The sequence below is a fragment of the Phyllobates terribilis genome, unplaced genomic scaffold (genome assembly GCF_046119375.1).
Source record: "Phyllobates terribilis strain yellow unplaced genomic scaffold, ASM4611937v1 Scaffold_2__4_contigs__length_985480577, whole genome shotgun sequence".
Lineage (NCBI taxonomy): Eukaryota > Metazoa > Chordata > Amphibia > Anura > Dendrobatidae > Phyllobates > Phyllobates terribilis.
In genome coordinates, this window is record NW_027362762.1 from 479340885 (window position 1) to 479611915 (window position 271031).

At 43.4% G+C, this 271031-nt stretch overlaps 2 protein-coding genes across 9 annotated transcripts; one reads left to right on the plus strand and one right to left on the minus strand.

The window, feature by feature from the left end:
- Nucleotides 1-17751: 17751 nt before the first annotated feature.
- On the minus strand, nt 17752-181912 carry STPG1 (sperm tail PG-rich repeat containing 1). Of its 6 annotated transcripts, none has more exons than XM_073665812.1 (8): nt 181805-181912; nt 146399-146520; nt 101777-101875; nt 99514-99693; nt 97499-97610; nt 88310-88478; nt 63716-63906; nt 17752-22973 (listed from the first exon to the last, which is right to left on the minus strand). In XM_073665812.1, the coding sequence occupies exons 2-8, from the start codon at nt 146510-146512 to the stop codon at nt 22900-22902; spliced, it is 939 nt and encodes a 312-aa protein (XP_073521913.1). In that variant the 5' UTR covers nt 146513-146520; nt 181805-181912; the 3' UTR covers nt 17752-22899. The 6 variants fall into 6 exon arrangements, with proteins under 6 accessions (XP_073521913.1, XP_073521911.1, XP_073521914.1 ...); XM_073665810.1 differs by lacking the exon at nt 181805-181912 and adding an exon at nt 173009-173109; XM_073665813.1 differs by lacking the exon at nt 181805-181912 and adding an exon at nt 173002-173096.
- Nucleotides 173129-208624, plus strand: NIPAL3 (NIPA like domain containing 3). 3 transcript variants are annotated; one of them, XM_073665806.1, is made up of 12 exons: nt 173129-173266; nt 175481-175717; nt 177769-177837; nt 185795-185966; nt 187528-187587; nt 191128-191273; nt 192242-192338; nt 198633-198768; nt 199091-199179; nt 204362-204425; nt 204748-204842; nt 208119-208624. In XM_073665806.1, the coding sequence occupies exons 2-12, from the start codon at nt 175634-175636 to the stop codon at nt 208304-208306; spliced, it is 1200 nt and encodes a 399-aa protein (XP_073521907.1). In that variant the 5' UTR covers nt 173129-173266; nt 175481-175633; the 3' UTR covers nt 208307-208624. The 3 variants fall into 3 exon arrangements, with proteins under 3 accessions (XP_073521907.1, XP_073521909.1, XP_073521908.1); XM_073665808.1 differs by having other exon boundaries at nt 191152-191273; XM_073665807.1 differs by having other exon boundaries at nt 173263-173323.
- Nucleotides 208625-271031: the final 62407 nt, after the last annotated feature.

Consider the following 271031-nt stretch of genomic DNA (forward strand, 5'->3'; position numbering starts at 1 on the left):
CATGCTCAAAATGGTAAACAGTCCTCTTTTATATAAATGCCTTCCTTGCATAGACAGACTATTGTTGATGATATAGGGCTCTAGATATATCTTCAGCAGTAGAATTTTTCCCATATATTTTTTCATACGACTTTTCCGTATATTATAGCATATATATCATAATAGCAGGGTCAATTTTTGTCAGCATTTGGACTGATAATGTGCAACAATAAATTGAAAGATCTTGATTGTACATCAATTTTGTGAGCAGCTGACTGTCCCATTAATCATTTGGGTATCCTCTAGTACTGGAGGTGAATAGTTATGTGTTTGGTAATTTTGAGTATATTAAGTATGGATGTAAATCCACGTAGAAAATTATTTTCACTTTGACGTATGTCTCAAGAGTGGAGTTTTTACATATAGACTGTACTAAGATGCTGTACTTAAAGCTACAGACTTTGAAAAAAAGCATTGTCTAATGATTTGACAGTTATTACTTTCAAAGGCAGTCTGGGACTTTAAGATTGAGAGATCTGTAAATTACAAACTCCAGTCCATATAAATAGGGGTCAGATAATTTAAGGATGGCTATAGTGAAATAATAGTTGCTTTCCACAGTCTCACATTGATTATGATGTTAGGTATATTGCCTTCTGTTATCTATCATTAATCAATTTATTAACACATAAAACAGAGTATTATCTAGAGACCCTGCAAAAAAACATGATTATCCAGAAGAACTAGAAAAGCTAGTACCTAGTCTAAGTCTTCTATACCATTCAATCAGCACCTAAGGAGCAGAAGCACTGGAGGGCTTCTTGTCCCTCATTAGCTTTACCTTAAGGAAATCTCTTGTTGACTGTCTGTCTCCAAAGTCCCCTAAGGGGGTTGTTTGACATTAGTCACCTCTGCTAGTTTTTGACGTATTTATTGTTCTTCTCAGAGCCAGGAATGTGGTTTTATTGTAACTCATTTTCAAAGATTGAATACATGACAATGATAATTTACTGAAGCACCTGTATTATCTAGGTACAGACTAAAAATCACAGAGTATGTTTGTAAAAGCTATAATTCCTATCGGTAACAGATCTGCAGAAGACGCCAGTGGTTAAGGCATGTGTCTTCTATACTGTAGAACCAGAAAGATTCTGGTGGATAAAGCAACAATGATGGTAAATGTGACAATGTAGATCAAAAAATTGTCCATGTGTTATGTCTCAGGCACCCCAACAGTGTTGAGTCCAGTGTCATGTTAGGAGCAAAATAATGGGGGCTGTTACAAATATTCACATGGCCATAATAATTTAGTGTCCACATTACAGTAGCAAGATCTAAACTTAGATTCCCCAAAAGGCCTGTGGTGATATACCCTTAGCTTAGACCATACATGTCAAACTCTGGCACGTGGGCCAAATCTGGCCTGCAGGGTGGTTTTATTTGGCCCCTGACACCAGAACCACCACCCCTATGTGGGGTCCATTATTCTGTTTGGAGGACTAGGTGGGGCTCATTATTCTATATGGAGGACTATGTGGTGCCCATAATACTGTATGGAGGACTACCGTATATACTCGAGTATAAGCCGACTTTTTCAGCACATTTTTATGCTGAAAAAGCCCCCCTCGGCTTATACTCGAGTATATGCTTATAGTATATTCCGTCTCTGGAGGGTGGTAGGGCTGCGGTGGCGGAGGAGCAGTGCAAAGGCATTAGCCGGCTGCAGCAGCTACCATGTGTGCCCGCTGCTAAAGCAAATGAATATTCACTCTTCTCCATGCCCATGGGAGTGGAGAGGAGTTAATATTCATTATCCTTAATAGCGCGCAGTGTCAACCGCTGCGGCTCAGCGATCCTCTGTGCCCGCTATTAGAGTATGAATATTCACTCTTCTCCACTCCCATGGGCATGGAGAAGAGTGAATATTCATTCTCTGTAGTAGCGGGCACGCAGGATTGCTGAGCCGCAGCAGGAAGCCAGCAGCCATGGCTACAGTGTGCGCTATTAAAGAAAATGAATATTCACTCTTCTCCACGCCCATAGTTCCAGCGTGGAGAGGATTGAATATCCCGGCAGCTCACCTCAGCATCTGAGAGCACATGGCAGTGATGTTATGCGCTGCTCAGATACTGAGATCAGCTGCTGGGAGAACAGGACGCAGTGCTGTAGCAGAGGGAAGGAAGGTGAAAAGAAGTGTTTATTTTTTTCATGTGTGCAGTGATGGGAGGCCATGTATACCAGGATAGGGGGGCCATGCATACCAGGATTGGGGGCGAGGGGGCCATGCATACCAGGATTGGGGATGGGGGGTCCATGCATAACAGGATTGGGGATGAGGGGGGGCATGCATACCAGGATTGGTGATGAGGGGGTCATGCATACCAGGATTGGGGATGAGGGGGCCATGCATACCAGGATTGGGGATGAGGGGGCCATGCATACCAGGATTGGGATGAGGGGGCCATGTATACCAGGATTGGGGATGAGGGGGCCATGCATACCAGGATTTGGGATGAGGGGTGCCATGCATACCAGGATTGGGGATGAGGGGTGCCATGCATACCAGGATTGGGGATGAGGTGTGCCATGCATACCAGGATTGTGGATGAGGTGTGCCATGCATACCAGGATTGGGGATGAGGTGTGCCATGCATACCAGGATTGGGGATGAGGGGGCCATGCATACCAGGACTGGTGATGAGGGGGCCATGCATACCAGGACTGGTGGTGAGGGGGCCATGCATACCAGGATTGAGATGAGGGGCCATGGATACCAGAATTTGGGATGAACGGGCCATGCATACCAGGATTGGGATGAGGGGGCAATGGATACCAGGATTGGGGATGAAGGGCCATGCATACCAGGATTGGAGATGAGTGGGCAATGCTTACCAGGATGGGGAAATTTACCAGTAGCTGCTGCATTTCCCACCCTAGGCTTATACTCAAGTCAATAAGTTTTCCCAGTTTTTTGTGGTAAAATTAGGTGCCTCGGCTTATATTTGGGTCGGCTTATACTCGAGAATATACGGTATGTTGGGCACATTATTCTATATGGAGAACTATTGGGGCCATTACTCTGCATGGAGAACTTTGTGGGGCCCATTATACTTTATACTGGTTGACCAGCGACTTTATCCAAATTTTTAGTTTTGGCCCTCTGTGTGTTTGTGTTTGACATCCCTGGCTTAGACCTATAGGGGTGCAAGTGTTGTGACTTGGAGATGAAAATGCAGCTTTGTTATGACTATGTAAATCTATTCCTTTAGTTCACAGGTGAAAAAAACATATAACAATTGCTTAGTCTCCATTGTAACAGCAGGTATATCTGAGTTAAAAACATGGTAATGTTATGCTAGAAAACGTAGCTAGAAATTACAAAAGCAAATACAAATATTTTCATGGGAAACATATTACAGAGCCGTTTAAGAAAATATAATACACTGTGTGGAATGCAGAATATTTTCCTCCCAGCAGATTAGTAGTCTTCGGGTACGTGCAAACAATGTTTTTTAGGTGGGCAAACCCACCAAGTTTTCCAAAAGGGAGGCCCTTCAGGAAATGTTTTTTTCTTGCGTGTTTTTTATTTGTCGTTTTCTGGGTGTTTTTTGGTCTATTTGTGCCTGTCGGCGTTTTTTTATAGCCTTCCCATTGCCTTGTATTGTAAAGTATAGAGTGGAAAACGCCCGAAGAATGGTCAGCTCACAGTGTAACAACGCAAAGTAGTCTACAGACACTCCTCAAGACAGCCTATGAGACACGCTTCCTTGTAAAGGCCAAAAAAATTAGCACTAAATAAAAAGGCCCAACTCTTTGGAATAGTATAACAGATTTTTAAAAAGAAAAAAGCAGAATACTCAGGGAAGCAATGGGAATAAAATTAGCACAAAAGTGAACCCTTTTCACCCAATGACAGGCCCTCTTTAAAAGAATGAACATATGCACAGTAAGTCATTCTTACAACATTTTGAGTGTTTTCTGGGTGCTTTTTCAGGCAGGTTTTGAAACGGATCTGCCGTAAATGAATTTGTGTGCACATAACCTTCTAGTTTGTTTAGCAGTTCTTTACTTGAATATTGCAGAGACGTTGCATATGGCACAGTAGTACAATTAGGGTGACTATGGCTGAAACAATGTATTGTTTCATTACTACTCAACATGGTAGTAAATTGTAATACATTTCAACACATTTTCTGTGGCCTATATATGCAAATTGCCTCTTCAGAGAGAAAGAGGACTTGAACTCTATAGCGCCACCTATTGGAAGCAACAATTCTACAACTCACAATCGACCCTTTAAAGAGTAGTGCAATATGACTTAGGATAATGGCCAAATTAGAATCTCAATTTGCAGACACGGTGTTTCGGGCTGTTGGCCCTCCTCAGTGCAAAGTGTGAGAGTTGATTTGGCTAGATGAGAGGCTCTGGACTGAGGTCTAAGGGGTAATGTTAAGAAGTTTCTGTCTTCAGTTTTATGATAATTTGGAAATGAAAGCAATTGGGGATAATGAATAACCACTATCCATTTATCTGAGTAGAGCAATAAGTGGTGATACTAAAATGTAACTTTTAATATAATTAATTAAAACAACAAGACAAGGCAATATAATCCAATGATTTTTTTTTAAAAAGACCAACACGTTGGTGACAGGCTCAAAAAAAAGGTCAAATAAATTCAGGCCCTCAAGACCCAAAATGAAATGAGACAAATGCACACATGTGTAATGAAATCAACTGAGTTAGTTCCTGGGTATCAATACCACATCTAGCCAAATAAGCTGATCAAAAAGGGCGTATACCCACACAAAACAAGTTTGGCACTCAAAGAGTCCCACTGGAAGTGACCAAAAAAAGAAGTATTGCATACAATTCATATGTGGATGGAGATAAATCACCTGCCCAGTATGTCCATTAACCCACATGCGGGTAACTGTATGCAATCCGCTGAGTGCATGCAGAGATAATATATACACAAATCAAGCACCAAATAAAAGCCAAATGTCAAAGGGCTCATATATTACGATAAGTCAGTGCATACCCAAATAAGGCATATAAAATAAAACCCAACGCAAAGGGTCTATATAACAGGAATGTCACTACTAGGTGCAGGAATGTAATATAATACACTGATTGGAACATTCTCACCAGATCCTGTAGTGAAGTATAGCTTTATCCGTACAGGTGTGATGTCAAGGTCATGGAATCCACAACCTGATATCCGGGAAAAACAGAGGTATAAAGCTCCCTACGCGTTTCTTCCCATTAAAGATTCCTCAGGGGAGACTCAAGAGGACTAGGAGGGCTCTCCAAAGCATCCAGCCCATAACCTTGTGTCGCTGGTCATATCATCAGACCCAAAGCGTCATATCGCCTCCTGCTCTGGTGCTTTTATTTAACTTAGCCGTGTTTAGACCATGCCGCCACGTCACTTCTGGACACGTCTCTAGTCCTTCCGGCACTTGGAACGCATATGCCCAAACGTGGAAAGCATTCATCATCACCCGGTCGTCACATCGGGTGATGTCACTTCCTCTTCTGGTTACTGGAACACATGTATGCATAAGTGGAGCGCGCACGTCATACCTCGATCGCGCCGCTCCAGAAGACACCAGTCCCCACAATCACCTGGGAACTCCGACAATGAGGGGAAAGGGAGAGGAAGAGGAGCCAGCAAAAGGCACAGTGAAGGAGCAGTCAGAGAGATAGGAGGAGAACCAAGAGAGAACAGTGTCCTAGAAGCCAATGGAGCGGAGCATAGTGATGAGGAGCTGGTGATCAACAGTGTCGAATGCTACAGAGAGAACCAGGAGAATCAGCAGAGAGTAGTGACCATTAGATATGGCTGTTAGTAGATCATTAGAGACTTCAGTGAGGGCAGTTTCAGTAGAATGTGAAGAGCGGAAACCAGATTGTAAAGGGTCAAGAAGAGAGTTATCTGAGAGATAGTGGATTAGACGGGAGAGGACCACGTGTTCCAGGAGTTTCGAGATAAAGGGAAGATTGGAAACAGGTCTGTAGTTAGCAGCGCAGTTCTGGTTGAGGGATGGTTTTTTAAGTAATGGATGTATGCTGGTGTGTTTAAAAGAGGAGGGAAAAATACCAGATGATAGAGAGAGGTTGAATATTTTAGTTAGGTGAGTGGTAACAGCTGGAGAAATTGACTGAAGGAGATATGAGGGAATAGGGTCACTGGTGCAGGTGGTAGGGCGAGAAGATGTAAGGAGTCTGATCACTTCTTCTTCCGTGACTGGTTCAAAGTCAGAAAGTGAGCAATATGCAATGTGGGAGGGAGGAGCATGCATAAAATTTGGCGATTGGGAGAAAATTTCCTGTCGGATATGGTCATTTTTTTCTTTGAAACAATTGGCCAGATCATCAGCGCTGAGGTCGGTGGTCGGGGCCTGTGCTGTTTGATTAAGGAGAGAGTGAAAAGTGTCAAAGAGGCGTTTAGGATTATTGGATAGTGAGATGATGAGGTTGTTAAAATAGGTTTGTTTGGAGAAGTGAAGGGCAGAGTTATATGTTTTAATCATAAATTTATAATGGACTTGATGAATGCTACCGATCCTCCATATTGTGCCATATATGCCAAACCATGACCCAAAGTATCATAGGGCATCTGAACAAAGAAGATAGCGCTGGCAAATAATGTCACCACTATTATGCGCTATTTTAACCCCTAAAATGTATGGGTACGCTCATGGTCACAGCATATCACTCTTTAGAGGGACAACACAGAGTAAATCATCCAATCGTGTACATTCAGCAATCGCAAAAAAATCATTGTAATAGAGCTCAAAACAATATAATAAGGCTGATGAGAGACCCTGGCAAAGAACAGTATATGGAGATTATCAGGAGGTACAGGAGACAACCCCAGCAAAGTGACGGGAGTGTGTGGATAGGAAAGAGGTGCATGCTATGGATGAAACTAACAAGTGGCCCTACACTCCTATCCCTACATTGACCTTCACACTAAAGGAAACATTTGTAGGATATTTGTTTGTTGAGCCCGCTTGGTGCGGTGGTACATAAATTATGAACCCATCTTGTCTCTCTCCGCAAGATGTTTTTATCCCAGTCTCCACCCCTTTGCAGGATTTTCACCTTGTCAATTCCCGTGAATCTGACAATACCCGTACGTCCCTGATGCATGGTGTTCACGTTTTGCTAAGGGTGTGTCCCTCTTGTTGACTATATCACGCAAGTGTTCTCCTATCCTCCTTCTTAGTTCTCATTTAGTCTTGCCCACATACTCCATATAACATTGGCATGTGGCCTTATAGATGATCCTCCTGGATCTGCAGTTGATGAATGTGTTGATCTCATACATTTTTCCAGTTACCTTGCTATCAAAAGACTTGCACTGTGTGATGACCTTACATGCCACAAAGCCACTACCAACAGATTTATGGGAATTTCCAATAATTATGGAGGGGAGGATCATAGCAAATTAGGTAATATTTCCTTAAATTTGGTCCTGCATAAAATGTTAAATCAAGGTAAATTACAAATTTATATTTGCACAAACACTTTTCCGTTGTCTCCTCAGGTTGAAGGTTGGGCTATATGTACTGTACCTACAGTGGTGGCCAAAAGTATTGGCACCCGTGCAATTCAGTCAGATAATACTCAGTTTCTTCCTGAAAATGACTGCAATCACAAATTCTTTGGTATTATTATCTTCATTTAATTTGCTTGCAAGGAAAAAACACAAAAGAGAATGAAGCAAAAGTCAAATCATTGATCATTTCACACAAAACGCCAAAAATGGGCCAGACAAAAGTATTGGCACCCTCAGCCTAATACTTGGTTCCACAACCTTTAGCCAAAATAACTGCGAACAACCGCTTCCGGTAACCATCAATGAGTTTCTTACAATGATCTGCTGGAATTGTAGACCATTCTTCTTTGGCAAACTGCTCCAGGTCCCTGATATTTGAAGGGTGCCTTCTCCAAACTGCCATTTTGAGATCTCTCCACAGGTGTTCTATGGGATTCAGGTCTGGACTCATTGCTGGCCACATTATAAGTCTCCAGTGCTTTCTCTCAAACCATTTTATAGTGCTTTTGGAAGTGTGTTTTGGGTCATTGTCCTGCTGGAAGACCCATGACCTCTGAGGGAGACCCAGCTTTCTCACACTGGGCCCTACATTATGCTGCAAAATTTGTTGGTAGTCTTCAGACTTCATAATGCCATGCACATGGTCAAGCAGTCCAGTGCTAGAGGCACCAAAGCAACCCCAAAACGTCAGGGAACCTCCGCCATGTTTGACTGTAGGGACCGTGTTCTTTTCTTTGAATGCCTCTTTTTTTTTCCTGTACACTCTATGTTGATGCTTTTTCCCAAAAAGCTCTACTTTTGTCTCATCTGACCAAAGAACATTCTTCCAAAACGTTTTAGGCTTTCTCAGTTAAGTTTTGGCAAACTCCAGCCTGGCTTTTTTATGTCTCGGGGTAAGAAGTGGGGTCTTCCTGGGTATCCTACCATACAGTCCCTTTTCATTCAGACGCCGACGGATAGTACGGGTTGACACTGTTGTACCCATGGACTGCAGGGCAGCTTGAATTTGTTTGGATGTTAGTCAAGGTTCTTTATCCACCATCCGCACAATCTTGCGTTGAAATCTCTCGTCAATTTTTCTTTTCCGTCCACATCTAGGAAGGTTAGCCACAGTGCCATGGGCTTTAAACTTTTTGATGACACTGCGCACGGAAGACACAGGAACATTCAGGTCTTTGGAGATGGACTTGTAGCCTTGAGATTGCTCATGCTTCCTCACAATTTGGTTTCTCAAGTCCTCAGACAGTTCTTTGGTCTTCTTTCTTTTCTCCATGCTCAATGTGGTACACACAAGGACACAGGACAGAGGTTGAGTCAACTTTAATCCATGTTAACTGGCTGAAAGTGTGATTTAGTTATTGCCAACACCTGTTAGGTGCCACAGGTAAGTTACAGGTGCTGTTAATTACACGAATTAGAGAAGCATCACATGATTTTTCAAACAGTGCCAATACTTTTGTCCACCCCCTTTTTTAGGTTTGGTGTGGAATTATATCCAATTTGGCTTTAGGACAATTCTTTTTGTGTTTTTTCATTGAAGACAAATTAAATGAAGATAATAATACCAAAGAATTTGTGATTGCAATCATTTTCAGGAAGAAACTGAGTATTATCTGACAGAATTGCAGGGGTGCCAATACTTTTGGCCACCACTGTATGTAGAGTAGTAATTCAGTTTTTTATTTGCTTGGTAAATTTTCAGGTTTTGTTTTATAATTGATCATTAGCTAGTTCCCTGATCATATATAGCCTGTAATAATCAATAATATAAGATTCTATAGTCATAACCATGACTAGAAAGTGACATTATTAAATCCTAATTGCTTTATATAATAAACTCTTAATATACCTTACGTTATCAAATTGTAGTTGTCATTTTTGTTGCTTCAAATATGTTCACAATTCTGTGTTGATTACGGTAATTTCTTGATTTATTTTCATAGGATTGTGGCCTAATTTTCCAATTAAGTAGCTCTAAATCCCATGTTTTTCTTCAAACAGCCTTATAATTCTTGCTACCTTTTGACATCATCAAAGGGAACATGTGAGCTAAAGATGAAATCAATACAAGCTGTATAAATCTTTCTTCAGTATGCCCACTTTAGTAGGGCTGTAGACAGACAGAATATTTTTTATCAATTAAAGTGTTAATCCCAACATTTAAAGCAGTGATAGACATGAGCAAATATATTCAAGTGGAATTTAATTCTACTAGATTTTTACAACTATTTTCCTAAACTGTGAAGGACCATCAAAAGGTTAAAAAACAAAAAAAATACTTAGACTCACCTTACTACCCCCTTCTCCGGCCCCTTTCTTCTTCACCATCCCCTTCCAATCTGCGTTGCATCTTGTAATCATATCTCAACGCCGAATCCTTGAGCTTCTCAAGCTAGACCAGGACTTCTGGCTCTGATGAGGCCAGGGACGTTTTCGCCCTTGTGTGCACAAGGTAATGGCGCACTTTGTGACCTTAGGCACGCTTGTGAAGAAATGTCCCAAGCCTATTCAGAAACGGAAGTCCTGGCCTACAGTGAGATGGATTCAGTGCTTGCATCGGTGATTAGAAGGTGTGTTGGGGACTTTAAGGAGGACGGTAAAGCGTGGAGGGGCTGAGATGTGAACGGGAAGGTGAGTATAAGTATTGTCTTTATTTTCTACATTTATTATGTTCTGAGGACAGGATAGATTCCAGAGCACAATAAGGAACATTCTATTCGTAGAAAATAACATTGCCGAGAATCAAATTTCCTGGGAAAATCTGCATGATTTGGCAAATTGGAATTTTAGCAGATCGCTTGCTTATCTCTAGAGATAACTTTTGGTCGGCGGGGCAGGAGCTTAGCACTTCTGCTTGTTGAGTAGTGCCTTTTTCGAGCAGTTTTTGGGGGATCCATAAGGATCTCAGGAACCAGATTCCCCCACTAATCTGTAGAATCATAGGTAAACTTTAAATTGGGTTATTGACCTTATATACAAATAGTTTTTATCTCCCTCAATATTGGACTCTAGATTCTTGAGACTGCCTAATTCTTGCATTTACAGAAAAGCAGCATGGAATAAGGGAGGGGTGACTGAAAGGATTGTTAATAAGTTATCAGAAGAACCACTATTTGCACCAGTTCTGATGTATTATGAATCATCTGTGACATCTAGTAACATTAGCCCTGAATCTGAAGTCTTAAGTCTGAAAAATAGATTACATTGACAAACTATTTCAACAATTTGCCACAGTATAGAGACAACACGTACAGTTCGAATCAGTCTACAACAAGAACATTGTCTTGTCCCCAAATATGCTATAACATTATCTTCTGAGAACTGTGCCTGTAAGCCATAACTTTAAAATAACTGCATTGTTCTTCTGCCCAAAATGTTCTGATTATGATGGAAATAATATATCACATTACATACGAAAAAGGGATATACATAAGATAAATTGAATTAGAGTGGTCAAAGCAGAAGGCCACTGTTGTATCTTTCACCTTGATATCTATCCGCTTCAACACCCTATCTTCATATCTACTGACTTGATTGCTGCCAGGACATATTTCCCATTGTGAAGAATCTCCTGAAAAGGTGTTTTCATCTGTCAATAGTGTTACATACAAAAAGGCCCATATCTATGTAGCCATATGGTAGATTTAAAAAACAGAATACTGAGCAGGGGTAATAAAATAACAGCAAAAACTGGCCACTTTTGACAGGTCCTATTTAAAATGTTATCCAGTCTTCTGAATGTCATGGCCTTTCTTTAGGATAGACCTCAATATTAGATCAGTTGGGGTTTTACTATCCGCACCCCCAGTGATCAGTTGTATGAAGAGGCTGCAATGGCCGCTTCAGTATCTACAGCAGTTTGCAGCTGATTCGTACTTGTTTGGGCCATATTATTCACAGCAGTGACGGAATGCATTATAGTCCTGTTCTATTCACTTCAATGAAACAACACTGCAGTCTCTTGCACGGCCTCTAAAAGAAGATTAAAGTGGTCGTCCGACACTAATATTGATTTTCATCCTAAATGACTATTTATTGCAATCATCTAACAGCATTTCAACAGGCTTTAATTATAAAGTCCTTACCGTTCCCGCTCTAATCTGCTTTATCTATTTTTACCTATTTCCATTTGGGATACTCAAACAGGACGTCATCAGGGGGTCACTGCCGCAGCCTCTGTCCCCATCCAGAAAGTGAACAGTGACGTCCGTTTCAGGGGCTGGGCTAGTGTCCGCTCTACTTAGCATGCATCGGTTGTCAATTCCGATGTACAGTAGTGTTCAAAATAATAGCAGTCCAATATAACTAACCACTGTTTTTGGTATAAATTATATTACCACAAGTCAAACAATTTACCAGTTGGTGCAGTAGATTCTAAGAAAACCAACAGACTCAGCATTCATGATCTGTATGTTTTTGAGTTTGTGCATTTGAATAATTAATTGAAAGGGGGTGTGTTCACAATAATAGCAATGTGGAGTTCAATTAGTGAGGTCAATCCTTCTGTGAAGAAACAGGTGTGAATCAGTTGGCCCTTATTTAGGATGAAGCCAGCACATGTTGTACATGCATTTCTCCTTGAAAGCCTGAGAATTATGGGTCGTTCAAGACATCGTTCAGAAAACAGCATACTTTGATTAAAAAGTTGTTTGGAGAGGGTAAAACTTATAAAGAAGTGCAGACAATGATAGGCTGTTCAGCTAAAATGATCTCCAATGCTTTTAAATGGAAAGCAAAACCAGAGAGACGTGCAAGAAAATGGAAGACTATCATTCGAATGGATCGAAGAATAGCCAGAATGGCAAAGGCTCAGCCAATGATCAATGGTGAGCACCTTGAAGCCCCAGGTGCTTCACAGAAGTTTATAACATTGAGCAGTAAAAATAAAATGTTCACATTTTTCCCACAAAAATGTTTTTCAGCCCCCAATTTTGCATTTTCATAAGGCTAACAGGAGAATTTGCACCATACCATTTGTTGTGCAATTTCTCCTGAGTAAGCAGATACCCCATATGTGTTGGAAAACCACTGTTTGGACGCATGGCAGTATTCGGAAGGGAAGGAGCGCCATTTGACTTTTTGAATGTAAAATTTGCATGAATAATTAGCAGACGTCATGTCGCGTTTGAAGAGCCCCTGATGTGCCTAAACAGTGGAAACACCCCACAAGTGACCCCATTTTGGAAACTAGACCCCTCAAGGATTTTATCAAGGGGTATAGTGAACATTTTGAACCCAGAGGTACGACACAGAATTTGATAAAATTAGGTCATCATATTGAATAAGTTGTCATTAGTCTTGAGCGCAAGTGCTCGCTACTTGAGTTTGCATCGGGTACTCGGGTATGCACCAAGTATCGCGGGTGCTCGAGTGACATGCTTGAGTCCCCGCCCCGCATGTTTCACGGTTGTTAGACACCCATTTTGGTTGTTAGACACCCATTTTTTCTTTACTCTTGAAAAAATCCCAACCCTAACCCCAACCCTAATACAACCTCAACCCTAGCACATCCCTAGCACAACCCTAACCCTAGCACAACCCTAATCCTAATGGTAACTCTAATCCTAGAGTTTATTTTTTACATCGTTTCTCGTATTGTATAAGTGATTAGACGACTTTATTCTTTGAGTCGGTGCGATTACAGCGATGCCAGATTCATATCGGGTTTTTGTGATTGACAGCACACACTAAAAAACACTTTTTTTTTTGCAAAGACTAGTTTTTGCAACGCCATATTTCGAGAGCTATAATTTTTCCATATTTTGGCCAAAAGAGTCATGTAAGGGCTTGTTTTTGCAGGACAAGTTGACGTTTTTATTGGTACCATTTTCGGGCACGTGACATTTTTTGATAGCTTTCTATTCCGATTTTTGGGTTGGCAGAAGAAACAAAAACTAACAATTCAGGAATTGTTTTTCTGTTTTTTTTTATGCCGTTCCGTGTGTGGTAAAATTGATAAGCTTTATTTTTTGGGTCAGTACGTTAAACGGTACTATATTTATATCTTTTTTATGTTCTGGCGCTTTTACACAATAAAAACTATTTGATGGAAAAAAATTTTTTTTGCATCACTTTATTCTGAGAGCTATAACTTTTTTATTTTTCAGCTGATGGAGCTGTATTGTGGCTTGTTTTTTTGTGGGACACAATGACATTTTCAGTGGTACCATTTTATTTACATTCGCCTTTTCGATCGTGTTTTATTACATTTTTTTTTTTGGCGATATGATGATAAAGCATTGTTTTTTGCGTCGTTTTTTTTTTTACTGTGTTCACTAAAGGGGTTAACTAGTGGGACAGTTTTATAGGTCAGGTCGTTCCAGACGCGGCGATACCAAATATGTGTACTTTTATTGTTTCTTTTTCATGAAAATATTTATTTATTTATTGGTACAGTATATTTTTATTTTTTGGGGGTTATTTTTTAATTTTTTTAATATATTTTTACTTTTTTTTTCGCTTTCTTTCACTTTTACACTTTGACCCACTATGGGACTTTCATTTTTTTCAGGCTGATCGCTTGCATAGCATAGGGATGCAGCAGTATCCTTGTGCTATTCAGGCTGTCAGCCCTGCAGACACAAGTTAGATAGATCATGTGCACTGCGCATGATCTAACTTGCTGATGCCTGGTGACCCGGATGTTGTCATGACAACATCGGGTCACCATGGCAACGATCGGGACCCTGCACTGACAGCGGGACTGCACCTGGCACATAGTATCGGGTGTCAGCTGTGAGAATCAGCTGACCCCCGCTGGTGATCGCCCCTATCATATTGTGCGTAATAGTACGTACCTGGTCCGTAAGTACCAGGGCACAGAGGCGTACTATTACTGACAATGTCAGAAAGGGGTTAAAGGGAATCTGTCAGCCGGTTTTTTCTATGTAATCTGAGGACAGCATGAGGTAGGGGTTAAAACACTGAATTTAACAATGTGTCATTTATTAAACTGTAGGCTCTTGGTTATTTACACTGAAGGTTTTATCACTATTATCATTGCTGTGACTAGCTGGCATGCGGACACTGGTCCGAGTCTGCTCCCTCTTGTGATAAGCAGTTCACTGTCTATGAACTTTGTATATACAGATCCTGGTGTCAGTGGGATTAGCTTTCTGAGCTCTACTGCATTCTACATCTAAAAACTCTGATTGTGCCAGAACTGCTGCACCCAGTAAACTAAGTAATACATCAGTGGATTCAAGGTCTATTTGCCTACATCAAGCTGCTCTCAGATGAGGTAACAAAAACCTGCTGACAGATTCCCTCTAACCAGGTAGCCAAATGTCCATAAAATCAGATGATAGCCCTACAGATGTTTCCAACATCAGCGCTTGCAGTTGGATTTCTTTCATATCATTTCATTGACAGATGCATACATGATGAGAGTTTCTGTAGTAGAAAGTGGCATCACAAAGGGAAACTGACTGGCATGTACTTAAGTGGCATGGTACATACAGAGTATGTTCTTTTCTCAAAGTGAGTCCTGAACTATAAAGCTACATGTCGGGGGCGATTAATCATACAGTTTTCATCAGAATTGTGACGTAAAACTGTTTGAAATGTTGCAATTGTTTTGTGCAACTCGTAGATGTGTAAACATTTTGTGACTTTTGACAATTTTATGCCATTCCCAGCTAGCTCCACCAACTTTTTGAAAAGTGGAAATGGGGAATGGTAAGACATGGCCAACAAGTTCACTATAATTTGTGCCACAAAAGTAAAGTACAACAAACTGGAGAACATCCTTTTGCGGTAACGCATGGCAGCTGAGAAATATGCATAATTCATTAGGCACACACCCTATGATAAATTTGGCGCTTCTTGCGCATTCTTCATCAACATTGGGATACATAATACTAGTCTTAGTGGGCTTTAGTGTTTATAAATTATGATATTAACACTTACAATAAATGCACAAATTTACACTCCTCAAAATTGAATTTGCATCATAATTAGATATTTATATACAGTAGGTTGAAAAAAGACTTAAGTCAATCAAGTTCAACCTTTCCCCACCAGTTATACTGTACATTTTTCATGGCTATATTATCTATAACCCACAATGCCATTTGATGTGGAAATCAACAAGGAAAAGTCATGGAATCATGAATAGCATAGGATAGATATGCCAAGGCGCATAAGTGCATGTATTTTTGTCCTTGGCTCTCATACTTGATACAGAATAAATTGAGATGTTTTGAAAATAGTTTCCATTTTTTCATCATTTGCATATCTTTAACATGTCAATCATTTTGACCCTGTGACTTTCATAATTTCACAACTTTTCCTTCTTGGTGTTGCAATTTTAATGTTGAGCAGTGTTTAATGTGTCAAGGTATTTTACATTTTTTGTAGACTTTTAGAATGAGGATACCAAATAGGATAGTTATCTGTGCACAAATTGTTTAATCGCTTAACAACATGTGTCATACTAGTATAAGTCACGACTAAGTGTTAGCAGATATAAAACAGTTGCTGGCTGTGTTACACAGCTGACGCCTGCGAGCAACACTCGGGTACAAAGATAATAATGATCCCAGAAGTCTAACCTCCAATGGCTGCTGTTAATAGTAACCACAGTATCTAAGTGGTTAGACAGAGTTAGGCTTCCTTTGTCAATCCACCATCCATCTGCAACATGTTGGTTGTGTACAAATGGATGGCCATGGCAGCCGAAGGCCTAATAAAGGCCTCGTAGCTTATCATTTTAGTAATCCTACTAAGTCCTGCCACAGGCACAGTTTATTAAGAGAACTCTGCCAGAACAATACATGTTAAGTGTACATTCAATATTGCTATATTCATAGTGGTCCAAACAAATACGATATCACGTTATTTATCTCAACCAGTAAACACCATAAAGAATAAAAGTAGGAAAAAATTTTACTTTTTCGTTAGCTATCCTCCTCTCTACCCCCCAAAAAAAGTTAAATAAAAAGAGATCAAAGTTGTAGACCAAAATGTCCACAAGGAATATTATAAATGTGTCTTAACCCCTTCATAACCAGAGCATTTTCCGTTTTTGCATTTTCGTTTTTTGCTCCCCTTCTTCCCAGAGCCAAAACTTTTTTATTTTTCGTTCAATATGGCCATGTGGGGGCTTATTTTTTGCGGGATGAGTTGAACTTTTAAACGTCATCACTGGTTTTACCATATCATGTACTGGAAAACGGGAAAAAAATTCCAAGCGTGGTGAAATTGCAAAAAAAATTGCAATTCCACAGATGTTTTTTTTTACCACGTTCACTGAATACTAAAACTGACCTGCCATTATTATTCTCCAGGTCATTACGAGTTCATAGATACCAAACATGTATAGGTTCTTTATTATTTAAGTTGTGAAAAAAAATCTAAAGTTTGCTTAAAAAAAAAAAAAAAAAAAGGAGCCATATTCCAACACCCGTAGAGTCTCCATTTTTCGGGATCTGGGGCGGGGTGAGGGCTTATTTTTTGCGCGCCAAGCTGACGTTTTTATTGATACCATTTTGGGACAAATCCGATGTTTTGATCACCCGTTATTGCATTTTATCTATTTTGATAGATCAGGCGATTCGGAACGCGGCAATACCAAATATGTGTATGTGTTTTGTTTTTTTTTATTATTATTTTATTTTGAATGGGGCAAAAGGGGGGTGATTTAAACTTTTATATTTTTTTAATATTTTTAAAAATATATTTTTTACACTTTCTGCTTGCTTCAATAGGAGACTAGAAGCAGCAGTTGTCCGATCGCCTCTGCTACATAGAGGTGATGAGCAGATCGCCTCTATGTAGTAGAAATGCTCATGTGCTATGAGCGCCGACCACTAGGTGGCGCTCATAGCAATCTTTTCATGACAACCACAGGGGTCTGCTGCAGACCCCTGGTTGCCATGCCCACCCATCAGTGACCCGCGATCACGTGACAGGGTCACCGATGGGCAGGCTAAGTGACGCGCTTCCGGCGAGGCGCTGTTAAATGCCGCTGTCAGAGATTGACAGCGGCATTTAACATGTTAACAGCCGCGGGTGGATCGCGATTCCACCGGCGGCTGTTGCAGGCACATGTCAGCTGTAATAATCAGCTGACATGTGCCCGGTTCAGTGCGGGCTCAACGCCGGAGCCCCCGCTGAACCGGCCTTTCCGACGTGGTGCGTACTATTACTGACCATGTCGGAAAGGGGTTAAATTAAGGCAATCAAAACTTTTTTTTTTTAAAAAAAGCTTTTTATTTTGTAAGTTTCTATTGCGTAAAAATACTGTTGAAATTTGGTATCACTTAGCACACAATGGCTTTTAAAACTTAAGCAAACCCACCTAGCTTTTCCAGCAGAAGACGCTTCAGGAAACGCTGACCTTTTTTTTTTCTAAAGCATCTTTTGTTTGTGAGCATTTTTCTAGCAGTTTTGGCAGCTGGAGTTTTTTTGGAGGGCTCTCCCACGGTTTTTGTGACATCTTTTTTTACTGTTGTTTTCCAGTAGTATTTTTTTCACTCCATTGAGTAATGAAGAAACCACTAACGTTTTTTAAGCAAAATCAAAGGCAAAAGGATTCAAAAGATGTCCGGGCATCCTGTGAGCTTTCCCATTGGCTTGTATTGTAAAGTACTGACTGGAAAACACTAGAAAAATGGTCAGGTCACTTCTTTTAACCTCTTGGCGTTTTTTAGAAACCTGAAGTGACAAAGACATTCAAAAGCCTAAACATATGAACAGCAAGTCGTTATTTCATACAAATGTATATGCTCATTCTTTTGAGTGTTTTCTGATTTATTTTTCTGGCATTTTTTTTTTTTTCGAATCCGCCTGAAAATACGTCATATCATGTACACATACCCTGGTTAACTAAGTTTTTATTTTATAAAAATACTTTAGAAATTTGGTATTAATAGTAATAGTTCTAACCTGCAAAATAAAGTTAACATGTTTTAAGACACAGTGAACACCGTAAAAACAAAACCCATTTTCCATTTCACCCTACAAAAAAATTGCGTTTCAAGTTTTTCAGTAAATTGTATGGTAAATTACTGTAAATTGTGTCATTAAAAAATACAACTCGTCCAAAACCTCCCATGGCTGAAAAACAGTTTGGTCTCTCAGAAAGCAATGATGAAAAAACAACATAGGAAAAAAAGAATACTTTGGCACCAATGGGTTAAACTGGCTACTGGTGATCCAGCAGCTTAAGGCATGGATCTACAGGGTCACAAAGGAACAAGTCAGTAAAGAAGCAGAAGCTCTTAGTCTATTGTTCGCAGATACTCATCGGAGAGTGAATTAGATGTGAAATGCATGTGAGCTTAGGTTTAGGACATGGCCCTGTCTATATTTATGTAGCACTTATAAAAGCTTAGACATGAAATAACAAAATCTCATAGCATAAAAATGCACCAAACCTTCAGGGATGGGAAGAGTGTCTGTCAGATAACTTCGAAAACAAGATAAATACAAGGGAATGAGGAAGAAGTCTTGTGACAGGTAATCGCATTAGTATAGTCTCCTTATTTTCAGGAGGTGTTTGGTTACACATGGATGAAACAGATGCATGATTTAGTGCTACTACGCTGCACCCATAGCTGTTCCTATTTTCATGAGGGCTACTTGTAAATAAATGGTTCGGGCAACCAAGAAAAGGGTAAAGGTCACAATGGCAAAGGTCTTACACTTTTAACAAAAAAATTAAGATTTTATATTTCAGTTTTTATTTCGTAGTGCTAGTCCCTGTCTACAATGGGAATCGCAATCTAATCTCAGACACACAAACTAATAAAATGGGATATTAATGCACCCATGCAGATGATGCCCTTAGTTATATGGGAACCAGGAGACCCCAGTACTGCAAGCCAACAGTGCCAACTACAGAGCCACAGTGCTGTCTGTCTGGATGATTACCTATATACTTTACAGAGTGTCCCATAAACCCGGAAATAACCCTGAAATCGTACTTTGTAATTAATGTTGTAATAAATATATTTCATTCTTTTACTAATTGATTTCCCATTATGTCTGCTACTACATGTATTTAATCTGTGTCATCACCGCCTCCTGTTTATGAAGTAGGCTTCTTGTCTTCTTACTGCCTACCTAGGAACCACACCAAAGTTATTATTTTTATAATTGCTCACGAAAGCTGGTTTGTTTTCTACCATTGTTCTTCCCATATTACTGTTGTGCCGTACAGGTCAGAGCTTGAAAGATAATAAAGCACTGTGTTTTATATAGCTGAATGGTATTCCTAAGTGAACATCACATACAGTTTGACAGCACTGTTTAAATGTCCAGAAGTAATAAGAGACAAGCAATACATGGCTCCTCTAGAACTGTAAAGACCTAGAATTCACATGTCCAGAACTGATAGTAACCTAGAATATGAAGGACACAGAGATATGGATGGCGCATAGAGAAAATCATTTGTGAGATTCTTCTGACCAGAAGATCAAAGTGATAATAGCAAATTTTATTCAATGCCTCCTGGCTGGGACTATATCAGCCTGCTGAGAGCCAAATATATTTTTAGGGTCAATATGGACAACCTTGGCCATGAGTCTCCCATGAATATTCCAGACTGAGCCCACTTTATATTGAAAATTTTGGTTAAAGCGAACTAATTTATTGATCTGAGCACTGGAATTATTCTACACCTTTATATTGTGGTCAATTAGAGGTGATTCTTTGAACTGCCCCACCTACTGTATCCTCACCCATCCCTTGTAGACTGTGAGCCCTCACGGGCATTGTCCTCGCTCCTCCTGTACCAGTTGTCATCACGTTTTGTTAAAGATGATTGTATTTGTTTTTGTATGTACACCCCTTTTTTTCACATGTAAAGCCCCATGGAATAAATGGCGCTATAATAATATATAATAATAATCTAACCTTACTAGTTATCAAATAGAACTTTTATGCCACCAAGATTGTATATGATTTGACTCTGAATTCTGTTCTAGACCTCATAATCATTTGTAAAATGTACTTTTTGATACATCGATTAGTGTGGGCTTTACATCCTTTAATCCTCCTTATTAAAGGTTAAGTTTTAATAATATTTTCTTGTTGTATCTATGATTCACTCTTAATAAATTGTAGCAAAGACTGGGCTCAAATAATTTGCTGATTTGTTGGGGTTTTTAAATAATATATTTTTTTAGGGAGTTCGATAATGCATTTTAAATGGGCTATTAAGTGTTGTAAGTAGACTTAGCCCCTATAACAGCCGTACTAGCACTGTACATGTTACTGACAGTGGCGTACTGCCAATGGCAGCAGGCCATGCCACTGCTATGGGGCCCCATGAGCAGGGAGGGGGCCAGCACCGCATCAGGCCATCCCTGCACTGGGCCCCGCCTCCACTCGTTGGCACCTGCACTGTCTGGCCGCCCGCACAGAATGATGGGGGTGGAAGCGTCTGCTGACACTCCCTCCTCATCATCATTGCTCCAGCTGACTGCTGGATGGGGGGGCCCGAGGAGACTGGAGTATCGGGTGGAACCATGAGAGGTGAGTACGGCATGCATTGTTTTTACATCAGTGGCCATAACAGAGTATGGGGGGTGCATTATATTGTGTCGAGGACCATGGGGGGAGTGCATTATATTGTATGGAGGACCATGGGGGTGCATTATACTGTATAGAGGATCATGGGGGGTGCATTATAATGTGTGCAGGACCATGGGGGTGCATTATACTGCATAGAGGAACATGGGGGGTGCATTATTTTGTGTGGAGGACCAAGGGGTGCATTATACTGTATGGAGGACCGTGGAGGGTGCATTATATTGTATAGAGGACTATAGGGAGTGCATTATATTCTTTGGAGGACCATGGTGAGTCCACTATATTGTATGGAGGATTATGGGGGGTACATTATGCTATATGGAAGGCTATCTGGGGCCATTATAAAATGTGGGGATTCATTATACTGTATTCAAGCAATTATACAGTGTGAAGATTTGTGTGGGGGCCATTATACTGTTTGGAAGGCTAGTGCGGGTCATTATACTATATGTAGGCCCATTAATGTGCATGGAGAGCTGTGTGGGGGTCACAGTTGGGGGATCATACTGTGTTGGGGTCACCATACTTTGACTTGGGAGTTCAGGTGGGGTACAGTAGGATCATTATACTGTGCATGTGGAGGAATTCACCATGGGGGTATCATACTATGTTTGGGGGGCACTTTTGTTGGCATCATACTTCATGGGCCAATGAAAGAGGAATCTAGGAATTCAGCAGGAGGAAAATTAATATTTAAAGGCGGGAAAGTTGTGATACATGCTTTTCTGTGACCCCTGACAATTATTTATTTATTTACTTTTGGATTTGGGGGGGGGTGCAATTAGAAGTTCTGGTATGGGGCCCCATGATTTCTATGTACGCTCCTGGTTACTGGTATAGTGCCTGAGAAGATAACTTTTAATTTATATGCAAATGAGGAAGCCGCATGCCTTCTCCTCACTGTCTCCTCTCTTCTGACACTGCTTGCCTCACTTCCGGGTGTATTAGTGCAGGGAGCAGCGTCAGAAGAAAGGAGACAGGGAAAATATGCAGGACCCCTGTGTGCGGACAACTACAAACATGCTAGCTGCATTCAGACAGTGATTTCTCTGGGAAGCTGTCAATCAACAGTGGGGAAAGTCCCAATATGCAAATGAGGAGGTGTAACGATCCACCAAACACTAAGGATGCACCAAAGTCCCATGATTTGCATATAAATGAAAAGTTATTTTCTCAGGCACAGTACCAGTAACAGATACAGTTCTAGTATGGCTGTTAAAGGGGCTAAGTCCACTGCAACACTGCATAGACCATTTAAAATGCATTTTGGGGGTGATTGACTCCCATTAACCCGACTTCTGCCAACATCAGAAAAATAAAAGTAGTAAGTGTGTATTATATAGTACCCTATGATATTATTGGAAGACTGCAGATCCCCAGAGATTGCAACTGGGATGGGCATGGCTCTCAGCTTTAGTGAAAATTGAATTCACAGTTCAATGACCCCTCTAATAATGCACATTGACCTAATAAGGCCATGTTCACAACAATGTCATGCTTTCAGATGCTTTCATAAGTTTCATAGATCCATCAAGTGTTTCTGTTATATTTATATACAAGAGAGAATAGGCTTTGCTTTTTGTCATCTAAAAATAATGGAAACTTGAAAGAAAGTACCCTAACAGGAGAGTAAATAATGGGATTCTATTTACAGCAACCAGCTTAAGTTGATAATTGGGACTCTGACACCAAACACAAGAATGAGTGCGGTACTGTTTATATACACTATGGTTTGAAGTTGACAGAAACGTCAGTTGAAGCCAAGTTTCCCAGATGTGCTCCTCAGATGCAGTTCACTAGAGCCAGGCTTTGTGTGTGGTCTATGCTGGAACCCATTTCTTGTCACTGTTGTAAAGAAAGGACTGTTTTCCTGGGACTTCAGGACGATACGCACCTGTGGTTGGCAGAATAGAAAAACATCTTGGTTAAATATTGTGCTAATAATCAGTGCCAAGACGATTAGAGATTTAGGCAAGTACATTTGTTAGAGCTTTTGATTTCATTACAATAGGTACTGATACTAGATAGCTGCTAAACCAATGGTACAGATCTCAAATATCCCCCAAAAAACAGCAAAGTTGTTACAACTTGAAATACAGACTTGCATAATAAATCCATGCATCGCCTTAATACTTTGCCTTCTGTGCCCAATGGGTGACTGCAGTTAACAGTCTGGAGGAGTACAAGATATGTTTTCTGGGCTGCTCGGTGAGAAAACGGTCAAATAACAGTGGGTGGTAGATGTAGGTTTATTTGTCTGTACAACATAATGCATTTCTGGGTTGAACTGACCCCTTCATCAGGATAGTGCAAGAACACACCCAGAAATTATCATACACATATCCTGTTCTAAAATGATACAAGCACAAAGCTTGCTATGTGTTGGATGATCTTCAGCAGCATTTCTCCACATCAATGTTCATGAATGTTAAAGATAACCTGACAGGTCTCCCATGCCCCACAAATCATCAGCATTTGTATCTTTCTGTGTATATTCCCTGTCTAACAGTCCCTTTGTTTCTTTTGACAGATAAACAGATCTTTATAAAAAGTATTTCTAAAGTCCATTTATTATAATGCAAATGAACCCTTTGACTAGTTGATGGGAAATTTGCTTCCCCAGACAAGTCATCCTTACTCAGCATGCTATCACACCCTTGTAGACTTGTTAATGTGCTGATTCCACGTGTGGCATTTGCATTCGGAAGCTGTTGCTGTGAACCCACAACATGCTCTCAATGGAAGAGAAACAGACCATCATTAGGCTGAAAAAAAGAAGGAATCCATCAGAGAGATAGCAAAAATGTTAGGAGTGGCCAAATCAACAGTATGGTACATTCTGCAAAAACAGACCGCACTAGTGTGCTTGGAAATTCAAACACGCCTGGACGTCCGCAGAAGACAACAGTGGTGGATGATAGCAGAATCCTTTCCACGGTGAAGAAAAATCCCTTCACAACATTCACCAAGTGAAGAACACTCTCCAGGAAGTATGTGTTTCAGTATAGAAGTCTACCATAAAGAGTATGCTTCATGAGAACAAATAGTTCGCCACACAGTGCAAACCATTAATCAGCCTTAAAAATAGAGAGGCCAGATTAGACTTTGTCAAAAAAACATCTAAGAAGCCAGACCAGTTTAGGAGAAGCATTCTTTGGACAGAGGAAACTAAGATCAACATGTACCAGAAGGATAAGAAAAAGACAGTATGGCGAAGGCTTGGAACAGCTCCAGAACCAAAGCACATCATATCCTCTGTAAAACATGGTGGATGCAGTGTGATGGCATGGGCATGCATGGCTTCCAATGGTACTGGGTCACTAGTGTTTAATGATGATGGTACTGAGAACAGAAGCAGTTGGATGAAATCTGCAGTGTACAGGGCTATACTTTATGCTCAGATTCAACCTAATGCAGCAATGTTGCTTGGACAGAGCTTCATAGAACAACATGGACAATGACCCAAAACACACTGCGAAAGCTACCCAGGAGGTTTTTTTTAAGGCAAAGCAGTGGAACATTCTGTAATGGCTGAATCAATCACCTGATCTCAACAGCATTGAGCATACATTTCACATGCTTAAGACAAAACTTAAGGCAAAATGACCCACAAACAAGCAACAACTGAAGTCAGCTACAGTAAAGGATTGGCAAAGCATCACAAAGGATGAAACCCAGTGTTTGGTGACATCCATGGCTTCCAGACTTCAGGCAGTCATTGCCTGCAAAGGATTCTACAAAAGTATTAAAAATGAATATTTTACTTATGGTAAATTTAATTTGTCCAATTACTTTTGAGCCCCTGAAATGAGGAGGCTTTGTAGAAAAATGATTGCAATTCCTAAACGTTTCACAAGATATTTCTGCTCAACCTTCTTAATTTAACAAAAATAGTGGCATGCAGAGCCCCAATCAAGAAGATTCTATCACTGTCCAAACATTTTTGGACCTAACTGTATGTAGAAGAGTATAGACAATACACATATAGACATTCTACACACATATACAAATTAGCCATGCAAATGTGAGTAAAGCCTGTATACACATATGTAAAAAAACAACAACATAAAATGGCGTAAATATATTTTCCTGTAGTTCTTTACAAAAAAAAAACCCAACTATGTATGAACATATTCTAAACATGCAGCTGGGCAGTTGAATGCAGCAAAGTTAGTAATTAAGGCCACGTTCCCACGTTCAGTATTTGGTCAGTATTTTCCATCAGTATGTGTAAGCCAAAACCAGGAGTGGGTGAGAAATACAGAAGTGGTGACGTGTTTCTATTATACTTTACCTCTGATTGTTCCACTGCTGATTTTGCCATATAAATACTGAGGTAAAATACTGAACATGTGAACGAGGCCTAAATCTTTTTTTCTGATGGAAATGTTGATTTTGTACAATTCAGGCAGCTGGAAGAATTTTTTTTTTGTTTTGACCTTACCTTTTCATGGGCATAACAGTCATAACTTTTTTACAAAAATACATTTATATTAACACTCACTATATTGTACAGGTTGTTAGAATACCAAATAAATCTATGTTTATTGCAAGTGGTTTGCACTTTAATATTCAATAGTAATTCAATAGAAAAAAAATCTGTGACGTTTACTTTTCAGCATCAGTGTACTGGCAAGTAGAGAAATATCTGTGTATATTGTTTTACAGATGAATGGATGTTCAGGTTCGTCAGGTTTGGCTGAACTTTAGTCCAAAGTTCAGTTTGGGTACAAGAACTTGACCCCGAACACCATATAAGTCAATACGGACCCGAACTTTGGTGCTGTAAAATGGTCTTAGCAAGGGCTAGGGGGTTGAAAAATTAAGCAAAATGCAGGTAAGAGCAGGAAAATTTCCCTGCAAACAAATGTGGATAGGGAAATTACTTAAAATAACATAGAAGAATAAGAAAATATAAAAATTAATAGTCTTGAACTAGGAGGCGGAGGTCCAAGTGGAGCAGAGCCATTCATCTATAGTTTACTGTACTTGTTAATAAATTAATAGATAAATGAAAAAAAATGACGTGGGGGTCCCCCCTATTTTTAATAACCAGCCAGGGGAAAGCTGACAGCTGGTCTTATTATGCTGGGAAAGGACCAATAGCCATGAACCTTCCCAGCCTATTAACATCAGCCCCCACCTGTCTGGTTTGCCTTTGCTGATTGTTAAAGATGGGGGACCCAAAAAAATAACCTGGGGTTTTAACCGCCCTATTTTAATAAAGACTCCCCCACACATTCCCTGGTTTACCCATTTATTATTAAAAAATAATCCCAGCAGCTTTAACATAATTCATTGTGGTTCCCACGACGTCCAGCGATTCTGAGAATGACGCCTCATAGGTTATTTGCGGTCATGCCTCAAGTGTGATGACATCAGTAATATCATCGCCCGTGAGACATGAATGGGAATGACCTATGGAGCCTCGTTCTCGAGGCTCCATAGGTCACTTGTGGTCATGTCTCACTGGTGATGATGTTACTGATGTCAGAGCTCGTATGGCATGTTTGCGACTAACCTATGAAACGTCGTTCTCAAAACGTTGCAGGAGAGAATCGCTGGACGTCATGGGAACCACAATGGATTACTTTTTAAAAATAAATGGGTAAATCAGGGAATGTGTGTGGGGCGTATTTATTCAAATAAATGTTTTTTTCCTCCGTGTGTGTCTTTTTATTTTTAAATACGGGGTTAGTAATGGGGGTGTCTGATAGACGCCTCTCCATTACAAGCCCCTCGACTTGATGCCAGCTGACATTACACAGCTGACATCAACCCCAAAGAACTATTACCCTGATTCCCACTGCACCAAGGCAATCGGGAAGAGCCAAAGCAAAGCCCCAGAACTGGGGCATCTAATGGATGTGTCCTTTCTGGGGAGGCTGAGGGCTGGTCTTATTAGGCTGGGAAGGTGTCTATACCCATGGACCTTCCCAGCCTATTAATATCAGCCCCCAGCTGTCTGCTTTGTCTTAGCTGGTTATTAAAAATATGGGGGACCTATCATCATTTTTTTAGGGTCCCCCAATTTTAATAACCAGCAAAGGTAAAGCAGACAGCTGGGGACTGATACTTATAGGCTGGGAAGGTCCATTGAAATTGGCCCTTTCTCAGCATAATAAAATCAGCTCACAGCTGTCTGCTTTCCCTTGGCTGGTTATTAAAAATAGGGGGCACCCCACGTCATTTTTTACAAGTATTTATTTATTTTACATTATCCCTATGCTAGCCAGAGCACAATGGCAATGCCACCTGTGATCCGGCATTTATACATTCTGGGCCATGTGTTACGCCGACCAATCACAACCATGCCAATAAGTGATGGCTCTGGAAGTGCCAACAGCCTGAAAGCTTGTTGATTGGCTGCACTGCAGCCTTTCAACAAACTTTATTTGGCACCGAACAGTAAAACGGGCTTCTGGGAAAAAGTCTGTGTTCAGAGTTCAGTACCGGACACTAGGTGTCCGATACGAACCCCAAACTTTACCGTTCAAGTTTGCTCATCCCTTTTTATGCTGAGAAAACTCTCTCATACTATAACAATGCAGCTACAGATTTGTGAATGTGAAAATGGTCAGTTTTCTCATATGTCATCCATATTGCTTCCCTGCAGCATCCATTTATTTTCATTTAAGGAATGTTCCCACCTCATTAAAAAGGCTACTGGAATGTCACACGCTTTTATTCAAATTAATCCCTAAGCAATTGAGACATAGATGAAAAATGGAAGCAAATCAGAAGTCTTCTGATTTGCATCTGTGCTTCACGGATCACAATAGACTTGAATGGCCGAATCTGATCGGTAAAACGGATCAGTATAGGACTTGCTCTGAGTCTCATGGATCTCTTATTATGTGTTTTTCACTATTGTGTGTTTAAATCCATGAAATTCTATGGGTACGTGTGCTATCTGAGAATAAAATAAAGAGCACATGGTCGTGTCACACAGATGTGAGAATTTAGTCTTAATGCTCATGCCTTCCGCACCATGGATCCTGAGTTCATGTCCATGGCACAGACAAGTTTCAAAGGCAGGTGAAATGTTAACACAAGGTAGTTGCGATAACATAGCAGTGTCTTGACAATGTGTAAGAAAGGACCTCACCACATTTAGTGGAAGTCCATTAAAGCCAAAAATATTTCTCAGTTCTCCTTTTTTTCTCCTGAACCCACTATAACAACTACAGAATGCGTCAAGTATGTTGTTAAACTAGAGATTGCCTCCCCAGCCAGGGCTCACCATCCACTTAGGGGTTGTTTCACTGGTGAGGACATCCACTTAGTTTGAGAAGCACTGGTTTTAGATGCTTCTGTGCTATGGTTGCAGAAGAGAAATGTCTTCTTCTCCTTTAAGGTTACAAGTGCAAATGCTGATGATGCGTAGTGCAAGATGGAATTTGGACTAAGCAGGGTGAGATCAGAAGTGCAGCCATGCAGCTTAGATTGAACAATGACTGTATGACACCATCTAGAAAAAAGCATAAACATGGTATGCAGCAAATACTATGCAGTATGGCTCTGTCATAGTACTCTTAAGGTGATAATAGCACACTATAAATATCGTAAGACAGCCAGGTAGGACTAGGTTAATTCCTAGCACTCCAGGTCCTAATTAGATGCACCTGGCTAGCTATGTCTAGAGAGCCAGGCTGAGTGTTCACTAGTCATTGTGCTGGGTAACAGCAGTGTGTGGATTCTGCTGGGAGCTGCAGAGGACCGTTTGTTGCTGACCAAACTTAGCCAGGAGAAGTGGAGGGATTGCCACTGAAGTGAGAGACCATGGTCTGGGTGTGGGAGGAAGAAAAGTCTTTTGGTGGTGGCTGCCTCTGCCAAAAGCTGAGAGGGAAAGGACTGTGATCTGAACGGATGAGCCTGCCCTGATATTACTGTCTACTGGTATATGAACTGTTTATTTTCCTGTCATATCTTTGTGCCCAGAAGAGGCTGCTTTGTTTTTTTATAACCATTGTAGTCTTATGAAATTAATAAAGCTTCAGATGTTTGGACCAGACCGAATTGCCTATGTGAATGCTAGCTGTAACATACCTGGCGGCGTCCTTGCATAGTGGTCCATCTCCCACTGTGCAAGAGCGCGCACTTGATCTCCTGTCCAGAATGTCTCTCTGGCTTCCCTCCTTGCTGTCTGTTTGTCTGTTTTGGCTGCATAGGGCGACGCCCGCTGAACTTCCTGTTTCTTGTACCTGCTGCGGACACGCCCCTGTTGCACCTTCAGCCTATTGCTGTCCATCTTTGGGTATTTATACCACCTTCTTCCTCAAGATGGCGCCTGAGCATTGTTTCTTGTCAGTTGGCGTTTTGTCTCTGACATGCCAGGTCCTATCCTGTTTTCCAGTTCTGTGTCTGAACTGTGGTCTGTTCTTGTGAACACGCTTCTTGCCTGTTCTTTCGCCTTCTAGGGGCCGTATTCCTAGATCTGCCTGTCTGTGCCTTGCAGTATCTGTTCCCGTCTGAACAGAGTCCTGTTTGTGTCTCTGCCTTGCGGTATCTGTTCCCGTCTGAACAGAGTCCTGTTTGTGTCCCTGCCTTGCGGTATCTGTTCCCGTCTGAACAGAGTCCTGTTTGTGTTCCTGCCTTGCGGTATCTGTTCCCGTCTGAACAGAGTCCTGTTTGTGTTCCTGCCTTGCTGTCTCTGTTCCCGTTCCTCTGTTCCCTGTTGTCTGTGCCTCGTTTCTACTTTAACCTTGTCTCCCTTTTCCCTCTATGTCTGTTTTCTGCGTCTTTCTGCAGAGTCTGAACCCGCTCCTAAATTCCTTCTCGTCGTCTCTGTACCTCTGTTGTGTATTTAGTGTACGCTCGCTACTTCTATGTAAGTACTGTGCGTGCTTCTGGTTCTGCCTTTCCTTCTCCGTCTGTTCTTTGTGAACAGAGTCCTATCCCCTTGCCTTGTTTACCGCTCTGCGGTGTCCGCTCTGCTCCTGCTTAGCTTGCCGCTCTTGCGGTTTCTGCTCTGCTCCTGCCTTGTTTACCGCTCTGCGGTGTCCGCTCTGCTCCTGCTTAGCTTGCCGCTCTTGCGGTTTCTGCTCTGCTCCTGCCTTGTTTACTGCTCTGCGGTGTCCGCTCTGCTCCTGCTTAGCTTGCCGCTCTTGCGGTTTCTGCTCTGCTCCTGCCTTGTTTACCGCTCTGCGGTGTCCGCTCTGCTCCTGCTTAGCTTGCCGCTCTTGCGGTTTCTGCTCTGCTCCTGCCTTGTTTACCGCTCTGCGGTGTCCGCTCTGCTCCTGCTTAGCTTGCCGCTCTTGCGGTTTCTGCTCTGCTCCTGCCTTGTTTACCGCTCTGCGGTGTCCGCTCTGCTCCAGCTTAGCTTGCCGCTCTTGCGGTTTCTGCTCTGCTCCTGCCTTGTTTACCGCTCTGCGGTGTCCACTCTGCTCCTGCTTAGCTTACCGCTCCTGCGGTTTCTGCTCTGCTCCTGCCTTGTTTACCGCTCTGCGGTGTCCGCTCTGCTCCTGCCTTGCTTGCCGCTCCTGCAGTTTCTGCTCTGCTCTTATCTTGCTTACTGCTTCTGCGGTTTCCGCCCTGCCCTGCTTCTGCCCGCTGCTCCGGCAGTCCTGTCCTGCCCTGCTTGTGCTCGCTGCTCCTGCAGCCCCGTCCTGCTCTGTTCTTGCCCATCGCTTCGGGCGTTCCCTCTCTGCTGTGGTTGTCTACCGCATCTGCGGTTCTGTGACCCAGTCTGTACTGGGTCTTAACCTCTCTGTGCTCCAGCCCGTCCTTTCGGCCAGTACCTCCCTGCCTGCATACTCGCCTGTATCCACCCATCTGCATACCTGCCATGTTTGCTTACATCCACCAGTCTGTGCCAGCCTAACTTGCCTGTTCCAGTAATCCCAGTGTGGGTCAACCCCCGTGTCCGGAGTTTGACCTGGAGTAGCACCTGGTCCCTCTGCCCGGTTTCTCCCTGGTGCACTGGCGTCATATGCCGTCGTGCCACCTTGGTCGGATCGGCCAGATACTTAGTCACGCCCCTCCAGGCACTCTCCGGTCCATGGTCCAGTGGAACCACAACACCCGCACACGCCAGTCAGTCCGGGCGTGTGCATAACAGCATGCTCAGGCCATGGTTCCCGTTGAGCCCCACGGCCTTCGCTCTCTGAGAAGTTTTCCAGCGAATACATGCATTAAAATAAATAAATAAATTTTTTTTTTCCTTTAGCTGAGTTCCAGGCGAATTACGCACCCGTCCAGATGGATCTATCTGCTCTCGTTCCTGCGGATCCGCTACGTTATTATGGGGGTCCAAGACAAAGTCGTGCATTTGTGGAGCAATGCATGCTACACTTCAAGTTCTACCCTCTATGTTTTCCCACCGATCGGGTTAAGGTGGCATTCATTATGTCTTACCTGGCGGGTGATGCCTTGGAATGGATCAACCCCCTATATGAAACACAGGATCCGATCCTCTTGGACCTAATGGCCTTCCTGGTGGCCTTTCTAATGGTCTTCGATGATCCTAACCCGGAGGCTCCTGCTGAAGCTTCACTTCCTAATATCCCGGAGCAGCCCCAATGGGTAATGTGTGTGGGTAGCGCAATAGTCCTCCAGCCCAATGAGACTACTGCCCACCCAGAATCCTCACAGGGTGACTACGCTTTCCGGAATACTTCTCCCAACCTCAAGAGGCAGTCCAGACGTGCTAGACGTAGAGGCAAGCCGTCACGCCAGGGTCTGTCCTCCCTGAGACCTCCTGACCCCAACCTTGAAGTCCCTACTGAAGCTTCATCTCCCTGTATCCCGGAGAAGTCCCAACAGGTAATGTGCTTGGGTAGTGCACCAGTTCTCCTGCCCGAAGAGACTTCTGCCCATCCAGACTCCACACAGGAGAACTTCCTGCACCCGGCATCAGATGCTTCACCCACTTTAACCGGTGTGCATGTCCAAGGATGCTCCAAAGCTGTGGTTACCTCAGAGTCTGTGCACCTCTACTACCTGGCGGAGGACCCCCTGTTGCCTCCTGAATCCTCCGGGATACCACTCGATGACAAATGGAGAGAGACTTCTCTACACCCGGTACTCGATACTTTGTCCGCTTTGTCCTGTGAGCCTGACAATGGGTACCCCAAAGTGGTAGTTACCCCCGAGTCTCTACACCCCTCCGACCAGGCGGAGGACCTCCAGTTGTCTCCTGAACCCTTCGGGGTGCCACCTGGTGGTGAATGGACAGAGACTTTCCTATATCCTGGATCTGATACCTCGCTTGCTTCGTCCAGTGAGTCCGACCTAGTGTACTCCGAAGCAGAGGTTACTCCCGAGACTCTACACCCCTCCGACCAGGCGGAGGACCTCCAGTTGTCTCCAGAACCCTTCGGGGTGCTACCTGGTAGCGAAAGGACAGAGACTCTCCTATACTCTGTACCTGATACCTCGCTCGCTTCGTCCACTGAGTCCAACCTAGTGTACTCCGAAGCAGTGGTTACTCCCGAGTCTCTACACCCCTCTGACCAGGCGGAGGACCTCCAGTTGTCTCCAGAACCCTTCGGGGTGCCACCTGGTGGTGAATGGACAGAGACTTTCCTATATCCTGGATCTGATACCTCGCTTGCTTCGTCCAGTGAGTCCGACCTAGTGTACTCTGAAGCAGAGGTTACCCGTGAGTCTCTACACCCCTCTGACCAGGCGGAGGACCGCCAGTTGTCTCCAGAACCCTTCGGGGTGCCACCTGGTGGTGAATGGACAGAGACTTTCCTATACTCGGTACCCGATACCTCGCCTGCTTCGTCCAGTGAGTCCGACCTAGTGTACTCTGAAGCAGATGTTTTCTCTGAGCCTCGGCACTCTTCTGACCCGGCGGAGGACCTCCAGTTGTTTCCTGAATCCTCCGGGGTACCACCAGATAACAAAGAGACAGTGACTTTTCCTCATTATGTACCTGATAACCCGTCTATTTCTTCCTGTGAGCTTGACAAGATGTACCTCGAAGCAGAGATTACCCCCAAGTCTCTGTCCCCCTCCAACCTGGTGGAGGACTTCCAGTTGTCTCCTGTACCCTCTGGGGTGCCACCTGAAAATATGTGGAGAGAGACTTCCTTGTGTGCTGTTCCTGGTACTCCACCCGTTTCGTCTGTTGCTAAGGATGGCTGGATAGGAGGTAGCATCCTAGCTACCCAGAGGAGACCAGTTTTTCCGGTGGACAGTGGAAGTGATCTCTTCGAAGTGAAGAATTGGCCCTCGAATTCCCTGCGGAAGATTCTGGCAGGCCTGAAGAAGAGGGGGCGTAAGGGGGGGGTACTGTAACATACCTGGCGGCGTCCTTGCATAGTGGTCCATCTCCCACTGTGCAAGAGCGCGCACTTGATCTCCTGTCCAGAATGTCTCTCTGGCTTCCCTCCTTGCTGTCTGTTTGTCTGTTTTGGCTGCATAGGGCGACGCCCGCTGAACTTCCTGTTTCTTGTACCTGCTGCGGACACGCCCCTGTTGCACCTTCAGCCTATTGCTGTCCATCTTTGGGTATTTATACCACCTTCTTCCTCAAGATGGCGCCTGAGCATTGTGTCCTGTCAGTTGGCGTTTTGTCTCTGACATGCCAGGTCCTATCCTGTTTTCCAGTTCTGTGTCTGAACTGTGGTCTGTTCTTGTGAACACGCTTCTTGCCTGTTCTTTCGCCTTCTAGGGGCCGTATTCCTAGATCTGCCTGTCTGTGCCTTGAGGTATCTGTTCCCGTCTGAACAGAGTCCTGTTTGTGTCTCTGCCTTGCGGTATCTGTTCCCGTCTGAACAGAGTCCTGTTTGTGTCCCTGCCTTGCGGTATCTGTTCCCGTCTGAACAGAGTCCTGTTTGTGTTCCTGCCTTGCGGTATATGTTCCTGTCTGAACAGAGTCCTGTTTGTGTTCCTGCCTTGCTGTCTCTGTTCCCGTTCCTCTGTTCCCTGTTGTCTGTGCCTCGTTTCTACTTTAACCTTGTCTCCCTTTTCCCTCTATGTCTGTTTTCTGCGTCTTTCTGCAGAGTCTGAACCCGCTCCTAAATTCCTTCTCGTCGTCTCTGTACCTCTGTTGTGTATTTAGTGTACGCTCGCTACTTCTATGTAAGTACTGTGCGTGCTTCTGGTTCTGCCTTTCCTTCTCCGTCTGTTCTTTGTGAACAGAGTCCTATCCCCTTGCCTTGTTTATCGCTCTGCGGTGTCCGCTCTGCTCCTGCTTAGCTTGCCGCTCTTGCGGTTTCTGCTCTGCTCCTGGCTTGTTTACCGCTCTGCGGTGTCCGCTCTGCTCCTGCTTAGCTTGCCGCTCTTGTGGTTTCTGCTCTGCTCCTGCCTTGTTTACTGCTCTGCGGTGTCCGCTCTGCTCCTGCTTAGCTTGCCGCTCTTGCGGTTTCTGCTCTGCTCCTGCCTTGTTTACCGCTCTGCGGTGTCCGCTCTGCTCCTGCTTAGCTTGCCGCTCTTGCGGTTTCTGCTCGGCTCCTGCCTTATTTACCGCTCTGCGGTGTCCACTCTGCTCCTGCTTAGCTTGCCGCTCTTGCGGTTTCTGCTCTGCTCCTGCCTTGTTTACCGCTCTGCGGTGTCCGCTCTGCTCCAGCTTAGCTTGCCGCTCTTGCGGTTTCTGCTCTGCTCCTGCCTTGTTTACCGCTCTGCGGTGTCCACTCTGCTCCTGCTTAGCTTACCGCTCCTGCGGTTTCTGCTCTGCTCCTGCCTTGTTTACCGCTCTGCGGTGTCCGCTCTGCTCCTGCCTTGCTTGCCGCTCCTGCGGTTTCTGCTCTGCTCTTATCTTGCTTACTGCTTCTGCGGTTTCCGCCCTGCCCTGCTTCTGCCCGCTGCTCCGGCAGTCCTGTCCTGCCCTGCTTGTGCTCGCTGCTCCTGCAGCCCCGTCCTGCTCTGTTCTTGCCCATCGCTTCGGGCGTTCCCTCTCTGCTGTGGTTGTCTACCGCATCTGCGGTTCTGTGACCCAGTCTGTACTGGGTCTTAACCTCTCTGTGCTCCAGCCCGTCCTTTCGGCCAGTACCTCCCTGCCTGCATACTCGCCTGTATCCACCCATCTGCATACCTGCCGTGTTTGCTTACATCCACCAGTCTGTGCCAGCCTAACTTGCCTGTTCCAGTAATCCCAGTGTGGGTCAACCCCCGTGTCCGGAGTTTGACCTGGAGTAGCACCTGGTCCCTCTGCCCGGTTTCTCCCTGGTGCACTGGCGTCGTATGCCGTCGTGCCACCTTGGTCGGATCGGCCAGATACTTAGTCATGCCCCTCCAGGCACTCTCCGGTCCATGGTCCAGTGGAACCACAACACCCGCACACGCCAGTCAGTCCGGGCGTGTGCATAACACTAGCGACTACCAGAGAGATAGAATCCCTACAATGTATAAAAATAAGATGTTCCATCTTTATTTTTTTAAGACATAACTGAAGAAACAGGCATTTTTGTATATGAGAATTCTAGAACGGCTGTAATATTTTACTTATTTTCTTAGTTATCAGCTAAAAAGGGGTTTTCGAGTTCCTTAAGATAGATAGATGATCAATATTAGGTTGGTGATAGGCTTAGACTGGAGTCACATGAGTGTATAACACGGCCAAGTGCTATGCAATAAAACATCGCATAGCACTTGACCCAATGTTATACTATGGGGCAGTGCAGACCTGAGATTATTTTCTCATGCTGATTCGCCATGAGAGAACAATCACAGTATGCTGCGACAGCATCCGAGAATCGGATCGCACTCACCCATATAAGTCTATAGGTGCTTGTGAAACATCAGACTGCACTCAGATGTGATCCAAGTGCAGCGCGATTACCATGGATGCCGGCAATGAAGGAGATAGGAAATTTTTTTTCTCCATCTCCTTCGCACCTGTGCTGCAATTCTCTGATGCAAGAGAAATCGGAGAACAGTGCACTGACACTCGGCTCACGCTCGCAGCAGAGTTTGAGCCAAGTGTCATTAGCATATCGCATCCGATGCTATACGCTAGTGTGACCATGACCTAACTCTGAGCACCCCCGCCGGTCGGCTTTTTGAAGGGATATCACCCCTCCAGCCAACACTGCGTCCCCTTCATTGTTTACACCACGCCGTACAGCACATTGCCTTACTCTTAGCTGTTAAGGCCTATTTATTTGAATGGGACAAAGTTCTAATACCTGGCACAGCCGCTACTGAAAGTACAGAGCTGTGCCTGGTAAACAATGAAGCAGACATAACTCTATGATCTATTATTGTGAATTCTTAGCAAACACAAACCTATAGATGCGGGAAAGAATGCTGGTGCGGCAGATTTTTTTTCAAAAATTACACAGTTTAAAAAATGTTGTAGATACATCATTATAACAATTTTGGGTAATAAGATTTTCTATGTACATAAATATTAAGTATTTGACATACAGTACAGACCAAAAGTTTGGACACACCTTCTCATTTAAAGATTTTTCTGTATTTTCATGACTATGAAAATTGTACATTCACACTGAAGGCATCAAAACTATGAATTAACACATGTGGAATTATATATTTAACAAAAAAGTGTGAAATAACTGAAAATATGTCTTATATTCTAGGTTCTTCAAAGTAGCCACCTTTTGCTTTGATGACTGCTTTGCACACTCTTGGCATTCTCTTGATGAGCTTCAAGAGGTAGTCACCAGAAATGGTTTTCTAACAATCTTGAAGGAGTTCCCAGAGATGCTTAGCACTTGTTGGCCCTTTTGCCTTCACTCTGCGGTCCAGCTCACCCCAAATCATCTCGATTGGGTTCAGGTCTGGTGACTGTGGAGGCCAGATCATCTGGCGTAGCACCCCATCACTCTCCTTCTTGGTCAAATAGCCCTTACACAGCCTGGAGGTGTGTTCGGGGTCATTGTCCTGTTGAAAAATAAATGATGGTCCAACTAAACGCAAACCGGATGGAATAGCATGTCGCTACAAGATGCTGTGGTAGCCATGCTGGTTCAGTATGCCGTCAATTTTGATTAAATCCCCAACAGTGTCACCAGCCAAGCACCTCCACACGATCACACCTCCTCCTCCTCCATGCTTCACGGTGGGAACCAGGCATGTAGAGTCCATCCGTTCACCTTTTCTGCGTTGCACAAAGACACGGTGGTTGGAACCAAAGATCTCAAATTTGGACTCATCAGACGAAAGCACAGATTTCCACTGGTCTAATGTCCATTCCTTGCGTTTTTTAGCCCAAACAAGTCTCTTCTGCTTGTTGCCTGTCCTTAGCAGTGGTTTCCAAGCAGCTATTTTACCATGAAGGCCTGCTGCACAAAGTCTCCTCTTAACAGTTGTTGAAGAGATGTGTCTGCTGCTAGAACTCTGTGTGGCATTGATCTGGTCTCTAATCTGAGCTGCTGTTAACCTGCGATTTCTGAGGCTGGTGACTCGGATAAACTTATCCTCAGAAGCAGAGGTGACTCTTGGTCTTCCTTTCCTGGGGCGGTCCTCATGTGAGCCAGTTTCTTTGTAGCGCTTGATGGTTTTTGCAACTGCACTTGGGGACACTTTCAAAGGTTGAATAATTTTTCGGACTGACTAACCTTCATTACTTAAATTAATGATGGCCACTCGTTTTTCTTTACTTTTCTCCTTTTTTTCTTGCCATAATACAAATTCAGTCTATTCAGTAGGACTATCAGCTGTGTATCCACCAGACTTCTGCACAACACAACTGATGGTCCCTACCCCATTTATAAGGCAAGAAATCCCACTTATTAAACCTGACAGGGCACACCTGTGAAGTGAAAACCATTTCCGGTGACTACCTCTTGAAGCTCATCAAAAGAATGCCAAGAGTGTGCAAAGCACTCATCAAAGCAAATGGTGGCTACTTTGAAGAATCTAGAATATAAGACATATTTTCAGTTGTTTCACACTTTTTTGTTAAGTATATAATTCCACATGTGTTAATTCATAGTTTTGATGCCTTCAGTGTGAATGTACAATTTTCATAGTCATGAAAATACAGAAAAATCTTTAAATGAGGTGTGTCCAAACTTTTGGTCGGCACTGTACCTTTCAAGATTTATTGTACAATATGTGATCACTAAATGCCTCTGGATGCCAGAGCCATGGACGGTCCTATTCAGTGATTGACAGCTATCTCTGCATATACAGATAAACAAGGAAGACTGTCAATCACTAATAATACTGCCATCTAAATTCCTAAGCAGAAAAAAGAGCAGAGATTAAAATGAACTAAATACAAGTCAAACTATTTTTTCCCATAAAATATATATCAATCAGCTCATCGCACTCTGCCCTATAACATGCTGCCTGCAGACCTGACACCATGTTCATCTACACAACTTCATTGCACCAAGTCAGTACGTAGCAGAGCATTTAGCATTTGTAGAGACTCTGGACTGAAGTACTGGATTACGATAACCCCAGAACACTTGTTTAGAGGTCATTCTTCAGTAGCATCAGTTTTATATTTGGGATTCCTATTTTCTTTTGGACTGCAGCAAGTATTCATTCTTGTATTTTTCATTTTTTCCTTTCAATGGTTTTAGAACATACCTTAGACTTCACATTTTTGAAACATCAATCAGGAAAGATAAAAATAGAAATGGCAATTATTAAAAGCTATAGTTCGAAGAAACATATACAAATTAATGCCTGTCACAGTCACAGCTAGGAGAAAAAAATATATACACGAATGAAAAGAAAGTATCCAGTGATTGGAGAAGATTATTTTTGAACTATTGTATAATAATTTTGTTTATCTATAGGCAATATTAGGTCTGGTTCCCACCTAGCATAAAACTATAAAAAGTAAGTAACAAAAAAAATAAACAAATCCATTCATACAATTTTGAGATTTTGCTTTATTTCATTTTAAAATGCAGCATGCCCTATTAAGTTATGGTTTTATCAATATTTTCTCAATTGACAACATTGCAGAATGTATGAAAAATCCACTGTACAATGATCACAGTTTCTATAGAAGTAGTCTAGGAAAATTTCATACAAGTGTTTAAGAGAAACCACAACGGTAATCAAGAGTGCCACAAATCCCCATGTACTAGTGCAGTTTTGCTGTGATTTGCACTAAGTAGTTGTGGAGCAGGGTAGTGTACTGACGTACTGGCTTAAGCGATGGCTGAAATGTGACCAGCAAATTCAGCTAGAGTTTAGACATTGAATTTCCCATCAACAAATCAAATTCAATATGAATTTTCCACAAATTTGTGTTTTGGCAAATATGAAATTTTAGGGATTGGATTTGCACAATCCAGCAAAATGGTGGCCAGCTGAAAACACAGGCTGTAAAATATCAAAAATGGGAGCTGGTGAATGTGAAATAATCTATTAACACGTTCACCACGAAGCCTGTCTTCACCTTCCTGATGAGGCCAAATTTTACAATTCTGACCAGACTCACTTTATGAGGTAATAACTCTGGAACGCTTCGAGGAATTCAGAGACTGTTTTTTCATGACATATTGTACTTTATCTTAGGGGTAAATTTAGGTCGAAATGTTTTACGTTTATTTGTGAAAACATCGGAATTTTGATGAAAATTTTGAAAATTCTGCAATTTTTAAACTTTCAGTTTTTATATCCTTATACCAGTTAGTCTCTCCATAATAGTTAATAAATAACATTTCTGTTAGGTGTACCTTACATCACCATAATTTTTTAAACTTTTTTTTTGTTAGGAAGTTAGAAGGGTTAAAAGTTTATCAGCAATTTTTCATTTTTCTAACAAAATTTCCAAAACATTTTTTAGTGACCACATCACATTTGAAGTGACTTTCAGAGGTCAATATGACAGAAAATAGCCAAAAGTGACACAATTTTGAAAACTGCACCCCTCAAAGTGCTCAAAACCACATTAAAGAAGTTTATTAACCCTTTAGGTGCTTCTCAGGTGAAAATTAACATTTTTAATTTTTTCTACAAAAATGTTCATTTAGCCCTAAATTTTGCATTTTTACAAGGGTAACAGGAGTTAGGAATGAGGAGGAATGAACTTAAAATTTGTTGGGCAATTTCTCCTGAGCATGCCGATACCCCATATGTGGAAGGGAAGGAGTGCCATTTGACTTTTGGAGAGTAAAATTGTCTGGGATAGCAGACGCCATGTCGCATTTGCAGAGCGCCTGGTGTGTCTAAACAGTTTAAACCCCTGACAAGTGACATGGAAATTCCACCCCTCAAGGAATTTATCTAGAGGTGTGGTGAGTACCTTGAATCCACGGATGCTTCACAGAATTTTATAATGATGAGCTATGAAAATGAAAAAGATAAATTTTTCCCACAAACATGTTGCTTTAGCCAAAATTTTTCATTTTCACAAGGGTAACAGGGAAAAATGGACTGTACAATTTGTTGAGCAATTTCTCCTGAGTACACGGATACCCCATATGTGGTGGTATACTACTGTTTAGGTGCACGGCAGGGCTCAGAAGGGAAGGACAGTCCATTGAATTCTGGAGTGCAATTTAGCTGGAACAGATTGTGGATGCCATGTCATATTTGAAGACCCCTGACATGCCAAAATAGTGGAAACCCCCACAATTGACCCCATTTGGAAACAACACCTCTTGATGAATTAATCCAGTGGTGTAGTGAGCATTTTTAACCCTCAGGCAATTCTCAGAATTATATAACATTGGGCTCAGTCAATGGAAAATTACCATTTTTTTCCACTAAAATGTTACTTTGGCCCTAAGTTATCAATTTTCAAAAGGGATAATAGGAGAAAATGGACTACAAAATATGTTACGAAATTTCTCTTGAGAACGTCAATACCTCATATGAGCTCAAAAACTAATTTTGAAGCATAGTGCAACGCTCAGAAGGGAAGGAGCGCCAGATTATAGTGCTAATTTTGCTGGAATGGTTTGAGGGTGCCATGTCACAATGCCAGAGCCCCTGTAGTGCAAAAACAACAGAACCCCCCATATGTGACCACATTTTACAAACTACACCTCTCGATGAATTCATCTAAGGGTGCAGTGATCATATTGGCAACATGGGTGTGTCAGAGAATTTTATACCATTGGGCCGTGAAGAAAAAATAATTACGGTAGATTTCTACCACAAAAAAATTGTTTTAGCCCCAGATTTTACATTGTCACATGGAGAAATGGGTATAAATGGCACCAAAATTTGTCACATAGTTTCTGTTGAAAGTGGCATTACCCCATATGTGGCTGTACAGTACTGTTTAGCCAAACGGCAAGACTTAGAACGGAAGGAGCTCTATTTGACTCTTGGAGAATGAATTATCGTTGAATAATTGGCACACTCCATATATGGAGCCCCTAAGTGCAAGAAGAACAAAACCCCCCTCTCAAGTGACCCCATTCTGGAAATTACACCCCTCTGGGAATTTATCTACGGGTGCAGTGACGATTATAACTCCATGGATGTTTTCGAGAAACAAGCAGCAATGAATGTTGCTGAGTGAAAATTGCAAATCTGCCAGTGTAGTACCCAAATATTGTAGTGCCCATACATTGCGCCCAGCTCGTGCTTCTTGAGACATGAACCGGCAAAATTAAGCGGGCTCTCATTGTTACAGAAATGCCAAATGTGGATGCTAACTGGTTTAGGCACACTGTGAGGCTCAAAAGGGAGAGGGGCATTTGGATTTGGGAGGGCAGAATTCGCTGGATGTATTTTGGGAGGCAAAGAGCCATAGCGCTTTCCCAGTGCCTTTGTGCTACCAGTAACATGGAAGCCCCCTACATTTCCGTTGACAGAGTGGGGACTCGTTTTTTTTGTGGATTGAGTTGAAGCTTTTATTGGGAACATTTTACATAACATTTTGGATCACATTTATCGTGCGCTCTACGCTGAGCACTTACATGAGGGTTTCCATCTAAGTCTCTGAATGATGTGATTCAGATTAAACCTCCGATGGGTCCATTGACTGTAATGAGGCACCAGAGTTACTCTGGCCTCTGCCTGGCCTCTATTCAGTGGTGTCCTTCTTTATAGAGGTGCACAAAACTGTGGTCGACCGAGCTTTTGTGCACACGTTAAAAGACGGACACTGCCAGATCATAGGCTCCTCCTTGTGGAGTGTGTCAATGACTGCCTTCTGGACATCTGTCAAGTCAGCAGTCTTCCCCATGATTGTGGAGCCTACTGAAACAGACTAAGGGACCTTTTTAAATGCTTAGGAACCATTAGCAGGAGTTTTTTGTTAATTATTCTAATTTACTGAGATAATGACTTTATCGATATCGCTGTCACTACTGACAGTGGCATCAAAGGGGTGAAATGCCCGTGATCGGGGCTAGCACCAATCGTGTGTGTTGCTGCAGGGTGTCAGCTTTCATATAACGCTGACATCCGCTGTTGATTGGTTCGGAGTGAACCCACGCTATCGTCACACCACACATGTATGGTGGTTTGAAGTAGCGCACCTCCCGCAGCGCCATACATGCACGGTGGATGTCGTGAAGGCATTAAACATAACACCCTCCCAACTAGTGAAAAAAATAGCTGCCTGCCATTATGCTGAATTCTTTTGAAGGCTAGGAGGAAGATATAAATGTAAAAAAAACAAACAAACACAGTACTGACTCCAGAGGTTATGTTCACACTACTTTTTTTTCAGCTGTCAAAAACATTCATTTTTCAAGCGGAAGATATTTCAGGAATCACTCCTTGCCTTGGGGGTTTCTCAGCAAATTTTTAGCCTTCCCATTGATTAATAGTATTCTGCGTCTTATTAGCAGAAAACGCTTGAAGAATGGACATGTCACTTCTTTTAAACGCTTTGTTTTTTTTTTAAAACCTGAACCATTTAAAAGACGCTCAAAAGCCTGAACATATGAAGAGCGAGTCAATGGTTCATAGAAATGAATACGAAGATTCTTTAGTGCGTTTTCTGAATGCTTTTTCCGGCATTTTTCAGAGCAAACCTGCTCAAAAAATACTGGAAAAAAACTTGCTGTGAACATATTCTTAGGCTTCTGCTGCATCTCCCCCGTCATCCACCCAGATTCTTCAGGCACTGAGGCTAGTGACTGACGTCGAATGGCGGGCAACACATGTCATTGATGTCAATGACGTGCGTAGTTCCTCCACATGACCTTGACCTCACACTCATTCACAAAGCATAATAAATGTCTTTTTATTACAATCAGGACACTTTCGATTTGAACCGGACTATTTTATTTATTAAATTGAATAAATTGGCCGAATTGAGCGAATCTGCCCGAAATGAACGTTGGGAGATCTGCTTATCTCTACTATTAATCTGTTATGATCTGTTGGTGATATTTAGGCATAAATGACAAACTCATCAATAGCCACAATAATCAGTTCCTGTCCACTGTAAGATCAGCAACCTCAGTCTATACTGACAGATGGGAAAACGGAAATTAGATAAACCAGAATTTGCAGGTCAGAATGATATAAAGAATGATCCTCATTTGCAGGGGTGGTAAGAGTCACACTACCAGTACCCATTGCTCAATAATCTAGTTCTGTACGGTACTTTTGTAAATCATTTTATATACCTCAATTTTTTTAGTTTGGTGATGGGTTGAGCAGTTCCAAGCTGCAATCTTTTCAATAGTGTTATTTCAACTACAAGACTTTGATAAAAGATCAGAGACATTATAGATATGGAATAAACATGTCTATTTTGGACACCATTATTTGTAGCAAACCACATGACACATCAAAATGTTATTTTAAATCATATGAAACAATAGCGTTTCCTGTTATAGTATGTTGTACGACTGACTTCCCAAAGTGACAAAACTGGCAGCCTACCAGATGAGTCAGTCCTAAAATGAGGAGCAAGTCATGACCTCACATGAGTTTATACCAACCCTTTCCCTATCATCTTTAAGGTAGCTACTTGGAAGACAAAATGATCGTAGTGATTTTTCAATACTTGAACTAAAAAGGTATGTCATTCTCTGAAAGTCTGAATAGAAAGGCACGCTTTAAATTATGGCATCAGTAAAATGTTGAAAATGGAAACTGGTGACTGAAAATCAATCCACTAATCATACCACCCTCTTAGCTAGTGAGAAAAACTATGAAAACACCAGATTTTCTGTGTTTTCTGGCAGCAATCATTTGTTTGTGCACACAACATCTTTTTCAGGGGTGTCCGCTCTGAAATCTGCCTGGAAAAAAAGTGCCTAAAAACATCCACAAGATCTTTGACAAAGCAAACATGAAAATATGTATCCGTTCTTAGTGGAGGAAAAAAATCAGTTCAAATTGTTATCTGGTTATTTTTTTTTAAGTTGTCAACAGACTAGAAGTGCTACGTCATGGACTGTAAGCAGGATACTTCAAAAATGTTTCAGTCTGAAGTTTCTAAGAATTTCAGCGTCATGGAAAAGAAGCCCTCATCCCCCCTAGACTTGAAGGAATATGCTCACTTGTACACATAAAGGCTATGTGCCCACGATGCAGAAATGCTCCGGATTTTTTCCTGAGCGTTTCTGCATCTCCCTGGCAGAAAAAACGCATGCAGATTGTACATGCGGATTTTACATGCGTTTTCCTGCCAGGGACAAGCAGATGTGAAGCGTTTTTGCATGCGTTTCTGCATGCGGGTTGTCAAGTGCTTTCCAAGCGATTTAAGCACAACTTGGTCACACTATATAAATCCATGCAACCGGCATGGATTTATATAGTGTGACCGAAAGAATGGTAAAAAAAATAAAAAATAAATATTATACTTACCTTCTGATGGCCCCCAGTGTCCTTGTCTCAGCTTGCCGGCAGCTCGCGTTAGACTAAAAGGACCTGCCATGACGTCATTTAGTCATGTGACGGGTGACGCGACCGCCGACGTCAGCAGTCGCGTGACCCGTCACATGACTAAATGACTTCACCACAGGTCCTTTAGTCTACCGCGAGCAACCGGCAAGCTGAGACAAGGACACTGGGGACCAGTGATAATCCGCAGTGAAAATTTCCGCAGCATGTGCACAGCACATGCGGATTATTATTGGGGAACATGGCAGGCCTTCTACCAAGCGTTTTTAAGTGTTTCTGCAGTGGAATTGCCGCTGCGGAAACGCTTAAAAAGCGCATAGTGGGTACACAGCCAAACAAGAAAACAAATACTTTATTCTGAATTTAACTCAATATGCACCAGTTGAGAACTATTTGTATATGAACAAAACAAATCTGCATATAAGCTACTTTAGAGAATGCATTAATTTTCTTGTTTTCTGACAGTTACATCTCCAATTCCAAAAAAGGTGGGACGCTGTGCAAGATGTAAAAGAAGAATGCAATGATTTGGAAATCTCTCATAGCCATATTTTATTCACAGTAGAACAGAGCACACATCAGAGTTGGAAGACATTTTTTCATTTTATTTGAAAAAATGTACTTATGATGGCAGCAACATATCTCAATAATGTTGGGACAGGGTTAAAAAAAACTGGAAAAATTAGTGCTACTACACTGTGCAGAATTATTAGGCAAATGCGTATTTTGATCACTTTGATACTTTTTGTACATGTTGTCCTACTCCAGGCTGCATAGGCTTGAGAGCCAACTACCAATTAAGTAAATCTGGTGATGTGCAACTCTGTAATGAGGAGGGGTGTTGACTAATGACATCAGCACCCTATATAAGGTGTGCTTAATTATTAGGCAACTTCCTTTCCTTTGGCAAAATGGGTCAGAAGAGAGATTTGACGGGCTCTGAAAAGTCCAAAATTGTGAGATGTCTTGCAGAGGGATGCAGCAGTCTTGAAATTTCCAAACTTTTGAAGCGTGATCACCGAACAATCAAGCGTTTCATGGCAAATAGCCAACAGGGTCGCAAGAAGCGTGTTGGCCAAAAAAGGCCCAAAATAACTGCCCATGAATTGAGGAAAATCAAGCGTGAAGCTGCCAAGGTGCCATTCGCCACCAGTTTTACCATATTTCATAGCTGCAACGTTACTGGAGTATCAAAAAGCACAAGGTGGGAGATACTCAGGGACATAGCCAAGGTAAGGAAGGCAGAAAAACAAGAAACATAAGATAAAAAGTCAAGAATGGGCCAAGAAATATCTTAAGACTGATTTTTCAAAGGTTTTATGGACTGATGAAATGAGAGTGACTCTTGATGGGCCAGAGGCTGGACCAGTAAAGGGCAGAGAGCGCCACTCCGACTCAGACGCCAGCAAGGTGGAGATGGGGCACTGGTACGGGCTGGTATCATCAAAGATGAACTTGTGGGACCTTTTCGGGTTGAGGATGGAGTGAAGCTCAACTCCCAGACCTACTGCCAGTTTCTAGAAGACAACTTCTTCAAGCAGTGGTACAGGAAAAAGTCGGTATCGTTCAAGAAAAACATGATTTTCATGCAGGACAATGCTCCATCACATGCATCCAACTATTCCACAGCATGGCTGGCCAGTAAAGGTCTAAAAGAAGAAAAAATAATGACATGGCCCCCTTGTTCATCTGATCTGAACCCCATAGAGAACCTGTGGTCCATCATAAAATGTGAGATCTACAGGGAGGGAAAACAGTACACCTCTCGGAACAGTGTCTGGGAGGCTGTGGTGGCTGCTGCACGCAATGTTGATCGAAAACAGATCAAGCAACTGACAGAATCTATGGATGGAAGGCTGTTGAGTGTCATCATAAAGAAAGGTGGCTATATTGATCAGTAATTTTTTTGGTTTTGGTTTTTGCATGTCAGAAATGTTTATTTCTAAATTTTGTGCACTGATATTGGTTTACCTGGTGAAAATAAACAAGTGAGATGGGATTATATTTGTTTTTTATTAAGTTGCCTAATAATTCGGCACAGTAATAGTTACCTGCACAAACAGATATCCTCCTAAGATAGCCAAATCTAAAAAAAAACCACTCCAACTTCCAAAAATATTAAGCTTGAATTTTTATGAGTCTTTTGGGTTGATTGAGAACATAGTTATTCATCAATAATAAAAATAATCCTCTAAAATACAACTTGCCTAATAATTCTGCACACAGTGTAATGAAAAACAGCTGGAGGATCAATTTTCATCTAAGTCTCATGACTGTGTATAAAAAGAGCATGTTAGAGAGGCAGAGTCTCTCAGAAGCAAAGATTATCAGAGGTTCACCAGTTCTACAATTCTTTGATGCAATTGTTCAATTTCAGAAAAAATGTCCCTCAAGATAAATTTGCAAAGATTTTGAATTTCCCACCATTTACAGCATGTATCATCAAACGATTCAGAGAATCTAGAGAAAGTACCTAGAAGTTCAGCTCAGGAGGCGGTAAAACATCTGAATGAGCCCTTAACCATGTAACTTCTGCGCACCCTATTTGTGGGTATAGGGGAACCTCAGTAGGTGACCATGCTGTTACTGAAAATAAATCTCTATACTAGGACCAAAACTGACATTATAGCCATATGGTGACCATATTGTGATAGATACCAGTTCTAGAGAACATATGAGAGAATTTAGTGCAGATCTAGATAGTTACTTACAGCTGATGTTCTTTCTGTGGAGTCGTTCACTTTTCTCGTCTTTTTCAACAGGCACAGACAACCATGTCAACTTCAAGCCATGTCTCGTCTAAAGAGTTTATAACAACAACACATGTGACTTCTCACATTTCCAGCAATGTCCCTATATATTCCCAAGCTTAACAAACTCCTCATCCTACTGTCACCCCAATGCTGAGACTGAGTGCCTCAATAACAATAATGTTTCTTAACTGCCCACTTAATATTTAATAATGTTTCGATTCCTCCCCACATACAGTAATAATGTCCCCCGAGTCCCCCATGTAAAGCTACCCTATGCACAGTATGATGAGCTCACAGCTCCCCTATGCGCAGTATGATGAACCCACAGTTACACTTAACGCAGTATGATGGGCCCACAACTCCCCTATACACAGTATGATGCCTTCACAGTTTCCAATACACAGTATAATGTCCCACACACTGTATGAGGGCCCCCACATTAGTCCCCTAACTGTATGAGGGTCTCTAGACTATATGGGGACCACAACATTAGCCCTAACACTGTATCAGCCCCCTCAAAGTAGCCCCCACACTGTATGAAGGCCTCCACAATAGCCCCCATGTAGAATAATGACCCCACACAGTACACCCCATGTTGTATGATGGCCCCCACACTGTATGATGCCTTCAAAAGTAGTCACCACACTGTATAATGGCCCCACAGCCCCCCCATGAGTAATATTAAAATAAAAACGTCATATTGTATATTCACATAACCCCTGATTCTGGCTAGTCGCCGGCACTCAGACAGTGCCAAGGTGCTGGGGAACCAAAGCAGTGACGTCATCGTGCCGTATCACACACAGGACTTCAGAGTCCTGGAGTTATGACATTATCACGTCGCTCCACCCGGCACTTGTCCAGAGTGTCACTCTGCCGTTCTGCAGGCCAAAGTTCTAATCTACCTGCAGCCTACAGAGTGGGGAGTGGTTTTGCAGTGAGACCATGTCTCCTTGAGCTATCGCATAGTTTAACTGTATTGGTGTACTGCACTTGCCAATACTGTTAAGAGTGGCAGTCTATCCACGTAGGCCACTCCAGTTTAGAAGCCCAGGACGACCGCCTTCTATGCCCCCCATTAGCTTGGAAAAAAAACAATACATAAAAAGAGGCTGAAACAGAGTGCTCTTAGTGACAAAGTAGGAAACCAAACAGAAAACTAAATATTATAAATGAGGAAACTTACACTTTGTGAGTAGCATGACTGCCCTTCAATTTAAACTGTCAAGCACTCAACACTCTTATCTGGGCATGCTTCTTCCAATGCCGGGCACCCTATCAAGCTGTATACCATATATGCTGTAGACCAAATGAAAAAATCAAAAAAGCAGTAGCCGACTAGACGCAAGTCTAGTCTAGTCTAGTAAGTCGTGGAACACAATGAAACAGTGAGAACAGTACTTAGTGGGGAGGAACACTGCCTGTGTCCTCCCTATTCCAGGTTCACCTTTCCTCCACAATAGACCAGGCTTTTGGGGCATGGAGGGAAAAAACTGTACCAGGAACAGCATCGTGATGAAGGGCAATCTTATAGATCTATCCACTTGTGTGTTTAATACAGTTTTATCGATTTGTGTCCATGTGTATTCATTTGAATAAAGCCTGTTCCATATCATTGGTCCGTGATAGTTCTTTTACCCCATACCATGGAGGCTCAATCCATTGTGGAGCAAAAGTGAATCTAGAATAGAGGGACACAGACACCGTTCCCCCTACTAAGTAAGTGCTGTTGTCACTGTTTCGTTGTGTTCCATGACTTACACCCAGTCCAGTCGGCTGGCGCTCCTTTTCTGTTTTTTTTTTCATTTGGCCCCCAGTAGCTTCGCTACTGCTGTGAACACAGTTCACCGTGCAATCCAAAAGAGCAAGTTAAAGCTCTATAATCATACAAAGAAGCCACCACTCATCAACACAATCCAGAAATGCTGCCGTCTTCTCTGGGCCAAAGTTCATTTATAATGGACTGAGGCAAAATGGAAGACTGTTTTGCAGTCAGATGAATCAAAATTTGAAATTCTTTATGAAAACCATGGACAATGTGTCCAGTGTACTCAAGAGGAGACGGACCATCCAAATTGTTATCAGCGAACAGTTTAATAGTCTGCATCTCAGATGGTATGGGGTGGCATTAGTGCCCATGGAATGAGCAGCTTGCACATCAAGTAAGGCACTATAAATGCTGAGCATCATGTAGAGGTTTTAGAACAACATATGCTCCCATCTACACAATGTGTATTTCAGGAAAGGCCTTGTATATTTCGGCAAGACAATGCTAAACCACATGCTGCATCTATCATAATAGCATGGCTTTGCAGAAGAGTTCGGGTGATAAACTGTCCGCCTGCAGTCCGGACCTTTTACCTATAGAAAACATTTGGCGCATTATGAAATTAAAACAACTAGAATCCTACATTAGACAAGTAAAACAGTCTCCTCGCTTCCTAGGCATTTAGAGACTGTTGTAAAAAGAAGAGGTGATGTTACACAATGGTGGATATGGCCCTGTCCCAAATTTGCTGAGATGTGTAACTGCCATTAATTTCTAAATGAGTTATTTTTTTCAAAAGAAATAGTAAAATGTCTAACGTTTAACTTCTGATATATGTTCTATTATGAATAAAATATGGCTATAAGAGATTTCAATATCATTGAATTCTTGTTTTCTTTAATTTTTTTTTACTTTACACTTTTACACCTGACTTTTTCGGGATTGGGGTTGTACATGGCCATCAGTTTAGAGCACTTCTTTCACATGTTGCATTTCTAGAACATCAAGCCCACATACAGCTATACAGTCACAATTAAAGGATTGTCTGACACTTAAATACTCTAGACATGAATTGTTTAAAAATAATAAACAGAGGCATTCTCACCATTCAGCACCAGCAGATCCAGTGCAGGCCACTCTGGAGGTCTTCACCACCTCCAGAAGTGATGTCTGCTCCATTTGGAAGTTCCCAGGACTGCTACAGCCAATCACAGGTGACTAAAATAACTTAATGGATGTTTCTCTAATGGCAAGTTCTTCTGGTCACCTGACGTGTGATTGGCTGCAGTGGTCCTGGTAACCTCCAGACATCACTTCCAGAGCAGGCACAGACCTCTGGATCAGCGGAGGTGCTGCAGTGTGAGTATGCCTCCATTTTTTATTTTAAAACCATTCAAGCCTAGAAACAATGTAAACAAGAGTTGGAGAACCCTTATCATTTCATGTGACACAACAGTCATATTGCAGATAAGACCTCTTCATTCCTCCAATCAAACAGCATTGCAATGTCTCCATTGCTAGACAAGCTGTATCACCAACATGTGACCTGTGCGGCAAGATATGTCTGCCTGTAGTGGAGAATTACCAAACATATCCAACTGCAAAACACGCATACATAGGAATAAACTGGTGGAAAAAATGGTCGACTTCCTTTTGTGTATGGAATTCTCTCATGCTCTCCTTCTGTAAAATGTTTCTTTGTAGTTGTTAGCATAACAGGAAGCAAAGGCGCTGAGCATTGGGCGTGCATGTTATTTTGCCAAAGGAGTTGTCTTTCCTCCTAACGACATGAATATACAGAAAGGCATCCTAATTAATTGAATATGCAAACCTTGCAATCTGCCACTGTCTTTTAAGTGGGTCACTGAGCAACACCTTGTTTTATCAGCTGTGAAATCCACATGGATTATCAAGATATACATAGATTACACTTATCCCGACTACTTTATCAACCCATTAAAGGGAACCTGTCACCAGGTTTTCCCAATATGGACTACAGCCACCAAATATAAGGCCTCTTTTACAGTATTCTGGTATGCTGTATATAAGTTCCCAATCCCCTCTGCATAGCACAAAAAAGGCCCTTTATTATTCCCTCATGCAGTGCGATCGGGTCTGATGGATGTCACTGTTCTTGTTTCGGCGCCTCCTCTCTTGTCACAATCGCCATCCTCCTGCTTGCTCCATGAGGATGACGCATCCTACATCATCCACAGTGTCTCCAATCACCCTCCTGTGCAGGTCAGAGCAAAGTACTGTGTGTGCAATGTGTGATGTGCATGTGCTGGGAGAGGCCAAAGATCTGCCTCAGAAGGGCAGAACAAAGTACGCTTGTGCAGGAGTTTGATTAGAGGACACTGAGTGGATGATGTAGGATGCGTCATCTACGTGAAGCAAGTAGAACGACGGCGATTGTGATGAGAGGCACCGAAGAAAGACCAGCAATGCCCATTGGCCTGGACCGCGCCATATGGGCGCATTATAAAGGTATTTTTTGTGCATTGCATAGGGGGGTTGGGGACTTATATACAGCTCACTATAAGTGCTCTTTCACACGTCCTGATATTTCCGGTACTGGAAAAAACAGTAAAGGAGATATCCGTGTCCATGTGTACCTGTGTGGCATACGTGTGGCAACTGCGTGCCGTCCGTGTGCCGCATCAGTATCACACATATCGGTGCCTGGGAATCAGCGGTAGAATTTGCGCTGTTCAGAAGCGCCGGGTGCTGAAGGCATCTGTCATCATTGTCCCCTGCCGGCGCTGGGCGATCAGCGCAAGCAAGGGACAATGTTGACAGTTGTATTCTGCCCCCTCTTTGTCCAGTAAGTGTAAAAATAAGAATAAAATAAAAAACATTATACTCACCTTTACACCTAATTCCCTGAAGCCATTGTCCCCTGTAAAAAATAAAGGACCATGATGACAGATGCCTCCAGCGCCCGGCGCATGTAAACAGCGCAAGCTGTACCGTTGATTCCCAGGTGCCGGTACGTGTCACGCTTATGACACATGGACATACACGTATGTGGGACGTTTTGCGGTCTGTGCTACGGATAAAAAACGGACATGTCAGCAAATTTTGCCCACGGACACACGGTCCATGAAAAAACACTGACGTGCACAGACCCATTCATCTGAATGGGTCCACATGTGTATGCGTCTCCAGTACATGTGAAAACTGTCACCACACATACTGTAGACACTCATGTTTGAAAGAGGCCAATACTATAAAAGAGGCTTTAAAATGTGGTGGCTGTAGTTTAGGTTGGGAAAACCTGGGGACAGGTTCCCTTTAAATATTCCCATTGCGGACTGCTAGGCTGAGTGCCCACAATGCGGATTTAATGCGTTTCCGCGGCGCTTGTTAAGTTGTCTGCCATGTTTTCCAATGATAATCTGCATGTGCTGTGCACATGCTGCGGAATTTTTTTTGCTGCGGATTATCATTGCGGAAAAATCTGCAGCACGACCATTAATTTTGCGGAATCGCGGCGAAATCGTTGCCATTCACTTGCATTGGACCACATAACATCCGCATGACTACATGTACACATGCGGATATTATGCAATTCAATGTGCGGATGGTACCCGGGTCTGGAGAAGAGGAGACTCTCCTCCAGACCTGGTTACCATAGTTCCTGTAGTTAAAAAAGAATTAAAATTTAAAAAAAAACATATACTTACCTTCTGATGGCCCCCTGTCTGCTCCCGGCGGTGCTGCTGGCTCTTCGGCTGCTCGCGGTGGTAAAAGGACCTTCCATAGCGTAATTTAGTCATGTGACAGGTCGCGCGACCGCTGACATCATGGAAGGTCCTTTTACACCACCGCGAGCCGCCGAAGACACCGGAAAAGGAGACCGGGGGCCATCGGAAGGTGAGTATAATGGGTTTTTTTTATTTTTCAACATTTTTGTTCTTTTTTTACTATTGATGCTGCATTTGCAGCATCGTAACTTGGTCACACAACATAAATCCATGCCGGTTGCATGGATTTATATAGTGTGACCAAGTTGTCAAGCACTTTCCAAGTGATGCTAAAATCGCTTGGAAAAGCGATTGATAACCAGCATGCGAAATCACATGTTCAAAACGATTCACAAACGCTTCTACCTGGCAGAAAAACGCATGTACAATCCGCATGTACAGTGCAGACCAAAAGTTTGGACACACCTTCTCATTTAAAGATTTTTCTGTATTTTCATGACTATGAAAATTGAACATGCACACTGAAAGCATCAAAACTATGAATTAACACATGTGGAATTATATACTTAACAAAAAAGTGTGAAACAACTAAAAATATGTCTTATATTCTAGGTTCTTCAAAATAGCCACCTTTTGCTTTGATGACTGATTTGCACACTCTTGGCATTCTCTTGATGAGCTTCAAGAGGTTGTCACCGGAAATGGTTTTCACTTCACAGGTGTGCCCTGTCAGGTTTAATAAGTGGGATTTCTTGCCTTATTAAAGGGGTTGGGACCATCAGTTGTGTTGTGCAGAAGTCTGGTGGATACACAGCTGATAGTCCTACTGAATAGACTGTTAGAATTTGTATTATGGCAAGAAAAAAGCAGCTAAGTAAAGAAAAAAGAGTGGCCATCATTACTTTAAGAAATGAAGGTCATTCAGTCCGAAAAGTTGGGAAAACTTTGAAAGTGTCCCCAAGTGCAGTTGCAAAAACCATCAAGCGCTACAAAGAAACTGGCTCACATGAGGACCGCCCCAGGAAAGGAAGACCAAGAATCACCTCTGCTTCTGAGGATAAGTTTATCCGAGTCACCTGCCTCAGAAATCGCAGGTTAACAGCAGCTCAGATTAGAGACCAGGTCAATGCCACACAGAGTTCTAGCAGCAGACACATCTCTTCAACAACTGTTAAGAGGAAACTTTATGCAGCAGGCCTTCATGGTACAATAGCTGCTAGGAAACCACTGCTAAGGACAGGCAACAAGCAGAAGAGACTTGTTTGGGCTAAAGAACACAAGGAATGGACATTAGACCAGTGGAAATCTGTGCTTTGGTCTGATGAGTCCAAATTTGAGATCTTTGGTTCCAACCACCGTGTCTTTGTGCGACGCAGAAAAGGTGAATGGATGGACTCTACATGCCTGGTTTCCACCGTGAAGCATGGAGAAGGAGGAGGTGTGATGGTGTGGAGGTGCATTGCTGGTGACACTGTTTGGGATTTATTCAAAATTGAAGGCATACTGAACCAGCATGGCTACCACAGCATCTTGCAGCGGCATGCTATTCCATCCGGTTTGCGTTTAGTTGGACCATCATTTATTTTTCAACAGGACAATGACCCCAAACACACCTCCAGGCTGTTTAAGGGCTATTTTACCAAGAACGAGAGTGATGGGGGGCTACGCCAGATGACCTGGCCTCCACAGTCACCAGACTTGAACCCAAATCGAGATGGTTTGGGGTGAGCTGGACCGCAGAGTGAAGGCAAAAGGGCCAACAAGTGCTAAGCATCTCTGGGAACTCCTTCAAGATTGTTGGAAGACCATTTCCGGTGACTACCTCTTGAAGCTCATCAAGAGAATGCCAAGAGTGTGCAAAGCAGTCATCAAAGCAAAAGGTGGCTACTTTGAAGAACCTAGAATATAAGACATATTTTCAGTTGTTTCACACTTTTTTGTTCAGTATATAATTCCACATGTGTTAATTCATAGTTTTGATGCCTTCAGTGTGAATGTACAATTTTCATAGTCAAGAAAATACAGAAAAATCTTTAAATGAGAAGGTGTGTCCAAACTTTTGGTCTGTACTGTACAATCCGCATGTACAATCCGCATGTACAATCCGCATGCGTTTTTTCTGCCAGGGAGATGCAGAAATGCTCAGGAAAAACCCGCAGCATTTCTGCATCGTAGGCACTTCGTATTACAGTGAAATGAATTATCCCGAAACATATTTGTGTTTATTAGGCCGTATTCAAGCATACCAAGCACTATCCTTTCCTAGAAAAAAACAATGTCTCCAGTGCCAGCTTTTCATAGTGAACAGAGCTTTACACGTGATATGTTCACAATAGCAATGAAATCTTGTAAATAAATGTATAAATCAATTGGATAAATCACAAGGACCAAAGGCAAAAAATAAAAAATACATTTGACCAAATAATTTTGCTTCATAAAATAGCATACATTTATTTGATAGTTTGGATACAAATATTGGACAATTGATGAAAGCCACATTAAAAGGTGAATCCATACACAGAAAGGAGGTGGGACATCATGGATCCCTGGTAACATACATTCCTAACTGGGAATAAACCAGTGCTGAACAATAGACAATAATTGTTCATAATATGCTCTCTGACAGGCTTGTAAACGAATAACAGCAATTGATGATGTACAAAGCAAACAAGAGGCAAAATCTGGAAGTCGGCAGTTCTGCCTGTATAGATGGAATGCCCCCTCTTCAGAGCCGCTGAGCTGCCCCGCCATTGACGTGATATCCGTGCCACAGCCGATGCCAGACACCGAGAGCAGCGGTGGAGACTCACAGGTGAACCCGGGGAAGGTGAGTACAGCACGATTTTAGTATTTTTTCAACAAACTGCATCCAGGGCAGAACATTGTCTGAAAGCGACATAACCTGGATAACCCCTCTAATAAATGTATGCATTTTAAGACTTCTTTTAGTTGCAACTCCTTTTCTAGACAGTTTTCAAAGCAATCTAGCAAGTGGAAGAAATATCTAATGACAGGGGCAGGCGACCAACAAAACATCGGATCGCACTCGGACCAATGTTATTCTATGGGGCCGTGCACATGTCCGATATTTTCCTCGGACAGAGTCTGTACAAGGGAAAAAATGAATGCATGCCTGAGTTTGATCCGATATTCCGTTTGCACTCGGCCATGCTTGTCAATGAAACCATCGGACTGCACTCGGATAACATATGAGTGCAGTCCAATTTCAGTGAACTGACACAATGGAGAAAATTTTTTCCCCATATTCTTCTCATCCGAGAGAATCAGATCACACTATGCTGACACTCTGATCAAACTTGGATCAGAGTGTCATTTGCATAATAGGCCTGATTCTCTCGGATGTGAGAATCTACGGCTGTCTGCACCTGCCCTAAAACACATAATAAATCTGGTCCGAGGAAGATTCTCAAGTTATAAAGCGAAACTGGATGCAGAATTCTGGCACATTTAGCAAAGTAAATCTCTCCTAGTCGGCCTTTTATGTGGGATCAGAACAAGCAAAAAATCAGAGACTTTCATATGCAACGCAGACCAACAGAGACTTTATGTGCCATGGTATAGTGTCCGTCCACACACTGCATTATTACAGTGCAAGCGAGACCTTAATAATGTATGGCACCTGTGGAAGCAAGAAGCTGTCGAAAACACGTTAGAAAAAAAGCCACATTGGTTTTCATTTTTGGTCTGTGAACCTTGAGACATTTCTGAGTCACATTATGTTTACAAACAAGTAAGAAAGAAATTTTCACACCAAAAATACTAAATACGCATCAGGGCTTCCCAAAATGTGTTTTTTTTCTTATTAAGAAAAAAATCCTTCATCATCTAAGAGCTGCCGATAAAAAAATCGCAACAGTGACATCTGCAGGTAAGAAGGTGACACTCCTCAATGTACCAATGCCGATGAGAAAAATAAAAAATTACACATTACAACATTACCATTTCTGCTGAAGCTTGTAGGAAAGTTTATATACTAAATATACCTGAATTTCTCATTTTCTTTGATACTATTGAAAAACATTCACCACTGAAATGGTTAAATTCTCTTAAATATGAACATTACGTGCTCAAACAGCATTCCTTCAAAGAATAAGCCATGCATTCTGGAAAGCACTATCTTACACTGACATCTTCACGCATTCAGGCCTCTAGGCAGTGACAAGATCCACCATTGTGGAATGTGAACTTAAAAGAACTTCAGGTTGACATTAATTATGAAAACTTTGATGGGAGTGGATTAAAAAATAAAGTGCAGTTACATAGTTCGTAGGGTTCCACTCTATCATGTCTATACCCTCTATGTTTATTTTAAATGTCTGGATTCTGGAAATTTGTGACTTGCTTTTAAAAAAAAAGAAAGGCTTCCCTGCCTGTGACACAAGCCTAGGTTTCAGGATTCTTCTTTACTAGCAAAATTAGGACACATGGTATTAAACTGCCCTTTTGGTTTGCAATTGCAGTGTGTGAAAATGAAAAAAAAATGCTGTTATTCGGTTGCTGTGCTATTACTACAGTATATCACAGATCGATGAATTCACAGTCACACTGACTATGCAGCTACAGCACTTCCCTATCTCACTTGAATCTTTGGATTATTATTCATAGATTGACTATTACTCCCATTTCCAATGTGCTTCTCTAGTGCAGTAGTACAAATGAATCCAATATTGGTATTTTCTGTCCATGTGGAATGAGTTGTGCGCTCTGACCTCCTATACCTACCCTGTAAAAGCATAAAAACGGCGCTGATTAGCTGACCGGCTGTTATAATGTCCACTGGTTGGCTGTGCTAGATCATGTGACATGATAGTTGCAGGGCATTATGGGGAAGCCAGTCTGGCTGCGCCTGACGTCTTTTTTGGGGGAGGGAAGGTAGAGAAGGGCCAATCCATACATAATCACAAGATGTTCATATTCGCGGGAACCTATGAATTTAAGGAAATTTGACTCAAAGTCGATTCTCCACGGATCGAATTGATCATCACTCCAACTCACACAGTTCCATTGCTCAATCTTCAGTGACAGAGGCCAGGCAATGGCATAATAATGAATGGCTCTGTTGGGGCTCTGCCAAAATCATTTTTTGTCAGATTATGTCGGAATCCGAAATGTAGTGCTCAGCGAAGAGGGCAGTATATTTGGGAGCCTAGCTTTATCTGTGTTCTATTAGAACAGGGCTTTAATCAGTTATTGTAGATTAGCTTATCTAAAATTCACTTCTGGTCTTAAGGCTGAGATTGCTATTTTGTCACATGTCCATGCTTTACACTACTGCACAACTTATTTGGACTCGCTTCTTTAAACATGTACAAACAGATAATCAAACATTCAAAGCACAGAGCGTAAATTTCAAGTGGACCAAGGAAAGAATGATTACAATGGTCAGGTTATACCAAAAAGTAATAGAGGAGCTAGCAACAACAATAAAACTGCAGCTGAGCCTCAATAGCAGGGAACCTGGAAATCTACTTGAAACCGAATGCAGATGTTAAAGAATAGTAATAATTGGTTCAGCAATGAAAGAGTTATAAGAGCATGTGAGAATACAAGTGTGTCATGTCCTTACACGTCACTAGACCTGTCATGAGTGACAAGGTAAAAGTTATATTTAGAATGTTTATCTTTTGGACCACATTAGGAAATGTTTGCTAAATTTGGCCTTGAATGCTTCGATATTTTACCATCAATGCTCTTTTATAGGGAATCTGTCACCAGGTTTTTGATACTCCATCTCGGAGACATATGATATAGGAGTAGAGACCCTGATTCCAGTAATGTATCACTTACTTTACTACTTGCTGCAATTTTGATTAAAAACTTTACCTGCTGCAGATCTACCAGTTATCTGAATGCTGAGCCCTATATAACCCTGCACACATAACTGATTGACCGGTGCCTGTATGAACTGTCAGAAAGCTGCCAATCAGTGGTGGGGGTGTGGTTGTGCTACATGGCACCAGGTTTACTAGTCCTCTAGTGATAATCTCCTGATGATAAAACAATGATTTAATAAAAATGACTCTAAGCAGCCCAGTAAGTGATACATCACTGAAATCAGGGTCTCTGCCCCTACATTATGCGGCTATCAGATGGGGTAGCAAAAACCTGGTGACATATTCTCTGTAATGGGTAACTCATTCAAAATGATTTTTGAGATGTTATAGAGACTGCTGATCTATTATCCAAAAAACTGCTCTAAGTTACTCACTTATACATGGAGCAGTGTGAGTGCAGGCTCAGCGCATCATTCAGCACAGCGCATTGTGCAGGCACATAGCATTACGCAGGCACAGAGCATAAAGCAGGCTCAGGGCATCGCGCAGGCACAGAGCATCGTGCAGGCAAAGAGCACCGTGCAGGCGCAGAGCACGGTGCAGACTCAGGGCACGGTGCAGGCTCAGGGCACGGTGCAGGCTCATGGCACGGTGCAGGCTCAGGGCACCGTGCACGCTCAGGGCATCGTGCAGGCTCAGGGCATCGTGCAGGCTCAGGGCACCGTGCAGGCTCAGGGCACCGTGCAGACTCAGGGCACCGTGCAGGCTCAGGGCATTGTGCAGACTCAGGGCACCGTGCAGACTCAGGGCACCGTGCAGACTCAGGGCACCGTGCAGGCTCAGGGCATTGTGCAGACTCAGGGCACCGTGCAGACTCAGGGCACCGTGCAGGCTCAGGGCATTGTGCAGACTCAGGGCACCGTGCAGGCTCAGGGCACCGTGCAGACTCAGGGCACCGTGCAGGCTCAGGGCATTGTGCAGACTCAGGGCACCGTGCAGACTCAGGGCACCGTGCAGACTCAGGGCACCATGCAGGCTCAGGGCATTGTGCAGGCAAAGAACATTGTCTAGGCACAGAGCATCGTGTGGGCTCAGAGCATCGTGCGGGCTCAGAGCATAGTGCAGGCAAAGAACACTGTGCAGGCTCAGAGCATCTTGCAGGCACAGAGCATCGTGCAGGCACAGAGCATCGTGTGGAATCAGAGCATCATGCAGGCTCAGAGCATCATTCAGTCACAGCATCGTGCAGGCTCAGAGCACTGTGCAGGCTCAGGGCACCGTCCAGGCTCAGGGCACCGTGCAGGCATAGAGAATCGTGCAGGCACAGAGCACCGTGCAGGCAAAGAGCACCATGCAGGCAAAGAGCACCGTGAAAGCAAAGAGCACAGTGCAGGCAAAGAGCACCGTGCAGGCTCAGAGCATTGGGCGGACAAAGAACATTGTGCAGGCTTAGAGCATCTTGCAGGCACAGAGCATCGTGCAGGCTAAGAGCATCGCGCAGGCACAGAGCATCGTGTTGAATCAGAGCATCGTGCGGGCTCAGAGCATCATTCAGGCACAGCATCGTGCAGGCTCAGGGCACCTTGCAGGCTCAGGACACCGTGCAGGCTCAGGGCACCGTGCAGGCATAGAGAATCATGCAGGCACAGAGCACCGTGCAGGCATAGAGAATCATGCAGGCACAGAGCACCGTGCAGGCAAAGAGAACCATGCAGGCAAAGAGCACCGTGAAAGCAAAGAGCACCGTGAAAGCAAAGAGCACCGTGCAGGCTCAGGGCAACGTGCAGGCTCAGGGCAACGTGCAGGCTCAGGGCAACGTGCAGGCTCAGGGCAACGTGCAGGCTCAGGGCAACATGCAGGCTCAGGGCAACGTGCAGGCTCAGGGCAACGTGCAGGCTCAGGGCAACGTGCAGGCTCAGGGCATCGTGCAGACAAAGAACATTGTGCAGGCTCAGAGCATCTTGCAGGCACAGAGCATCGTGCAGGCACAGCGCATCGTGCAGGCTCAGAGCATCGTGTAGGCTCAGAGCATCGTGCAGGCTCAGAGCATCGAGCAGGCTCAGAGCATCGCGCAAGCTCAGCATCGTGCAGGCACAGAGCATCATGCGGGCTCAGAGCATCATGACGGCTCAGAGCATCGTGCGGGCTCAGAGCATTGTGCGGGCTCAGAGAAATGTGCAGGCTCAGAGCATCGTGCAGGCTCAGAGCATCGTGCAAGCTCAGAGAAATGTTTAAAGGGTCCTAACAACGCTTTGTGCGTGCACTCATTCATGAACTAAGTGTTGCTGTTTGCAGATGTGGATGCTTCAAAATCGTGTTTTGAGCTATCAGTGGGGTCCCAAGGACCTGGGTCCTCACCCATTAGTAAAATATATGAATCTGTGTAACATATCACACATCATTTAAAGGGAACCTGTCATTAGATTCATGCTGACCATAGCACGGGCACCATGAATCAGAGTCTGAGTCTGAATCACTGTGAGCTCTTCCAGAGAAAACAGTTTGAAGAGACAGACTATATGGAGAGATCTGACTAGTCCAATGATGTCTCCGCCCAGTTTCTCTCCACCCCCTGCAGTGCCAGTTGATTGACAGGTCTCTCCCATGCGTGCATGTATGGAGAGATCTGTCAATCAACTAGAGCAGGGCAGGCAGCTTTTCAGATTTCTCTGTTTTCATAAACCATACCTGGCTGCAATGAGGCAGCATGAATCTAATGAAAGGATCCATTTAAAATGAAAAGTACCCTTTAATATAGGGTTCAGAGACTGTGGTAAAGGGAGACGCTATTATTTGGACACACACAAGACTTCGCAATTAGTGATGCATACAAAAAAAAAAGTGGTTGGTAAATAACAGAATGGCTGCGGCACCAAGACATTACCGGGATCATGGCATAAGCTCCCTCATTGATGGCGCTTAAATTGAGCGCTTATAGAAAATCCACTTCTGCATTCACAAAGTTGCTAGTAAAATCCAAGATGGCACTGATTCTATGTGCAGAAAGGGCTGGAGAAGATACAATACCCATATCTGGGTATACATATCACTGGTAACAGCAATTCAATGGGCAGTTACCAATAGATCAATGTTACCACCAGTGATTAAACACATTTTGAGTAGGAGTCTGGTGATTATATTAAGCATTAATGCATTCCCACACAGAATATATGTTACACCAAAGATACCATAAGTACCCCAGATCACCAACTTTTGTCTGTTGTATCCCGGCCCTATCTGTTTTTACACCTTTAGTTTTTTTTTATATATTTGTTATCCAGTACAGAGACTGTCTAACAAGCAGACATATCATAGGTGTAACCTGTACAGCAGCTAAGGGACCCAAGAGGGGGCCCATTTCCACCTCCAAAAGCAGAAGGGCTTGTTTTTTAAGCAGGACAAATTGTACTTTTGAATGACTTCATCCATTTTATCATGCAATATGCTTTAAAATAAATTTAAAGTGTGGTAAAATTGAAAAAAGCAAAACAAAAACACAACACAAGTCTTCAATTGTTTTTTGGGTTTTGTTTTTACGGCATTCATTATGCGGTAATAATGACCAGGCAGTATACTTCTCAGAGTCAGTATGATTACAGCAATACAAAAAATGCATAGCTTGTTTTTTTTTTTCATGTAATTGGTGTAAAAAATAGAAAATTTGTAAAAAAAAAAAAAAAAAATTCATGTGTGTTGCCATTTACTGAGACCCATAAAGTTTTCATTTTTCACATAATGGAGCGGTGTGAGGGCTTGTTTTTTTACAGGCCTGAGCGGGTGTTTTTATTGGTACCAATTTGGCCTAGATACGATGTTTTGATCACAAAATCAGGAGTGGAGCAAACAGAGGAAAAGTATAATAGAAACACGTCACCACTTCTGGATTTATCACCCACTCCTGGGTTTGGCTTATAAATACTGAGGTAAACTACTGACCAAATACTGAATGTGTGAATGTGGCCTAATAGCTGAACTTGTGAATGTGGCCTAATAGTTTGATAGATTGGATATTTACGGATGTAGAGACACCATTTTTTTTTTAAATTTCTTTATTTCTTTATTTTTTATGGGAGGAGAGAAAAGTGATTCGAACTTATATATATTTTTAAAATTCTATATTTTTACTGTATTCATTATCCCCCTTAGGGGACTTAACCTGAAATTGTCTGATCGCTTGTATTACACACGGCAATACTATAGTATGCTGTATATAGGAAGAATGGAGGTCTCCTATGAATTCCAGTCATCAACTGGTCTTCATAGGAGAACCATCATGACAAGACCCTGACTGTTATTGCAACTCAACGGCACCCTGCGATCATGTTGCAGTTGGGGCTGATGGACACTTAGAACGGCAGTCCCATGGCACAAGTTGTAAATGCCACTTTTAGAGATTGACATTGGCAGTTAATAGCATAACAGCAGCAGACAGATGATGGCTGAATAACACAGTCCTTGCCTCCCAGTAAAGATGCAGGCTCAGCTCCTGAGCCCGCATCAAAGACAGGTATCCGACATTAGGTGAACCAGTATGTCCTATGTCGGTAAGGGATTAAAGGGGTTATCCCATGGACAACAACTATTACCTAACCACAAGATAGGTGATAAAAGTATGATTGGAATACCCACCAATCTTTGAATTTGTGCCTCCAAATCTACCATGAATGGAGCAATAGTGCATAGCCATTTCTGCCACTCCAATTAATTATATGAATCTATGGGCATGGCAGTGTACATATGTGGCAATTACTCCCATAAAATCGCTGTGAATGGAGCTGTGGTCAACTATGCAAACTACCACTACATTCACACGGGGAATACAGAACACCAGTTCGCGTCATCGGTGGACGCAACAGTTGGTCCCAACATAGTATGGATTTATCACCTTTTCTGTTCATAGTTGATAAATATTGTTGATGGGATAGTCCCTTTAAATCGCAATCTCTTCAGATACTATGATTGATACAAACCGGGTCCAGGAACATCTGCAGCAGAGACATCTCCTGCCCATCGACTTGTGTTTGACACAAATGCAGAGCTTGACATGTAATGTTTGGGTGGTCCTTCATAATCCACAATATCATAATGACCTGGTCCAGGGACAGTCGGTGTCTTGGGCACTGGAACTGCAGGAGCTGAGAAACAAAGGTAATGTTTCTTCCTAAAAAGGCAAAAATATCTTGTTACACTATAATACAAATACAAAAGAAATCATAAGTGAAGTAGTGTACGTATTTTAATTTTTTCTACACGCATCTGTTTAATGTTTTAATTACTTTTGCAGACCAAGCCACGGACACACCTCAGCAAGGTAAACAAAAATGTATGATTATATGAATGTGATCATAAATCACCCACAGATCAAAGGGTGTGTCTAAACTTCCTAGGGCAAAAAGAATATATTTCACAAGCTTTACAAAAACTTTTGCATTCTAATATGTAATAAAAACTAGTTGCCTCGGTAGAAGACCTGCAAATTCTTTTGGCCGCAAAACAGACCAAAGTAGCGAATGTAGCCAAGAGGAGTTCCTTTAGTGACTACTTTCCCAAACAATGTTTTAGTCACAAGCTATGCCTTTTATCCTTTCACTTCTACAGTTCAGATAAGGCCTGGTATGGCACAGAGAGGTGAGACACAGGTGGTAGGGACCATAAAAGGAACACCATGTCATGGTTGGATGGCTTTTGCATTTTTTGACCTACAAATGTATGTACCTTACATTTTTAACATATAGAGCTATAGTGGAATTCATGTATTCATTTACTGCAGTGTGCAGACGCATAGTTTGTATATACACAGTGGATATAAAAAGTCTACACCAAATGCTGGGTTTTTGTTATACAAAAAAAACATATCAAGAAGAATCATTTCAAAACTTTTTACAACTTTAATGTCACCTATAATCTGCCTAAATCCATTTAGTTATCAAAATCATTTTGAGGGGGAAAATAAAAAATAACAAAACTAATGTGCTTGCATAAGTTTGAGCACCCTTTTATAATTGAGGATGCGGTTGTGTCCAGAATTAGCCAATCACAATTAAAATCATTTTAAATAGTGGTCAGTTATCTGTTGCTATCATTTAAAGTAATTATGATTCACCCCATATAAAGTTTAGCTGTTCTAGTAGGATTTTCCTGACATTTTATTAATTGCGTTTTTCAGCAAAAGTCATGGTCCATAAGCAGCTTACAACACAGCAAAGGGATCTCATTGTTCAAAGTTATCAGTCAGAAGGGTGCAAAAAAATTCCAAGGCATTAGGTATACCATGGGACAATGAAGACCGTCATCAAGAAGTGGCTTAAATTTGACGGTGACATTACCTAAAACTGGACATCCTTCAAAAATGTATGAAAAAACACAAAGAAAATTGGTCTAGGAGGCTACCAAGAGGCTTACAGCTACATTCAATGAGTAGCAGAGATTTCTGGCAAGTACTGTTTTTTTTACTACATGTGACAACAATCTCCCATATTCTTCATATGTCTGCCTGTGGGGTATCGAGGAAAAATGAAAGGCTTTACTTACAAAGAAAAACATCCAAACCTTGCTATGTTTTGTCAAAAGCTACATCAAGTGTATCAAAAGCTTGTGGAAAAATGTGTTATGCTGATAAACTTTTGGCTATTATTCCAAAAGTTATGTTTGGCGCAAACTAACACTGCACATCATCAAAAGAACACCATAACCACAGTGAAGCATGGTGGTAACATAATGCGTTGGGGCTGTTTTTGTCAGCAGAAGTAATTGGGGCTTTAGTCATGGTAGCGTGAATAATGAACAATTCAAAATATCAGTCAATTTTGCAACAAAACCTTCAAACCTCTGCTAAAAAGCTGAAGAGGAATTTATTTCTTTCAGCACAACAATGACCTTAGACATATCTCCAAATCAGCAAAAGAATGGCTTTGCCAGAAAAATTTTTGGAATGGCCCAGCCATTGCCTAGACTTGTATCCAATTGAAAATCTGTGGATTGACCTGAAGAGGGCTGTACACAGGAGATGCCTTGGCCATCTGACAATGTGGGGTACTAATTCAAGGAAGAGTGAGCAAAAAGTGCAAATTCTAGATGTTCCATGTGTCACGATTCCTCCTCTCAGTGTGGTGAGTGGCTCCTCAGCCATCCAGTCTCAGGCTAGAGGAGTGCTGAGCTGTCAGTATCACGATAGACAGCCCAGCCATCCAATTTGAGGCTTTGGCGTGCTGAGCTGTGAGTGTGGTGAGTGACAGTCCTGTCGCCCATTCAGGGCCAGGGCGTGCTATGTTTCCTACAGGTGTCTCCTGTCCGGAATGATTCCCAGGCTATTTAGCTGCCTGTATGCCTCTTTTCTCTGCCAGTTGTAGCTCTGCTCAGTTTGGTGTGTATTTGCTCTGTGCTGTGAGTTATAGCACTTTGATTTTTGTTGACCAACCCTGGATTTGCCTTTGATCATCCGTTTGTCTAGCACAGGGATGTCAAACTCAAATACACAGAGGGCCAAAATGAAAAACTTGGACCAAGTCGAGGGCCAACCTTGATATTTATGATAAAAAATGTCTACAATTGAGGAAGTTTTTCTTTATCACCAAGAGAGCAGGTTTTGGCTGCAAAAAGGTTTTTGCTGCATGTGAACATAGCCTTTAATTTACATTTAAATGATTCATGTGCCAGTAGTTTGGTCAACATGAGTTTCATCTCATGATTAGCCAGACTGGCAAGATGTTACCTGAGCGCTGCACAATGAACAGATGACGTCACACCAGGCCAGCAAATCAAATGCTGTGTCGGGGAACCCAGAAGATCAGGAAATTTGCTCCCCTCCTGTCCACGGCAAGACAGCACTAATGTGAATCCGCTCATCTCTAGATAGGGGATAACTTTCTGATTGCTTGTGGTCCCATCAGTTAAACCAGCATTGATTCCAAGCATGGGGCATTGGACCCAGCAATTGGGCTCTGCAGAACACTGTTTGGAATGAAGAGGGGAGGTAAGTCATTGCCAGAGGAGTCTGACAGCAGCACTCTCAGAGAATGCAGGAGCTCGGCTGAGCCAAGCATTATTTTGTATATGGGAGTCAGGAGAGATGGCTTGCCTATGCCACTTAAAGGGGTATTACCATCTCCAAGATCCTATCCCAATATGTAGTAGATGTAATAATAATAATATTAGCAAATACTACACTGCTCAAAAAAATAAAGGGAACACTTAAACAACAGAATATAACTCCAAGTAAATCAAACTTCTGTGAAATCAAACTGTCCACTTAGGAAGCAACACTGATTGACAATCAATTTCACATGCTGTTGTGCAAATGGAATAGACAATAGATGGAAATTATTTGCAATTATCAAGACACACTCAATAAAGGATTGGTTCTGCAGGTGGGGACCACAGACCACATCTCAGTACCAATGCTTTCGGGCTGATGTTTTGGTCACTTTCGAATGTTGGTTGTGCTTTCACACTCGTGGTAGCATGAAACGGACTCTGCAACCCACAGAAGTTGCTCAGGTAGTTCAGTTCATCCAGGATGGCACATCAATGCGAGCTGTGGCAAGAAGGTTGCTGTGTCTGTCAGCGTAGTGTCCAGAGGCTGGAGGAGCTACCAGGAGACAGGCCAGTACAACAGGAGACATGGAGGGGGCCGTAGGATGGCAACAACCCAGCAGCAGGACCGCTACCTCCACCTTTGTGCAAGGAGGAGCAGGAGGAGCACTGCCAGAGCCCTGTAAAATGACCTCCAGCAGGCCACAAATGTGCATGTGTCTGCACAAACGGTTAGAAACCGACTCCATGAGGGTGGTATGAGGGCCCGACGTCCACAGATGGGGGTTGAGCTCACAGCCCAACACCGTGCAGGACGCTTGGCATTTGCCACAGAACACCAGGATTGGCAAAGTCGCCACTGGCGCCCTGTGCTCTTCACAGATGAAAGCAGGTTCACACTGAGCACATGTGACAGACATGACAAAGTCTGGAGATGCCGTGGAGAACGATCTGCTGCCTGCAACATCCTTCAGCATGACCGGTTTGGCAGTGGGTCAGTAATAGTGTGGGGTGTCATTTCTTTGGAAGGCCGCACAGCCCTCCATGTGCTCGCCAGAGGTAGCCTGACTGCCATTAGGTACCGAGATGAGATCCTCAGACTCCTTGTGAGACCATATGCTGGTGCGGTAGGCCCTGGGTTCCTCCTAATGCAGGACAATGCCAGACCCCATGTGACTGGAGTGTGTCAGCAGTTCCTGCAAGATGAAGGCATTGAAGCTATGGACTGGCCCACCCGTTCCCCAGACCTGAATCCAATTGAGCACATCTGGGGCATCATATCTCGCTCCATCCACCAACGTCACCACAGACTGTCCAGGAGTTGGCGGATGCTTTAGTCCAGGTCTGGGAGGAGATCCCACAGGAGACCATCCGCAACCTCATCAGGAGCATGCCCAGGCATTGTAGGGAGGTCATACAGGCACGTGCAGGCCACACGCAATACTGAGCCTCATTTTGACTTGTTTTAAGGACATTACATCAAAGTTGGATCAGCCTGTAGTGTGTTTTTCCACTTTTATTTTGGGGGTGACTCCAAATCCAGGCCTCCATTGGTTAATAAATTTGATTTCCATTGATTTTTGTGTGGTTTTGTTGTCAGGACATTCAACTTTATACAGAACAAAGTATTTAATGAGAATATTTCATTCATTCAGATCTAGGATGTGTTATTTGAGTGTTCCCTTTATTTTTTTGAGCAGTGTGTACTACATTTCTAATTGGAGGTATTTTTGATTCGCTATGCCACTTACCTCATGTGCAGGCAATACAGGACCTTAGGTATCCATGGTTACGACCACTAGCAGCTAACTAACTAACTGTCACTTTATCAGTGGATGTAACCATGGATACCTAAGGTCCTGCAATGCCTGCACATGCACCTCCTCCTTCATGCTTGACTTTGGGAACCAGGCATGTAGAGTCCATCCGTTCACCTTTTCTGCGTCGCACAAAGACACGGTGGTTGGAACCAAAGATCTCAAATTTGGACTCATCAGACCAAAGCACAAATTTCCACTGGTCTAATGTCCATTCCTTGTGTTCTTTAGCCCAAACAAGTCTTTTCTGCTTGTTGCCTGTCCTTAGCAGTGGTTTCCTAGCAGCTATTTTACCATGAAGGCCTGCTGCACAAAGACTCCTCTTAACAGTTGTTGAAGAGATGTGTCTGCTGCTAGAACTCTTTGTGGCATTGACCTGCTGTTAACCTGCGATTTCTGAGGCTGGTGACTCGGATAAACTTTTCCTCAGAAGCAGAGGTGACTCTTGGTCTTCCTTTCCTGGGACGGTCCTCATGTGAGTCAGTTTCTTTGCAGCGCTTGATGGTTTTTACAACTGCACTTGGGGACACTTTCAAAGTTTTCCCAATTTTTCGCACTGACTGACCTTCATTTCTTAAAGTAATGATGGCCACTCGTTTTTCTTTACTTAGCTGCTTTTTTCTTGCCATAATACAAATTCTAACAGGCTATTCAGTAGGACTATCAGCTGTGTATCCACTTGACTTCTGCACAACACAACTGATGGTCCCAACCTCATTTATAAGGCAAGAAATCCCACTTATTAAACCTGACAGGGCACACCTGTGAAGTGGAAACCATTTCCGGTGACTACCTCTTGAAGCTCATCAAGAGAATGCCAAGAGTGTGCAAAGCAGTCATCAAAGCAAAATGTGGCTACTTTGAAGAACCTAGAATATAAGACATATTTTCAGCTGTTTCACACTTTTTTGTTAAATATATAATTCCACATTATGCTCTGCATAATTTCCCTGCTCCTATGTATGCTGTCATCTAATGCTCTGCTGACCCATCTCTCTGGTACATGTTCTGCATAATTTCCCTGCTTCATCTGTCCCACTCCAATCAATATTCACATATGTTTGTCCCTTCCCCACTATATACCTTATCTGATTTTTAGAGGTGCTAAACTGCAGAGACTAGAGTCCTAGCTCTGTCTTTGATCACCCAGCCATCTCCTGTTGAAATGACCAGCTGTTAATTTATCCACAAGCAGTTCCCACCAATGCCCTTCACCTGATATAGTTTAATGTGGCCTATATATTTAGACTCTCTGTAAGGGGTGCACGCGTGCTGGGGTGTGCACGCGTCTTCTTGTGCAAAGTGGCTTCGGAGAGAAGTGGCAGTTATTTCAGAGGCAGTTAGTCAGGGCAGGAGTCAGGTAACCCACACTTTGACCACTTAGTCTCTTTTAACTATGTTTCTGTTAGCTCTCACTTTTTCCTCTATAGTCCTCCACTTTCTAATAACCCCTCAAATCCCTACACCTAGTAAGAAACTCTTCATCTCTCCCTCTATCCTCCCAATTCACCTCACCTCCTCCTCCAAATTATTCCTCAACATTCAATCCTGGATCTCCAAACACAGACAGCCACCTCATGCTCTCTCCTGTTCCCACCTGCTAACACTTTCTCTGCTCCTCCTCACTGCTGGAGATATCTCTCCAAATCCTGGTCCTCCTCGCCATATCCCCACAGTCACTTCTACCTCCTATCCACGACCTTCCTCAAACTGTCGCAACCCTTCTAACCTCATACCCATCCAACTAATACCCACCTCCTCAGCTATACTAACAGGAGCTCTATGGAACGCTCGCTCTGTCTGCAACAAACTTTCCTTCATCAACGATCTTTTCATTACAAACAAACTCTCCTTCCTCGCCATCACCGAAACATGGCTCACCCCCTCTGACACAGCCTCCCCAGCTGCCCTTTCATATGGCGGATTCCACCTTTCCCACACCCCCCGCTCCAATGGCAAACATGGTGGAGGCGTAGGTTTCCTCCTATCAGAACTCTGCGCTTTCACCAAAATCCCACTGCCACCCTCCGTTACACTCCCCTCTTTTGAGGTGCACTGTGTGCGCATCTATTCCCCCTCCAACCTCCAACTGGCCGTCGTTTACCGACCCCCAGGGCAAGCCACCACCTTCTTAGACCATTTCACCACCTGGCTGCTTCACTTCCTTTCCACTGACATCCCCACTATCATAATGGGTGACTTCAACATCCCCATTGACACTCCCCACTCGTCTGTCTCTAAGCTCCTATCCCTCACTTCCTCCTTTGGACTCACTCAATGGTCTTCCACACCCACCCACAAAGATGGCCACACACTGGACCTCATCTTCACCCGCCTCTGTTCCCTATCTAACCTCTCTAACTCACCACTCCCTCTCTCTGACCATAACCTCCTCACATTCTCTACCCTCTCCTCTCCGGGTGCACAATCCCCACTCCACAAACTCACACACCCTCGCAGAAATCTCAAACACCTTGACCTACACTCTCTCTCTGAATCCCTCCTTCCTCTCACAGACATAAATTCCTTACACGATGCAGACGTTGCTGCTGCTTCATATAACACCACAATAGCTTCAGCTCTAGACTCGATGGCCCCTCTCACACACACCACACCTCGCACATTCAACAGGCAACCCTGGCACACTAAACTTACCAAAGAACTGCGCCGGGCCTCCAGGGTTGCGGAGCGGAGATGGAAAAGGTCTCACTCCATCGAGCACTTCATCGCATTCAAGCAATCCCTCACTAATTTCAAGTCCGCACTCACTACAGCAAAACAAACCTACTTCTCATCTCTCATATCCTCCCTATCTCACAACCCTAAACAGCTATTTAACACTTTCAACTCTCTCCTTCGTCCTCCAGCACCTCCTCCCTCTTCTCTCATCTCAGCCGACGACTTTGCCTCATTCTTCAAACAGAAGATTGACACCATCAGACAAAACCTTTGCCTAAAGTCCACACAACCCCTCCTCATATCTACTCAACCGTCCTCCTCCAAACTCCACTTCTCCACCATTACAGAAGGTCAAGTCTCCTCTTTACTCTCCAAATCACACCTCACCACCTGCGAACTTGACCCAATCCCATCCCACCTCATCACTAACCTCACCACAGTCTTCATCCCAACCCTAACCCACCTCTTCAATCTGTCACTAACAACCGGAGTCTTTCCCTCATGTTTCAAACATGCCGCAATCACACCCATCCTCAAAAAGCCCTCCCTTGACCCTTCCTCTCTGACTAGCTACCGCCCCATATCACTCCTCCCCTTTGCCTCAAAACTTCTAGAACAACATGTCCACCTTGAACTGTCCTCCCACCTCTCCTCCTGCTCCCTCTTCGACCGTCTACAATCTGGCTTCCGACCGCATCACTCGACTGAAACTGCCCTGACCAAAGTCACCAACGACCTACTAAATGCCAAATCCAAGCAACACTACTCCATCCTCCTCCTTCTGGACCTGTCATCTGCCTTTGACACAGTGGACCATTCCCTCTTACTCCAGATTCTCTCATCTCTTGGCATCACAGACTTGGCTCTATCTTGGATCTCCTCATACTTAACAGACAGGACATTCAGCGTCTCCCACTCACGCACCACCTCCTCATCTTGCCCCCTATCTGTCGGTGTCCCCCAAGGTTCAGTTCTAGGACCTCTGCTCTTCTCCATCTACACCTTCGGCCTGGGACAGCTCATAGAGTCTCACGGTTTTCAGTATCACCTCTATGCTGACGACACACAGATCTACCTCTCTGGACCCGATATCTCCTCTCTACTAACCAGAATCCCACAATGTCTGTCCGCCATCTCATCCTTCTTCTCCGACAGATTTCTAAAACTCAACATGGATAAAACAGAGTTCATCATCTTTCCACCCTCTCATTCACATCCCCCATCCGACCTATCCATCAACGTCAATGGCTGTTCACTCTCTCCAGTCCCACAAGCTCGCTGCCTTGGGGTAACCCTGGACTCTGATCTCTCCTTCAAGCCACATATCCAAGCCCTTTCCACCTCCTGCCGACTCCAACTCAAAAACATCTCCCGGATCCGTGCATTCCTCAGCAAAGACTCTGCAAAAACACTTGTGTATGCCCTCATCATATCCCGCCTCGACTACTGCAACCTCCTGCTCCGTGGCCTCCCTTCCAACACTCTTGCGCCTCTCCAATCTATCCTAAACTCTGCTGCTCGACTATTCTACCTGTCCCCCCGCTATTCCACGGCCTCTCCTCTCTGTCAATCCCTTCACTGGCTCCCCAATGCCCAGAGAATTCAGTTCAAAACCCTAACCATGGCATACAAAGCCATCCACAACCTGTCTCCCCCATACATCTGTGACCTAGTCTTCCGGTACTTACCTGCACGCAACCTCCGATCCTCACAAGATCTCCTTCTCTACCCCCCTCTTATCTCCTCCTCCCACAATCGTATACAAGATTTCTCCCGTGCTTCCCCCCTACTCTGGAACGCTCTACCCCAACATATCAGACTCTCGCCGACCGTGGAAACCTTCAAAAGGAACCTGAAGACCCACCTCTTCCGACAAGCCTACAACCTGCAGTAAACACCACTGCACGACCAGCTCTACCCTCACCTAATGTATCCTCACCCATCCCTTGTAGACTGTGAGCCCTCGCGGGCAGGGTCCTCGCTCCTCCTGTACCAGTCGCTGACTCGTTTTGTTAAGATTATGTAAATGCTTTTGTTATGTATATCCCTATCACATGTAAAGCGCCATGGAATAAATGGTGCTATAACAATAAATAATAATAATAATAATAATAATGTGTTAATTCATAGTTTTGATGCCTTCAGCGTGAATGTACAATTTTTATAGTCATGAAAATACAGAAAAATCTTTAAATGAGAAGGTGTGTCCAAACTTTTGGTCTGTACTGTATATATATATATATATATATATATATATATATATATATGTGTGTGTGTGTATATGAGTATTTATTGTAACTGTATGCGTATACACACACAGGTACAGTATGTATATTACAGGTACAATATTTCTGCATTAATATACAGACTCCACTGCATGAGGGGTAGGGTCAGGGGACAGCAAATCAGTCCCAGCCTGGATTCATCACAGCAGCAGTGACAGGAGGCCACCCTGTCAGAGATTAGAATCCATGATATGGTGACCTTGTGCTCAGAGGTCCATGCTAGTCAGGCTGTGTGGCTGAGAAACCTGATCCGGCACAGAGGAGCATGAAGCTCCGAACACACAAAGTCACTATATCACTTTAATCTCAGACCCTGCGATCATCCTGCTATGAAGAACACCACTCCAGCATTTTTTTTTTACATTTCAGAGCTGGAGTGGTGCCTAGGGGTGGGTGAACCTGAACTGTAAAGGTCAGGGTGTGTGCCGATCCTAGTGTCCGTGTACGGACCCGAACACAAGCTTTGCCGATGTGGGCACTTCCGGCTCAATCACAGCCATGTCAAGTATTGGCATTACTGTGATTGGCCAGGGCAACTGTTTAAATAAGAAAGTTACGTGCAGCTCTGATGAGCAGTAAATTCGTTACCACCGGTCAGAGCGCTGGGGTTCCCACTCCGTCATGCAGATGACAGTGTGAGCCAGCAGCTCGTACTAGCGGTAAAAAGGTTATTGCCGGTCACAGGCATCGGCTAATGAGAGTACTACTCTCATCATCGCTGATAGCAGCAAGAGCAGGCATACGTTGATGAGAGAATGACATGCGGTCCTCTCTATTTTTGCTAACTAGCTCAAGTAAAGCTGACAGCAGCGGGTTGCTTTTCATTTAAACCTGCAGTTAAGGTTTGGGTGTGTCAGTTTGTGTTTGGATTTCACTTGTAGAAGAGCAGAAGGTGCTGTTGACGTATGCCTGGCTGTGTGAAGCCAGCACACACACCAGAGCCAGCAATGTAGGCAACCATGATAGCACCCACAGCATACTTCCGTAGTCCACTGGTTCCTCTGCCTGTTACAGAGGTACCTTTTGAGCGAGCGGATTGCTATGGATCTGCTAGGGCCAATAGTGAAATCAGCCTGGGGCCACCAACACATATTGGTTGTAGTGGATTATGTGACTCGTTACCTGGAAGAATTCTTCTTTGTCATACCTCGGCAAGACTTATTGCCCGGGAGCAGTTTGCTATTTTCTGCCTCCTTGGGCTAGCAAATGAGATTCTTATGGATCAGGGGACTCCTTTTATGTCCAAGGACACTAAAGAATTGTGTAAACTGCTTTAGATCAAATAGTTGCGCACGTCAGTCTACCACACACAGACCGATTGTCTAGTAGAAAGATTCAATAAGACCCTAAAATCTATGTTGAAAAAAGTGGTAGCAAGATGAGAAGGACTGGGATATGTTGTTGCCGTATCTAATGTTCGCCATCCGGGAGGTACCACAGTCTTCCACTGGATTCTCTCTGATCAAACTGCTATATGGTAGACATCCCAGGGGCCTGCTGGACATTGCCAAAGTGACATGGAAACAGGAGCCCACCCCTCTTAAAAGCGTTATAGAGCATGTCGCGGGTATTCAGGACCGGATTACGTCCATAATGCCTATCGTAAATGAACATCTCTTGAATGCCCAGTCAGCTCAGAGCCAAGGTTACAATAAAAAGGCTACAGTTAGGTCATTTAAACAAGGGGATAGAGTGTTGGTTTTGGTACCCACCACAGAAAGTAAGTTATTGGCCAGTTGCCAAGGCCCATATGAAGTCCAGGAAAAAATTGGGGAGGTGAACTACAGAGGGCATCAGTAAGAGGAAACCTGAGGAAATTCACCATGTCAATCTATTAAAGGCATGGAAAGACAGGAAATGATAGGGACAGAAGAGCCTCTGGTCGCATCTCCTATGGTCCCTCCGAAACTGACCCGGGAAGAGGCTGCGAAAGAGGTAAAGATTAGCGAACGTCTCTCGAAACATCAGCAATGGGAACCTCTTAAATTAGTGCAGCGGAATACGGATGTATTCTCAGAACTGCCCAGTCGGACATCTGTGATCCGGCATGACTTTGTCACTGAGCTTCAGGTAAGGGTGCGAATGAAACCTTATCGTCTACCAGAGGCCCAGAGGCAAGCCATTTTGGAAGATGTAAAGAAGATGCTCCAGTTTGGAGTTACTGAGGCGTCCATGAGTGAGTGGGCTAGCCCCAATGTACTGATTCCAAAGCCGGACAGATCGTTACGTTTCTGTAACGATTTTTTGAAATTGAATGAGAAGTCAACATTTGATCTTTATCCAATGCCCTGGGTGGATGAGCTGATTGAGAGACTGGGACAGGCCCAGTACGTCACAATGCTCGATCTAACTACCTCTTGGTAGCCAGAATGTTCTCTACCTCAAAAATGTCCACAGTGCTGACTGGAACTGGAGTGGTACCCGGATCATCAGAGAAAGGATTGAGGACAACAGGTTTGAGGAGAGATATATGGAAAGAGTTGGGGATCCGTAATGAGGAAGTTTCAACTTGTACGCCACCAGATTAATTTGGCTCAGAATCTCAAATGGGCCAATGAATCGAGGACCCAACTTGTAAGAAGGCATCTTGAGGCGAACATACTTAGAGGAAAGCCAGACCTTGTCTCCCGGACTGAAAAGAGGCCGATCCAGACGTCTCTTATCAGCGTGTCTCTTCATCCGCTCAGAGGACTGTAGAAGCGCAGATCTAGTGTCTTCCCAAATCACCGAAAAGTCACTGCGGCAGAATTGTCCACTGAAGAAGAGACATAAAACGGAATTCGTGGGTGTTGACCGTAAACCACAAAAATCGGAGACTTAGCAGAGGAATCACTCACATGGTTGTTATAAAAAAACTCGGCCCAAGGTAGAAGTTCTACCCAATCGCTATGGTGAACGTTGACAAAGTGCCGAAGAAAACTGGTGAGGATCTGATTTATACGTTCCACATGACCATTGGACTGAGGATGATAGGCCGAAGAAAAGTCCAAAGTGACATCCAGCAGCTTGCACATGGCTCTCCAGAAGCGAGAAGTGAACTGAACTCCTCTGTCTGAGACAATGTGGAGGGGGGTAAGCCGTGGAGATGAAAGATGTGACAGATGAAGTCCTTAGCCAGCACAAGTGTGGACGAAAGACCAGGCAAAGGAATGAAGTGAGCCATCTTGGAGAAGCGGTCAGCGACCACCCATATGACAGTAAAAACGGCAGATACCGGAAGATCAGTGATGAAGTTCATAGCAATGTGTTGCCAAGGAGCCGAAGGCAAGGGGAGAGGAAGAAGACGACTAGCTGGGAGGTGCCTAGGTATCTTGTTACGGGCACAGGAGGAACAAGCTGCGACAAATTCCGCAACATCCTTGCGCAGGGTGGGCCACCAACAATGTCGGGCAATGAGCAGAAGCGTCTTCCTATGGTCGACATGACCAGCCAGTTTGGACGAATGACCCCAGAGTAAGACCTTCTTCCGATCCTGAGCCGCCACAAAGGTCTTACCAGGAGGAAGAGGAGACAGGTCAAATGGAACAACAGTCATTATTCTGGAGGGGTGAATGATGTGTAGAGGCTCTTCCTCTTGGTCGGTAGACAGGAAACAGCGGGATAGAGCGTCAGCTTTAATATTCTTGTCTGCCGTGTGGTAATGGAGAGTAAAGCTGAAACGAGCAAAGAACAGAGACCATCTGGCCTGACGTGGATTTAGCCTTTGGGCGGTCTGCAAGTAAGCGAAGTTTTTATGGTCAGTGTAGATGACCACCGAATGCAGGGCCCCTTCAAGCAGGTAGCGCCACTCCTCCAGCGCTAATTTGATGGCCAGCAGTTCTCGATCTCCTATGGAGTAGTTGCGCTCGGATGGAGAAAAGAGTTTGGAGAAAAAGCCGCAGGTCACCATTCGCCCGGACGAGGATTTCTGGGTGAGCACTCCTCTGGGCCCTGAGGAAGAGGCATCAACATCGAAGAAGAACTGTTTATAGCAATCTGGACGATGTAGCACTGGAGCGGAGGAGAAGGCTTGCTTAAGGGAAACAAAAGCACTTTCCGCCTCGGAAGTCCATTCCCTGGGATTTGCCCCTTTACGGGTGAGAGCAAAGATGGGAGCAGTCCGGGAGGAGAAATAAGGAATGAAGAGGCGGTAATAGTTAGAGAATCCCAGAAACCGCTGAATAGCCTTCAACCCCTCAGGTCGGGGCCACTTTAAGACGCCAGACACCTTCTCGGGATCCATCCACAGTCCGGTCTCAGAGATGATATACCCCAAAAATGGTAAGGAGGTCTGCTCAAATATGCATTTCTCATACTTAGCATACAGGCGATTCTTCCGGAGCCTCAGCAGTACCTGACGAACATCCCTCCGATGAGGGGGAAGATCAGGAGAGAACACCAAGATATCGTCCAGGTACACTACCACGCAGGAATGCAGGAGATCTCGGAAGATGTCGTTCACTAATTCCTGGAAGATGGCTGGAGCATTACAGAGACCGAAGGGCATCACACGGTACTCGTAGTGACCATCCTGAGTATTGAACGCCGTCTTCCACTCGTCTCCCTGGCGAATCCGGACCAGATTGTACGCCCCACGAAGATAGAGCTTAGTGAAGATCTTCGCGCCTTTTTAGGTGGTCAAACAGCTCCGAGATGAGAGGCAGGGGGTACTTATTTTTGATGGTAATCTGGTTTAGGCCCCTATAGCCAATACATGGACGAAGAGAATAGTTTTTTTTTTTTGACGAAGAATCCTGCTAAAGCTGGAGAGGTGGATTTCTGGATAAATCTCCTAGCCAGATTCCCTTCTATGTACTCCGACATAACACGGGTCTCGGCCAACGACAAGGGGTAGATTCGCCCGCGAGGAGGTGATGCACCAGGTATTAGGTCGATGGGGCAATCATAAGGCCTATGAGGTGGTAGTATCTCTGCCTCCTTTTTATGAAAGATGTCCGCATATGACCAGTAAGGTGCCGGCAGGCCAGGTAGGTTAGCTTGAGTAGATGGAGGTCAAGCAGGATGAACAGGAACCAGACAGGACTTATGACATTCCTGACCTAAGCGGAGCACCTCACCCAAGCTCCAATTCAGGATGGGCTCGTGTCTCTGTAACCAAGGCAGGACAAGGAAGAGGGGATGAGAGAGACCGGACAGCAAGTAGAAGGAGATCTTCTCCAAATGTAGCATTCCCACCTGAAGAGTTACAGGCTCAGAGACAAACAAGATGGTCTCAGAGAGAAGCTGCCCCATCCACAGAGGAAACCACTAAAGGATCAGCCAGACATATGGTAGGAATCGGATATCGTTCCACAACAGCCTGTTGAATGAGATTCCCAGCGGCTCCGGAATCCAGATAGGCAGTCTCGGAGAAGCAGGTCTTGTCACTGGTAACCGAAAAGGACAGAGTCAAGGGCGGAGAGGAAGAACTTTTGCCTAGGACGACCTCTTCGAGTGGTCCTAGACACTGAAGTTTCCCGGTCTCACTGAACAGGAGCGGATTAGATGCTCAATACTGTCAGAGTAGAAGCAACTCCCCTCAACGCGGCAGGCCTCCTGGCGAGACTTGACCATCTTAACATGGTCTATTTGCATAGACTCTGGAGAATAAACCGGAGGGGATGTTGGTTACGAGACTGGCCTCTGGAAGGTTGGTGTGAGGCGCAGGGATCTTCTCTCACGGGTCGCCTCCTTAGTATTATGATCTGCAACAAGTACTAAGGAAAGTTAGGGGAAAGCTGTCCCTACAGTAAGACTAAGCTGAATCCCTACGATGTAGCGGGCTGCCTGTTCCTAGCGAACAGATCCGCCTTTGTCCTTGGCTAGTCTGAACGATGACCTATAGCATAAGGGGAGGGGTCTCTAAAAGAACTAAGGACTGGGACAAAAATGGGACACCTCCTAAACAGAGAAGTTGTTGCAGAACACAAAAAGACAAACTGACAAAAAGGTGCTAGAGGTCTCAGAAGGACCAAGCGAACTGACAGAGAAAGGCACAGAAGCACCTGGCTAGAGAAACAGTCAAACACTGAAGTCCAGCACAGCCAAAAGGGCGGAGCTGGAATATAAAGGCAGCTGGTCACGTGACCGCAAAACACAAGATGGAAAAAACAAACAGGAGGGTTCTAACAGTACCCCCTCTTTTATGAGGATCCTCCGGATCCTCCAGGCCCAGGCCTATCCGGAAACCTCTTGCGGAAAGCTTTAACAAGCCTAGGAGCAGAGACATCATCCGTCCTTACCCAGGAGTTGTCTTCGGGACCGAAACCCTTCCAGGAGACAAGATACTGTAATCTCCCTCTATGCCATCTAGAATTCAAGATACAAGAAGTTTCATATTCGCCGTCTTCCACCACAGGAGGAACTTTGACAGTGGCATCCCTATCTGACACATCAGCCTTTTTCAACAAGGAAACATGAAACACAGGATTAATCTTCCAGGAAGTAGGGACATCCAACCTAACAGCAGATGGGTTAACAACCTGAAGCACTTTAAATGGACCCACAAACTTAGGACCCAGTTTTTTAGAGGGAATCCTCAACCGCAGGTTCTTTGAGGACAACCAAACCATGTCACCCACAGTAAACAAAACCTCCTTACGTTTCCTGTCAAAATACTTCTTGGACTTCTTGTTAGCCTCTTGAAGGTGTCAACGTACATTAGTCCAAACTCTCTCCAAATCACCGGAAAAATTCTCCTCCTCCGGCACCGCCGACCCCAATTTGGAGAACGAACCAAAAGACGGATGTCTACCAGTACAACAAAAAAAAAGGAGAACACCCAGCAGAGGAGGATGTATGATTGTTAAGAGCAAATTCCGCAAGAGGCAGAAACTCAGACCACACCTCTTGATTGTCCGCCACAAAACAACGCAAAAACTGTTCTACATCCTGGTTCTTTCTTTCAGTCTGTCCATTAGACTGAGGATGATACCCAGACGAAAATGACAAATGGACTCCCAACCTGTCACAAAAAGCATGCCAAAAGCGAGCCACAAACTGAGGTCCTCTATCAGAAACAATATCCGTGGGAATGCCATGAAGCTTGACAATCTCCTTAACAAATGCCTTAGCGAGCGTCTTGGCATAGGGCAACTTAATGAATGGAACCAAATGACACATCTTACTCAAACAGTCCACGACCACCCAGATGACAGTAAAACCCTCGGGCACAGGAAGATCAGTAGTAAAATCCATTGTGAGATGTGTCCAAGGCGCACTAGGAACCTCCAGAGGGCAAAGCAACCCCGCAGCAGGAGTATGTGAAGCCTTTGACCTAGCACACACAGTACATTGACGCACCCACTTGATGACTTCTTTCTGCCATCCAGGCCACCAAAAACTGCGACTGATAAGTCTCTTAGTCTCAGAAATTCCTGGATGACCTGCCAACCGAGACTCATGACACTTCACAAACAAATCTCTCCTAAAGGCTCTAGGCACGAACAACCTCCCATGGGGAGTGTTAGATGGGGCATCATCTTGAGCTTTCAGAATCCCATTCTCCAAAACGGAGTCCAATGCCGCCACCACAACTCCATTCTGCAAAATGCTCTCCTCCTCCTCGGCACCGACCGTAGGAGAGAAGCTGCGAGATAAAGCATCGGCTTTAACATTCTTAGTACCAGGGATATAGGTAACAGAAAAATGAAACCAAGAAAAAAAAAGTGCCCACCTAGCTTGACGGGCATTCAAGCGTTTGGCAGCAACCAGATAGATCAAATTCTTATGATCTGTGAAAACCTGAATAGGAAATCTAGCGCCTTCCAAAAAATGATGCCAGTGTTCAAACGCGAGTTTAATAGCCAGCAACTCCTGATTTCCAACATCATAATTCAGTTCGGTTTCCGAAATTTTTTTCGAAAAGAAGGCACAAGGATGTACTCCATCATTGTTCTCCAGAGACAAAACTGCTCCGACCCTCACCAGTGAAGTATCGACCTAGACCAAAAAAGGCTTGGTCTCATCAGGCTGCATAAGGATAGGGGCAGAACTGAACCTCTCTTTGAGACACTTAAGCGCTTCAATGGCCTCAGTAGTCCACAGGACCGTATTCGCACCTTTCCTGGTGAGATCGGTTAGAGGCTTAACAATTACAGAAAAATTCTTAATGAATTTCCTGTAATAATTGGCAAAACCCAAAAATCTCTGTATAGATTTCAAACCAATTAATTTCACGAAAATCCAGACATGGACGTAAACCCCCATCCTTTTGTTTTAACAAAGAAAAATCCAACTGCCACAGGCGACTTAGAAGGTCTAATGTGACCAGCAGCCAGGCTAGTCTGTATGTACTCCTCCAAGGCCTTTCTTTCAGGGATAGTCAGATTAAACAAGCGACTCTTGGGAAGAGTAGCTCCCGGAACAAACTCAATGGCGCAATCATAATCCCTATGAGGAGGTAAAACTTGCGACTCCTCCTCTGAAAAAACCCTCCAAAAATCTTGAATAGGTACCGGTAATTCCCCTTTTTCCACAGCCGCAATGCGACCATTACAACATTTATCGTAGCACTTCGGACTCCAAGACTTAATCACATTAGTAGACCAGTCCAGTAAAGGATTGTGCAGTTTTAACCAAGGCAAACCTAGAACGACTGGAGAGGGTAAATTATCCAATACAACCAAGTCCAAAATTTATTGGTGAACTCCATTGATAGTGAGGGGAAATGCAGCAACCTTGTGAGTAATACATTTCAAGGGAGTGTTATCAATTGCAATCAAAGAAACAGGTGATGACAAAGGTTTGGATTTCAATTTAAGGTTTTCCAAAAACCCTTAATGTGATTGATAAAGTGTTGAACCACAATCCACAAATACCTGAAATTCAATCAAATCTCCCTGCAAAGTAGTATTCCCAGAAAGAAATACTCTTGCAGAGCGTAAACAAGCAATACGGGCGTACCTGACCTTTTTTTTTAATTTACTTAAACGAAGCTCATAATACTTAATCAAATGGTCAGCTTTAACACAATAAAGACACAATTCCTCAGCGAACCTCCGGTCTCTTTCCTGAGAGCGGATTAACATCGCCCCAACCTTCATTGGTTCTCCGCCGTCTGAGCAGATTTTCTGGGGACTAGGACCTGACATTTCAGGAGTCTTTACCTCATTCAACCTGAACCTCAGCCTCCTGTCCAGCTGACTGCATGACATCCTGCAGAGTCTCAGGTGCAGGGAATGCAATTAGCAGATCCTTAACCCTTTCACTCAGACCAGCAAGAAATAAACATTTTAGAGCAGCATAATTCTATTTGACTTCTGAAGCCCATCTTCTGAAGTGTGTGTGCAATAATTTTCAACATCACCTGAACCCTGAATCAAACGCCTGAGTTCTGCCTCAGCAGATGAGATTCTATCAAGATCGTCATATAATAGACCCATAGTAGAAAAAAATTATTCTACAGACCTTAAGCATGGATCATTAGGTTGGAGAGAAAAGGCCCACCCCTGTGGTTCATTGCGCAAAAGTGACATAATAAAACCAATGCACTGTGATTCATTCCCAGAGGACCTTGGTCTCACACGGAAATATAACAAACAAGCATTTTTAAAGGAAAAAAAATCTTGCTGTTTACCATAAAAACATCAGGCAGTCCTACCTTGGGTTCCACAAAATGTGCTCCCGAACAGCTACTCACGTGTTGCTGTACCTCGGCCACCTCCAGAGACAATCCCTGCAAGCGTTGAGCCAAATCCTGGAGGGAAACCATACTGATCCCCGAATTTCTTTCCTTTTAGTTTTTTGGGCTGGACTTACTGTTATGATCTGCAACAAGTACTAAGGAAAGATAGGGGAAATCTGTCCCTACAGTAAGACTAAGCTGAATCCCTACGATGTAGCGGGCTGCCTGTTCCTAGCGAACAGACCCACCTTTGTCCTCGGCTAATCTGAATGAAGACCTATAGCATAAGGGGAGGGGTCTCTAAAAGAACTAAGGACTGTGACAAAAATGGGACACCTCCTAAACAAAGAAGTTGTAGCAGAACACAAAAAGACAAACTGACAAAAAGGTACTAGAGGTCCCAGAAGGACCAAGCGAACTGACAGAAAAAGGCACAGAAGCACCTGGCTAGAGAAACAGTCAAACACTGAAGCTGGAATATAAAGGCAGATGGTCACGTGACCTCAAAACACAAGATGGGAAAAAACAAACAGGAGGGTTCTAACACTTAGAACGCTCCAGAAAACGGATGTCGATCCGTGTAGCTAATGACACCAGGTCGTCCAGAGAGGGAGGTATGTCACGACCGGCTAGCTCATCCTTGATCTGTCTGGAAAGGCCCTCCCAAAGCCTCACTGTTTCAGGCAAGTTCAGATGTGAGGGTGTGGAAACGCACGGCATACTGACCCACAGAGAGACTCCCTTGGCGAAGTCGGAGAAGAGAGGAGGCAGTTGAAGATTTTCGTCCGGGCTCATCGAACACCTTCCGGAAAGCCGCGAGGAAAGCCTGGAGGTCGGACACCAGAGGATCCCCTCTCTGCCACAGAGGGTTAAGCCACGCCAGCGCCTCTCCAGTGAGGTGAGACATGATGAATGCCACCTTGGCCCGGTTGGAGGAAAACTGGTATGCCAGGAGCTCAAAATGCAGCGTGATTATTGAAGCTCTGACATAGGGCAGGATCACCACCAAAACGTGAAAGAGCAGATAGCCGGGGTCTTAAGCCGGGTGCCACAGCGCCACTGGGTTTAGGTGCTGCTTGGTTAGAGGAAGACACAGTCGGGGTGGACAGCGCGTCCAAGCGGGAGTTGACTGTCCGCAGATAGGACAGGATAGTATCCTGTTGGGATCTCTGGCGAGAGACCTCTTGGTACAGATCTGAGAGCAAAGGAGCCTGGGATCCACCGGATTCCATGGCCTGTGCAAACTGTTACGGATCCGGGTGGTGGAACCTCTGTGCTGTGATACAAGGAGAGACCAGAGGGGCATAACTAAGTGCCTACCCAGACCGACTGTGAACCAAGGAGGGACCGGGAAGGTGAACCAGGTGCCACTCTGAGACCGACCTTGTATGAGAGCAGGCGACTCCCACGAGACTGAAGGCCGAGGCCGACATTAACAGCAGATGAGCACGGCTGGTAGACAGGAAGGTGATGCGGGTAGACAGGCTGGCGGGCACAGCTGATAGACAGGCTGGCGGGCACGGCTGATAGACAGGCTGGCGGGCACGGCTGATAGACAGGCTGGCGGGCACGGCTGATAGACAGGCTGGCGGGCACGGCTGATAGACAGGCTGGCGGGCACGGCTGATAGACCGGCTGGTGCGCACTGGAACCTGAGGGCTGGAGAGAGTGTTAGCACACAAACAACAACTTTGCACAGGCACCTCCATTATGAAGGAGGTGCCTTAAGTAGGGTCAGTCCTCCGGCCATTGGCCGGGGACTTTTTAGGACGGGGCGAGCGGCCCCTTTAAGAGGAAGGGAGCGCGCGTGCGTGCCCTAAGTACAGAGACCGGGGATCTACGCGCGGTGCGCGCACCCCGGACAGACGCTGCAAAGAGGCCGGGGAGGGAGCAGGGAATGCCGGATCGGTGCCGCGGTGGTGAGTAGATCGGCGTCTCTGTCGGGCAGGATGCTACATGTATTACTTGGTTTTATTGATCTGATCCTGATGAATGTACAACAAAATTTATTTTCTGGCCATAAAAGGGTTTTCTGGTTTTAACATTTAATCATCTTTAGCATAGCACAGTGGTGAAGTCATGACTACAGTGCACATCACCGAGTTCACTCAGTGATTGGCTGCAGCGGTGATGTACACTGTAGTCAAGATGATACCATTGCAGCCTGTAAACAAAGACTGAGGCAGTTTATTGTTTTAACCCTTTGCTAGCCTTTAGATAATTAAATTTTAAAACTGGAGAAGAATTTACATGCTATCTAGGTTTCCAATCAATATTCATTGGTTTGTACATAGCAGGCATTTGCGTGGCAACAGAAGCTTGCACTGACAGATAGGAAATGTAGAGTTAAATAAATTGTACACTACTCGGGAAACCCCTTCTGAATCCCTGTGTCCCCCCCCAGTAAAATAATAATACTTATACTCACCTTCAGTGCCGGCATCGTTCCAGGGGTGTCAGCATTTTCTCTCCCAGGCACCACGTGACATTGTTATGTCACAAGATCACTGCAGCCAATCAGTGCTGGCTTCGCTCTCCCCTCCTTTGGATAAACTAAGAAATCCGGAGGAAGTGAGAGAGCAGCCACATTTCACTTCCTTTGAATGTCAACTACATTCGTAGGAGGGGACAGTGCAAGCCAGTGCTGATTGCTATGTCATGTAATCCCTGTGGCCAATGTCAAGAGTTCCCCGGGAGAGACAGTGCCGACACCGCTGGAACAGCGCTGGCACCAGAGGTGTGTTTAAGCAAATTTTACTAGGGTGAAACACAGGTATTGAAAATGGGTTGTCAAAGTAGTAGAAACCCCTTTAACAAGTAAGTGCAAAATAAGCAAAAAGGTAATCTAGTGGTAAAATCAATTTACATTGTTACATGTACTGTGAAAATAAAATAATTATGTGATCGCTCTTTTGCAAACAATAAAGGGAGTTAGAAAGCAAAATGTATCAGAATTATAATGCAAATTGCACAAAAAAATGTTTCATATAATAAAATATAGTATATGTTTCAGAAACTGTTTGCATCTACCTTGAAACTTGTGTAAACTATCAAGATAGAAGGGCAAAAACTGCACCAAATTAGATGTGCACTCCCACAGCAGACTTCGTCGAAAGTATGCCTGTGCATACTTTTAATTACAGATGAGCTGATCACTTTGTCTAACCCTAGTCCACAGATCAGGTTGGTGGTCTCTGGCCGTGAGCAGGAGCTGCGCAGATTTCCTGAGCTTACGGGTTCCCTGGAGTGGCGCTTCATTTGCTGGCCTGGTGTGACATAATCTGTGCAGTGTACAAGTTACGTCTTGCCAGTCGGCTACTCATAAGCTGAGCCTTGGATCCAGGAGGGTAAGGAAATTATTGCAGCTCCTGTCCATGGCCAGAGAGAACTGACCTAGACTGTAGACTGGAGTTGAGTGAAGCAATCCACTTATCTCTACTTACAATGGATATTATTGCAAAGGCATAAAGTGGAATTTAACACCCATATGGTCTATTGTTTAACCAGTTCAAGGCTAAGAAATTTTTACCCCCATTGCTGACAATTTTGCTTTTTTTTTTTCATACATATGGTTTAAAGAGTTGTAAAAAAAAAATTTGTTTGGATATTCAAATATTTTTTTCATCTTGCTTTTTTAATACATAGAGTCTAATTTAGTATTATTTTTCGTACATTAAATGAAGGAAATACGTGTTCATCTTTCTCATTATTTTTTTTATGACGACAAAGGACCACTAAAATACATTTTATAATTTGTTCCCCTTTCTGTAACAATAATTTTTCTATAACAGACACTTCAACCTGGGAGGGGATTATAACAGTAATTTAGCTTGACAGTGGCTTTTTTCAATTAATCTTTTTTCTGCTTTTTAAATATTTTTCATCTATTTCACACATTGTGCCCCTCATTAAATCATAAAAGACTCTTTGGGGGCTTTAACATTTGAATATTTTTTTTTTAATCTGATTTCCCCTGTAACTGGTTAGACTAAGCTCCCACAATGAGTGTGGATGTAGTAGACTGTCCGCTGCATTTCTGCACAAATTAACTGAATTAGGTTGCTTGCGTTTTTACATTGCATTTTTGAGTGCAATTTTCTAACATGCATTTTCTTTTTAAAATCTCATGTTTTAAATAAAATTGTTTTGTTTTGGATAGTTAATGTTACTTAGTTTTGATAAAACTTTATTGATAGAGTTTTGTGCGGATACGTGTGTTTTTACTGCATTTCAACTGCGAAAATGCAATAAAACACATGTTTTTTTATGTGCGGATTTTCCTCGACTCATTTAAGCCTATAAGGAAAATTCCAAATAAAATATTTTTATTTTACATTTAATAGAAATTGACATGCTGCGGATTTCAAAAACACAAAGCGGATTTGTTTCCGTAGCATAAAATAAAAAGCACAGTGGGCATGAGATTTATATAAATCCCAGTCACTTTCCTGGAATTGTAAAACAATGTGCTTTTTTCACGCAACATCAAAGATGAACCAAATATGTATAGTGGGAACTTAGCCTTAAAGTAGAAATTCAGCCTCCTCGCTGGACAGGAGAGATGACTAGGTCTCCTAGAACCCAGCACCTCATGCTCCCTCCCTACACCTAGCGATCACGAATTTTGGGGTCAGAGGAGAAAGTGATGTCAGTGCTTCCTATTACTGTATAGACAGCAGTGTGTATATAGCAATTGGTAAGGCAGAGACGGTAACAAACCCTCTCTGCCTTTTCTATGGGGAATCCAGCTATGTATGACGGCTGGTTCCCTGCTCCCACAGTTGCATGATGTTGTGCAGCTGCTATACTCTGAAGTGACCTTTTAGAACATCACTGCAGAGTATAATGCAGACCGCCTGGAGTTTTATGGTCTATTGGTGGTCCGGAAGTAGTTATATAAACCACCGGTGGACACAGACAGAAAAGGGCCCCTGTGCAAGAACAGTATATGCAGTCAAATTGTTCATCACAATACAAAATTTCAACAGCTTTGAAGCTGGGAATGGGCCTCTTTACTAATTAGGCTCCTGTGCGGCAGCAAAAGTTGTACCAACCATATGTTCGCCCCTGAAATAAACATAAAACAGGGGTAGAAGGTTGTGGTTACCATACAGAAGTATCCTGCAAAAAAATCTGTTTGTAACTTACGGAAAAACAGTCTTCATTCTTATTTCAGGAGGCCCATATGGGTCATAGCTGGTCGGCCCAGGGACATTTGAGGACTTGTTCAAAACATCTCGCGAAGTCTTTGACTTGAAGCATGAAACCAGGACCTTGGGAGACTCTTTAACTAGAGAGTCATTTATTGTATAGTGACCTAAAATGACATATTGTTCAATTATGAAGGGCTTAAGTATGAATGTCAGGTTTGCTGTAGCCAACAATTGTAAAATATAACCTTCTACTTCTTACAATAGTTCCACATGCGTACAATAACTTATGTTATCCATTGGTAAACCTATAGATTAACAATTCATACAAAAGAATTCAATTTGTTCTTATTCAAACACCTACTTTATGATGAACTGTAATGCCATTTCCTAGAATAGCAACCAATCTTCCCAGACCTATCTGTTCAAAACGCCGACCCTATTTAACCTACTTTATGTCTAGAAAACCTAACATTACTAATAAAAAGTAAATAAATCTGTCATCAGAATATGGTATTTTCTTTAAGGAGAATTTTCATTTTCATTTTTAGGATTGGCAAGGCTGCAAGAAGTCAAATCTTCACCAATCAAAGCGATTCCATATCTTAGCAATATGCCATGACCACGGCATTATGTCATTACTAATATGGGAACAACTTTTTAGAGCAGCATTTTATCATTGTATTTTAGCCATGTTGTGTCATTCATTCCTGTTATTCCTCTTGAGAATATATAAATAAGTTGCAATGCTAGTGGTTACCATTCCCTCTGACAGTGGACTTGGTCCCTACTTACAGTAGACGACACACCCCAGCTCTCATCTAATTCTCAGAGGAAATACAGAAGAAATGCAGTGTTCTGAGAAAAGATGTTCCAGAGATGTATTAGTAAATACATTTGTTATCAATTTATGCTCAGTAGGATCTGATCACTGAGCAATATTCTTTTTAATGCACAGAGACAAGCCCTGCTCCCAAAAATGGTATTGGTTTGGGGTTGATTGATGCTTTTTCTGATCGCGGGGGTAAAAATGCGCACTGACAGTGCGCTCTCTTGCCAGCTTGTCAGTTCTCATCACAGTCGACAAAGGAGCGCACTGTTATTGTGCACTAAAAAGAATATTGCACAATGACAATGCATAAACAAATGTTAAAGAGACAGATTACTTGTTTAGTCATTATAGTATATACTTTTAATTTCTGATATGATCTAATCATAGAATAAAGTTATTTACTAACAATTCTTCCACATTTATGGAGAATAATAAAGGGGTTGTCTTAACAATTTTTACAAATAGCTTACAGTGTTCTAAATATCAAAAGGAATACTGCTCATTGCCCTGTCCCCTGCCAGTCTTTGTTTACTGTGCTCCAGAGATGACAGAGTTTTGGTAAGTGACCACTGCAGCCAATCATTTGCTGTTGAAGTTATGTGAGGTCACTGATGCAGTCAATGATTGGCAGCAAGTGGTTACATAGAGTGTTGACACATCATTATTATTGTAGAATGTCAGCTTTCTGCAAAACCAACAGCACTCAGACATTGGGGTATGAACAGTATGAACTGAAGAAAACCATTATTATTTTCATCACAAAGAAGGAACTGAACACAAACTAGTACTGAGGAGTCATACTGTATAGAGAGGAATTACAAAAATATTTCTAATAGTTAACATAGCACCATCTGCTAACTTCTCAAAATAGTCCCTCCAAAGCACAAGCCTGTAGCTGTATGCTCCAACAACTCTTCTAAACAGCCAATGCTCAGTCCATTAGTTTCAGCCAATTCATCAGCCCAGAATGTTTTTCTCTGCACTAAATACATTTGCAGAAAATATTTGCAGTTATGTACTCAGTTGGGCAGCACTTCAAGTCCAAAAGTTCCTGCACTTCAAGATTTCACAGAAAATAGAACGCCACACCACCTTGCCTGGCTCTTGAGTCAACTAATTTAATCAGTGTAAATGCCAGACATTCTTGGGTGTAATGCGTTAATTTAATTTTTTTTTCTGGAGACTTTATTTATTTGTAAGCTTCCCCTTCTGAGAGTCGAGATAAGTATTCTCAAGATGTATGTTCATATACATTGATTATGCTTGCTTTATAGTAGAGTTGTACAGGTGGTTCATCTTTGTTTTCTCTTGTTGAGCATCTTGGTTGTGTATCTGAGTTCAGTAGCATCTGCTCACCTGTAATGTTTGGGCTTGTGCTGACTTCAGCCATTTTTTCAGAAGTAGTATGATAACTGTTGGTTTTCTCTGCAGTTCTTATTTCTAGTGATTTTGTCACATTGTCTTCCGGGTTCTTAGTGAACTGAAAGTAACTGTGTTACTAATAGTAACTTTGTTTGCTTTGGATTTTAGGATTTTTGACTTTTTCCAATTATCACTTTGCATTAGGTCAAGTGATTATGAAGCTTGGGCTCGCTATAGGAAGAGGTGCCTTTGTAGTCTTGGATTTAATGCGGAATTCACATCTTCCAGTATTTGAACAAGTGGACACTATAAGATCCATTGACGGTCTCATTTTTCAGGTTCTTAAGGATTCACATGTTTATAAATGGGCAGTTTTTGACAATGCTTGTAAATACATGTAATTTTCCAGTTAACAGGGCTCGGGAGAGAAGGAGCGCTATTTGATTTTTGTAGCTTTCTAGAATAGTGTGTGGACTCCATCTACAGAGCCCTTGATCTGCCTAAATAGTAGGAACCCCCTTCAAGTGACACCTTACTGGAATTTACACCCATCAGGAATTCATATGTGGATGTAGTGACAATTTTTCCAGAAACAAACACACAGTGGAAGTTGCAGAATGAAAATTGCAAATATGCCATGGGAGTGCCCAATACATTGTAATGCCTAAAACATTGTGTCCAGCTTGTGCTTCTGGAGCCATGCACCCATAAATTAAGCGGGCTCTCATCACTATTTTAATGTCAAACATATGGATGCTAATTGCAGTTTAGGCACATTGTGGGGCTCAGAAGGGAGGGGGATTTGGATTTGGGAGAGCAGATTTCACTGAATTTGAAGGGAGCCAAGTTGCTTTTCCAGAGCCTTTGTGCCACCAGCAACTTAGACACCCTCAATATTTCTGTTAACAGGTGATGGACCCAATTGGGGACTTGTTTTTTTGTGGGTTGAGTTGAAGCTTTTATTGGTGGGATTTTGGGGTACAGAACATTTTGGGTCAGATCAAATTTATCTTTTGGTCCATCTAAGGTCAAGGCACCACTATCAGTATTTGGTCAGTATTTTTCTCAGGAGTGGGAGCCAAAACCAGGTGAGGAACAATCAGAGAAAAGGTATAATAGAAACAAGTCACCAGTTCAGCATTTATCACCCACTTCTGGTTTGGCTCCCACTCCTGAGAAAAAATACTGACTGAATACTGACAAAATACTGATAGAGGGGACGTGGCCTAAATTTCTGAAACACATGATTCAGATAAAACCCCCGATGGATCCATTCACGAATGAGGCAAGCAGAGTTACTCTGACTCATTTGGCCTCTGTTTAGGGGTGTCCCTCTTTTCAGCAGTGCACAAAATTGTAGCTGACCATGCTTTTGTGCACGTCTAAAAAGACGCCTAAAAAAAAGAAGGACACTACCGGATCACAGGCAAGACTACGTCCAAAGTGTCTCCAACTGCCTGATTATAAGGAATGCGAGTGCTCAGCGCAGAGTGCAGGATAAATGTGAGCCGAGCCTTACTTCGATCTTTGGAAGGCAGAATAAACAACAGATCAAGAATTGGCTTTATTTCTTTTTTAAGCAGTTTCTTGTGTGGTATAAGTGATTATTTATTTATTTTATTCACTTATACAACCCCTGGCAAAAATTATGGAATCACTGGGTTCGGAGGATGTTCATTCAGTTGTTTAATGTTGTTGAAAAAAAGCAGATCACAGACATGGCACGAAACTAAAGTCATTTCAAATGGCAACTTTAGGGCTTTAAGAAACACTAAAAGAAATCAAGATTAAAAATGTGGTACTCAGTAAGGGTAATTTTTTTCAGACTAAGCAGAGGAAAAAAATTATGGAATCACTCAATTCTGAGGAAAAAATTATGGAATCACCCTGTAAATTTTCATTTCCAAAACTAACACCTGCATCAAATTAGATCTGCTCGTTAGTCTGCATCTAAAAAGGAGTGATCTCACCTTGGAGAGCTGTTGCACCAAGTGGACTGACATGAATCATGGCTCCAACTTGAGAGATGTCAATTGAAACAAAGGAAATGATTATCAAACTCTTAAAAGAAGGTAAATCATCACGCAATGTTGCAAAAGATGTTGGTTGTTCACAGTCAGCTGTGTCTAAAATCTGGACCAAATACAAACAACATGGGAAGGTTGTTAAAGGCAAACATGCTGGTAGACCAAGGAAGACAGCAAATCGTCAAGACCGGAAACTTAAAGCAATATGTCTCCAAAACAGGAGGTACAAATGGGAGGAAACTGGAGTCAATGTCTGTGACCGAACTGTAAGAAACTGCCTAAAGGAAATGGGATTTACATACAGAAAAGCTAAGCATAAGCCATCATTAACACCTAAACAGAAAAAAACAAGGTTACAATGGACTAAGGAAAAACAATCGTGGACTGTGGATGACTGGATGAAATTCATATTCAGTGATGAATCGCGAATCTGCATTGGACAAGGTGATGATGCTGGAACTTTTGTTTGGTGCCGTTCCAATGAGATTTATAAGGATGACTGCATGAAGAGAACATGCAAATTTTCACAGTCACTGATGATATGGGGCTGCATGTCAGGTAAAGGCACTGAGGAGATGGCTGTCATTACATCTTCAATAAATGCCCAAGTTTACATTGATATTTTGGACAGTTTTCTTATCCCATCAACTGAAAGGATGTTTGGGGATGATGACATCATTTTTCAAGATGATAATGCATCCTGCCATATAGCAAAAACTGTGAAAATATTCCTTGAAAGAAGACACATAAGGTCAATGTCATGGCCTGCAAATAGTCCAGATCGCAATCCAATTGAAAATCTTTGTTGGAACCTGCAAAGCTGATCTGGAAACAGCAATCAGAGAAAGTTGGAGCCAGATTGATGAAGAGTACTGTTTGTCACTCATTAAGTCCATGCCTCAGAGACTGCAAGCTGTTATTAAAGCCAGAGGTGGTGCAACAAAATACTAGTGATGTATTGGAGTGTTCTTTTGTGTGTTTGTTTTTCATGATTTCATAATTTTTTCCTCAGAATTGAGCGATTCCATAATTTTTTCCCTCTGCTTGGTCTGAAAAAAATTACCCTTACTGAGTACCACATTTTTAATCTTGATTTCTTTTAGTGTTTCTTAAAGCCCTAAAGTTGCCATTTGAAATGACTTATGTTTTGTACTATGTCTGTGATCTGCTTTTTTTTCAACAACATTTAAAAACGGAATGAACATCCTCCGAGCCCGGTGATTCCATGATTTTTGCCAGAGGTTGTATAGCGCTATTAATTCCACAGCGCTTTACAGACATTATTAGCACTGTCCCCATTGGGGCTCACAATCTAGATTTCCCATCAGTATGTCTTTGGAATGTGGGAAGAAACCGGAGAACCTGGAAGAAACCTACGCAAACACGGGGAGAACATACAAACTCCTTGCAGATGTTATCCTTTGTGATTAGACGACTTTATTCTTCGCGTTGGTGCGATTACAGCGATATCAGATTTATATAATTTTTTTTTAGATTTGGCTACTATCACACACTAAAAAATGCTTTTTTTTTTTTTTTTTTTTTTACAATTAACAAAAAAAAGGTTTTGCATCGCCATATTTTGACAGCTGTAATTTCTCTGTATTTCTGCCGACATAGTCATGTGAGGACTTGTTTTTTTCTGGGATCAGTTGAAGTTTTTATTGGTACGATTTTCGGGTACATAACATTTTTTGATCGCTTTCTTTTCAGATTTTTGGGGTGCAGAATGAACAAAAAACAAAAATTCAGGAATTTTATTTTTTTAATGTTGTTCACCATGTGAAAAAATTGATAAGGCAGCGTTATTCTTTGAGTCAGTATGATTACAGCGATACCACATTCATCATTTTTTTATGTTTTGCAGCTTTTACACAATAAAAACAATTTTAGAGAAACATTTTTTTTCGCATCGCTATATTCTGAGAGCTAAAGCTTTTTTATTTTTTCGCTGATGGAGTTGTGTGGCGGCTTGTTTTTTCAGGTCAAGATGACGTTTTCAGCTATACCATTTTTATTTACATTCATCTTTTAGATCAGGTTTTATTCCACTTTTTTTCGGCGATATGATGAAAAAGCATCGTTTTTTGCCACGTTTTTATTTTTTTTATTTTATTTTTTTACAGTGTTCACTGAAGGGGTTAACTAGTGTGACAGTTTTGCAGATCAGGTCTTTCCAGACGTGGCGATACCAATTATATGTACTTTTTTTGGTTTATTTTTGTTTTTACATAAATAAACGTATTTATTCGGATATTTTTTTCATTTAGAGAGTTAAACAGCCGGAAGCAATGCGGGCACCAAACTTGGCTGTGACAGCCAGCGTTCAGCTACCACGTAAGCCGAGCTCCCGGCAGCGATCATGCGGGCACAGCTCCTCTTGTATAACCCCCTGCAAAGATGTATGTCATATGTCATTGTAGGTAGCCAAGGATGTATAAGATATGTCTTGACTACTAATGCCAATATCTTGGATCACATCACAGCTAGAGCTGCAATCTAGGCCTTGTTTAGGCCTCCTTCACATGTCCATGTTTCCTATATGTGAGATATCAGTCTTTTTCACGGATGCCACATGTACGCATTATAACCTATGCTGCTGTACACGTCTGTGTTTTTACACAGACCGTGTGTCTGTGCAACACACATGGAGACATGTCCGTTTTTTCCGGCAGCACAGATAACAAGGACCAATACTAGTCTAAGGGTTCGTGCAAAACACGTACAGCACACGGATTGCATCCTTGTGCTGTCCGTGTTTAACATTGCAAAGTGTAGGAGAAGCTTTGTAATTTAATTCTTTCTTTACCCATATTAGAAAAACACTGATTACACACTGAAGGAGAACACTGATGGCACCAGTTCATTTTTCACATATGTTTTTGAACATGGACATGTGAAGGAGGCCTTCAAGTGTTTTTTCTTCAGCTGAAACACATACTGAAATGTACTTCACCTTTACAAAGAAATGTCAAAAAACACATTTTAAAACCGAACACCCAAAATTGCATTGAAAAGTGGTCTTCTCATGGGTAGACTTCTCAGAAAAGGTCTTGAAACATGGTCTGGAGATAGGGTTGGTTTTCTCAACTAGGCGTTCCGTTGAATATGTTTTATGTATTAGGTAATTGCTTTAAAGCTCTCTCTTAATACATATTGTAAGTGTATACCCACTCACTATAAATTCCCCATGTCATAGTTACGACATACACCTTTTCATTGTGCCGTATTGTTCTCAGTTTCCTGACAAGGAGCGGAACATGTACGAGAGCAAGATCAGTCATTTACTGTTGCCTTCCCCCAGTATTACTAGGAATGCAGAAATTCTGCCTGAATGACTGGATTTTTCAGCTGTCAGTGCCTAATCCATCAGGACCAAAGGCACTTAGTGTAAAATATTGACCAAATCTGTGAATATAATCTTATCTATTGTAAGACAAAATATGATAAGATTTATATTTCTTCTCTTCTTTGCATCCGGTTTCAAAATGCTGATGCAAGATAATGATCTGCAGTATGTGAATAAGATCTTACAATTATTGTAAGAATCTAAATTATTAATGCCATAACTTGAATCGTGTGTGCCCCAATGTAGAATCTTCAAATGGGCCCCATATCTAACAAAGGTCTTTAAAGGGAACCTGTCATGTAAAAAAACACTTTTAACCTGCAGATATGGGGTTAATCTGCAGATTAAAGGGGTATTCCCATCTCCAAGATCCTATCCCAATATGTAGTGGGTGTAATAATAATAATATTAGCAAATACCTACAATTAGAAATGTAGCATATTTTTTCTGATTCGCTATGTCTCTTTCCTCATGTGCAGGCATCGCAGGACCTTAGGTATCCATGGTTACATCCACTGATAAAGTCACAGTTAGTTAGTTAGTTAGTTGCTAATGGTCGTAACCATGGATACCCAAGGTCCTGCGACGCCTGCACATGAGGTAAGAGAGACAGCGAATAAAAAATACTATACTATATTTCTAATTGGAGATACTTGCTAATTGTATTATTATTATTACACCTACTACATATTGGGATAGGATCTTGGAGATGGGAATACTCCTTTAATAGTGTTCTGAAACCATGCAGCCGCCGCACTGAGAGCCCCGCAGCCGGGAGAAAATGATCTTTATTTACCCCGACAGCCTCCAGCTTTCAGTCATAGGGGTGCGGCCGACATGGCTTCAGTCACCGCTCAGTGCATAGTGAGTGGCTGCTGTAACCACGCCCCAGCACTGACTAATAGCCGGATTTAATGCTGAGCTGGCTGTCAGTCAGTGCCAGGGTGCGGTTACAGCCGCTGCTCACTATGCACTGAGCGGTGACTGAAGCTGTGCCGACCGCACCCCTATGACTGTAAGCTGGAGGCCGCAGAGAGGAATAAAGTTTATTTCCTCCTGGCATTGGGGCTTTCAGTGCAGAGGCTAAAAGGCTTCAGAACACTACTAACCTGCAGATTAACGCCATATCTCAGGTTAAAAACATTTTTTGCATGACAGGTTCCCTTTAATAGTAGTAGTTTTTTTTCATTTGAACAAAGGGATCTTTTGGACCCCCTGATCTCAAGGGCCTAAGTGTGATTTCAACCTCTGCACCTGTTGTAGTTATGCCCCTGTAAATTAGCGCTAAAGTTTCAGTCTTTAAAGAGAAAAGCCCCTCATAAATCTATGGTTGCCTCTTTCGGGACCACCTCTTATCCTGAGAATGAAGGTGCTGCAGCGCTGTGGTACTGCTTTGGTCCTTTTACATTGTTTCCCTTCATAAGGGAGTTCTCACACACTTGCTTTGCAGGGAACTAAACCTAAGCTCTGTTCAAGTGGCTGATGACCACTGTACAGGGAAACACTGAAGGAGCTGCTACGTGGACACCCACCAATCACAAAGCGATGATAAATCCTACCAATATTACATCAATTTCTATGATGAGAAAACCCCTTTCTGTCATCACCAGAACTTACAAGGTGAAGGTCCTTTCAAGGTATTCAGCTGCAGAGCATCTCTCTTTGTTCCAGAGACAAAAGCTGCATGTGCAGATACATTATTATTTGGATGGCAAAAATGTATAGATACCTGAAAAAAAAGTTACAATGTTAAAGATACAGATCACATAAATTTACTGGTAATAGTTGGTGATTATACAAACACATCTGTATGTGTCTAATATGACCAAATGTGAATTAGGTTAGTTTTAGGCTCAAAATTACAGAAATTTGAATTGCCAGAATTCTGTCAAAAATTTGTTTAAAATGTTGCAAAATTTTTGTCAACTCATATTTCTGTAAATATTTGCAATTTTTATCATTTTTATGGCATGTACCGGGCAGCCTTGCTAATTTTTTTAAAAAGTGGTTGGAGCCTAGCAAGGGGGGTGCACAGCCAAAAAATTCATCATCTCACCACACCCCTCCCTAGCATCTATTGAGGTCACCATGTACCAAAATTACCTTTAATTTGGATAAAATGCTAAATTTTGCAAAAGTTACTTGCATTGTAATCATGCACACAAATAAAGAGAGAGAGCACTGCTTATAAGTAGCTAAAAGAACTTTATGTTATATTGAACAGATCTTCAGAACAAAATCATGAAGACAAGGCTATTCTTGACTTCATAGAATCCATATGATTGATGAATTAGTATTCGGCTAGTTAGTGCAGTAATTGGCTTATCTAACTAACCTTTTAATGAAAAGTAATAAACTTTTCTTTGTACAGTGGCTCTGTGAATATTCTAATTAAAATACTGACATGTAAGGCTATGTTCACATTACAGACAAAAAAGTAAAACGGTTTTCTCACTACTTTAAGTCAACATATATATTCACATTACACTTCGACCCATAGGTTAAACGGATGCCTCCCGCAGATGCCAAGCAGTACATCCGTTACTAAAGGGTCCCCTTGTGAAAAAATGTATACAGTTGTCAATCAAAACTGTTTGGAAGAAAGTAATAGACTATGCAATTCCAAAAATTCTTATCTAGTAAAAATTGTATTCAATAAAAATATGTTTTTTAAAAATGGGATAAGCTAAATGGAGGTGTAAATGTGATATGAACATGCCCTAACTTGTACAGTTCCTTATGTAGATCTATGTAAAATATTTCATCTTATCTGCACTGTATACTTATTACACACTACTCAACATTGAAACTGTAACATCAAGTGTCACGCACAGTGTAGGAAAGACAAAGTGAAACACGAAGGGATGAGGGGAAGGGAGCCCAGACACTAAGGAAAGAGGGGGTAGAGACCTCCTAGGCTGATATGATATCACCCTGTCTTCCCTACCGTTCCTATATTGGTTTCTCACCAATCGACGATCCGGAACCTAAAACTCTGTATCGAGCTAGAGCTAGGCCCAGGCTAGGGAGCGCTAGTCAGTCCCCACTAACAACTAAAGACAGCAAGGGTAGACAGACACGGGGGAAGTAACTTAGCTTGAGCCGACTTCAGAGAGATTACACACACGGCCTCTTAGCACCAAAGAGGAAGTAAGCAGACTGCAACAGCTCCAAGCCTTCACAAGGGGTCATGTGAATATCACCAGCACCTCCATATTGCAAACAGGAAGTATTTAAACACCCAGGCCTGGGTATCAATTAGCCGGAGGGAGGTAGCCGCTGGGTCCTGAAGTGAGACAGATCTAAGAAGGTGTCTGTAATGCCAAACAAAGAGATCTCCTGCAACCAACTGCAGGGCGACTGTCTGTCACATGTGACACACCCGTGACATCAAGAAGGAAAAGTCATGAACTTATGCAAATCACAGGATGATGAAAAAAAACAGGAAGCACCATTTTCAAAACATCTTGATTTATTACCAAGACTTTTCCTTCCTGGTGTTGCAATTTCAATACTGAGGAGTGTATAACACAGTGTGTAAAGTGATGACAAAGTGTAAAAATTAGTGAAATTAGATAACAAAGAACCATACCTTTGGTGTTAACAACACATGAGACTTAGTTGAAACTTACTTCGTATTGATTTGGAGCCGGTGTCACATGTTTTGTATCTTCCACCTTGATAGCAATAGGCTGATGAAACATGCTGGAGTTACTACTACTAAAATCCTTCTTAGAAAATAAGGAACCCGGTATATTGTAAGAATTCGGAGCAGGACTGCGCCCAGCCCTAATACGAGAAGTTCTAGATACCTAAAGTAATGGAATGGATCATATAAACATATATCATCTGATGTATTGCAGTGTCGAATTTAGAATCCAAAACATATATTATGTTATAATGACACAAGATATAGGAATACTGAAATGTCACAGATCATACTGTAATTTCAAATTACGTACTAATAAAAAATGTAAAATTCTAAATGGTTATTCTCAAAATAATAAGTTATCCCCTATCCATAAAATGGGAACCTTCTGTAATCCCAAGATCAGGCTCCAGGACCCGGGAGGGACAACTTAAAGGGTAACCATACTTTCAAGTAACTGTTTGCAATAGGCTGTGCTGTTGCAAAAAAAAGGAGTTTTGGACCTGCAGAAGGTGGTTTGGCATAAAAAGCACACTATGTAATGCAGTCGATAGTCATTTTAAAATGCAGCTGATGTGGTGCAACACGTTAGGAGGCTGTGATTTTTTGTTTTATTTGCAGTCAAAAGACATTATTTGTCTGCGGCACTGCAGGAACGCTGACCATTTGCTATTCACTGTCTAACACTATTTGCTTTAGAGAACGCATTACAAGTATACATTAGCCGGTAGGCTAAAATAAATACATTATAACTACTTTAGTGGGGCAGCATTTTCTACATACAGGCTCTCTTTAGCAATAAACTTTCTATTACTTTGACTGTTAATTTTAAATAATAGAGAGACACAGATGTTTTAATTAATATAATAAAAGTTACATGTTATACAATTAAAAATTGGTGGAATCAAATAATATTTGTCCAATAGGACAGTTTGTAAATCGTTTACATGAGGAATAACACAATTTCAGGCAATTTCAGACTTGTATACTGCATTCTCACCAGTTTTCCCCTTTGCATGTTCTATCTTTTAATCTGCAATCCCCACTGAGCTGGTGGAAGGAGACAATCTTTTGTGTTCTCCAATACAAAGCACACAGAGATGGATTCCTGCTCTTCATTCGTTTTTTAGCACACAGAAACAAGCAACAGCTACATGAAGGATATTACACAGCAGTGGGGAGTTGTCTGAATGTGGATTTCATTGGGGTAAGGTAAGATACTTGATAGAAAGCTCAGCGCCATGGTTGTGTGTCTCCCTCTGCCTGTTTCCTCTCCATGCTCCTCCCCAGTCCATAAAGGAAAATAGGATATGTCACATGACAACTGCAATCCATCTTATCTGATCAAGAGAGAATTGAGTTGTTTTTTTTAGAGACGATAACAAGTTCAGAGGGAAGTGAAGAAGTGGCTGCTAAGTGGAAAGGAAGCTGATTTATCTGATAAAATATATTAGAATGTTTATTATATTCTTCTATACTTTTGATTTATGTAAAGTTTGTTGACAGTTTCTTTTTAATATTTCATTTAAATGACAGTAATGGTGTCATAATTTTGTTACAACAAGCAAATGCAAACAGTATAACATTAAAAGAGTGCAGGTCTGAGGGGTTTATAACCATATTCCTCTGTAGAAGGATGAAGATGGGCTCTGGGCATATTGGATTTACAAATGTTAAAAAAAAAATTGCTTCCACTCAGCACATTTCAATGCAAGTGCCAGTACCTGATAATTTTGGACTGATCAAGTTAAAGGAAAAGGTGTGAGATCTCTACAGATCCACATTAAATCAGTGGTCAGCAACCTGTGCACTCTAGTTGTAGTTTCAGCTGGAGTGTATTAAAGTTGGGGGAAAGAGACATCTTCATCTCAAAGAGGGAAAGTGGAGTTGGGAGAGAGAGCAGTGGGTTGAACACTATATCATGGGCCATCAATATAGAATCTTGAAAACCCTTTTAAGTCCAGATGCAATCTTGCAGCAGTAATTGCAGTGAAAGGTGGTCATACAAAGTATTGATTCAGGGGGATGATACAAATGAAAGTCACAATTTTAAGATTTATATTTTTTAAATAATTAGAAAACCATGTATCATTTCCTTTACACTTCATAAAATACTTGTTACTGTGTGTTGGTATACATTTAAAATTGTCGGTTTAATGTGAAAAAATGTGGTAAAGTTCACGGGCTATGACTACTTTTTCTGGGCACTGTACATACTAGATGTACACATACACACATTCATTTACCCCTGATGGAAATCCTCCCGTCCCTTTAGTTGACAATGAAACACTGTCAGTATTTAGTCCTTTTCCAACATTGTATGATCCTGGGCCTGGATTTTCATTCTGAGAAAGAAAAGAATTTATAGGTTAAATTTTATCATATGACTCCTGGCTGCTATATTTATGAGTCCTGTTCAATAAACTGTACCTATCATATGTACCTCAATTAGGAATGTAAATAAACCTAAGGGCTCATTCAGACGGTCCTCATTTCCTCAGTGTTTTTCATCAGAGTGTCATCAAAGTTTGGTCGGCGGGACAGTTTTTACCATCAGATTTTCCTCCTTTTTACTTTGATGAAAAAAAAAAAAACAACAAAAACTGATGGATGTTTCTAAAGCTCCTCCTATCAAACAGTCTATGAAAAACAGACAGCACACGGATGGCATCAAAGTGCTGTCTGATTTTTTCACAGATCCATAGACTTGCATTGGCAAGTATTTTCCAACACTCGGATCAATGTCGGACAGGTCTCCGAGCTTTTGTGAGGATTACTCACCCAAAAAATCATATATAAATATACTACCCAATAGACAATATCTGGGCAAAGTGCGGGCCACGGGTCACATGCGACTGTTTGGCTTTTCCAGTGTGGCATCTCATTTTCACCGGTATCTGCATGCTCGTGATGCAGATAAAAGTGAATACAATGATGTAATAGGGAGCTGTCAGACGCCTCTTCCAACATTGAGATTGTGAACCTGAGAATGCAGTAGGTGTGATGACGTCACTACATTGTGCCAGCTGTGCCTCTGTACACAGCAAAGACTGGAGTAGCAAGGAAATGTGGTTAGGTGAGTAGTTTTATATATTTTTTTTAAGTTGTCCAACCTGTGGGAAACTGGGGATATTTGGGAGGCTGTTGGGACATCATACTTTGTGATGGGCTGTGTGGAAACATTATACTGCAAGAAGGGTTGTGGGGGACATCATACTGCATGGGGGACTGTGTAGGACATCATACTGTGTGGGAGGCTATGTGGGGACATCATACTGTATGGGGACATCATACTGTGTGAAGGGCTTTTTGGGGACATCATACTGTGTGAGGGGATATCATATTGTGTGAAGGGCTTGTGGGGAGTCTGGAGACATAATATTGTGAGTCGGGCTTTGTGGTGGCTATGGGGACATCATGTTGTCTGGGGACATCACATTGTCTGATGGGCTGTGAGAACATCATATTATGTGAGGAGCTGTGTGGACATCATACTATGTGAGAGGACATCATACTTTGTGATGGGCTTTGTGGGGATATTCTACAGTCTGAGGGAACATCATAGTGTGTGAGGGGTTTTGGGGGGAATCATATTGTGTGGAGGGCTTTGTAGGGACATGAGGCTGTGTGGGGGGGGGTCTTTGTGGAAACATCATGTTGTGTGGTAACAATTTACTATTTGCGGTGACATTAAATTGTTTGAGGGGCTATGTAATAGCATCCTACTCTGTGGGGGCATCATATTATGATGGGAACTGTTGATAAAAGTACAAGGGCAGAAATAGTACGATTTACAGCTTTATATACACTTTATAAAAAACAGTAAATGATATGGTGTTGATTAGCTGCTGCAGGTAAAAGTGCATGTTACAATAAGCCCTATTGTGACATTATTAGCAGTAGCAGCTAGACAACTAGTCAATTTTGCTCACTATTAATTGATAAAAAATAATATAAAACAAGAATAATGAGCAGAATTAAGTTCAGCCTGTTGGTTCGACCCTCCACAACAGTCACAGTCTCTCATGTGGCCACTTGGGGAAATAGATTGCATACCCCTACTGTAGAATATCATAGATATGAGAGCTATCCGAGAAAAACACAGATGGCACTCGTATGAGAACAAAAATGATGTCTCAATGAGCCCTTAGGTTATTTGAGCATGGCTTGTGCTGTTAGTTTGTAAATTCCCCTAGAACCCTCTCACACAACCTGGTGATATCAGAGAGGAAAGTTATAATATTTAACAGGTACAAAAGAACTTTGATAAGAGCAATTAATAACTGCACCAATTTTCAAAAGTGTCCATGAAACAGACCAGTAATAAAAACATAGTACCTTGCATAATAGCACCTTTTTATACATGTTCTCCTTATCATCTAAGAAAAAAATGCTTTTACCATTCAGTCAATAAAAAGTAACTAAAATAAATACTAAAGAAACCCATTAGCACAGAATGGTGTTTAAAAAATTTATGAACACTGTTCTTATGCCAATTATCTTAATTATTTAAGGAGTTATTCCCATCTTCAAACATGGTTATAATTGGAAAGTGTTTGGAAAACATGCAACTTAATTTAACATTTATTTAAGTTCCTCCCTTCTCCTGATGACTAAAATTGTGTTTTATAGTTTATTGTTTGTTGCTTAGGATACAAGCCACAACTGGAACTAACAGTGATGGCCAAATATGTGCAGTGCTTACAAACTCTTTTCTATCACTCTTGTAAGCACTGCACTGAAACTGGATGGGATCCCCGATACTACAGAGGCAAAGCTGCCTCATATAGCAGCATTGGGGAGGGCACAGTTTGGTCAGTGATGCAACAATACTGCTGGTCTAAACTGTCAATCAAGCAGGAGCACCCGCCCCCCTCAGCTAGCAGGACGTATGGAGGGTGGGGAGCAGCGCTCTCTTGAAAAGCAATCATGGATCAAACGCTTTAATCTTCAACAGCCAAAATCTGCAAATCAACTACTGTGCAGATGTTACAATAGGAATATATGTGCACAGTAACAGACCAATTACAGCAAGGTAATATCTCTGTGATTATGTTGCAGTGAGTTATGAAGTGTAATAGAAGGAACTGTGGCGGCATCATGCTGTACTTACAGCAACTTTTTTAGCAGACAGATCTCCTATAACCTACAGTTACACCTAATAGATTATGCACCGACCTTCTTCATACAGGAGCTTGAAGTCAAGGACAGATTCACGAAAGATTTAGATCAGAAAACATTTCCAAAACAATTGCACTGGGAAAAGCTTTCCTGATTCCATCCTTGGCAATAAATCAATAAATATATGATTTCTAAAAGGAGCCATACTACAACCATTGTGAATAAACCTTTACAAAGTGGTAAAAAAAAAGGATACAAGGGCAAAAATGTCATAGACAGTGTTCAGTTGTGTTTGACCACAAATATAGTCATTTTTCCTTTTTGTAAATATCATAAAAACATATAAAAAAAAGTATGCCACATACACTGACGTTCAAAAGTTTGGGGTCACCCAGACAATTTAATGTTTTCCATGAAAACTCATACTTTTATTTATCAAATGAGTTGCAAAATGATTAGAAAATATAGTCCAGACATTGACAAGGTTAGAAATAATGATTTTTATTAGAAATAATAATTTTCTCCTTCAAACTTGGCCTTCATAAAAGAATGCTCCCTTTGCAGCAATTCCAGAATTGCAGACCTTTGGCATTCTAGCTGTTAATTTGCTGAGGTAATCTTGTGAAATTTCCCCCATGCTTCCTGAAGCCCCTCACACAAGTTGGATTGGCTTGATGGGCACTTTTTGTGCACCATACGGTCAAGCTGCTCCCACAACAGCTCAATGGGGTTGAGATCTGGTGACTGCGCTGGCCACTCCATTACATATAGAATACTAGCTGCCTGCTTCTTCCCTAAATAGTTCATGCATAATGACATGCTTTGGGTCATTGTCCTGTTGTAGGATGAAATTGGCTCCAATCAAGCGCTGTCCATAGGGTATGGCATGGCGTTGCAAAATGGAGTGATAGCCTTCCTTATTCAAAATCCCATTTACCTTGTACAAATTTCCCACTTTACCAGCACCAAAGCATCCCCAGACCATCACATTACCTCCACCATGCTTGACAGATGGTGTCAGGCACTCTTCCAGCATCTTTTCAGTTGTTCTGCATCTCACAAATGTTCTTCTGTGTGATCCAAACACCTCAAACTTTGATTCGTCTGTCCATAAAACTTTTTTCCAATCTTCCTCTGTCTAATGTCTGTGCTCTTTTGCCCATATTAATCTTTTCCTTTTATTAGCCAGTCTCATATGGCTTTTTCTTTGCCACTTTGCCCTGACGGCCAGCATCCCTGAGTCGCCTCTTCACTGTAGACGTTGACACTGGCGTTTTGCGCGTACTATTTAATGTAGCTGGCAGTTGAGGAGCTGTGAGGCATCGATTTCTCAAACTAGAGACTCTAATGTACTTGTCTTGTTGCTCAGTTGTGCAGCGGGGCCTCCCACTTCTCTTTCTACTCTGGTTAGAGCCTGTTTGCGCTCTCCTCTGAAGGGAGAAGTACACACCGTTTTAGGAAATCTTCAGTTTCTTGGCAATTTCTCACATGGAATAGTCTTCATTTCTAAGAACAAGAATAGACTGTCGAGTTTCACATGAAAGTTCTCTTTTTCTGGCCATTTTGAGAGTTTCATAGAACAAACAAATGTAATGCTCCAGATTCTCAACTAGCTCAAAGGAGGGTCAATTTTATAGCTTCTCAAATCAGCCAAACCTTTTTTCAGCTGAGCAAACATACTTGTGCAAGGGTTTTCTAAGGTTTTCTAAACATTCATTAGGCTGCGTGATAATCCGCATGTGCTGTGCACATGCTGCGGAAATTTCTGCTGCGGATTATCATTGCGGAAAAATACGCAGCATGTCCATTAATTTTGCGGACACACAGCATAATTGCCGCCATTGACTTGCATTGAAACGCATATTATCCGTGTCTGAATGACGTCATGGCAGGTCCTCACACCACGTGACCCATACAACAGACCAGACGCATCACTGAGGAGACCGGGGGCCATCAGAAGGTAAGTATAATCTTTATTTTTTATTTAAAATTCTTTTTTTAACAGGTTCTATGGTACCCAGGTCTGGAGGAGAGTCTCCTCTTCTCCAAACCCGGGTACCATCCGCACATAGAATCGCTTAATATCCATGTGTGCAAATGTGCGGACACGGATATTAAGCGTTTCAATGCAAGTCAAAGGCGGCAATTACGCTGCGTGTCCGCAAAATTAATGGACATGCTGCGTATTTTTCCGCAATGACAATCCACAGCGGAAATTTCCGCAGCATGTGCACAGCACATGCGGATTATAACTGGGGACCATGGGACACGTAGTAGCAAGCGTTTTCGCTGCAGAAATTCCGCAGCAAAATTGCTTGAAAAACGCATAGTGGGCACGCAACCTTAGCCTTCTTACACAGTTAGCAAACACAATGTACCATTAAAACACTGGAGTGGTGGTTGTTGGAAATGGGCCTCTACACTGTGTTCCAAATTATTATGCAAAAAGTGTTTAGGAGTGATAAGGTAAGAATTTTTTTGTTTGTCAGTTAAACTCATTGATGGTGATGTGTGTCAGGGCTCTTTAGATCACTGTAAGCAATTGCAGACACCTGTGCTAGATAGTTTGGCAGGTGCCTCCAATGAAAGGCAAGACTACTTAAGAAGGCTGTCCCACATTATTAAGCAGCCTACATTTTCTGCCAAAATGGGAAAGAAAAAGGATGTGTCGGCTGCTGAGATGCAACAAATTGTGGAGTGTTTAGGTCAAGGCATGACTACAACCAACATTGCCAAGACACTTCATCGTGATCATCGCACAATCAAGAAGTATGTAGCTGATTCACAGTACACACATGTGCGTGCTTATAAGGGAAAATTGAGGACTCTTTCCTACAGACAATTACGTCAGGTTAAAGGAGCAGCAGCAAAAAAGCCTTGTCATAGCAGCAGACAAGTTTTTGAAGCTGCTGGTGCCTCCAACGTCCCCCGAACAACAAGATGCAGGGTCCTTCAGAGGTTTGCAGCTGTGCGTAAGCCATCCTGTCGACCTCCTCTATCCATTGCACACAAGCAGAAACGGCTCCAGTGGGCCAAACAATACATGAAGACTGACTTCAAAACTGTTTTGTTCACCGATGAGTGCTGTGCAACGCTCGATGGTCCAGATGGATGGAGTGGAGGATGGCTGGTTGATGGACACCCCATGCAAACACGGCTACGGCGCCAACAAGGAGGAGGTGGAGTAATGTTTTCGGCTGGAATCATGTGGAGAGAGATTGTCGGCCCCTTTAGGATCCCTGATGGGGTAAAGATGAACTCCATAATGTATGCTGAGTTTCTCAAACAGCACCTCCTGCCATGGTTCAAGAAGAAGAACCGTGCATTCCGCAGCAAGATCATTTTCATGCATGATAATGCCCCGTCTCATGCTGCACATAACACATCTGCATCTCTGGCTGCTATGGGCATAAAAGGGGACAAATTTATGGTGTGGCCCCCATGCTCCCCTGACCTCAATCCCATTCAGAACCTCTGGAGCATCATCAAAAGGAGTGTCTATGATGGCGGGAGGAAGATCACATCTAAGCAACAGCTCTGGGAGGGTATTCTGTCCTCATGCAAAACAATTGAAGCAGAAACCATCCAAAACCTGACAAATTCAATGGACGAGAGAGTTCAGAAGCTCCTTTCGAACAAGGGGTCCTATGTGCAAATGTAACATCGCCTAGAATAAAGTTTTGAGTTGAAAACTGTTTGATTTCAGTTTGTAATAACTTGCTAATGCTTATAATTTCAAAAATGACCATTTTTTTGCTCTTTATTAACTCCTTAAGCCCCGAGGGTGGTTTGCACGTTAATGACCAGGCCAATTTTTACAATTCTGACCACTGTCACTTTATGAGGTAATTACTCTGGAACGCTTCAACGGATCCCCCTGATTCTGAGAATGTTTTTTCGTGACATATTGTACTTCATGATTGTGGTAAAATTTCTTCGATATCACTTGCGTTTATTTGTGAAAAAAACGGAAATTTGGCGAAAATTTTGAAAATTTAGCAATTTTCAAAATTTGAATTTTTATGCCCTTAAATCAGAGAGATATGTCGCACAAAAGAGTTAATAAATAACATTTCCCACATGTCTACTTTACATCAGCACAATTTTGGAACCAAAATTTTTTTTTTTAGGGAGCTATAAGGGTTAAAAGTTGACCAGCGATTTCTCATTTTTCCAACAAAATTTACAAAACCATTTTTTTAGGGACCACATCACATTTGAAGTCACTTTGAGAGGTCTTTATGACAGAAAATACCCAAAAGTGACACCATTCTAAAAACTGCACCCCTCAAGGTGCTCAAAACCACATTCAAGAACTTTATTAACCCTTCAGGTGCTTCACAGGAATTTTTTGAATGTGGAAGAAAAAATGAACATTTAACTTTTTTCACAAAAATGTTACTTTAGACCCAATTTTTTTTATTTTCACAGGGGTAACAAGAAAAAATGGACCCCAAAATTTGTTGTGCAATTTCCCCTGGGCACGCAGATACCCAATATGTGGGGAAAAAACACTGTTTGGGCGCACGGCAGGGCTCGGAAGGGAAGGAGCGCCATTTGACTTTTTCATTGTAAAATTTGCTTGAATAATTAGCGGACACCATGTTGTGTTTGGAGAGCCCCTGTGTGCCCAAACATTGGAGCTCCCCCACAAGTGACCCCATTTTGGAAACTAGACCCCCCAAGGCACCTATCTAGATGCATAGTGAGCACTTGAAACCCCCAGGTGCTTCACAAATTGATTCGTAAAAATGAAAAAGTGTTTTTTTTTTCACTTTTTCATTTTTACGAATCAATGTGTGAAGCACCTAGGGGTTCCAAGTGCTCACTATGCATCTAGATAGGTGCCTTGGGGGGTCTAGTTTCCAAAATGGGGTCACTTGTGGGGGAGCTCCAATGTTTTGGCACACAGGGACTCTCCAAATGCAACATGGTATCCACTAACAAATTGAATGGAAAATCGGCTCAAAGTGTTAGCGGACACCATGTTGCGTTTGGAGAGTCCCTGTGTGCCAAAACATTGGAGCTCCCCCACAAGTGACCCCATTTTGGAAACTAGACCCCCCAAGGCACCTATCTAGATGCATAGTGATCACTTGGAACCCCCAGGTGCTCAATTTGTTAGCGGATACCATGTTGCATTTGGAGAGTCCCTGTGTGCCCAAACATTGGAGCTCCCCCACAAGTGACCCCATTTTGGAAACTAACCCCCCAAGGCACCTATCTAGATGCATAGTGAGCACTTGGAACCCCAGGTGCTTCACAAATTGATTCATAAAAATGAAAAAGTGTTTTTTTTTTCATTTTTTCATTTTTACGAATCAATTTGTGAAGCACCTAGGGGTTCCAAGTGCTCACTATGCATCTAGATAGGTGCCTTGGGGGGTCTAGTTTCCAAAATGGGGTCACTTGTGGGGGAGCTCCAATGCTTGGGCACACAGGGACTCTCCAAATGAAACATGGTATCCGCTAACAAATTGAATGGAAAATCGGCTCAAATTGTTAGCAGACACCATGTTGCGTTTGGAGAGCCCCTTTGTGCCCAAACATTGGAGCTCCCCCACAAGTGACCCCATTTTGGAAACCAGACCCCCCAAGGCACCTCTCTAGACGCATAGTGAGCACTTGGAACCCCCAGGTGCTTCACAAATTGATTCGTAAAAATGAAAAAGTGAAAAAAAAAACCCTTTTTCATTTTTATGAATCAATTTGTGAAGCACCTAGGGGTTCCAAGTCCTCACTATGCATCTAGATAGGTGACTTAGGGGGTCTAGTTTCCAAAATGGGGTCACTTGTGGGGGAGCTCCAATGTTTGGGCACACAGGGACTCTCCAAATGCAACATGGTATCCTCTAACAAATTGTCAGCTCAAATTGTTAGCGGACATCATGTTGCGTTTGGAGAGCCCCTGTGTGCCCAAACATTGGAGCTCCCCCACAAGTGACCCCATTTTGGAAACTAGACCCCCCCAAGGCACCTCTCTAGATGCATAGTGAGCACTTGGAACCCCCAGGTGCTTCACAAATTGATTGGTAAAAATGAAAAAGTGAAAAAAAAACCACTTTTTCATTTTTACGAATCAATTTGTGAAGCACCTAGGGGTTCCAAGTGCTCACTATGCATCTAGATAGGTGCCTTGGGGGGTCTAGTTTCCAAAATGGGGTCACTTGTGGGGGAGCTCCAATGTTTGGGCACGCAGTAGCTCTCCAAACGCAACATGGCGTCCACTAACAATTTGAGCCGATTTTCCATTCAATTTGTTAGCGGACACAATGTCGCGTTTGGAGAGCCCGTGATGTGCCTAAACAGGAGCTCCCCCACAAGTGACCCCATTTTGGAAACTATACCCCTCAAGGATTTTATTAAGGTGTATAGTGAACATTTTGAACCCAGAGGTACGACACAGAATTTGATTACATTAGGTCATCATATTGAATAACTTGTCATTAGTCTTGAGCGCAAGTGCTCGCTACTTGAGTTTGCATCGGGTACTCAGGTATGCACCATGTACAGCGTGTGCTCGAGTGACATGCTCGAGTCCCTGCTCCGCATGTTTCACGGTTATTAGACACCCAAAAAAAAACATGCGGGGATCGTTCGTGCATGGCAGGCAATCCCCGTAAAGTTTTTTTGCCCGTGAAGCATATGGGGCAGAGACTCAAGCATGTCACTCAAATACCCACGATACTCAATGCATACCAGAGCACCCGATGCAAACTCAAGTAGCGAGCACTTGCGCTCAACACTAGTCGCCATATCGTCATCTTTTTTTCTTACTTTTGAAAAAAATCCCAACCCCATCACAACCCTAACCCCAACCCTAACCCCAACCCCAGCCCTAACCCTAGCACAACCCTAATCGTAGCACAACCCTAACCCTAGCACAACCCTAACCCTAGCACAACCCTAACCCTAGCACAACCCTAATCCTAGCACAACCCTAACCCCAAACCCAGCCCTAACCCTAGCCCAATCCTAACCCAAGAGTTTATTTTTGACGCCGTTCCTCGTGCGGTATAAGTGATTAGACGACTTTATTCTTCGGGTCGGTGTGATTACAGCAATACCAGAATCATATGGGGTTTTTATGACTGACAGCTGTCACACACTAAAAGACGCATTGTTTGTAAAATCTATTTTTTGCATCGCCATATTTTGAGAGCTATAATTTTTCCAGATTTTGGCAGATAGTCATGTGACGGCTCGTTTTTTGCGGGATGAGTTGACGTTGTTATTGGTGCCATTTTCAGGCACGTGACATTTTTTGATCGCTTTCTATTCCGATTTTTGGGAGGCAGAATAAACAAAAACCAACAATTCAGGAATTGCTTTTTTTGTTTTTTTTTATTCTGTTCCGCGTGTGGTAAAATTGATAAGGCAGCTTTATTCTTCGGGTCAGTACGTTTACAGCGGTACCATATTTATATAGTTTTTCTATGTTTTGCACTTTTACATAATAAAAGCAATTTTATAGAAAAAAATATTTTTTAGCATAGCTTTATTCTGAGAGCTATAACTTTTTTATTTTTCGGCTGATGGAGCTGTATGTTGGCTTGTTTTTTGCAGGACGAGATGACGTTTTCAGCGGTACCATTTTTATTTATATTTGTCTTTTTGATCGCGTGTTATTCCATTTTTTGTTTGGCGGTATGGTGATAAAGCATTGTTTTTTGCTTCGTTTTTTTTTTTTTTTTTTTTACCGTGTTCACTGAAGGGGTTAACTAGTGGGACAGTTTTATAGGTCAGGTTGTTCCGGACGTGGCGATACCAAATATGTGTACTTTTATTGTTTTTTTTTTTTGTTTTTTATAATAATATTTATTGATGGGTACATTATATTTTTATTTTTGGTGGATTATTTTTTTTTTATTTTTTATTTTTTTTTCACTTTCTGAAAGTTTTTATACTTTATTACTTTGTCCCACTCTGGGACTTTCACTTTTTTTTCTCTGATCGCCTGCATGGCACAGGAATGCAGCACCATCCCTGTGTCATGCAGGCTGTCAGCGCTGGTCAGGGAGAAGATTGTTTGGAGATGCACTGCGCATGTCCAAACAATCTTCCTGCTGTCTGGTGACCCGGATGTTGTCATGACGACATCGGGTCGTCATGGCAACACCCGGGAAGCCTTAGCAGACTGCGCTGGAAGCCGGAAGAGGAGGTGAGTATCTGCGATCACCTCCCCTTGCCCCCGCAATGCTGCGATCGACTTCGATCGACTTCGATCGCAGCATCGCAGGGGTTAATGTGCTGGTTGCGGTGCAGGACCGCTCCCTGCACATAGTATCGGGTGTCAGCTGTGACAATCAGCTGACACCCGGCGGCGATCGCGCCCGCAAAGCCTGTGTGCGCGCGCGATCACCATGACGTACTAATACGGGTCTGGCTCTTAAGTCCGAGGGCACAGACTCGTATTAGTACGTCAGATGTTATTAAGGGGTTAAAATGAAAAGGTTGAAAACTGCTGTGCATAATAATTTGGAACATGCATTTTGAGTGCAGTTTGAGTTTTTTATTTTTTTAAAAATATACTGTTATCATAGGCAGTTTGTACAAAAACCTTTCAATTGTACTCTAATAGTTATTTGACTGGAAAATTACAATGACTGCAATTCATATAGGTAATTTGGGAAAATCTGAGAAAATATTATTTGCATAATAATTTGGAACACAGTGTATACACCTATGTAGATATTGCAATAAAAACAAGACATTTGCAGCTAGAATAGTCATTTACCACATTAACAATGTATAGAATGTATTTCTGATTCATTTAATGTTAGCTTCATTGAAAAAAAATTTGCTTTTCTTTCAAAAATAATGAAATTTCTAAATGACCCCAAACTTTTGAACAGTAGTGTACATGTTTTAGGGCACACTATAGGGTAATTATACGCCTACCACAGAAAAAAAACAAGGATTCCACTAAACGTATGTCAGTGGTGCACATTTTGGCATACATTTATCCCAAAGACTACAACCCTGATTTAAAAGGGTTGTTCACTACTTTGACAACCCCTTCTCAGTCCTCATGTTTGTTCCAGTTAAAATAAAACGCCTATACTCACCTCCCGTACTGGCGCCGTTCCAGTGCTGTTGGTAATCGTGTTCCCGGGGCTCACCCAATTTTGCGCCAGCTTCAATAGCACCACCTTTAGACGTACTGAAGATCAACAGGAAGTCAGGGCTGCGGCTGCTCTCTGACTTTCTCTTGATGTTTGATTTGTCCGAAGGCAGAGACAGTGACTCCAGCGCTGATAGGGCACAGAGCTCAAGTGACGTAACAACCTCATGTGAGTCCCGGGAACGTGAGTGCTAACACCGCTGCAACAGATGTTTTTTGTGTAACAGTTTCTTTCTCCCGAAGAAATTATTTTCAAGAAATTAGGAGTTTGCTTTAAAGAGCTTGTCCACTGCTTTATCATCGATAACCTATCCTTAGGATACGTCATCAAAGTCTGATCTGCCGGGGTCTGACACCCGGTACCCCCCGCCGATCAGTTGTTATCGGTGTTGACGGCGTCTGCCGCCAACCAGAAGTACTCACTCATTTACTGAGCTGCTCCGTCTACTTGTAATGGTCGGGGTTTGGTACTGCACATCCACCTCCTATTTTAATGAATAGGAGGTGGATGTGTAGTACCCTGCGGCAGCCACTACAAGTAGTTAGAACAACTCGGCAAGTGAGTACTGTTGGCCAGCGTCCGCTGCTGCCTACCCCGATGACGGCTGATTGGCTGGGTGCCGCTGTCCGACAGATGTTTGATCTGTCGGACCCCGGCATATCAGACATTGATGATCTATCCTAAGGATAGGCCATCAATGTAAAAGTAGTGGACCACATTTTTAAAGGATTTACATTTTTTATCGATCCCTATGAAATGTCATCATTGTGCGATTGTAGAGACCACATGATTACGAGAATTAAGAGGCATCTACATCATAGTTTTAACAGCAAGAATGCCAGATGAAATAGGGTGAGCTGTAATATCAGATATAGGAACTGGAAAAGAGATGTGCCTTGTCTAAAAATTACAAAAATACATTAGTGGACCCCTAACTAAAACAAATTGATCGTGTCACATGGTCAGGCCATACAGGCAATGACTGTTCATGCAGTTACCAAAAAATATACTTGAAATGGACTAGAGCTTCGTTCAAGCCACCAATATCTATGCCGAGACATCCTTTATAATAGTACAGTATTCGGGAAGCTAGAGTTTATCTGTTTTTCTTCCCACCATTTAGATACAAATGTTTTGTTTTATTTTTGTTTTGGTACCACAACCTAAAAGTCATAGTACATTAGCAACATTGAGATGAACAATTGCACACTGACTAAACCGAATATATTGAATTACTCCCTACCCACACATCTGCTCTCCCCAGCTGAGTCAGATCTCCTCCAGGGCTACTCAGCCAAGAAAACAGGGAGGGATATGAAACAAAACAGAATGCAAACTCACCTTGAATTCTAAATACTGACAGCTTAAGCTTTTAATGAAACCTGGAGTCACGTCACCAAGGAGGAAGTTTCATTGGAATGTGTAAGCTGGGACAGAAAACACCTGTGCATTTCGAAGGTTGCACTAATGCTGAAGACAGACCAAGATGCTCAGAACAAGGCCATTATTTGACAAACACTATAATTGAATATTTAACCTGGCTAAACATTGGGCGGTCCTGCCCTTGTTAACTAGTTGATACAAAGATTTTAGTAATGTTCACTTTAAAAAATATATATTTTTTATTGCTTATTAAAACCTCAAAGGGGTTCTCTCAATATCAAAAAATGTTCAAATTGTAAAGTGCTTGTAAAAACAAGCAACTTTGCAATTAACTTCTTAAAAATTCTGTTAAGAACAGAGGGATTTTTAGAATTTACTGCTTGTTGCCTAGGTTTACAATGACTGCTACAGTCTTTTAGTGGTGGCTTGTGAGCGCTGCTCTGAAGCTGGCTGGATCATCGACTCCAGCAAGCTTCAGTGCCATTGAACTCCTCCAATGCTGCAGATGAAAAGCTGCCTCTGCTTGTAGCATCTGAGATCACACAGTTCGGTCCTGTGGCTCAACAATGTTGTTGATCAGAACAGGTAATCAATCAAAAAAATTCAGTGACCTCAGGCCCACAACAGCTGTGTAACTAAATCATCAGTGCAAGGGCTCACCAAGTGAGGTGGATCTGCTAAGCCTCTGGTCAGGGTGGGCACACGGACCACAGGCAGTGGTGCAGCTGCCACAGGACACGTGGAATCATGGGGACTAACTGGAAACAAAGAGGCAGATGGACAGATGCAGTGTAACCTAGCAGGGAAGGATGTGAGTTGGTACATATAATGGAGCATACCAAACAAGGAACACTAGAGTCTAAATCCCAACACACAGGTGTGTGCCTTAAATACAGTGAGGAAAATAAGCATTTGATACAATGACGATTTTGTAAGTTTTCCCACCTACAAAGAATGGAGAGGTCTATAATTTTTTATTGCAAGTACAGTTCAACTGTGAGAGACAGAATCTTGAAAAAAAAAAAGAACAGAAAATCACGTTGTATGATTTTTACATGAATTATTTGCATTTTATTGCATGAAATTAGTATTTGATACAATAGAAAAACAGAACATAATATTTGGTACAGAAACCTTTGTTTGCAATTAGAGAGGTCAGACATTTCCTGTACTTCTTGACCAAGTTTGCACACACTGCAGAAGGGAATTTGGCTCACTCCTCTATACAGAGCTCCAGATCTTTCAGGTTTTGGGACTGTCGTTGGGCAACATTGAGTTTCAGCTCCCTCCAAAGACTTTCTATTGGGTTCAGGTCTGGAGACTGGCTAGGACACTCCTGGACCTTGAAATGCTTCTTACGGAGCCACTCTTTAGTAGCCCTGGCTGTGTGTTTTGGGTGATTGTCATGCTGGAAGACCCAACCACGACCCATCTTCCATGCTCTTACTGAGGGATGGAGGGTGTTGGCCAAAATCTTGCGATACATGACCCCATCCATCCTCTCTTCAATACGGTGCAGTCGTCCTGTCCCCTTTGCAGAAAAGCACCCCCAAAGTATGAGGTTTCCCTCATCATGCTTCACGGTTGGGACGGTGTTCTTGAGGTTGTACTCATCCTTCTTCTTCCTCCAAACATGGCGAGTAGAGTTGATACCAAAAAGTTCTATTTTGGTCTCATCTGACCACAAGACCCTCTCCCATGCTTACTCTGGATCATCCAGATGGTCATTGGCGAACTTCAAATGGGCCCGAATATGTGAGCAAGGGGAGCTTCCATGCCCTGCAGCATTTTAATCCATGACGGAGTAGTGTGTTACCTAAGGGTAATGTTTGAGACAGTGATCCCAGGTCTCTTCAGGTCATTGACCAGGTCCTCCGGTGTAGTTCTGGGCTGATTCCGGACTGGTCACAGAATCATTCTTACTCCACGAGGCGAGAATTTGCATGGAGCCCTAGACCGAGGAAGATTGACAGTCATCTCGTGTTTTTTCCATTTTCTAATAGTTGTGTCAACAGTTGTTGTCTTCTCACCAAGCTGCTTGCCTATTGTCCTGTAGCCCATCCGAGCCTTGTGCAGGTCTACAATTTTGTCCCTGGGGTCCTTAGACAGCTCTTTGATCTTGGCCATGGTGGAGAGTTTGGAGTGTGATTGATTGAGTTTGTGGATAGGTGTCTTTTATACAGGTAACGAGTTTCAACAGGTGTATTTAATAAAAAAAAAACTAACAGGTCTGTGAGAGCCAGAAATCTTGCTGGTTGGTAGGTGATCAAATACTTATTTCATGCAATAAAATGCAATTTAATTATTTAAAAATCATACAAATGTGATTTTCTGTTTTGTTTTTTTTAAATTCTGTCTTTCTCTCACAGTTGAAGTGTATCTAAGATAAAAATTACAGACCTATCCATTCTTTGCACATGGGAAAACTTGCAAAATCGGCAATGTATCAAATACTTATAATTTCCCTAAACCTACAGTGGGGAAAATATCATTAATCTATGCTGGGCAACCTGCAAAACCCGACGTGGAGCGCAACAGAAGGCAGCGGATTCCGGAGAAGGAAGAGGATACCTGGGACAGGTGTGTAACAATCAGTCTGCAATTTTTTTAATTTTTCATCATTGTATCAACGTAATCATGCTGACCCTCAGATTAAAAGTTGAGATACTAAACACTATAAAAAAAAAACAACAAAAAGCTATTGAAATAGTTATTTTCTTCCATCCCATCCCCTAAAAAATTAATAAATGCTTTTCAATACAGTCCATATACCCAAAAGTAAATACATGAAAAATACAAATCTATCTTGCATAAAATAAACCCTCATCTGGGATGTGAACTTAGGTGGAGACTGTAGCACCACAATAATTTAAGAGGGAATCTGTTAGTAACATTTGTTAGCAATAGAACAGGACATGTGAACAGCCCTATACAAAATAATAGAAACAAGTTGTATCAGTTAAAAACAAGGATAGAATTCGTACACAAAAAACAGACATCTGAATGATCACTAAATCAAGCTTAACCCCCTAAAAAAAAATAGTGTTTTGTCCTGTGGACATTTTGGAGTGGTTTGATAGCGATACTACAAAGTATATTTCATGATTTGTAATTTTCATTATACTTTCATTATCAGGTTTGCAACAAGTAATCAAGTTCACTAGCAGAATTTGGTAAATTTAGACCATGATCACTCATGGCAAAATTGGAAAGAATGAGCTCAGAGCTGAATACATACACATGGATGAATACTTAAATGCTCGCACACTCACAGACAGGTCTATAAATTACAAAAAAAAACTGACAGCAGGTGCAAGCTGCTATGATTGCATAATATAAAAAACAAAAGAATACAGCAACACACTGTAAGTGTAACGATTTACGCAAACACTGAACATATGAAATCTGAACTCCATTACTGCTATATAGAATATAAATATAAAATTGAAGGTACTTAGCGCATAAATTGGCCAATTCACAAGAACCAATTACGATGCAGTGGGCATTACGGAAACCTGGCTGGACGAAAGCCATGACTGGGTGACAAACCTAGAGAGTTACACTACATTTAGAAAGGACAGGAAAGACAAAAAAGGTGGAGGGGTGTGTATTTCCGTTAAATCTAACTTAAGACCTGTGCTCAATGGTGACATTGGGGGGAGCTGCGACAATGTAGAGTCAGTATGGGTAAATGTACATGGGGATGACAATAATGGAAAGCTGCTAATTGGAGTTTGCTAAAAGTTTCCTAATATAGCTGAACAGGTAGAGGATGAAATGCTGCAACAAATTAAAAAGGCTGCAAATAAAAATAATAACAGAGATTTTAAATCTCCAGACATTCAATGGGACATAGAATCTTCTGGTTGTGCTAAAAGCTGCAAGTTCGTATCTGCAGCAATTCAGGACAATTACCTCTCTCAGCTGGTAGATGAACCAACCAGGGGAGGTAATCTGCTGGATCTGGTGCTGTCAAATAGACCAGATGCAATTTCAGATCTACAGGTTCGGGAGCATTTGGGAAGCAGTGACCATAATATGGTAAGTTTCAATGTAATATTCAATAAAACATTTCAAAGGGAAAATGCAAAAACCTGGAACTTTAGGAAAGCTGATTTCAACAAATTAAGGGAAGAGCAAGGGAAGAGCTTAATCGCGTAGACTGGGACCATGTCATGGTTACTGGGGATATCGAACATAAATGGGGCATGTTTCAGGATATACTACTAGAATCCTGTAGAAAACTTTTACCCTCTGGTAATAAAATGTCCAGGAATAAAAAGAAACCAATCTTTTTTTTCCATAGCAACCAATCAGAGCACAGCTTTCATTTTACCTCAGAAGTATAAGAACTGAAGATGCACTGTGATTGGTTGCTATGGAGAGCAAAGGCAGATCTTCTTTTAGACAGAGTTCATAAGAGTGTGGTGGTGTGCTTACCATGATTCCTTTCAGTATTTAGTGGTTGTTGTGGATTAAACTTCTATTTCTATCAACGTGATTGAAATGGCTACCAGGGGGTATCATAATTTAGCAATTCAATTCACAAATTTTGCTACATTTGTGGTTGTTTTGTAGTGAAGACACAACGAAGGAACAGTGTATTATGTGTACTTTGATGTAAAACTAGGTGATCAGGACAAGTCGTGGATTCCACACGTAGTGTGTTCTGTTTGTGTAGAATAACTACGATAGTGGTCTAAAGGGAAGAAAGAAACCTTTCATTTTGGTGTGGCAATGATCTGGAGAGAACCTCAAAACCATAGTGATAACTGCTACTTTTGTACGTGTAACGTGGGGTAATTCAACCTTAAAAATAAGAAGGAAATTATATACCTGGACCTCACGTCAGAGATTCTCCCTGTGCCACATGGTCCAGGACTACCTGTCCTGTCACCTCTGGAGAAACTTGAAGACACACCAGATTCAGAACATAAAGAGCAGAATTCTGACAAAGACTTTCACACTAGTCCCAATTAGCCACAGCTTTTTTCACAGATCAAAATAAATGATTTAGTAAGGGGTTGGGACCTTCCTAAACATTCTGCAGAACTTTTAGGCTCTACACTAAAGGAACCTGCTAGCTCTTGGTATCTGTTTTTCATGGTACAGAAGAAGAGAAAAAAAATTCCTTCCATACTTTTCTAAAGACGTTGCTCTGGTGTATTGGAGTGATGTTACTGGGCTGATGGAAAACTGTAACATTGAGTACAATGTGAGGGAATGGAGACTATTTATTGATTCATCCAAAAAAGGTCTGAAAGCTGTGCTACTGCACAATAGCAGTAAGTACAGTATGCTTCAGTGCTTGTAGGACATTCTGTGCACTTGAAGGAAAGTTATGAGAATTTGGACTTTATTCTCAAGAAACGTAACTACGAGGATCAAGGATGGTTAATATGTGGTGATCTGAAAATTATTTCTTTGCTCCTTGGGCAGCAAGGAGGATGCACAAAGTACCCATGCTTTTTGTAGGACAAAAAGCCGGGATAGGACTCATCACTGGAGCCAAAAAAGTTAGGCAAAGAGAACATCTTTGCAACCTGAACTCAAGAACATAGTTGCGGAAAGTTTAGTTGATCCCACTAAAGTTCTCCTGCCATTACTCCACGTTAAGCTTGGGCAGATTGAGCAGTTTGTGAAAGCTCTACCGAAAGAAGGAGAGACTTTTAAGTACCTGTGTAACAATTTTCAGGGACTGTCCGAAGCAAAACTGAAGGAAGGCATTTTTGTGGGTCCGGATATTTGGAAACTCATGAAGGACGATGTGTTAGAAACAAAAATGAAAGCTGTTGAGAAAAGGTCTTGGGATTCTTTTAAAGAAGTCGTGCACAAATTTCTAGGTAACAACAAAGATCCAAAATTTAAGTCCACCGTGGAGAACATGCTGAAACGTTTCAAAGCCTTGGGTTATCTGATGAATTTGAAGTTACTTTTTTTACATTCCCATCTGGATTACTTTCCTGAAAATCTTGGTGCTGTTAGCGAAAAGCATGGAGAAAGATTTTATCAGGCTATCAAGGAGATGAAATGACGATACAGAGGCAGATAGAACGTGAACAGGATGGGGGGCTACCGCTGGATGCTTCACAGAGAAGATCCGCAGGCCTTCTATAAGAGAAAAGATATAAAGAGAAGCTTTGAAGAGAAAAGGAAAAGGCACAAGAATTAATTTCCAATAAAGTTGCATAATGAATGTTTAATACATTTTTATATATAATATTGTGCACATTTTTGACTACACTAAAGATTTTTCTTGTTCATCTTGCTGTATGTAATTTCACGCGCATTTTAATGTGATGATTAAAAATAGAAGTATTTATTTTAACTCAGGGCACAAGAAAACATAAGAATTAGACATTAGATTTGAAAAAATTTTCATAAACCCAAATTTCGCATATCTTCATTATTAGTGATATGGGGGTGGAGAGTAGAAGCATATTTTTTTGTAATATAGAGCGGAGAATCCATCAGGGCCTGTTTTTCTGTTTATTTTAAACTCAGCAACTCAGTAACATCATCGCCCGTTAGACATGACTGGGAGTGACCTATGGAGCGTCGTTCTCAGAACAATGCTCCATAGGTTGCAGTAGAGAATCCCTGGACGTCGTGGAAACCCCAATGGATTATGTTGGACCTGCAGAGATTATTTTTTAATAATAAATAGGTGAACCAGGGAATGTGTTGGGGAGTCTTCATTCAATATTTTTTTTTCCTGTGTTTGTCTTTTTATTTTAAAATACGGGATTAGTAATGGGGGTGTCTGATAGATGCTACCATTAAGGAATACTTGTCCTGTTGTAAATTATGGTGATGGTAATGAGCACCCATGACCTTGTCTCCGGTTATCCAATGTGAACTACCTTTGAAGGTTCTAACCCCTGCATACTGGGACCACCTCACAATATCTGTAGTTTTGGAGATGTTCTTACCTAGTCTGTGAAAGACTGTATAAAAAGTTGAGAATCATGCACCATGCAACTTCTACAGTATAGTAATCAGCCAAATACTTGTTTGGCAAAAGGTTATCCCTCCTTCCATACACATGGCCGAATAGGCTCCGTTCAGCCAAGAGTAGAGTGTAATAAGCTACTGACACACATCCTTTCAAGAGAAGAGTGAAATTAGCCACTGACAGACGTCCTCCCGAGAGTAGAGTAGAATAAACCACTGACAGACGCCCTTCCAAGAGTAGAATAAACCATTGAGCAGGGGGTTGGACCAGATGACCCAGGAGGTCCCTTCCAACTCTACCATTCTATGATTCTATGATTCTATGATTCATTGACAAAAGTCCTTCCAAGAGTATAGTGGAATAAGCTAATGACAGGCAAGAGTGAAATTACCCACTGACAGACGTCCTTCCAAGAGTCAAATAGAACAAGCCACTATCGGACATCTCTAGCATCACCTTACCTCCCTTAAAAACTAATGATAAGGCATGGTGAAATTCAACATGCTCGATCCTTTTTTCCCTAAAATGTGCTGACTGAACATAAAATGAACATTAAATAAATATTAGAAACTTGGCAGGTATAGTTGAAATTAGCCTAACGCCACATCCACCTTTAGAGTATAAAGCAAGGTATGAAAGAAAGGACTATGATTTTCTCATGGATCACAATGGACTAAACACTGATAACTAGCCCACCAGAAAACCACCATAATCCAACTATCCACTTATATATGAGTAATTTCCCATATATACGGTAATTATTCAATAGGTATGTGTGAGTCTACAAGTCATCCAATAACAAACCTAAAGAACATATTATGGCTTTCATACTTTTAGTGTATAGTGTCATACAAATTGGTAGTCCTTAATTTTTCCATTTCATTACTGTAATTACTAGGTGTTATGTTCTCCGGAAGGGAACATCATTCAGTCACAACTGTTTCAGTTCTAAGATGAACAAGTGAACAGTAAAAAGAATGTGTAATAAAAGGAATGCACCATTAGCAACTTGTAAGTGAAGTAGCAAGACCTCAGGGCTTATTGCTTAAGACCTACAAAAACTAAGGAAGGAACGCAACTCACAGGGTGTTGCCTCAAATATGACTTCAGATAGCTATAATGAGAGATTGATTGATGAAAAGGCTTTTGAAATAAAGAAAAGCTCACTAATGAAATTCTGATGGAGAAGTTGGTATTTTTAGCTACATAGGTGTATTAGTAACAAGACCTTAGATGAATTAGACATAGATTATTAGTACACGTTGAATTTAGAGTGTTGCTAAATATTATCATTTAGAAGCCCTATCTATCTAATGTGACAGAGTCACTGGTTTTATATGTGAAGGGAGGTATGTGTCACTCAGGTTGCTCTCCTGTGTGAACTAAGACCTACGGAATTACAGCCAGCATGTTATATGCTGGGGGTTACTTCTTTAAAAGGGTGTGGCTTTATGGGAATGACATAGAGTGGGAGGGAAGGCATTCCCCATGCCTCCTCCTCAGGGTGTGGCTGAACAGGGTTTAAATGATCAGTCAGTTTGTTTTCCTGGGGGGAGTGTGTGGTCTGGAGATTGAAGTCTCCAGGCTGTGTGTGGCTGATGCCAGAGAGCAACACCGGAGGCCTGGTGCTGCTGAAACTTCACAGGACCACCTGCAGCCGGCAAAGGCCTTGCTGGCTAGAGGACTCTGTTATATTTCATCTTTTGTTTTCCCGTTAACCCCAACAGGGACTGTTTATTTTTATGGGACGCTGCTGAAGTTTATGCCGCACAATAAACCCGCAGGAAGTTTACCCAGCGTGTCCTGTGTCTGCCTCCAGAGAGCCGAGCAAGTCGCTTTACCACATTAATGATCATTAAGCAGACTTTCACTAATGTATAGTAAATCAAATTGCAAGTATTAACAGTGATCGTCAAACTCAGAGGAGAATTACTGGATCAGGACTACTATGAGGTCTGTTAAGAGTTGAGTTCCACGCACCATCTCACTTCTGTTGAGACATATTAAGGGCTCATGCACAGTTAGAGATTTGTACAACCTCTGTGATATTGCACCCATTGGCCCAATTTATTAAAGTATCTACGCCAGTTTCTGTTGTAAACCCCTTTGAAAAGTCCCAAAATTTTGGGTCAATGCGAAGCTGAGCACTAGTTTTGTGACTTATGGTGTTCTTAAGCTAGTTTTGTGCAGCACAGCCAAAATGGGCAGAGCTAGGTAAGAAGCCAGGATTGGATGCGGCATGGCAAAGCGCACCTGTCAAATTTATCAATAGTGGCGGCGTTTTTTACGGCAGAAATGTTACTCTAGTCCCTGACTGAATCAGCATTTCTGGAGAGGTGCCAGGAGGCATGCACCACTAAGATGCTTCAAATACATTAAGTGGCTGTCACGGGTGTGTCAGAGTTAACAGACAGTCATACGGTGTCCAGCTGTAGAAGGTAGCTGCGTTTGGTCTGACAAACATCTCCCTGATCTTTTTATGATTCTTCTCGCTTTAGGACCCAGCGGTGTTCCTCACCTTGCTTTGGGATTATATCTTTCCCTTTAGGACCCTGAGGTATCCTCACCTTTCTGCTGTTAATCAGCACTTTCTTGCTGTGTCCTTAAATACACTCAGATTCTCAGAGAGTTGCTGGTGATAGTGTGTTTTACCTATTCAGGCCTGGGATTCTAGTAGTCGACTAGAATTATCTTGGAGTTCCTTCGTAGATTGTTACCGTGCTTTTTCTGGTGTCATCTTGAAGCTAAATGTATTCCCCTGTTTGTTTCCCCTGTGTACTTTAGTTTGTAATGGGGCTGACTTAGTGCTCACCCCTCATGTTCCCTACCTAGGGTCTAGCGTTAGGGTCAGCTAGGGCCAAGTTTCCTGCTCGGCGTTAGGTGCAGAACCTATTTAGGGTCTATAGGGGAATCAGAGTTTGTCGTTAGATCTGTTTAGGGGCCTCCACTCTCCTTCTCCCTAGTTGTAGGGCTCCCTCCATTTTTTCCGTCGTTATACGCTGGGTTCTCCAATTCCTAGCGTGACAGTGGTGTACACTTTTTAATGCATTCGGTGCATCCTACGCCAAAACGCCCCTTCATTAAGGCTGATGTGTACAACATGAGTCTTCAGGTGTTTAATGAGTGTCCCTCCTCGGCACTGTGCCGAGATCATTAAGGAAGTCAGTTTTGATAATTTTGTCGAACGGTAAAGATCCATCACGCATTGAGAATTGGAGTCCCATAGCACTTCTCAATGTGGACAGGAAGATTTTGGCCAAGATACTTTTCAACAGCTGGTGAAGTTTGCACCCCGGTTCCTTTCGGAGGCTCAGCACTGTTGCAATCCTGGCCGAAGCACTTTTAGTGCTGTTCTTGGTGTCCAAGAGGCTGTGGAGCAAGGCAGGGCAGGCCTTTGGAAGGGGTTCTTGCTGATCCTGGATCAGGCAAAAGCCTTTGATCGGGATAATCACGAGTACCTCTGGTCCACTCTTTTGAAGTATGGTCTGCCTGGAGGGTTTGTGGAATGGCTTAAGACCTTGTATGCAGCGGCTGAGACTTTCCCTCTGGTAAATGGGTGGGACAACCTTTCGGGGTAGGATCTGGTGTCCGTCAGGGCTGTTCTCTTAGCTCTTTACTTTATGCGTTTGCAATTGATCCCTTCCTCAGAAGGATCGACTGTGGACCATTGGCGGAGGTGCGGATGGGCGGCGCAGCGAAAGAGGCTATCCTGAGGGTAGCGGCCTACACGGACGATGTCACCATCTTTGTTTCTTCACAAGAGGAAGCAGTGGTAGTGATGTCAGAAGTGGAGCGCTACTCGGAGGTATTCGGGTCCAGGGTCAACCAGGATAAGTATGAGAGTCTCGGGCTGGTAGGCGGAGATCCTGGGTTTGATCTTCCGGACACCCTACCCGAACCCCAAGAGCATCACAAAGTCCTGGGCATCGAATTTGACAAGGGTGATTACCCCAGGAAAAACTGGAAAGGCAGAATCAAAGGTGTTTCCCAAAGAGTGGACCAATTGAAGGGTTGGTCTTTGACCCTAAGGGAAAGGGTTGGCCTGTGCAAAGCTTTCCTGCTCCCCTTGCTAATCTACCTGGGCAGCATCTGTGTCTTGCCAGAGCCTCACTGGACACGGGTCTATAGTCTGTTCTTCCTGATGTTATTGGGGAACAGACTGAACCTAGTCAAGCGGGAGGTCACTTATCGCACGAGGAGACTAGGGGGGTTGAATATGGTTAACCCCGTGGTGTTCCTAGCGAACACCCTCTTGAAAGTAAACGTGGCAAACCTCTGGAAAGAGAGGGCTCCATGGGTATTCTTCTGCAAGGGAAGGTTTCAGCCTTTCTTCCAGGAAAGGAAGACTGGGGGAAGATTGAAGGATCTTTGCACACAGCATGGACATCTCCCGGCTTACGTTACCCCGGTTCTGAAAATGATCCGCTGATGGGGTCTGGGAATGTGGGAGGTGAGGTTGGGAAAGTGGGAGGGGAGGTCCCTCCTGATGAAACTCCTCGATATGAGGGTCTTGCTTTCTCATTTTCAGAGTCCATTGATCCTCTGCCCAAGTCGGGATCTGGAGGTTGGGTTGAGTTTGTTAAATTCTAGCATGCAAATTGCCTCTTTAGTGAAAAAGAGGACTTGAACTCTACAGCGCCATCTATTGGAAGCAGCAATCCTACAAGTCACAATCGACCCTTGCAAGTCGTGCAATATAACTTAGGATAATAGCCAAATCAGAATCTCAATTTACAGACACGGTGTTTCGGGCTGTAGGCCCTTGTCAGTGCAAAGTATGAGAACTGATTTGGTTAAATTCTAGCAGGATCTCCAAGAAGGACTGGGACTTGACTTGGCGCTGCTTCCATGGTAAGTTGTATGTGAGGGACAATTTGAAGTACAGGAGCTCCAAGGACAGTAATTGCCCCCATGAGGCTTGTGCTAACATGCTGGAAAAAATGGAGCACTTCCTGCTTCATTGTCCCTTTAATACAGAGGTCTACAACAGGGTGGGAGCTTCCATTGGTTGGCTGCGGCTGGCTACTCTGTCCTATGCCGGGTGGGCCTATGGAGCATTTGGAGACCTTGAGAGAAGGGTCCGAGCCACTTTATTCATAGTAAGTGCAGTGGTCAGGTATGTCATGGGGAAAGCACGAGTCTTAGTTTCGACGCAAAGTAAAATCGTCCATGTAGATGAAGTTTATAGGAATATCCTTGGTGACCTGGTGAAGGTACATTCTCTCGAGTATGAAAGACTGGGTGCCCGGATGGCGGCCCGTCTCTGGAGGAGCTTTTCCTTCAGGGTGCCTTAGTTCGGTTATACTCCTATATCCTTGTGGTGGGCAGATGGCTTTCCACCCTAGATTTTTGTTTTGTATTTATGTTTCCTGAATAGAAGGTTTGCAAGCATTGAACTTGAGCCTTGGATGGTGAGTATGTAGGTTGTGTTTTGTTATGTTGGTTTCTGTATATGTACAGTACAGACCAAAAGTTTGGACACACCTTCTCATATAAAGATTTTTCTGTATTTTCATGACTATGAAAATTGTACATTCACACTGAAGGCATCAAAACTATGAATTAACACATGTGGAATTATATACTTAACAAAAAAGTGTGAAACAACTGAAAATATGTCTTATATTCTAGGTTCTTCAAGGTAGCCACCTTTTGCTTTGATGACGGCTTTGCACACTCTTGGCATTCTCTTGATGAGCTTCTAGAGGTAGTCACCGGAAATAATTTTCACTTCACAGGTGTGCCCTGTCAGGTTTAATAAGTGTGATTTCTTGCCTTATGAATGGGGTTGGGACCATCAGTTGTGTTGTGCAGAAGTCTGGTGGATACACAGCTGATAGTCCTACTGAATAGACTGTTAGAATTTGTATTATGGCAATAAAAAAGCAGCTAAGTAAAGAAAAACGAGTGGCCATCATTACTTTAAGAAATGAAGGTTAGTCAATGCGAAAAATTGGGCAAACTTTCAAAGTGTCCCCAAGTGCAGTTGCAAAAACGATCAAGCGCTACAAAGAAACTGGCTCACATGAGGACCACCCCAGGAATGGAAGACCAAGAGTCACCTCTACTTCTGAGGATAAGTTTATCCAAGTCACCAGCCTCAGAAATCGCAGGTTAACAGCAGCTCAGATTAGAGACCAGGTCAATGCCACACAGAGTTCTAGCAGCAGACACATCTCTTCAACAACTGTTAAGAGGAGACTTTGTGCAGCAGGCCTTCATGGTAAAATAGCTGCTAGGAAACCACTGCTAAGGACAGGCAACAAGCAGAAGAGACTTATTTGGGCTAAAGAACACAAGGAATGGACATTAGACCAGTGGAAATCTGTGCTTTGGTCTGATGAGTCCAAATTTGAGATCTTTGGTTCCAACCACCATGTCTTTGGACTCTACATGCCTGGTTCCCACCATGAAGCATGGAGGAGGAGGTGTGATGGTGTGGGGGTGCTTTGTTGATGACACTGTTGGGGATGTATTCAAAATTGAAAGCATACTGAACCAGCATGGCTACCACAGCATCTTGCAGCGGCATGCTATTCCATCCGGTTTGCGTTTAGTTGGACCATCATTTATTTTTCAACAGGACAATGACCCCAAACACACCTCCAGGCTGTGTAAGGGCTATTTGACCAAGAAGGAGAGTGATGGGGTGCTACGCCAGATGACCTGGCCTCCACAGTCATCAGACCTGAACCCAATCGAGATGGTTTGGGGTGAGCTGGACCGCAGAGTGAAGGCAAAAGGGCCAACAAGTGCTAAGCATCTCTGGGAACTCCTTCAAGATTGTTGGAAGACCATTTCTGGTGACTACCGCTTGAAGCTCATCAAGAGAATGCCAAGAGTGTGCAAAGCAGTCATCAAAGCAAAAGGTGGCTACTTTGAAGAACCTAGAATATAAGACATATTTTCAGTTGTTTCACACTTTTTTGTTAAGTATATAATTCCACATGTGTTACTTCATAGTTTTGATGCCTTCAGTGTGAATGTACAATTTTCAAAGTCATGAAAATACAGAAAAATCTTTAAATGAGGTGTGTCCAAACTTTTGATATATATATATATATATATATATATATATAGTGTATATGTATATATTCTTGTGGTGATGGTTATTTTGTTTCTTTAATTTTCTAATTTTTGTTTTTTTCATTATCAGTAGGTTGGATCTTCTCCCAATTCTGGTTGATTTATTTGTCTCGATTTATTTTGCTTCTATTTTCTGTGATTTGTGTCGGGTTCTGTCGTCTTGTTCTATTCTGGAGTTTTGTTCTTATGTTTTGTATCCTGTAACGTATTGTAGTTGTGTCATGTAGTGTATTTCAGTAAAACAGTAATAGTGTCTCCCTGACTGTTCAGACACAAATATATCTGTTTAAAAGATTCTGGTGTAGGCCAGAGAACTAGAACTGTGGTTTTGCAGCTCCATGGTTCAAATCTCAATATTATCCAGCTTTTGGCCTTTTTTCCGTAAAAAAAACAGCAATAGTGTCTCGTTAACTGTTCAGACACAAATATATCTGTTTAAAAGATTCTGATGTAGGCCAGATATCTAGAACTGTGGTTTTGCAGTTCCACGGTTCAAATCTCAAGATTATCCAGCTTTTGGCCTTTTTTCCGTAAAAAAGACGGATTTTGGTAAGACCTTACCTGTAAAATCCTTTTCAGCGAAGGAAGGAAGGGAGACACAGATCCATTACTAGTGGGTAGGCGGAGCCCCACAGGGATAGTTCACCTCAGATTAGAAAAAGTGACGACCGGCCCCTCCAGCTTAGGCTCCTCCTACTCCCATGTTCCTCAGTCCGTACACAAGCTAAGGAACAGCAGAACAACACAACCCCTTCTGAAAAATCAGAAATGCGAGAGAACAGGTTATGCATATAGCCGAAAGAACACACAGTCCCAGGCACTACTCACTGGACCTGACAACTGCGATGAGCTGGCAATGCTGGAACAGAGCCCTAGCGCGCCGACCCCAGTCCCGATGACTGCCATCAGAGAGGAGTCGCGCCGCATCTGGAAAACAATAATACACTTCTGCCCTGGGAGGGTGCTGTGTCTCCCTTCCTTCCTTCGCTGAAAAGGATTTTACAGGTAAGGTCTTACCAAAATCCGTCTTTCAGCAGCAGAAGGGAAGGAAGGGAGACACAGATCCATTACTAGTGGGACGTCCCAAAGCAGTCCAGAACTCAAGGGTGGGAAACAGTGGCAGAATTGCCAACACCCCAATAACTTAGTCAAGTGCGCAACAAGCGCCGAAAAGGAGATAAAGAGATAACCTAAACCACCGCCGCCTGCAGGACCCTGCGTCCCAAGGCCGTATCGGCGGAAGCACTCACGTCCACTTTATAAAATTTAGTAAAAGTGTGGACGGAGTGCCAGGTAGCCGCCCGGCAGAGCTGCGCTGCCGAGGCCCCCTGACGAAAAGCCCACGACGAACCAACAGCTCTCGTGGAATGAGCTGGAACCTTAACAGGACAAGGCTCGCCCTTGAGCCGGTACGCCTCCAGGATAGACGAACGTAACCACCGAGCTATAGTGTCCTTGGAAGCTCGCAGACCACGCCGACGACCAGCAGGAATCACAAAAAGAGAGTCCGACTTCCGAAACCCTTGGGTGATTGAAAGATAGAACTTCAATGCTCGCACCAAATCCAACGAGTGCAAGGCCCGCTCCTTTGGACTCTTCAGTTTCGGACAGAGGGAGGGCAACACGATATCCTGATTGACGTGGAACCTCGATACCAACTTAGGCAAAAAATCGCCATGGGTACGAAGCACCACACGATCCGAGTGGAATTCCAGGAAAGGGGGCGAACAAGACAGTGCCGCCAACTCAGAAACCCTTCTCAAGGAGGTGACCGCCACCAGGAAGGCCACCTTCCAAGAAAGCAAGTAAAGCGTAGCTGAATCCAAAGGCTCAAACGGCCCATGTTGAAGAGCCTCCAAGACTAGATTGAGCCGCCAAGGAGCCAAAAACGCCCTCCGAGGCGGAAACTGACGTGCAATCCCGCTAAAAAACGAACGCACATCTCTGAGCGAGGCAATAGCCTTCCGAAAAAGCACAGACAGTGCAGATACCTGACCCCGCAAGGTACTAACTGCCAGACCCTTGACCAAACCACATTGCAGAAAGGCTTAAGAAGTTGGGAATGGAAAAAACCCTAGGGTTTCTTGATGAACCAGAACACCATGAATTGAAGGCCTCCCCAGTTCTGTGATAAATCCTAGCCGTAGCTGGACCTCTGGCCGCCAGCAAGGTGGCAATGACATCGGCTGAAAACCCACGACGGGTCAAGATCTCGGTCTCAAGAGCCAAACGAAGAGACTTCAAGTCCGGATGGCGAAAGGGCCCCTGGGTTAACAGGTCCGGACGAAGAGGCAGTGGAAATTGAGGCGCCGCCAGAAGAGACACCAGCGTTGAATACCACGCTCTCCTCGGCCAATCCGGCGCCACCAAAATCGCCGAGATCTGTTCGAGATTGATCCGCCGGAGCACTAGAGGGAGTAAGCATACCGGCGGAAACACGTAGATCAGTTCGAACTGGTCCCACGGGGCCACTAGAGCATCTACCGCCACTGCTTCCGGGTCCCTGTACCGGGACATGAAGGTCGGGATCCTGGCGTTCAACCTGGATGCCATAAAGTCCACTTGGGGAGTCCCCCAAAGGGAGCACAGCAGTGCAAAAACTTCCGGATGAAGGCTCCATTCTCCGGAATCCACCTGCTCGCGACTGAGGAAGTCCGCCGTGATATTCAGCGCTCCTGGGATGTGAATCGCGGATATGGCTGGAACCCTGGACTCGGCCCAAACCAGGATCCGAAAGACCTCCATCATGAGTCTGGAACTCCTCGTCCCGCCCTGATGGTTGATATACGCAACAGCTGTCGCATTGTCCGTCGGAATCCGGACCGGCAGACCGCTCAAAGGGACCGTCCAATGTCGGAGACAGAGAAAAAATGCTCTCAGCTCCAGGATGTTGATCGGCAGAGACAACTCCTCTGACGACCAGACCCCCTGAACCCAGAGATCGTTCCAAACCCCCCCCCAGCCAGACAGGCTGGCATCGGTGGTAAAGACCGACCACCGTGGGAGGAGGAAGGATTTCCCCAGGGATAAGGCCTCCGGACGTAACCACCATCCAAGAGACTCTCGCACCCTGCGGGAGATACCGACACAGCGATCCAGCGAAGCTGGTGATCGATCCCAAAGGGTCAGAATAAGATCTTGGAGACCCCGGGAATGAAATTGTGCAAACGGTACTGCTTCCATTGCCGCCACCATCAGACCCATAAGGCGCATACACTCCCGAAGGGACATCGTCATCGCCGACCTCATAGCCTGTACATGGTGACGAAGGTTCGCTTGTTTGTCCGGAGGTAGGGACACCGCTGCCCGTACCGTGTCGAAATGCATCCCCAAGAACAGGATTGACTGCGAAGGCTCCAAAGACGACTTCTTCCAATTGACCAGCCACCCGAAGTCCTCCAGGTGCTGAAGGGAGAGATCGCGGGCTGTCACCGCCTCCTCCGCTGTGGGCGACACAATTAACAGGTCGACCAGGTAGGGGAGAATTGCAACTCTTTGCCTTCGAAGGAGCGCCAAGAGCGGCGCCAGAATCTTTGTAAAAACCCTGGGTGCCGAGGCCAACCCGAATGGTAGGGCCACAAACTGGTAATGGGCCTGACCTATGGCGAAACGCAGGAAACGCTGGTGAGCCCTGCCGATAGGGACATGCAAATAGGCATCGCGGATGTTGATCGACACCAAGACATCATACTGCGACAGGGCCGCCATGACAGAGCGAAAAGACTCTCTACGGAATTTCCGGGTCCGGACATAAAAATTCAAATCCTTGACGTCCAGAATGGGGCGAAACTTTTCCTCCTTTTTGGGGACCACAAAAAAGGTTGGAGTAAAACCCCCTTTCCCGGTCCTCCGGCGGAACCGGAACCACCACACCCTGCTGCAGAAGAGTGTCGATCTCCCGCAGCAGTGCGGCAGCCAGCTTGGGCTCGGACGGGATGCGTGACTGGCGAAACCTGTCCGGGAGTCGAGAATGAAAAACTCTATGAAAATAGCCTGCCGACATAACCCACGTCACCCAGGCGTCCGATACGTGGGATGCCCAAAACGACCCGAATTGTAGCAGACGACCTCCCACCCGAGAGCCCTCGGGTGGGTTCCTGGCGTCAGTCCGCCTTATCGGGCTTTTTGTCAACCTCCCGTTTGTCCTGACGGAAGTGTTGTTTCCAGGGAGTACGGGATTTCTGGGTGGTCTTTTTCCCGGAAGATGAGGGACAACCCGATCTCCAAGAGGGCTGACGGAACAGTCCCCTGGGCCGAAAGGGCCGGCGACCACTACCTGCAATTGACTTGCCAGACGTAGAAGCCGCTACCTTCCGCTGCGGCAAAGCCGAATCCTTGGCCTTTGCCTTGGCAATCAGCTAAGTGAAGTCTGAACCAAAAAGCTGACCACCCTTGTACGCCAGACTCAGCAAACCTTGTTTGGATACTGCGTCTCCAGTCCATTGTTTAAGCCACAGTGCTCTCCTGACTGTGATGGCCGAGGATTGAGCCCTGGACAGAACCGAAGTAGTATCCAGCACTGCGTCCCTGCCATATCGGGCCGCCTCTTCCAAAAGCTGGAAGAGTCTTTCCACTTCAGATGGCGGATCCAACCACCGCAGAGAAGCCTCACCAGCCCACACGGCCCCCAAGGCCGCTCGGAGTCCAAGACCCGCGGCCTCGTAGATGGAACTCGCCGCTAACTCCGTCCTTCTGTCTAGCGGTTCCTGTAGACTCGCCTTCCCTTTAACAGGAAGCAAGGAGGATTTGCTCAGCTGAGACAATGGCACGTCCGCTACAGGAGAGGGGACCCAATTAGCGATCGTCTCCGTGGAGCAGGGATACAGGGCATCAAAGAACCGCAACCCCTGGAAGCGTTTATCCGGACACAGGCGTTCTTTCTCCACCGCCTCGTTAAGTTCATCATGCGCCGGCAGTGTCTAATGAGCCCGACGCGACTCCTGATACAGACAGGCCGACTTGCCAGGCCTCGTCACCTCTTCAGACAGCTGTAACGCTTCCCGCATGGCTCCAATAAGAGCATCCACGCGGCCCGAAAGCGAAGCAGAGCGACCCTGCCAATCCTCTTCATCAGAATCGGAGATCTCATAAGCAGAGCTAGTCGGTGATTCCGAAGCCTCCGATGCGCTGCGCGGAGGAGACAGCACCACCACAGGCCTGTGGCGCTTCTTGCCTCATGCAGTCGGTTGGGACTTAGCTGATACCCAATGACCCAGGAGGTTAGACAGACTGTCTATGGAGCGAGTGAGCGCCTCCACTTTAACATCACTGAGACCCCCGACAAGTGTCGAACCTGACGCCGTCGAAGACCCCGGCGCATTAGATACATGTGACCGATCCTGAAGCGGGCCGGAAGAGAGGTCTGCGCCCCCTGGACCCTGATCCGACATGCCCCCCACGCAGCTGCGAGCGTCGCGGATAAGGCGGTAATAACCCTTTACAATGAGTACAGTAACCGGGAATGTGTGATTCCGTTATCATAGCCTGTTCCCCCCCAAAAAAACACCAAGCACTGAAGGGTTAAAGCTTCTCCTTAGAGGGAGAAAAAACTACCCCAGCTCTGCAGAATAAAGGTTAACCTATTACAGAAAGGGTTAACTGTTCTGATAAGGCCAGACCCCTAGAAGGGGTTAATGCTGCTGACCACGCAAAGCACCTTTGCCTTAAAAGGTCAGAGGTGTGCGTTCAGCAGAGAAGCAGCAGCGCTTTGCGCTGCAATGGTGAGAAAAAAACAAAGGAATCTTTTGCCTTAAGAGACAGAAGTGACTCACCAGCTGGCCGCGTTGTTCCTGGAGCCTGTGTGTGTGTGAGGGGGGAGCAGGGAGCAGGAAGTAATGCAGAGGGCCCGTGAAGAAGGAGAAGGGGGGGGGCGGGGACAGCTTCAGCGCGCTCTTTTCGGGGCTTCTTGCTTGAGGCTATGATGGCAGGCAGCCAAGAGCGCGAAGCCACGCCCCCCGACACTAACGGAGCCCGAGCTCCTCTGTCCCTGCTCCCCTGCCACCCGGGGAAGAGGAGAGGGCTGTGCATCACCAGCTACTGTTCTCTGTGCTCAGCCAGTCATGGAATCTGCCCGCATGTGGGTCTCTGAGGGTCTTGTGATTCCGGCTCGGGGTGCAGCAGGAAGGAAGCACCCGTCTCCTCAGCAGTCAGGGCCTTACACCGGGGTGCTGTACCCCTCTGCCTGCAAGGACAAAAAGGCAGTCACCATTCTGCCAGTAACAGCGGCTGCCGCAGCAGCTGCTAAAACACTCCACACACACAGAGGGCACTTACCCAGCTGAGCGCCACATGGACCCCCAGGGATGTGTGGCGCCATGGCCCTTCGTTCCCCTCCACGGCGGAGCGCGCAGGGACCCCACATGAGCGGTGTGCGTCTCCGCCAGGGAGCGCCCTGCATCCCCCGGGGCCAGCAGGGTTCTGTGGGGACCTCCTTAGGGGGTACGCAGATCCGCCAGGGGAGGGCCAGGGGTCCCAGCAACGCTGAGACCCCCTGAGACCTCTAGACCATGGGGGGTCTAGGTCTCCTGGTTAAAAATAAAAAATTCTTCTGAGGAGCTGCAAAGGCAGCGACTATCCTCTGCGACCTCAAATTTTAGACTGAGGAACATGGGAGTAGGAGGAGCCTAAGTTGGAGGGGCCGGTCGTCACTTTTTCTAATCTGAGGTGAACTATCCCTGTGGGGCTCCGCCTACCCACTTGTAATGGATCTGTGTCTCCCTTCCTTCCCTTCTGCTGCTGAAAAACAGTAATAGTGTCTCGCTGACTGTTCAGACACAAATATATCTGTTTAAAAGATTCTGGTGTAAGCCAGATAACTAGAACTGTGGTTTTGCAGTTCCACGGTTCAAATCTCTGTATTATGCAGCTTTTGGCCTTTTTTCCGTAAAAAAAACAGTAATAGTGTCTCGCTGACTGTTCAGACACAAATATATCTGTTTAAAAGATTCTGGTGTAGGCCAGATAACTAGAACTGTGGTTTTGCAGTTCCACGGTTCAAATCTCTGTATTATCCAGCTTTTGGCCTTTTTTCCGAAAAAAAAACAGTAATAGTGTCTCCCTGACTGTTCAGACACAAATATATCTGTTTAAAAGATTCTGGTGTAGGCCACATAACTATAACTGTGGTTTTGCAGTTCCACGGTTCTAATCTCCTTTTTGTTACCCTTTTTCCATTGATAGTGCGAGTCTAAGCTATTTTACTTCATTTACAGTAGGCAAGGCGCGTGGCAAGGGACGTGGAACTGGACGTTCTGGTGATGGTGCGTGTAGAGGACGGGGCCGTGGCCAAGGTGAAAATGTGCCACAACCAACAGCCACATCTTCTCGCTCCCACTTCTTGACTGAATTACTAGGGAAGCACACTACAACACCAGTAATGCGAACTGATCAGTGTGATCAGGTTATTAATTGGATAGCAGATAATACTTCCAGTTACCTGGGCACCACCACCTCCGGTCTGTCTTCCACATGATCAAGTTTTAGTAGCCATGAGTCTCGACCACATACTCCTCCTCACCCTGATGCTCCTTCCTCCCACCATACCGAGTGTCGTCAGCCAGCAACTGATCCCACATTTGGACACTCTGAAGAGCTGTTCACTGGTCCATTTCCAGATTTGTGCCCCTCGCCTGCTCCGCTTGAAGTGGTGGAAGAGGAGATCCCATGTAGCGATGGCCAAATATTTGAACAGCCACGGCCACAAGAAGTCGATGCTGGCAATTTGTCACAAGAGGTAGACGATGACGAGACACAATTGCCATGAAGTGAGGATCGTGGTGTGCAAGTGGAAGAGGAGGAGGTGGTGGATGATCTAGTAACTGACCCAACGTGGCAGGAGGACATGCAGAGCGAGGCCAGCAGCACACAGGGAGAGGGAGGCAGAGTACCCCAACAGGTAGGAAGAAGCAGTGTGGAGGCCGCACACACAAGGCGGGCAACAGTTCCCCGTAACATCAACACGAGGGACGTTGCCAGTACAACCGGTAGGCCTTCCAGAGTCTGGAATTTTTTTAAAGACTCTGCTGATAAACCCAAAAAGGACATTTGTACCACCTGCCATGCCAGCATCAGCAGGGGTGACAAAACTACCAGCCTGACCACCCCAGGGCGAACCCCAGGGTCCACGACCAGTGTCAGCGGGTGTCACCACTACTTCTTCCGCTGTTGTGTGTGTAAGAGAACCCCCTGTTGTGCATGCAAGGCAATCCCCTGTCCATACTGCATGCAAAGATACCCCCTCCTCTCAGTCTTCACTTGTTATGGCAGTTTCTCAAGAAACAGCATCAACGTTCACATCCACGTCCCACCGCAGCGTTCAATTGTCCATATCCCAGACCTTTGAACGAAAGCGCAAATTGGCAGCCAACGCCCCACAGGCCACAGTCCTAAATTTGCACATTTCACGACTGCTTGCGTTGGAAATGCTGCCTTTTAGGCTGGTGGAGACGGAATCCTTCCACAACCTTATGGCGGTGGTCGTCCCTCGGTACTCGGTCCCCAGCCGACACTATTTTGCCTGGTGTGCCATCCCCGCACTACACAGGCACGTGTCCCAAACCATCTGCCGTGCCATCAACAATGCAGTTACTGGGAGAGTCCACCTGACAACGGACACGTGGACAAGTGCTTGTGGCCAGGGATGGTACATCTCCCTGACGGCACACTGGGTAAACATCCAGTCGGACCTTGGGACGGAACACATCCTCCCCACACCGATGATTGCGGGCCCTATGTCAGTCAGAGTTGCCCCCACAGTGTGTAGCTCCTGCGCATCATCCTCCTCCTCCTCATGTTCAGCCTCCATCTCAAGCTGGAAGCACTGCAGTACTGCCTCAGCCAAGCGGCAACAGGCTGTGCTGAAACTCATAAGCTTAGGTGATAAACCTCACACTGCTTGTGAGTTGTGGACAGCTGTGAAAGAGCAGGCAGATCTGTGGCTGAGACCGCTGAACCTACATCCAGGCATGGTCGTGTGTGACAATGGCCGTAACCTGGTGGCGGCTCTGAGGCGAGATCACACACGTACCATGCCTGGCTCATGTGCTTAACCTCGTGGTTCAGCGGTTTCTTAAATTGTACCCCAAGTTGCCAGATCTGCTCGTCAAAGTACGCCGCCTGTCAGCTCATTTTCAGAAGTCGGCTACAGCTTCCGCCGCCCTTGCTGTGTTGCAGCAGCGTTTGCAGCTTCCGTCACACCGACTGGTGTGTGATGTCCCCACACGTTGGAACTCTACCCACCACATGTTGCAAAGGATTTGTGAGCAGAAGAGAGCAGTTGTGGAGTACCAGCTGCAACAAGGCCGTCGATATTCAGGTCAGACTCCACACATAAGACCTCAGGAATGGACCTGGATGTCTGACATATGTACCATCCTGACAAACTTTGAGGGGTCCACCAAGATGGTGAGTGGCGATGACGCCATCATTAGCGTCACCATCCCACTTGTCTGCCTTTTGCAACGCTCTCTGCAGATAATTAAAGAGGAGGCATTGCAGCCAGAGTATGATGAGATGGATCAAGAAGCCGTAACAGGCGATTAGACACAGCCCAGCCTCATCTTATCCCAATGTGCATTGGGGGACAATGAGGGAGAGCAGGAGGAGGAGGAAGAACAGGAGCTGGTATCATGCACTGTAGACGGTAGTACCTGTACAACTGTCATACCGTCGGTTCAGCGTGGGTGGCCTGAGGACAGTGGGGAGGAGGAGGAGGAGAGCATGGTCAGTCGTCATCTTGGTGAGGACACGGAAGTATTGCCCGTTACCAGTCTGGCATGCATGGCTGACTTTATGTTACGCTGCCTTAACCGCGACCCTCGCGTTGTTAAAATGTTGGGTGACAGTCATTACTGGTTGGTGACACTTTTAGACCCCCGCTACAAGGAGAACTTTCACTCTCTTATTCCTGAGGTGGAGAGGTCTACAAAAATGGGGCAGTACCAGAAGGCCCTTGCTGCAGAACTGTTAAAAAAATTCACATCTGAACACTCTAGCGGCAGAGGTCACAGTTCGTTGCCCAACCAAGGAGTACAGGCGAGAGAGACGCAAATCCAATCCAGCAGAGGCAGGGGAACACTGTCAATGTTCTGGGACAGTTTTCTGAGACCCGCCCAGCTTACAGGCCCTGAGGCGCGGGGTACTCTCACAAGGAGTGGAAAGTTTCAAAAGATGGTGAGGGAGTACCTTGCCGAAGGTACCAGCGTCCTCCGTGATTCCTCTGTGCCTTTTAATTATTGGGTATCCAAGCTGGACACTTGGAATGAACTCACTCTGTACGCCTTGGAGGTCCTGGCCTGCCCTGCCGCTAGCGTGTTATCGGAGCGTGTTTTTAGTGCCACTGGGGGAATTATAACTGATAAGCGCACTCACCTGTCAACTGACAATGCTGACAAGCTGACCCTTATCAAAATGAACAAGGGCTGGATTGGGTCAGACTTCTCATCACCACCAAATGACAGCAGAGTAACATAAAGTCAAATCCACTGTGTTATTTCGGAAGGTGTATTCCCATGCACCGCTTCACACCCACACATGGGTATACGCTTCCTCATTTCGGCTGTATTTTGCTCTTCTCCTTATCCTCAGCCTCCACCAGCACTAAACCACCAGGGTGACCGTGGTCCGTGTTGCCAGCATTCCAAGTTCCTCCATCCTAATTTTTGGCAGCTTTTGCTTGGAAGGCATAGGCAAAGACTATGGGAGACCCACTCCCCATTTATGGGAATAATGTTTTTAATATGCTGTACTGCATGGCTCTTGTTTGCCAGCATTGCAAGTTCCTCCGTCCTAATTTTTGGCAGCTTTTGCTTGAAAGGCATAGGCAAAGACTATGGGAGACCCACTCCTCAATAATGGGAATAATGTTTTTAACATGCTGTACTGCATGGCTCTTGTAAGGGGCATGAAAACCGTCTCGTTAAGCTACTCTGAACTCCACGTCTCTTCCAAGGGGCATTAAAACCGTCTTGTTAAGGTACTGTGACCTCCACCACTCTTCCAAGGGGCATTAATATTGTCTTTTTATTCCACTGCGACCTCCACCACTCTTCCAAGGGGCATTAAAACCGTCTTGTTAAGCTACTGTGACCTCCACCACTCTTCCAAGGGGCATTAAAATCGTCTTGTTAAACCACTCTGAACTCCACAGCTCTTCCAAGGGGCATTAAAACCATCTTGTTAAGCTACTGTGACCTCCACCACTCTTCCAAGGGGCATTAATATTGTCTTTAAATTCCACTGCGACCTCCACCACTCTTCCAAGGGGCATTAAAACTGTCTTGTTAAGCTACTGTGACCTCCACGTCTTTTCCAAGGGGCATTAAAACCGTCTTGTTAAACCACTCTGATCTCCACAGGTCTTCCAAGGGGCATTGAAATTTTGTTTTTAATTACTTCTAACCTCCACGACTCTTATAACGGGCATTGCATTTCCTCCTAATTTTAGTTAGCTTTTGCTTTTCAATGCATATGCGAACACTAAGGGAGACCCACTCCCCAATAATGGGTAGAAGGTTTTTAGTACGCTGTAATCCACATCTGTTGCAAGGGGCATTGCAGTTCCTCATAATTTTTGGAAAGCCTTCCATTCACTGCTTAGACCAACAGAGTACAGGAGAGAGGAGACAGTTGCTATAAATGGAAAAAACGGTTTAGTTAAGGCCCTCTGACCTCCATGTCACTTCCAAGGGGCATTGGAGGGCCTCGAAATTTTTGGTAGGCATTGCACTCACTGAATGCCCTATAACTGTGTAGCCAAACAGCTCCTTTTGGTACAGAAACATATCCTACAAGATATGTGTGGTTGACTGGCCTGATATTGATGTGAATGGTCCCTGTTCCTCCTGCTCTTTCTCCTTTGCCACCACCTCATCCATCATTCATCACCTGAAGCTTTGTTTTAACGGGAGTCATAGAACTGGGATAGTAGCAGGAAAACATCCAGCAATCCTCGGAGGAGGTAGGATATGCGCCAAAACGCTGACCACCTCAGGCCTAGCCGCTACTACATACATGCGCTTGCATTCCAAGGAACAGAAAGCTAAGGAGATGGATGGCCTCATGATCATGAATAATTTACTCGTTGTGTAGGAGGCTGACCACTGCTGCTGTCTACCTTCTGAACTTTGTGTGGAAGCCTGATTGACCCAAGACCCGCAATCCTCTATGTCTGGAGGACGTGTTGCATCCCAGTGTCCAACTGTGTCCCGGCTTCCACTATATTAACCCAGTGTGAAGTCATCAGTCAGATGGACCATCCCTGGCCACATTCACTTGTCCACGTGTTTGTGGTTAGGCTGTCCTTCAAATAGGGGCGGCTGGGGACCGTTTATGGACACACGGCCGCCCCCTGGTGGCTGGGGACCAAGCGAGGACTCCCGGCCGCCGGGCGGCTGGGGACTGAGTATGGATACCAGGCCGCCGACGCAGCCATGATGTGGTGGCCAGATTCCGCCTCCACATGCCTAAGAGGCCAAATTTCAAGTGCAAGCAAGCAAGCAGTATGGTATTGCAGCCTGGGGGTGGGTGGGTGGCAGGCTGCATACTTTCACTTGCATTGCAAGGAATGGGGGAGGTACAATTGAACACTGCCCTGGGACAAGGACTTGCACGGGGATAGTTGCAAGTCTGCATCTTCTGATTCGGCAAGGATCACTTCTGATGGGCACACTTTTAGGCAGTGACCTGGGTGTCAGAGATGCTTCCAGGGGTCTTCCCCATGCTGTTCCCATGTCTTTTCAGCACTGTATGCATGTGTCACACAGCACATGGCCAGATAAGGTTGTAAAATGTTAAAATTACATTTCTCTGTGAATGCATTTGTCACAGTTGAAAGCAATACAAAAGTGCAAAAACGCATAAAAAATGCTACTTGTGAACATAGCCCAAGGTGTGGAGGAGTATTTTTGTTTTTGGTGGTTTATTTTACCTTATACACAAGTCTTTACCCTGGAAAGGAAGTTCCTTAACATATTTCACAGGAAAACTGTTTCAGTTTTGTTTTTGAACGTTTTATTGGGAGCCCGTAAAAGTGGCTTAATATCTCTGACCACGTTGTTGACAGTAGTGACCTGGGGGTCAGAAATGCTTCCTGGGGCGATCCCCATGCTGTCCCCATGTCATTTGAACACTGTCACTATCGTTTTGGGCACTTTTTAGGCTTTCTACAGACTGCCGCGGGAGCTGCCGCAAAAATGCTCGGGTCTCCCATAGACTAACATTGGGCTCGTTGCTCGGGTCGAGCACCCGAGTATCACGGTGAGCTCGGCCCGAGTTTCGAGCACCCGAGCATTTTAGTGCTCGCTCAACACTATTCATCACCAAATTGCTCCTGTATCATTGGGACAAGTTGCTCTTGGAGACTGTTTAGATACCATTCTTTATTCACGCCATTATTAATAGGCTCAATTGTGATTGAGACCATTTTCCTTGGATGAAAAGCAATCCCACATATGACTGGTCTCAGCATGCTTTAAGGTTTGCATGACATTAGACTCATGGTAGCGCTCACCTTTTCTTCTTTGGAAAATCATTCTTCCAGTCTGAAAAAGGCTTCATCAGAGAAAATAACTTTACTTTACCCCAGTCCTCTGCAGTCCAATCCCTGTACTTCTTGCAGAACTTAGGTAGCTTATTTGCTGCCCTTCTTGACACCACGCCAGCCTCCAAAAGCCTTTGCCTAACTGTGTGTGCAGATTCACTGACACTTGCCTGCTGCCATTCCTGAGCAAGCTCTGCACTGATCTTGGACCAATCCAGTAGCTGAATCCTCTTTAGGAGACAGTCCTGACACTTGCTGGAGTTAGTTGGGCACCTTGAATTTGGGCACCCCAGCAAATGAATCTCTTTCTTTGAAGTTCTTGATGATCCAACAAATGGTTCATTTAGGAGTAATCTTACAAGCAGCAATGTCCTTGCCTATCAAGCTCTTTTGATGCAAAGCAAAAATGACTGCATGTGTTTCCTTGGCAGTAACCATGGTTCACAGAAGTGGACAACGATTTCAAGCAGCAGTCCCATTTAAAAACAACCAGTCTGCTTTTATATTTCAATCAGCATGACAGTGATATTAACTGCCTAGTCCTTGTTAACACTTTCTCCTGAGCTAACCAGAAGATCACTGAAATTATGTAAGTAGGTCATTTTGGGGCAAGGCTGAAAATCAGGTTTTTGTGATTAAGTTAATTTTCATAGCAAGGAATTACTTTGCAATTCATCTGATCATTCTTCATAACAATTTAGAGTTCATACCACTATGAAAACTGAAGCAAGAAACAAAGATTTGTGTCAGTCTCAAAAAAACGTATGATTTAACTGTTCACGCTGGGAGAAATTTCTGGCTAATAGCAAACACAGAGATATGAAAAGAAAAAGGGAGATAAGTGCATACAGTACTAGTAATAATGTATTTTAAAAGTGAAATCAGGAGTTGAGGGGGTTGCTCATCTGATTGGGTTGTGTATGTCACAACTCCAATAAATGCCCATAGATTCTTCAGTTGCTGCAGTCACATCTGCAGATAAAGATGATCTTCTTCTGCATGAAGATTGAGGAGAAGTAAGAGATAGATATTCTGGTAGACCGAGTAGTTTCACGTGTGGTAATATTTCCAAAAAATTTTATGAATACACTTCAGATTTGTTCCAAACCCTTTCTCGAGGGATATACAGTACAGACCAAAGAGAATGCCAAGAGTATGCAAAGCAGTCATCAAAGCAAAAGGTGGCTACTTTGAAGAACCTAGAATATAAGACATATTTTCAGTTGTTTCACACTTTTTTGTTAAGTATATAATTCCACATGTGTTAATTCATAGTTTTGATGCCTTCAATTTGAATGTACAATTTTCATAGTCATGAAAATACAGAAAAATCTTTAAATGAGAAGGTGTGTCCAAACTTTTGGTCTGTACTGTATAGTTCAGGGAACTACTACTTTTTCACAGCAGCATGGTCTACCAGAACGTCTATCTCCTAATTCTCCTCAAACACAGAGATTTAACACAATAAGAACCTATTCTTACAATAGTTACGTGACAGTCCCACTTCAGTAGAAGCAACAGGAAAGAAACCAGGCCCACAACCTTTCAAATTCACTTCTATTAAAGTATGACTCACGGTAACGAAAGATGTACTTCCTAAATCATGCAAACTTTGTATCAGATCAAAATCTTATAACTGGTGTGCTTCTAAGATTGCATTGCTAAAGTTGTCATCTTGCACTAGTCAGAAGTATGTTTAGGTTTTTTTAAGTTTAGAAGGAAATACTGAAAATAGAAGTCGGTGATTTATGACTGCTCATATAACCCAGTCTTCTCTAGGTCTCTAGAATTTCCCACAACATTTGGACACCAGAAATAAAGGGAGATAGAGCTCCACCTACTGATATGACACAACGTCTTGCTGACTATGGGTGCATTTACACTGCACAATGATCGAGAACATGTGTTCTTAGGAAAGCTTATAATCATGCACTTGCCAATGAACAGGAAAAATGCTTTGTGTGAAATGATCTGTGGTTTGCTTAAAAGATCATCGTTCTCGACACAACATTGTACTGTGTAAAAGGACCTGTGCTCCTGAGAACAATGGCAGCCTACGTGCACAGAACGATCTGTTACTGATCGTTCTGCATGCAAATTAAATCCAGCCTGCTTGTGTAGACAGGGTATTAAAACCTCACCAATCAGCAAACAAGTAGCTGATCGGTGGCGACTTAACGCCACTGATTAAGCAGTGTAAATCCCGCCTTAAGGCCCCATCACACATAACGAGATCGCTAGCGAGATCGTTGATACGTCACGGTTTTTGTGACGCAATAGCGATCTTGCTAGCGATCTCGTTATGTCTGACAGGTAGCAACGATCAGGCCCCTGCTGTGAGATCGCTGATCGTTCCAAAGCTTCCTGGACCATTCCTTGGCAGTGTGCATCGCTGTATTTGACACCTTATCAACGACCTCGTTAGCGATTCAGAACTGAGACAGGTAGGCGTGCATAAATTGGACTTTTCCGCGCCCCTCGTCCCCGATTGGTGGTCGCTACAGCGTTCTCATTTTCCGCCGTGCATAAAGAAGGCAACAGAATAGCGATTCCATCCATTGTTTCTGACCTCGTGCTGGATTGCAGATCCTAGCAGAATTCTCTGGGCTGTTGATATCCGTTCATTCGACTGAGTCCTGATTTTGCGGATCGTTGTAGCGTTCTCCGGCTGTGACTGGCCGTACGCAGTAGCGTCCACCAATCGGAGATAAGGGGGCGCGGAAAAGTGATTTTATGCACGCCTTTGTGACACAGTACAGTCCCTATCAAGGTGTGGATCGTTGAAATAGCTGCTATGTGAAAGTGTCCCAACGACCGCCGAGATCGTTAGTTAGATCGCTGGGGCGGCCGAAATTGTTGGGAAGTTCTGCATGTTTGACAGCTCCCCAGCGATCACGAAACAACTCTCCAGCGATCCCAAAACCGTGACGTAATAACGATCTCGCTAGCCATCTCGTTATGTGTGACGGGGCCTTTAGTTTACGGTTTATTAACCTTCTCTATTTTGAATAAACACGATCCTTTGTTAAGCCATGTTCACATCCGAGTTGGAAGCTTCGGTGCAGATCTGGCCAAAAATACAGTACAAAATAGCGCATGACACCGTGATTGAATCCCGACAGATCCCATTAGAGTGAGACGCAGATGGAAAGAGAGCTTTGCAAAGTTAAACAACTATTAATCACGAGGCCTCTTTCTATGAAAAAAAGGGCTAATTAAGGTGCACAGCAACACCATTGCCATTATGGCTACAAGAATCCATATAGGATTTGCACCCTTGAAACAATAGAATCCATGGTTTTCTATACCAAATCATGCTTGTTTATGTGACATTATAACATAATACTTGGTGCATGAGTAGAAATCCACTTTGGAAATTAATACCAACATAATATGCAGTAGATGTATTGCAATGTAATTTTACCTTGGGCAATTCATCGACAGTGCATAAGTGACATTTCAGTCTTGGAAATAGACTTTCTTCAGAACCTCAGATTGCGTAATATAGTTATATCTGTTGGGATGGTAGAAGGTGGTAGCGGTTGTTGTCAGAATGGCAACTACCACATTACTACGATGTTTTGCCATCCCATAATGTATAAGAATGATTTAAATATAACATGACTATATCAACAGAAACACCTTAAAATCTTGAAATTACCTGGTTAAGACTGTCGGAAAATCTTAGTGACCTTGAGTTGAATCCTTTCTTTTCTGATTCAGCAATATACACAGTCTGATATTTTGTTGGAATGGAAGAAGCAGTAGTAGGCATCCTGAATTCTGAACAAAACAGTCAAAAGAAAGCAGTTATTAAGGGAAAACTTCTGTATATACAGTAATTGTATGTTTAGTAAAAGAAGATTCAACATTCTATAAGTATGATATCAGTGATGTGCCATCATTGGCAGCATGCCTATGAGCTGGGGTGGGCCGCTGCAGAACAGCCCTGGTGGCTTACTCCTAATTGTCCCTAAATCCACATTTCATGTAGAAAAGGAGGATTTATATGGTGTAGGCTCACGTGCTGAGTCTGCTCAGGTGCTGACTGTTTTACACAGTAGACATCCACCAGTAATTGTGCCAGTTAGAGCTAGCTCTGAAGGCAGCACTTTAATCCCTTAGATGCTGAGGTGAACAGTAACCAAGGCATCTAAGTAGTTAGACAGGGAATGCGTCATTGGGCCCCAGCAATGCAATCGCAGAAACGCGATCGGTTGCATAACAGCAACTGGGAGCCCATGGAGGGGCTAACTCAAGCCTCCTCCAATTTTCGACAGTATGTATGAATTTGTATGATACATTTAATTTTATAATGTGATGCAACCAACTGAAGCATTGTGATATAGTAGTAAATACAAATATAGCAATTCCTGATATAAACTTATCATTGGAGGAAGTTCAGCCTTTAGCCTCAGGAACATTTAGCTAATAATACACTTAACCATTCAGAAATGTGAACACAATACCAGCAACAGACATCAGAAAACATATTCTCAACAACCAATGTTTCATTTTACAGAATAAGGAGGAACGATTCTCCTTGTGGAGAGTGCCAAGCGGTGTGGGGAGACTTACAGGCCATGTAACGTTCTATAATTCTCCTTACGCCAGCTTGGCACTCTCCATAAGGAAAGACATTAATTGTTAATTAAACACCTGTCAGGGGCCTCTCATCCAGCCAAATCAGACCTCTTGCTTGGCACTGGGGAAGGGTAAACATCCCATAACATGGCTCTGCAAATGGAGTGTCAGGTTTGGCTTTTATCTTAAAGGGGTTTTCCCACGAACAAAAGTTCATTTTAAAAATTGTCTGTGTCTGACCGTGTATGGAACATACCACATCTCCTGGACAGGGGAGTGTTAGAACCCTCCTGTTAGTTTTTTTCTATTTTGTTGGTCACATGACTTTCTGCCTATATATTCCAGCTCCACCCTTATGGCCTTGTTGGACTTCAGTGTTACATTTACTCTTTAGCTAGCCAGGTGCCTTGTACCTAACTCTGTAGTTTGCTTGGTCCTTGGACCACTAGTACTTTTTGTTTGTTTGTCTTTGCTCTGCTTCTATTTCTGCTAGGAGGTGTCCAACTATATCCCAGTCCTTAGTTCTTGTAGGGACCCCTCCCTTATATCTATAGGTCTGCGTTCAGACTAGCCGAGGACTTAGGAGGGTCTGTTCACAAGGAACAGGTCCCCCGCTGCATCGTAGGGAATCAGCTTAGTCCTATTGTAGGGACAGTTTTCCTATCTTTCCTTAGTGCTTGTAGCAGTTCATAACAGTAAGTCCAACCAGAAAAAAATAAAACACTCTAAGGAAAGAAATTCCAGATATCAGCATGGTGTCGGTTCAGGAGTTGCCTGCAGGGACTGTCTTTGGAGGTGGCCGAGCTCCAGCAACACGTGAGTAGCTGCCCTGGAGCGCATTTTGTCGAACCGAAGGTAGGACTGCCAGATTTCTTTTATGGTAAACAGCAAGATTTTTTTTCCTTTAAAAACGCTTGTTTATTATATTTTCGTTTAAGTCCCAGATCCTCGGGGAATGAATCACAGCGCATTGGGTTTATAATGTCACTTTTGCGCAAAGAACCACAGGGATGGGCCTTTTCTCTACAACCTAATGATCCGTGTTTTAGGTCTGTGGAAGATTTTTTTTCTGCTATGGGGTTGTTGTATGATGATCCTGATCGAGTCTCATCTGCTGAAACTGAATTAAGACGTTTGAAGCAGGGATCAGGTGATGTGGAAAATTATTGTACATACTTCAGAAGATGGTCGGCTGAAGTGGAATGGAATGACTCAGCATTGAAATGTCTGTTTCTTGCTGGTCTAGGTGAAAGGGTTAAGGATCTACTGATTGCCTTCCCAAAACCTGGAACCTTGCAGGAGGCAATGCAATTAGCTATACGTGTGGACAGGAGACTGCGTTCTAGGATTAATGAAGAGAAATCTACTGCTATGGCAGCTCCTAGTTTTCAGAGGGTCTGCTCGGAAGGTAGAGAACCGATGGAGATTGGGGCGATGTCACCCCACTCTCAGGAAAAATACCGCAGGTTTGCTAAGGGATTGTGTTTTTATTGCGGTAAATCTGACCACTTTATTAAGAACTGTGTGCTTCGTTTGAACAAAGAAAAAAAAAAAAAGAGGTCAGTTACGCCCGTATAGCTTGTTTAAACTCAAAAGGAGTATTTCTTTCTGGAAGCACCTCATTCCAGGAGGAGTTGATTGAATTTCGGGTATTTGTGGATTGTGGTTCTACACTCAATGTGATTGATAAGGGATTTTTGGAAAAATTTAAATTAGAATCCAAACTTTTGTCATCTCCTATTTCTGTGGTTGCTGTTGATGGCTCTCCCTTGTAATGTATTACTCACAAGGTTTTTGAATTTCCCCTCACCATTAATCGTATTCACCAAGAGAATTTGGATTTGGCGGTATTAAATAATTTGCCTTCTCCAGTGGTTTTGGGGTTACCTTGGTTAAAATTGCACAATCCTGTACTGGACTGGTCTACCAATGAAATTAAGTCTTGGAGTCCTAAGTGTTATGATAAATGTTGTAACGGTCGCATTGCTGCGGTGGAAAGAGGGGAATTACCTGTACCTATTCAGGATTTTTGGAGGGTTTTTTCTGAGGAGGAGTCGCAAGTTTTGCCTCCTCATAGGGACAATGATTGTACTATTGAGTTTGTCCCTGGAGCTACTCTTCCCAAGAGTCGCTTATTTAATCTTACTATCCCTGAGAGAAAGGCCTTGGAGGAATACATACAGACAAGCTTGGCCGCCGGTCACATTAGACCTTCTAAGTCACCTGTGGCTGTTGGATTTTTTTTTTGTTAAAAAAAAGGACGGCGGTTTACGTCCATGTCTGGATTTTCGTGAAATTAATAAAATTACAGTACGCAATTCCTACTCACTGCCATTAATTCCTGACTTGTTCAACCAGTTAGTGGGGGCCAAGTGGTTCTCTAAAATTGATCTCCGGGGGGCATACAATTTGTTACGTATGAAGGAAGGTGATGAGTGGAAAACTGCTTTTAACACTAAGGTGGGTCATTTTGAGAATCTGGTTATGCCTTTTGGTCTTACCAACGCACCAGCGTTTTTTCAGAACCTTATTAATGACATCCTAAGACCGTTGATCGGTAAGAATGTGGTGGTGTATTTGGATGACATTTTGATTTATTTGCCGCATCTGGAGTCTCATTGGCAGAGCGTGCGTGAGGTGTTGCAGCTGTTGAGTGACAATTCACTTTTTGCTAAGCTGGAGAAATGTGAGTTCGCTGTGCAGAGAATTAGTTTTTTGGGCTACATTATCTCCAGCGAGGGCTTTGAGTTGGACCTGGTGAAGGTTCAGGCGGTGCAGGAATGGCTTAGGCCTATTGGTTTGAAATCGATACAGAGATTTTTGGGTTTCGCCAATTATTACAGAAAATTCATTAAGAATTTTTCTATAATTGTTAAGCCGCTGACCGATCTCACCAGGAAAGGTGCGCATACGGTCCAGTGGACTACTGAGGCCATTGAAGCTTTTGTGTATCTCAAGGAGAGGTTCAGTTCTGCCCCCATCCTTATGCAGCCTGATGAGACCAAGCCTTTTTTGGTCGAGGTTGATGCTTCTTCAGTGGGGGTCGGTGCTGTTTTGTCTCAGGAAAACAAGGATGGAGTACATCCTTGTGCTTTTTTTTCAAAAAAATTTTCTGAGACCGAACTTAATTACGATGTCGGTAATCAGGAATTGCTGGCGATTAAACTCGCATTCGAACATTGGCGTCATCTCTTGGAAGGTGCTAAATTTCCCATTCAGGTTTTCACTGTTCATAAGAATCTGATCTATCTTGATGCTGCCAAGCGCTTGATTGCCCGTCAGGCTAGGTGGGCACTTTTTTTTTCGCGGTTTAATTTTTCTGTTACTTACATCCCGGGTACCAAGAATGTAAAAGCTGATGCTTTATCTCGCAGTTTTTCTCCCATGGTTGGTACCGAGGAGGAGGAGAGCATTTTACAGGAAGGTGTTGTGATAGCAGCATTGGACTCCGTTTTGGAAGATGGGATTCTGAAAGCCCAGGAGGAATCCCCATCTAACACTCCCCATGGGAGGTTGCTTGTGCCTAGGAACTTTAGGAGAGATTTGTTTGTGGAGTGTCATGAGTCTCGGTTGGAAGGTCATCCAGGAATTTCGGAGACTAAGAGACTTGTCGGTCGCAGTTTTTGGTGGCCTGGGTGTGAGAAGGAAGTCATTAAGTGGATGCGTCAATGTACTGTGTGTGCTAGATCTAAGTCTTCACATGCTCCAGCTGCGGGGTTGCTTTGCCTTCTGGAGGTTCCTAGTGCACCTTGGACGCATCTTGCTATGGATTTTATTACTGACCTTCCTGCCTCTGAGGGTTTCACTGTCATCTGGGTGGTCGTGAGACGTTTTAGCAAGATGTGTCACTTGGTTCCTTTCATCAAACTGCCCTGCGCTAAGACACTCGCTAAGGCTTTTGTTAAGGAAATTGTCAGGCTCCATGGCGTTCCTACCGACATTGTTTCTGATAGGGGACCTCAGTTCATGGCTCGTTTTTGGCGTGCCTTTTGTGACAGGTTGGGAGTTCATTTATCATTTTCATCTGGATATCATCCGGAGTCTAATGGACAGACGGAAAGAAAGAACCAGGATGTTGAACAGTTTTTGCATTGTTTTGTGGCTGACAATCAAGAGGGGTGGTCTGAGTTTCTGCCACTGGCTGAATTTGCTCTTAACAACCATACATCCTCTTCTGCTGGGTGTTCTCCTTTTTTTTGTTGTACTGGGAGACATCCGTCGTTTGGGTCATTCTCCAAATTGGTATCGGCTGTGCCGGAGGAGGAGAATTTTTCCGGTGATTTGGAGAGAGTTTGGACTGATGTACATTGTAACCTTCAAGAGGCCAACAAAAAATCCAAGAGGTACTTTGACAGGAAACGTCAAGAGGTTTTGTTTACGGTTGGTGACATGGTTTGGTTGTCCTCTAATTATCTGCGGTTGAGGATTCCTTCTAAGAAATTGGGCCCGAAGTTTGTAGGGCCGTTTAAGGTGCTTCAGGTAGTTAACCAATCTGCTGTTAGGTTGGAGGTTCCTACCTCCTGGAAGATTAATCCGGTGTTTCATGTTTCCTTATTGAAAAAAGCTGAGGTTTCGGATAGGGACGCCACTGTCTCTGTTCCTCCGGTGGTGGAGGACGGTGAATATGAAATTTCTCGCATTCTTAATTCTAGATGGCATAGAGGGAGATTGCAGTATCTCGTCGCTTGGAAAGGTTTCGGTCCCGAGGATAACTCCTGGGTAAAGGCGGATGATGTCTCTGCTCCTAGACTTGTCGGAGCGTTTCACAAGAGGTTTCCTGATAGACCTGGGCCTGGAGGTTCCGGAGGATCCTCATAGAAGAGGGGGTACTGTTAGAACCCTCCTGTTAGTTTTTTTCTATTTAGTTGGTCACATGAATTTCTGCCTATATAATCCAGCTCCCCCCTTCTGGCCTTGCTGGACTTCAGTGTTTCATTTACTCTTAAGCTAGCCAGGTGCCTTGTACCTAACTCTGTAGTTTGCTTGGTCCTTGGACCACTAGTACTTTTTGTTTGTTTGTCTTTGCTCTGCTTCTATTTCTGCTAGGAGGTGTCCAACTATATCCCAGTCCTTAGTTCATGTAGGGACCCCTCCCTTATATCTATAGGTCTGCGTTCAGACTAGCCGAGGACTTAGGCGGGTCTGTTCACAAGGAACAGGTCCCCCGCTGCATCGTAGGGAATCAGCTTAGTCCTATTGTAGGGAGAGTTTTCCTATCTTTCCTTAGTGCTTGTAGCAGTTCATAACAGGGAGGAAGCAAAAGACAATAAAGACATTACAGCAGGGGATCACAGAGGATTCATTTTATGAGGTAAAATATTTCACTGCTTGTTTTTAAACAACATTTTACCTCACAAAATGAATCCTCTGTGATCCCCTGCTGTAATGTCTGCATACTGTTTTGCTTTCTCCCCTGCCCAGGAGATGTGGTATGTTCCGTACACGGTCAGACACAGACAATTTTTAAAATGAACTTTTGTTCGTGGGAAAACCCCTTTAAGTCATGTGGCAAGGCTAGTTATCAAATCGGCTACTACCACATTACTACAATGTTCTGCCTTTCAGGATTGCTGTTCCAATAGGTGGCATTATAGTTCAAGTCCTCTTTCTCTCTGAAGATACAATTCGCATTTTACAGAATACAGACTGCCATCAACAAAAGTCTAAAGGGTCAGTTTCCACTAAAGTAGCTCAAAACTAGAGTTTCAAAGTCATTCAATAAGTTTTCAGATAATAATGAGTCTGTCAGTCATAACTAGAATATATTAACTGAACTGACAGATATACATTAGTACTCCTGAAAAGCGAGTTCATATGACTAGGCTGTGGGTATCCTCAAATTTACCAGAGGCCTACAGGAGTCTTCACATAAACTAAGGTACATACCAAACTGCAAGGATTTTCATATAGCTGGTTGTATTGTTAATAGTTAGTAACTTGAGAACTGTCTTCTTGAGCCCTTAATCTGATATCCATACTCTACCGAAAAATGCATTCAGTATCATGTTAAGGATGTATACAGACAGTGGCTGGTGACCGGTTCATGTGCAGCTTTAGGCCAGATTCATACATCGAGCCTTACCCTTATTCATTCTACAATCTGGCTGGACCATAAGATACAAGCACTTATCATGCTTTGTGTCGCCCCTATTTTCTCAAAAGATCGTAACTGTTCTGAATAAAACTTTTACCCCTCTTGTTTGAATTGTTGAATTATACACTGCTCAAAAAAATAAAGGGAACACTTAAACAACAGAATATAACTCCAAGTAAATCAAACTTCTGTGAAATCAAACTGTCCACTTAGGAAGCAACACTGATTGACAATCAATTTCACATGCTGTTGTGCAAATGGAATAGACAATAGATGGAAATTATTGGCAATTAACAAGACACCCTCAATAAAGGAGTGGTTCTGCAGGTGGGGACCACAGACCACATCTCAGTACCAATGCTTTCTGGCTGATGCTTTGGTCACTTTTGAATGTTGGTTGTGCTTTCACACTCGTGGTAGCATGAGACGGACTCTACAACCCAAAGAAGTTGCTCAGGTAGTGCAGCTCATCCAGGATGGAACATCAGTGCGAGTTGTGGCAAGAAGGTTTGCTGTGTCTGTCAGCATAGTGTCCAGAGGCTGGAGGCGCTACCAGGAGACAGGCCAGTGCACCAGGAGATGTGGAGGGGCTGAAGGAGGGCAACAACCCAGCAGCAGGACCGCTACCTCCGTCTTTGTGCAAGTAGGAACAGGAGGAGCACTGCCAGAGCCCTGCAAAATGACCTCTAGCAGGCCACAAATGTGCATGTGTCTGCACAAACGGTTAGAAACCGACTCCATGAGGGTGGTATGAGGGCCCAACGTCCACAGATGGGGGTTGTGCTCACAGCCCAACACCGCGCAGGACGTTTGGCATTTGCCACAGAACACCAGGATATAGCAAAGTCACCACTGGCGCCCTGTGCTCTTCATAGATGAAAGCAGGTTCATACTGAGCACATGTGCAGACGTGACAGAGTCTGGAGACGCAGGGGAGAGCGATCTGCTGCCTGCAACACCCTTCAGCATGACTGGTTTGGCAGTGGGTCAGTAATGGTGTGGGGTGGCATTTCTTTGGAGGGCAGCACAGCCCTCCATGTGCTGGCCAGAGGTAGCTTGACTGACATTACGTACCTAGATGAGATCCTCAGACACCTTGTGAGATCATATGCTAGTACGGTTGGCCCTGGGTTCCTCCTAATGCAGGACAATGCCAGACCTCATGTGGCTGGAGTGTGTCAGCAGTTCCTGCAAGATGAAGGCATTAAACTATGGACTGGCCTGCCCGTTCCCCAGACCTGAATCCGATTGAGCACATCTGGGACATCATGTCTCGCTGCATCCACCAACGTCACATTGCACCACAGACTGTCCAGGAGTTGGCGGTTGCTTTAGTCCAGGTCTGGGAGGAGATCCCACAGGAGACCCTCCACAACCTCATCTGGAGCATGCCCAGGCATTGTAGGGAGGTCATACAGGCACGTGGAGGCCACACACAATACTGAACCTCATTTTGACTTGTTTTAAGGTCATTACATCAAAGTTGGATCAGCCTGTAGTGTGTTTTTCCACTTTAATTTTGGGGGTGACTCCAAATCCAGGCCTCCATTGGTTAATAAATTTGATTTCCATTGATGATTTTTGAGTGATTTTGTTGTCAGCACATTCATCTTTGTACAGAACAAAGTATTCAATGAGAATATTTCATTCATTCGGATCTAGGATGTGTTATTTGAGTGTTCCCTTTATTTTTTTGAGCAGTGTATATTACTCTATAATGTGTGACATTGTTGGTACAAGTACCCTCTGAATTATAACGTCAGACTATGGTAAACCAGTGAGTGGAGTCTAAAGGATTCTGAATTCTTCACTCTAGAACCCTTGAGAGCAGGTATGGACTTTTCTATAGGGAATAACCACTTCACCACCCAAGGAGTAGTCTCTATAAGCAATTTCTGATGTACGGACGGATTAAAGACACAATTCGAGATCAGAGCAGGTTGTCAAATATTCTCAGAAGAAGCTATTTCAGGAAAATGCTGGAAGTCGCTTTCCTGAGGTGGCTTCTGCGGTCGCTTTGCTGCGGTTATGGTGGTATCTCTGCAACCAGCAGCTTTCACGCTATACCATTAAGTATAGAGAACAGGCAGCTTCCAAGTGCAGTGCAGTCCATTATGCACGGGGTTCTTCAGAAGACTCCTGGCTGCTATAGCAACTCATCGGCACACAGCAAACGTGTTGGGAGATCCAAAAGGCGCATGGAACAGCATTCTCCCCGGTAATCACAGTGTAAATGCTGAATGTAAGTGAGCTCGCCTCCCGCCTATAAGAGGCTGATACTGCCATTTTCTGCCAGAAAGCCTCTGAGCCCGCTCCATATATCCGCTCCTGACTTGCATTGTACATGTACAGCTGATGTCAGGAAGGGGCTATGGTGTTGTGCCAAGTTTAGAAGTTGTCCCATATCCACAGAATAAAGGATAACTTCCCGATCACCTTGGGTCCGACTTCTGGGACCAACTCTGATCCCAAGAACTGGGGTTTTGAAGAATCTCTTGTGAATGGACTGGTGGTCGATCATGCGCACATCTGCTTCATTCATTCTTAATGGGAGTGCCGAAGACCAGCTGAACACTGTGCTCGGCTACTGCAGATGCTCCTATAAAAAATGAATGGAGCATGGGTGCACATTATAGACCACCACTCCAATGAACAGCTCCAGCTATCGGGATTGGTAGGGGTCCCAGTATTTGGATCCCTAGAGATCGGAAAGCTATAACCCTATTCGATGGATTGGAGATAACTTATAAACTTGATACAATCCCTTCAAGAACAATCTTCAGTGTAAAGAAGAACAAGGAGTCCTGGATGTGATGATATGGCCCCCACAGAGCTCTTATCTTAAAGGGAACCTCTATTATAAAATAACACTATTAACCTGCAGATGAGGAGTTAATCGTGTTCTGAGATCGTGTGGCACTGAGAGCCCCACTGCCGGGAGGAAATTAACTTTATTTTCCCTGGCAGTGTGTGGTGTCAGATTAGCTCATTATCTGCAGGTTAATAGCGTTATTTTACATGACATGTTGCCTTTAACATCATCAAGTTTGTCTGGAATAACATAAAAAGACAGTAGGATTTGCTCACTTCCTACATCCACAGGAGATCTGTGGATAGTTCTCCAAGATGTTTGGAACAAGATCCCTCAAAAACTGTGCCTTCAAACAGCATCAGTTCTTCTAGTTACACTCGCACAAAGGATGATCACACCAAATGTTGATTTGATTTTGATTTCTTTTTTGTTTACGCACTCCGCATTGTGTTAATTGATAAAAATAAACTATTAACACTTTTATTTTTTAAAACATTATTACTCTCACTTTCCACACCTGCCTAAAATTTTTGCATACTTCTGTATAGTGACAACTTTCTCACAAATTTCCTGTGTTATATAGAATAGCCGGAAAGCAACAGCTACGAGTTATGGAGGTTATGTTCAAATTCTTGTCTCTTTCTGGGGGGTATTTTGCTACAGCAAGAGATTGTTTTAGACATTCCTAATAATAAATCATATACACGGATTCGACTCATGACCCTCTTGCCGGAGGACAGAAATGTGTAGTTTTACATTACGCCTGTCATAAAAGCATTTCATGGTTCAACCTTGCCCTCTAGTGACAGCATGGAGGAAGCATTGTATTTTACTTCAATGTTCAGCACATTAGTCATTTTTGTTATTTAGCCTTTGGTTCAAGGTACAATTATGTATGGGAAATATTTGGTAAGATGAAGCTGCAGAAAATAGTTATTATAACATGCACACCTCCACAGTACCGCATGTAAGGGAACATGCCACAATTTTGTCAAGTTGCCTGAGCTAAAAATCTTTGCATGAGCCCATGATTATATATAGATGATATATTACAGACTCAAAATACACACACGTTTCAGCGTTAAAAGGGTCTTCCAAAAACTGGGGGGAAAAAAGAAAATGTTACTATCAATAAATTCCTAAAAACCCTCAATTAGCCAATCACCCTCTTTGTGTCTAGGGACGTAATCACTGTAGTACCTCTCCTATTAACATGCCAGGATGAGTTTCTGTCATTGTAAATAGACAGCAGCCATTTTGATTTACTACAGTGTTTACTCCCTTGGACAAAAAAAGTGTGGTTTGCTAATTTAAGAAATTTAGGACTATACTCCTCAATGTTGAAATTGCAGCAAAAAGGAGAATTTGTGAAATTATGGAGATCACAGGATCAATAGAGAAGTTAATGATATGCAAATTAGGAAAAGATGGAAACATTTTTGAAAAGATCTCAATTTATTCAGTGCCACACAGAAATCCCTGCACTTATACAACTTGTTATGCTGTCAATGAAGTTCAATGGTTGTCTTAGGAATGTTCTACCACTATGAATGCACCCAAATCATCAAGATCCGCTGCTGGCAGCTACCTTTGCAATTGCCGATTAATAATGTCCCAGATGTGCTCGATGGGAGACAGGTTCTCAGCCATGGTAGCACATTTAGGCCATGCACGTTGCTCAGAATAGCACGAGAAACATGTGGCCTTATGTTGTTGCGTTGAAAACGGCTCACTTTGGAGAAATAGGCATACTATTGGTTCCACCACCAAATCAATGTAACGCCGAGCTGTTAGTCTGGAATGAAGACTAGAGAGGTCCAGCTTCCGTATATTATGCCACCCTGCACTACTGCTCCCCTGAATATTCCGTGTTTCTGTTGGGTTTCTTTTGTAATCCACGATTTGGTTGCACAGATACTGGCCTTTTTTTTACTCAGCAATGTGAATTTAAAATATATGGCTCCTGGAGTGAGTCAAGAATTAAAGGAAATATGCTGCGTTCGCATCAAGATGACAAAATGGCTTATGACAGAAGACAATCATGTTTTTCCAGATTCATCATACAATGGATCGAATCAGGGCCCAATGGACCCCACTAACTTATAACGCTATCTGTCAGGATTCTGTGGTTTTCGCCACTTGCCTCACCATTAGGCTACAGTCACACGTTCAGTATTTGGCCAGTATTTTACCTCAGTATTTGTAAGCCAAAACCAGGAGTGGAACAATCAGAGGAAAAGTATAATAGAAGCACGTCACCACTTCTGTATTTATCACCCACTCCTGGTTTGGGCTTATAAATACTGAGGTAAAATACTGACCAAATACTGAACGTGGGAACGTGGCCTCAGGCTTGAGCTACATGATCGATTTGGTGGCAACACTGGTCGCATGCCCAAAGATTGCTGCTATATTGCAGCCAAATTGCAACCCCTAGGGTACTGACTTTTTGAAACTTGCTTATCGTGGTCGCAGCACCCTAGGGTCACAATACGACCTATTCACCAGCATTATGCTACATTGTATCAGCGACACATAGCGATCTTTGGCTCCGTGACATGTTGCGGCCAAAGTTGCCATGTAGCCCTGGCCTAAAAGTGACTGAATCCAGAACCCGAGGTCTAACAACATGTAGCCTTAGGATTAAAACACACAATGATCAGATCATTATTAGGAAGACGGACATTTATAAAGAGATATTCTTCCTAGATCATGCAAAAAATCTCTTAAATTTTCTCAGAGAACAAGCGTAAAAATTCACCAAAACTGCACTGCGCAGCTAACATCCAAGGCTGTATTCATATGTGACACAGTGCTATATAATATGATGATTGTAATATATTAAGAGGGTAAACATTTTGATTGGAGTGCTTCTTTAAAGGGAGATCCCTTTAACGTGTCTAAGCATCAACAGGCAGGTAGTTGCTAACTACCAGCTTATTCTGCTCGGCACCATTCTTTGCCATCACAGACCGCTAATGCCGATGATTCAGCTGCTCCCTCTAATCAGAGCAGCTCTTGTTCTTCCAGGCTGCTCTGTCGAAGGGCTGTGAGTGCGGACGTCATGACGATTGACAGTGGGCTTCCCCTGTTACCCAGTTAGGCATCGGGGCTCCGGCTGTCAATTAGCTTGATGTCGGCAATCCCACCCTGTCAACAGAGTAGAGCAGAAAAGAAGCCATCGCTCTGTTGACGTGACGTCAGAAGCAGCTGAATCGCTGGTGAAGAACGTCATCAAGTACAACAAGCAGGTAGTTAGCAACTACCTGCTTATTAGTGCTTAGGCACTTTTTATTTTTTTTTTACAAAATCCCAGATATCCCCTTTAATTGCATTGCAACTTGCACTATACCTTTAACATAAGCTAGAAGTTTCCTCATTCACTCGTTAAGGTACATACAAAAAAATGAGGATTTCTATCTTCTACGTTTCTGTAGCAAATTTATGAAGAAAGGAAAATTTTGTTTCTTTTATCACTTACAGTGTACATGAAATAAAAGGGGTTGTATAGTTTAGAAAATCCATACCTATGTGCCCCATTATGCATACTTGCCAATTCTCTGACACAATGAAGAGCAGGTAAGTCTCCTGAGTGCCACGGCCTGACGGCAGATACTCACCTGTCCTCCTTCTTTCAGGAAGAGGGGTGAGTATCTGGAGAGTCTGCTCTGGTTTATGTATTTATTCAGGGGCCTATATTCATATATTGGATGTCTTTACTTTGGGTGAGGAAGGTCTAGACAGCAGTTGGTATTACATTAAGGCAGGGGGTGGGGAACCTTTTTTCTGCCAAGGGCCATACCGTCCTTCGGGGGCCGATCGCGCGCTAACTCTGCCCACAAAATAAGTCCCGACGATGGCACTGGTGTCAGGATGTAATATTTCATGGCACGCACCTCAGCATTCATTGGTGAACACCGCGTGCGTGCTCACAGAGCAAGAAGACATTAATGGGCCGGCGGCTGGCAAAATACAGCTGCTGATGCATGCACTGTGGTCCCTGGGAATCTGCCTGGAGGCCGGATAAAAGGTCATCGAGGCCTCGGGCCTGAGGTACCCCACCCCTGCTTTAAGGCCTCAGACAATTTTCATCATTCTGCTGGATCAGATATTCATTAATGTTTGGCCAGTAAATCTAAATTAAACACGTGATTTTCTTGCATGCTAAAAAAAAAAAAAAAAAAAAGATTGCATCCCTGTACTGGACCTATAGCTTTTCATTGTGATTTTGATCCGAGACATGTCTCCGTAATTTTTTGCAGACACATGGTCCACAAGAAAAAAAAGGATATGTCAACCGTTCCATAGGCTATAAAGGGTAAGAGTTACTGTATATACATGAATAGAACAGGTACGTGAAAAAGGGACATGAAATGAGCCCTATGATAGTGGTTCTGAGCCTTTAGAAGGCTGCACACAACTAATATATGTGATCGACAGTCTTAAGTCACACTGAACAGTGAAAGTGAAGTACACTATTGTATTAGCTATGATGGGTCAAATAATGCTATGACATCCTTGTTGACACTGGTGTCTGTATTGATTCAACGGGTCTTCTCTGAGTTGGTATTTAGGGATCCTGGTCTATATAGACTCCGAACCTTTCTTTAGGTTTGGAGTCTATATATATGTTTGGATGTTTATATAGCAATTTGTTATATGTCCTAGTAAAATTTGTGGAGCTGATATAAGGGGTCCAGAGATCACGAAACAACACTATATTCTACTAGCATTTTCCCCCCTAAGTGCAGTTAAGATGGAACCATAACAATGCTGATGTCACTTGCATAGAATGTTGTGAAAAATATGGAGTATAACCGCATGTCCCTGGCAGGAAAACGCATGTACAATCCGCATGTACAATCCGCATGCGTTTTTTCTGCCAGGGAAATGCAGAAACGCTCAGGAAAAAATCCTGAGCATTTCTGCATCGTGGGCACATAGCCTAAAGGGAACCTGGCACATCAAATAAAACCATCTACCTAAAATCTTTTCAAGTGGAAAAAGAAAAATAAAGAACTAGAATATGGTGGTTGTATGCATATGCACACCCTTAAAGGGAACCTGTGAAGTTGGATATCGCGATTAACCTGCAAATATGGGGTTAGTCTGCAGGTAAATAGCTTAGTCGCCTTACTGAAATTGCGGCTTTCGAGAGAAAATGGACTTTATTCTTCCCGGGAGCCACCGGCTTTCAGTCATACGTGCATGCTGGAGTGGGTTCTGTCGACACTCACAGCACTGAAAGCAGCGGCTGTAAGAACACCCTGGCACTTTGACTGGCAGCTGGCTCTGTACAGTCATGGCCAAAAGTATTGAGAATGAGACAAATAGTAATTTTTCCAAAGTTTACTGCTTCATTTTTTGTAATGGCAATTTGCATATACTCCTGAATGTCAAAGAGTGATCAGCTTAACAGCAATTACTGTACTTGCAAAGTCAATATTTGCCCAGAAAATGAACTTTAACCCCCAAAACACATTTCAACATCATTGCAGTCCTGCCTTAAAAGGAGCAGCTAACATCGTTTTAGTGATTGATCCATTAACACAGGTGTGGGTGTTGATGAGGACAGGGCTGGCGATCAATCAGTCATGATTAAGTAAGAATGACATCACTGGACACTTTAAAAGGAGGCTGGTTCTTGGTATCATTGTTTCTCTTCAGTTAACCATGGTTATCTCTAAAGAAACACGTGCAGCCATCTCTGCACTGCACAAAAATGGCCTAACAGGGAAGAGTATCGCAGCTACAAAGATTGCACCTCAGTCAACAAACTATCGCATCATCAAGAACTTCAAGGAGAGAGCTTCCATTGTTGTCAAAAAGGCTCCAGGGCACCCAAGAAAGACCAGCAAGCGCCAGGACCGTATCTTAAAACTGTTTCAGCTGCGGGATCGGACTACCAGCAGTGCCGAGCTTGCTCAGGAATGGCAGCAGGCTGGTGTGAGTGCTTCTGCACGCACTGTGAGGCGGAGACTCTTTGAGCAAGGGCTGGTTTCAAGGAGGGCAGCAAAGAAGCCACTTCTCTCCAGAAAAAACATCAGGGACCGACTGATATTCTGCAAAAGGTACAGGGAGTGGACTGCTGAGGACAGGGGCAAAGTCATTTTCTCTGATGAATCCCCTTTTCGATTGTTTGGGACATCTGGAAAACAGCTTATTCGGAGAAGAAGAGGTGAGCGCTACCACCAGTCTTGTCTCATGCCAACTGTAAAGCATCCTGAAACCATTCATGTGTGGGGTTGCTTCTCAGCCAAGGTAATCAGCTCACTCACAGTCTTGCCTAAAAACACAGCCATGAATAAAGAATGGTACCAGAATGTCCTCCAAGAGCAACTTCTCCCAACCGTCCAAGAGCAGTTTGGCGCCCAGCAATGCCTTTTCCAGCATGATGGAGCACCTTGCCATAAAGCAAAGGTGATAACTAAATGGCTCATGGAACAAAACATAGAGATTTTGGGTCCATGGCCTGGAAACTCCCCAGATCTTAATCCTCATCAAGAGACGGGTGGACAAACAAAAACCAATAAATTCTGGCAAAATGCAAGCATTGATTATTCAAGAATGGACTGCTATCAGTCAGGATTTGGTCCAAAAGTTGATTGAGAGCATGCCAGGGAGAATTACAGAGGTCTTGAAGAAGAAGGGGCAACACTGCAAATATTGACTTGCTGCATTAACTCATTCTAACTGTCAATATAACCTATTGGTACTCATAATATGATTGCTCATAATATTGATTCTATTTCTGTATGTGATATAAACATCAGACAAACACTAATAAAAACCAGAGGCCAACAGATCATGTGAAAATATAATTTTGGTGTCATTCTCAAAACTTTTGGCCATGACTGTACTGACGCACTGCAGAGCTAAGTGTCAAAGTGCCAGGGCGTTCTTACTATAGCTGCGCAAGCACGCCTTTATGACTAAAAGGCGGCAGCTCCTGGGAGGAAAAAAGTTCATTTTCTCCTGGAAGCCACGCTTTCAGTAAAGCGTCTGAACATATATGTAAAGCTATATGTTTGACCCCATATCTGCAGGAAAATAGCGTTATCCAACGTGACAGGTTCCCTTAAAATGCATTGCCTAAATATGATGTACTAATTAAAACTAGCTACTGATAAATAGTTTTTTCTAATGTGCTTTCCCCTATTCTGAATATATAGAGGTGATAGTTTTTATTGTAATTCAGCCCGAGATAATTAAGAGATAACTAATGAGAAGTGATCTGTACAGAACAGAAAGTATTAGCTTATTAATTGGGCAGAGTGGTCAGTGTGAAAACTGCTAAATTTCAAGATTCTTTAAAACATATATAGAGTTGCAATCAAAATTATTCATCTTCTATTGCAAATTAAAATTATTGGCAATATTTACAAACTTTCTGCTGTTTCCAATAAACCAATGATACAAGGATAATGTTCCTAGATACAAACTCAAAATTATTTAACTCCTCCATAACAGGCATCTTTAGTACTAAGTAGAGCACCTTTGGCCGATATGACCTGCTGTAAGCATGATGTATAACCAGAAACAAGCTGCTGGCAATATTCCTAAGGAATTTAGTCCATTCATTATGGGTAATGACCTCCAGTTCACTAATCTTGGGTTGTCAAGAGTGTGATCCAAAATGTTGAGAAGAGACCATTGTCTTTTACAAACAAGTTAAAGGCTACGAAAAGATAACACATTGAATGTTCCCAAATATACAGTACAGTTGGAAGCATATATCACATGTTCAGTGTTCCAATTCTCTTGCATGAGAGAATGGCAGCACAGGTGAGAAGATGGAGAACTTAATTTTTCCATCTTCTCCATTGTCCAAGTCCACAGACATCAGACCGCACTCGGATGGCATCCGAGTGCAGTCCAATGTTTCACACGCACCCACAAACTTATATGGGTGTGCGTGGTCCGATTATCAAATGCACTCACAAAATGCTGCGATTGTTTTCTCATGTCGCATCGACATGTGGAAAAAGCGCCAGTCGGCACTGCCCCATAGTATAACAATGGGCCGAGTGGTATCTGATAAAACATCAGACAGCACTCGGCAGTGTTATATGCTCATGTGAGCGAGCCCTAAGAAAGAGACCTGTTAATCACCTGCAGTGGCGGAGGAGACAGACTAGCATAATTTCCGGCTATGGTCTCAGGATCTACTAAGTATATTTTCTTTGAAATGCTGGAGCCTTTCAGAGAAAAATATATCTGTCTGGAATCCACTTAGACGTATGAGGGCTTGTTTTCTGCGGGAGGATTTGTACTTTTAAGTTACACCATTCATTTTACTACATAGTGTACTGGAAAACGGGGAAAAAATTCCAAGTGGGGAGAAATTGTGAAAAAAACTCAATTCTGACATTGTTTTTTGGGAATCATTTTTACTGTGTATATTTTGTGGTAAAAATGACCTCGCAACAGGATTTTGCCCATGAGTATGATGACAGCAATATCAAACACATCCAGTTTTTTTTTATTAGTTTAATGGTGAAAAAAAATGACAAGTAAAAAAAAAATGTTTTTTTTGGTCGATGGAGCTGTGTGATGACTTATTTTTTGTGGGGCGAGACGATCTTTTTATTGATGCCATTTTAGGATAGATATGACGTTTTTATCGCTTGTTACAGAATTTTTTGTGGTAATGCAGCAACCAAAAAAAATGTAATTTTGGCGTTCTTTTTTCATTTACCGTGTTTACCGGTTGGGTCAATTATTTTTATATTTTGATAGATTAGACTTTTATGGACACGGTGATAACACATATGTGTATTTTTTTATTATCTTTATTTTTAATGGGGGAACAGTGGGGTGATTTGAACTTTTATTATTTTTTTATTTTTTTCATATTTTGTAAAACTTAGGAGACTTGAAGCTGTGATGGTTTGATCGCTTGTGTTGTATACAGCAACGCCACAGCATTACTGTATTTAGTAAAAATCACGGTCTCCTTTGAAGCCTGGCCACAGCCCCGCTCCATCCACAATTGTTAGAGGCAGGTCCTGGCTGTAAAACACAGACATTACCTGCAGAGTATGGGGCGGGCTCACTCCATGAGCACATTCCATACACCTGCTTCCAACTTGCGCCGTACATGTACAGCAGATGTCGTGAAGGTGTTTAAGCTCTGAACACCTACTTCTTTGTAGGTGTGAACAGGATTTCTAGAGTTACAGAACTGCATGCTGCATGATTACAGTATACAGAACAAAACACAGTCTCCTATGAAGATAGACTGTACATCAGTACATGAATACAGAATCATCATCAGTACATGAATACAGTATCACGATTATCATCAGTACATGAATACAGCACCAGAATATGTATGCATTACCAAACTTATTAAAGTGATCAAATGCAATTACAGGTCAGCCCCTGACATATATATTTGTATTGCAAGAACCTACAATTCACAGTATGTCCTTAACAATGGTAAAGAGATGCTGGGAGTTGTTGTAACAAGCCATCATCAAACTCAAGGTTTCCTTATGAGGCAGTCCGAGCCATCTCCCAGTGTCTAGCATTTTGCTGCCTCCCCAGGAGTGGGTCTCGGCTGTTCTCTGAGTCAGTTGTTAAACTGACAGCGAGCTCGAAGAACAGGTAAAAATTCTGTCCTCTTGTACATTCAATTTCAGATGAGAATACAATTCAAGCTCTGACCACTGGCACTTCAGGCGTCAACGCGACATATAGCAGCGTGATGGGGTTACCTGATCACGCTGCTGACGTCACTCCTGCACAACAGAGGAGTTAAAGAGAGTTTTGGGTAAAAGTGATAAAAAAAAAAGCAATACAAAATGAACATAATGTACAGCAATGTAAAAATTACTTGCAGTGTGCATGTTCCATCACTTTTTTTAACCGCTTCAGGTTTTGATAGACTGGAAGCAGTTAAAAGAGGTAGCGTGTTCATTCTGTGGTTGGCTTCCACTAGGAAACCACTTGTTATTTAAACTTTAAATTACAAAGAAAAAAGACCCCGCACGCTGAACTGCTATAAAAAATTATGGAAAAAATACTTCAAGAAAAACACCACTGGCATTTTCCTAGTGTCTTCATCCTGGAAAACTTGGTGGGTATGTGGCATCTAAAAGACGTCATGTGCACATACCCTTAGGCTGTGTGCCCACGATGCGTTTTTTAAGGGTTTCCGCAGCGGCAAAAAAGCTGCAGAAACGCTTAAAAAATGCTTGGTAGGCCTGCTATGTTCCCCAATGATAATCCACATGTGCTGTGCACATGCTGCGGAAATTTCCGCTGAGGATTATCATTGCGGAAAAAAACGCAGCACTACCAATTATTTCGCGGAAGCGCGGCGTTTTCGCCACCATTGACTTGCATTGATTCGCATGGATTACGCATCACTGGAACTGTACATGCGAAATCCATGCGTTTCAATGTGCGGATGGTACCCGGGTCCGGAGGACAGGAGACTCTCATCCAGACCCGGGTACCATAGAACCTGTAAAAAAAAGAATAAAATAAAAAATAAATATTATATTTACCTTCTGATGGCCCGCGGTGCGCTTTTCCTCCCTTGCCGGCAGCTCGCGTTGGACTGAAGGACCTGCGCTGACGTCATTTAGTCATGTGACGGCAGGTCCTTCAGTGCAGTGTACCGCGAGCTGCCGGCAGCCAGGACAGAGTGAAGCAAGACTCCGGGGGCCATCAGAAGGTAAGTATAGATTTATTTTTTTATTTTTAAACATTCTTTAAGGTCACAGTATATAAATCCATGCCGGTTGCATGGATTTATATAGTGTGACCAAGTTGTCAAGCACTTTCCAAGTGATGCTAAAATCGCTTGGAAAGCACTTGACAACCCGCATGCGGAAATGCATGTGAAGAACGCTTCACATCCGCATGTACAATCCGCATGTACAATCCGCATGTACAATCCGCATGTACAATCCGCATGCGTTTTTTCTGCCAGGAAGATGCAGAAACGCTCAGGAAAAAATCCGGAGCATTTCTGCATCGTGGGCACATAGCCTTACAGTCATATGACAAATAGCTTCTCTTCCTGAATCTCTCAGTGAAGCAGGGGCTGTAGTTTTTCACTGAACATTGAGAGAACCAGGAAAAGAAGCATGTGAAATGAGCAGTCACATGACAACTACTCAAACCGCTTAACGGGAATCTGTCAGCAGGTTTTTGCTATGTAATCTGAAGACAGCAGCAGATAGAGGCTGATACTCTGAATTCGGCAATGTGTCATTTATTAAGCTGTGTGCTGTAGTTTACTTGTTTTATCACTAGGACATTATCACTGCCAGATCTGATGCTCACAGGACTGCTATTCCGACCACAACCCCTCCTGTGATAAGCAGCTCACTGTCAATAGACAATGTACAGAGAGAGCCTGGTGGGGGCGGGGTTAGCTTTCTCAGCTCTGGTACATCTAAAAACTCTTTACTGCACCCAGTAAACTACAGTGCCTTGTGAAAGTATTTGGCCCCCTTGAACTTTTCTACCTTTTGCCACATATCTGGCTTCAAACATAAAGATATAAAATTCTAATTTTTGGGGGGAATAATCAACAACAAGTGGGACACAATCGTGAAGTGGAACGAAATTTATTGGATATTTCAAACTTTTCTAACAAATTAAAAACTGAAAAGTGGGGCGTGCAATATTATTCGGCCCCTTTACTTTCAGTGCAGAAGTTCAGTGAGGATCTCTGAATGATCCAATGTTGTCCTAAATGACTGGTAATGAGAAATAGAATCCACCTGTGTGTAATCAAGTCTCCTATAAATGCACCTGCTCTGTGATAGTCTCAGGGTTCTGTTTCAAGTGCAGAGAGCATCATGAAGACCAAGGAACACACCAATCAGGTCTGAGATACTGTTGTGGCGAAGTTTAAAGCCGGATTTGGATACAAAAAGATTTCCCAAGTTTTAAACATCTCAAGGAGCACTGTGCAAGCGATCATATTGAAATGGAAGGAGTATCAGACCACTGCAAATCTACCAAGACCCGGCCGTCCCTCTAAACTTTCATCTCGAGCAAGGAGAAGACTGATCAGAGATGCAGCCAAAAGGCCCATGATCACTCTGGATGAACTGCAGAGATCTACAGCTGAGGTGGGTTAGTCTGTCCATAGGACAACAATCAGTCGTACACTGCACAAATCTGGCCTTTATGGAAGAGTGGCAAGATGAAAGCCATTTCTCAAAGATATCCATAAAAAGTCTCGCTTGAAGTTTGCCACAAGCCACCTGGGAGACACACCAAACATGTGGAATAAGGTGCTCTGGTAGATGAAACCAAAATCAAACTTTTTGGCCACAATGCGAAACGATATGTTTGGCGAAAAAGCCAGACAGCTCATCACCCTCAAAACACCATCCCCATTGTCAAACATGGTGGTGGCAGCATCATGGTTTGGGCCTGATTTTCTTCAGCAGGGACAGGGAAGATGGTTAAAATTGATGGGAAGATGGACTGAGCCAAATACAGGACCATTCTGGAAGAAAACCTGTTGGAGTGTGCAAAAGACCTTAGACTGGGACGGAGATTTATCTTCCAACAAGACAATGATCCCAAACATAAAGCAAAATCTACAATGGAATGGTTCAAAAATAAACGAATCCAGGTGTTAGAATGGCCAAGTCAAAGTCCAGACCTGAATCCAATCGAGAATCTGTGGAAAGAGCTGAAAACTGCTGTTCACAAACGCTCTCCATCCAACCTCAATGAGCTCGAGCTGTTTTGCAAGGAAGAATGGGCAAGAATTTCAGCCTCTCGATGTGCAAAACTGATAGAGACATACCCCAAGCGACTTGCAGCTGTAATCGCAGCAAAAGGTGGCGCTACAAAGTATTAACTCAAGGGGGTCGAATAATATTGCACACCCCACTTTTAAACTTTAACAAATTAAAAACTGAAAATATCCAATAAATTTCGTTCCACTTCACGATTGTGTCCCACTTGTTGATTCTTCTCACAAAAAATTGAATTTTATATCTTTATGTTTGAAGCCAGAAATGTGGCAAAAGGTAGAAAAGTTCAAGGGGGCCACATACTTTCACAATGAACTGTAAGTGATATAATGTTGGAATCAGGGTCTCTGTCTCTACATTACGCTGCTCTCAGATGAGGTAGCAAAAAGCATAGTAGCTTATCCATGGTTATGACCACAAACAGCTAACTGTCACTATATGTGTGGTCATAACCAGGGACAGCTAAGCTACTGCAATGCCCTGCACATGGGGTAAGTGACATAGCAAATCAGAAGAACGATACTACATTTCTAATTGGAGGTTTTTGCTAATATTATTATTATTATTATTATTACACCTACTACATATTGGCATAGGATCTTGGAGATGGGAATACCCCTTTAAGTTTCTCTTGGGGCAAAACCTTTGGTTATAGTAGCAGTAGGTAGTAGGAAACAATAAGATTTTGACAAGGAAAAAGAACATAAACCAATCAAACTACATAAATCACATCATATACAGTACAGGCCAAAAGTTTGGACACACCGTCTCATTTAAAGATTTTTCTGTATTTTCATGACTTTGAAAATTATACATTCACACTAAAGGCATCAAAACTATGAATTAACACATGTGGAATTATATACTTAACAAAAAAGTGTGAAACAACTGAAAATATGTCTTATATTCTAGGTTCTTCAAAGTAGCCACCTTTTGCTTTGATGACTGCTTTGCACACTCTTGGCATTCTCTTGATGAGCTTCAAGAGGTAGTCACCGGAAATGGTTTTCACTTCATAGGTGTGCCCTGTCAGGTTTAACAAGTGGGATTTCTTGCCTTATAAATGGGGTTGGGACTGTCAGTTGTGTTGTGCAGAAGACAGGTGGACACACAGCTGATAGTCCTACTGAATAGACTGTTAGAATTTGTATTATGGCAAGAAAAAAGCAGCTAAGTAAAGAAAAACGAGTGGCCATCATTACTTTAAGAAATGAAGGTCAGTCAGTCCGAAAAATTGAGCAAACTTTGAAAGTGTCTCCAAGTGCAGTTGCAAAAAACATCAAGCGCTACAAAGAAACTGGCTCACAAGAGGAACGCCCCAAGAAAGGAAGACCAAGAGTCGCCTCTGCTTCTGAGGATAAGTTTATCCGAGTCACCAGCCTCAGAAATCGCAGGTTAACAGCAGCTCAGAATAGAGACCAGGTCAATGCCACACAGAGTTCTAGCAGCAGACACATCTCTTCAACAACTGTTAAGAGGAGACATTGTGCAGCAGGAATTCATGGTAAAATAGCTGCTAGGAAACCACTGCTAAGGACAGGCAACAAGCAGAAGAGACTTGTTTGGGCTAAAGAAAACAAGGAATGGACATTAGACCAGTGGAAATCTGTGCTTTGGTCTGATGAGTCCAAATTTGAGATCTTTGATTCCAACCACCGTGTCTTTGTGCGACGCAGAAAAGGTGAACGGATGGACTCTACATGCCTGGTTCCCACCATGAAGCATGGAGGAGGAGGTGTGATGGTCTGGGGGTGCTTTGCTGGTGACACTATTGGGGATTTATTCAAAATTGAAGGCATACTGAACCAGCATGGCTACCACAGCATCTTGCAGCGGCATGCTATTCCATCCGGTTTGCGTTCAGTTGGACCATCATTTATTTTTCAACAGGAAAATGACCCCAAACACACCTCCAGGCTGTGTAAGGGCTTTTTGACCAAGAAGGGGAGTGATGGGGTGCTACGCCAGATGACCTGGCCTCCACAGTCAACAGACCTGAACCCAATCGAGATGGTTTGGGGTGAGCTGGACCGCAGAGTGAAGGCAAAAGGGGCCAACAAGTGCTAAGCATCTCTGGGAACTCCTTCAAGATTGTTGGAAGACCATTTCCGGTGACTACCCCTTGAAGCTCATCAAGAGAATGCCAAGAGTGTGCAAAGCAGTCATCAAAGCAAACGGTGGATACTTTGAAGAACCTAGAATATAAGACATATTTTCAGTTGTTTCACACTTTTTTGTTAAGTATATAATTCCACATGTGTTAATTCATAGTTTTGATGCCTTCAGTGTGAATGTACAATTTTCAAAGTCATGAAAATACAGAAAAATCTTTAAATGAGGTGTGTCCAAACTTTTGGTCTGTACTGTATATGTTGGGTAATTAATTACATCATTTATCAGACAAAAGCAAATGATTTATTATTAATGCCAATAAGCTTCTCCAAAATATATTTTTGGATACAATGAATGGGGTCAGTTATTACTGTGGTTAATTGTTCCAGGTGGCTGAGATCAAAGGTTATGATTTTGAATAGCAGGAGGATAGAAGCAAATAAAACAGTCAAAGCTGAGCTATACAGTATGTAAGAAGTCAGACAGTGTATCAAAATGCAGACTGTGTTGCTTGTACAATTATGGTCACATAGAAATATTGATTTCTCTCACAACTGATACGTCATCCGCACAACATTGACATAAACGGCATATGTTCTTATAGGTTGTGCTGTATCAAGAGTGCACTGCAGCTAAGGATTAGGTCATCAACATCATAGCAGTGGACAACCCCTTGAAATCTTAACATTTAGTATGCCTTCTTATTTCGCAGGATGCCTGTACTCTGGATGTTTTGACCCTAGCAGAGTCCCTGAATGTAGACATCTAAAAATGTAAAAAAAGATTCACTGTCTCAGCCTGGATACTAGAGGAAGGACCCAGTTCATCCAAGACACGCTGCATTAAATATCATCTACCATCAGCTCCGTAACTTGGAGTTTGTTGGCCCCAATGTCCAATCTCGAACCAGGCCCCCAAATGTCATGCAGATTTGTGGCTTATCCATATGACATGCCATAAATGTATAGTAGATAGGGTTTCCAGGAATGGATCCTGCATCTATCTGGAGAATACTGGTGGTCGGCGTTCCCATACAACTAAATGAGAATTCTGCCTTCGCTCCACTGACAGCAGTGAGCGATGGGACCCAGATATCTACATAGACGGAGGTCCAATTACTGGCACTCGCATCTACTGTACAGTTTTTTGTGCATCCATCGGATATGCCTGAAATGTACGCGATGGCAATAGTAGTGGTGTACTCATACTGGCCAGTGGGACCTCGAGCCTCCCTAGACTCCAGGACCAGGGTGCAACCCAATCTCCTGCACCCACAGGCCCTAGCCAATGGAAATCCCATGGGCCAGCCTCTCGCGCTCTCTCCTAGTCCCATACACCATGGCTGCTTTCTATCAGTGGAGGGTTATCGCTGTGTCTGGGGCAGGCACCACATCACCAGGTGACCGTCCCCTTGTTTCCCCACTCTGCTGGCTATACAATCTTGGACCACGGCGCGATTGTATTTGGAGTCTGTGACTTGGGACCCTCAGGAATCACTAGAATGAAAGCGCTACACACTTTTCCTAGTGCTATGCCACTTCAGATTGTAACAGATCACTAAATTTCACAGCAGACCTGCCAACACTCTTGTCATCTGTTCATCACCGCTTTCCCTGCAGTTGCTTCAGTGACGTCAGAAGCTCTGGGAAGGTGACGTCTAGTGTCTGTTATGCCAGCCCCACCTGATCCGCGCTCACATAGCCCCGCACCTGACCTGTGCAGACGAACACTTGCCTTGCTCCCCGTGCAGCGCAATCTCAGTACCCTCATGGCAGCACAATTATGTACACCGGTTGCTTAGCAACCATTTAACCCGTACACTCCTGCGCCGCCCCCTCCATCTTACTACACCCAGCTGTAGCTATGAGCACAAACGTAGGCGCAGATGTGACATAACCAGGTCACGTGCCCCGGGCTGCCCTCATTACCGCTCACTTATAGCGCAGCGATGACGTCACTGCATGACTTGTTCAGCCAGAAAATCGTCAATTCCACTCCTTGTTGCTATTTCCTGGATCCCATCCCTAGTTATTCCCCGCCCACTTTATATCCTGCACCAATAAGCGCAGTCCCTGTCACTCTCTAACCAATAATGTGCTGCTTGCAAAGATGAATGACAACCTCAATACTCAATCAGGAGAAAGCCATAGGAGTGCGCTGGGCAATAGAGGGACAGCCGCAGCAAGAGCACAGGTGAGTGGGATGTGTAGCATATAAGGGGACGTGATGCCTGGTGGAGAGTTGTCTGTAGTAAGTGTGGGCATACTGTATGGGGCGCTGTCTGGACTGGCCAGAAGTCTGGGCATCACCATATGTGGTAGGGCCAGGTAGGTATAGCAGGAAGTCACCGGTGAAATGGGCAGCTAGACAGGAAGCCATGCACCCTGTAAGCCTGGTAGTGCTGGCCAGAGGACAGTGTGGAGGGGCTGGATGTGTGACCCATGTAGTAAGACATTAGATTTCTATGTGATTACATAGGATCTTGTATACTCACCAAGTCCTGCTGCTCCCTACCTGGCCAGCCTGGGTCCCCACTGGTCTACAGGTGTCCTCTTCTGGATGGATGAGCATTTGACCGCTGCAGCCATCGCTGTGACCAATGCATCACTGTTATGGTCATTGTTTGGTTGCAGAGGTGATATATCTATACAATAAGTACAGGGATGTACAAAGCTGATAATTGCAGGGTTATTCCCAAAATCATCCTGCGGATAGGGGACAGATTGCTGGGGTCTGACCTCCATTCATAGATCAGGGTTCTGCAGCCCCGTTTAGAACTGAGCAGAGGTACGAAAGCTCGGCCCCATTCATAGTCTATGGGACCCCTGGAGAAAGCGGACTGCTCTGCTCGGCTTTCTTCTGCCGGCCTACCGACAATAAATTAAACTATTCATCAAGTAGATTTAGTGAAGGCTGACCGGGCAGATGGTGGTGTGCAAATACCAAGCACAACCCTGTTTCAAAGCCAGAGGTGGAATGAATCTGCTGCAGCTTGCCCATACACACAGGAACCACCATGTACCAGATAAATTGTTAAAAAAAAAATATAATATCCCCCCACTTTAAATTTGTAACCATTGCCAATAAATGGAGAAGAGGCTGAGCATGCGCACCTCTGTTCTGTTCAAGACAGGGCTACAGAGCCTCACTGTCGGGAACATTAAGGGGGTCAGACATCAGAAAGTTATCCTATCATCTATGGATAGGGGATAACGTGTGATTTTGGTAATAATCTTTTTAAAAGGATTGTCCCTTTTCAACATACTTTTAACCTTGCGCTCAGTTATTTGTAAAAAAAAAACTGACCTGTACCCTCCCTGGGTCCAGCGCTGCCTCTCCATCACTAGCCTGGTCTCTGTTGATTGCAGTGGTGATAGTAAGTCATGTATGTATGAGCCTAAGGGCAAAATGTCCATTAAACTCCTTTAAATTTGGCTCATCTTTGGGCTGTTGGTATAACACATGATATAGATGTCTACTATAATGTCTTCCACAAATCATAGTGAAACTATTGGGCTCATCTTGACTGCAAAAAAGATGAAAATTTGCAGCTTTATACACCATAAAATTGGTGTAAAGTCGTCAATGAATTACCCACTAGGTAAAGACTGTAGGAACTGAGACATTTCATGTCTTTTTTCACTTACAGACTCTGATTCCATGATGTTTGTTATAGAGTGTAAAATTCAGAGGCATAAATGTTACATTATGGACCCATAGCAGTGTATAAGTGCCATATCATAGTTGTGTGCCCAAGCACTCACGTTTTAAAATCTAATTTTAAACTTTGATCACTCATAGTTTCTGTGGGGTTTTGGCTTAATAATTTCCTAAATCTGTAACGAAAGCTTAAAAGGAATCTGTCAGTAGGATCATCTCTACTACATGGCCACACAGGCCATAGGAAGTTGAATAAAAGGATACCTTGATATCTGTGATCCAATGTCTTATTCCAGGGAAATCCACGTTGTTGTTATATGTAAATGAGCTGTTCAGGACTATGGGCCAGACATAGATCTATCTGAAAATCTGCCTCCAGAGCTCATTATAAATGATGGGGGGAGTTACCACTGTGAGACATGTAGTGACTGACAGTCTGCTCTCTGGATCTACATGTCTCTCACTGGTATCACCCCCTTACATATAAAATAAGCCCTGGAGTCAGATTCTCATGTAGATCTGTGTCCGGCCCATAGATCTTAACAGCTTGTTTACATATTAAGAAATATTTGGATACCTCAGGAATAAGACATTGAATCACAGATATCAAGGTATCCTTTTATTCAGCTTCCTATGACCTACATGCCCTTATAGATGGCTTAGGAGGGTTGATCCTACTGACAGATTCCCTTTTAAATGTTTTTTTAAATAAAGGTAAAATTTACTGTTAATCTGGTCAATTTCTAGGACAAAAATCCATCTTGGTTCTCATGTTATTGCTATAAATGAAGAAGAACCTATGATGAAAAGGCTGGTGTGGCCCTTGTGCTTGAGGCCTGGGATATATGTTCTTAGACAGGCCCTTATGATGCATTAGATGAGAAAAAAACTCAAGAAAAAATGGAAACAGCTACTGTCCCTTCCATTCAGGTGGAAAAACTGACCACTGGGGAAATACCTTCTGCTAACCACTTTTCATACAAGGTAAGTCACATAGTATAGGATTTATAATGTGCGCACAGGGAACCACGGCATGAATCAGAGAGCGGCTCCTGCATCACAGGACGCCATACACCACACTGTGGTATTTCAGAGAAAAACATAGAGGACATGGACGAGGAGAATAGTCCAAGAGGTACGTCCCCACCAACTTCTTCACGGCTGCTCAGCTAGACTGACAGGTCTCTCATTATGTCACGTGAGTGCTGAAGCTTGTCTGCGGTGTTCATGGGATATAATAATGTCCCATAAGCGCTGGCATACACGGCGCCGACATCACAGTTAGGCTACGGCCCCGCTATCAGTATTTGGTCAGTATTCGGTCAGTATTTTTTCTCAGGAGTGGAGCCAAAGCCTGGTGAGGAACAATCAGAGAAAAGGTATAATAGAAACAAGTCACCAATTCTGTATTTGGCTCCCACTCCTGAGAAAAAATACTGACCAAATACTGATAGTGGAGCCATGGCCTTAGGCTACGGCCCCACTATCAGTATAGGGTCAGTTTTTTCCATCAGTATTTGTAAGCCAAAACCAGGAGTGGGTGATAAATCCAGAAGTGGTGACGTGTTTCTATTATACTTTTCCTCTGATTGTTCCACTCTTGGTTTTGGATTACACATACTGATGTAAAATATTGACCAAATACTGATAGTGGGGCCGTAGCCTTAGGCTATGTGCGTACGATCAGTATTTTGTGCAGAAATTTCTGCGGCATTTCTGCACCTCTTGGCAGCAAAAACGCTGCTGAAATTCCGTGCGTTTTGATGCGTTTTTACCATACATTTTTGCCAATGCATTACATAGGAAAAATGCACAAAGAATTGACGTGCTGCAGATTTAAACGCACATGAAATCCTGACAGGAAAATTCCTGATCATGTGCACAGATCTTCCAAATTCTCATAGGTAATGCTGGAATAAGGATTAACATGTGTTTTTGGGGCCAATTCTGCACGGAAAAAAACACCTAAAAAAAGCACCGTGTGCACATAGCTTAAAGGTGCCGGTGCGGTATATGTTTAAATGGGGAACTTTAGTGTTAAACAACGGTCTGTTTAGTAGTGGACAACCTCTTTAGGGTATGTGCACGCAACGTCTTATTCAGGCAGATACTTTCTGTAACACACCTGAAAAAGCACTAAGTTAAGCTCTAAAAAGAATGAACATATTTACTGCAATGATAAAGCGACTTGCTATTCATACACTCAGTCTTTTGAGCTTTCTTTAGCCACTTTTTTTTCCAAAGATGCGGAGTGGGTAAAACAAGTGACAGGTCCATTCTTCATCCAACTTCCACTCGGAATCTGCCCACTAGTTTATGTCATGAAGCCGGGGGCCAAAGTTGTGACGAAAAAAAAAACACAGAAAAGACGCCAAAAATGACGCTTCAGGATAAGAGACGCCAGCGAGTCCTGAAGCTTCTTCCTCCTAAAAAAAAAACCAAACAGTTGCATAGAATAGGTGCATAGTAGGAACGAGGAAGCCATGTTAAAGCTGACTTCTTAGATTTGCGTACAAAAAGACTTTTCAGGGTTTTTTTCTGGATATTACAGCAGCTGTGAGTAAAATTGTTAAAAATAAAATGTGTGCACATGCTGCAAAGAAAATTTGAGGCCCACACCTATGGGGGTTTCCTCTGTCATCAGAATACGGGACTTTTGTTCCACCTTCTCGCCAAAGTCAGGAGAAGTTGAATGTGGCAGCAGGTCACCGATATTCACATCTATGGCTCTGATGAAAATCTGCTTTTGGCTACATATATCTAGTGGCCGGAGTACCCTTTCATTCACCAGAAATCACAACCACATGGGATTTTTCTAATTTCTTTATTCTGATGACAATATGGAATACAGGACATCCTCACTTATTTACCCTGAAATATGCCCTGTCTGTGATCGAAGTTCAAATTGTCAGCATCTTTACATACACCTTCACCTCCAAATGATGGGGGGATTTTTGCTAAATGTACTCAAATATCAGGACATTTTGTGAGATGTGTCCTTACACAATAACTACTTTCCTGTATGTGTTTTTCAGGACAATCTCATTGGATCTCTGCTGGCTATATTCGGACATCTTCTTATTAGTATTGGACTCAACCTCCAGGTAAAGAATAAATAAAAAGGTGCTGAAAGGAAGAACGACATGCCTGGATTATTGTTATATCTTAAGTTAGTTGTAGCGCTTTGGAAAGGATTTAGCAGGTTAATGACTGCGGATATTCAGAAGCTCCAATTCTTTGTGATATGGGATGTGAAGGTGATGTCCAAAGTTCTTTCCTATTTGCAAAATATACAAATGAAGGTCCATTACGAAGCATTATAGTGTAATTTTATACTAGTGCCTCTGTCCATATGCCCTAAATACTGATGAGTGGGAGTTTCAGCAATCTGCTCCATTACAGGGAGGCTGCTGTGAGGCCAGCGTTGTCTGGATGGGACAGTCCTGTCCGCAAGAGTATACTGCCATAACTCTAGGCAGGTGACAAGTCCGACAATCATTAGTGACAGCACTAGGACCAATGGTATTTAATTGTGCAGTTCAGATGAGCATTTTTAACAATAAATGGTCTTGTAAATTATTAATAACTGCTGTAAAAGAACTGGTTGCACATGGATGACTAGTGGTTAAAAAAAAATACCAAAAGACTGACTGTCCCTTCCAAAACAGAAAACTGCTGTGTACATGTACTTACTACGAGTAGGGATTTCCATATATAACCAACAAATAAAGTAGCACTCTGTAGCGCTATGGTAAATGAGAATTCAAATTTCATATATTTCATGCTTGCATATTATAGCGCTACAGAGCGCTACTTTATTTTTTGATTAAAAAAAGTCTGAGTTTTGTGGATGAAACTTTGATGATTTTTTTTTATGCTTGATTGAACCGGGCCTAAGGGCGCAGACAGACGGCCGTATTTCTCGTGCGAGGATCACATCACAGTACACGTACTGACTGGCACCTCTCCTGACCTGAGCGTGACAGCGTGATGTAGTTGTATGCCGCTGGCACGCTCAGGTCAGGAGAGCCGACGGTTAGTCCGAGGATTGCGAAGCGATCCTCACACGAGAAATTAGGCCGTCTGTCTGCCCTCCAAGATTTGGCGCTTTACTTACTGCTCGTAGTTATGATCTTAGTGGCAGTTTCCCTCCAGTGTAAGTAACCATGGCCTGTTAGTGTTGACTGACACGGTATGGGTTTATTTCACCAGATTCTGTGTTACATTGGGTGTATGTGCAGGGCAAGCTTGTATCATATACGCTGAAAGTTGCCACAAACTATAGGGTATGTGTGGTATAAATAGGGAGTGCTCCCAACATATTCCTCTGATAGGCAGCTCAGATTAGCAAAGCTTTATGTGCAGGTTGTGGTATAGGAATTAGAAGCCCATAAATAAGATGTTTCTGCTGATACTTGAAAGAACTCTAAGTACTTGTAAGTCATGAATATTGTTCATATTCGTTTTTCAAAAAAAAGGCAACGAAAAAGGGTATGAAGGCCCATGCACATTAGATAGCTATGGTTCAGCAGATCCTTTTCTTCCCTGGGGAGAGTCTGGAGGGCATTATATGGTTGGCTGAACCTACCAAAATCGTTGAATTTGGATAATGAATCTAATGTCTATGGGGGGTGCTATAGAAGAGAAGATTTCTCAAACTTCTGATGAGATTTTCTGATCTAGCATTTCATAACGGACCTGCTGCTCAGTATGCACAGTACTGGATTGGGCTGATGAATTGTTGTTGGGAATCGGAATACTTTGCAGACCTATGAAGCATTTTATCAGAACGGTCCCAGTTCCCTGCGATATAATTGCCATCTGAAATTTCACTGTTCAGTATTTAATATTAATTGTAAAATCACCAACATAGATCTTCGCTTCTTGGACTCTTGCGAGTATGATGTGGATGGCAGATATTGGAGATTGTGGCTTACTGCACGCAGTCTTGGCTTTCCAGACTAACATCCTTTTGGTTCATACATTAATAACTGGCACAAGGTTTACTTTCCCACTGATTTTCTTTTTTTTTTTTTATCTGTGGCCTTGTTAAAGCCGAGCTGCATTTAGTGCATATTGTTGACTGTTCATATCGTATTTGAGTTTAGATACACCATATTGTTCTCTAAATGGAGTTTACACACTGTGATACAACAGAAAATGACCGCTTATATCAATAATATTCATGTAAAAAATACATTGACTATATTGCGGTGTTGGAAATGTAATTGTTACGTCAGATCCACTTTTCCATTTATTAATTGTTATTTATTCAGGTAGTTATCTTAGCCATTATGTACAAATCAATACATTGGTTTACAGAAGATAAAATGGTTTTCTGGAAATTTGTCTCTTGGGCTTAATATAAAAAAACCTTTTCTATCTACTTGTACAAGCAGTTCTCTCTGGCTCCTGGGCTGCAGGACTCCCAGGTCTCTGCTATGCTCTGGTTTCCGATCTATTGCAATAATATGTGACCACAACAGTCCATATTTGACTACATTGAGCATTGGTAATGTGCTGCCCATAACCAGGTCAGGCTGCAATGAGAACATATTGAAATTCCCCCAAAAATCTTTCTCATACATAGTGACACCTTATAAAAGTGGGCCATCTCCTCTCTAACAATCTAAAAGGTATCCGCTTCAGCTACTCTGGGTCATCAATCAATTCAGATTTGTTTTTCTAGTGGGTCAAAAGGAGAAGCAAAGATGTTCTGCAGTCCTCTAAACCACCGTAAAAAGGGTATATTGAAGTCCTAATTAGGTATACGCAGAAGTACTTCTTGATGTATAGCCATACAGTGCCATAAGTCACCCATAGGCTTGGCATTCCTCTATATGGAATTGTATTTCATACTGCACTATGTGCCCAGCTTGAAGGAGTTTTCCACTTTCAGGAATGTGGTCCAAATGCTGTAAAAGAAGAAAGGGAGCAATTACTCACCCTATCCAGCGTTGGCTCCCTGCAGCTGCTTAGATCTCGGTATCTTGGCTGAAGGGGTGATGTCACGTCAGCAACGCAAATCAATCCTATAGTCACTTACTGAGCTCAGCAGTTTGTATTGTCTATTTCCACACAGCTGCTGAGCTCAGTGATTGTCTGCACCGTGATGTGAGCGTTCATCATGATGTCACCTCTGCAGCCAAAATGCAAAGACTTGAGCGGCTGTGGGTAGCTGGCGCCAGAACCTAGAAGGGCCAGTACCTTCTCTGTTTGGTATTTTACAGCAGTTGGGGTCCACTTTCCTGAACGTGGAAAACCCTTTTAATAAAAGGTATGTTGGCTACACAGTCACTCTTTTGGCTTCTGTTAGGTGAAAGGGGTCCTATGTATAGGTTTAATGCACTGGAAGCATTCATTGGGCATAAAGTATGCAAATTGCATCTTCAGAGAGGAAGAGGACTTGAACTCTAGTGCCACCTATTCAAGTGAGTTTAAGTCCTCTTCCTCTCTGAAGAGGCAATTTGCATATTTGATTTCCCAAAGGAGCATTGCATTGTCTATAAGTCTCACTACCTTGGCATGTCACTCTCCACAAGGAGAAACGTTAACCCTTTCGACCCCAGTCAGAGGCCTTTCGTAGAGTCAAATCAGATCTCATGCTTTGCACTGAGGAGAGGCAACACCCCGAAACACCATGTCTGCAAATTGAGATTCTGGTTTGGCTTTTATCCTGAGTCATGTGGCAAGGCTCGTTAAAGGGTCGATATTGACTTTTAGGATTGCTACATTTCATTTATTTATTTTACTCGCATACATTATAATCACTGTCCCCAATGGGGCTCACAATCTAGGTTCCCCATCTGTATGTCTTTTGAAGTGTGGGAGGAAACTGGAGGAAACCAACGCAAGCACGGGGAGAACATACAATCTCCTTGCAGATGTTGACCTTGGTGGGATTTGAACCCAGGATCCCAGCGCTGCAAGGCTGCAGTGCTAACCACTGAGCCACCGTGCTGCCACATCCAGTAGGGGGCACTAGAGTTTAAGTCCTTTTGCCTCTCTGAAGAGGCAATTTGCATAATTAATTTCACAGCGGAGCATTGCATGGCCTATAAGTCTCCTTACCTTGGCAGGTCAAGCATGTCACTGTGCACAAGGAGAAATGTTACCTCTGGGGCTTATACCAAACACATAATGCATGTGTGAATTCAGCCTCACACTTACTTTTTCTGTGCACAGTCTTCCATGTCACTAGGATAAAGTCCAAAGTACATTGTAAATAATCACGATTGATTAATTAAAGGTTGTTGCATTACTGCAGACAATGGAGTGCTTGGAAACCAGCAGGGTGTGTGCCAGAAAACCAGGAAAGTCCGCTCATGTATAATTATTGCTTCCAATCATTCCTTGTGATGTGTGCCACTTGGAAATCTTATTTCACACTTTTTCAGAGGCCGGGTCACTCAGCTTAGTGCCTCATGTGCCATGAGTCATGTGTTACTGCGGATAAGCACGGTGGCTCAGTGGTTAGCATTGTAGCCTTGCAGCACTGGGGTCCTGGGTTCAAATCCCACCAAGGACCACATCTGCAAGGAGTTTGTATGTTCTCCCCATGTTTGTGTGGGTTTCCTCCCACACTCCAAAGACATACTGATAGGGGATCTAGATTGTGAGCCCCAATGGGGACAGTGCCGATGTCTGTAAATTGCCTGAATTGTAAAGCACTGCGGAATATATTGGTGCTATATAAAATAAAAAGATTAAAGATTAGATTATAAAGAAGAAGTTTATATTTTCTGTACTTTTAATAGCATTTGTTTCTGAAAACAAAAATCTGCCGATGTACACTGCTGAGTATCCATTTCATTCTGTCTGCAGATGGTTCATTGCCCCCTGTTAAAGTGCCAAATGCAATTATTGCCCCCAAAAGCAGTCAGTCTTCGATAAATGCCAATTAGTCAGTGTCTTTGTTGTGACCACCCCCACCAAGAAGAAGAACCACACCTCCACTAAAGTATTCCCAGCATGATCAAAGCAGAAATATGGCAGCATCCTTCCAACAGTCTTTATTAGAAAGATAATGGCCATCTAGCTAGCTTGTCCCATGCTACAGTCCCTCAAGTCACAGTGCCCCATAGCAATACACTTCAATAGTCTCCACACCTAGTACCTCCATGCTCGATTCAGCTCAAGCCACAAGGAAGGGGGTGAGGGTTAGGCTGGTTTCACGCATCCAACATGGTCCGTTTATGGCCCATTATGTCTGGACCTGCCTCAGGTCTCCTATATGACTATGAAGCTGTTTGGGTCAGGTGAACGATCCGGACGTCACGGCCCATAGTCAGACCATGAGTGTCAGACATATGAAACCGGCCTTGATGTTTTATTCGAAAGGTAAAACTGACACTCTACAGTATTTTTACCCTCTTTTGTGGCCCATTTGTCTTTTTAGGTAACAATAACTGAAATGCTTTTAACTATTATAGTATTTCTTTTTTGTTTTTGTTTGTTTTTTAATATTAAAACTTTTATTTTTTCTCTCAATATGTTATGTCTAATTGTGCAACTGAGCGGTGGCAGCTCTCTAATTATGCTGTTTCCTGGTTTTGTGAATTCACTACATATGGCCCTAAATTTTTGGCTGGGTATATGACGGGGCAAAGAAATTAAAGGGAATCTGTCAGCAGATTTTTCCTACCTCATCGGAGAGCAGTAAAATGTAGAGAAAGAGACCCTGATTCCAATGATGTATCACTTAGTTTACTGGGTGCATTAGAGTTCATAGATGTAGCAGAGCTGAGAAAACTAACCCTGACAACAACACAGCTTTCTATGTACATTGTCTATTTACAGTGAGCTGCTTATCACAGGGTGGGTGTGGTCGGACCAGGGCTCACACGCCTTGTAGTCCAGGCAGGGATAATATCCTGGTGATGAAATTTTCATTGTATGGAAGCAGCTTAGAGCCTAATAAGTGATACATCCCTGAAATCTGTGTCTTAGCCCCAACCTCAGCTGCTCTCAGATTACCAAGCAAAAACCTTATGACCGTTTGTTCCCCTTTAAAGCGCTCCATGCACAATTTTGGGAACTTACAAATCAATGGTTGACAATCGCAAAGGCACTGTTGTGAAATAATGAACCAAAATATTTATCAAAGGGGTTAGTAAGCATTTTGATCCCCAGTGTCTTACAGAAAATATTGTGCAGTAGATGATAAAAAGTGAAAAAAAAGTTTTTCCCACAGTTAGTTTATTTTTGTATGACATTAACCATCTGGTATAAATTACATTTTCACATTTTATTTTCTGCTGGTCAGTATGGAAATAATGAATTATATAGTTGTTTTTTTTAAATTCACATTTTCCTATTTTTGCCCAAAAAAAACTTTAAAAAATTAATTTTGTGTTGCCATACTTTAAGAGCCATAACATTTTTATTTTTGTGTTGATGGAGTTTTATGAGTACTTATTTTTAGAGATGAGTTTTAGTTTTTATTTATAGAATATTGAGGTACTTGCGACATTTTTGATCACCTTTTATTACAATTTTGGGAGGCAAGATAAGCAAAAAAAACTGTTACTTTGCCATTGTTTTTTATTTTATTTTTCCTCATCGTTACACGGGAAGGATAAATAACACAATAGTTAACTTTGTAATTCAGGTTGTTACGGATGCAGTCATACCAAATATGTACAGTTTATGGTTGAAAAAGGATTAATGGGACTTTTCGATTGCTTTTCTATTCTTTCTTTTTTATGCAAGGTGATCAAAAAGCAGCAACCCTTTTTTTATTTTTTTTATACAGCATTCACCTAGTGAGATAAATGACCTACAGGGTAACAATGATTTTTTTCTATATTAACAAAATTGCCATGTAGCGTCGCTTGCAAATCTGTGGTTAATATGGCACATTAGGTGCTCGGTGCACTTTGGTTGGTGCTTCGCAATATGGTGCTCTTTCACTCTATTAGTCAGACTGAGCAGCACTTTATGATTGATGGTGTTCGCAACATTCGTGCCAGTGCTGTTTTGGCTAAAATCCTGCACATGTGGGGAAACAGATGCAGGGAACAGGCAGTATTTCAGCAGAGACAACCCAGGTCCAAGTGAAGCCAGTGTTATCATTCATGAATTTGGGATGGTGGAAGAGGGGGGGTATGGTCACTGCCTGACAGTGTATAAAGATTAATAGACACTTTTGTACTAATCTGAGCAATGGATTTGGTAACTTAAAGGGGTGTTCTCAAGTTTAGAAGTTATCTCATATCTAAAGAGCTCTGGCTGAATAGGGCAGAGGTCACTCATGTACCCTACCGCTCCATTCAGTCTTAATGGGCACGCCAGAGATTGCCAAGAGCAGCGCTCGGTTGATCTTGTGCGCGTGCCTGTTAAAATGAATGGAGAGGCAGTGCGCATGATTGACCTCTGCTCCATTCAACCAGGTCTCTTCAGAGCTCGGAATCTATAGGGACCATAGCAGTCGGGCCTCCAATGATCTGAAAGTTATTCCCTATCCAGTAGATGGGGAATAACTATTAATCTTGAGAACACTTTTTCAGGTGTGTCAAACTGACTTTAAGTGGAGGGAGTAACTAATCAGTGGAGAAAGAGACCTTTTTCTCTAATAAGATGTGTGACAGAGTTTCTTACCTACCATCCTACGGTTGATTTACTCTGAGGATTGAGCAGACAGGTGGCATAGGCATTTAGACTGGCAGCACTGACACCTCCTTTCCAGTGGGGGTGTAATTTCTTGCGTCCACCCAATCTCCAGACAGGTCCTACTGTGCACTAGCACTTTCTGCTCTCTACTGTATACTGATAAAAACTCCTAGATACATCCTCATCCTTTTTGGAGAGGTGTGTGAAGGACTGTCTCTCACTTTGGTGGACCTGACAGATGTGAATAAGCGCTACATAGTGCTTCACTCCCAGATTACATCTAATCACTAGGAATCCCAGCAGGAGGGGCCAATTTCTGATTATATTTTTTACATTAAAAAATTACCGGTAGGTATTTGTCCGATATCTGAAATGTTCAGCTGTGGGAACTGTTTTTCTGAAAGTATATCTGAGGAAAATCTTTAATAAACCACTTTGTCTCCTTCTTAGAAATACAGTCACGTGCGATTGGCTGGAACCAAAGACCCTCGTTCATACTTCAAGACGAAGACATGGTGGCTTGGTCTCATATTGATGATATTGGGCGAGGTAGCCGTGTTTTCATCCTATGCCTTTGCTCCTCTGTCTCTTATTGTGCCCCTCAGTGCTGTGTCTCTCATAGGTGAGTCCTTTTGGTCAAGGAACGCTCATTCTTCTCTTGGCCATAAGAATGGAACTACTCCATTAAGTCCTGCTATTCTCGTGTCGTTGTCAAGCTGATACTAATGATGCCTTGTAGAATATATACTGTGCTGGTGGATATAGAAGAGTCACTTTCCTAGTAGGGGAATCCAGTGGGCTCATTTTTAGTAAGGTGTTGATTACTTTAGGTTCATTTTTACATATGTGGTATAAACACCAGCGACGTGCATCCTCAGACTCCATTAGAAAAAGAGCAGCTAGTCTTCTGTCTGATATATCATTACAATAGAGCGCGCCCGCTCTAATCTCCTAATAACAGTACATTATTGGATGCCAGTAATGATTAGCTGTACATAATGAAAATGATGCTAATCCATTCATAATCTGCCCACTTTCCGTTTTTTTGCACTTTCATTTTTTCCTCCCCCATCTTGAAGAAATATAACTTGTTTTGCACTGTACTGCATATGTTTTGTGGGACAAGTTGTAGTTTTGAATGACGCCATTCATTTTACCATATAATGTGCTAAAAATTTGGAAAAAAAGGTCAGTGGGTTGAAATGGTGGAGAAAAAAAATGCAGTTTTTTGTTTTTATGTTTTTTTGCAGTCAAAATTTCCCGACAGCATGATTCTTCAGGTCATTCCAGCGATACCAAACTTCTGAATTTTTTTTTCTGACACCAAAATATAAGAAACTACAGAACTTTGTATACGAAAAAAATTGGCTTGTTTTTTCCTACAATTGAAGGACTTGTTTTTTGTGTGGAGACCTGTAGGTTTTTTTTTTTTTTTTTGAGGGGTGGTATATACAATGGTTTAAGTTTTATTAAATTTTTGGGGGTATGCTAGATGACCAAAAAAAAAATGCCATTTCAAAGTTATTATCTGCACAGCATTTGTCACGTGGGTTAATTAATTTTAGATTTTCAAAGATTTTACTTTTACAGATGAAATAAAAGTCCTATACAAAATCTGGTTGTAATACCATTTTTTTATTTTTAGATGGGGAACGGCTTTGAATCACTTATATCAGTATTGCAGAATATACTAAAAATGATGATTTATGAAGCCCCAATAACAGGCTGGGCATCATGGAAGTACAAAGATGGTGACATCAGGGGCCTTTGTCACCCACCTTCCATTGCAACCCATCGCCTAAACGCAACTTTGTATTGAAGAAGTGGGATTATGGGCGCCACATAGATCGCAAACATTTAAATGCCGTTATCAGAAATTGACAGCTCCAGTCACTGCTTTTAGAGGCAGATGCTGGCTGTATAACACAGCTGGCACCCAAGGTATATGAAGCAGGCTCAGTTCCTTACAGCCACATCCAGCATAAGACTTTCGTGTATGTCCTGTGTTGGGAAGGGTTTGATGTGGGCAATGCCTTTATTTCGCTGCATAAATTTTATGACAGCGGTCAGTCAGAATTTTATAATTCTACCATGTGTGGGATTTTGAGTTAATTCTTGATCAGTGATGTTTTGTGAAAAACTAAGAGAGGTTTTATTTCTTTTTATTTCTTCTTTTTTTTCAGCAAGCTCAATAATAGGCATTATATTTATTAAGGAAAAGTGGAAGCCAAAGGAATTCCTAAGTGAGTATTTATTTAATGGGGACATTTAGTTTTTTGTTTTTTTTACAACACCCCTTATTAATTTTATTAAGCATCATAATAAAAACATATAATGTAAGCCTACAAAAGTTGGGGACCCCCCCCATCTTTGAAAAGGAAAGTAAATTTGCTCCATAGTGTTTGCTGCCGACACTTTTTCTGTTTACATCACTCAATGGGGATTTTTATTATGCGAAATTCTGAAGAAATCTGCATCTGGCTTTCATGACTAGATCCACACTTTATTATGTGTTTTAGACACTTTCTGTGCCTTGTCTGACACAGGGTATGTGGACAAAAAGACACCAGAACGTTGATGTAATCTAGCAAGTGGCGTAAGCTTAAAGGGGTTGTCCAGTCGAAAGTGATAAGTCTGCAGTCACTCTGCGTGGCCTCGCTCCATACAAGAGTATGGGGAGTGAGGCCGCACCCACTGGCCGGGGTATGTATAACTCATACATACCCTCCGTTACCGGGTCTGAAAGCTGCAAATCCCCGCAGCGCACAGTGTATGCACTGGCGGGATTCCTAAGTCTGCAGTCACTCTGTTATCACTTTTGACCGGACAATCCCTTTAAGACTAACGGTCTGATTCATTAAGCCTGGAATTGTGCACGCCAGTTAGAATGAAAGCAGCGCTAAAGTACGATGCATACCTCTTAATGAAATATTACAACAGCCGCGTGATTCCACCAGAAAGTACATATCTGGCATAATTGACACTACTAAATAATGATGAATTTGCCACGTGCCCCTCCTGCCCTAGTTCCTGCTACTTCAGCAAAGCTGCCTGGAATTGGTGTGAAAAGCAAAAAGTTGCAAACTTTTTGCTCAACTTCAAGTTGCGCAAAAATTTTGCAACATTTCCCAGTGTTTTATAACCAAATTTTGATGTAAATGCCTTGATGAATCTAAACTATACATCTAAAGATACACCAGATTTATCAGAAGCCATGAACCACTGGTGTATTTTAAGACTGTCTAGTCTATGTTTGACTTATACAAATCACTTTTGATATTTGCGTTATACATATAGTTTAAAGCTTGTTTTCACAGGACAATGAATGTAATTTTTCCTTTTTGGTAACCTGAGAAGCTCTAGCCCATAATATGCTTGTCGCTTTGCTATTCTATCCTGGATCTGTGCATTTAGTTCCGTCCATCTGATCATAAATATAAATGGTTGTCTTAGATTATTCTATTTACTACTGTCATGCGTATTACCTATGGCATTCTCCACCGATGTGTGTGATGTGTCACCTCGAAGCTTGTTATAGTGAAATACTGCACACACATCAGATTTGGATACCACTAATTGCACAGTAGGTGTCTGATTCCCACTGCGGTTAAAGGGTTGTTGGGCAAAGGTATTGGCTTGGCTTAAACTTTAGTGTTAAACATTGCTTTTCCTTGTAATCATCACTTTTTTTTCCTTACTAACCCCACTTTTTCTTCAATACATCCTTTTTTCTTTTAAGAAACACTAATGTTAAAGGGGTTTTCCAGTCAATGAAGAAAATTAGTTAGGGAGTGTAACATTTAGAATCCTAAGGGCAGGTGCAGTCGACTGTATAGTCTCATCCGAGAGAATCGGGTTTATTATGCAAATCACAGTCTGATCAGTGTGTGTGCATAGTGGGATCCGATTCTCTCGGATGAGGAGAAGATGGGGAAGAAAAAAAAGTCTCCATCTTCTCCATTCTGTCAGTGTGCGGAAATCGGACTGCACTCAGATGTCATTTGAGTGCAGTCTGATGGTTTTCATGACTCATGGAGTGACATGGCTGAGTGCAATCCGAATATCAGATCAAACTCGGGCATGCAGCAATTCACCCCCCACCTCGTACAGACTCTGTCTGAGGAAAAGATCAGACGTGCACGGCCCCATAATAATAATCTTTTTATTTATATAGCGCCAACATATTCCGCAGCGCTCTACAATTCAGACAATTTACAGACATTATCGGCACTGTCCCCATTGGGGCTCACAATCTACATCCCCTATCAGTATGTCTTTGGACTAACATTGGTCCGAAGTCCAATCCGGTGTTTTGTTGGATTACACTCAGACGGAAAATACGGTGGTGTGCACCTGGCCTAATAAACTGTTAGGATTATGTTCTGTTTCACAGTCCCAGCATTTATGGATGCGATTTGCATATTTGCCATCACACTCAGACCGAAAATGCTGCCATGTGCACAAGCCCTAACAGTGTGTAGGGTCACACAACTGTAGATTCTCTCATCCAAGAGAATTGGGTCGATTATGCAAATGACCTCTGATCAAACTCCTAGCATAGTCAGCATGGTGTGATCCGATTTTCTTGGATGAGAGAATTGGAGCACACTGAGGAGAAGATGGAGAACAAAATTTCTCCATCTTCTCCATAGTGTCAGAACACAGAAAGTAAACTACACTCAAATGTCATCCAAGTGCTGTCCAATGATTTTCACGCTCTCATTGTCTTGAATGTCCGAATGCGACCCAATAATCGGATCAAACTCTGACATGTTGTTGTGACTTTTTCCTCGACCTCCTCAGAAAAAACAGCCTTATCAACAGTCAGATTACAAATGCATTAGCAGAATGGAGTAGACCCCCATGATAAAGGTGGAGCAGCACAGGTGCAGAATACTGATGGAGCAACCACACACAGACCTACCAATTCATGGAGGGGGTGCCTAGTATTAAAAATGCACACAAATGAGGCTTGCATAGGGTGTCAGTCACACAGATACGTGTGATGTACCGTGTCTGGCTGACAGCTTATTGATGATGCCCGTACTATTAGATCAGACAGGTTACCCAGCACTATATAAGTGCACCCCACAAGGACTGACATCTCAGTTCACTCACCCAACACTAAAGGGCCTTGCTACATCCTGCATAAAAATGGAAAAATGGGCAATGAGGCCATTGGCAAAGGAACTTAAGAAGGCTGTATGCTGTAGCCAAATCATGGGAGCTTCAACAGCCCCAACCTTAGATGGGAGGGAACGAGAAGGATTTCCTGTTCTCCCTGCCAAATGTATGTAGGATTGTTTGCTTCAGGAGCCAGAAGATAGTCCTGCAGACTAAGAAATAGATCTTTTGTTACTTTTTTTCACCTGTCCTTTTAAACACTCAGAGGGAACTTTTTCAAACCTTGTGCAAGAAAGTAGAACAGCTGCCAATTGCTTGAATTCCGCTAATGGTGCAATCACGCCCACCTGCAGGAGCCAATAAGCAAAGCAGTTTGCCGCTAATGCCTCAGTGTGACTGCACTGATTGGCCCCGCAGGTGGGCGGGCGTGGCTTTCATCCGCATGTAGCAGAGCATGATCGCACCCGATCGCCCTTCTGACAAATTATATTGGCCCTTTGCATTCGTTTTCATACTACTTTACCTTTTTGCACAATATCACCTCATTTCAGTGATTTGCTGATTTTATGATCATGTAACCAGCAGATTTTCACCTGCATGTTCACTAATCAGGCCTCCTCTGATTTCTGTATGTGTCTTCTTCTTCCATCCCCCAAAAGGACGTTATATCTTGTCCTTTTTAGGCTGTGGCTTAGCGGTCATTGGCACGTATCTGCTGATAACTTTTGGGCCCAACAGTCATGAGAAGATGACAGGAGACAACATCGTTAGACACTTAGTAAGCTGGCCATTCCTGCTGTACATGGTAAGTTCTACGTCTATACGGGTGGGATGTAAGATAGCTTTAATAGGATTCTAGTCATTTCTAGCTGCACCAATCCCCAAGATTCAGTGCCATAGCACGTGGACATTATTTTTAGCTTTTCTGCAGTTTAGAAAAAAAAAATAGCATTGTGTTTTCATGTCATTCTCCTGAATATAAGGGTCGCTCTATGACTTGTTACATCTACAGTTGCAATCAAAATTGTTCAACCCCCATTGGAAATTAGGTTTATTAGTAAAATTTAAAACTTTCTGCTGTTTGCCATAAACTAATCAACAAGAACAATTTAACCCCTTACAAAAATTGGACATTTTGGTATGTCCAATGTCGAATGCCTGTGTGTAGAGCGGGATATAGAGCTGGATCCACACTATACCCTCCAGATGTGAATGGGGTTACCCCCTCAAATGCTTTGTCAGTCTTTGACAGCAGCATTTAAGGCATGCGATCAAGGGGGGTGCGACAGTCTATACGCCCATCTTTTCTTTTCCTCCCACCCAGCGAAGCAACCAAAAGGGGCTGTGTAATAGGAACCGCTAACCGCTTTAAATAATAAAAAACTTGTGAAAAAAAGTGGGTTTTTTTATTACCTTAATTAGGATAATAATCATATTAGTAATGTAAACCATGTTAATAATCATGACCAATGTTATTCAATGGGGCCGTGTAATTCTGAGACTTCAGTAGTCGGTAAAATACATTTTGTGCTGAATAGGAGAAACAAAGTGTTACATTAGTTGTGCTGAGCTATTTACATCGTTGTTTGTTTGGTTTACTGCAAACAGCAGAAAGTTGTTTTTTTAAGTTTGCTCATAAACTAAGTTTGCATTGGGGGTTGAATTACATTTTTAAATGCTTGGTGTGTAATCTGCAGATGTGAAGAGCAATGAGGGTTTTGTGTCTTGTTTTTACAGAATATATTAACCTTTTCTTATTTTTGTATTTCACAGCTTGTGGAAATCCTTGTTTTCTGCTTCCTGCTCTATTACTACAAGCAGAAGAATGCTAATTATTTGCTCCTCATACTAATGCTGGTTGCGCTACTGGGTAACTGCCCCTTACTTTTATCTCGCTCACTTTATTTGACTTATGAAATCGTACACCTTGATTCGCTAACTCAGTCGGCACATAATGGAACGCAATAGTTTTTATCAAGCAACTTTAAAGACTTTTTTTTTTTCCTTTTACATTTTGCAACAAACCAAACATATTACCCCCCCCCATCTTGCTCCCACCGCCCATCCAAACACAATATCATCGCTGCCTTTTCAGATATCGTCGGGCCCCGTCACACTAAGCGATGCAGCAGCGATCCCGACAACGATACGACCTGTCAGGGATCGTTGCTGCATCGCTAATACATCGCTGGTGAGCTGTCAAACAGGCAGGCTCACCAGCGATCAGGGGAGCAGCGATATCGTGGAAAGAATCGTTCCACGATGTCCTGCTCCCGTTACCAGCCTGCTGCAAGCAGGAGCAGGCTGGTAACTATGGTAAACATCGGGTTACTAAGTGCGCGTGTGCCCCTAGTAACCCGCTGTTTACCATGGATACCACTCTGCTACAGTGCGCGGGAGCCTCCGTGCACCGTAGCAGAGTGGTATCCATGGTAAACAGCGGGTTACTAAGTGCACGCGTGCCCCTAGTAACCCGATGTTTACCATAGTTACCAGCCAGATCGTTGGTCCCGCTGGTCACACACAGCGATGTGTGCTGGCCAGCGGGAGGCCAACGACCAAAAAATGGTCCAGGACACTTTGCAACGATCAGCGACCTCACAGCAGGGGCCTGATCGTTGCAAAGTGTCACACACAGCGACATCGCTGGTGAGGTCGCTGGTGAGTCACCAAAACCGTGACTCAGCAGCGATATCGCTAGCGATATCGCTATGTGAGACGGGGGCTTAAGACATAAGTGCCCTTATCACAATTAGTAAATGTCAGATACATTAAAGGACAATAATAGAAATATGATAAAGTCTTTCAAAGCTGAGATTTTTATCAAGATCACCATAATATTTCCTAAGAACTATAATAATTAAATAACATAATCTTCTGGTATATCTCTGTTTACTTACTATCCAATTAATATGCTGCCTTTAATTGGCGCTAAACCCCAACTATCTAATCGCACAGCCTATATATACACGTACATATACAGTATATGTGTGTGTGTGTGTGTGTGTGTGTGTGTGTGTGTATATATATATATATATATATATAATATATATAACATATATACAGTACAGACCAAAAGTTTGGACACACCTTCTCATTTAAAGATTTTTCTGCATTTTCATGACTATGAAAATTGTACATTCACACTGAAGGCATCAAAACTATGAATTAACACATGTGGAATTATATACTTAACAAAAAAGTGTGAAACAACTGAAAATATGTCTTATATTCTAGGTTCTTCAAAGTAGCCACCTTTTGCTTTGATGGCTGCTTTGCACACTCTTGGCATTCTCTTGATGAGCTTCAAGAGGTAGTCACCGGAAATGGTTTTCCAACAATCTTGAAGGAGTTCCCAGAGATGCTTAGCACTTGTTGGCCCTTTTACCTTCACTCTGCGGTCCAGCTCACCCCAAAACCATCTCGATTGGGTTCAGGTCTGGTGACTGTGGAGGCCAGGTCATCTGGCGTAGCACCCCATCACTCTCTTTGTTAGTCAAATAGCCCTTACACAGCCTGGAGGTGTGTTTGGGGTCATTGTCCTGTTGAAAAAGAAATGATGGTCCAACTCAACGCAAACCGGATGAAATAGCATGCCCCTGAAAGATGCTGTGGTAGCCATGCTGGTTCAGTATGCCTTCAATTTTGAATAAATCTCCAACAGTGTCACCAGCAAAGCACCCCCACACCATCACACCTCCTCCTCCATGCTTCACGGTGGGAACCAGGCATGTAGAGTCTATCCGTTCACCTTTTCTGCGTCGCACAAAGACATGGTGGTTGGAACCAAAGATCTCAAATTTGGACTCATCAGACCAAAGCACAGATTTCCACTGGTCTAATGTCCATTCCTTGTGTTCTTTAGCCCAAACAAGTCTCTTCTGCTTGTTGCCTGTCCTTAGCAGTGGTTTCCTAGCAGCTATTTTACCATGAAGGCCTGCTGCACAAAGTCTCCTCTTAACAGTTGTTGTAGAGATGTGTCTGCTGCTAGAACTCTGTGTGGCATTGACCTGGTCTCTAATCTGAGCTGCTGTTAACCTGCGATTTCTGAGGCTGGTGATGTGGATAAACTTATCCTCAGAAGCAGAGGTGACTCTTGGTCTTCCTTTCCTGGGGCGGTCCTCATGTGAGCCAGTTTCTTTGTAGCACTTGATGGTTTTTGCAACTGCACTTGGGGACACTTTCAAAGTTTTCTCAATTTTTCACACTGACTGACCTTCATTTCTTAAAGTAATGATGGCCACTCCTTTTTCTTTACTTAGCTGCTTTTTTCTTGCCATAATACAAATTCTAACAGTCAATTCAGTAGGACTATCAGCTGTGTTTCCACCAGACTTCTGCACAACACAACTGATGGTCCCAACCCCATATATAAGGCAAGAAATGCCACTTATTAAACCTGACAGGGCACACCTGTGAAGTGAAAACCATTTCCGGTGACTACCTCTTGAAGCTCATCAAGAGAATGCCAAGAGTGTGCAAAGCAGTCATCAAAGCAAAAGGTGGCTACTTTGAAGAACCTAGAATATAAGACATATATATATATATATATATATAGTATAATATAATATATACTGTCAATGGCCAATATTGAGCCATGTGTTGTCTTGTGGGGCTCTACAGTGGGAAGATCTTCCACATAACCAAGTAAGCTAAAATGTGAGAAAGGATCAACAGCAAGACTATAACCAGAATGAATCAAGTGTGCCACTCTTTTCCACAAATTCTTTAATCTAGAACACACGTGTCAAACTGGCCCGCAGTGTGATTAGAACCGCCACCCCTATGTGGGACCCATTATTCTGTGGGACCCATTATTCTGTGGGACCCATTATTCTGTGTGGCGGACTGTGTGGGGCCCATTATTCTGTGTGGGGGGGCCCATTATTCTTTGTGGCGGACTGTGTGGGGCCCATTATTCTTTGTGGCGGACTGTGTGGGGCCCATTATTCTGTGTGGCGGACTGTGTGGGGCCCATTATTCTGTGTGTGGGGCCCATTATTCTGTGTGTGGGGCCCATTATTCTGTGTGTGGGGCCCATTATTCTGTGTGTGGGGCCCATTATTCTGTGTGTGGGGGCCATTATTCTGTGTGGGGGGGCCATTATTCTGTGTGGCGGACTGTGGGGGGCCCATTATTCTGTGTGGGGGGCCCATTATTCTGTGTGGCGGACTCTGTGGGGCCCATTATTCTGTGTGGCGGACTCTGTGGGGCCCATTATTCTGTGTGGCGGACTATGTGGGGCCCATTATTCTTAAAGCATCTTAATAAGTCGCAATATTTTGTGGACTGATGTTGAAACTTTTGACATTTTCACTCCACTCCTGGCCATCTACAATACTATGGGTGGAATATGTACAGGACACTGACAAGTCTGTCAAATTCAGGAAAAGTTATGCCACTTAATTTGTGCCAGTTGCTGTGGTCCCATCCTCTAAAGTATTGCTGCTGGGCTGCTAAATTATAGATGCCTGGATTAGGACCTCCCTAATCCTCCATTCTTACTACCTGTGTAGAATTTTTGGTTTGATCCTAGCTATCCCTCCCTTCCATATTAGGTCTCTAAAGAAACCATTATCTTTGAAGAGAAAGCACTGTAGCATCCCAATGGTGCTTATTATGAAAGGTATAAAGCAATCCATGCCATCTTTAGTAAATTAATGTGATCTATGACCAAAAGCCATAGTTCCAGGAATAAAAGACACATTGTAGTGTAACCATAATGGTGCCATAATACAATTATGTGGAAGCTTTGAGATCCTCACAATCATGATGTTAAAGGTTCGCTTATTTTTCCTTGCTCAGAGGACCCTGGCCGTCCACTGTGCAGGGAACTACAGTTGAGACCCATTCAAGTAAATGTGGCCAGCTGCAGATCCCTGCAGAGCTAGTAGCTGTGAGTGCTGCTCTTTAGACATTACTTATTTAGTGCTTTGTTCCCTTCATTCTCATGATCGTGAGGATCCCATAGATCGTAACACCACTAATCATAAAATTATGGCATACCCTAGCAATATGCCGTCACATAGGAATAACCCCTTAAAGGGAGAATGTAGCTTCTAAAACTCAGATTAATCCACTGTAGGGATTCACTCTCTCAGGAATTCAATAGGTAGCGTTCACACAGGCAATGCGGATTGGTCCAAACAGGCGCAGTTTTGTTGCTTTCATAAAATTCCAAAGGATTCAAAACCTATAACAGCCTCTCATGGGCACAATGGTATCACAGCAAATAAACTGTTCATTCAGCAGGCACATATGTCAGTGTGAGCTCACCAGAACAGATTACAGTTCATACACAAAAGAGGCATGATCCCAGCAGTCTCTGTATCACCTATAGCCCAAGCTCCAGCACCAAACAGAAGTATTCAGCTACAGGCATAGTTCACACTGAGCTGGCTGCAGCTTATACGCCGTTCTCTGCACACACTGACTGCCCAGCTTTCCTAGCTGACCCATGCAGTCTCCATTCAAAGAGAGGCCCTGGCTTGTCTCTCTCCCAGATACAGCTCACATTTTGGCTAGCCACTCTCCAGCAGCACACTCAAAAAGTCCCGCAGACTGACACACACCTAGTGAACACAGGCCCTGGCTCTTGTTAAAAGAAAAAAAAAAAAAGCTAGTCAGGTGCGTCTAATCAAGACCTGCAGTGCTAGGATTTAACCCTGTCCTACCTGGTTCTGCTACACTACTCATACTTTCACATAAGGGACTTGGCCCCTATAAAAATTTATAGTACTGATTCTTCACCAATTTTGTTTTACCCTTAAAAACAAAACAAGTTTTATTACATACATAAATGAGGGGACCTTGTAGGGCCAAAAGAACAGTGCACCATTCTTGCTCCTCAAATACTATCCTCTGCACCTCCCCTTATGTTGACTATGGTGATTGACACCGCTGGTTTTGGAGCAAATTGGCACCTAAATTGAATCCCCAGCCCTGCATGCACTGACACTGCAGGGGTTAAGAGCACATATAGCGTCAGTGTATGCAGGTGCACTCTCCTCCCCCTCTTGTTTGCAGCAGCCGCTAGCAGTGGGCAGCCAATACTGACGGTTGAGGGGTTGAGAGCACTTTGACACTGTGTGTCCCTGCACATGCCGGGCTCCTGCAGTGTAAGTGCGGGCAAGCTATCATCCCCTTCTCCTGTCCATATTGGACAGCTGCTCGCACTGTTTGATCCTGTGTGCTGCGAGGGACCAATGCAGACTGGAGAGAGGGATCAGAGCTCGCCTGCACTGACACTGTGTGTACTCTCGGCTTCTGCAGTGTCAGTGCTCGCACGGTTGGAGATTCAATTCAGGCAGCTCTCCAAAGTGAGCACTGTCAATCAACATAAGGTGGGGAGGGTGCTGAAGATTGTAATTGAGGGTGCAGAATAGTACACGAAGACCTTGGGTTCCCCGAGGACCCCTCATTTACATATGTAATGAAAGAGGTTTTATGTAAAATCTGTACTACAGGTCAGGTAGGATTTTTTTGTAGGCACGAAGTACCATATATTCAGGTATAAGTTGTATAATTAGAATTTTTAACGCTGAAAGACTCCCCTTCAATTGTAATATACCTATAAGTATGTTCTGAGACATTGATTGGCATATGACTGATAGTATAAGAAAAATACTATGTAGTATAGTCTAGTTTACCACTGTAGGCCATGTTCTAAAGCTATAGATTCCAACATGTGGCTCACCAGCTGTTACAACACTACAACTCCCAGTATGACTTGTGAGCCAAACCTACATGTGGATCTCCAGATGCTGCTAAAGGCAGAAGGCTGCCATGTCATTCTGGGATTTTTCCACTGCCTGATCCATGAAGTTTGGATACCAGTGGTGTAAGAAAATGACATTAGCGGAACTGACACCGTACTTCAACGGGGCGGACATATCGTTAGTCCAACCTGTGCGGCCGCACGGGCCCAAGAAGTAAGGGGGGCATTTCTACTTCCAAAGCTGGTGCAATTGTGCATTTTAGGAGCTCTTGGGTTGCAAAGGGCCCATATATTGTTTTTTCGCAGGGTCCGTTTTCTGTCTGTGTCCGTCAGTGCTACTACATAACTTTGAAAACTCTCATAAAAATGCCAGCAATCTGTATTATGAAATACTTTTATGTGTACCATTAAAATGTGAAACCAACATATTTTTTTTTGTAATTGTAGGCACCACTACAGTTATCACAGTGAAAGCACTCGCTGGTATGATCATTGTGTCCATACAGGACACCATGCAGCTGGGATATCCCATTTTTTACATCATGATCGTGTGTATGGTTGCTACTGCTATTGCACAAGGATCGTAAGTGCACAGATCAATTTTTTTTTTGTTTGTTTCACTATTGTACATTTGTATATTGGTATGGTAAATCAAATTATATTAATTTATTCTTTAGCGCAATGTATCCATAGGCAAACTTATAGGTTGGTTATACTACTTAATTGGCACAGAAGCCAAACTTTAGTTTTATTAATTACTACAGTGCCGAAACATAATAATAAATAACAATATTGACACCTATGTTTTTTTTGTTCTTTGAAATTTTTATTATATATTGGATCAATGTGCTTTTTTTATTATAATTATTCTGAATGAAGTGGCTAAGATGAAATGTCTTTTGCAGATTTCTGTCCCAAGCATCCCAGTTGTATGATTCTGCCTTGATTGCAAGTGTTAATTACATCATGTCTACAACTCTTGCTTTAACTGCAGGTAAAATTGGTAGAACATTTTATTATCTTTGCTGCAAAAGTATGTAGACATTTATTTTCCCGTCTCTATGAACAAAACCAGTCTCCAAAGCAAAGCCTTCTTCAGTCCTAAAAGATACAACCAAATGAACACTGATCGGCTGAGTGCAAGGATCTGCTTTATCTGCACAATGATTGAGCATCCAGTAAAAGAGTTAGCACACGGAATAACATATATGGTATATCCTCAGGAGAGTCTGCAGTCACGCTGCCATGAATTCATGGTGCAAGCAGGCGAACCCTTGACTGCATGTATGCTATTTGCCTTCATTTGGTCACGTGTCGACTAGCCCGTTCGGCTTATCTCTTACTTTTGCCTCAAGCCTGGACAAACCCTTTAAATGTATGATTTCCGGGACTCCTCCTAATCCCTATTAGGGGTGGTCCCAAGCCCTCCTATTACATCTCACTGCATGACCACCATGTGGAGGAGCTTGAATGGAGCAGCTGCCAACCATACACAGTGCAACCCCATTCAAAGTCTATAGGATGGATGAAGACAGCTAAGCACTATGCTTGGCACTATGCTTGGCAGTCTCTGGCAGCCCACAGTTTCTGGGTATATGGTGGGGCACCATAATAGAATGTTAGTAACTAGCTAATTTGGGCACTAAAGCATGTACCCTATGGTTGTAAAATATAGAGAAAGCATGTAGAGATGTGAGGTTGGAAGGAGAGCAGGAAAGTATCTCACTGGGTAACAATGTGAGATAGTTTTCATAGTCTACAGAATAGAGGACAATAACATGAACTGCTGTGCTAACATCTGCATGCAACTATGTTTTAATAACAAGTCATGGCAATGCTTTATAAAGAGGACCTTTCACCAATTTTTTCATGTTGAACTGGATACGCAATGTAATAGTGGCTGCATATAACAATTTTTTTCGTTATTTTTCCTCTCCATTGCGGAGATAATAGCAATCAAAGTATTTGGTACCTAATGAGTTAACGTTTCTTTTTAAATCCTAGTGGGTGTTGTTATACACTGCTCAAAAAAATAAAGGGAACACTCAAATAACACATCCTGGATCTGAATGAATGAAATATTCTCATTGAATACTTTGTTCTGTACAAAGTTGAATGTGCTGACAACAAAATCACACAAAAATCATCAATGGAAATCAAATTTATTAACCAATGGAGGCCTGGATTTGGAGTCACCCCAAAATTAAAGTGGAAAAACATACTACAGGCTGATCCAACTTTGACGTAATGTCCTTAAAACAAGTCAAAATGAGGTTCATTATTGTGTGTGGCCTTCACGTGCCTGTATGACCTCCCTACAACGCCTGGGCATGCTCCTGATGAGGTTGTGGATGGTCTCCTGTGGGATCTCCTCCCAGACCTGGACTAAAGCATCCACCAACTCCTGGACAGTCTGTGGTGCAACGTGACGCTGGTGGATGGAGCGAGACATGATGTCCCAGATGTGCTCAATCGGATTCAGGTCTGGGGAACGGGCGGGCCAGTCCATAGCTTCAATGCCTTCATCTTGCAGGAACTGCTGACACACTCCAGCCACATGAGGTCTGGCATTGTCCTGCATTAGAAGGAACCCAGGGCCAACCGCACCAGCATATGGTCTCACAAGGGGTCTAAGGATCTCATCTCGGTACCTAATGGCAGTCAGGCTACCTCTGGCGAGCACATGGAGGGCTGTGCGGCCCTCCAAAGAAATGTCACCCCACACCATTACTGACCCACTGCCAAACCGGTCATGCTGAAGGATCGCTCTCCACGGCATCTCCAGACTCTGTCACGTCTGTCACATGTGCTCAGTGTGAACCTACTTTCATCTGTGAAGAGCACAGGTCGCCAGTGGTGACTTTGCCAATCCTGGTGTTCTGTGGCAAATGCCAAGCGTCCTGCACGGTCTTGGGCTGTGAGCACAACCCCCATCTGTGGATGTTGGGCCCTCATACCACCCTCTTGGAGTCGGTTTCTAACTGTTTGTGCAGACACGTGCACATTTGTGGCTTCTGGAGGTCATTTTGCAGGGCTCTGGCAGTGCTCCTCCTGTTCCTCCTTGCACAAAGGAGGAGGTAACGGTCCTGCTACTGAGTTGTTGCCCTCCTATGGCTCCCTCCACATCTCCTGGTATCTGCTCCATGCTCTGGACACTGTGCTGACAGACACAGCTACCCTTCTTGCCACAGCTCGCACTGATGTCCCATCCTGGATGAACTGCACTACCTGAGCAACTTCTGTGGGTTGTACTGTAGACACCGCCTCATGCTGCTGTACCTCTAGGGGTGAGAGCAATGGCAAAATGAAAAAGTGACCAAAACAACCGAAAAGGATGAGAACAGAGAAATGGTCTGTGGTCACCACCTGCTGAACCACTCCTTTATAGAAGGCAATTAGCAAGATACCCATCATTTCTACCAGTTGTCTGTTCCATTTGCACAACAGCCGGAGAAATGGATTCACAATCAGTGTTGCTTCATAACTGGACAGGTAGATTTCACAGAAGTGTTATTGACTTGGAGTTACATTGTTTAAGTGTTCCCTTTATTTTTTGAGCAGTGTATGTTTCACTGGGGGTGTGTACTTCATCCCTTTGCGTGATGTTGAGCAATTTTAAGGAGGTAGCAATACTCAAAGGAAATAAGGACACACCTCCACTTCAAAGGGAATCTGTCAGCAGGTTTTTGCTACCTCATCTGAGAGCAGCGTAATGTAGGCAGAGAGAAGCTGAATCCAATGATGTATCACTTAGATTACTGGGTGCAGTCATTCTGACACAAACAGAGCTTTTAGATTTAGAATGAAGCAGAGCTAAGGAAGCTAACCCCGCCCACACCAGGCTCTTTATGTACAAAGTCCATAGACAATGAGGTGCTTATCACAGGAGGGGACATTACTGGACTAGTATAGTCCAGCAATGTTAATCACTTAGTGATAAATTCTTCACAGTTAGTAAACAACAGCACACAAGTGACACATCCCTGAATTCTGTATTTCAGCCTCTCTTGTGGTCTTCATATTACATAGCAAAAACCTGCTGACAGATTCACGTATGACTGACAGCCATGATCTCCAGGTCTAACCTGCATGATTAGAAAGCACACATGACCGACACCTTCAAGATAAGATCCATGTGGGGGGATGGGCAGCACAGCTGAGTTTAGCCATGTCACACAAACCCTTCTATCAGCTCTCCTCTACTAGCAGTGTCTGCTTTGCTTTTCTACTCCTGTCACACATTGTCTAAAGGTATGTCAATAATCACACTAATGTCTGTTGTGCTCAACTTGTATTCGCTCTGTGTTGTGATGACAGCCTGCTCTAATCTCTTGTTTCACATAGGAGTAGCCCAGAACAGGTAGGTTACTCCTGTGTGAGATGTAATGACCACCGGATCTCTCTGCAGAGCGAGTACAAGCTGCTTAAGCACAGCAGACATAAGTGTGGTTACTAACACACTTAGTAATCAGGACAGATGATAGAAGGGTTTATGATGTGACACAGCTAATCTCAACTGCACTGCCCCTTCCCCCTACATTGACTCATGCAGGAGGTTAGGCCAGGAGATCAGAGCTGAAACCTGCTCTAAGCTATGGTCTTGGGCGTGTTCTCCTTTCCTTTGTGTGTTGCTGCCTGCCTATGGGAAGTACACACCCCAGTGAGATCTGTCTGATCATACCCACTTAATCAAATCAAAACCTGTGATTGCTAATATCTTTATAACGGAGAGGCGAAATAAAAAAAAAACTGCAACCACTATTACAACCTGTGTCCAGTTCAACATGAAAAATGTGGTGAAGAGTCCTCTTTTATAGGGTCAGTATTGACTTATATAATTGCTACTTCCAATAGGTGGCAGTAAAGACCATATTCTCTTCTGTGAATAAGCTATTTGCATATTTTATTTCCCAGAGAGTATTGCATGGTCTATATGTTTCCATACGCCAGCTTAACAGTCTCCTTACAGAGTTATTCTCAAGTTGTGTCTTGAGCAGCACCAGCTTTACAGTCTGTTTACTTCCAGGTTGCTGGGAAGCTGGCACTCCTCCTTGAGTGACTGTTTTGTTCTGTCATTAACAGTCATATTAACAATGTAGAGATAACCTTTCAACAAGCACATTACTTGGAAAGTGTACCATTATTAGAAGTGCTCTGGAAACTGTGATTGTGGGGCCAGGGAATTGTGATTTTGCAGGATTGATAACCGGTCAGGAGCCGGGAGGAAAGGGAGCAGCTAACTGCTGTATAGAAATCAATGGGTTGAAGAGAACTGACTGAGATCTTAGGAGTTATAGGGAATCTATAATCAGAAAATGACTTGTTGTTTAAATCAGGTTTTTGAGACACCTTTATTATTATTAAAAAAAAAATTGGCAATGTTTTTTTTTGTTTTTTTTTAAATGTTACAAACTATTTAAAAAAAATCGTAATCTTGCAATTTTCACTTTGGCCACTGGGGCTTTTTTAGACTCATACTTCCTGTCCTTTCAGGAAGTGTTTACAGGAGTTTTATTAGCAGCAGAGGCAGGATTACAATGACAGGTAACACATCTATACATACACATCTGATAACACAGGATCCCTCAGTCACAATAGGTATGATCACAGCTGACCCTGCTCTTCCCCCCTTCATAATGACCTTTGCACATGCTCATGAGACACTTCAGTACAAAACATAGGGTTGGAATCCGCCATTGTGGCTATGATGCTATGTTATTGATATGTTATTTCCTGAAACAATAGGAAGTATGAGGCGAAGAAATTGCTAGATTGCTATGTTAAAATTTTAATACAGATTGTGATAGATAAAAGAAATACATTCAACACACAACTTGATTTTAACAATAGGTAATTTTCTGATGATGGTTTCCCTTTAACTGCTTAACCTGAATGTAGCTGCCTACTTTGCATACTCTGCCAGGCTCTGTTGGTCGATCTTGGGAACGAGCTGTACAATATGTAAGATAAAAGCTCTCATTCTATGAGAATGACAACAGATAGAAAAAGCAAGTTAATTGCAAATTTGCTTATTTTCATGTTGTCTAACTATACCAATTACATAACATGAGAATACCCCTTTAAAGAGAATCTTTACCCTTCAGACTCTAAGTTTTACTAGGACATGTATTGTTACGTAATCATATTTGTACAGTTCACTTTCACTGTTTCAATAGGAGCAGTATTCTATGTTGACTTCCGCAATGAAGATGTGCTACATGTGTGCATGTTTGCTTTAGGGTGAGTGTAAACATTGTTACTTTATGTGTAATAATAAAATTCTGTTTGTCTATCCTCTTTGGAACCGTATGATTCTGGGTCTGCAGATATGAATGCATTCTCTGTACAGCTCTGAAGAAGGTGTTGGCTCTGAATAAATAAGCAGTAATTAAAAAGACATTCAGTATGCAGGAAAATATTACTTAATAGGCTAGAGCCTCCTGAGAAGTTCATTTTGTTTGGTTGATATTGGTTACTTGTTAGTCTCAGCACTATTTTAATGCTTTTACTGTGCAGATTTAGGTTATTCTTAAATGTTATATATTGTATCTTTTTTTCATAGATGCCTTATTGCATTTCTGGGAGTCTTCTTCATCACCAGAAACCGAAAAAAGACCAAAGCATTTGAACCCTATGTTGCCTTTAATGCCCTGCCAGGTAAAAATGCCACACTTGCACGCTCATCACACATCAGCTTTTATAACTAAAAGTTGCAGTATGTTGAAACATCAAGACTGTTCACTGGTTCCATATGTGCCTATTTTACTGGGCAGAATAGTGAAGCGGACTGCACCTGTCCATCAGTTGTGATGGAGACCTGACAACAACAATAACTCTAAAGTCCTTTCCCCAGTATATGTACATTCTGGTCAGGTGCTGATTCCCAGTCTGACTTGTGGGGGAAAAAAAAGTCTACACACCCCTATTAAAATTCCAGGGTTTTATCATGTATAAAACATACCAAGAAGAATCATTTCAGAACTTTGTCCACATTTAATGTCACTTATACTATATTCTGTACAATTCAATTCAACCATCTGAGATCTTTTCAGGTGGAAAAAAGAAAAATAAAGAACTAAAATAATGTGGTTGCATAAATATGCACACCCTTAAACTAATATTTTTTTGAAGTACCCTTTCAATTTATAAAAGGATTCAGTCTTTTGAGGTAGGAATCTACCAGCATGGCACATCTAGAATTGGCAAAGCCATTCTTTTGTTGATTTGGAGATATGCTTAGGGTCGATGTTGCACTGAAAGGTGAAATTCATCTTCAGGTTTTTAGCAGAGGGCTGAAGGTTTTGATGCAAAATTGAATGATATTTGGAACTGTTTGTAATTCTCTTCACAGTGACTAAAAGGCCCATTTCCAGCTGCTGAAAAAGAGCCCAAAAGCATAATGCTGCTTCCACTATGCTTCACTAAGGGTATTGTGTTCTGTTGGTGATGCACAGTTTTGGCTGTGTGCCAAACATACCTGTTGGAATTATGGCCAAAAAGTTGAAACTTGGTCTCATCAAACCAGGGCCTCATCAGAGACCATGACTATTTCGGAGGGCTAAATCAATACATTTGAGGATGACGATGATGACTTTTTCTAGTTTATAAAAAGCAGTAAATCATATTCCCCTATTATTCAGCAATTGTACTATGATCTACAGCTCCCCAAAAACAGTATGATGTCCCCACAGCCCCAAAATACACAGCATGATGGTCCACGGTTCCCCACACAGTATTCTGGACCCCCATGTCCCCCCAACCTAATAGGATGCCCCCTACAGCCCCCCAAACACAGTATGATGAACCCCCCCCTCCCCCACAGCGACAAAAATAATAATCCCCCACACAGAATGATGACACCCATGCAGTATAGCTCCCTATATACAGACTGATGACTCACAGTATGATCCCCCATTACTCCAACACATGATGGCCACCACAGCCCCAAAACTGTATGATGACCTCCACCTATACAAAGTATGATGGCCGCGATGATCCCCCGCCCAGTATGATCACCCACAGCCCTTAAACACAGAATGATGACCCCCACAGTATAATTCTGAACACCGTATCATATGACCCCGTACAGTATGACCCACACACATACACACCCTCCCAACACAGGATGATGACCCCCACAGTATGATTATTCACAACCCCCCAACACATTCTGTTGGCCCCAAGACAGTATGATCCTCTACAGGCCACAAACACATAATGATGGCCCCACAAGTGAATGACAAAACAAAAAAATACTACTCACCTTGCCCCCATTTTCCCGCCGCGCTGCTCCAGATTTGATTTATACACTCAGACTCCACAGCAGGCTCTGAGACATTCAGTCACACAGGCTGCATGATGGAAGAGTGAGCCGATTGCTCCCTCCTCCACCATTACATTCGCCGGTATCGGTATGCCGAGGATGAAGATACCGGTAAAATCAGGACAGAGGAGTGGCCAAAGCGTTTGGCCCATGGGCCTTTTGCTATTCCAGTCCACCGGTTGGATAGAACACTCAAAGGGCTGGATGTGGCCTACGGTCCATAGTTTGTCCAGGTCTGCGTCAGACCATAACACGCTATACAACATGCTTTTATCAGTCTTGATGTAGATTTTAGCAAAACATAACCGGGCTTGGATGTTTTTCTTTGTAAGAAAACGCTTCTGTCTTTCCACTCACCCCAAAGACCAGACATATGAAGAATACGGGAGATTGTGTCACATGCAGTAAGCAATCAGTTGCCAGAAATTCCTGCAGCTCCTTTTAATCTTGCTGTATTCATCTTGGCTCCCTCCTGGACTAATTTTCCTCTTGTCTTTTCATCAATTTCTGAGTTCTAGATAATGTCACTTATGCCAAATTTAAACCACTTCGTGATGACCATATGCACAGTGTTCTATAGTATATCTAATGCTTTGGGGAAAAAAAATTGTATCCTCCTTCTGATAACTTTCAACAATGAGATCCCTTTGCTTTGTTGTATGCTTTTTACGGACCATGACTTTTGCTGTAAAATGCAACTAACAAAAAATGTCAGTAAAATCCTGCTAGAATAGCGTAACTTTATATGGAGATAATCAAAATCACTTTAAATGATGGCAGCTGACTACGGACTATTAGCATGAGATTAAATGTTGTTGGCTAATTCTGAAAACCATTACATCCCAATTATAAGAGGATTTTAACACTTGCAACAACATTATTTTTTGTTTTTTTGATTTTCCCCCTCAAAATGATGTCATTGGATTTGTACAGATTATGGGTGACATTAAAGGTTGAAAAAATTCTAAAATTATTTTTCTTGGCATAATATATTTTACACTACAAAAACCTGGTGTACACTTTTTATATCCACTATACATTTATGTCCTTCTGATCTTGCAGGTGCTGTCGGTGCCCAACTAAGACCAGTGGCAATTTACTATTTCCATAGCACCAAAATCAAAGCTCGCTATGATCCCAGCAGCTAACCCTTTCTAAGCCTTGGTTAATACTTTTACAAGGAGAATTTTGGAGGATATTCTGCTAAAAAATGTACATTGAAATATGCTTAAAATTCTCTGTGAATAGGCTTCCTATTGATTTCAATCAGAAATCGCTCATATAGTGCACGTGGTTTTGCCTTATGCTCTTTTGGGCATTTCCCATTAAAATCATTTAGAAGCTGTATTTGATGTGAATTTTTAAGCTGATTCTGCTTCAGAAGACTCATAGTAAACATAATACCGTGAATGTTTAGGGTGCATTCACACTGAGTTTTTAGAGCGAAAACTGAGCACTCACACATTTTTGAGAAGGATTTTGGAGTGTTTCTGGTCCATAAAATCAGCAAAAAGTCTATGTGAGAATACGCTTAGAGAGAAGACTCTCATGCCGGCAGTTATGGAAAGGATCATTATCGTTAATATCTAATATGTAATTCTTTGCTGCAGGGGTGATCAGCATGCACGATAATGGCAGCACAATCCAACCTGATTTTGGAAGCTCATTTTCCTATGGAGCTCTACAAAGCAATGACAGTTTGTCAGAAATCTATACACCGGCTACTCTTCCTGTCGTATCAGAAGAAGCACCATCGACACAAGCGTATAATGTCTTAGAACACAATAAGAGTGAATAGGCTTCATTGAAAAAAAAAACTGGACAAAAGTGTAAAAGAAGCCTTTCTGGTGCAGAAGTCCGACCATCATGTCAGATAATTAGCTTATTTGTATTTTGCACATTGGAAGTTGTCTGTAGGTTGCAAGGTTCATTCCGTTTTTGGCTCTACCTCTGTGGATTGCTTCCAATAATGGTGTCTTAACTACTTTGACGAGATTCATGTATAAAACTGAATTAAGTAGACATTTAATTTATCTTTTCTTTTCATTTTTTTTGTATAAGATTAAAAAGTGTTAAGTGATAACATGAATAATAAAGAATATTTTATGCTGAATAAGCGTGCTTTTATTTTTATAGTCAGAACATAGTCATATAGTCATACCATAGTCGTCCTGCAGGGAATTTATAATCTAATCTGCATTGAAGACAAGGACAAGGAATGGAAGACAGCATTCAATACCCTTGATTGTCACAATGTATATCTTGACATGCCTTTTGAATTATGCAACTCACAGGTTGTCTTCCAGGACTTGGTGAATAAAATCTTTCATGATGTCCTGTACTGCTAAGACCTAATCTATTTGGATGACAACCTATTTTTTTCCAGAGAGTCTTCGCTCAGTTCTGAAGAGGCTGCAACAAATCCACCTGTATGCCAGGTTTGAGAAATGTCTCTGTGAGCATTATGAACTCCTATTCCTCGGATAGGTCATCTCATCTGGAGGTTTCCACAGAATCCACAAAAAGTTTACACTATCTTGGACTGGCCACAACCCATTGGTTTCAAAGGTTACTGGCCAATGAGAACCCAGTCATGTCTCTAGGGCGATGATGTTACTGACATTTTCGCCCGTGAGACATGACCGCGAGTAACCTGTGGAGCGTCTGAGAACGATGCTCCATAGGTTGCAGGAGAGAATCGCTGGATGTCATGGGAACCACAATGGATTACGTTGAAGCTGCTGGGATTATTTTTTAATTATAAAAGGGTAAATCAGGGAATGTGTGGGGGAGTCTTTATTCAAATAAACTTTTTTTTCGTGTGTGTGTCTGTTTATTTTTAAATACAAGGTTAGAAATGGGGGTGTCAGGTAGATACCTCTCCATTACTAACCCCAGGGCTTGATGCCAGCTGACATTACACAGCTTTTGGGGTTGATGTCAGCTATTACCCCGATTGCCACCGCATTGGGGCAATCAGGAAGGGCCGAGGCTAAGCGCCCGAGTTGGCGCATCTAACTGGTGTGCCATTTCTGGGGCAGCTGAGAGCTGGTCTTGTTAGGCTGGGAAGGGAAGAATATCCATGGACCTTCCCAGCCTAATAATATTAGCCCCCAGCTGTCTGCTTTGTCTTAGCCGGTTATTAAAAATAGGGGAACCCAACATCAATTTTTTGGATACCCCCATTTTTAATGACCAGCAAAGGCAAAGCAGACAGCTGGGGCTGAAACTAATAGGCTGGGAAGGCCCATGAATATTGACCCCTTCCCAGCATAATTAGACCAGCTCACAGCTGTCTGAGTTTCCTTGGCTGGTTATTAAAAATAGAAGGGGACCCCATGTCATTTTTTTTCATTTATTTATTAACAAGTCCAGTAAACTATACACACAAGGCACTGCTCCACTTGCACCTCCACCTACTGGTTCAAGACTATTCTTTTTTTATTCCATGTTATTTTAAGGAATTTTGCTATCCACATTTGTTTGCAGGGCAACTGTCGTCCTCTTACCCCCATTTGGCTTCCTTTTGCAGCCCCCTAGCCCTTAGTACGACCATTTTACAGTACCAAAATTCAGGTACCCATTGACTTATGAGGTTCGGGTTTTGAGGTCAAGTTCTGGAACCCGAACCAAACTTTCGACTAATGTTCGGCCGAACCCGAACTTTCACGGGTCCACTCATACCTACTCTTAAATTCATCAGCTCATTCCATATAATTTAGCAAATGAATTTAGTCACCTTCTGTCTAAATCTACTTCCTACTCTAAAATGCTTTTCATATTTCCCTATTACATCCTCTGGTCCTCAACAAATTCTCTACTACAGTCAAAACAGTTCCTGCTTCTGATTCTGGTACAGACACAGAATATGAGATCAAGCAATTCTGAACTGTACAAAGGCTGGTAGAAATCTCTTATACTTAATAGACTAGAAGAGATAAGGATACCCGAGGAGAGATGCTGGGTTCCCGAAAAGGACATTAATGCTTCAATCTTTCTCATGAGATATCATGCTAAGTATCCTCTTTCTTCTATTACTCTAACACGCTATTAGCTTGCAGATATAGGGTTAATCTGTAGGTTAATAGTGCCCACACTGAAAGCCCCGCTGCCAGGAGGAAATTAAATTTATTCCTCCAAGCAGCCTTGCGCTTTCAGTCATAGGGGTGGGCCGCAGCTGCTTTACTCATCGCTCAGCACCTAGTGAGCGGCAGCTGTAACCGTGCCCCCGCACTGTCTGACAGCCAGCTCTAAAGCTAAGCTGGCTGGCAGTCAGTGTCAGGTGCGCGGTTACTGCCACTGCTCATGATGTACCATGTGGTGATTGAAGCCGCGCCGACCCAACCCTATGATTGAAACCCCCAAGGCTGCCGTGAGGAATAAAGTTAATTTCCTCCAGGCAGCGGGGCTCTCAGTGCAGGCATCAGCCAGCTTCAGAACACTATTAATCTGCAGATTAACTCCATATCTGAAGGTTAATAGCATATATTCACATGGCAGGTTCCCTTTAATCTCCTGGGAGAGGCCTTAAAAGGAGGGTGCTGTTATTAACCTGTCCAGGCTGAAACCCGACCACCATTGAACAAGATACAGAAGTTGAAATGTGAAGACTGGGGCAAGAAATATCTGAAGATGTTCTTTCAAAGGTTTTATGAACTGATGAAAGGAGAGTGACTCTTGACAGACCAGATGGATGAGCCCGTGACTGGATCAGTAACAGGCACAGTCCTCCATTTCGACTCAGTAGCCAGCAAGGTGAAGGGGTACTGCTATGGATTGGTATTATTAAAGATTAGTTTAGTCAAAATCAATTCCCAAAACTACTGACAGTTTTTAGAAGACACTTTCTTCAATCAATGGTACAGGAAAAAGTCTGCATCTTTTAAAAAAAAAATTTCTGCAGGACACTGCTCCATTACAAGCATCAAAGTACTCTACCTCTTGGCTGCCAGTGAAGGCCTTAAAGATGAAAAAATAATGACGTGGCCCTCTTCCTAACCTGACCAAAAACCCTAATGATAACTTATGGGCCCTTCTTAAATGTCAGATTTACAGTACTCCTCTCTAAACAGTGTCTGGGAGGCTGTAGGTTGGTTCTTCTGTGAACAGGTTACTGAGATGCAACCAACTACACTGTGTTCCAAATTATTATGCAAATAATATTTTCTCAGATATTCCCAAATTACCTATATGAATTGCAGTCATTGTAATTTTCCAGTCAAATAACTATTAGAGTACAATTGAAAGGTTTTTGTACAAACTGCCTATGATAACAGCATATTTTTAAAAAAATTAAAAACTCAAAATGCATGTTTCAAATTATGAACAGCAGAGTTTTCAACCCTTTCATTTTAATAAAGAACAAAAAAATGGTCATTTTTTTAAATTATAAGCATTAGCAGGTTATTACAAACTGAAATCAAACAGTTTTCAACTCAAAACTTTATTCTAGGTGATGTTACATTTGCACATAGGACCGCTTGTTCGAAAGGAGCTTCTAAACTCTCTCGTCCATTGAATTTGTCAGGTTTTGGATGGTTTCTGCTTCAATTGTTTTGCATGAGGACAGAATACCCTCCCAGAGCTGTTGCTTAGATGTGAACTGCCTCCCGCCATCATAGACACTCCTTTTGATGATGCTCCAGAGGTTCTCAATGGGGTTGAGGTCAGGGGAGCATGGGTGCCACACCATAAGTTTGTCCCCTTTTATGCCCATAGCAGCCAGAGATGCAGATGTGTTATGTGCAGCATGAGACGGGGCATGTCACTCGCAACTTTAGGCACATCACTGCATTGAGTCCTTCAAGCGCTTCTAATGATTATACTGCCACTAATGGGGGTCACCAGTATTTCCAACTAGGCTGCAAGTCCTTAGTAACTAGTCATTTAGTACCTTATATGTGTTCCTCACACTGGCTGTCCCCGGTCCGTTCTATGCTGGAAGTAACAGCCCGGTTCACTCACATCTCCCAGGCTCCTTGGCCGACGTTTGGCCCTGTACGATGATCATCGTTTGACCTGCGGCGTCCGGATATCGGGTCTTTACCGGTGCAGTCTGGGCTTGGCCCCTGATGTCCCGGTCTCTAGCCACTTCAGTCGCTCTGCTTCTGCATGCCACCATTCAAACATTCTCCCTCTTTCACTGGTTGGCGCCAACTGACTTCTCACATATTTGAGAACTGTGCCACAGCTACCCTGATCCAATGCTCCCTTCAGACTTGTCCCTCCAGAAACACTTCCTTTTTTTGGGTTCCACCTTACTCTGTTCCCTCAGCAGATGGCGACATTTGGTAACAAGTGGCATAGAACATTGATGAACCACATCTTCGGCTTGCCACCCCCTTACACTGCCCAAAAAGTTAATCGTCAACAGATTAAGAAACTGACAGGATGCATGGATGGAAAGTTTATGGCGGTTATTGAAAACAAGGGTGGCTATATTGGTCACTGATATTTTTTTTGTTTTTAAGTTTATTAACAACACCACTGTAGTTTTTCAATAATAAAATTAATCATTAAAAATACAAATTGACGAATAATTGTGCCCACGGTGTAGTATGTAGAGAAGGGGAGGTAAGTTATAGCATGTAGGGGAGGAAAATGTATAGTATAGAAGGGAGGTAGGTGTACAATTTTTAGGGGAGGTAAATGTATAGTATGTTGAAGAGATAACTGTACAGTATGGAGGGAGATAAGTGTATAGTATGTAAGAGAGGTATGTAGGGGAGCAGAGGTAAGTTTATGGTATATAGAGACAGTAAAAAGAGGGATAAAAGGGGAGACAAGGGGCGCAGAGTCTAAATGTAGATGAATATGTGCATTTGCCACAATAATATTTGTTTTTTGCACTCACCCTTTAGATGTCTTGTGTTTTCACTCAAATGATCGGTATAGTGGATCAGCTCTTTGCAATCCTCCGGTCTGCAGCACAAATGCGGGAACTATGTCAGCCCTCGTATAAGGCTTGCATGTTGGATAGTGTAGTGGAAAGAAGGTTTCCCTTTGGCGCTTCCGGAGGATAAGGATGAGTAAAGATTACTTATTTTTCTCAATATCAGATTTATTCGAACATTTTTCTAAGAACAAACAACGAGTTTCTGCCAGCAACGGCCTTCATCAGGTATAATATGCACTTGTAAGGACTTAAAAGGAAGACAATCTTTATAGACTGGTTACTGTCGCAGTTCAATGAGAGCCAGTGCAAATACGGGGCCGAATGTAAATACAGACACGCCTGCTCCTTCTGTAACGGAACATCACATGGGGCAGATAAATGTTATAGTAAAGGAAGAGGGGGGGCCACTCCCGGCAATTCCTAAAGGAACGACGCTGGTGAAGTTAGCAAAAATGATTCCCTTCCTAAATAGGTTCCCAAACAGGGAAATAGTGTTGGTGCTGGCGGCAGGCTTCGAGATGGGCTTCTAAATTCCCTCCGTCGCGGTCGAGGTCCCCATCACCAATAAAAACCTTAATTCAGCCTATCGGTACCCGCGGTAGTTTCAGAGAAGTTAAAAAAGAAGGTAGCCTTGGGCAGAGTGGCAGGACCATTCAAGGAGTTATCATTAAAAAATGTGGTGTCCCCACTTGGAGTTGTTCCTAAAAAAGAACCCAACAAATTTAGACTAATCCACCATCTTTCGTACCCGAGAGGTGGCTCAGTGAACGACTGCATCCCCACCGAACTAAGCTCAGTGGTCTACACCTCATTTGACAAAGCGGTCAGGTGGGTCCAAAAGTTAGGAAAGGGTACGCTAATGGCCAAGACAGATATTGAAGGGGCGTTCAGATTACTACCGGTACACCCGGATAGTGTCCGACTGCTGGGTTGTTTATGGGAAGGGGCATACTATGTAGATCGCTGCTTGCCCATGGGGTGTTCCATTTCCTGCTCCCTATTCAAAGCTTTCAGCCACTTCCTTGAATGGGTTGTAAAAGACGGGGGGGCACCAATTATACATTACCTCAATGATTTCCTGTGCCTCGGCCCAAAAGACTCACCGCGGTGTAAATCCATATTAAAAATTATGCAGTGGGTGGCCGAGTTATTCGGGGTTCCCTTAGCACCCGGAAAAACGGAAGGCCCAGCCACACAATTGCGCTTCCTGGGGATTGTCATCGACTCCGAGAAGTGGGAACTGCGGTTACCTTATAATAAAGTGGTGGCATTAAGAGCTGAAGTAGGATGAGCTAGGCGACTTAAGAAGATGACTTTGAGGGAGACACAATCGCTATTAGGCAAGCTGAATTTCGCATGCAGGGTGATGCCCATGGGACGCATCTTCTCCCGAAGGTTGGCCAGGGCGATGGCGGGGGTAAGGGCCCAACATCATTACATCAGGCTGACAAAAGACCATAGGGGAGGACTTGGCGGTTTGGGCCACAATCCTAGAACAATATAACGGGTTTTCGTTGATAATGGAGGAAGTGACGGACAATGTCTATTTAGAACTGTTCACAGACTTGGCAGGTAGCACAGGGTTTGGCGCTTACTTCAGGGGCCAATGGTGCGCAGGGGTGCGGCCCAACGATTGGAAGGAGACAGGGCTATTAAAAACATAGCGCTGCTCGAAATCTTCCCAATCATCGTAGCAATAACATTGTGGGGCCAGCAGCTGCGCAACAAACGGATTTGTTTCCGCTGCAACAACATGGGAGTAGTAATGGCAGTTAATAATCTTTTCCAATAATTTTATTAACATTTTAACATATGAAAGGATGGGGAAGGAAATTGGTAATAATTAGTGGGAGGGAGAGGAATGGATAGGAAGAGGGACAAGCGGGAGGAGAACTCAAAATGGACAGATTCGTGAGCAATAAAATACATAAGATAATAACAATTAAAATAAGACAATAAACTCAAGTAGGGTTATAGAATAACTAAATCAAAATATAACGGTAACCCACAAATACAGTTTAAGCATTGAGATATATAATCTTGAGTGTCAATCAAGGATAAACCTCAGACCAGCGTGCCTATTTTTTTGAGTATTTGTTGAAGCAATCATTAGAAATTGCAAATCTATGTTCATATGATTTGTACAAGGCTAATCTTTAATATCTAGAAAATTATGTAAGTCTGGTTTCTTACAATAAAATGCAATGGCGTTCTTGGGTACTAGGAGTATGTGAATTATAATGGGTCTGTCTGAAGTAGATATACAGTACAGACCAAAAGTTTGGACACACCTTCTCATTTAAAGATTTTTCTGTATTTTCATGACTATGAAAATTGTACATTCACACTGAAGGCATCAAAACTATGAATTAACACATGTGGAATTATATACTTAACAAAAAAGTGTGAAACAACTGAAAATATGTCTTATATTCTAGGTTCTTCAAAGTAGCCACCTTTTGCTTTGATGACTGCTTTGCACACTCTTGGCATTCTCTTGATGAGCTTCAAGAGGTAGTCACCGGAAATGGTTTTCACTTCACAGTCAGGTTTAATAAGTGGGATTTCTTGCCTTATAAATGGTGTTGGGACCATCAGTTGTGTTGTGCAGAAGTCAGGTGGATACACAGCAGATAGTCCTACTGAATAGACTGTTAGAATTTGTATTATGGCAAGAAAAAAGCAGCTAAGTAAAGAAAAACGAGTGGCCATCATTACTTTAAGAAATGAAGGTCAGTCAGTCCGAGAAATTGGGCAAACTTAGAAAGTGTCCCCAAGTGCAGTTGCAAAAACCATCAAGCGCTACAAAGAAACTGGCTCACATGAGGATAGCCCCAGGAAAGGAAGACCAATAGTCACCTCCGCTTCTGAGGATAAGTTTATCCGAGTCACCAGCCTCAGAAATCGCAGGTTAACAGCAGCTCAGATTAGAGACCAGGTCAATGCCACACAGAGTTCTAGCAGCAGACACATCTCTTCAACAACTGTTAAGAGGAGACTTTGTGCAGCAGGCCTTCATGGTAAAATAGCTGCTAGGAAACCTCTGCTAAGGACAGGCAACAAGCCGAAGAGACTTGTTTGGGCTAAAGAACACAAGGAATGGACATTAGACCAGTGGAAATCTGTGGTTTGGTCTGATGAGTCCAAATTTGAGATCTTTGGTTCCAACCACCGTGTCTTTGTGCGACGCAGAAAAGGTGAACGGATGGACTCTACATGCCTGGTTCCCACCGTGAAGCATGGAGGAGGAGGTGTGATGGTGTGGGGGTGCTTTTCTGGTGACACTGTTGGGGATTTATTCAAAATTGAAGGCATACTGAACCAGCATGGCTACCATAGCATCTTGCAGAGGCAATGCTATTCCATGAGAGAAACCAAAGACAAGAAAAATACCCAAATAACAAAGTAAATGTATAGATCGCACAGTGCAAAAATAATAATAAATAATAAAGGGTATTTAGTTAACATAATTTTGATCAAAATAATGTGAAAGCCATCCCGCCACTTCACGGCAACCCTTATGGGACAGTCCTAACTCTAATATTAAAAACCTTACCATTTGTCAAGTGACATACATATGGACAAGGGCAGAGAGACTGGATCCCTGGTGAAAGCATAAAGCCGAAGCAGAATGAGCGTCTCAGCCCAGACAAAGGGCGTCCACAACCTTTTATATGCACTAAAGCATACTGACTGCAAAGAAAAAACCTGAAGGTCTGAACTGAAACGTAAGTTGATGTGCATGCAAAATGTAAATGCATGTTCATACAAGGCCATTAAACAGAGAGAAACCAAAGACAAGAAAAATACCCAAATAACTGTAAGTAAATGTATAAATCGCACAGTGCAAAAATAATAATAAATAATAAAGGGTATTTAGTTAACATAATTTTGATCAAAATAATGTGAAAGCCATCACGCCACTTCACGGCAACCCTTATGGGACAGTCCTAACTCTAATATTAAAACCTTACCATTTGTCAAGTGACATACATATGGACAAGGGCAGAGAGACTGGATCCCTGGTGTAAGCATAAAGCCAAAGCAGAATGAGCGTCTCAGCCCAGACAAAGGACGGCCACACCCTTTTATATGCACTAAAGCATACTGACTGCAAAGAAAAAACCTGAAGATCTGAACTGAAGCGTAAGTTGATGTGCATGCAAAATGCGATTTGCGTTTAGTTGCACCATCATTTATTTTTCAATAGGACAATGACCCCAAACATACCTCCAGGCTGTGTAAGGGCTATTTGACCAAGAAGGAGAGTGATGGGGTGCTATACCAGATGACCTGGCCTCCAGAGTCACCAGACCTGAACCCAATCGAGATGGTTTGGGGTGAGCTGGACCGCAGAGTGAAGGCAAAAGGGCCAACATGTGCTAAGCATCTCTGGGAACTCCTTCAAGATTGTTGGAAGACCATTTCCGGTGACTACCTCTTGAAGCTCATCAAGAGAATGCCAAGAGTGTGCAAAGCAGTCATCAAAGCAAAAGGTGGCTACTTTGAAGAACCTAGAATATCAGACATATTTTCAGTTGTTTCACACTTTTTTGTTAAGTATATAATTCCACATGTGTTAATTCATAGTTTTGATGCCTTCAGTGTGAATGTACAATATTCATAGTCATGAAAATACAGAAAAATCTTTAAATGAGAAGGTGTGTCCAAACTTTTGGTCTGTACTGTATTTTCTAAATCTATAGAAAGTAGAGCCTGTTGAGGGGTGAATATAATTATACTGTTTGATAGTTTTTTAATAAAGTCAAATGTTTGGGCCCATAAGGATTGGATTTTGGGGCAGTTCCAGAAGATGTGAAGGAGGTTTCCGTGGAGGCCACAATTCCTCCAACAAAGAGTAGAATTACTTAGATTAATGTGGGAGAGTCTGGAAGGCGTATAGTACCACCTAGAGATTAATTTATAATATGATTCATGTAGTGACATTGAGATATTTGATCCGAAAGGATATGTTAATGCATTTTACCAATTTTCAGAATGGAAAGACAATTTCAGATCTGATTCCCATCTGGTCATACATATGTTTTTTACTAATTTAGTGTCGCTATTAAACCAGTTGTAAATGCTTTTACAGCTCCAGAATATTTTATAATCGACATTGCACAAAAGGTTGGCTGTTGCCTCAGATATTAAAGGTTTATTGAGTAAGAAGTTATGGATGTGATCCTTTAAAATTGTGTATTGTAGAAAATCTGTTGTGCAAATATTACATTTATTTTTTATTACTGTAAATGGAGAGAAATTTTTCCCATCAAAGATGTCATTTAGTTTGTTTAAACCAAGTGCTGACCAAGAGGAAGGAAATTAATAGTTATATAATGAGGAAAGAAAGGGTAATGAGAGATTTTTGAGAAATTTATCTGTGCCTTTTTTGGGTTTTGCTAGCTTTTTCCACGCAAAAATAGAAGCATAAAAGCTGGGATGATTAGGAGAATTCGGACATCTTTTAAACAGGTGATTAAATAGAAGGTCACGCGGGGGTTTATTATTGTTTAAGGTGATTTCCACATGTAGCCAAGCTGGCGGGTCTTCCTGGATTACCCAATAGATGCTTTGTTTGATGAGGTTTGTTAAACAATAGGCTGAAATATTTGGGAGGCCAAATCCACCATGAATTTTACTTTTGTATAAAATGTTAGTAGCAGTTCTAGCTTTTTTATAATTCCATATGAAGGAATTAATTAGAGTTTGGAGGCTTGTCAGATAAGAGGTCGATATTTTAAGAGGGAGAGTCCTAAAGATATATAGTGTCTTAGGAAGGATAAAAGTTTTGACTATTAAAGATTTGCCTAGCCATGAGAGGTCTTTATCTCTATAAGTGAAACAATCTTTGGTGACGATTTTTATTAAAGAGTTTAGATTTGAAGAAATCAAGGAATTAATGTTTCTGGTAATGGTTATACCTAAGTAAGTAAACTCTGTATCTGCCCAACCAATAGATGAAATATCTTTAATTTTGTTGATTAGGTCATTGCTTAGATTAAAGTGAAGGATTTTTGATTTATCTTCGTTGATTTTAAAATATGAAATAATCGAGAAAAACTTTAGTATTTTTGAAAGTTCTTTAACAGAATTCAGGGGATCCGAAAGGGTCAACAATATGTCATCCGCGAAGAGACTAATTTTGAAGTGGCGATAAGGCGTTTGAATTCCTAGGATGTTTAGATTATCTCTGATTTTTTGAGCCAGCGGTTCCATAGCTATTATGAACAGGAGGGGGGAAAGAGGGCAACCCTGTCTAGTTCCATTGGTGATTGGGAAAGAATAGGATAAATGATTGTTGGTGTATATTTCAGCGCTGGGTTGAAGTAGAATGCCATGACAAATGACAAAAATTGGTCGTTAAAGCCAAATTTTAACAATATGTATTTTAAAAAATCCCACTTTAATCTGTCGAATGCTTTTTCTTCATCTAGAGTGATTATGACTTATGGGAGTTTTGAAGACTTAATTGTTTTGATAATGTTGATTGTTCTTGTGCCGTCGGTGGGCTGTCTACCTTTAATAAAACCAATTTGGTCATTGTTTGTTAAGTGTTGAAGGACACAATTTAATCTGTTGGCTAGAATTTTGGAATACATCTTAATGTCTGAATTAATTAAGGAGATTGGTCTGAAATTATTTACTTTAGTCAAATCCCCTTTCGGCTTGGGGATTAGAATGATAGTGGCTTCAAGCATTTCTGTTGGGAACGAACCTAGGTAAGATGCTAAATTGTAGATTTGAGATAGATGAGGAGATAAAAGTTCGTCAAAGGTTTTGTAATATTCATTATTAAAGCCATCCGGGCCTGGAGATTTGAAGGATTTTAGGTGCTGGATGGCCTCCGTAATTTCTTTGGTCTTAAAAGGGGCAGTTAGTAAATCTAGATCTGTGGGATTTAGTTTAGGAAGGTTAATGGATGAGAAAAATGACTATATTACTTTTATCTGGTTGAGGAGAGGGGGATTGTAGATTAATATTATAGAGATTGTAATAAAATTTGGCAAACGTGTCTGTAATATCTTTAGGGTGTGATTGAGAGACTCCATCAGGAGAGATGATCTTGTCGATTCTGTTATGAAGTCTGATTTCTTTCAATCGGTTCATCATGTATCTAGTCGGTTTCTTTAAAGACGGGTAAAGTTTATATTTAGATGATTTGATAACAGAATTGTAAGATGAGAAAAGTTCTGTTTTTAAGTCTTGCCTAAGTTTAAGAATTTCTGAATGAATTGATGTGGAAGGAGAGGAGAGATCGCATAGTAGGGTTTCTTTTTCTTTTATTTGGGATTGAATATTTGAATTTTTTCCCTGTTTGCTTTATGTCTTGAGGAAATTTGTAGCATAAAGCCTCTAATAACGGCCTTATGTGTGTTCCACCTAATAAATGGATATATTGTTGATGAATTGTTTTCCTCAAAATAGTTTTTTATGGCGGTTTCAATGGCTTTTTTGTATTTAGGATTGTTTATAAAGGTAGAGTTGCATTTCCAAAGGAAATTGTTTTTAATAAGAAGGCCCAAGATGACTTCACCTATGACTGGAGCATGATCAGAAATAGTTTTTGCACCAATAGTGATTTTTTTGAATTTGGAAAGGGTGATAGATAAATCTATACGTGATGTGGATTGGTGGATGTCCGAAAAATGCGTAAATTCTCTGGAAGTGGTGTTGATGCACCTAAAAGTGTCAAAGAGCTCGTTTTTGAAGAGCCAGTTACAGAGGGTAGAGGAATAGTGGCGAGTTAGAGATGAGTCCATATGACCATCGGGGACAATTTTAAAATCACCTAGCAAAATTAATTCACCTTTCCTAATTGTTGTGGCTTTTTTTTTTTAATTTGTCTAGAAATTTAGTTTGACGTTTGTTAGGGGTGTATACATTGATTATAGTACAAATTTGATTGTTTAGCTGGCAAATCAGGATATGAAATCTGCCTTGGGAGTACAAAATTCTTCAATGAATTCAAATGGGATGGAATTTTTAATAATTTTAGCTACACCTGCTTTCTTTTTTATATTTAGGGATTCAAAAATATGTGGAAAATTTTTATGAAAAAATTTAGGGTGATTTTCTTTTATGTTTCTTGCAAACAAATTAAGTCAGCGTGTGAGTTGTTAATCTCTCTCCATAAAGAGTACCTTTTGTTGGGGTTGTTTAGACCTCTTACATTATATGACATAAGATTAATGCTCATGGTGGTAGGTTGTAAATTGAGTGACTGAGTTAGAGTATTGTTATTATCCCAAAATTATGCCTCACTAAGGGAAATTAAGTGGGTATATTGTAATTAACACAAGTTATTCAATAACAAGAAAAAGAGGTATGAAACAGACTACAATAATTAACAGTAACAGAACACAAAATGAACTGTAGAATTAAGTATCTAAAGCTGAATAATACTTTACAACAGAGTCCTCCCGAAGGATCCTACAAGTTGGTAGATTCTACTTCTTCTTGGGGGAAAATGTCCGTGAAAGAGTCCGTAAATTGGTAACCACAGATGGGAAGAGGAGGTAAAGTAAATTCACTTTAGCAAGTATAGAATAAATAAGAGACACATAATGTAACATAGCTATATTAAGATTCAATTCTTATTTGAGGGAACAGTAGTAATATAGCCTGAGTCGAAAAGGTCTACCTAATTGGGTATTACAGCTTTAACGTTTATCATTGGGAGGATTAGCCTTTAGGTAAGAAGAATCTTTTATGGAGGAAATGAAAATTGATCCCTCTTCCAGTGAGTAAAGAGGGGTGGTTTTCCCTTTAAAGTGTACAACAAGTTTCACTGGGACACCCCACCTATAAGGTATTCCCATATTCCTAAGAGAGGTAGTAATTTCTCTGAATGACCTCGGGGCATCAATTGTGTCTAGATAGATCTGCGAATATTTTTAGGTGACTGTACGGATCGGGAAAGGATTTCTCTTCCCTAATGTAATTCTGAATTCTTTCTTTGGTGTTGAAAAAATGAATAAAATGAATGCGGAGTATAGTGCCCCTAGGGGAGTCTATAGGAATCGATGCCGGGCGAGGCAAACGATGAATTCTGTCAATTATCAAGTCAAAATTAGAGAAGGATGGGATTGCTTTTTTGAAAAGTGACTTTACATAGTCAAAAAGGCTATTGGGAGTAATACTTTCTGAAATTCCTCGGATTTTCAGATTGTTTCTGCAACTGCGGTCCTCAAGATCCGCTAGTTTGGATTTAAGTTTACGAATCTCTAAGTTTGCATCTGATTTATCCCTGGAAAGTTTGTCAGTTTTAACCTCTACTACTGTTAATCTTTTCTCATGATCCTCTAATTTTTTGTTAAAGAGGTTGAAAGTAGAATGAAAAAGTTCAGCTTGCTTCTCGAAGCCTAACTTCATGTTTTCATTAATTTTGTTGGCAAGGTCCATCAAGTAGGCTTCTGCGTTGTTTACCACGGGTCTAGGGAGATCTATCAAATTAGCTAAAATTATTGTTACCAGTGCAAGTGGTAGTATCAGAGTCTTTTTTAGAGCGATTTTCAACCAGACTGAAATTTGGGGAGGAGTCATTGTAATCGTCTTCAGAATCGTCTTGGGATGAGGAATATTTTTGACTTCAATCTCCCGATTCTTTTCTTTTAGATGATGTTGAGATGTCCATGTTTTCAACTGAAGATTTGGCACATGAAGGTTTTGGACTTGAGTCTATATCAATGGCTTTATCTGTATTTTTATTCGATAAAGGGGTAGTGGGAGGGATAATTGGTTGGGATTTTGGGGATCCTTCTGTTTTATCAGAATTAGTATAAGTGGAGGACATGTTTGATTTAATAGACTCTGTTTTAGTGTCGTCCCTTTTGAGAGGAGACCTTGATTTTAATGGACTGATAGTGTTTGGAAGGTCGACTGGTGGCTTACAGTAGGAGTGCTGTTGAGAGTGTTTACCTCTTTGAGTTTTGGGAGGGATACTCAAAGAGGAGATGTTGGTTTTTGCTTTTGTACCACTTTTGCTCATTTTTAGAAGAAAGATGATTGGTTATATTTCCAAATATAGTATAAGGAAAAATAATTGGCTTAGTTGTATAAGACACTTTTGGAAGGAGGTAGGTTACTAAATAACCCGACAGATGCTGGAAGATGTCTAGATAGTGATTGATATGGAGATGTAGATGAGCAGTATTCTACAGAGAAAAGACAGTAATGTATTAGCAGTTCAAGACAACCAATCTTATTCTTAAATAAACCTGTAAGAGTGAAATTAATTCTAGACAATATAAACCATATAATATATAATCAGGTTAAAGAGAAGATATTGGATTGGTTTACAAATAAATTAGATCAGCTTAGTTCAAAAGGTCCACACAACAAGTGTACCAGGTGAACTATTATATATTTTTAAAAATATGTTTTGCCCTATAGGTAGTAAAGAGGTAGAAAACCAATTAATTATTATACCAATAAGTTCAGTATTGTTTAAAACAAAGTGAATAGCAAGAACTTGACTTGGGAAAGTTCCAGAAAGAAGAGCTTTGAATATAGGATCTATTATGTACCTGTGGTTTAACCACAGGGTTAAAGGGTGATGTAGCTTGATCCACCGAGGAAGTGACCACCTAAGTTCTAATGAAGGGAGTCACCTATGATGTCACTCACAATGACTGATAGTGACTGGGTTCACAATCCATTCAATAAGACAGGATCCTATATTACTGAGCCTCTCACACTTGCAGATTTTAAGGAGAGCCTCCACAAAGGCAGTTGTCACTGTTGAGTAGTTCTGTAGAGTGTTATGGTTAATTTTTTTTATCTAGATATCATTATTAATTTAGAAAATCAATTTATATTTTTGCTATGTCTGAAGTCTGCTTAAGTGTTTACATTGTGGAATGTCTGACTAAGATACTGATTTCCTGTGAATTCCCTGAGAAGGTTTTACGTTGGGTCAAGGGAAGTGTGTTTATTACTGTTAGTCTAATTTCAGTTTCCTGTTCAGTTGTAAGTAACAATTGTATTTCCTTTTTGTCTAGCTAATAAATATGGTGAGTCTTTGTTGCCACACCAGAAGACTCTACCTGCTGACAATGCATGTCGCATGTATTCTGTCTCTCTCCCTTCATCGATGAAGTATCTTAATTTGAATCTCACTGGCAATGTGAAGACCCTTTGCTGTCTATTCCAAAGTTCTCCTTAAAACAAAGAGGGTCTCCATAACAGTACATGGTGCCTGAAACCTGGGATTGTCATAACCGGACCTCCTCTGGACCCGTCAACAAGGATCTCTCTGGGAATTACTGAATATCATCCGTGGTATGTAATCCCTTGTATTACTAAAAATTCAGTGCTACCTAGAGGGCTCCAGGATGGGTAATTGGTGGTCCTAACAAGACAATCATTTTTTTTTAACCCTTGCCAGTGATTGAATTTGTTGTCTTATATGTTTCAATGTGGTTTTTAGATGTATAATTGACAACTGAATGACGGTTGAATGATAATTGAATGAAGTGACGAGTAACCAACCTTGCCCAGCGTGTCGGGATTAGGCACCGCCGCAGTTCTCCTGTATATTTCAGGAGTTGGAGGATTGTTTTATGTTGTTTGTTTTGTCTACGTCATAAATGTCTGGTATGATATTGTAAACTATGAGGATCCTTGAATGTGGGACTGAATGATTTTTGATTGACCAATAAGGGACCATGGTCTCTGCTTGATAAGGGATCCCGTTAGGTGTGTTCCTTCACATGTGGTGAAGAGGAAAATCTGTCCATAAGAGGATCAGGGAAGTGTGATTGCCTATAACAGAGGAATCCTTCACGGTAAGGTAGTACTCTGAGGGTATTGAATTCCCCTGTAAATTGATAAGGGCACCCTCAAGAGAGGGTGAATGCAGTTTTTAGCCCGAATACAGCAGGGGGATTAATATCAGCGATTGTGCTATGTGCATTGAATGACTGATGTATTGTTAAGTCATTTTTGATGAATCAGAATCGTTGTCCTTAGTGTCTGTGTTCTGTTTTGTGTAAGCTCAAGAGAAGGGAAAATCATAGTAGCTGAAGTTCTTGCTTAGCCTGTATACCCAGACCGGGAAACATAGTATAAAAAGTAACACTTATTGCAGATATAATTGTCACGCAGTGCCTTTACAAGGTGTAGAAGGAAAACCTTTGAACCAGGAAATGTTATATGACCATGCAGAAATAATTGCAATAGTAGGTGGAGCAGTAGGCTTGGTATTGTTATTTGTTTGGTTGTGTGTAAGAATCTCCCTAGCTCACAGGGCTGGAAAATCCGTGTTAGTACTTCCTTAAAGATCTGTCTTCCGAGGCTCAGAGGAGACTGGGACAGGATCAGATCCATCTTTCGAGGATCAGAGGAGACTGGGACTGGATCAAATTTAGAGTCTGAGAGGCTCTAGGTGTGCTGAAGAGAGTTCTGCGGTAACTCTGGCACAGTGGTTGCAGTCATGGGGACTGGCAATAGTAAGGAATTGACTAACCTAAAGGCGAGGCCCCAGTTCCAGCATGTGAGATAGTGGAGAGACTGAAAGGGAAAGAAGCAGTAGAGGAATGTGAAATAATAGTGAGGAAATTTGGTATGGGAAAGTGGGGAAATCTGGAAGAAAAGGATTGGGAGAAATATATCTGCAATTTGGAAGGAAGGTTGAAAGATCAAAACAAACTAGAGCAGGCTAGGATGTGGTTAGAAATAGCAAAACGTCTCTCAATGAGTGAACATAAATCAGAGGAAACCAGGCATGGAACTATTTATGTAATCTATGATAGTTTGAAAAACTCTCCGACCCCCTGTAGTCTCTGTACCTGATGTAAATTCTGCACCACCTTCATCACCCCCGCCTTATGCTAGGTCGATGGGATGGACTTGCAGACATTGTGGTCATCAGAATCCCCCTGGGGTTAATTGTTGCAGGTCCTGTGGGTCTTAACACCCAGGGACAACACCCAGGGTGCCTCTGTTCCCTATGAGGACCACTAGTCATGTACAGTTTCAACCTCCTAGGATGGTTGATAATGTTCAGGTACGAGACCCCCCCCCCCCAAGTATGGCCTATAGAAACATATCAGCCTTGGGCCCCCAGTGAACAACTTATTGCCCTCGCTACACAGCTCCCAGATCCCCGAAAAACTCCCTTAACATTTAAAATGCGCCTCCAGGGTGTTCAGGAGGCATATCTGGCCACATGGGATGATCTAGTTTCTGTCATGTCATTCAGCAGAAAGGCTGTGACCCCTTACTTATGGAAATTACTCAGATGCTGCCAGGCCAGGAATCAGCCATTAAAATTACACCAGAGTCGGGTCGGGTGTTTATACAAAGGATGCAAAACTGGGCACGGGCTGAGCAGGATAAAAAACAAGACCTGTTACAAACTGTAGTAAAGGAAAAGGCTCAGTCAGTCTCAGAATATGCCTCTGTATTAGAACAAACATGGTTGGATTTTGGATATGAGCATAATGATGATAAGGATCGCAGATTATTGTTGCAGTGTTTTACGAATGGTCTTAGACCTACGGTTCAGACTGTAGGACGCACTAGTCGCCCGGAGTGGCGCAATATGCAATGGGTTGATTTAAAGGAAATAGCCCGAGGTGCTGAACTAGAAAGCATGTCAAAGAAAAGGGTTAACTTGGCTCCTGTGCAGCCCAGGAAGGGAAGATGGGGGGGAGAGGAGGAAGTAACCACCAAGGAGGAAATAGAGATTACAGTAGAATGTTGGTCTTGCCGGCAAAAAGGACATCTATCCATCAAATGACCCGCAAAATCAACAGCCACTGCCCAGCCCCCTCCATAGGAAACTGGCAATCCAGGTGTCTCCCTCTGCCCTGTTGTCACCCCCCAGGGACCCACACTCACTGTCCCCGTGTCCCTGGGAGAGGGACAAACTATTTCATTCATGGTAGACACTGGAGCAGCCCGTACAGTATTAATGCAAGAACCTGTTCCAGAGGACATTTTGTCCCCCGACTATGTGACTTGTGAAGGGGTAGAGGGACGACTTACTAAATTACAAATGACTCATTCTTTCCGGTTAAATTTGCATGACTCAATTTCAATTGTAACCCAGGTTTTAGTTTCCACTGATGTGCCTTTTAATTTGTTGGGAACAGATGTGTTGCAGAAAATTGGGGCCTGCATAGAATTCACTTCAAATGGCCCCAAGATGACCACCCCTCTGGATGATGACACATTGTGTAATCTTCTATCCCTAACAATTCCCACAGTTCTAGACAATACAGACTCTAAACCTCATTCCCATCCTGTTTGGCTTGAGGATATACCCAGTCAATTGTGGGCATGTAGCAAACTTGATGTGGGAAAACTACCCATCCCTCCGGTGACTGTAAAACTTAAACAAGGTGCCCAACCCCCCTGTATAAAGCAGTATCCTTTAAGTGCTGCTCAGGATGTTGCAATACATGAGAATGTCCAGAAGCTCTTGTTAAGCGGTCTAGTTATTCCTAGAACCTCCCCATTTAACACTCCCCTGTACCCAGTTAAAAAGAAAACCCCACCTGGACAGCCAGTAGCCTATCGTATGGTACATGATCTTAGGGCAGTTAATGCAGTAACTATAGTGGATACTCCACTTGTACCCAACCCTCATACTCTCCTGAATTAGGTCCCCTCCACAGCCACATGTTTCACAGTGATTGATCTGGCCAATGCTTTTTTCTCTGTCTTCTTGTCCACGGAGTGTACCTCTTATTTTGCCTTCACCCACAGAGGTGATCAGTATGCATGGGCAGTCCTTCCTCAGGGAGCTGCTAACTCCCCTTCCTTATTTTCCACATCCCTGGTGCCCTTTTGATTCATCCACCATACTCTTACAATATGTGGATGACCTTCTCCTTTGCTGCACCACTGACCAGATATGCCACAGTGAATCTCAATCTCTGCTGATATTCTTAGTAGAAAATGGGTGCAAAGCTTCAAAAGATAAACTCCAATTGTGCAAGTCCACAGTCACTTTCCTTGGGCATTGCCTGTCTCCAGGCATTAAGCATCTCAGCCCAGGGAGGATTGAGGCTATACTAAAAATACCCCTTCCAAGATCTACCAAGTCCCTTCGGGCATTCTTGGGCCTAGTCCAGTACTGCAGTCTCTGGATACGTAATGCCTATAGTATTATGGCCCCATTGTTCCAATGCCTCAAAACTGAGCCTTTCACCATTAATTCTGAGGCTATTGATGCATTTCACACCCTCAAGCTCACTCTTTCTGCCTCACCAGCTCTAGGTATACCGAATTATGACAAGTTTTTTACTTTGTACTGCCACAAACAGGCTGGACATGCGTCTGGTGTCCTTACCCAAGAACATAGTGGTAGGCAGCGCCCTCTAGGGTATTACTCTGTAACCCTTGATCCAGTCATTATGGGTTCTCCTACTTGTGTTAGAGCTGTGGCAGCTGCTTCAGAACTTGTTAAAAAGACGGAGGACATAGTGTTAGGAAGCCCCCTCACACTTCAAGTTCCTCATGCTGTATCTGAAATACTTCAACAGGCTCAGACCCGTCACCTCTCAGCATCAAGGTTGACAAAATATGAAGTCTCACTCCTTACAGCTCCCCATATAACTACCAAACGCTGTAATATTCTAAATCCAGCTACACTACTTCCAGTGGATTTAGAAAAGAGAGGAAAGTATCAGGATGGGGAAGAGGTAGAGACCATGAGCAAAGACATGAGCCAAGATTTGCCCCTGTTTTTCAAATTAGCAGATGAGTAAGCTCAATTTGATATGGCACATGAACATGATTATCAGGCATTGATGGAAGCTGAAATAAAGGGCTTGGCAAATATTACTGATGTACCACTCACTAACCCCTCTGCTGAGTATTTTGTAGATGGTTCCAGAGCTTGGGACAGTGAACAAGGACGATTCATCACCAGGTATGCAGTAGTCCACAATGGTAAGGCAGTGATACAAGAACCACTCACCTCCAGCTGCTCTGCGCAAGAGGCAGAGCTTAAAGCACTCGCTGCAGCGTGTAATCTGGGAAAAGGTAAAGAAATTTATGTATTTTCTGACTCGCAATATGCTTATGGTGTTGCACATGACTTTGACGCCATTTGGCGAAGCTGTAATTTCATGACCTCTGCTGGCAAACCTATAAGTAATGCGCAAGCGGTAGAGCAGCTACTCACAGCACTCACCCTTCCCCGAAGGGCAGCTGTAGTCAAAGTGTCAGCACACACTCGGGAACAAACTCCCCTTGCAGTAGGGAATGCCTTGGCCGACCAGACGGCTAAGGAAGCAGCACGATTACCTCTGACAGAGATACTGGCTATAGCAGGTGCGGGAACCCAAGGAGACTCAGAGTCAGGGAGTGCAGGAAGCCCCCTTTCAAATAAGAAGACATCCCCTGCACCGGCCCCAGTGGCCATGGACCTCGAACTACTGCAGGTCTTCCAGACCCAGGCTCCCCGACACGAGCAGAATACATGGGTCAAAGCGGGCGTCATACAGTCAGTGTCAGGGGTATGGCAGGTAAACAAACGTATTTGCCTTCCACGCTGCCTGTTCCCCATGATGGCTGCCCTAGCACATTCTCCGGTGCATAACTCAAAGGGTGTTATGTGTGCAGTGGTGCTACAAAACTGGTGTGCCCCAGGGTTCCCGAATACGGCTGCAAAGTATGTTCAAGAATGTCTAGTTTGTGCAAAACATAACCCTGGTAGGCCTATTCGAGTCCACGAAAATGCGCACCAAAACCAGATTACAAATTTCAGAGACTGCAGGTGGACTACATACAGCTACCTAAGGTGGGTAATTATGAATACGCCCTGGTATGCATTGATCTTTTCTCTGGGTGGCCAGAAGCTTGGGCGGTGACAAAAGCAAACACAAAAACTACTGCTAAAAAAATTGATCAGTGAGGTGGTTTGTAGATATGGGGTGCCCGAAACTATAGAAAGTGACAGAGGAACCCACTTTACTGGGGAACTAATGAAACAAATCATGGTCACTCTTGGGATAGAACAGGCTTTCCATGTTCCCTATCATCCACAAAGTAGTGGGAAGGTGGAACGCCTCAATGGTACCTTGAAACTAAAAATCCAAAAGTGCATGGAAGAAACACACTTGTCCTGGGTAGATTGTTTGCCCATAGCATTTTATTCAGTGAGGACCGCCCCAAGGGGGAGGGAGAAGCTGTCCCCATATGAAATACTATTTGGTAGTGTCCCTAAGACAGGGTTGTATTTCCCACAGCAGCTGCAGGCCTCCTATGGTTCTCTCACTGAATATGTTCTGGAGTTGCATAAACATTTGACTGTTACTCATAATCGTGTTCTTTCCTCTATCCCAGACCCCAATTGCCTCAGCGGCACTCACACTTTGGTACCAGGAGACTGGGTCGTGGTAAAGAGACATATGAGGAGACCACTGGAGCCCAGATACAGTAAACCATTCCAAGTGCTGTTAACCACTGCCACTTCTGTCAAGCTTCAAGGCAAGGACACTTGGATCCACGCCAGCCATTGTAAAAAGGTTTTGAACCACCAGCAGCAGCACCCTGTTTGTTTGGACTATGGTGATAGCAACTGTACCCCTTGCCCTAACTCTCCATGAAGTACTTAAAGAGAACTGGGATAACAAACTGATAAAGATTCACCAAGTCTTACTCCAAGACATGAACTCTAACCCCTTTACGACATAGGGCGTATTAGTATGTATCTGTGCCCTGGGACTTATGGACCAGATACGTATTTATACGCCCTGGCGATTTCGCCCGCACACAGGCTGTGCGGGCGCGATCGCCACCGGGTGTCAGCTGATTGTCACAGCTGACACCCGGTGCTATGTGCAAGGAATGGTCCCGCACCGCTCCCGGCACATTAACCCCCGCAATGCTGCGATCGAAGTCGATCGCAGTCGATCGCAGCATTGCGGTGGAAGGGGAGGTGATCGCCGACACTCACCTCCTCTTCAGCGCTGTCTGCCGTGGCTTCCAGGATGTTGCCATGATGACCCGAAGTCGTCCTGACAACATCCGGGTCACCAGACAGCAGGAAGATTTTTTGGACATGCGCAGTGCATCTCCAAACTATCTTCTCCCTGTCCAGCGCTGACAGCCTGCATGGCACAGGGATGGTGCTGCATTCCTGTGCCATGCAGGCGATCAGAGAAAAAAAAGTGAAAGTCCCATAGTGGGACAAAGTAAAAAGTGTCATAAAGTGAAAAAAAAAAAAATTTGTAAAAATATTTAAAAAAAAAATAAAAAAAATAATCCACCAAAAATAAAAATATAATGTACCCATCAATAAATATTATTATAAAAAAAAAAACAATAAATGTACACATATTTGGTATCGCCGCATCCGGAACGACCTGAGCTATAAAACTGTCCCACTAGTTAACCCCTTCAGTGAACACGGTAAAAAAATTAAATAAAAAACTAAGCAAAAAACAATGCTTTATCACCATACCGCCAAACAAAAAATGGAATAACACGCGATCAAAAAGACGAATATAAATAAAAATGGTAAAACATCATCTCGTCCCGCAAAAAACAAGCCGCCATACAGCTCCATCAGCCGAAAAATAAAAAAGTTATAGCTCTCAGAATAAAGCGATGCTAAAAAAAATTTTTTTCTATAAAATTGCTTTTATTATGTAAAAGTACAAAACATAGAAAAACGATCTAAATGTGGTACCGCTGTAAACGTACTGACCCAAAGAATAAAGCTGCCTTATCAATTTTACCACACGCGGAACGGCATAAAAAAAAATAAAAAATTCCTGAATTGTTGGTTTTTGCTTATTCTGCCTCCCAAAAATCGGAATAGAAAGCGATCAAAAAATGTCACGTGCCTGAAAATGGCACCAATAACAACGTCAACTCATCCCGCAAAAAACAAGCCGTCATATGACTCTGTCGGCCAAAATCTGGAAAAATTATAGCTCTCAAAATATGGCGATGCAGAAACTAGATTTTACAAAAAATGCGTCTTTTAGTGTGTGACGGCTGTCAGTCATAAAAGCCCCATATGATTCTGGTATCGCTGTAGTCGCACCAACCCGAAGAATAAGGTCATCTAATCACTTAGACCGCACGAGGAAGGGCGTAAAAAATAAACTCTCGGGTTAGGTTTGTGCTAGGGTTAGGGTTGGGCTAGGGTTAGGGCTAGGTTTGGGGTTAGGGTTGTGATGGGGTTGGGATTTTTTTCAAAAGTAAGAAAAAAAGATGACGATATGGCGACTAGTGTTGAGCGCAAGTGCTCGCTACTTGAGTTTGCATCGGGTGCTCTGGTATGCATTGAGTATCGTGGGTATTTGAGTGACATGCTCGAGTCTCCGCCCCATATGCTTCGCGGCCAAAAAAACTTTGCGGGGATTGCCTGCCATGCACGAGCGATCCCCGCATGTTTTTTTTTGGGTGTCTAATAACCGTGAAACATGCGGGGCAGGGACTCGAGCATGTCACTCGAGCACACGCAGTACATGGTGCATACCTGAGTACCCGATGCAAACTCAAGTAGCGAGCACTTGCGCTCAAGACTAATGACAACTTATTCAATATGATGACCTAATGTTATCAAATTCTGTGTCGTACCTCTGGGTTTAAAATGTTCACTATACCCCTTAATAAAATCCTTAAGGGGTATAGTTTCCAAAATGGCATCACTTGTGGGGGAGCTCCACTGTTTAGGCACATCAGGGGCTCTCCAAACGCGACATGGTGTCCGCTAACAAATTGAATGGAAAATCGGCTCAAATTGTTAGCGGACGCCATGTTGCGTTTGGAGAGCCCCTGTGTGCCTAAACATTGGAGTTCCCCCACAAGTGACCCCATTTTGGAAACTAGACCACCCAAGGCACCTATCTAGATGCATAGTGAGCACTTGGAACTCCCAGGTGCTTCATAAATTGATTGGTAAAAATTAAAAAGTGGAAAAAAAAACACCTTTTCATTTTTACCAATCAATTTGTGAAGCACCTGGGGGTTCCAAGTGCTCACTATGCATCTAGATAGGTGCCTTGGGTGGTCTAGTTTCCAAAATGGGGTCACTTTTGGGAGAGCTCCAATGTTTAGGCACACAGGAGCTCTCCAAACGCGACATGGTGTCCGCTAACAAATTGGAACCATGGTGAGTCTTTGTTGCCACACCAGAAGACTCTACCTGCTGACAATGCATGTCGCATGTATTCTGTTTCTCTCCCTTCATCGATGAAGTATCTTAATTTTAATCTCACTGGCAATGTGAAGACCCTTTGCTATCTATTCCAAAGTTCTCCTTAAAACAATGAGGGTCTCCATAACAAGAGTAATGATGCCTCTCACCTATAATCCAGGTATATATCCACAGTACTAGGTGAGGTAATATAAAGTATTAAATGAAGCTGAAAGTGTTGAAAAAAGGACTTAAATTGATCATCAGATTGAGGAATGATGTCTGGGACGATATAGGACTTATATCCTGCAGAGAGTTTAATTTTAAAAGGATCAGATCCCCACTAGATCCTTCTGATGCTTTTAGTGTTAAGGGGGAAATTGTGGAAATCCAGCAGTATTAACAAACTATGGAGTCGCGGTGGCCAGAGGATTTTGCTGATACTGTGTTGATGTCTGTTGCTAGGGCAACTCCTGTGACTAGCAGCATAAAGAAATAAACTATTACCACCATAATACAGCTCAACACACCGAAATGTTGGAGGAGAGTCACAAAACGGACTAGATTATATTTGCTATCTGTGCTGACAGACATTAATTCCAGTACCTCTATACCGGAGGGAGCAGACGCTCATCTGATCGGACCCACCGCGGCTCCTATCAGCGGTCTTTCCTGAGAAGCGGCGACTATTTAATGAAAGATGAGCTGTCAGGCTGAGAGTGCCGGTGCTGATCTGGAGATGTGAAGCCGTCCCGTGCCGACAACTTTAATTGTCAGTGACCGCTACTCCAGGTGTGTTGGCGGTAAACTTCACAGGCTATTTCATTAGTTAGGCAGCGGTCCTCTCCTCAGCGCTGCTTACCTGTGAGATGTCGGGCCTCTAAATCGCGAAAGCGCGAGCGTGCCTGAAGATACGAACTTAATGCCGGTAACAGCGGGAGAGAGCGGCGATGAGCGGGGCAAATGGAAATGAAGATAATGAGGTTTTCTCTAATCTGTCGTCCTCCGGGGTCTGCTAGTACTTGTAGTTCTCTATGAAACTACTTCTAAGGGGCTTCGTTGGTCCGCAGGAGTACGATTAGGTAATTCTTCTGCGCAGTGAACAGGACAGGTGAGGTCTCGTGCCCACTGGTCGCTACCCCGCCGGGTTTGGAGGTGAATATCTCCGGATATATAATACCAAAAGACTCGATTTATGTCTCAAAGTGATGCTGAAGTAGTCCAGAGAGTGATTAATGAGGTTAAAATGTCGATGAACCTCTTTTGGTTGCTGTCACAGTAGGTTTATAGGTTTCCACCACGGAGCTCCAGACTCCTGCGTCTTACATCGCCGGAGTCCAAGCCACGCCACCCGCAGTTAATAATCTGTCTGCATCCTCACCACCAGTGATAAGGGTCTTAAGGCAATTAGTATTGGAGTATTTATTGATAAACGCCTGTATAACGGTCTCTCACATACCACTTTCTCGATTTCAGTGGGATCGTTTTTGGTCCGTGGCCCCGGAAGCGGAGGAGAAGGGGCTCGAGTGCCCACAACACTTATGGAAATTGCCATTCATGCAGCCCAACCCTCAATTAAGTCGTCCCTATCCCTTAACACGTGGAAAGCATATCAGGCAGCCTGTGGGCTGTGGGAGGGCCGAAAGAGGGGAATAAGTAATGCTTTATTCGAAGAAGATCAGGTAGGTTTGCTACTCATATGGTTAAACGAAGGAGCTCGGGAGGGGTGGTCACCCGCCAAGGTAAGCCGGGTAATCGTGGGCTTGGGATTTGGTTTTAGGTACCGGGGACTTAGAGACTTAACGAATAACCCATTAGTAAAACAGGCAGTAAAAGGGTTTCGCCATGGGCGGGCACAGAAAGATGGTTGGCGCCCGCTGTCGTTCAAACTGCTGGAACGGCTGGGTAAAGAACTACTTGAGATCTGCAGCTCAAAGTATGAGCTAACACTTTTCCAGCTCCGGCTAGCTTTCCCCTGGGCCTTTTTCGGAGCTCTACAAATTAGCGAGCTCGTACCCCCATCCAGAAAAGAAAGTGGAGGGATTAGCAAGGGACGTGTTGGCAACAAAAGAAGGAGTGGAATTTTGGTTAAGGCATTCTAAAATGGACCAGCTTGGGAAAGGAAAAAAAAGTGTGGTTAGGAGCAGTGCGGGGATCGGAAATGTGCCCTGTAAAAACCTTCAAGTGTTTCAAGAAGCTTGTTGGGGATCCGAGCGGCCCCCTCTTATGTCACGAAGATAGCACATTTCTTTCGAGATACCAATTCACCAGCATTTTTAGAAAATGTCTAAACAAGGCGGGGCTGGATCCGCTCAGTTTTTCCCCCCACTCCTCCAGGATAGGGGACGCCACAGAGGCGGCGGCGTGCGGTCTAAGCGCGGAGACCGTCAAACTCCTAGGGAGGTGGGAATCAAAACGGTTTTTATCATACATGTGACCGCAAGCAACAGTTCACTTGCAATAAAAGTGTGTGTGTTTCTGTTCTAATATTAATATTATCTTCCGCTTAGGTTTCCCGTGCTGGTACGGATAATGGGCCATTCCCACGTCCACTGAGGGTGTCATGAGCAGACGCGAGGTGAATATGAAAGTAACTCAGCATCCCAAGGGACACAGCCACTATCAAGGGACACAGCCACTAGACACCAGTTGGGGTTTAGAGGGATCAAAGGGGTAGCAGGGTATCGCAGGAGGTAACAAAAGAGTCGTGCGCCTAGGGCGCATGAGAGGGGTCTCGAGTACTTAAGGTGTGGGGGGTCTCGAGTAAGGCGTTAAGTACTCTCGTGGTGGCGAGTTGAGGGTTCTTGCAGTTGGTTTCTAAATTGGTATGGGAGTGTCCACAGGACATGGATCCCTCGGTTATATATGTGGCTTGAGAGTCTTGTGATTGGTGGGACTTTTGATAAATGGAGATCGAGTCCTGAGTGTGGAGGTTTAAAACCGCTTGGACCATCACCCCACGGGCCGGGGAATGTTCGTGGTGCTCCTGGGCTGGAGGTGGGCGGCTGGGAGCAAGTGGAATTGTGTCATTGAGATCACCAGACCCCCTTCTTAGCTTCAATGACCTTAACGCGTCTTTATGTTTATAGTATACAACACTTCTTAACCATGCATTAATAAAGGCCACTGTGGCCAATTGCACCGAAGCCATGGTGTCTGTCATTTTTGGGTTGGAAAAGGGGTAGGAGTTGACCGACACACCTCAGATTGACGATACCAACATCAAGTATGTAAGGGCGGTGAGGTCAGTGTATAGTATGTAAGGGCCGTGAGGTCAGTGTATAGTATGTAAGGGCGATGAGGTCTGTTTATAGTATGTAAGGGAGGTAAGGTCAGTGTATATTGTGGCACCCCTGAGGGTTCAATCGCCACAGAGGTACTGCACCTCACCCAGAGGTGTGGTGTCTCCCTTCTCTCAGGTAAAGAGGGAGTGCTGCACGGAACCCTAAAAACCTGCATCCAACACTACACTGCTCCAGGCCGACTGGAGGGGCAACATGCAGAGCGCAGCTGCTGAGCCCTGACCCTGGCTGGGGTAGGGGGAACCCAAAGGTAGGGGGAACCAGTAGTGGGTGTGGGTGGAGGAAGTAGTTAGAGGGAGCACTTTGGTAGGAGTATAAAATAGGGAAGCCATCTTAGGGTGGCAGTTCAGTAGTAGTGTGAGTTCTAGTGAGCTGTTCAGAAGAACAGCTCGGGACTGTTCAGAAGAACAGTCCGGGAGCAGAGTCTCATTAGGAGATCTGCTCCACAAGTAGGGCCAAGTAAGGAGGCCCAGGAGGGGAGCAGGGAGTAGGCTCCGTTCTAAGAGAGGATCCCAGGGGGTACGGCGCTTGCAGGATAGCACCCGTATGCCCCGCATCTGTCAGAAGACAGAGGGATCGCAGCCGCATTCTAGTTCCCTGAGGGTCAAGCAAGTCTGTGTAACTCCGACGGACAGGAGGGACTTCAGAGTACCCGAACAGGACTGAGAGTGAGCAGGAGGGAGAAAGACCAGTGAGAAGACGGTCAAAATAGGAAAACGAGAAAGTGGGGTTCTGCCAAGTATTCTCAAGTTGCCTAAGGAAGGATTGAACCCCTGCCCGGTGAACGCAGTGCGACGCGGGAGGCCTGCACCTGTACAGTGCACCTGTGGATTGTCTGACAAATTGTGAGTAAAATCTCGGATGACTGCACCGCCCCGCCTCTGTCCATTATTTCGTCTGCTCCATCATTCCCTCCCTGCACTACAACGCCCAGTGCAACCCGCTCTCCATCATTTCACTGCCCTGAGGCCTGCTCCACCTGTGGGGAGCCGTCCCATCACAAGCGGCCCTGACATCTGCCTCAGAGGACTGTTGCAGCGCTGGTGATCCTCACCACACACCACAGGTGATGTCAAGAACTTTCTAAAAATAACCCCTTTTTGCACTGACCGCCCTGGGTCACGGATCGGGCCAGCCACCGTGATATTCCCCGCCAACCGGCAACCAGAGGCCCAGCTGCCGAGTACCCCACGGCCCTGGGGGCGCGTCATATATTATGTGGGGGCGATAAGGTCAGTGTATAGTATGTGGGTGCGGGGAGGTCAGTGTATAGTATGTGGGGGCGAGGAGGTCAGTATATAGTATGTAAAGGCACGGAGGTCAGTGTATAGTATGTAATTGAATAGTATGCAAGGGCGGTGAGGTCAGTGTATAGTATGTAAAGGAGGTAAGGTCAGTGTATATTATGTGGGGGCGGTAACGTCAGTGTATAGTATGTGGGGGGGGAGGTCAGTGTATAGTATGTAAGGGCGGGCAGGTCAGTGTATATTATGTGGGGATGGTAAGGTCAGTGTATAGTATGCAAGGGCGGTGAGGTAAGTGTATAGTATGTAAGGGCAGTGAGGTAAGTGTATAGTATATAAGGGCGGTGAGGTAAGTGTATAGTATGTAAGGGCCGTGAGGTAAGTGTATAGTATGCAATGACGGTGAGGTAAGTGTATAGTATGCAAGGGCAGTGACGTAAGTGTATAGTATGCAAGGGCGGTGAGGTCAGTGTATAGTATGCAAGGGCGGTGAGGTCAGTGTATAGTATATAAGGGCAGTGAGGTCAGTGTATAGTATGTAAGGGCGGTAAGTTAAATGTATAGTATGTAAGGGCGGTGAGTTAAGTGTATAGTATGTAAGGGCGGTGAGTTAAGTGTATAGTATGTAAGGGCAGTGAGGTCAGTGTATAGTATGTAAGGGCGGTGAGGTCAGTGTATAGTATGTAAGGGCGGTGAGGTCCGTGTATAGAATGTATGAGCTGTAAGATGGCCGCCGGACAGGTGCTTGAGGGGAGATACAGTGCATCTCACTAAATTAGTATATCATCAAAAAGTTAATTTATTTCAGTTCTTCAATACAAAAAGTGAAACTCATATATTATATAGAGTCATTACAAACAGAGTGATCTATTTCAAGTATTTATTTCTGTTAATCTTGATGATTATGGCTTACAGCCAATGAAAACAAAAAAGTTATTATCTTAGTAAATTAGAATACTTTAGAATACCAACACCATAGAATGCTCACAGTGAACACTGTGTGCGATGTAAGGATTGTGGTATATCCGTTCACTCGGCTGTACATAGAGGTAGACACAGGAACACTATCTCTTTAAATCTTCTTATGGTTTATTAAGAGTACTGCACAAACCACGGTAACAAACACGGCCTTCCCGGCCTAACAGGAAAAACAAAACATAACGTATGGCACAGTCCTTGTTGTTATAGGTAACTGCCTACTTCAGGAACAAACAACCCAAGGTTTAGCTTTCCTTCACATGACACTACAGCTCCAGAGCTTGTGTCGCAAGACCCACCCCACACCAAATGTTCTACAACAGGGTTCCCCAACTCCAGGCCTCAAGGCCACCAACATGTTTTCAGGATTTCCTTAGTATTGCACAGGTGATAATTACATCACCTACACAGGCAATAATTCCATCACCTGTGCAATACTGAGGAAATCCTGAAAACATGACCTATTCGTGGCCTTGAGGATTGGAGTTGGGGAACCCTGCTCTACAAGGCTTGGTATTTCTCCTCTGACCTCCTCCCTCTCTTCAGGTGTTTAGCCCCTTAAGGATCGAGCTACTTTGTAGATTAATGACCGGGCCAATTTTTTCAATTCTGACCATTGTCACTGTATGAGGTAATAATTCTGGAACACTTCAACGGATCCCGCTGACTGTTTTTTCATGACATATTGTGCCTCATGATAATGGTAAAATTTCTTCAATATGACTTGCATTTATTTGTAAAAAAAAATGGAAATTTGGCAAAAATTTTGAAAATTTTGCAATTTTCAAACTTTGAATTGCTATGCCCTGAAATCAGAGAAATACGTCACTCGGGGGCAGAGGTTACCCCCGAGTCTCTGCCCCCCTCCAACCCGGCGGAGGACTTCCAGTTGTCTCCTGTACCCTCTGGGGTGCCACCTGAAAATATGTGGAGAGAGACTTCCTTGTGTACTGTTCCTGGTACTCCACCCGTTTCGTCTGTTGCTGAGGATGGCTGGATAGGAGGTAGCATCCAAGCTCCCCAGATGAGACCAGTTTTTTCTGTGGACAGTAGAAGTAATCTCCTTGAAGTGAAGGATTGGCCCTCGAATTCCCTGTGGAAGATTCTGGCAGGCCTGAAGAAGAGGGGGCGTAAGGGGGGGGGGTACTGTAACATACCTGGCGGCGTCCTTGCATAGTGGTCCATCTCCCACTGTGCAAGAGCGCGCACTTGATTTCCAGTCCAGACTATCTATATGGCTTCTTTCCATGTTGTCTGCTCTGCTCTGTCTGCTTAGGGCGACGCCCGCTGAACTTCCTGTTTCTTGTAGCTGCTGCAGACCCACCCCTAATGCGTCCTCAGCCTATTGCTGTCTGTCACCTGGTATTTAACCCAGCTCCTCCCTGGAAGCCTTACCTGGCATTGTGTTCTGTCAGTTGGCTTCTAGTCACTGATGTGCCAGGTCCTGTCTATGTTGCCTGCCTTGCGGTATCAATTCCCGTGTCTGAACTGTGTCCTGTCTGAACTATCTTCTAGGCTGGCAGCTTCCTGACACTCCTTTATTATTCACCAGCTTTCATTGAAGCCTTGCAGGTGATAAGAAACCACTGGAACGCGATGAAAACTTGAACACAACACAGTTCATTTAGGATCATCGTCCTCTGCAGTCCTGGTTATCAGTGGTGTGAATTGTATTGTATGTATTTGACACAGTCTATTATAACACTCAGAATTCACACCTGTTACCTTCTGCGACTTCCGGATATCGGTTGCTTCTTCTTGTAACTTTTGAGAATCTCTTTAATTTATAAAAAGTCTTTATTAAAATAGAATTCATAATTGTGATGTCTTGATTGAAGTCTTCATTCCCTAATCTGATACCAAATCTGGCAATTTTTCCTAACCTATAATATCACAGCGTACCATAGCAATCAATAATATCCATCTAATTATTATCAAAATATTAAAATAAATTATGTTTGGAATAATAAAACAATAATAGATAATAATTCATTATTAATCAAGTTCTTCATGTGATAAAAATATTCTATGTCATAGGTGTAATTACCTTTTCCAACCCATAGGTGTCAGTGTGTTTTGAAACAACAAGTGTTTATCTTTATTAAACCAATAATACCAAAGAATGTATACTCATGTACCAAAATGAATAAGTATATGAATGAATGAATTTGTAACATACCTGGCGGCGTCCTTGCATAGTGGTCCATCTCCCACTGTGCAAGAGCGCGCACTTGATTTCCAGTCCAGACTGTCTCTTTGGCTTCTTTCCATGTTGTCTGCTCTGCTCTGCTCTGTCTGCTTAGGGCGACGCCCGCTGAACTTCCTGTTTATTGTAGCTGCTGCAGACCCACCCCTAATGCGTCCTCAGCCTATTGCTGTCTGTCACCTGGTATTTAACCCAGCTTCTCCCTGGAATCCTTGCCTGAGCATTGTGTTCTGTCAGTTGGCTTCTAGTCACTGATGTGATGTGCCAGGTCCTGTCTATGTTTCCTGCCTTGCGGTATCAGTTCCCGTGTCTGAACTGTGTCCTGTCTGAACTATCTTCTAGCCTGTTGTCTTCTGCCTATCCTGGAGGCTGTATTTCCAGGCCAGTGTGAACACGCTCCTAGCCTGTTCTTTCCGCCTTCTAGGGGCCGCATACCTAGACCCGTTCCTGTATCTTGCCTGTTCCTGTCTGAACACTCTCCTAGCCTGTTTGTTCCGCCTTCTAGGGGCCGCATACCTAGACCCGCTCCTGTATCTTGCTGCTGTGTCTGTTCTTGTCTGAATACTCTCCTATATCTCTATGTCCGTACCTTCCCTTTTCCTGCAGAATCTGATCCCGTACCTAACTCCTACTCGTTGTCCCTGTACTCCCGTTTGTGAGTTTAGAGTCCACTCGCTACTTCATTGCAAGTATCTTGTGTGTACCTGGTTCTGCCTTTCCCTTCCAGTCTGTTCCGTGTGAACAGAGCCCTGTCCCCTCTGCTGTGCCTTGCTCACCGCTCCGGCGGTTCTTGCCTGCTCTGCCTTGCTCACCGCTCCGGCGGTTTCCGCTCTGCTCTGCCTTGCTCACCGCTCCTGCAGTTTCCGCTCCGCTCTGCCTTGCTCACCGCTCCTGCGGTTTCCGCTCTGCTCTGCCTTGCTCACCGCACCTGCGGTTTCCACTCTGCTCTGCCTTGCTCACCTCTCCTGCAGTTTCCGCTCTGCTCTGACCCTTTGCTCGCTGCTCCTGCGGTTTCCGCTCTGCTCTGACCCTTTGCTCGCTGCTCCGGCAGTCTCGCTCTGCTCTGACCCTTTGCTCGCTGCTCCGGCAGTCTCGCTCTGCTCTGACCCTTTGCTCGCTGCTCCGGCAGTCTCGCTCTGCTCTGGCCCTTTGCTCGCTGCTCCGGCAGTCTCGCTCTGCTCTGACCCATTGCTCGCTGCTCCGGCAGTCTCGCTCTGCTCTGACTCTTTGCTCGCTGCTCCGGCAGTCTCGCTCTGCTCTGACCCTTTGCTCGCTGCTTCGGCAGTCTCGTCCTGCTCTTCTCTCGCTCACCGCTCCAGGCGGTCTCGTCTTGTTCTGCTCTTGCTCGCCGCTCTGGGCGGCCTCACTCTGCTGTGTTTGTCCACCGCATCTGCGGTTCTTTTCCTGAGTCCCAGTCTGTACTGGGTCCTATCCACTCGGTGCTCCAACCTGTCGTACCTGCCAGTACCTCTACCTCCCTGCCTGCATACCAGTCGTGCTTACCAGCATCCGCCAGTCTGCATACCAGCCGTGTCTGCCTATACCCAGCATTCTGTGTGCCAGCCTAACCTGCCTGTTCCTGTATTCCCCTGTGTGGGTCAACAGCCGTGTCCGGGGTCTGTCCTGGAGTAGCACCTGGTCCCTCTGCTCGGTTCCTCCTTGGTGCACTGGCGTCGTATGCCGTCGTGCGACCCTGTTCGGATCGGGTGGATACTTAGTTACGCCCCTCCAGGCATTCACTCTCCGGCACGGTCTAGTGGAATCACTACATATACATGCACACGCAGCTCAGCCAGGGCGTGTGCATTACAGCATGCTCAGGCCATGGTTCCCATTGAGCCCCACGGCCTTCGCTCTCTGAGACGTTTTTCAGCGAATACGTGCATCTGGAAGAAATTTATTTTTTTTTGCTACCAGCTGAGTTCCAGGCGAATTACGCACCCGTCCAGATGGATCTATCAGCACTCGTTCCTGCGGATCCGCCACGGTACTATGGGGATTCAAGACTGAGTCGTGCATTTGTGGAGCAATGCTTGCTACACTTCAAGTTCTACCCTCTTTGTTTTCCCACCGATCGGGTTAAGGTGGGATTCATGATGTCTTACCTAGCGGGTGATGCCTTGAAATGGATCACCCCCCTATGGGACGCACAGGATCCTATCGTCCTGGACCTGCAGGCCTTCCTGGTGGCCTTTCTAATGGTCTTCGATGACCCTAACCTGGAGGCTCCTGCTGAAGCTTCACTTCCCAATATCCCGGAGCAGCCCCGATGGGTAATGTGTGTGGGTAGCGCACTAGTCCTCCTGCTCGAAGAGACTACTGCCCATCCAGAATCCACACAGGATGACTACGCTCTCCGGAATACTTCTCCCAACCTCAAGAGGCAGTCCAGACGTGCTAGGCGTAGAGGCAAGCCGTCACGCCAGGGTCTGTCCTCCAAAAGACCTCCTGATCCCAACCTTGAAGTCTCTGCTGAAGTTTCATTTCCCTGTATCCCGGAGCAGCCCCGACGGGTAATGTGCGTGGGTAGCGCACCAGTTCTCCTGCTCGAAGAGACTTCTGCCCACCTAGAATCCACACAGGAGGACTTCCTGCACCCGGTATCTGATGCTTCACCCACTTTAACCGGTGAGCCTGTCCAAGGGTACTCCGAAGCAGTGTTTACCTCCGAGTCTGTGCATCTCTACTACCTGGCAGAGGACCCCCTGTTGCCTCCAGAATCCTCCGGGATACCACCTGATGACAAATGGTGAGAGACTTCCCTACACCCGGTACCCGATACTTCATCCGCTCCATGCTGTGAGCCTGACAATGGGTACCTCAAAGCGGTAGTTAACCCCGAGTCTCTACACCCCTTCGACCAGGCAGAGGACCTCCAGTTGTCTCCTGAACCCTTCGGGGTGCTACCTGATAGCGAATGGACAGAGACTCTCCTATACTCGGTACCTCATACCTCGCCTGCTTCATCCAGTGAGTCTGAACAAGTGTACTCCGAAGCGGAGGTTAACCCCGAGTCTCGGCACCCCTCCAACCCAGCGGAGTACCCCCAGTTGTTTCCTGAATCCTCCGGGGTTCCACCACATAACAAAGAGACAGTGACTTTTCTACACCTTGTACCCGATACCTCGCCCATTTCATCCTGTGAGCTTGACAAGATGTACCCCGAAGCAGAGGTTACCCCCGAGTCTCTGCCCCCCTCCAACCCGGCGGAGGACTTCCAGTTGTCTCCTGTAGCCTCTGGGGTGCCACCTGAAAATATGTGGAGAGAGACTTCCTTGTGTACTGTTCCTGGTACTCCACCCGTTTCGTCTGTTGCTGAGGATGGCTGGATAGGAGGTAGCATCCAAGCTCCCCAGATGAGACCAGTTTTTTCTGTGGACAGTAGAAGTAATCTCCTTGAAGTGAAGGATTGGCCCTCGAATTCCCTGTGGAAGATTCTGGCAGGCCTGAAGAAGAGGGGGCGTAAGGGGGGGGTACTGTAACATACCTGGCGGCGTCCTTGCATAGTGGTCCATCTCCCACTGTGCAAGAGCGCGCACTTGATTTCCAGTCCAGACTATCTATATGGCTTCTTTCCATGTTGTCTGCTCTGCTCTGCTCTGTCTGCTTAGGGCGACGCCCGCTGAACTTCCTGTTTCTTGTAGCTGCTGCAGACCCACCCCTAATGCGTCCTCAGCCTATTGCTGTCTGTCACCTGGTATTTAACCCAGCTCCTCCCTGGAAGCCTTACCTGGCATTGTGTTCTGTCAGTTGGCTTCTAGTCACTGATGTGCCAGGTCCTGTCTATGTTTCCTGCCTTGCGGTATCAATTCCCGTGTCTGAACTGTGTCCTGTCTGAACTATCTTCTAGCCTGTTGTCTTCTGCCTATCCTGGAGGCTGTATTTCCAGGCCAGTGTGAACACGCTCCTAGCCTGTTCTTTCCGCCTTCTAGGGGCCGCATACCTAGACCCGTTCCTGTATCTTGCCTGTTCCTGTCTGAACACGCTCCTAGCCTGTTTGTTCCGCCTTCTAGGGGCCGCATACCTAGACCCGCTCCTGTATCTTGCTGCTGTGTCTGTTCTTGTCTGAATACTCTCCTATATCTCTATGTCTGTACCTTCCCTTTTCCTGCAGAATCTGATCCCGTACCTAACTCCTACTCGTTGTCCCTGTACTCCCGTTTGTGAGTTTAGAGTCCACTCGCTACTTCATTGCAAGTATCTTGTGTGTACCTGGTTCTGCCTTTCCCTTCCAGTCTGTTCCGTGTGAACAGAGCCCTGTCCCCTCTGCTCTGCCTTGCTCACAGCTCCGGCGGTTCTTGCCTGCTCTGCCTTGCTCACCGCTCCGGTGGTTTCCTCTCTGCTCTGCCTTGCTCACCGCTCCTGCGGTTTCCGCTCTGCTCTGCCTTGCTCACCGCTCCTGCGGTTTCCGCTCCGCTCTGCCTTGCTCACCGCTCCTGCGGTTTCCGCTCTGCCTTGCTCACCGCTCCTGCGGTTTCCGCTCTGCCTTGCTCACCGCTCCTGCTGTTTCCGCTCTGCTCTGCCTTGCTCACCGCTCCTGCGGATTCCGCTCTGCTCTGCCTTGCTCACTGCTCCTGCGGTTTCCGCTCTGCTCTGACCCTTTGCTCGCTGCTCCGGCAGTCTCGCTCTGCTCTGACCCTTTGCTCGCTGCTCCGGCAGTCTCGCTCTGCTCTGACCCTTTGCTCGCTGCTCCGGCAGTCTCGCTCTGCTCTGACCCTTTGCTCGCTGCTCCGGCAGTCTCGCTCTGCTCTGACCCTTTGCTCGCTGCTTCGGCAGTCTCGTCCTGCTCCTCTCTCGCTCACCGCTCCAGGCGGCCTTGTCCTGCTCTTCTCTCGCTCACCGCTCCAGGCGGTCTCGTCTTGTTCTGCTCTTGCTCGCCGCTCTGGGCGGCCTCACTCTGCTGTGTTTGTCCACCGCATCTGTGGTTCTGTTCCTGAGTCCCAGTCTGTACTGGGTCCTATCCACTCGGTGCTCCAACCTGTCGTACCTGCCAGTACCTCTACCTCCCTGCCTGCATACCAGTCGTGCTTACCAGCATCCGCCAGTCTGCATACCAGCCGTGTCTGCCTATACCCAGCAGTCTGTGTGCCAGCCTAACCTGCCTGTTCCTGTATTCCCCTGTGTGGGTCAACAGCCGTGTCCGGGGTCTGTCCTGGAGTAGCACCTGGTCCCTCTGCTCGGTTCCTCCTTGGTGCACAGGCGTCATATGCCGTTGTGCGACCCTGGTCGGATCGGGTGGATACTTAGCTACGCCCCTCCAGGCATTCACTCTCCGGCACGGTCTAGTGGAATCACTACATATACATGCACACGCCGCTCAGCCCGGGCGTGTGCATTACAGCATGCTCAGGCCATGGTTCCCGTTGAGCCCCACGGCCTTCGCTCTCTGAGACGTTTTTCAGCGAATACGTGCATCTGGAAGAAATTTATTTTTTTGCTACCAGCTGAGTTCCAGGCGAATTACGCACCCGTCCAGATGGATCTATCAGCACTCGTTCCTGCGGATCCGCCACGGTACTATGGGGATCCTATCGTCCTGGACCTGCAGGCCTTCCTGGTGGCCTTTCTAATGGTCTTCGATGACCCTAACCTGGAGGCTCCTGCTGAAGCTTCACTTCCCAATATCCCGGAGCAGCCCCGATGGGTAATGTGTGTGGGTAGCGCACTAGTCCTCCTGCCCGAAGAGACTACTGCCCATCCAGAATCCACACAGGATGACTACGCTCTCCGGAATACTTCTCCCAACCTCAAGAGGCAGTCCAGACGTGCTAGGCGTAGAGGCAAGCCGTCATGCCAGGGTCTGTCCTCCCAAAGACCTCCTGATCCCAACCTTGAAGTCTCTGCTGAAGCTTCATTTCCCTGTATCCCGGAGCAGCCCCGACGGGTAATGTGCGTGGGTAGCGCACCAGTTCTCCTGCTCGAAGAGACTTCTGCCCACCTAGAATCCACACAGGAGGACTTCCTGCACCCGGTATCTGATGCTTCACCCACTTTAACCGGTGAGCCTGTCCAAGGGTACTCCGAAGCAGTGTTTACCTCCGAGTCTGTGCATCTCTACTACCTGGTGGAGGACCCCCTGTTGCCTCCAGAATCCTCCGGGATACCACCTGATGACAAATGGTGAGACACTTCCCTACACCCGGTACCCGATACTTCGTCCGCTCCATGCTGTGAGCCTGACAATGGGTACCTCAAAGCGGTAGTTAACCCCGAGTCTCTACACCCCTCCGACCAGGCGGAGGACCTCCAGTTGTCTCCTGAACCCTTCGGGGTGCTACCTTTTAGCGAATGGACAGAGACTCTCCTATACTCGGGACCTGATACCTCGCCCGCTTCTTCCAGTGAGTCCGACCTAGTGTACTCCGAAGCAGAGGTTACCCCCGAGTCTCTGCACTCCTCTGACCTGGCGTAGGACCTCCAGGTGTCTCCTGAACCGTTCGAGGTGCTACCTGATGGTGAATGGACAGAGACTCTCCTATACTCGGTACCTCATACCTCGCCTGCTTCATCCAGTGAGTCTGAACAAGTGTACTGCGAAGCGGAGGTTAACCCCGAGTCTCGGCACCCCTCCAACCCAGCGGAGTACCCCCAGTTGTTTCCTGAATCCTCCGGGGTTCCACCACATAACAAAGAGACAGTGACTTTTCTACACCTTGTACCCGATACCTCGCCCATTTCATCCTGTGAGCTTGACAAGATGTACCCCGAAGCAGAGGTTACCCCTGAGTCTCTGCCCCCCTCCAACCCGGCGGAGGACTTCCAGTTGTCTCCTGTACCCTCTGGGGTGCCACCTGAAAATATGTGGAGAGAGACTTCCTTGTGTACTGTTCCTGGTACTCCACCCGTTTCGTCTGTTGCTGAGGATGGCTGGATAGGAGGTAGCATCCAAGCTCCCCAGATGAGACCAGTTTTTTCTGTGGAGAGTAGAAGTAATCTCCTTGAATTGAAGGATTGGCCCTCGAATTCCCTGCGGAAGATTCTGGCAGGCCTGAAGAAGAGGGGGCGTAAGGGGGGGGTATTGTAACATACCTGGCGGCGTCCTTGCATAGTGGTCCATCTTCCACTGTGCAAGAGCGCGCACTTGATTTCCAGTCCAGACTGTCTATTTGGCTTCTTTCCATGTTGTCTGCTCTGCTCTGTCTGCTTAGGGCGACGCCCGCTGAACTTCCTGTTTCTTGTAGCTGCTGCAGACCCACCCCTAATGCGTCCTCAGCCTATTGCTGTCTGTCACCTGGTATTTAACCCAGCTCCTCCCTGGAATCCTTGCCTGAGCATTGTGTTCTGTCAGTTGGCTTCTAGTCACTGATGTGCCAGGTCCTGTCTATGTTTCCTGCCTTGCGGTATCAGTTCCCGTGTCTGAACTGTGTCCTGTCTGAACTATCTTCTAGCCTGTTGTCTTCTGCCTATCCTGGAGGCTGTATTTCCAGGCCAGTGTGAAAACGCTCCTAGCCTGTTCTTTTCGCCTTCTAGGGGCCGCATACCTAGACCCGTTCCTGTATCTTGCCTGTTCCTGTTTGAACACGCTCCTAGCCTGTTCGTTCCGCCTTCTAGGGGCCGCATACCTAGACCCGCTCCTGTATCTTGCTGCTGTGTCTGTTCTTGTCTGAATACTCTCCTATATCTCTATGTCCGTACCTTCCCTTTTCCTGCAGAATCTGATCCCGTACCTAACTCCTACTCGTTGTCCCTGTACTCCCGTTTGTGAGTTTAGAGTCCACTCGCTACTTCATTGCAAGTATCTTGTGTGTACCTGGTTCTGCCTTTCCCTTCCAGTCTGTTCCGTGTGAACAGAGCCCTGTGCCCTCTGCTCTGCCTTGCTCACTGCTCCGGCGGTTCTTGCCTGCTCTGCCTTGCTCACCGCTCCGGCGGTTTCCGCTCTGCTCTGCCTTGCTCACCGCTCCTGCGGTTTCCGCTCTGCTCTGCCTTGCTCACCGCTCCTGCGGTTTCCGCTCTGCTCTGCCTTGCTCACCGCTCCTGCGGTTTCCGCTCTGCTCTGCCTTGCTCACCGCTCCTGCGGTTTCCGCTCTGCTCTGCCTTGCTCACCGCTCCTGCGGTTTCCGCTCTGGTCTGCCTTGCTCACCGCTCTTGCGGTTTCCGCTCTGTTCTGCCTTGCTCACCGCTCCTGCGGTTTCCGCTCTGCTCTGACCCTTTGCTCGCTGCTCCGGCAGTCTCGCTCTGCTCTGACCCTTTGCTCGCTGCTCCGGCAGTCTCGCTCTGCTCTGACCCTTTGCTCGCTGCTCCGGCAGTCTCGCTCTGCTCTGACCCTTTGCTCGCTGCTCCGGCAGTCTCGCTCTGCTCTGACCCTTTGCTCGCTGCTCTGGCAGTCTCGCTCTGCTCTGACCCTTTGCTCGCTGCTCCGGCAGTCTCGCTCTGCTCTGACCCTTTGCTCGCTGCTCCGGCAGTCTCGCTCTGCTCTGACCCTTTGCTCGCTGCTTCGGCAGTCTCGTCCTGCTCCTCTCTCGCTCACCGCTCCAGGCGGCCTTGTCCTGCTCTTCTCTCGCTCACCGCTTCAGGCAGTCTCGTCTTGTTCTGCTCTTGCTCGCCGCTCTGGGCGGCCTCACTCTGCTGTGTTTGTCCACCGCATCTGTTCCTGAGTCCCAGTCTGTACTGGGTCCTATCCACTCGGTGCTCCAACCTGTCGTACCTGCCAGTACGTCCCTGCCTGCATACCAGTCGTGCTTACCAGCATCCGCCAGTCTGCATACCAGCCGTGTCTGCCTATACCCAGCAGTCTGTGTGCCAGCCTAACCTGCCTGTTCCTGTATTCCCCTGTGTGGGTCAACAGCCGTGTCCGGGGTCTGTCCTGGAGTAGCACCTGGTCCCTCTGCTCGGTTCCTCCTTGGTGCACTGGCGTCGTATGCCGTCGTGCGACCCTGGTCGGATCGGGTGGATACTTAGTTACGCCCCTCCAGGCATTCACTCTCCGGCACGGTCCAGTGGAATCACTACATATACACGCACACGCAGCTCAGCCCGGGCGTGTGCATTACAGAATTGTTGTGTTTACTCAGAAAATGTAAACATTTTTCTTCATATATTAATTTATATCATTATATTTAATAAAGCAATATTCTTGTATTAGACATTACTTTATTAAATATTACTGTTTCCTCAATTTAGATATTGAACTGAAATAAAATGAAAAAAATGAGATTTAAAAATAAAAAATGGAAAAATAAGAAGAAAATTTAAAAATGAAAAATAAAATTAAGAATAAAAATAAAAATAAGGCCTTTAAATTTTAATGACAAATGCAGAGTAATTATATTCTCCATAACAAAATACCCTTATATCTCCATTATCTGGATGATTTAATATTTGTCATAACCTTGTATTACCAAAAATTATTAAATTATGCAACTTTGCATGTAATACCCTTCTTAATTATACCATTATACCTTATTAATATTTTACCTTTTATTCAAATGTGTGAAAAATAAGTATTGATCAAAAGTGATTATGTAATCAGGATCAAAACACATTTTCCCCCTTAATACCCCCAAAAATATTATTTTATAAAATAATTTATGTATATATCAGAACCAAATTAAAAATAATTATTCTTCTATAAATATTTTGCATAAATTCCATATCGATGTGTAGCATAGATTTGTCTGAAGAGGTGTGTACTTATTTAGGTAACCATTAAAAATAATAATATCCTTGAATGCTATAAAATTATCATGTGGAAAAATTATTCTAAATGTAAATTTGCTTTGTAAACCATATTGATGTGTGGTTGCTCTTATCCACTATTTAAATCAATAAATAATAATTACTAAAGAAATATATATATATATATATATATATATATATATATATATATATATATACAGTACAGACCAAAAGTTTGGACACACCTTCTCATTTAAAGATTTTTCTGTATTTTCATGACTATGAAAATTGTACATTCACACTGAAGGCATCAAAACTATGAATTGACACATGTGGAATTATATACTTAAGAAAAAAGTATGAAACAACTGAAATATGTCTTATATTCTAGGTTCTTCAAAGTAGCCACCTTTTGCTTTGATGACTGCTTTGCACACTCTTGGCAATCTCTTGATGAGCTTCAAGTGGTAGTCACCGGAAATGGTTTTCACTTCACAGGTGTGCCCTGTCAGGTTTAATAAGTGGGATTTCATGCCTTATAAATGGGGTTGGGACCATCATTTGTGTTGTGCAGAAGTCTGGTGGATACACAGTTGATAGTCCTACTGAATAGACTGTTAGAATTTGTATTATGGCAAGAAAAAAGCAGCTAAGTAAATAAAAACGAGTGGCTATCATTACTTTAAGAAATGAGGGTCAGTCAGTCCGAAAAATTGGGAGAACTTTGAAAGTATCCCCAAGTGCCGTTGCAAAAACCATCAAGCGCTACAAAGAAACTGGCTCACATGAGGACCACCCCAGGAAAGGAAGACCAAGAGTCACCTCTGCTTCTGAGGATAAGTTTAACCGAGTCACCAGCCTCAGAAATCGCAGGTTAACAGCAGCTCAGATTAGAGACCAGGTCAATGCCACACAGAGTTCTAGCAGCAGACACATCTCTTCAACAACTGTTAAGAGGAGACTTTGTGCAGCAGGCATTCATGGTAAAATAGCTGCTAGGAAACCACTGCTAAGGACAGGCAACAAGCAGAAGAGACTTGTTTGGGCTAAAGAACACAAGGAATGGACATTAGACCAGTGGGAATCTGTGCTTTGGTCTGATGAGTCCAAATTTGAGATCTTTGGTTCCAACCACCGTGTCTTTGTGTGACGCAGAAAAGGTGAACTGATGGACTCTACATGCCTGGTTCCCACCGTGAAGCATGGAGGAGGAGGTGTGATGGTGTGGGGGTGCTTTGCTGGTGACACTGTTGGGGATTTATTCAAAATTGAAGGCATACTGAACCAGCATGGCTACCACAGCATCTTGCAGCGGCATGCTATTCCGTCCGGTTTGACCCCAAACACACCTCCAGGCTGTGTAAGGGCTATTTGACCAAGAAGAAGAGTGAAGGCAAAAGGTCCAACAAGTGCTAAGCATCTCTGGGAACTCCTTCAAGATTGTTGGAAGACCATTTCCGGTGACTACCACTTGAAGCTCATCAAGAGAATGCCAAGAGTGTGCAAAGCAGTCATCAAAGCAAAAGGTGGCTACTTTGAAGAACCTAGAATATAAGACATATTTTCAGCTGTTTCACACTTTTATGTTAAGTATATAATTCCACATGTGTTAATTCATAGTTTTGATGCCTTCAGTGTGAATGTACAATTTTCATAGTCATGAAAATACAGAAAAATCTTTAAATGAGAAGGTGTGTCCAAACTTTTGGTCTGTACTGTGTATATATATATATATATATATATATATATATATATATATATATATATATATATATATATATATATATATATATATATATATATATATATATATATATATATATATACAGTGCCTACAAGTAGTATTCAACCCCCTGCAGATTTAGCTGGTTGACACATGCGGAATTAACTTGGCATTGTGACATTTGTACTGTAGATCAGCCTGGAAGTGGGAAATGCACTGCAGCAAATTTTTTTTTTTTGTTTTTGTTTTTTAAAAACGTTAAAAGTTAATTCAGAGTGTCATTTATTATTCAACCCCTCAAACCACAAGAATTCTGTTTGGTCCCCCTAAAGTATTAAGAAGTAGTTCAGGCACCAAGAATAATGAGCTTCACATGTGTGGATTAAAGATCTCTTTTGCCAGCCTTTTCTGACTATTTAAGACCCTCCCCAAACTTGTGAACAGCACTCAGACATGGTCAACATGGGAAAAAGACAAAGGAGCATTCCAAGGCCATCAGAGACAAGATCGCGGAGGGTCACAAGGCTGGCAAGGGGTACAAAACCCTTTCCAAGGAGTTGGGCCTACCTGTCTCCACTGTTGGGAGCATCATCCGTAAGTGGAAGGCTTATGGAACTACTGTTAGCCTTCCACGGCCTGGACAGCCTTTGAAAGTGTCCTCCCGTGCCGAGGCCAGGCTTGTCCGAAGAGTCAAGGCTAACCCAAGGACAACAAGGAAGGAGCTCCGGGAAGATCTCATGGCAGTGGGGACATTGGTTTCAGTCAATACCATAAGTAACGTACTCCACCGCAATGGTCTCCGTTCCAGATGAGCCTGTATGGTACCTTTACTTTCAAAGCGTCATGTCAAGGCTCGTCTACAGTTTGCTCATGATCACTTGGAGGACTCTGAGACAGACTGGTTCAAGGTTCTATGGTCTGATGAGACCAAGATCGAGATCTTTGGTGCCAACCACACACGTGACGTTTGGAGACTGGATGGCACTGCATACGACCCCAAGAATACCATCCCTACAGTCAAGCATGGTGGTGGCAGCATCATGCTGTGGGGCTGTTTCTCAGCCAAGGGGCCTGGCCATCTGGTCCGTATCCATGGGAAGATGGATAGCACGGCCTACCTGGAGATTTTGGCCAAGAACCTCTGCTCCTCCATCAAGGATCTTAAGATGGGTCGTAATTTCATCTTCCAACAAGACAACGACCCAAAGCACACAGCCAAGAAAACCAAGGCCTGGTTCAAGAGGGAAAAAGTCAAGGTTTTGGAGTGGCCTAGTCAATTGAAAACTTGTGGAAGGAGCTCAAGAATAAAGTCCACATGAGACACCCAAAGAACCTAGATAACTTGGAGAAGATCTGCATGGAGGAGTGGGCCAAGATAACTCCACAGACCTGTGCCGGCCTGATCAGGTCTTATAAAAGACGATTATTAGCTGTAATTGCAAACAAGGGTTATTCCACAAAATATTAAACATAGGGGTTGAATAATAATTGACCCACACTTTTATGTTTAAAATTTAATAAAATTCAACTGAGCAACATAACTTTTTGCTTTGTAAGATTTATGCTTCTGTTCATAAAACCTACTCTCGAATGCAGTTTGAAGGCTCTAACTTATTTGCATCTTATCAAACCAGCTAAATCTGCAAGGAGTTGAATACTACTTGTAGGCACTGTATATATGTAGATAATACTTAATTATGTATCATAATTTTCTCAGAATTAAATATATTTTTGTACCTTCACATAAAGAAACGTTTTATTTTTTCCCTTGCACACATTCAGTTACTTAGCAATTGCTCACATTAATTCATCTTTCACTCTGACTGTCACAGATTCATTCAACTCAAACATCCCACATATGAAGTTATAGATATATATATTTAACCCAAAATTGCTGTATCCTATTTATCAATGCGCATTGTCATATCGATTAAATTTAATATCTTAATATTTCTTTGAATATTCCCCAAGTACATATAATATGATATGAGAGTAAGTCACTGAAATTTAAGACACTTGGAAAAAAATATTCTTGACTTGCAAAAAATAGAAATGTCTTAGATTCTTTTTTTACTGGCTGCCAGGTTTTCAATTACATCAGCAGAAAATAGAATGAATGGGATTCTATACTATTTGCTCAAAGTTCAAAGGCTGCAGCTGTCACACGTCATTCTGTAAAGCTACTTTAATTAGCACAAGCACTTCATGCACAGAAAATATTAATTAATAAGTGTTACACATAATAATTCAACTAGTTATATTGTTATTATTTTAAAATGTTATACACATAAAATCATGCAATTTTTCCCAACTTCCTGTGTGAATAAAGAAATAAATCCATTTTAGAGTTGTTTGATCAAATCCTGCTTTGGAATGAAAACTCTAAGGAAATATAAAAATATAAAATTAAACATCAAATTCATACAGAAACAGAATTATTTAAATATCTTATACATATATTGGTTGGTTCTAATGTAATTCAAAATATTGCTACTTTAATTTATATATGAGGTTCTAATTTATAAATTAATATTTTTTTTAATTATTACTATAAATATATATATATATATAAATACAATTATACACAATCTCTACTTAGACAAGTGTATATATATATATATATATATATATATATATATATATATGAACTATTAGAAACTATGTAACTACAATTTTACTGTATAAGATTATAAATAAATAATGATACATTGTAACACTTTTATGCATCATTATAATTACAGTTGTTCCTTAGCCACTCCCTAAACCAAATCTTCTGTCTCTGTCTAAAATCTCCATAAAGGCTCTATTTAGAAAATTAATTTTTCTATCCTTCAAAACCTCAGAGAACTGCCTGCTCTTCTGTCCACATTCCATGACGTCACTCTCAGCTGGTCGTCTTGTTAAAGATAAGATTCTAAAATCTACTAAAAAACATTATATGAAACTCTGATGTATACTAAATATCTATACTTATATTCTGTTATATGTTATGAATCTTGTTTTGCATATATCTGTTATATTGGATATCATTTAGTCATATATACCCTCACTTTAATATATTATGAAAAGCTTGATATATATATTAGATATCTGCACTCGTGTGTCACTATATATATATATATATATATATATATATATCCTGAAAGAACTAGTTGGAACTGGTTATAGAAGTGGACTTTCAAATTGTTTACAAGAAGGAGACAAAGGATTCAACATGACACCTCCCAAGAGAATATCCTGGCAAATGAGGAGAATACCTGGGAGGAAACATTTAACCCCATAGGACAACATAAGACTTATCTATACCATGGACCAGAGACTACTGTGATTGCTCAATTGCCTCAGGGCGACACCCTATTGGGACCTTCCTTTATACTGAATATATATATATATGTTATGCTGGAATAATAAACACATCTCTTGTCTGCGCCATTTCTCTTCAAGAGAAGTTCAGTATCTGACTCTGTCTGTCCGATATCAAAGCTTCACGTATACACTTGAATAAGTTAATTTGGCAAGGGATAAGCAAAGAGTTGGGGTCCTTTGAACCTCACTTCCACAGTCTTACCTGTCTCTGTCCGTCAATTTCGGCCATTTTCCTTCTAGGGAGAGGTAACAGCTTTGAATTTTTAACAATTTTGAAATTGACTTTTGAATCATCTGATATGGCTTATAACTAGTGTTGAGCGATACCTTCCGATATCGGGAAATATCGGATCGGATTGGATCGGACCGATACCGAAAAAGTATCGGATATTGCCGATTCCGATACCGGAAACCAATGCAAGCCAATGGGACAGAAATATCGGAATGAAAATAAACCCTTTCTTTCCTTGTAGGTTAATTCTACATGAAGGAAAACAACTAAGAATAATGTAGAATGTATTGGGGGAGGTGGGGGAGACAATAAAAGCATAGAGGTTTAGCCCAATCAAATGGAATAGCAGGAATTAATATTTTTTTTAAGACGTTCTGAGTTACGGAAATATTGACTATGTTAAGTATTTTTATATTTTGTCAGATATTTATGTTTCACTACTTCCATGCTCTTCACCTTCTTTTTTACTTCTCCCACACTTTCTCCTTCATCATCCTCAGCATCTTTTTCATCCTCTTCTTCTTCACCTTCTTCATCTTCTTCTTCTTCACCTTCTTCGTATTATTCTTTTTTTTTACATTCTTCATGTTCTACTTCTTCATCTTCTTCATATTCTTCTTCTTCATCATATTCTTATTTGTGACAGGCATTCCTGTAGTTGTTATCTATAAAAGGTTGGACATTACACCTTTCGTTCTGCCCGTCACAAAAGATTTACAACAGGATTTGTCCGCGTTCAGTTTGGCCTGCAGCAGCAGGTCTTTTCCAGGGGCACCACGAAGAGGAACGGACTCACCCCCATACACTGCTTAGTCATCTTCTGCTTATAATTTAGATATTCTCTTTTGCTCTGATTTTTAGTCTTATGCTTAATGTTCTTCCGCTTTTTGTTCTGCAGCTTCTTGTATTTCTGCTTCGTGGTTTTCTGTCTCTTGTTCTTCTGTATCTTGGTGCTTGTCTTCTCTTCTTTGTCCTCTTGGTCAACTTCTTCAGGGTCATCTTCTTGGTCTTCTTCGGGGTGGTCTTCAGGGTCGTCGTCTTCGGGGGTCCTCGTCTTCGGGGTCCTCGTCTTCTTCGGGTTGGTCTTCTGGGTCCTCGTCTTCGGGGTCCTCGTCTTCTTCGGGGTGGTCTTCAGGGTCCTCGTCTTCTTCGGGGTGGTCTTCAGGGTCCTCGTCTTCTTCGGGGTGGTCTTCAGGGTCCTCGTCATCAGGGTCGTTGTCTTCGGGGTCCTCGTCTTCTTAGGGTTGGTCTTCAGGGTCCTCGTCTTCAGGGTCCTCGTCAGGGAGATCCAGAGTGATTACCAAGAACCATTTCAAAAAGCTTGAACTTGGAAATGTAGCAGGAACTCGGTTATTAAGCAGGAGGTACCTGTGCCAGAAAGCACTACCAAGGACCAGCAGACGTTGGTGGAACTTGGATACCGAGAAGGAGGCACCTAATCCAAAGGCACTGCCGAGAACCAGCTGACGGTATTGGAACCCGGATGGGTAGCAGAAGGTACCCATGTAAAAAAAAGTTCAAGGCCGCGAGCCGGCCGCAGTTACCAAAACCAACAGTCCTACAGGGGGTGCTTGTCCTATTGGCACTATGGAACCAGCCTTCATTGCCTGATCCCGCAGCCCACATAGGAGTCACCTAAACTGCAGGCACCATAGAGTCGGCTAACCCGACCGCAACACGACAGGACAACGCATTGGAGGCAAAGTGACGTTGACACTACCCGGAAACAGCTGGCGTGCTGGAACCAGGCTGGGCAGGAGGGAGTACCCGTGCCAAAGTCACTGCCGAGAACCAGCTGACGGTACTGGAACCCGGATGGGTAGTAGAAGGTACAAGAGCAAATGGAACTACCGAGGACCAGCTGACGGTACTGGAACCCGGATGGGTAGCAGAAGGTACAAGAGCCAATGGAACTGCCGAAGACCAGCTGACGGTACTGGAACTCGGTTACTAAGCAGGAGGTACCTGTGCCAGAAAGCACTACCAAGGACCAGCAGACGTTGGTGGAACTTGGATACCGAGAAGGAGGCACCTAATCCAAAGGCACTGCTGAGAACCAGCTGACGGTACTGGAACCCGGATGGGTAGCAGAAGGTACCCATGTAAAAAAAAGTTCAAGGCCGCGAGCCGGCCGCAGTTACCAAAACCAACAGTCCTACAGGGGGTGCTTGTCCTATTGGCACTATGGAACCAGCCTTCATTGCCAGATCCCGCAGCCCACATAGGAGTCACCTAAACTGCAGGCACCATAGAGTCGGCTAACCCGATCGCAACACGACAGGACAACGCATTGGAGGCAAAGTGACGTTGACACTACCCGGAAACAGCTGGCGTGCTGGAACCAGGCTGGGCAGGAGGGAGTACCCGTGCCAAAGTCACTGCCGAGAACCAGCTGACGGTACTGGAACCCGGATGGGTAGTAGAAGGTACAAGAGCAAATGGAACTACCGAGGACCAGCTGACGGTACTGGAACCCGGATGGGTAGCAGAAGGTACAAGAGCCAATGGAACTGCCAAAGACCAGCTGACGGTACTGGAACTCGGTTACTAAGCAGGAAGTACCTGTGCCAGAAAGCACTACCAAGAACCAGCAGACGTTGGTGGAACTTGGATACCGAGAAGGAGGCACCTAATCCAAAGGCACTGCCGAGAACCAGCTGACGGTACTTGAACCCGGATGGGTAGTAGAAGGTACAAGAGCAAATGGAACTACCGAGAACCAGCTGGCGGTGCTGGAACCCAGGGTAAATACTAAAAACAGAGTGGAGCCAGAGGTGTAATTGGAGCAAGTTTTAAATCAGTAGTACAGTGGATGTGGATAAAGCAGGAGAATTTGCTGGACACACAGCAGGGGAACAGCTGACGTTACTGAACCCCAATAACACTGGAGCAAGCGTTGACTGTGCAGACGGCACTTCCGAGCGCCAACTGGCGGTGTTGGAGCTCAGGGATAATACTGAAAACAGAGGAGCCAGAGGTGTAATTGGAGCAACTTTAAAATCTGTAGTAGTGAGAATGTGGACAGAGCAGGAGAAATTGCCGTCCGCACAGCAGGGGAACAGCTGACGTTACCGAACCCCAATAACATGGCAGCAAGTGTTGACTGTGCAGACGGCACTTCCGAGCGCCAACTGGCGGTGTTGGAGCTCAGGGATAATACTGAAAACAGAGGAGCCAGAGGTGTATTTGGAGGAGGTTTTAAATCAGTAGTACAGTGGATGTGGACAGAGCAGGAGAAATTGCCGTCCGCACAGCAGGGGAACAGCTGACGTTACTGAACCCCAATAACATGGCAGCAAGTGTTGACTGTGCAGACGGCACTTCTGAGCGCCAACTGGCGGTGTTGGAGCTCAGGGATAATACTGAAAACAGAGGAGCCAGAGGTGTAATTGGAGCAACTTTAAAATCTGTAGTAGTGAGAATGTGGACAGAGCAAGAGAAATTGCCGTCCGCACAGCAGGGGAACAGCTGACGTTACTGAACCCCAATGACACGGCAGCAAGTGTTGACTGTGCAGACGGCACTTCCGAGCGCCAAATGGCGGTGTTGGAGCTCAGGGATAATACTGAAAACAGATGAGCCAGAGGTGTAATTGGAGCAACTTTAAAATCTGTAGTAGTGAGAATGTGGACAGAGCAGGAGAAATTGCCGTTCGCACAGCAGGGGAACAGCTGACGTTACTGTGGGACTGCCAATGCCATAAAGTTACGGAATGTGTCAGTCTCCACCAGCCTGAATGATAGCATTTCAAGGGCCAGTAGTTTAGCAATGCCAGCATTCAGAGCCTGTGCTCGGGGGTGGTTTGCCGAGTATGGGCGCCTTTTCTCCCATGCCTGTGCTAACGATGGCTGTAGACTGGCCTGGGAGTGTGAGGATGACTGGGAAAGTGGTGCTGTGGGTGGAATTACACTGTGTCTCTGTACAACAGTGCCAGAGATTCTTCCATGGCGATCCTGTGAGGAAGCCGAACCAGCTGTGTGTGAGCTGGAGGAAGAGGCTACAACACGAGCTGAAGAGGTGGTAGGTGGCGCTGTAGGTTGGCCTAGGTCTTCAGTGTGTTTTTGTAACTCCACCACGTGCTTGGTCCGCACATGTTTCCACATATTTGTGGTATTGAGGTTGCTGACACTTTTCCCTCTTTTCACCTTCTGATTACACAGCTTGCATTTGACAAAGCAAATGTCATCTGCAACTGTGTCAAAAAAGGACCAGGCACTGCAAGTCTTGGGAGCGTCCGCTTTGGATTTTGGAAGAGCCATGCTCCTAATGGGTGCCGAAGTGGAGGCTACAGGTAACCAAGTCTGCCCCCTCCCTCTCCCTCCTTTTTGGGCTGTTCGGGGAATCTCTTCCTCAGAGCTTCTCCCACCACCTTCCTGTCCCTCACGCCATGATGGGTCAAGGACCTCATCATCTACACCACCCTCTTCAAACAACTGCTTCTCCTGGGTAGTCTCGACAGCACAGTACGCACCAGAAAGTGGCACCTGAGTCTCATCATCAGATGCGTACTGAGTTGTGCTGCTGACCATAGGCACTGGCCCACCCGCCTCTTCAGATTCAGAGAGACAAAACGGTTGCGCATCACTGCATACTACCTCTTCTTCAAATTCTCGAATTCTGCTTGGCTGGCCCCCTCTTTCCAAGCCAAGAGATTCAGAGAACAGAAGTAGAGATGGCTCCTGTCCAGGGCTCTCTGACTGCCTGGGCAATTTGGCAGGTGGTGAAGAGACAGATGGGTGCTCTTCAGTGCTCAGGACCTGAGAGGATCTGGAACTAATTGAAGTCGATGCGTTAGCTGCCATCCATCCGACAACGGCTTCAATTTGGTCCTCCCGCAGCAGTGGGGTACGGCTAGCTCCTACAAAGCTGCGCATAGAGGACTGTTCCCTGGTAAAACTGGGGAATGCTGAGTCACTGGTGCCCGCAGCAGGCACAGAATCCCCACGTCCTCTCCCTGCAGGCACAGAATCCTCACGTTCTCTCCCTGCAGAAACTCCACGCCCACGCCCACGACCACATGCCTTACTCCCTGCCTTCTTCATCTTGGTAGACTGATAAAGATAGGCAGAAAAGTACTAAGGGCTTATTGTGCTTATTCCTGAACAGCTGCTAACAGGTATAAGAAACACTAATTTTATAAAGTGTGGACTAGACTTTAATATGAGCTAATGTGGCCTACACAACTGTAAAGTGGAGTGTTTGGTGAACTTTATTTAGGTTTTTTTTGTCACAAAAAGACACTGGATGTGCCTAAAGATGTAATAACGATAGTATCACAAACTTTTTGTAGCTATTACAATGTAGGAAGGTAACCTACAATGCAATAGATGAGGCTGCAAAAAATAGGCTAATACTAATCTGGCTGGGGCTGCAGGGCCCAATGCTGCAGAAAGGCTCCTCTAACTACTCCTATATAGTGTGTTTGGAACCAATTTAGCTGAATACAGATGGAACCACCACACTAATAGGAGAAATCAGGAAAAATTATGAATTGGCAAAAAAGGACAATGTATGAGGCAGTGACACACACTGAGTGCACTACAACCAGACGTGGTTGAAGCACACACTACAGGGTGAGCTGCACTCACACACCAGACCTTGCAGACAGCGGTGAACAGTACAGATGCAGAGCACTGTGCACTAGCGCTGCAAGACCAAAAAAATTTCTCTATCTACTCCTATATAGTGTGTTTGGACCCAATTTAGCTGAATACGGATGGAACCACCACACTAATAGGAGATATCAGGAAAAATTATGAATTGGCAAAAAAGGACAATGTATGAGGCAGTGACACACACTGAGTGCACTACAACCAGACGTGGTTGAAGCACACACTACAGGGTGAGCTGCACTCACACACCAGACCTTGCAGACAGCGGTGAACAGTACAGATGCAGAGCACTGTGCACTAGCGCTGCAAGACCAAAAAAATTTCTCTATCTACTCCTATATAGTGTGTTTGGAACAAATTTAGCTGAATACGGATGGAACCACCACACTAATAGGAGATATCAGGAAAAATTATGAATTGGCAAAAAAGGTCAATGTATGAGGCAGTGACACACACTGAGTGCACTACAACCAGACGTGGCTGAAGCACACACTACAGGGTGAGCTGCACTCACACACAGAGACCTTGCAGACAGCGGTGAACAGCACAGAGAACTGTGCACTAGCACTGCAAGGCACAGCGATTTATAAAGTAGCTTGGGTAAAGCAGAATAGACCAAATAGGTAGCTAAAACTGTCCCTCAGAACAACAGCGTCCTATCCCTAACTGAATTCACAGCAGAGTGAGCTCAAAATGGCGGCGGCGGCTTTTATAGTGCATCATGACATCATTTCAGCAGCCAATCACAGCCATGCCATTAGTTAAGATGCCTACATGCCTAACAGGATGTGCCCACACTTCTTAGGATCCTCATTGGCTGAATAAAATTAAAATGGCTCATTGCATTATGGGAACTTCCGATTCCGGTATACGATATTGCAAAAGTATCGGAATTAAGTATCGGAATTCCGATACCGCGAATATCGGCCGATACCAGATATTTCAGTATCGGAATGCTCAACACTACTTATAACACATATGAAATCTGCGTATTTGATAGAGTTCACTATGGGGATGACTCAGTCTAGGAGAGTTTGATATTGGCTTTTGGTAAGATTTCACCTTTTCTGGTTTTACAAATTTAGCTTGATTTATTTTCTTTTCACAATTCTCATGTTTTCTAACAGAATCCAGCAACTGCGCACATTTAAATAGAGATTTTTTGTAACGCAATAACTTGAGATACTGGATTTAAGAATTTGAATTTTTGTACAAAAGTGCTTATCATTTGTTGTAATTTTCCATTTTTGATGAGAGCTTTGTACAACCGTTCAAATATGGACATGAATGTATATGTACATTCTTTCCTACCAATCCTTAATTTCTGCAGATCTTCTATGTTGGGAAAATCCTTTGTGACACAATAAATCAAATATTTTAATCTGTCTGAATCATTTTTCCATTCATTAGGAGAATCATTTTCACAGGGCATTAAATTTAAACGTCTGGAAAATGTCACAGGAATCCACATTTTAAATAATTGATTCCTCTCCTCATTGGATAAATCAAACTTATCAGAAAAGCTCTCAAATGTCTCTAAATTTCTACAGACATGGATTTTGACATCATATTTTGGCATGATTTTGTATAATTTTAGCAAATTTTTCCTCATTTTACTTTGAAATTGGGCCTCGGTAGCTACTTTTGAATTTCTGCTATTTTTAGTGGCCCTTGTACGTCTGTCCCTCCTACGTCACTCATGTCTCCTCCCAAATCACCTAATATGTCAGTTTCTCGTATGTCACTCATGTCTCCTCCCATGTCAGTTTTTTGTATATCACTCATGTCTCCTCCCATGTCAGTTTTTTGTATGTCCGTCTCTTCGTCAGACCCAATGTCACCTTCAGTTACAGACTCGTCTCAAATCTTGCGCAATTTCCACATTACAGTCAAAATCAGTATCACCATTTGACACTATTTCTACACAATTGTCCTGCTTACACTTTGCTAACACAAAATTATGAAATACATGTATCAATTGAAGAATATTCCGCAATTTGTGTTTATGTCTATTTACCAATTTAGAAGTTAACTGTCAATTCTGCAATTCACATTCTCTATATAAACTGAGCCACAAAACATCTAAGTCATTTCCTTCATTATTTGAAGTTAATATTACTTTGTTTAGCAAAAGAAATTATATCCATATTTTGCTTACCTTCAGATTTCTTAGCTTCTGATGATCAGCACATCTTATTCTCAGTTCGCCTGATCCTGATCCTTGTAGTACCTCTGGTTCCTGTCAGTCAGTCTGTAGTCCTCAGTCTGTAAGTTCTTTCTGATTCTTGTGACAAGTTAGTGGATTTCCTGACACGTGAACAACAGATGTTCAGCTCGTCTCTTCTCTTCTCTCCCCCCTTTGTTCAAGAAGGAAATTCACTACTTTCTGTATTATTTTCTCTACTGAGGACTTCTCAAAGTATCAATATCACGATATTCTTATAAAAAAAGTATCGATTTATTCTTGGATTGTCCATTAAAAAGAATCAGATTGCAGCAGGTACATACAATAATTAGTTATAAAGTAATTGTCCATTTGTCCATAATTAGCTTAATTGTTGAGATTCACCCATCTTTCCTTGGATCCTGGCTGGTAAATCACGTCTTTGTCCAGCACGTGTGTCAGGATGACACCATGTGTCCGTTGGCCTACATCAGCTGCTTCCTCAGCGTGCAGATCCTCCTTCTGTGTCCTGTGGAATGGCAAGAGAAACCCCCTGCCTCCAACATGGGTTTTTATAGGCCTGTCATTCTACATATGGTAGTCAACTAAAAATACACAGACAAATGACGCATGTCAACTAGAAACGATGGCTGATGCAATCTTATGTACAGAACTCAGAATTAAGAATAAAATGAATATCCATAATTAATATTTAACAATAATTAAGAATAAAATGAATATCTGTAATTAATATTTAACAGTTAGGAAGTTATAAGGGTTAAAAGTTGACCAGCGATTTCTCATTTTTCCAACAAAATTTGCAAAACCAATTTTTTTAGGGACCATACCACATTTGAAGTGACTTTGAGGTGTGTATATGACAGAAAATACCCAAAAGTGACACCATTCCAAAAACTGCATCCCTCAAGGTGCTCAAAACCACATTCAAGAAGTTTATTAACCCTTCAGGTGCTTCACAGGAACTGACACAATGAGGAAGAAAAAAATAAACATTTAACGTTTTTCACAAAAAAATAAATTTAGACCAATTTTTTATTTTTTTTTTATTTTCACAAGGGTAACAAATAAAAATGGACCCCAAAATGTATTTTGCAATTTCTCCTGAGCATAATGATACCCAATATGTGGCGGAAAACCAATGTTTTGGGGCACGGCAGGGGCAGAGCGCCATTTGACTTTTTGAATCCAAAATTTGCTGGAATAAACAGCGAACGCCATGTCGCATTTGGAGAGCCCCTGATGTGCCTAAACAGCAGAAACCCCCACAAGTGACCCCATTTTGGAAACTAGAATCCTCAATGAACTTATCTATATGTGTGGTGAGCACTTTGAACCCCCAGGTGCTTCACAGAAGTTTATAACATAGAGCCGTGAAAATAAAAAAATCACAAAAATTTTCTTTTAGCCCTAATTTTTTTATTTTCACGAGGGTAACAGGAGAAAATGGACCCCAAACATTGTTGTGCAATTTCTCTTGCGCACGCCAATACCCTACATGTAATTGGGAACTACTTTTGAGGCACAGTGCAAAGGTCAGAAAAGAAGGAGCACCATATTATAGTGCAGATTTTACTGTTGTGGTTTGCAGGTGACATGACCCACTGGGAGAGCCCCTGGGGTGCCAGAACAGCAGATTCCCCCATAAATGACCCCATTTTACAAACTACAACTCTCAATGAATTCATCTAGGGGTGCAGTGATCATACTGACACCAAGGGTGTGTCACAGAGTTTTAAACCATTGGGCAGTGAGGAAAAAATAATTACATTTTTACAGCAAAAAATTTGTTTTAGCCCCAGATTGCCATTTTACTTTTCCAGAGCCTTTGTACTACCAGTAACGTGGAAGCCCCCTATATTTCTATTAACACATGACAGACCTGAGTGGGGGCTTTTTATGTGCAGCTTTTTTTGGGAACATTTTACATAACATTTTATATCACATTTATCAGGCGCTCTACGGTGAGCACTTACTTTGGGGTTTCCATCGAAATCTCCAAAAGACGTGATTATTATTATTTATTTATATAGCGTCATTGATTCCATGGTGCTGTACATGAAAAGGGGTAACATACAAAATAAAGATATCACTTACACTAACAAATAAACAATGATAGACTGCTACAGAGGGAAAAGGACCCTGTCCTTGCGGGCTTACATTCTACAGGATGATGGGGAAGGATACAGTAGGTGGGGGGTTGCAGCAGCTCCGGTGTTGGTGAGGCACAGGTCCGGTGTTGGTAAGGCAGCAGCTCCAATGGTGTAGAGGAGGCAGCATGGTCATGGCAGGCTGTAGGCTTTCTTGAAAAGATGGGTTTTCATGTTCCGTCTGAAGGATACGAGTGTGGTGGATAGTCGGACGTGTTGGGGCACAGAATTCACGAGGATGGGGAATATTCGGGAGAAGTCTTGGAGGCGATTAGTTGAGGAACGAAAAAGTGTGGAGGAGAGAAGGAGGTCTTGGGAGGACCGGAGATTATGTGAGGGAATATATCGGGAGATTAGTTAACAGATGTACGGAGGAGAAAGGTTATGGATGGCTTTGTAGGTCAGTGTTAGTAGTTTGAACTGGATACGCTGGGCAATTGGGAGCCAGTGAGGGGATTTGCAAAGGCGTGTAGCAGAGAAGTAGTGAGGCGAGAGATGAACTAGTCACGCAGCAGAGTTAAGGATGGACTGGAGGGGTGCGAGAATGTTAGCAGGTAGGCCACAGAAGAGAGTGATGCTGTGAGAGGGAGGGAGATGAGGAGGGCATGTGTAGCACCCTGAGGACTCGGCTGCTACAGGGGTATTACACCTCAAGCCAGAGGTGTGGTATTCCACTCCCGGGTAAGGATGGAGTGTGGAACTGAGCTCAGTTAGCTGCATGCACTACACACATCCCATTTCCGGGGAACAGACCGATGGTACTCCCACTAGAGAAATGTGCAGGTACGACAGTGTCTGTTCCTGGCTGGAGTGGGAGGGGGGTGGAACATCCCAGTAGTGTAGGGGCAGATAGGGGGAGCAGCCTGGGTAAAGCTAGGAGCTCATTGGGTGCTGGTCACCTGAGCTCACACATAGAGGGAGTATATAAGGTGGGCACCATCTTAGGACAGGGTCTTTGTAGAGTGAGTCAGTCTGTCAGAGTGTAACCTGAGGAGCAGAGCAGAGAAGCTCAGCCAGAAGGGCTGACAGGGAGTTGTGGTTCCGGCTGGGCCCAGCTCCAAGGCCAAGAGAGAGAGAGGAGTCTGAAGGACCCAGAGAAAACAAGAGGGAACTCCAAGAACCCAAAATTAGATCAGAGGGTGAAGAGTTGGCACCTAGGGTACCGGATCCCAAGCTGGCAGAGAGAAAAGCACACCTTAGCCAGAGACCGGAGGTCGTGGGCAGGACCTGCCACGACCCTCACCACATCCACCAGGAAGGCAGACCAAGTATAGGGTCAGGGAACCCAGAGGAGGTGTACCCACCAAGAGACCCGAGGGAGCCGGACATAGGTGGATCCCTGGTGAGAACGGCCAGAAGAGAGGGAAAGTCAGACAGGAGCTCAGGACCACGCTCCAGAACTGCCTGGGGGTTAGCCGAGTCCAGGACCTGGTGGACGCAGCACAGCTCGGGTGGTCGCTTCAGGCCAGAGTGACCATAAGAACACCCGTAAGTAAAAACCCCTGAACTGCACAGCCCGACTCTGAGTCTTCTTGCTGATTCATCCTGCACCTTCACAACCACCATCCTCTACATCTGACCCCCTGAGGCTATACCCCTCCCGTTGGGGGTTATACTACCAAAGCTGCACACATACCAACAGCCTCAGCGGACCCTGCTGCAGCGGCGGCCTTTTGACCGCAAATCAACGGGTGGCGTAGTCGACACAAGGAACTCTAATAACATCTGTAGGACTGCCACACACTGAGCTTGACACCCTGGGCACGGACCGGGTCACCGCCACTCGGAGACTACAACCCCCATCTGATCCGGCTCCGGGTATCCCCTAAACAACACTGGCCCAGGGGGCGCGTCACATGCACAAGCAGTTTAGCAAATTTAGGGTTGAGGAAAGGATGGATTCTGGAAATATTTTGAGCTGGAGGCGACAGGAGGTGGCGAGAGCTTGGATGCGGGGTTTGAAGGACAGGGCAAAGTCAAGGGTTACTCCGAGGCTGCGGATTGCCGGTACAGGGGAAAGTGTGATGTCATTTATTGTGATAGAAAGATCAGGTGGGGAACATATGCGAGATAGAGGAAAGATGATGAGTTAAGTTTTGTCCACAGTGAGCTTGAGGAAGCAAGAGGAGAAGAAAGAGGATATGGCTGATAGACTCTTTGAGATTCTGGACAGCGGAGAGCTGACATCTGGGCCAGAGAGGTAGATCTGAGTGTCATCAGCGTATAGGTGGTACTGGAAGCCATGGGAATTTTTGAGTTGTCCCAGGCCAAGGGTATAGATGGAGAAGAGTAGGAGTCCTAGGACAGAGCCTTGAGGGACTCCAACAGAGAGAGAGCGGGATGAGGAGGTAGTGTGGGAGTGGGAGATGCTAAATGTGCGGTTGGGAAGGTATGAGGAGATCCAGGATAGGGCAAGGTCTTTGACGCCAAAGGAAGAGAGGATCTGTAGTAGGAGGCCGTGGTCAACTGTGTCAAAGGCAGAGTACAGGTCTAGAAGGAGGAGTATAGAAAATTGTCTGTTGGCTTTGGCTGTAAGTAGGTCATTAGTAATTTTGGTCAGGGCAGTTTCAGTGGAGTGATGGGGACAGAAACCAGATTGTCGAAGAGAGAGTTAGATGAGAGATGGGAGGAAAGTTTAGCATGAACATGTTGCTCAAGGAGTTTGGAAGCAAATGGGAGCAGAGATATGGGGCGATAGCTTGACATAGCGGTCGGGTCGAGGGATGGCTTTTTGAGAATAGGCGTGATTGTGGCATGTTTAAAAGCAGAAGGGAAGGTACCAGAAGTTAGTGATAGGTTGAAGAGGCAGGTTAGGGCTGGGATAAGTGTGGTAGCGAGGTTGGGGAGGAGCTGGGATGGGGTCGAGTGCACAAGTGGTGAGGTGTGATTTGGAGAGGAGGCGAGTAAGCTCTCCTTCAGTGATGTTGGAGAGGGAGGTTATAGGGGAAGGGCATTGGTCTGGTATACAAAGGGGTTGTGGTGGTTGAACAATAAAGACTTGCCTTGTTTGATCAATCTTATTTTTAAAGTGTGTGGCAAAGTCCTCAGCAGAAATGAGGAGAGTCGGAGGGGGCAGTGGAGGGCGGAGGAGGGAGTTAAAAGTGTTGAATAACTGTTTGGGATTGTAGAATAATGAAGATACAAGAGTTGTGAAGTAGGCTTGTTTAGCAGAGGTGACGGCTGATTTGAAAGTGAGTTTGCTTGTTTGAATGCAGTGAAGTCATCTTGTGAATGTGTTTTCTTCCAATGCCGCTCCGCAACCCCGAACACTTGCCGAAGCTTTTTAGTGAGGTTATTGTGCCAGGGTTGTCTATTGGTTTGTTGCACTCTGCTATGCACAAGAGGGAGACTGCATCAATAGCTGATGCGAGAGTGGCATTGAAGAAGGCAGTGGCGCTGTCTGTGTCATGGAGTGAAGATATGGATGTCAGTGGTAGAATAGAGTCAGAGAGTGTGTGATTGTCTAGATGTGCGAGGTTTCTGCGGGGGTGTGCTAGTTGCTGGACATGGGTGACAGGAGAGGAGGACAGGGATGAGAAAGTGAGTAGATGGTGGTCAGATAGGGGGAGAGGGGAGGTTGTGAAGTTAGACAGGGAGCAGAGACAGATGAAGATAAGGTCTAATGTATGTCTGTCTGTGTGGGTGGCTGACGAGGACCACTGAGCAAGTCCACAAGATGAAGTAAGTGACAGGAGTTTGGAGGCTGCTGACTGGTGAGTGTCAATAGGGATGTTGAAGTCGCCTATGATGATGGTGGGAATGTCAGCAGATTGAAAGTGAAGAAGCCAGGTGAAGAATTGGTCAATAAATGCAGTGATCAAGCCCGGTGGTCGGTATATGACAGCCACTTGGAGGTTGGAGGGAGAGTAGATGCGGACAGAGTGGACTTCAAAAGAAGGGAGAATAAGGGAGGGTAGAGATGGGATTGGGTTAAAGGTGCAGTTATTAGAAAGGAGAAGACCCACTCCTCCGCCATGTCTGTTGCCAGGGCTGGGAGTGTGGGTGAAGTGGAGGACGCCGTAACACAGCGCAGCAGGGGAAGCAGTGTCAGAGGGAGTCAGCCATGTTTTAGTGAGGCCCAGGAAAGAGAAATTGCGGGAGGTAAAGAGGTCATGAATCACGTGGAGCATATAGCAGACAGAGCGTGCATTCCAGAGTGCTCCAGAGAGAGGGGGACGGGTTTTAGGTAGCAGAGGTTGCGGTAGTTAATTTTTGGTTTGGAGCGATAGGATGGGAAATAGGTGGGAAGTGGCAGCTGTGGGAGTCCAGGATTAGGGGATCTGTCACCAGTAGTCAGAAGAAGCAGAGTGGGGGAGAGCAGGTGGTAGAAGGCGAGTCGCCGGCTTGTTTTGGTAGGATAGATCTGAGGTTGAGGAGCAGGTCGGCAGATGAGGTCAGGTGGGGAGGTAAAAGGGATGGAGAGATGAATATTGGTTAGAGGGAGTTGGGGTTTGGGGATAGCAAAGGAGAGTGAGAATTAGTGGAGCAAAAACTGTAAGAGCATATGTTAGCATAATGAAAGGATAGGAATAGGTTCAAAGAATAGCTGAGAAAATGTGATAAGCCGTGCTTACTGTTCCCTTCTGGTTTATTCCTGGTATATTCCTTTAGTAACTAAAGAAGTAGAAAGGCGCACACTGCAGAGGAACGGCATGCATGGGTGTCAGTCACGAAGGAAGCCTCTGCTAAAGTCCAAAAAAGCTGCCAGGGCCCATGCTGAAAAATATGAAAAATACTGGGACTCTATATGGAGCGAAGAGACCAAAAGAAATTACTTTGAAACTCTTGGCTTCAAAACTGTATGGTGTCGCAAAGGTGAGAATGAAGAATGCATAGTGCCTACAGTGATACATGGTGGTGGCAGTTTCTTTACATGGGGCAGCATGAGCACTGCTATTTTTGGGGGGCTAC

Bases quoted from the DNA above. Each gene is read 5' to 3' on its own strand.
- STPG1 (XM_073665812.1), bottom strand. From the start codon at position 146,512: ATGCCTACTACTGCTTCTTCCATTCCAACAAAATATCAGACTGTGTAT. The intron at 101,876-146,398 runs GTAATTTCAAGA...TTTCTTTCTCAG, and splicing joins TTTCCGACAGTCTTAACCAG to AATGAAAATCCAGGCCCAGG. The intron at 99,694-101,776 runs GTAAATGAATGT...CCATTACTTTAG, and splicing joins CGGGAGGATTTCCATCAGGG to GTATCTAGAACTTCTCGTAT.
- NIPAL3 (XM_073665806.1), top strand. From the start codon at position 175,634: ATGGAAACAGCTACTGTCCCTTCCATTCAGGTGGAAAAACTGACCACT. The intron at 175,718-177,768 runs GTAAGTCACATA...TGTGTTTTTCAG, and splicing joins CTAACCACTTTTCATACAAG to GACAATCTCATTGGATCTCT. The intron at 191,274-192,241 runs GTAAGTTCTACG...TGTATTTCACAG, and splicing joins GGCCATTCCTGCTGTACATG to CTTGTGGAAATCCTTGTTTT.